A 288,358-nucleotide genomic window follows, 5' to 3' on the forward strand; every position below is an offset into this window, starting at 1 on the left:
ACATCTCAAGTCAAATCTTTTGTTAATATTAAACTACACATGATCTTCCAGTGCAAGGACTGTCTACATATTGATTTTCCATTTCTTCACACTAAAATGATTACGGGATGCAAACAAAATATGAGATTTTGTGTTGACTCATTGGCTCTGATTAAGATCAATATTGTGTCTCTGTTGGCTGAATGACAGCAGAGAGTCGCTAAGCCTTAACATATGAAAGAGCCCCAGGCAAAGGGATGAACACTTTGACCCCTCACAGCTTGATAAAGAAAATATTTTAATAAAGAACTTTGTGTTTCTGGTCAATAGAAACTTTGTGACAACTGTCCAGTGGAAAACTTATGAATCCTAAACACAAAGAATTATTACCGACCAATCCTATTTACTCTATATATGCTTCCTTTAGGTAACATCATTAGAAATCACTCTATAAATTTCCATTGTTATGCGGATGATACTCAGTTGTATTTATCGATGAAGCCAGAAGAAAGTAATCAATTAACTAAACTCCATAACTGCCTTAAAGACATAAAAACTTGGATGAGCACCAATGTCCTGATGTTAAATTCAGACAAAACTGAAGTTATTGTTCTTGGCCCCAAACAACTGAGAGACTCTTTATCTGATGACATAGTTTCTCTAGATGGCATTGCTCTGGCCTCTAGCACTACCGTAAGAAATCTCAGAGTAACATTTGATCAAGATTTGTCTTTTAATTCTCATTTAAAACAAACCTCACGGACTGCATTTTTTCATCTGCGTAATATTGCGAAAATTAGGCCTATCCTGACACGAAAAGATTCAGAAAAATTGGTCCACACTTTTGTTACCTCTAGGCTGGATTACTGTAACTCTCTATTATCAGGTAGCTATAGTAAGTCCTTAAAAACTCTCCAGCTAATTCAGAATGCAGCAGCACGTGTACTAACAGGAACTAAGAAACGAGATCATATTTCTCCTGTTTTAGCTTCTCTGCACTGGCTCCCTGTAAAATCCAGAACTGAATTTAAAATCCTACTGTTAACTTATAAAGCTTTAAATGGTCAAGCTCCGTCATATCTTAGAGAGCTCATAGTGCCATATTATCCCACCAGAACACTGCGCTCTGAGAATGCAGGGTTACTCGTGGTCCCTAAAGTCTCCAAAAGTAGATCAGGAGCTAGAGCCTTCAGCTATCAGGCTCCTCTCCTGTGGAATCATCTTCCTGTTACGGTCCGGGAGGCAGACACCGTCTCCACATTTAAGACTAGACTTAAGACTTTCCTCTTTGATAAAGCTTATAGTTAGGGCTGGCTCAGGCTTGCCCTGTACCAGCCCCTAGTTAGGCTGACTTAGGCCTAGTCTGCCGGAGGACCCCCCCCCCCCCCCATAATACACCGGGCACCTTCTCTCCTTCTCTCTCTCTCTCTCTCTCTCGTATTCTATTACTGCATCTTGCTAACTCGGCCATTCTGGATGTCACTAACTCGGCTTCTTCTCCGGAGCCTTTGTGCTCCACTGTCTCTCAGATTAACTCATATCGCAGCGGTGCCTGGACAGCGTGACGTGTGTGGTTGTGCTGCTGCCGTGGTCCTGCCAGATGCCTCCTGCTGCTGCTGCCATCATTAGTCATTAGTCATACTTCTACTGTTATTATACACATATGACTATTGTCACACATGTACACTGCCAGACATTAATACATACTTTCAACATATTGTACCACAGTAGCCAGAACTATAACTATAATATTATTACTTTCAATAATGTTGTTGTAAGCTACTGTCATTACCTGCATCTCTCTCTCTCTCTCTCTCTCTCTCTCTCTCTCTCTGTCTCATTGTGTCATATGGATTACTGTTAATTTATTGTGCTGATCTGTTCTGTACGACATCTATTGCACGTCTGTCCGTCCTGGAAGAGGGATCCCTCCTCAGTTGCTCTTCCTGAGGTTTCTACCATTTCTCCCCGTTAAAGGTTTTTTTGGGGGGAGTTTTTCCTTATCCGCTGTGAGGGTCATAAGGACAGAGGGATGTCGTATACTGTAAAGCCCTGTGAGGCAAATTGTGATTTGTGATATTGGGCTTTATAAATAAAATTGAAATTGAAATTGAAATACACTGAAAGACACATTACTGTGTACTTTATTGGAGGTTGTAGATAATCACCAGTAATTATACCCAGTTACATTTGGGAAAAATGGTGGATTACGACTCAGATTTCAGTTTTAAGTGTGCAGTTGATAAACGTGAATTTATTCTGTAATTGTTGTATCAAGTACCAGTGACAGCACCGTACCTTTAAGATGATTCACTGTGAGTATGGCTGGGTATCATTAAAAAAAATATATGGTAGCTACCGTTTTGGCAGGCCTATATACAGATGACCCCAGCCCAAAGCCAACAGGGGCCCATGAAAAGCTCTGTGGTTGACTCTTAAATGGGATCAAGTGCAGCAGTTTACTTAAATCATTGGCTATACAAGGTATATGCATATTTATATACATTTATTTACATAATAAATAAATATAATTTTATAATTAAAACACATCTTATACTCCCATGTTATGTTATCTTGTCAGAAAGGGGGCCAAATAATGCTCCAAAGTTACACTAAATTTTGGCAAGGGGAAACCCCCCCCACCGTAGGGTTTGGATGAGGGGCCCAATTTTGAAAATGTTGTTCCCCTGCCTTTATTTCCGGTTGGCCCACATTTTGGTACAACGTATCCTCATACAACGGTTTGTATGATATCCTCCAAAAATGCACACACAACAATTTATATGATATCCTACAAATTAGTGCCCCACGAATGATGTTACCTAAAGTAACATGATTAACGTAATGTTATAGAGGTTATGTTTAGGTAACTTAAGTTACTGTGGTTAGGTTTAGGGCCAAGAAACATGGTGATGACGCACTTTAAAATGACTCAAAGTTCTGGGTTGTGGCTGCTGCTGCCAGATACAGTTGTACACATACAGTGACTGGACTATCTTTTAGCATCACACGGCTTATAATTACCTAACAGTTATAAATGGATTTAACACCAGAGTCAATGTGTTTTGATGTTAATGTGAGTTTGTCGGGTCAGTTTAATGGCTTAGTGTTGGATGTTGGCTCCTGCTGCCCATATAAGCTTGTGCTAACCGAGTAAACGTTAAACTAGCCATTTGTCTAGGTGAGTGACTCTTAAGATGGCAGCAACAGCCAGTTTGTTGGGACCATTTAATGGCTCAGTGATGGATGTTAGCCACTACTTCTGTGTTAGCTCATGCTAACCAAACAGATGTTGAACTGACCATTCACCGAGGAAAATGGCTCCAGAGTTGGCAGCAACAGAAAGTTTGCTGATCCAGCAAGGAGTCAGGACAGTCTGTGATCAGACCCTGGTGTAAAAAGGATCAAATGCAGGTATCTTTTGACTGGAAATGTTTTGATTCTTGGTACTGGAGCTATTTTGGTAAATACCTGAAAGGTATCAGGTACGGATACCCAGCCCTTAGTGTAAGGCAGTGTAAAACAGTAAAAAATAACATCATCTTCACAGTTTCTTACCTTACCTTAGAACACATGCAGACCCCCTACGACCTAGCCCCGGATAAGCACATGAAACTGGATGGATGGACATGCAGATACTTAAAAGCTTGACCTTAGCAGCAGAATGAGGTAAGGTAAATTAATTTTAACGTAGCTACTTTCATGTGTGGCTCCTATATTTCAGCCAAAAACTCATCACCTCAAGGTGATACATGTGTGTCCCTCATCATGACGTTTGCATTAGGTGAGACATCAAAGGCATTGCAGCCTTATAAGTACTTTGCCCATACCATTAATCCAGTAACCTTTTAGCTCATCAGGACTGTGTTGCTTTCACAAGATAAAACAATCTTTGATTTATGTATCAGCTATAATAAGGAAAGTCTAGGATTTCACAGGGGAAAAAATGTAAGGACAGGTTGATGCTAAGAACATCCTAGTTAATGTTGCAGGTCAAGAAATGGGCCTGCAGTGAATAATACGTGCTGTCGACGGACATTACAAGTAACATTCTCCTGGCTCAACAGGCTGGCTTGGATTAGTTTTTTAAGTGCTTCATTTGTTCTACCAAAGCTGAGCCTAGCTTGACAGTACAGCCTTACAGAACTAGCAAGGCCTTTGACTTTTAGTCTTCTTCTTATGTAAGTTAAATTTTTCAAAAACTAATTTGACTATAACTGAAATTTAAGTGCAGTTTCTGAGGGCAAATTAATACCATATGCCCCATATCAATAAATAAGTTATTAAAGGATTTTTTACTCTTCACTTGCCTTACATTTGTTTTTGATTTCCCAGAGCTAATATGTCCTGTGCGCCCTGAGGCAGCAGTGACACAGCAGCTTATTGAAAAACTAGCCAGTCGATCAAAATTATGAGCAATATCGACCCACAGAAGAGAGATGTCATACATCAGCGGGGTGTATTGTCTCCAAACAAATTCCATCATCTAACACAATACCAAGTTTCACAGAGTCATCACAGCAGCAATTACAGGGAACAAACTGGTGCAATACAGCTATTGAGAATGGTTATATAAACTGTAGGCTCATGGCCAAGCTGTCTACATCTGTTACGTTTTTTTTTTACCTGCTCAGTGATATTTTTAATCTGAAGGTCTGGAACAGTACAACAAATAGGAAAGGAATGATGAAAAATTTGATCACTTTCCTAAATACAGTATTTTTGTATAGCAGTCATGCAGGACTATAAGAGCTTTGTTTGGAGTGTTTCTCACACAAATTTACAGAAGGCTGATCATTCCTTCCCACAGGAGCCTTTGCTCACTCTTCCCAAATATCCCTGGCCCCGACTCTAGAGGGGGAGGACATAAATCTCAGCCCTTAAGAGATTACACACTATTAAAGGCATATGATCCAGGTTAGATGGAAAGCAGAGCTGTGGAGGGGGCTACAGGAAAGACTCCAGCTTGCCTGGAATGACTCTGGCTGACACACTGGCCCCATTCTGGGCCCCATTCTCAGTTTATTACTGGAGTCCTGCCGGTATATTTGATTGCTGATGTTCAAAATCCAATCTAGTGTTGTATATCAAATTTAAGGGAAGGGTCATAGGGTATCTATAAACGCATGATAACGTAATGGCCCAGTGGCCCACATAGTTAAACAGGACTGGACATGAGAAGCAATTTTTGTATTAATGCTGTCAGATGTTCACACATCAAGTTAGATTGCGGCAGTTGATTAAGCTGCAACACACTGTCAGTCTGTCACATTTTAGGGAATGGTCAGACAGGTAGCTAGATACAATATACACACACACACACACACACACACACATATATACAGTACAGGCCAAAAGTTTGGACACACCTTCTCATTCAATGCGTTTTCTTTATTTTCATGACTATTTACATTGTAGATTCTCACTGAAGGCATCAAAACTATGAATGAACACATGTGGAGTTATGTACTTAACAAAAAAAGGTGAAATAACTGAAAACATGTTTTATATTCTAGTTTCTTCAAAATAGCCACCCTTTGCTCTGATTACTGCTTTGCACACTCTTGGCATTCTCTCCATGAGCTTCAAGAGGTAGTCACCTGAAATGGTTTTCCAACAGTCTTGAAGGAGTTCCCAGAGGTGTTTAGCACTTGTTGGCCCCTTTGCCTTCACTCTGCGGTCCAGCTCACCCCAAACCATCTCGATTGGGTTCAGGTCCGGTGACTGTGGAGGCCAGGTCATCTGCCGCAGCACTCCATCACTCTCCTTCTTGGTCAAATAGCCCTTACACAGCCTGGAGGTGTGTTTGGGGTCATTGTCCTGTTGAAAAATAAATGATCGTCCAACTAAACGCAAACCAGATGGGATGGCATGTCGCTGCAGGATGCTGTGGTAGCCATGCTGGTTCAGTGTGCCTTCAATTTTGAATAAATCCCCAACAGTGTCACCAGCAAAACACCCCCACACCATCACACCTCCTCCTCCATGCTTCACAGTGGGAACCAGGCATGTGGAATCCATCCGTTCACCTTTTCTGCGTCTCACAAAGACACGGCGGTTGGAACCAAAGATCTCAAATTTGGACTCATCAGACCAAAGCACAGATTTCCACTGGTCTAATGTCCATTCCTTGTGTTTCTTGGCCCAAACAAATCTCTTCTGCTTGTTGCCTCTCCTTAGCAGTGGTTTCCTAGCAGCTATTTGACCATGAAGGCCTGATTGGCGCAGTCTCCTCTTAACAGTTGTTCTAGAGATGGGTCTGCTGCTAGAACTCTGTGTGGCATTCATCTGGTCTCTGATCTGAGCTGCTGTTAACTTGCGATTTCTGAGGCTGGTGACTCGGATGAACTTATCCTCAGAAGCAGAGGTGACTCTTGGTCTTCCTTTCCTGGGTCGGTCCTCATGTGTGCCAGTTTCGTTGTAGCGCTTGATGGTTTTTGCGACTCCACTTGGGGACACATTTAAAGTTTTTGCAATTTTCCGGACTGACTGACCTTCATTTCTTAAAGTAATGATGGCCACTCGTTTTTCTTTAGTTAGCTGATTGGTTCTTGCCATAATATGAATTTTAACAGTTGTCCAATAGGGCTGTCGGCTGTGTATTAACCTGACTTCTGCACAGCACAACTGATGGTCCCAACCCCATTGATAAAGCAAGAAATTCCACTAATTAACCCTGATAAGGCACACCTGTGAAGTGGAAACCATTTCAGGTGACTACCTCTTGAAGCTCATGGAGAGAATGCCAAGAGTGTGCAAAGCAGTAATCAGAGCAAAGGGTGTCTGTTTTGAAGAAACTAGAATATAAAACATGTTTTCAGTTATTTCACCTTTTTTTGTTAAGTACATAACTCCACATGTGTTCATTCATAGTTTTGATGCCTTCAGTGAGAATCTACAATGTAAATAGTCATGAAAATAAAGAAAACGCATTGAATGAGAAGGTGTGTCCAAACTTTTGGCCTGTACTGTATATATATATATATATATATATATACACATATACATATATATATATATATATATATATATATATATATATATATATATATATATACATATATATATATATACATATATACATATATATATATATACATATATATATATATATATATATATACATATATATATATATATATATAAATATAAATAAAGGCATTTCTTACATTCATCAGCTCTCATGTATGTCCGTGGGGTGGACAACATAATAGGAACACCTCTCAGTATAATGTAGTCCAGTTCAACACACCACTGCAGACTACAACCTCAATAATAAACTTTAATGGTTTGGTGTGTGGGATTTAGTGGCATCTATTTCTTATGCACTGTTAGTGTGTTTTCCTATGAAAAGTAATGCACCACGTAATGAGCCAGCAATTTGTATGTAACCCATGTATTTTGGAAGGCTGTGATCACATAACCAGTGTGCTGACATGAGTAAAGAAGGAAGCAGACCCAAGCAGTCCAGTGTTTCACAATGTTTCTTTTCCTAAACCTAACCTCCATAACTTTACATCAGCTCAGTCAGGAACACTTTTGTCAAAGAAAACTTTATTTCTTTACGTTCTTTATTACATTCTGTTTTCCCAGACCCCCCTGTGTTTACGTTCCAGAGAGCACCTACTTTGGGAGATAGACTTACCCGAAGCTACCTTCCTGCTGTGAAGGAACCACTTACATGGCTGCCTAAGGTGCCCCATGGCACCTTCCCATGTGGTCACTGTAAGCAATGCGATACAGGTGTAGTGGTTAAATCTAGAGGTTTTACACATCCTATTTCTAAGAAGGTTTTCACAAATAACCACTTTATTAATTGTAAAACCACGCACATTATATGTATTCTTCGTTGTTCCTTTTGTGATGCCTTCTATGTGGGTCGTACTAAACGGCATTTGCAAGATCGGGTAGCTGAACATCTCTATGCAGGCCGAAGGAATTATCTTGATTATGCTATAGTTAAACACTTCCACGAGATGCATAATGGCAGATCTGTGTCTTTTACAGCTTTTGGCATTGATCACATCCCTTTAACAGCCCGCAGAGGGGATAGAGAGAAAGTCCTCAACCAAAAGGAGAGTCGTTGGATTTCCACACTTGGGGCTTTGACATCCCCAGGCTTGAATGACTCAGTGGATTTTGTGTCGTTTCTGTGATGTGTATGTATGTGTGTATATGGTGTTCTTACTGGGATTTGAACCCTGATAGCCCGGTTGGGAAACCAAACCTTACTTACTGAGCTAGTTGTATGCTCTTCCTTACAGGCGTTTGTTTACTTATGTACTTATGTATTCATTTACCTTTTTGTTTTCTGTACTGCCATCTACTGGTTTTGCTAATTTGTTTCTCATCCTTTCTTCAGGATCTACTCTATGGGGTTTTTCCAGAGCTTTATTAGTGCCACAGGTGTGGCTGATCCATGTAATGATCTTCACCTATGTATATGTGGCAACACGAGGCGGTGATTATTAATTTAATTTGAACTATCACCAGAAAGACACTCAGGTTCGTTCATTCAGGGAGGCAGGAGACGGAGTTCAATGATCATAAAAAAAAAAAAAAATTATTAATTAAAACAACGGGGTTTGGCACAATAACCAAAAAAAGGAGAAGAGAGCCCAACTAGGGGATACAGACTGAGGCTTACCGGCTGGAGGGGGGGGTGACAAGGGGGAGTGAAGTCCAAAAAGAAAAGGGAGAGCACCCCAAACACACAGCAAAAACGTGAAGTGCAAACAAAGCAAATCTTGAACAGGGGTCACACAGCACACAGGGGATCACCACCACCCAGGGAAACCACCACCACCACCGTCGGCCTTCAGCTGTAGGGGAAAAAGGAGAGACACAGTCAAGGCTCAAGTATAAAAAAAGAAAACAAACAATATCCCATAACATAAGGAAACAAATTGTAATGGATTAATAAACTGACAAATATGGATTTAGATCAATAATAAATCAACCAAACAAAAGAAACACAAAGGAAACTTAGGAGTCTCTGGCCAGAGATATCAACTCAACAGTTAATCATCATAACTGATATACACAAATAACTGAGGACTCAAACTGAGGAGTTCCCCTCCCAAATGAAACTTAATTACGATAAGTTCCCCAAAACAAAACAAGGAACTAAGAAATTCAAGGAAATCGACCAATGATTAAATAAGAAAATAAACAAAACAATTAAGCCAAACCTTGATTAACACTCACACATACACACGCACACACACACACACACACACACACACACACACACACACACACACACACACACACAGCCCAGTCCAGATGGGTGGCTGAAAGTCCTGATTGAGCTCGTGGCGTCCCACTGATCGGAAGCCCGGTCAGCACGAGCGGCAGCCACACGCATCCAGCAGCACCACACCCGCAGAAGCAGGAGAGCAAGCCGACAGCAGGAAGCAGGTTGACACACACGCAGCCGACAGGAAGCCCAGTCCAAGCCGGCGAAGCAGCAGCAACAGCGAAGCAGCGAAGCAGCGAAGCAGCGATAGCCGCGGTAACAGTAGTAGCAGTGGTAGCAGCGGCAGCAGTAGCCGTGGCTAAGAGTAGTAGCAGCAGTAGCAACGGTAGCAGGAGCCGTGGCTAAAAGACCATAATTAAACAGCAATGCTCCTACTTAGCTTAGCGTTCGTGTGTTCTGGTGGCCAGCTGGGTAGAACCGGCGTCCGCCCAAAGAGGGAGAGGGGTGAAGAGAGTCACTGCGGCAGGGGAAGGCAGCCACCGCGTATCCCCCGTGCAGCAGGCTACGCTCCGGTCGGCAGCGATAGACCACCCTGGATAATCGCCTCGACTGCAGGTGAGACGCCAGACCTAATGAAAAGGTTACGGTTTCAGATACATAACATGCAGCCGAATATAAATACAATGCTAAGGTGTGCATACCTGTATTCTGCAGCGAGCGGCGAGTGCAACGACCTGGAAGTGGGCGGGGCGAAGAGGCAGGAAGCGAGAGGTCAGGAGGAGGGACACGGCCTTCCTTTGTCCCCTTCGCCTGAGCGGTGATAGGCTAATAGCCCAGAAAGGGCGTGGTGAAGCCACGACTTGCGTTCAGTGTGGCAGTGGTATCTCATACCACTACATATGTATATATACATGCCCTGTTACTTGTTCTTATCCTATTTGCCCTGACGAAGGCCGACTGAGGCCGAAACATGTAGGTAACTTTTTATCTGTTCTCCATGAACTAGCCTCTTTAATAAAGCTTTTTAATTGCCAGAGTGCCTTGGATCGCATTTTCTTCTTTTTCCTCATTATGCTTCCTCACCAAGGACCAAAGAGCACCTGCAGTTTTTAACACCTTTTACCTTTTTGAACGCCGCAGCCCTCCTTTTTTTGTCTTTTCTTGAAAACTTTATTTCCACTTGTATTATTAAATTTGTGGTATGGCTCTGACCTGAGGCCTCTCTGCCTTTCCTCGGGCATACGCAGAAAGCGGGCCTACGCCGGAAGACTCATCCACGGGCCTACATGGAAAGCATATGGCGAAGAGAGCACACCTCTCCACCTTTCCATGCGCCTACACGCCTGTGTGGAAAGTCATAAAGCAGAGACAGCACACCTGTCTGTCCTTCCATGTCCAAATGAGGAAAGCCTGAGGCAGAGAGAGCAAACCTCCCTGCCCTTCCATGCACCTACATGGTAAGCCTAAGGCAGGGAGAGCAGCAGCAAAGATGTTTGGTTTGTCCATTCTGGGCTACTGCAGAAACAATATGGCGAACTCTGTGGAAGAGGACCCACTCCATATACAGCTCATTCTAAGGTAACAAAAACACAATAATTTGAACTATGTTTTTTTTAGTGTGTCATCACTATTATTACACTGTTATTATGCACCATTTCTGTCATATATATCCCCCTAAATCTTACACATTGGACCGTTAATACTTTTTGACAAAACTGAACTTTTTTTTTGGAATGGCAGAATTTATGGCAAAGTTGTTGTATTGGATCACATTAGCTTGTATAAATGTACCTGATGAAGTGGCCGGTGAGTATGTATATTTATTTATACTAGTCCATACCCACTGAGTGCACAGTTGCCCATGTACAGTTTCACATGGTGTGTGTTTGGGATACAGGTCATAGGAAATTGCAGATTAAATAGTCAACTGAACCCATTAAGAAGAGCAATGTATTCAGACAGAGTTTTTGTGAATTTGATAGTACGATTGCAGCCACAGCGATCGGTCGCATTTTAGCCATTTTTCTGTTGTTATAGCGCCACCCAGTTGCCAATTAGAGTTAAATTTCTCCAGTCACCCTGAGGCGTCCTGTTCTACATATCTACCAAGTTTAGTTAATATTGATATGGCGGTTCGGCCTAGATAAGAAATTAGCTCTCTAGCGCCCCCATTTTGTTTGATCGGGTCAATAATGGAGGGGTTCCCTCAGATTATGTGTGGTCATATGCCTACAAAGTTGCGTGGTGATCGGTGAAACCTTTGAGATGTTATACACCTTTATGTGACGAGCCACGCCCTCCGCAATATTCATTGCCTTATAGAAGCTCAGTTTTAGTAAGTTTTCCAACTTTTGCCAAAAGGGAACTTTAGATATTGGTCCCTAGATTATGTTCACCCAGTTTCATGCAGATCGGTCAAACTTCCTAGGAAGGAATGTGTGTTCCTCATGAGGAGAGGCATCTCTGTGAAAAGTTTGATGTCTCTACGACATACGAGGCATGAGATATGCCCATTCAAAGTTTGCAATTTCAATTGGTTGCTATAGCGCCCCCCTTTGGCCAATTGATGTAATATTGCTTCATTCGCATCCTCCCATGACCCTCTACCACTGTGCCAAATTTCACATGGACTGACCAAGTCAGTGAGGAGAAAAACATGGAACAGACACACAGACAGAGTTTTTGTCATTATATAGTAAGATAAGATGGATATTTAGTAAAAAACAGAACACACATAGGATACAGTGTTGTAAGGTCCTTCCACCACAGACAATGTACACTCACCAGCCACGGTGTTCTGGAATGGGTTAAACACTGACTATTAAGGAGAGTAAATTAGCTTTCTTTCAGCTTTTGGAAGCATTAGATTAATGATCATCACAAATATTGGGGGGTTACACTTTTCATATCCCCCCCACACGTACTCATGCATACTTCAAAAATCTGTAGCAAAAAAATGTCTGCAGTCACTATTTGTTCTCTTAACATGGAAGCCTCTTGTGGAAATGATTCTGACTGTGCTCTTATGAGCTGACATCTGGATGAAAAATGCTGAGTGGTCTTAACGAGTCCCTCTTGTCTCAGTTTTGATGGTCACAATCAGCATTACTGCAAAGTACTGACAATCGCTGAGCTGCTGTCTCCCAGGAAAACAGCACTATGAAAGACAAAGCTGTGTTTTTTACCCTTATTCTTCACACATCCGGATAAAAACAAGACGACTGCTGTGTCCAGAATCACTCTTTCGTTCACTCATTCACAACTCCGTATTGAATAGGCCCACAACAGTAAGTATCTAATGATGAGAGAGTTTCAAACACTTCACAGATATCATCATTTTGCTCTATTGCTGACAGGTGAAGCATCATGCAACTGTCTTTATTGTGTCTTCACAATGCGACTGTGGGAGTGTTAGCAAACTATCGTACATGGTATGGACACTGCTTTATTAGTTAATTGTGGGAAGTTGTGAATGCAATGTTGTATGTGCAATGTGGGCACATGGACATCAAAAGGAAGCAGGCAGTGCTCCATCAAAAATTGATGCGCTTCTGCACTACCTCGTGTCCAGTGTGAACTTGGCATGACCATCGACAGCCACACTAGCAGCTCTATGAGGCTGTACTCAGTCACAGTAGTGTTTTGAGCTAGCTGCTAATGACAGCATGCTAACATGCTAATGTTTTAGTTTTAATTTTTTACCTCGCACAGATCAGGCTGAGAGGACTCATTAGTTTTGCAGGTTTTGGGCCATAAACTAAAGTATAGACAAATCCAAAAGTAGAAACAAAATCGAAGTGCCGGAATTAATTTGCCATTGCTATGGTGGCATTTCCATGGATTACTTGCACTTTTGAATGCAAGCTTCCCTAAAAAGAAGCCTATACAATTTTGTCTTGGGGAAGAAACTGTGCAGTTCTCAGCTGCGCCAACAGTTATGGCAAACTTCTAAACTGATTTCAAACTGATTGTGAAACAAGTAACTTCAGCTACATTAACATTGCTTGGCTAAGGTAGCTAATGTTAGTGGGCTAATGTTACAGTCAAGATTAATGAGTTAATGATTGACCGCATTAACTGGTGACTCAGCCGAATGCGTTGTGGTTTCTCCCAGTGACAGCAGCTAAACATAAACAGAACATGTAGGTGTCCTCGTAAAAGCCTTGAGTTTTACTATAATCAATTCTGAACACATAAGCCTAGTTCTCTGTTTATTATGTATGCCAACCATTCACGGATATTACTATGAGTAACCATGTATGAATTCAGCTGAAAGTCACCAATTAATATGGTTGTTAACCCAAACACTGGCAGCTCTATGCTTAGTAGGAGGAATTGTTTTTAACCACTTTTAAACACTTTTATTTTGATAGTCATAATGTCTACATGCTGTCACTTTCAGCCGGCAGCAGCATACACTGTGACTTGCCACTGCAGTAATACAGAATACACAGAGCAGTCACTGGAATTATGCATTGGCATTCTGTTCCCACAAATGTTATGTATGTTTTTCTTATGAAAAGCAATGAACCTAAAGTTGTACTTATCCCACAAAGGCTGCTATCAGGTGACTAATGTGCTGATGGCAGTAAACAAAAAAGCAGTCCTGAGTGCTTGGAAGGAGTCAGGTTAGGGTGGTGGATGGGCCACAAAAAAAATATTTTCGCCCTGGACTTTCACTTTGAGTCGCGTATTTGGATCTATGTGAACTTTGAGTCATTTAAAGGTACATCCTCAACATCTTTCTTTTCCTAAACCTAACCTTAGTAACATTACTTGCCTAAACCTAAAGACACTCAACCATGTTAAACCTAACCACAGTAACTTTTATCGCCTAAACCAAACCTCCGTAACTTGACATAAATTACGTAGCTGTACGTTAAGGAAGTAACGTAATTCGTGGGCCGCAAATTCGTAGGATACCATACAAACTGTTGTGCATGCATTTGTTGTGGATATCATATGAACCGTTTTTAGAGAATACATTGGTATTGGACGAATTTTAAAAATTACCTGATTATGTTATTGTCTGGGGTTCAGCAAAGTTATTACAATCATCCTGAGGGAGACATGAATTTGTGTACCAAACAAACATGAGGTATTCCATGGAAAACCACAAATATCAACCTCAGGGTGGTATGAGAAGTCAAGAGAGAGTCATTTGTAATCATCTTCCAAAGACAATGTCAGTCTGTTACAAGACATTTAATTACTGTTAAGGGTTAGTGGGTTCAGTCTGGACCAAAGTGATGGACCAAACAATCCACTGTCATTGCAGTCCCCTAAGCCACGCTGCTAACATGATAGACACATGCAGTTTGATAGACACATGCAGTTTAGCTTCTTTAATCTAATTATATGGCTAAGCCTGGTTTAGGTTGAGGAGACACAATCTTGAAAATAGATTAATTAAATCATAGTTTGTTCACGGATCCATCTTTAAAGTGTTACCCCACAGGGTGTTGTATTTTATTGACTGAGAGAGGAGTCAGAGGTGAGATCTGGTGATGATAATCTCTGTCTGATCTTTGAACCTCTGGCACATCCTAAAAGCCATCCTGAGGTTAACCCTTTTAATTTAATGATGCTTATTAAATACAGACTGACACATACACACTCAAAATCCCATAATTTCTTGATTGATGATACCCATGGAAACAGTATGAAACACACGTCTAACTGTGTCTATATAAAAATAAAATAAATGAACACATGCCACGTGTTTGTGGTTACTAAACACACTCTGACACACTGTGAAGCGCTCCTTTTCTGACAGTTGAACAAAAGCTGCTCTGTTTGAAACAAAACATCAGAATGTGCAAGAGGCCCCAGACTTCACTTGGCTTCCCCCCAAGCTCTCCAATGGCTCATCAAAGTGAGAATAAGGAAGGAACTCCACTGTGGTTTCATGGCAAGCTCAAACATGGGCTCAGCCTTTGAGACGATGTTTGAGAAATTGCCATCTTTTTCCTTTTTTTCATTTAGGGTTTGAAGTGTGAACACTAGATAAAGAAACATATCAGCAGTGCTATTAAAAAAGTGTTTGAAAATCATGTTTCTTGAGCCTACAAGATGAGGAAGAGACGCCATGAGTGGATGTCTTGTGAAATTGCATCAGAGACGTCATTTATCCATGCTTAAGGCCTGTCTATATCTAAAATAAGAACATCCACACCTCATCTGGAGTTAATACCACTTGGCAAAAGAGAGGCTCTTACAACAGGCTGCCTAACACTCAAGGGTGGAGCTGATGAATCAAGACAAGTTTGTTAATGTATCTGTCCCTGGGTGGGTGGGAGGCAGGCGTCTGGCCAGTCAAGCAGGCAGGCAGGCAGACCAAGGTCCCTGGATGGCAACATGACAGACAGGAGGGGGGAACGGCTGGACGAGGTGCCTGGGAACCTTGCTCTAACAGGATGACAGCTCTATAAGTCAGGCTCTGATAAAGCAGTCAGGAGTGACAATCTCTGGGCCCCAGCCAACGCAGCGTCCGTCCTGCTCAGATAAAGTCAGACAGGCCATCCATCAGTCCGGAGACAGAGCTGGACCCATGCTCTCCCGCCTCAATGGAAACGACTCAATGACCAGCCGCTGCTGGAATGCACGGAGCCTCTTGCTCTCGAGAGGCAGCGTTGGGAAGAACAAAGATGGCTGTGAACCCTCTCTGGGGGAATCATGCATAGAGATTAGTGGGAGTGTGTGACGCGTAGCCTGTTAAGAGGTAGAGGTGCCATGTCTCTGGGTAAAAGGGTAGAGATTGTGGTTGACAATAGTGAGGACACGGCACGTCTCCAGCTAAGAGGACCACCACGGCTGCAGACGGCAGGCCAACACTAGAGAACCTTCATACCATAATGAGAAAGCAATAAGCCATGGAAAACTGCAAATGTCACACAATACATTCCACACGTCAAGCCTGCACGAGGGCAGACAAAGCCAGTGTCACAAGGAAATGAAAGAAAATACCATCTTCAAGTCCCTTCTGAAAAGGATGTGTGGATACAACATGTTACATTTTCAGGCAGAAAAGGAGATCTGATTTCAGATGAAAGCCACAGGATTGGATGTGCGCAAAAAAACTATTTTGAAATGTAAGATTGCCACGAACCTTGTGAATACACAGTCCTGTAAATTTAATTATTCAGTGCAAACATCTTCACCTGGAAAAGCCTCTTCACTGCCTCCTTTGTATGGACAACCTCTCTTGCTTTCTGCTCTGTCTGTACCCACACTGCTTTGTATTGTGGTCTCAAGCCAGGAACTTGTCTGTGAATTGCTCCAAAGAAAATATAACCAATTTCACAGGAACAAACAATGATTTCCCTCTCCTGTTTACTCAGAATTAGCCTCTTGGAGTTGCGCATGACAGGATTGGACCAGGTCTGTATTGGTTAGTGAGCTAAATATGGTTTGCTTCTGTTGGAGGATAATATTTTTTCCAAGCGTTAAATTGATTTGCATGCATAACATACATTTATTCAAATAAACCACAAGCAACTTTTTTTTTTTAACCCAGAGAGGAAGTGAGCTCATTGTTTGTCTCAGTGTTTGCAGTGGCTGCTTAAAGGGGAACACCTAAATTAAGAATTCCAATATGTTATTTCCATGGCCCAGGAAAGTTCAATCAATATTTGTGAACATGAGCTACTCTCTTCAAGTCAGCAACCAAAGACGTGTTAAACGTATGATGTCATGAAGTGTCTGGAGCTGCTCTGTAGTCAATGAATGGGAGCCTGATGTGGACCCACAGAGTGTCTGTTGTTTTTTTTATACCCCAGTGAGCTTTATTCTGTTGTAGTATTCTCAGTTCTGAAACAGAAAATGTCCCCCTTATACTCAGAACATTCCCCTAGGTGCCCTCAGTGTCATCCCAATTCATTGTCTGTGGAGCAGTTCTATATTTGATGGCAAATTTGAATTTTACCATTTCTTGGAATTTGACTTATATTGTTGGGCTGTCTTAGACCATAGGGATACCATGTATGAGTTTTGAAAAAGGACAAAGTTCCCCTTTAATGTTTCTGATAAGTTATGGAAGTGGAAGTGTGTGGCCCTGTCACTGGCATCTGGTGTATGTCACTGAGACTGTCACTGAAAGTTTAATTTTAAAAATGATAACATAATAAGGGAATAGTTCAACATTTTGGGAGCTATGGTAATCACTGCCTTGATGTCTGCCTTAAATAAGATCCACACCACTCTTATGTTTGTTTGTTAAAGCTATCTAGTTTAAAGCTACAGCCAGCAGCTGATTAGCTTAATTTAGCTTAAATGATCTAAGCGTAAAGATGTAAAACAGGAAGAGAAAGTTAGCCAGGTAATATCCAAAGGTCACATAACTCATTAAATAGCGCAATGTATCTTTTTGTTTAATCCATACAAAAACTGAAGTGTGATAATGACAAGTTGTGGTTGAATGAGGGGATTATGCCAGTTGTACTTCCTTCCTGCCTTGTAAAACCATAAATTAGCTGTGTCTCAATTAAGGGTGGTAGCCTTCGAAGGACGTGATTTTTGCAGTCTATGTCGGCCATGTCCTTTTAAGACCGCATGTCATTTTTACACTTCTCTTTCTATATGAAACCGTTAACCGATTGTTAATTAGAAAACCATAGAGGCACCGATAGATGAATTCTGTTATGACAGAGACAAGCTAGTTGATCATCTGTCTCCAACATGGATTCATAAACAACTGGATACAGCATTAGAGGTGGGCCCCTGGCATATCTGAAAGTGAATGTTGCACAATGGTGCAAGAACCCAGAAAGGTATATCTTGTGAAATTACCCAGATCTTCCATATCATGGGGTCCATAGAGCAAGCACACTAAAAACTTTGCGAACCAAGCTGCTGTATTCCACTGGCCGAGCAGCTAACTTCCACTTTAGCCCTCTGTTAACTTGAATGGGGATAAAAATCATTAAATTGTCTTGGATCAATAAAGGCTTAAGACTTTCAAAATGTTATCACACTTAACGGATTGAATCCAGAGGGTGAAATAGGTAATTTCACAGGGGTTGTGACACTCAAAAAAAAATGTATCCACTGATTTACAGACTTCTCTTTCCCAGTGTAAGCCTATAGTAAAAACTCTTTTGGGCCCAGTGACATTATGTGAATGGACTCAGAAGTTGTAGTTACACGCTTTGGCCACTATGCCAAATTGGCTTTGAAGTCTGGTTCACTTCCTGTTGGCCTGGTTTCCAGTCTCTATGCTATGCTATGCTAAGCTAAGCTAAGCTAATTGTCTTTGGGTTGTAGCTTCATATTTGACAGGCAGTTATCGTAGGGGTATCAAGCTTCTCATCTAGCTCCTGCCATGAAAGCAAATAAGCGTAATTCCCAAAAAGTCAAACTAGTCCTTTACCAATAATATCAGCCAGTGTGATAACTCCTCCGTGGCTGCGGAGTTTCACTTAGAACTGACATCAGTGCTTTTTACTGAGTCCCCGCCTTGCATATCCTAGGACACCAGGTTATTGTTTGCCACCAACCTCTATGACGTGTCACCTTCAGAGGGAAATGTGCTCATTGTAGCCTGGTACAATGACTTGAAGTCTTACACCACCAGAAATAGCAACTTGTCCCCATTTCTGAGTCAAATGGCAACTGCAAGGAAAGAGCATTCCTGTAAAACAATAGCATTCCAGCCTTGCTTCATCATGCGTCTTGACAGAGGGACTCTCTGCTCAAAGACATGCACATGCTGAGCTCAAATGTTGTTCTATAAGCAAACTTTAATCATGCTCTCAGAAATGCTTTTAACTTGGCAGCAGAGTGAGTGTGAAGAACATGCTATGTCAAAGAATGTAATTCTTTCTTCAGCTGTGATTGCCATGCCTCATCTCCGCTCCTGTGTATCCAAACACTCTTCCTCATCAGAATGGGTTCAAACACTTCTTTAATTACAGCATAACACATACAGAGGTGGTTGGACTGGCAATCCCTCACACAAAACATGGCAACGGAATTAATGACTGGAAAGTTTGCTTTGGAAATGTCTCAACATCAACATGCTAAAGCAAAACTGCCACTTGGAAACCATTGCAGGCAAGTCAGTGAAATTAAAATGGACAATCCATTAAACTCTCACACACAGAGAATAGAGTGTGGAAAACATGAACATGTTATAGGAAGGAAAAAGGGCGTCATAGTGAAACTCAGTATCTAATATGTATTAGTCGGACTTTGCTGTCATGCAGCGCACTTTTCTGTGTTCATCTCTGCACGCTGCTTGTAGCTGAAAAGAGTGTATGTTCAGGCAGGTGGTTAAAAGTTGCCAAAACTTCTATTTTTCCTATTCCTGTGACTGAGGTAGCTTAGACAACAGCTGTTTCTCATTAGAAAAACTTAGGCCTTTTCGCAATTTATAATGGAGTGCAACCCCAAAGGGAAGACTGTTGCTTCTACTGAATGAGCATGAGTAAATCATGTTGCTCAAGGGATATTTCCCATCATGTAATAAAAAAAAATGAACGAGACAAATTTAAACAAATGTAGTCAAGAGGATTAAGCCAGAAGAAGAGCAACAGATCACGACCTGTCTCTCAAAATGACATCATGTACTGGAGGCCTCTTCACAAATCACTTTTCATCTGGAGCTATGCTAACTCCATCATTCCTGCACAACCAATGTGATGTGTGGCAAGGATGAATGCATGATCATCCTGTGTCTGCTCTGACCCTGGGAAAGTTGCAGAAGGTGTCCTGGCAGGGGATCAGACAAAGGTAAAGGCTGTTCTTCCATCTGACTGGCTTCACGATGTCTGCCAAGGCCAGGTACCTGCAGAGGAAAGGGTATGTTAATATCAAAGGCAGGTTACCTGGTCTGAATCCAGCTGTCACCGGGCTTCCAGTTCATCTGGCCCGAGGGAACATCTGTCCCTTCCACTGAACTGAATCCAAAGTCTCATTAAGGCCTTATTTAGAGGAGTAGGGGTGGTGGGGATGGTGCTTAACTCTCTCTGGCACTCAGGCTCATAGAAGTAAAATTTTCTCCAGTGTAAAACAAAACTACACCTATAAGTTTGAGTTTGAAATACCAAAACCTTACATACTGAGAGTGGCATTCAATGCTGAGCCTTTACATACACTGTTTGCACTACTTTATTTTGCCACTATTGTTAATCTTTCTCCCCTCAACATTCCAGCCTGCAGTGCACCATTTGTCCTGGTATTCAAAGCCCACAGGGTTTCCAGCCATTGTCATCCTGAAGCCACAGTGACTAGAGGATAAAGGCCCCTGTAAAGTCCTTTTAACACACTCATACCTGATGCTGCACACAAACAAAGAGCAGCAGATTCCTCAAACTTCCAGCCAGGAAGGCTGTGAGCTCACAGTGAGAACATCCTTTTTAAGGATTTGGACATTTATCAGAAAAGACACATTTTAGTGACGTTTCTTTCCCTCATTTTACAATTGCCTTGTATAGTGTAAAGACCACCTAGGGTCCAGTACGTTAATGAATAATCCAGTCTAATTAAACTCAGTTTGAGGCTCAGTTTTAGAGAACAATGAACGAGTTACACTAATAAATCAATCAAGCAATCACGTTTATTGTCATTATACCACACATGTCTGTGCAAGGCAGAATGAGAGAGCATTTCTCTGGGATCGAGGTGCATTATAAATAACATTATATACAAGATCACAAACATTAATACAACACAGTCTTTGAACCTACATACCTAATGTATGCTAGTATGCATGTTTAAAAAGTGCAACTTAAAATGGCTGACAACAAGTCACTTTATGAAACATAAGAAGACAAAAACTGTGTGCATAGAGAAATTAACATACAGTGAGTGTCCTTTATAAACAATACCGTCATGTTTCTGATTGGATACACTTTATTCTAGCACAGTGGTTCTTAACCAGGGGTCCAGGGTTTTTCTGGACCCCCAGGGTGACTATTAAATTCACTATAGAAGTGAGCCCAGTGTGAGTAAGAGTCATAAGAGTGACTCTTCTCATCACAGGTTTCATTTCATTCATGGTTATCTCATCAACTGTAGTTGTCAACTATAGAATTCTGGTCTTAATCATTTTCAATAACCAAAATCTTTTCAGATGGAGGTCTCTGAAGCATCACATCTTATCACATGGAAGTCTGTGACCTGATGGACATGAGTTTAGGGGTCTCTGTCAGGAAAAAGGTAGAGAACCACTAATCTAGTGGACAAAAAAAAAAAAAAAAATCAGACATTTTCGGCGAAATACATTCATTCTCACCAAGAGTTAGATGAGACGATTGATGTTGCTCTGATGTTTTTTCCATAAAATATGAATTGACTGCCAGCAGCCACTTATCTTAGCTTAGCATACCAGAAATAAGGAGAAACTGCTAGGGTGACCATATTTTGATTTCCAAAAAAGAGGACACTCGGCTGGTCACGACTACTTAAATGATACTCGCAGTTTACTCAAAGATGCCTTATCATTTTAATATATTTAAAATTTATATGTATGGATAGAAAATTCAGTTATATTACAAAATAATATCTCTCAAAGACAGAAATTCAGATAGGCCTCTATAGGGGACACATACACACACTAGAGTGTGGCGATCCAAGCCCGATGGTACCCGACAGGTCGGGCTGGGTTTGGTCAAAAATGTAGCTCTACATTTTTGACCAAACCCGACCCAACCCGTTACAGCTATATAAATTGTATTCGGGCTCAGGTCGGATACGGTCAGCTTTCAGTAAAAATGTAGTGTAAAAATAAATAAAATCTTATTGTCTGTCCTGTTTATTGCTTGGGCACTGTTATTATTATTGGCTGTTTGTTTCTACCTCTCCCCTCTCTGGAAGTCTCGGACCTCCAGCCGCCCACCTCCTCCTTGATTAAAATAAAATAAAAGAGGGAGACAGGTTTTTCCTATTTTATCTTATTTTGTTTTATGTCTCCATCTCCTCTTGCTGGAACCGTCGGACCTCCCGCCTCCCGCTCCCGTCTCAAACACGGAGGTCTCACTCTCCGCTGAGCACGCCCGGCGCACGCCCGGCCTGTTAAATAGCTTGTAACCACTGTGTGACACAAACTCAGTGCTTTGATCATTAAATAATGTTGGGCTCGGTTCGGGTTCGGACAGAAATATGCTGCCTGTGCCGCACTCTAACCATACAGTCTATGGCTCTAACACACACACACACACACACAAACACACGGAAAACCGGACATTATCATCAGTTTATAAACCCCCCCCCCCCGGACGCCCCGGACGGGACGTGAAAAGTGGACATGTCCGGGCAAAAGAGGACGTTTGGTCAGCCTAGAAACTGCTAGCCTGGCTCTGTTCAAAGGTAACATAATTAACATATCAGCGCCTAAAAAGCTAGGCTAATTGACACATTATATTTCATTTGTTTAATCTTAACAGCCCGTGTTAAAAATAGCATTTACTCAAGGTTAGTCTATTTCTTGGCCAGTGCAGCGACTGTCTTAATCACTGTGAGGTTGCTGGGCAACCCCTGGAGACTCAAGGAAGTTGTTGTTTTTGTGCTAGTATGCAGATTTTGTTACCTTTAGGTGCTGTGTCCACCAAAGCATTTTGGGGGGGGGCAGTGTATTTTTTAAATTCTTTGCAATGGCTGCATCATAACTCTATGCTGTGCTACAAACACCAGCAGCATGACGAGATGCTGGGTGTCAATTCTGTGCTTAGCACTGCTGGTTGAGCAGATTCTTCTGAGCACTGAGAGTTGAAACATGTTCAACTTTGGGTAAAACGCAGCACTCGTCACTGTCACTTCAGCTGTTCAGTCACAGTGGAGGAGGGACAAATACTGCAAAGACAAACTGTCACATCTTACATGTACAAGTGCTGAAGAACACTAATGGAAGAGAAATCTGTTAATAAACTATATATAAAAATGTCTGTTTCCTGTCATGAACCCACACAGACTGGCAGGTCCATCCTCTCTCCCTGCATGCTTCAACCTTCCCCACATCCACAGCAAGTACTCTACCTTGTGCCAACATGTTTACTTTCATGGATATTCTGTATTATAGCACCAGATGCAACCAAAGCATCTCGGCTAAAAAAATGCTGTGCCTCCAAAGCGTTCTCAAACACTCCCAGCTGGGCATTTCTTACTGAGTGCCTGAGCTGAGTAAGAAAAACACTTTGGTGGACAGGAGGCCTTAGACAGAGCCAAAGTAGCTGTTTCCCCATATTCCCAGTCTTTATGCTAAGCTAAGCTAACCACCTCCTGCCTGTAGCATACTTGACAGAAAGATGAGAGAGTGGTATCATTGCTGTCATCTTGAAAGGAAATGAGTGTATTTCCCAAAATGTCAAACTATTTTTTTACTCTGCTAATGCTAGTAACTGGACTCTAGCTGTGTGGTTGGCATCCCAGTGGAAGAGAGATGACAGGGGACCAGAGGGAATATGGATCATATTTAACCTGCTCCAGCTTGTATGACTTGTGTGTTGTGGCTAATGACCTAAGTCACTTCCATTTACTTTTACAGCAGGATAAAGAAACAGAAGATTGATATGTCATGTGCTACCTGTTGTTGGTGGAACAATGCAGTTATTGAGAGGTGCAAACAGCACTATATTATTAAAAAAACTGACCAAATCGGACCAACATTTGAAGACTTACAAGTTCAGTTGTTCACAGCCCCTGCATTACTATTCACCCCACATACCAAGTATACTCCCTTGTTCAAAGAATTACACTCCCTATATCAACTTTTCATTAAATATACATAAATCCAACATGGTTTAATAAAGTGGACTACAGTGAATCTGCCTTAAAATGCAGAATGATAAATACTCAATCTATATGTAAATATGAGGTACATTGCGAAAAAAAATCAAAACGCAGGAAAAATGCATTAGCCGCCCTATTTGATCAGAGCCCCAGGAGCTGAAGTTATGATTTTTAATGGAATCTGGGGAGGGGAGAGTGTCAGAGCCGAGGCAGGGAGGTGAGAGTATGAAAGCGTTCACAGGAGAGCTGGCTATCTGAGAGGACGCCGGATAACAGAATGGACCTGAAAGATTACTCGCACTGAGTGGAAATGGATTTATTGCATTTGGACATCTCAGCAGCTTTTCTGCACTCCCACAATCACAAAAAAAAGAAGAGAAAGTCATGGTTTACGTCAGATAAAAAATAACTTTCTCTTCTGACACTCAAACAGTGGTTTTCTGTTATGGCTCACAGCCACTCAAACTAAAGCAACGCCTCCTGAAAACCTCAGTGTTCCAACTATAAAACATGAAAAATGGCTAAGTTTTCAATGCTTTAAAGGCTATTTTTCATTATTGATCAAAAACACCAAAAAAACACATAATGATTATATCTATGAAACACTATGCTTATCTTTTTATCATCTACATGAGCTGTACAATGGAATGGCAGTGCTTTCCTAAATGCTAACATCAGCAGGCTAATATGCTCACAACAACAACAATGCTAAAATGCTGCTGTTTACTGGGTATATTTGCCATGGTAAAGTTATGGATGTATTATGAGATCTGTATTGACAATCCCCAAGATGACACTTATACAGTCCAGTCCAATAAGAATTGCTCACCTGGTGCATATGCCAAAAAGTTTCTAGCATCCAGGTTTATTCCTGGGGCATGCACCAAACATACACTGCAAATTATTTCCACAGAGTTACAATATGTAACTGTGATATTTCACAATAAATTACATTATTGTCACCTTAAAGGTTACAACTGTGATATATAACCGCATACAGAATTTTATTGTGAAATTATTGCAGGTAAATATAATAAATATAACATAACATGACATGACAACGTTGATATGTGACCAGGTTGGAGTGAGAATGTGTTGGTTATATATATATATATATATATATATATATATATATATATATATATACATATGCCCTCAAAAATACTACAATGGAATAAAAATGTATTGTCCACAGTTTGGACTTTCTGCTAACATCCCACAATGGTATTTTTATAGATGAGAAAATGACTGTTGATGATACAAAATGATGGATTGTAAGAGTTCAAAACTCAATTTACTCCTTACTATTGAATAAACTATTTAATGTCTGTTACATAACCTGGCAAATATCAAATTAAAAAGCAAGGGAGTGGTCTTGAACACAGCTTCGTTCTGGATCTAAGTGGTGGACCAACCAACAGACCTTTATCCAAAATGCCATTCCACTAATAGGGCTTCTACTGACCTGCTGCTGCTCTAAGCTACATTTCCAGTTTTATTTATATTAAAGGTCCAGTGTGTAGGATTTAGTGGCATCTAGTGTTGAGGTTGCAGACTGCAACCAACTAAAACTTCTCCTGTGTGCCAAGCATGTGGCGAATGGTCCTATCTAGAGTCAGTGTTTGGTCTGTCTATTCTGGGCTACTGAAGAAACAACATGGTGGATTTTGTGGAAGAGAAGCTGCTCTCAAATTTTCTCTTGCTAGTATGGCAAAGGCATGACCCGCTGTACTCTCCCTTTGATTGACTAGTACTCCTTGCCTTTGTTGGTCAGGTTGGTTAGGTTTAGGCAAGAGGAGTGAGGTTGGGTAGGATTACAGTGAGAATGTTAGATAAGCCATTCAAAGACACAGCGGATCATGCCTTCAGAATCTTAGGAAAAACAAACGTGTGACCTGCTCCATTTGTAAATATGAATGGTTCATTCTAAGGTAACAAAAACACATTGCTTAGTTTCAGGTGATCATACACTAATTAAAACAGATATGAATGATATATTCCATTTCTGCTAATATATCCCCCCTAAATCCTACACACTGGACCTTTAAAAAGAAATACATGCATGTTAAGAAATAAGCATTAAAATGTGATGGGGGAAAAAGCAAAATCAAATCAGATTGTGTAAAAACAGCTGAACTGAATATCACATGAGGTCAAACACTCTCACTGTTGTTGTATCTGCACCAAAAACATCAATAAAGGACTGGTGTAAGCCAGCTAAGTGGAGGAATGTATTCGTCTCAATGGAGTCTTAAGCTGGGCTATTACAGGGGTGTGTGTGCATGTCAGCATCTGCCTTTTACAGGGTGTAGAGCAGTAAGGGATGGTGATATGTGCCATGCAGCCTTGTATGAATCATGTGACATTCCACACATAGTGATTAGTGCCAAATTATGGTCCACACGGGGACCTGAATGAAGTGTTTGCAGATGCCTGTTGGTGCTTGGGCTTCAAACCTCTAATCCCCAAACTATAGTTTAACAACTTTGGAACAACGTATTTATGTGTCGTAAAACAGATGCTTTTAGATCCCGGGACAAATTACCCCACAGTTAGCTCAGCTCAAGACAGTGGAGCTCTGATGTCATCGCTGTCACACGAACAAAGAGAGCTTAATGGCGAACAGCGGTAAATAAACAACTGACTGCCCGGGTCAATGTGAAATCATGTCTTTGATATGGATGACTGTTTCAATGCCACACATATTGAAAAACTGAGCAAAACATATTTTAAAAAGAGGAAATCACCTAATGCTTCATGTCAGATTCCACCAAGTGAGGCTGCGTTCGCTTTGTAATTCTCTGCTGAATTTTAGATTTAATATCTTGCTGTTTAAAAGTCAGACTGATACTGAAGCTGTATATCAGACATGAAATGACCTTCACCTTGAAAGCTCCATGTTCTCAGCTTGGGGATTTAGTGAGACGCTCTGTGGGTGCTCTGTAAATGCTGTACATCATAAACATCGTGATCTCAAAGTCTAAATGCTGCAAGTGGACTAAATGTTAATACAGGTCTGTCTGGAAGATATAAAAACAGTTTGTAATGGCAGGGTTCCTACGCCGTATGGAAATATATGGAATTTGATTTTAGTGCATTTCAGGGTGGATAAGTACACAAAAAAGAAAAGGGAGTTTGGAAAAATAATTGAATAAATACCTGAATGAAGTAATAATACTTTGTTACAGCACTAAAGTATTTTTTGAGTATCCATTTACTTGAGTTTTCATGTTTCTGTCAACTTTTACTTTAACTGAACTACATTTCATTAATAAAATGTATACTTTTACTCTAATACATTTCTATGTATTTACTCCAGTATCTATGTATTTATATGTCCTAAACATTCTCATGAATCAGTGGTCTCAGCTTACAAGTTATCACATAGGGAAGGGGTAGGCAACCTGTGTACTTTATAATCCTCAGAATTCTGAGCATTTGCTTTTTTCATTACCAGCATTTACTTGTACTTTTTCTTTTATTACTTAATTTTATTCAATATAATAAAATTACTTTTGATTCTAAAGTACAGTGAATATCAGATACTTTAAGACTTTTACTAAAGTGATATTCTAATATCTAATGACTTCAACTTCTACCAAAGTCACTTTCTGTAAAGATACGGTACCTGTACTTTTTACTCAAGTTTGGCTCTCGGGTTCATCATCCACCACCGCCTCTTTTTTGTTTTCTAAAAAAATGAAATTTGGATTTTTTAAAAGTCAACTGATCATACAAGCAAAGTTTTTTTCATGGCGTTTGGAGCAGGCAGCAAGTGCAGCCAAAATGTACTGTGCGAGAAAGCCAGAGCGAGCTTGCTGTCGTAGAAGGCAAAGTCTTTATACAGTGTGTTACTGGGAAAATAATACGAATATAGGTAGCACTAATTTGTCTGTCTCTTTTGCTGGAGGTGAACTTGAAATGTGAAAAATTCACATTTAATTAAAAATGTTGCCATTTATATGCCTTCTAAAAGGTAAACCCATCTACATCATGGGTTCCTTTTCTTGTAAAATAAACAAAATATGTTAGAAAATATTGAATTAATGTGTACTCTACATAAACTTTAAATAAGGTTTAAAAGACTATTCCATTAAACGAATAATTCCTCATTTTCTATGGTATTTTTTTCCTATACACAAAGATGATTTTTGGGTGATATGTATGTTGGTGTTATCCAATGTCAAGTCTTTATTTGATCATGTCATCGCTAGTTGAGGTGCATAACAAGTAACTAGCATGCCTTAGGGCCCATCATAATAGTGTGCACAAGGGCTTGTCGTAACTACCTCTGACCCCTGAGGACGAAGTAAATGGGGATGCTACAGCCTTGATAGAGATAGCACAGTAGTTACTAATGCTTTCAGTTTACATGCTTGCATGTGCACACACACACACACACACCAGCAGAGAAAAAAAGTCCAGTGAAAGGATGTTTGATTGGACAGACAATAAAGACTGTAAAAAAAGTCCCGGTGACTTCCACAGATAACGAGAGGACCTCTCTCTTGCACATTGCTGCACAGGATGTGTAAAAGAATGATTATGAGACTGCATAAACTGGGTGTAATATGTTGGCTTGTTACAGCACTGTCAAATGATTTAGCAAAAGTAAAGTGTGGCCTTCCTAAACTGAGTGTTGAGTGAGACTGTCCAGAGCTGTTTGCTGGAAAGACAGGAGTGGAACCAGTTTAAAATAAGAGACAGCAGCTTCAATCATGAGCCATTAATGTGCATTAGACAGGCAGGTATTCCACAGACTGGAGGCTAAATAGATGATGTCACCCATTATTGTAGAGTTATTATAGTTTTGTATGTTTCATTTGTTTTTTTATTTTTTATTAATTTTTGTTTCCACAGCGGCTTTGCTTGTTTAAATTAAGTTTTTATTATTTAAAATGTTTTGTTTTAGTTTTGTCTTTATTAGTTCAGCATTAGTTTAATTTTTTTAAAAATTATAATCCCCTATAATTATAATTATAACAGGGGGTATGTGTCAGGAGTAAAATTTAATTCATTTGGAATGGATATTACGAATAAACACAACACTTTGTGAAGCGACCCAAAGTCATGTAGCCATCCCAGTCTCTACAAAAACCTCCACATGCTGGTGTTGACAAAAACTGAGGACATTTTCCTGCATATTTTTATTTGATTTTAGTTATCATTGTAAGTACACAATATTGTGTCAGTTAGTTTTTGTTTTTTTCTTAAGTTCAGTTGTTGTTTTTTTAGGTACCTTAAATGTTTTTCAGTCCTAGTTTAAATATTTAGTTTAGTTTTAGTTAAAAAAAAATGTGGTTTCAGGTTGTGAGGATACTATATAAGCTCAAACTTGTCCACAGTGGATTATAATACAGTGGACTATGCACAGTGCTATGCAGATGTGTCCCTGATTATATCATTATGAGCAGCCCTGTTGAAAGTTTAGTTACATTCTCATAATCTATGACATCCATCAAGGTTTTAGAGAGGATTTATTAAGCTCAGGGCTGTAGCAATTAAGTAGAGTGAAAACTATGAGGGAGTGAATCACGTCTGGACGAATATTCCATAATTCAGTTTATAGCATGTAATTTCGGTGATGAATGGTCATTCATAAGACTGACCAACGCGTTTGGACACTTAAGGAATGCAAATAGCACAGTTGTGACAGGTGGTAGGTGCAAAACATGTTGTATTACCTAACAAGCCTATTGGTAATGGAGTGTAACTATATTAATAGTGTGTCACGCCTTTGGGTCTTCTCCATGACCTCCTCTCATAAATCCCTTTGGCAGGCTTGTAACCACTGTTTAATCCCATGCGGTCGTTGCAAATGTAAACCACACACATGCATACAAATATGAAGTTCCCATGTGGACACACATGCCATGGTCTCCACTGACCCATGGAATTCATCAGATAACACCTAGATCCGTCCACACGCTCTAACTCCAGCCCAGGTACACAATAAATGGCAGCAGCTGTTCAATAAAAGGTGTGTTTAAGAAATGAGATTAATTAAGGTGTTCTTGCTTTAACAGCACAGGCCTCCTCTCTGCGACAGCTCTGTGCAGCTCCAGCTGTGAGAACACGGCCTGCTTTATTGCCCCCTAGTTTGTGACACACTCCCTGCGCTTCTCTTAACATTCTGCTAAACACAGTGTTACATTTCTCTGCATAATAGCCGCTTTTCTGCCAAGAAACACTGAGGAGGTGTTAATCATCTATTATGGGATCTGAAAGTAACAATAGCTGCTTAATGGAAAATACAGAACCATATCTTTCCACTAAGGTAGCACAGAGTGAAGCCTGCATACGGGAATTATCCAGGGAATTGTGGGTGCAGGCGAGCTGCCTGGTGAGCTCCTCCTTATGAAATGATTTGTGGATGAATGTGCTGTGAAGTTTCAAGTAAGAACTTGTGTGACAATAGTTGAGCTGGGATCAGTCATTCCACCAGAGGTGTGGACTCAAGTCACATGACTTGGACTCGAGTTGGACTCAAGTCAAAAATTTGATGGTTGAATCCAAATAGACTCAAGCCCTCGCAGACTTTAGTTGTACATCCAGTGATATGTTCACTGTCATCACATTAACTCTGTGAGGGCAGAGACTGCAAGCCGCTTGATAGACAGGCCTCAAGTCTGTTTCACTCATTGCTATGGAAACGTTCAAGCAACAACTACAGTCATGTACAAGGTGATCTCTGCTGTCATATTCTTCATGCAAGGTGATGAGTAGTGTCTGCTCATCTGTCCCTGCAGATAACAAGATATAAATCCCATGTATGGCTAACAAGATGATATTCATACATCTCTATATAACAGGCAACACACATTCAAAAACAGAAATGTCTAAATAAGCTCATTCTGTATGTCATGTCCGTATTACAGTTAATTGTGGGTCTGGGAAGTCTGAAGTCTTCACCCCAAGCAGACTCTCTGGAAGCCTACAGAAGGTCTGCTTGAGGACCCTTGTGAACTTGCTGAATTGCGGATTTGGACAACCCTCAATACTCCTGGTCTTTCTGGGAACACACCCACGAATTCCACGAGTCTGCAAGTGTGGTGAATTCCGGATATTTGGATTCAGCCGGTGACTTTAGACTCGACAAAATCAAAATAGACTTGCAACTCAACTTGAACTTAAACACCAGAGACTTGTTACTTCACTTGGACTTGAGCCTTTAGAATACCTGATACCTTCCCCCAAACCCAAATTTTAAAAAGTATGTTATTTAAGTATGTGCCAGGAATCAGTTCATTTCCTGAATCAGCTAACATTAACACTGTTCATTCCCAGCCAGTCGACACTTAACTCCCCAGATCCACTCTGTTTGAACTTATCAGACAGCATCCAATTAAGTTGCAGGAGAGAATAAAGATGTTACATTACTTATTGCCAGTTGACAAAAATAATAAAAGATAACTGCGTATAAAAACTACAAAAAAGACAAAGTGCAGTATGCAAAACATGCAGGTCAAAACTTAAAGTTAGAGATGCAACAATTTGAAATAAACTTGTTTTAACAAATAAGTAAAAACAATTAAAAAGCATTCATGATTTTTTACATGTCATATATTACTCTTATTAAAAAAGCATTTCATTTGGTGAAGAGCACATTAAGAATTGTAACGGATTCAGATCTAAAAGTTCAGGACTCAGGACTTCACTTGGACTTGGAACTTGAGACTTACTTGTCACATCCCACTCATATACACAGAGCAATTATCAATCTCTTTAAGACTGACATTTGCCAGGCCTGCACTGAAACACCGCCCTATGATAATCACTATATGCATAAAGAGAAAAGCAGGTTTATGCTGCACCAACTTCAGGTAACTGCAGTTTCCGGCCTGTCGAGACTCTGCGCTCCCCTCCTTTCCCATAATCCTCCCAAAGTCCCCTGCTTCCACCTAGTGGTGACAAACTGACACGACCAGTTTCCAAAGAATTTCAATGCCACACTTGAAAATCCTTAAAAATAAAAACAAATTTATTAGCAATCACAGGGAAAGAATGCATGACATCTACAGGAGCTTGTTTGTTGGAATAAAAATGCTAATCTTATTTACAAAGTCTGCAATTGAATGTGAATAAGTTCAGCACATGCACATACAAATTGCAAATAGGCTATATTATTACACAGGTAACAAAGCTTTCCCCAAATTACCCACACAGTCACCCAAATATTTATTTATTTTTTTTACAGCCCCTCACTGCTGCTGTGGTCCCAACAATCGACACTTAGGGTTACGACGATCACCAACAGACACAGAACAACGTGTGAGATGACAAGAGCGTGTGGTGGATCTGTAGAAATCATTACAGTGAAATGCAGAAGCCATGTGGGCCTACATACAGCATTGAAGCAGCAGGGTTAACTCACCCCGATCCAGCAACACTCACACACACAGAAAATAAAGCAATTGATCAAGATGCACTGGCCAAGCAAGGGGCAGATTAATATACAGTGATCAAACCTGTGCAAAATCATTGTCTTGTCGCTGAAAGGAAATCAATCAATACATCATTTTAAGAGACAGCATTGTCCTTAGGTTGCTAAGGCTTCCACAAAAAGACATCAGGGTTCAGACAAGGGTGTGGCAAAGGCATGGGTGACATCAAACACCCAACGCTTTGAACTAAAGGAGTCTTCTGTTCTCCGTAAGCTCCGTCATCATGACTAACACTGGCTTTCTGTTATCCAACCCGAACAAAATAGGGATTATGAAACAGATACTTGGGCGCACCCATACTGTGTTAAATAAAAAAAAAACGACAGAAAATCCTTTAACAACCTGAGAACTGCAAGAAAAAGTTAGCCCACATTTCAAGCTACATTAAAGTGTCGCAGGCTACAGGTGAGACAGCATTCAAATTACCCATCAACCAAACCAAATGTAACATTCTCTTATTGACCTTGCATCATCCGTCATTATTCGTTTTTCATCGTGAGCACAGTAATGTCTTTTCTCAGACATCGTAATGTGTTTATGAGATTACAGAACATAAAATGGGATTGTCGAGGGGTGGTGTTAAGTGTAATCAAGGGATTTATGCTCCGTCTGTACCAAGTGTTTATTTATAATAGTGGGTTAGGAGTCGCATTGGGCAATATCTGTCTGATTGGAACACTCACTGAGCCAAAGGCACTTAAATCTCTGCTGACCTATCTCAGGATTTTGCCTCAGACACAACAACCACTCACAGTCTCACCCTCTATTCATCATTACATCATGTGTAAACTTTGACTTAAGTCACTTAATAAAATAGATACTTTCGTACACCAGCAAATTAAATGCAGGCTACATTGTGAAGATTTGATCAAGAGTTGAAGGTATTAGCACAAGCTACCATCGTCATTTGGCAAATAACTGTTAAAAACTACAATCACGACCTTGTCACGTAAACACCAAATGTTGACAAGCCACAGCACGGTTGTTTAAATGTGGGATTAGAGGAGGTCCATCCTGGTGTAGCTGGGGAAAAGCACACATCATTAGATGCTTGTCGAGGGGAACAAAAGCTATTTGAAAAGAGGAGGAAAAAAGGAAAAAACTCAAACACAGAGCATGTCCATTATGATTGGCAATAAGGCATGATGGGTATGGACAATCCTTCTTCTAGCACAGTACTGAAACAAATTTTCAAGACTCCAGATAGTTGGGAGGGCGGTAGTGCTGTACAGGGGCTGCACATCTATGGTAGTGTACTGGGTGGTGCAGGTGGTGACAGTAGTGAGCAGATAGCTGGATTACTTCACAGAGGCAGTGGAAAGGATGGCTGTCGAGGTCCCATGACCATTAGGGGGCTGAGGCCAGAGCTGCGACTGGGGCGGGGGGCTTCATTTTCAGCTTCTCCGTGACTTTGAATGCTGGATGAGCCACTGCAGCGTGATATCTGCAGGGGGGGAAATATTATGACTTTTTATGACTTCAGCAGGGCCACATATTATTAAACATTTGCATCTATGCTATTGGAGGTAGAATCATTTATGTTCTGATCCGCTCTTTACCTATATTGTCTTTCTCTTTGCAGGAGACAGAATAGCAGCAGATCTCTCGGTCCTGGATGGCAGATAGATTCCTGAGAAAAGGAAAGCAGGAAATGTGAAACCTCTAAGGACTTTTGAAAGTCTTTTGTTCCGCTGATCCAATACTTCCATCAAAACATCTGTCATTCCAACCAGCAAAGTGCTAGTCAGCACTGACTAAAAATGAGAGGTACAAGGTTGAAGAAGGGAGCTAGAAAACCGTGCTTTGGCGAATGGAAACCGGTGAGTACAACGAGTCCGACTGCTCTATCTCAGCCTGTTGCTATGCACGCTGTATACGTCATCGCGCCAGAAGGGCAAGGAAATGAGCATGCGCAGAAAGAACGGAATGGCTGGAATCGGGTAGGAGGTGTATACAAGACAGAAAACTTCTTCCATTCGGGTTCTGAAAAGGAATATTCCACCCCTGTGCACCCGATTAGATTTTCTTTCGGGCTGAGGTGTTTACAAGGAGCATTTCTATTCGGGTAGGGCTTCCAACCCAAATGCAAAACGAATACATGACTCCATGTAAATGCACGTATCCCCAGTCTTTGCAAAATCTTTAAGTGTGTGACTCAAAACTCACACTGTCTTTAGATGTGAGTGTCAGACTTCAGTCTTTGAGAAGGCCTCTAGTGTATGGTAGGCATTAGTGAATCTGTATATTATGACAAACTCGATGCTGGCTCTACATTTTCACTCGCACATACAGTGAAATGCTTGCACTGTAGGCTGTCGCAAAGGGAAGCAGTTCTGCAGTAAGCAGAAGAGAGTATTTCAGCTCATACCGATCTATTAAATATACCCAGGATCTGCCCACAATTGAAACTTAGGACAACTCAGCACATCTCTACCTACCAATAATCGCTGCATTCTAAATATCTGTGTCCAGTTAAATTGGAGTATCCCCAAGTTGAGACCATTTTTCTGATGATTCATCTACACCGTATGGCCAGAAGTCTGTGGTCTGTGATGACATGTAACTGTTGATCATCTTATTCCAAAATGAGAGGCTGATACCAACAGCGTCCCATCCGCTGAGGAGGCTATTCACAGGAGTTATGAATTGAGTATCTTAGATTTAACACAGGTATGTGGACACCCATGACCACATCCTTTTGGTCATACAGTGTATAATTCAACATACTGGAAATGTCTGACATCATCACTGTTGGATCACCACTTGGAAAGATTCACATAATACTTTGATGCAATGATTAATCATGCACCAGTTATGACTATAGGATACTTTAGTCAGAAGTAAGTTCTCAAGTATGTGCAGGATTATCAACAAGAATTCTGTAAGTCTCAAGCGCCTCACATTTTTTCAATGAGCTGCTTCTCATCAAGTGCGTTGGGTAGGTCTCGTTTGTTGCCCAGTACTAGAACCTGAAAAAAAGAAAAAGAGCTGATCAGTATCAAACACAGCAATGTATCAGCATTATCCCACAGTGTGGTCAGACAGTTTAAAGGATTTCTCTCAGCTATGTGCTTCACCCATCACAGAATCGTTACTGTTAGGAAAAAACAAAATGTGTGTGTGTGGTGTCAAGTCACATCAGCTGGAAGCCTATCGATTTAGCACATCGAGCCCTGTCAAGTCAATCATCCTGTCCGCTTAGATATTTTAAAAAAACTCATTTAAAAAATCCTGGCTTCTGCTCAAAAGACCACTTTGTGTTTCATCAAGCCTGAGTCACTGCGGCCCATCAGCTGCAGTGATTACTAATTATGAGCCTCATTCCTGCTTGTGATCAGAGTCACTAGTTCCTCAGAAATCAATGTGATGACCCAAGGTGAGGCTGTAACATCAGGAGCTTTTGGGCCAAACACCACAAGTGTCTTCTTACAGGAATTCCTTGTAGCTGTGGTTTGTCTAAAAGGTTGTGCAGTTCATTTCTGGAAGCTTCTATCTTCTCTCGGTCTGCTGCATCCACCATGTAACTGCAAGGGGGGGAGAAATACTACTTAGAGAGTTTGGAAGCACTAAAATACCTGTATCACTAAATCATACGTGAAAACCAAATGTTTACTTCTTACTACAAGATTAACTTTGTAAGAACACATGTAAATGAAGAGATACCAAGCCAAATGTAAACACGTTGCCTAAGCATTGTGTTGTATTAGTATGTATAAATAATTCACTTTCAGTTTCTCAGCGACCTTAGGAAGACAAATAGTACATTCTGCTCACAAAGGTACCTGCTGTACTTTGTAGTGTCCACAAACTTACACAATAGCATTGACTCCTCGACAGTAGCGCTCCCACATGCTTCTGAAGCGAGGCTGTCCGCCTATGTCCCATATCTGAGGCGAGAAAGCATAGAATCAAAAACACAGTCTTAAGCAGGGCAAAAGCCTCTGTGCCATTTTGCTCCCTTTATAAACCAATCATTGCACCATTACTGCTCTACAGTGCAGACTAAACTGCTCTATGCTGGCACTTGTCCAGTGTAAAATGGAATAGAGTTGAACAGTAAAAGTATCCCGCTGGAAATGTTGGCTTATTAGCCTACCTTTATTGTCACATTGCCTTTAGTGACCTTCCGCATGTTGAAACCAACTGTGGGAATCATGTCTTCACTGAACTGGCCTGACTGCACGAGACAAATGTAAGACAAAAGGAAGCATGTTAGTGAAATCTCAACTAGCATGTGAAATATATAGTGCTGAAAAGGTATTACAAAAACTCACAAGCACCTAGTTTGTCTCTTTTCAATCTTGGTGCTATTTAATTTCTACCATTTGTGTAAAGACATTCAGTACTATGTTATTGTCTCTGCATCAGTATCACCGAATAAAAACATGTCTTCATGTAATTAAGTCAGTATGGTTTAATTTAATTAAGTCACATGAAAAGCTTAGTGGATGTGAATCATTTCTGTGCATGGGGTCAGAATAAATTGAGAAATCATATGATTACAAGTTTTTTTTTAGCTGCCTGAAGCCTCAAATTGAACAGTTGTCATTTTACTCCATGAATCATGTTAAGATGATGGCATCTCTGCATCAGCATACATTCGCTTCAGATCAAGTTTCCTGCAACCAGACAGTGCTTTGTAACCAAACATTCCACAAGCGTAGAAGTGCCATACAAAGCATTTAACCTAAAAGTGGGGCCACCCACTAAAACCAGCGCAACCTGCTTTGATAGAAACAGATATGAAAGAAATTCAGATACGCCAGATGACTTTAATAGCTGCGATTGTGTCGCTCATATACAGCCTGGTTTCAGTCCGGCAGTCTTGCAAAGTGAAGGCAGCTTTGTGCAAATCTAATCACAGATCACCTCACATGACCACAACAGACCCGGAAAAACTGCGAGCTCTTGAGATGAATCCAAGGGAGGGGGAGCCTAGAGTACTGTGGCCTTCAACTTGACTTCTTAAAACTGCAGTGTGCTCTATCACCTAGAAACACAGACATAAACAACACTGGACTACAGAATATAACCCCACACCCACTCAAGGCTGTGGCACGATAAACAAGCGAGACACACAAACAAACAAAGATATCATAAAGTTTTAATACTGGCAGTGCTAGCTATGTGACAACGTGCCATAAATCTGGACTCAACAACAAGGGAATATTTTTTATGGGAAGGAGAACGCACAGGAGCCGACGGCCATAATGAATTCAGTTTTGCTGGCTTGCCTTACAGCAGGATACACAAAGCAAATGTAGCTCTCCACCTATATAACCTATTCTAATAACAGAGACAGCTGGCAGCCTGCGGGTATGATGGCTCCGGCCCTCGTCCGCTTCACTTCACCCTGGCTAGATGACGTAGACAAGACGGGCTGTTTACAAAGTTGACGAGTGGCCCGTGTAGGCAACATGCAGTTGATGTTGACACACCGGCAGCTATTACAAAGCAATGACAACTCCGTTCACATGACCGCTTTCATAAGTAAGCGCACAGTCATACCAAGAACTTCGTCACTCTAGCTTAGTTAGCCAAACAACAACTGAGTCACATCGCTACTAGTGTTCGTACCGCAGCGATATATGACATTTAAAAGGCACCAACACATTCCTGTGCATGTTATGGAACAATAACCTATGAATGTTGTGGTCATTACATACAGTTTATATCATATATATCGCCCACAGCCTCTCCCAGGTATTAGCCGGGGCCCACACTGACAGTGCTTGTTTGCTAGCTACTTACTGCAATCACATTGACGAATGTGGTCTTTCCGGAGTACTGAAGTCCCACCAACGTCAGCTCCATCTCTTCCTTCCAAAAAAGAGACCTGAACCAGTCCAACAGCCTGTTTATGAGGGCCAGCATCTTGGATGACACGGTAGTCGCAGTCTCTGCGGCCGTCTAGATGTGAATTGGCTATCAGTCTACACAGGAAGTAGCTAGCTGCTTTGTCATATCATGTGATCCGCTGACAAGTGTTGCTGTCCCCGCGTGCCTGCCGGGAAGTGCATGAGTCTCACGAGAGCGCGCACAATGAAAGCGGAATCTGACGTAGGATCACTTTACACTTCTGGGAGGTTTAAAATCACGATTAAACATGCGTAATAATCACAGACTGTATACAGATAAGAGGAGGAGGAAGAAGAGGAATAAAAAAAATGTTATCAATAATGAATTATTAATGTTATGATTATCATTATTATGATTAGTATAATGCAAACCTTTTGAGCCAAGCACTAGTCAAAAGTCTAAACAATTAAGAAAAACAGAAATCTATCCTAAAATCTCAACCTCAAGAATTTGTTCAATAATAATAATAATAATAATAATAATGATGATGATGATGATAAGGGGAACAAAGTGCTTTGCAATGCAGAACAACATAAAACACACAGATAACATTAAACTAAAGCACAAGTGTTATAAATAAATGACCAAACAACAATTAAAGATGAAAAAAAAGAAGAAAGCCCATCAGGTGAACCACTTACAAAACTGAAAATGTAGTAAGTGGCTACATTCAGTGGTGGATGAAGTACCTGAAAGGCATTAAATCACAGATATGTTACCAGAAAAAGACTGGTAGAAGTTAAAGTCACCTATTAGAATATTACCTGAGTCTTAATCTCAAGTCTCAAATCTGATATTTAATGAACATCAATAACAAAAAATATTTTTAAAAAATAAATATATTAATAAATAATATAAAAAAAATTTAAATGTAATGAAGTAATTGAAAATAAAAGTACAAGTAAATGCTGTTAATTAAAAAGCAAGCAGTCAGAATTCCAAGGATTATAAAGTTTATTTCTTCTAAATATGTCACCAGCTTAAAAATGGAGCTTACATTACACTTGATGAAAAATGAGGTCCTCGTCACAACTTAAAGAATTTTATTAAAAAAAAAGTTAACTTTTACACCAATATGTAGATACGTAGTGGAGTAAAAGTATACATTTCATTTGGGAGATGTAGTGGAGTAAAAGTGAAAGTTGACAGAAATATAAAAAGTACAAATACTTTACTAAAGTATTGTAACAAAATATTATTACTTTGTTAGATCACACTACTGGCTTTATCATAGCCTTAACATCTTCTCCATTTAATTCAGATTTTGCAGTTTGGTTTTATTGTTCATAAACAAAATATTACGTAATGCATTAAAAGGAGATCCTGGTTTGAGCTCAAATGACCACTTTGTGTTTCATCAAGCCTGAGTCACTGCAGTCTATCAGTTGCAGTGATTACTAATTATGAGTCTGTTCCTCATGTGCATTATACGGAATAATGCCTTAAGTCTCTAGCTACTTTTTCAAAATTTACTTTTAAAGGTCTATGATATTACTATACAGTCAAAAAATAATCTGTATTATCAGCATCTCTCCTGTTCAATATGAAATGGTGAGGGATAAATAATAATAAAGCGAAATGTTATAGTATATTATAGTGTTATATTTGTTTATTCTTACGTGATCTTATCAACTTTTTACTGCTCTAGAGTTTGCAGGTCTATATGTAGTGAGAAACTGCTGCTGGCCATCCACAACTGTAGAGCTCTGTGGCACCAGGACAACATCCAGTTATAGACAACACAACCGAGTCAGTTATGGGTCGCTGGTTTGACCCCTAAAATCATGCATGTCACCTATGACTGAAACAAAAGTGCAAATGTGAAGCCCAAGTGAAGAAAAAAAAAAAGTAAGTGACTCTAATAAGTTAACCAGACAAGTGGTTTATCTCAGAGACATTTCACCTTAGGCACAATTACCATAGAACTTGTCCTGGTGTCAGATAGAAGGGCTTTTCCATCCATGTTTATATTAACCTATACTGTATATCAGTGTCATTCAGAATTCTGTCACTCAGCCCCTCTTCAGCTGACTCCACATAATCACAATCATTAAAGCTACAGCAGATAACTTTTATTTTGAAAATACTTATATGTAATAGTTGCTGAAACTGTCACTATATATTAGCAGCAGTACATGAGGCAGACAATTGAAAAAAAAATCAGGTTCCTCTGACCCCTCCTAGTGCTCCTAATGGCATTTGCAAGAATCAACTGTGCCAGAATCAGAGCCAGGGGGAGTCTCTAACGCAGCTTTCAATAACTTCTTGTGCACATGCTGCGCAGCCACCTCCCCTGTGCATGCTCTGTACAATAAAGTGATCCATTGTCCCACTCACGACTTTCTCCTTTTAAATGTTATCATTCTGCACTCTGGCTGCCAATCAGGGCTTTTGATATGTCACACACTTGTAATTCTCACATGCTAACGGTGACAAAAAGGTTCCCCGTGATGGTTTTTTCATTCATTCATAACTTTTTGTATAGGCCCAGATGAATATTGCCATAATAATGTGTGGTTATTACAAAATCCCACGGCACACCTGAACTGGCATCATGGCACATCATTTGAGAACTACTGTGCTAAGTGTTGGCTTTTGGAGTGCTTCAAGAGCAGCGTTGGGGTTAACGCTTACAGTGATATGTTTTAGCAGTAACGAAGTAATCAAACACGTAACCAACAGGTAATAGGTAATATCATTATATTTACGATATCACATAACATGTTACCACCAAAAATAAGCTGTTAATTGTTTTCATTTTTCATTCATCCACACTGATTCACATCACTCTACTTCTGGCAGTGCACCAACAGAAAAAATATCCCCTGAAGGTTGTTGTGTGTCGTGTGTCTGTGCGTTATCAAATTCAGTGTGTTTTCATTCACATACCTACAATGTATCCTGTTTTGCTTTTGCATCCTAAAGCTGCCTGAAAGCTGCTCAGATAAGGAGCTGGCCTCCTGTTTTATTTTTCTACATCACAATGATCGGCACATCTGGGTGATGTTAGTATATATTGGATGTGTTTCCAATCATAGCCTCGACAGCTGCAGATCAGCCCTGGCACACAGTCCTGTTCTTACGCAGTGTTCAGTGCACGCCACTCCATTTGTTGTGCTAACCTCAACGTTTGTTCAGGCTATTGAATTTCATATCATATGTATCATATCTCATAATTATCAGACTTTGATCCTCTGCCTGACCCTCCCTGTGTCTATTCATTTATTTTAAAAGGTTTAGGCTATTTCATTGTTATATATTATTGCGCTATTACTTACACAAAGTGGTAACCACGCAGTTGAAATGATCTGTAATAAACTGGAGCTTCTGTGCTTTGATCACCAGCTGTGAAACAACATGACCTTCATCTATTTAAAATGCCTATTAGTTCCTCTGAGCTCATTTTGGTTAAAGTAACACAAAAGTAATGTAATAAGTAAACTATTACTCTACTTCAGCAACTTAACTTTCAAATGAAGGAAACTTTTAATATGTGATATACTACATTTTGAGAGTAACTTGCAACTTGTAACTTGTAACTTGAACACTGTTGAGGAGTGGCGCAGCGATTGCATGAGCAGTGATTGACTTGATTGAAAGCTGCGTTAGAGTCTCCTCCTGGCTCTGATAGGTTGTTCCTGCTCAGGATTCTTGTGAATACCATTAGTAGCACTGGGAGGAGGCAGAGGAACACAATATTTTTTTCACAGATTATATGTCTCATGTACTTAATGAGTTACTTAATGAACCTTTAAAGTAATCATTTTTATTAAGCTAGACATATAAACTGCAAGTACATAAGGCAACAAAATGTATTCATTTTTTTTTAGTAGAAGCAGAAAAGTGCTGTCACCCTAAAAAAGCTTGAGTCCGATTCCCCTCTAATGTCATTGATTATGTAATCTCCACATGATCATAATCAGCATGTAACCATGATTTTAAATTCAGGCACGCAAGGACGCTCTGCAGCAGCAGTGTTGAATGCTCCAGGCCTGTCACGACGGTTGGCAGCCCTTGAAAGAGATGGAGAGAGATGAGTGAGAGAGGGTGTCATCTTCAATGACATTTCACCCCTTCACTGAGTATCATTTTATGTGCATTTAAGATTTAATAGATGTAATTACCTGCGCCCTTACAACTGTGTTGTACTGCTCTGGGGTTGCTGCACTCATTATTGTCGTGTAAACGGTTATTCTGGGGATTATCAACACAGACAATAGATACTATCAAATGTTATTCAAAGCATAAACCTTTAACACAAGCTATATAAAGGTTTCTTAAAACTATAACTATAAATAACAAGCATATTATCAAAATGTTAAACTTCCAATGGTTTGACTGAGACTCAGCTATGTGCTAAAGTATGGTGTCAAACAAAGGCCAGTTGACATTATTGCTGAGGTGGGGTGAGGGGAACAGGAACTGGTATGCAGCTGCCCCATTTTGGCTACATGAAGAGACATGTGATTCCTTAAAACACAAATAAGAGCATAATGAACAGAGAACATTGGCCTTACCCGTTACACACTGGAGGCAGCGACAGAACCTATAGGAACAGACTCTGTCAGATATCCATACACTGTCTCTGACTTTCAAAATATGCTGTGCACACTCTGTCTCAGTATCACGTGCACTTTGGTCCCCTGAAATGCTGATTTATGAGTCCATGCTTGCCTGATAAAGTGTCTCCATGTTGATGTGATCTTGGCCAGTAGCATTTAGTGCTTTGTTGGCTGCCTCTCTACAAAATTAACACATAACAACAGTGTAATAACAGTAACAGCAACGATATTGTGGAATAATCATCATGTGAGATGACTCACCTCCGATGATCCCTGGCTGGAGGAGGAAGCCAGTGGTCAAAGTTTGTCTCCACTCTGAACCATCTAAAACAGAAACACACAATTTTAGGTTTGGGTCCAGTTGTGCAATCACACTCAACAAACACCTTAGTACACCAGATTCTCCTCAGATCTTTAATTTCACCTACTCTCCATTCAAGGGATCCAGTGGCCAGATATCAGCGGGGCCCGTTCGGTCTCTGGTGATGACGGTTCCTTCCCCTGCTCGCACCCCACCAACAATGTAATACACCCCAGTGATTATGGGAATTTTGGAGAGACGCATCACAGCATCCTGGAAGTTTTCTGCTTCCTCCAGTGTCTGTTGGTTGCATACAGTAAGTAAAAGTTTCACTTCCTCACACTGTAAATATCCTCATTATACTAACTTCCGTAATACCCACCTCCCTAACCAGCCAGCTGACTGGGGACCTCCGAAAGAGGAAGGCAGACACCACATTCTTCCACCAGTTCCACCAGTGTTCAGTGCCTAATGAGCACAAACACACGTACAACATGAAAACAATCAATTAAATCAGAGTAATGCAACATTTCTGTAAAAACTTGACTGCAGAGGAGAAGTGTGGTCTCACCTCGTTGGTCGCCAGAGACGGTAAACTTTTTAGGACTCTGTCCCGTCCACAGGCCGACGTAGCCTGCGAATGAAGTTCCACTGTACGCCACCTGAATAGATGTGTCACATTAACAACTACAAAATGGTTTCCTCGGCCATCATTATGCAAAGAATTTTAATTTTGTACCTACTAAAATTTACCTACTGATTCTGGATTTAAAAAATATGGGTGTGTAGCTTCAGGAGTTATGACATTTAGTTTTTTAAATGCCATGAATAGATACTGTACCTCTCCATTCTTGAGGAAATTTATGTTGATGGTCAGATTCCTCAGAACAGGATGTGGATAATCAAGGTTCCTGCCATGGTACACGTGCCCATTTTTGTCCTGTGCTACGATGCTAGTGCAAAATCTAGGAACGCATAAAGTTTGTTTGCATGCATGAGAGGGCTTTCACCTTAATCCTGCACAATTGTGTGCCTCTGCATTGTACACAGGTTTCTATTATAGATGTGTAACTATCTAAAATCATACATACGCAGATACTTCATAGGCAAAGTTGAGTATGATGACGTCTGCGATGCTTCCTCCCAAGTGCGAGGCCATGCCACGGATCTCCCCTGCATATGGCTGAGGAACATACTTTGCCAAGGCTGTCACAACAGGTGCCAATGCATGATGCACCCATTTTGGGACTGTAGAGCTAAGACACAAAAGAAAGGACAGAAAACAGAAAACATGTCTGCCTCAGCACAACCTCTGTGAGATACATGTAAAAATTCTAATTAACCCAGATGTTAGTTTACCTGCCGATTCAAGGCTGACATAATACATCAATATTAAGTTAACACTAGTTTAACACAACTATTATTTTGTAGCTATTTGTGGTATTGTTCCTGATGATTACAGTTCACTCTCCTCTTTGTTTGTACCACCTCTGATAAAGTAGCAAATAGAAAGTGAAAGCATGCCATCTGTGGCCTGATAGTTACCTAACAATGTCTATATTTCGATCCTGACAATCCTATTTTCAACAGCCTATGTATGAATCACTTATAAACATGTTAGCTTTACACTACTCCTAACTAACGTTAATGGCTAACTTCTGCAACATCTGGTTAACGTAGCATTACACCGCAATGACGATGTTCTAGAAACAGGAACTGTACAATATTTATGTATAGTTATTCATGTATAGTTCATGTTGTTAAATATGACAAATAAACAGCGATAAAGAGGCTGTGGAGAACTCACTCAATGACCTCTGCGGCAGCTTTCTTCAGGTAGTCTACGTCAAAGGCTTTGGTAAGAGGCAACCATCGCAGCTCTGGATCCTCGTCCAGGCTGATATTCAGTGTGGGGGGAGCGACCACCTGAGCCCGGCACGACACTACGAGTCCGAGCCATCCGAGCAGCAACACCGCAGCCCGCACCATCATTACCGCCCCACTCCGAGCAAGCCACTGGCTGGCACTGACACCGGAGGAGCGCTTGTGATTTCAGGCTACGACAACAACGAGACTTCCGATCTGAGCTTTTCAGAATAAAAGTTGGTTTATAAGGAGTGACAATAATAGACACAGAAAAAACTACGTAAGTAAAACTACCGCATAAAAGCAACAAACTGTACCTAAACTAATAAAAGTACTCATTGTGTAAAATGGCCACTGTCAGTGTCATATTATTTGACATACAACAGTTCGTTCCGACCAAGCAATTTGATTGGACAGGAGGCATTCCAAGAGTGTGGACTGGGACTTTATGCATGTATCACTCCGCTCACAGGTGTTCTGAGCCGTTAACCGTAAATTAGTCGACATTAACAGTTGTCAGAACAAACAGCACCGAAACGAGAAACATATTTCCTAAAATAACAGATTTATATAATGAGTGGTCGTGAGTAAAGGACGAGGGACGAAAGAAGCCTGAATACTTGACTGTAAATCTCCAGGTATGTGCATATTACACCAAAACGCGACGCAACGTGCTGATGAAGCTGTTAACTCATGGGCATCACATATGGCACCAAAGCGACTGTCAACTGACTCTAATTTCACACACATATGAAGCCTACATGATACAAAGTAGCTGGTCTGCAGAGACATTTAGACTTACACAAAGTAACAAGCTTGTAATGCAGCAGTCCAATCCCAGTCCAGTTGCAGAACTAGTTGTGTTGGCTAAGCTAAATAAATCATGAAATAAATATACTAATAATATCCTGTTGCTGCTTTTTACTGTAAATAAATGGCACTTAGTAGAACTGTTGTACAATAGTAATATCACACTTGAGGTTGTGCTATTGTACTGAATATCAGCACGGCTGTGATTCGGTCGTAGGTGCGAGGCCGCTGGCTGAGATGTACAGTATAACAGCACTCCCTCTACTGCTTAAATAGCATGGCCACCCGAAACAATCTCTGGCCCCCCAACTGGCCCCCTCTGGAGAAAATAATTGGAGGTCAACAATACTGCATTTTTAAAAGGCCAGTGTGTAATATTTGGCATGGTTTATTGTCAAATCTGAATCTGAATCTGAATATTCTACCCATTAATATGTTTATATAAGTGTATAATCGCTATAAAATAAAATGTTTGGTTTTCGTAGCCTTATAATTATGCTTATATATATATATATATATATATATATATATATATATATATATATATATAGCAAGGGCCTTGCTTTAGAGAGGTCGCCATCTTGCGCGTCGCCATGTATGTACGACAGCCCGAGCGGACAATCCAGCCAGCCAGAGAACGCGTTTCGCGTGTATAAATAAACCAACAAAGACAGCGGAAGGAAGGAAGGAGGAGGAGGAAACAGCAGAGAGTGTTAGTAGTTCGTTGACAGAGTAGTGAAAAGTTTTTTTAGTTATAAAGTTTGCGAATGGAGCACACTTACCATGCAACAGGAGAGAATGAACCCGAACCGTCATCTGCGAGGAAAAGAAGACGCAGCTTCACTCCTTGTGATGCACTCTCTGAGGCGCTTTTCCTCCAGATGATATATCTCCCCAACGATGGTAGCACCAAATCCCATTCTGTGCAGCCAAATGGGAGCGGAGGATTCAGCCTCTCGTCTCGCCCGCTCAGCATCCAAGTTCCTCATCTGTATGCTCCGGCTCAAACAGGTATGGCTCTGGGTCTGTGTCCGCTACAAGAAACTCTTCAAAATCGTGTTCAAAGTCATCCATTGCAGCAACTATAGTCTGGAGATATTGCTAGGCTACATAAACAGCTGAGCTCTGTTTACAGGCTATGCTGTCAGTCAGTGTGTGGGCTGGAGATTGGTGGAGCAGAGAGGGGAGGGGGTGCCTGCTAGGTATTGTAAACAAGTATGTGTGTATGGAGTGTGTGTGTTACGCTAGAAGAGTCAGAGTTTGGGACGGAGTGGAGTGTTACCGGAGTTTCTGGAGTGCTCAAATAAATGGGCCTTTTTCCCGAACGCTCCTCTGGTCACCTGCGCGTGAGGGATTCATTACAATATCGTAACATGGTTTAGATTTCTAAATAAACATTCACCTCATCGCTAGATAGACCTACTCCTGAAAAACTCGTGTCTGCGCAAGGCTTTTTGTCCCTACGAGGCCACCATCATTTACCCGACGGGAGGGGTGAGTGAGTGAGCCCTGCAATCTAGAATTTGACCACTGATGTCACTGTTTTCAATGGTTTTCAACCCATTTTACACACTGGGCCTTTAAGACTAGACTAAGGAATCCATTGGTACCAATCATGTCAGCATACCTTGTGCAAGGAGGCTAAGTAAGACTCCAGAGTTAGGGTAAATTTTAGTGAGGGAGCAGCTGGCAGGGTCATTTTTAAAGGGGCCCCTTGAACTCTCACCTTAAGATATCCGAATGAAAACTGGTTAAACTTGAGAGAACTTGTTCCCAGTAGGCCTAAGTGTTTCGTTCCCTATAATCAATGTAGTCCTTCAAATTAAAGCTGTTTGTCTTTTTAAGGAAAAGGACAACCAGTTTATTAAAAGAACAATGGATGGCATAACACATGCATAGATACATAACATTACTAAAAGTAGAATAGTGGTGGAACACAACTGTACCAGTATAAGTCTATGCACATCAAATAATTAATAGCCTAGTAATAACGGTAAAATAAGAAACCAGAGTACATCAGTGTGCAGTTCCTGAACTCTCCACATTGATATAGTTTTCAGCAGGAACAATGCTTTGTGTACTTAAAGCTATAGTGCGTAACTTCTACAGGTCCGTAAATGTCCGTTTCACCCAAGCCGCTACTAGAGGAGATGACACAATGCTGATTAAGCCGATCGGCTCCTCTAACATCTCGCGGCATTTTTCAATATATATATCATTTTTAGTTTGCGCACAGGAAATGCTTCCTCACAACAAGAAGGGAGGGGGAGGACGAGCGGAGAGTGTCATAGCAAGAGGTAGAGCGCAGGTAGAAAGAGAAAGCAACATGGCGGAGAAGTGGCCGACACGGTTCAGAAGTGGATCCTACCACAAAGAAAAAGCTTGGACATTCGGCTGAAGGTCTATTAGCAAAGAAGGAAAGTGCCCGACGGAGAAGGCAAAAAAGGATTTGTATTGGCGTCGCTTTTCCTCGGTGGAGAGCCCTGAAGGAAGAAATTGGGCTGAGGGCAGACACGGATGTTGCCTTGCTGCTGTTGGATAACTAAGTGAATTGGTTTATAATTATATTATGAGTAGTATGTGTTGCTGTTACATGTACTGGACCTAGTACTTTATTATTTTCTTGGAAATGGTGCTATGAATGTAATGTAATGTTAGTAGCCTGGTGTTCGCCACGTTGTGTAGCGTTGTGTACACGGTGTGAAGTGAGTGTTACTCTGTGTACGGTGTGTGGCAACTGGCGAGTGTTACTCTGTGTATGGTGTGTGGCGACTGGCGAGTGTTACTCTGTGTACGGTGTGTGGCAACTGGCGAGTGTTACTCTGTGTACGGTGTGTGGCGAGTGTTACTCTGTGTACACGGAAGTGCCGCCGGTTTATTAGTTGTAATAACGCATTATCCGCTGGGAGGCGACAGAAGTTACGCACTATAGCTTTAAAGCTCCAGTAGGCAACATTGTTTTGGTATAATTGAGTAAAAAATTTTATAATATCCTCTAAGCATAATGTAAATCAAGTTGTCTGAGCTGCTGCGGGGTGAGGGAGAGCGATGTGCGGGGCCGCGAGGGAGGGATGGGGAGGGCTGCGGCGCGGTGAGGCTCCCAGAGAGGGAGAAATAGAACCAAGTAGGATAAAATACTCGCGTGCTCGTCTGGTAGGAGGGGCTCAGGACGGAGATGAACGAAACCTAACCTACCGTTTTCAGGCTTTCTACCTACTGCAGCTTTAAGAATGCCTATAAATATATCTGCATTTTGAAATATACGTTATATTATTTTTTGTTGTTGTTGTTGTTGTAACACATGGAAGTTTTCCAGATGGACTTGTAATTTGGCCAAGATACACTTTTATTTTGAAAAAATTCCGATCGGAAATCTGATTGTTTTCGGCAGTGGAATGCAGTCATGCTAATCTTACCAAACAGAATTTTTGTCTTCACTAAATGAGCTTTGTTGATCTTTGACCAAATTATTCATCACCATTTCAATTAAGCTAAAATGTAAAGCAGCAGGAAAAAGTTTTTAGATCGATGTGTCTTAATTTTGTGACACTTCAATGTCAACTTAGCCTACAGTTTAATGGAAACATTATGAATAAGCTTAACCACTTTATTTTAAATGCATTAAATCAAAACCTTCCTCACTCCAGTTTGAAAAGATATAGGCTGAAGAGTGAAAGAGAATGCTCATTCAACCAAGAGTCAAAACAGTGATTGTAAACTTAAAAAAACATTTTGGCATAAATAGCCCTGTTTATATTTATATATGCATTGCATACAGAAATACTTACATGTTCTGAGCTTTTTGTCAAGAATTTCTTGCTTTATGATTTGGAGTGGAGACAAATTCTACTCTGTAATTCTGGGTCAATACCCGCTACAATGATGAATGGTTGGTTAAATAGTACTTGTTTTTAGCTTCTTGCAGCAAAAGCACACAAAGGTAAAGCTAATAAGAAAGAGAGATATTTTATGTCTTGACTGCATCATGCTGGATGGCTGTAAACAGGGACAAGTGACTGTCATTTCCTGCTACCTAGACTGAATCTACCTAACCACACCCAATGAGTAACTGTGAAAACCACCAGCAGCATAAATAAAATGCAGTTGAGCTTGTTTTATAGCCAGTTATATGTGTTAAAGTTCCACTGGCTGTTGACAGTTGGCTTGAATGCCAGCAAGAAAAAATCTAGTCTACTATCTACAGTATTTAATAATAACAGTTTTCCACAAGCACCTCAGCATTCAGATATCATAACCCCTCTACATGGTATGTTACTAAATCCTGCTTCAACAACTACTGGAGAGTTCTGTGATCCAGAAAAAAAAGCTGCTGCTCCTCTTCATGAGAAGACACACACAGAAAGAGAGAGAGAGAGAGAGAGAGAGAGAGAGAGAGAGAGAGAGAGTCTAAGGCATTGGAATTAAACACAAAAATCCCCCAAATATTTTTTTTTGTAACACAAATACTATACTACTATTAGCTACAATAATTTCCCTCTTTTTCAAATCGTAAGAAGAGGGAAGCTGTAGGTAGCACAAGCTGCTATTTTACTTGATGTATAAAGTTAAAACATAACCTTTAACCTTTCAAAAGAAATGCATCAAGGTACTGTGCACTCCACTGACTAAATGTGATAAGCATGAAGTTTTCTGTATGTCTTGTCATATTTGGATAACATAAAAAGTATTTATTAAAAAGCATTTGCAATTTTTTGAGCTGTAAACTGTTTTATAACAGAATCAAACAGCGCCATGTGAAGGATTTTTAGATTTAAAGAGTAACAGTGTTATTTTTCAACCTTGACCCAATTTTCCCATGTTCGTGTGTCTAAGTGAGATTAATCACTTTGAGTATTTGTACACAGTCAGTGTACGTCTATTTAAAGTGTTTGTTTTTGCCATTGACAGGCTCAGATTGTTATTCAAAGTGTCATTATGGAAAGTAGCCTATCCCTACAGAGACAGACCCTTTTGGTTTAACCAATCCAATTTTGGATTATTGCATAGACAAAATCTCTGTGGCAAACAGTCATGATACTTATATTTTTTGTTTAGCAAGATAATCTTCAAAATTAGCACCACTTTTATGATTTTTGAAGCCTAAGTGCAGTCACCAGAAGTTAAAAGCACCACAGCCGCATGACTTCAACGTGGCCACCACAGCAAGGCTGTAAAGCTGAGTTTGGCACAAATGTGTTCTGTAGTCACATTTAGCCACTTAGCAACGGCCTTATTTTAGACACATTAAAGCTTCAAAATTCACAAGTTGGGTATTTACTGACGTACTTTATGACGTAGAACAAAATGTCTTATGCTTGTGCTGAAAACAGATAGCATCTAACCAAAAACTCATTAAAAAAAAAACACTGACTTTGAGATGAAGGAACCAGGAGTGCTAAAATGCTAACTCATTTCTGGGTTTTGTGACTCATTCCTGGGGCACTATTGTCTCTGTACTATGTAGTTTTATAGTGTTGTTGAGCTTCTGATTCAGGATCTTTTGAAAGCTGTGGTTTGATGAATGGAGTTTTTTCCATTTCAAGGTCATCCTGTTCTTTGATGAGTGCTCACTAAGTGCTCTGTAGACCTCAACACACTGCGAATAGATGTAACACAACATCTTCACAAAGTCAACACATGCACAGCATTGACAATCATTCACAATCTTAAGTTGATGTTTGCATGTTTTGTCAAACTGATGTTTTTGTGTCAAGTTGGTGATTGTTTTCTAAATGCTGCACATGTTGTTTTAAGTTGGTGGAGATATTTCTTCATGTGCTTGTGATGTGTCTATTTCAAGTGTTGAGCTGAGCCTAATCAGAAATCAGCCCCTCAGCCATGCCAATTCTCCTTGCTTCTTGAATCACAGTGCATGCTCTGTTCTCAGCAACAATAACCATGGAGGCCACTTCCTCTCACTTCAGCTCCACAGTCACCCAGTATTTTTCCTTTGTGACACCAAGTTTCAAAATCTGACATTTATCAGCCAGCATCTCAATAACAATTTCTTTGGTTTATCACATTATAATATTTTCCACTGCTAAGTGCCACCCTGGTGTCAGTGTTTTTTGCAGGAGCCATTAGGGTTAACATTTAAGGCAGTGAGGCTGCAGAGAGGCCACATTCTACCTGGGCTCAATGATTCCTCTTTCAGCCAGTAAAAGATTCATTCATTCAGGCAAGACTGTGAACCAACTGAAGATGATTGAAATCAAATATTAATAAAGGTACTGATTTAAGGTGCATGTAGCTTAATGGTGAGACTCGCCGCAATGGTTTTGATTAGTTACATGTGCTTTGCATCATGAGAAGCATCCAGACTCATATGTGGATGTAGCTGCCATTCGTCCACTGTGTCAGTTACCTTATTGCTCCTCTGGGATTTTAAAGCATGAGCCCAATTCTTTGGCCACATGTGGGCAGCAGATACAAGCTGTAAACAACATTGTCATGTTTTTTTAACCACACAGGCTACACTGTAATGTTGATAGGATGAACCTGTGAGCTAACAGCTGATAATTTATATCTACAGGTAAGATTACAATACATTTCTCAATTAGCTCTGGTCTGATTGCATTAACTCCTGAGAAATGTATCTCGCTCCTGAACTGCTAAATGTTCCACTATGTTCACCAGCTAACTGCGTTTTTTTACTGTTTGCTGCTGAGGAGGTAGTGTACAGGAAAGCTGTGGGTGGTAAAATGAACCAAAACAATGAACTGAAATATGCGGAACCGTTCCCAGAGCTGAGGGGAACTACAGTTGGTTAATATTCTGTGGTTCTGTGTTGTCACTAATAATCTCTTTTAGATAACATTCTCTTTGAACCAAGGTTATTATAGTGAACTAAAACTAACCTATAAACTAAACCTAGATGTGAAAACTTAGCTGAAATGAAAATAAAAACTAGTCTTAAGAAAAAGAAAAAAAACAATACTAACTGAAACCATAGTGTTTGAATTCTCTTTGGTTTTATTAGTACAACAAACATGAAGAGGCATTGATACATATTTTGAGAAAGGGATGTCTTCATGACTGTTGTCTGTATTGTAATACCCATATTGAATATCTGAAATCATGCCCCTGACAAAAACCTCTCTTTATAATTAAAAAAAAAAAAAAACTGAAACATTACATTACAGAAACCCTGAAGCTGGCATTCTGCACGTGCATTTAAAATAAACATGTTTAAATATTAATTCGAAAAATGAGAGTCCTTTTTAGTTGTTTTAGAAGAAGTTTGATACACAGAACTATAGTGTGTTTACGCCCTGCGAGGAGGGATACACCGGTGAGCAACAGCTGCAGCTGACTCTGGGACAGGTACACTAGGTCACTCGGTAAATGCAAACAAAGAGACGACACGGACGATCATAAATATATACGATATTACTCACCCGACTGAAAGCTGCCCATCAGCTCCTGCAGGCCTGTGGCGTTTTTTTCCAGTTTCTTAGGAACATGAAAAAATGTTTCAATCACGCCAGGATTAGTGATTGCTGCAAAGTTTTCACTCCTTGTGATGCACTCTCTGCGGCAGTTTTCCTCCTGATGATATATCTCCTCAACGATGGTAGCACCAAGTCCCATTCTGTGCAGCAAAATGATTCCACCTCTGTAGGCATAGGTTGGCAAGCCCCGCGGCTACACCACCTATCCTCCCCTGACCTCCGTTTCCCCTCGGCCCCTTGCTGTTCCGCTGCCTCGGAGGATTCAGCTTCTCTTCTCGCCTGCTCAGCATCCAACACCTGGAGTTCCTCATCTGTGTACTCCAGCTCAAACAGGTATGGCTCTGGGTCTGTGTCCGCTACAAGAAACTCTTCAAAATCGCGTTCAAAGTCGTCCATTGCAGCTACTGTAGTCCGGAGATATTGTTAGGCTAAATAAACTGAGATTTGTTTACAGGCTACGTCTGTGCCTGTGCCTGCTCACCGGTGTATCCCTCCGTGGATCACAGCTCAGGACGTAAACACACTATAGTTCCGTGTATCAAACTTCTTCTAAAACGACTAAAAAGGACTCTCATTTTTCAAATTAATATTTAAACATGTTTATTTTAAATGCACGTGCAGAAATGCCAGCTTCAGTGTTTCTGTAACGTTTATTTGTTCACTTTACGAGTAGGCTACTGACCCCCTATAGACTTCAATTGTATTCGCTAAGCTAAGCCGCAGTGCTAACCGCTGAGACCCAGCCACTGGACGTACAGACACAAAAAAAGATATTGATCACGCTGTCTCACTATGAAAATGATAGAGAAAGGGCATAACTCCCAAATCGTTGGCGTATTCCTTTAATAGACAAAAGGCATGACAAAAAAAAAACAAAAAACACATCACTATACATCAACAACATACAGTGTGAAAAAACAAGACAAAAACAACACCAACGACAACAACAGAGGCGTTTCCTCTGGCTTGATCGATGGATATAAGTGTATATTCTGCATAACAAATGGAAATTTATGGAGTGATTTCTAATGATGTTACCTAAGGGAAGCATATATAGTGCAGAGCCTTCAAGGCCAATTAAATGTTCCAGTCTCTGAAACAAATTTGATGGTCAGTTGTGTCAAATGCAGCACTAAAATCTAATAAAACAAGTAGCTACAGAGACACGTCCTTTGTCTGAAGCAATCAGAAGATTATTTGTGGGGCGTCGGTGGCTTAGTGGTAGAGCAGGCACCCCATGTACAAGGCTGTTGCCGCAGCGGCTCGGGTTCGACTCCAGCCTGTGGCCCTTTGCTGCATGTCACTCCCTCTCTCTCTCTCCCCCTTTCACACTTCTCTATCCTATCAATTAAAGGCAAAGAAAGCCCATAAAAAATATCTTAAAAAAAAAAAAGATGATCATTTGTAATTTTAACTAGTGCGGTCTCTCCGAAATCTTCAAACTATTATCGTGGAGAAAGTCACAGATGGCGTCCGTCCCAAGTCTCTTATTTTTATAGTGCTACTGCTAGCTCTTCTCTTGAACCGGAAGTCGTTCGAGGTCCGCCATCTTCTAGGCCATCCCAAGTCTCTTATTTGTGCAGCAAGGAGCTAGCGCTAGGAGCTAGCAGCAAGCTTTAAGCAGCTACGAGCTAGGATGGTCGAGAGCTTCCTATCCGGAAGAGTTTTTCAGCTGAACGCCATGACGTATAAATACCCGCTCTCTACATCTGGCACATTTGAACGAGATGGCGGAGAAACAGCACAAGAGTAAGTACCCGTTACATGCATTCTTTGCAATGAATCGCTGACTATGTTGAATGATGGTGAGTTAATTGAATGATAGTGCTCATCACAGTGGAATAGCAGGGCTACAGACTGTTGTGTAATTGCGACAAATGACTCAACAACAATGGTAATACATGCAAAAGTGTGTGACCAGAGTCATGACGGTGGGGGGTAGGGGCTACTGTTTTGGTCAGCAAATATAATGAGACTTGGGATGTACCCATAGTAACGCCAGACGCTGCCTGCTTTACGGAGCAGATCCAGCGGTGCCGCCGTCATCAGGAATGGACGTCGCTTCACGTGACCCTTCAGTGGAAAGGACGTCTCATGTCTCTTAAACCGACAATGCTCGCTCATCGCTCCTAGCGCTAGTTCCTTGCATTTTTTCCTAGGTGGGAGGGGCTAAACAGCTAGCAAAGTCAGCTAGGTAAGATAACTAGCAGTAATTAGAGACTTGGGACGGACCCCTGGTTTGTGCCTACTTTCTCAAGGATGAAAGAAATGGAAGCTTAGATATGGGTCTGTAGTTGGCAAACACCTCTGGATCCAGGGTGGGCATTTTTGTAAAGGGTTGTGTAACGGTACCTGAGAGGGGCAGGCAGGATATGTGGTCTAAGAGGCAGGAGGTTCAGAACCAGCTGGTGGACAGAAGCACTGGGAGTGAAACCAGGGCCAGGCAGAGGATTTAGAACCAGGTAAGCAAGCAGACAGAGCAGAGGTGCCGAGAAGTTGGTAAACAGAGAACGCACACTCATGGACATGTGCGGCGTCTTGCCAACAGTCAGACAACAGGTAAGCAGATAAGAACACTCACACTGTGGGGTCCATGAAAGGCAACACAATGCAACCACAAGAAAACAAGAACCAGAGACGCTGAGGCAGAACTCGTGGTCGAAGACTGAAGGCTGGCGTGTTTACTGGGAGTCGGGCGAGGAAGGCTGGTCTGAGCCAGGCAGAGTCGGTAGATCAGGCAGGAAAAGAACTCTGTAAAGTCTTGCATCAAGATGAGGAACAATCTGGCAAATGGGTGAGTGAGCTGGAGAGACTTATATACTGGGCTGATTGGAGATGAGCTGTAGCTGTACCTGCAGGTAATTGGAGGTGGGCTGATGAGGTGGGAGGGGGTGGCAGGTGGAGTGGAGCAGAGGCAGGAAAAGTGGAAAAGTTCTGAGGGAGACCAGGGAAACTGGGAGAGTGGAAATGTGACAGATAAGTGCTCTTTTTCCAGGATATTTTCTCTATTTCTTTTAATCATTGTACATTTTAGTTTTTAAATCTGTCTCATCCATTCTTAATTAAAAGGGTGTTGTATGTCCGATAACTGCATCTGAGTTGAGCTCCTGCCCCTTCCTTCCACTGTCATAGCCACAGTTAACGAACACAAACTGATCACCCTGCAGAGCAGCATCACATCTCCCTGATCTGCCTTCATAGACAGCCAGGTATTGATAATGTCTGCCTGAACTTCAGCATTGTCTTCCATCTTTGTGAAATGAATCCACCAAAAAAACATTTCAATACAGTCAAGCTAATTTAGGCAACAACTCACCATTACGCTTAACAACAAGTAAGCTAGTCTGGTGTAAAACCACACCATCTCCCTCCAACTCTCTGGCTGAGTAGGTTGAACGGTTGCCCGTGGCGAGCAGAGACAGACGCCAAACTGCTTTCCTACTTCGACGTGTGTTAATTAACCAAAACTCAACTTTAATTATTGTTTATATCTATTATACTGCAGCTCTGATAATTGATCTAAACAAATATAACATGCATTTGGGTGCTGCATAAACATGCCGTGCGCAAAGAGAGCAGAGGAGCGCAAAGTTGCTGTTGTTGCCCTTTATAAATAAATGATAAATGTTGAAAGTGAGTGTGTGACAGCCCCTGGATGTATATAGTGTAGAGTTTGAGACCTCAGACAGACATTTACCCTGATCATTCCCATGCTCACATGTACTGTATGCACTTTGGCCTCAAGAGCTCTTCTGGTGCCAGCAGACACAGAGAAACCTCCTGGCAGGGCCTCTGTAAGCAAGCAAACGAAAAAGAATTGCACACAAAAAATTTTTGTGGAAGGGATGCCTTTTTTCCCCCACCTGAGCACCTGCGCCACAAAATGTCTGTGCATGGCACTGTGTGAAGGCACCATGGATGCTGAATGGCACATACAGGTTTTGGAGCAACATATGCTGCCATCCAGACAACATCTTTTTAAGGGACATCCCTGCTTATTCCAGCAAGACAATTAGACACATCCTACACAAGTTCCAACAGCCTGGCGTCATGGTAAAAGAGTGCGGGTATGAGACTGGCCTGACTGCAGTCCAAAACTGTCTCCTGAAAATGTGTGGTGCAGTATCCTCCTGAGACCCAAACTATTGTTTGGTATGCATTGTCAGTTTCTCCTAGCTATTTGGGATGAGTAGGACCTGATAAGTATAAAAATTGTCAATGACAATAAAGTCCCAATGTCTTCAAGTAAGTACTTCCTAATTAACAGTGATTGTTACTTTTGCTAAAATTGGTCAAGTTTGTTGCTTTATCAAACGACCAACATTATTAATCATAAATAAACAAGTTTCAACCATAATATGTGATCAGGTTTGGGACATTGTCCACTTTTGTGTTGGGATTGGCTGCAGACTGACTTAGCAGAGATGGCTGCCACCATTACGTGTTAGTGTATTGTGCTCTTACTACCACTAGATGGCATAAAAAGTGGAAAAGTATAACGTCAAGTAAAACTATGTGAGGACACAGGGTCTCGAGGATATGAAGCGCAAAGTACAACAACAGAGATTGCAGACTGTTGAGCAGCTTAAGTCATATATCAAGCAAGAATGGGAAAGAATTTCACTTTAAAAACTTCAAGAATTTGTGTCCTCAGTTCCCAAAGACTTACTGAATGTTGTTAAAAGAAAAGGGAATGTCACACAGTGGTAAAGATACTCCTGTCCCAACTTTTTTGAAACATGTTGCAGGCATCAAATTCAGAATGTGTGTATGTGTGTATTCTTGCACTGGAGATATAACTCTCAATATATATATATATATATATATATATATATATATATATATATATATGTATGTATATATGTGTGTGTATTTAAAAACTAAGTTTATCAGCTTGAACATTAAATATTCTTTCTTTGTATTGTAGTCAACTGAATATAGGTCAAAAGATTTGCAATTCATTGCATTGTTTTATCAAGTTATTAGTTATCAAGGTTTTTTCCTTTAATTCTGCACAATATTAAATATATATGATCAAAACTGACTCAGTCTTAAAATTTTTAATGATGATGGGCCTGATACCATCCAACTTGCGCTGGAGATATAACTCAGTAACCATTTCTGATACATTCCAAGGAATCCAACTCAGAGTAGTGTCTTGACATATCTTGGAGCCAAACGTACAGCCACAGCCCAGTAGTTCGGAGTGGTGGGATATGTTGTAGTTAAGGGGGGTGGGAGTAAATACAAATTTTGTCAACTGAATAGTTCTGTTGCAACCTCCATTTTGTTCAGATTGATTTTGTATAATATTTGATTATCAGTCTTTTTTATTTTGTCTATATACCTTTTCTACATGTATATTTTTATTTACTGTATTTTTATTTATGCTTTGATAAATGTGCCTTGAAGGGGCCTTATATACACATATACATTGTATCTATCCTGTACAAGTGAACTAAAGCTGGTGTGGGATCACAGAGATGCAGAGACCCTATTGTGTAAATGTACCTTGATTATTCATTATTATTGTTATATTTTCTGTCATCTGTCAATCTTAATTCTCAATTCAATTGTCACTGACATATTTTTCAGTCGGGGTTTCCTGAGGCAGCATCTCATCAGTAGTCTAACCAAGCTTTATACCTTGGTGTGAAAATGTGACAGCCAGTGTGGTATGAAGCAGTAATTCCACAAGGTGGCGCTGGAAGTGCATTTTTGAGCACAACAGGACCTTCAACAGGCCCATGAAGAGTAAATTACTATGTTGGTGTTATTTCTATGATCTGTGGACCAAATTACAAAATACTGTTGTGATTACAAGAAAAGGAAAACATACATTTCCACACCTCTCAGGGTGGAATGGTGGGCGGCAAGCATACGATAAAGGCATTTTCAATTTCACTATTACTACAACTACAGCAGCGTTACCACCCAGGAAACAACACCCATACGCAGGTATTCCATATCATTAAATATGAAAGTAAATCAGAGGCATAAGGTCCTTTCTCCCACAACCTCAAATATCATTTCCATTCACTGTGGTGCTCTCAAGTTGGCAGATGCTTTTTCTTCTGCGACTCAGCACACTTTCAGTATTGTTACAGTAGCTGCCATACAGTACATAAAGTGTATAAACTGTGTGGGAAAGAAACTACTATAGCTCAAATTGAAAATTAAAAAAGTAAATGAATAAAAATTTGGTAAATTTATAGTTATTTTTTTTTTTTAATTTTTACAAAACAAAAAAGTTACTATCTCTAGTTTTGAAATAAATAACTATTAATAGTTATGGATTGCAGGATCACCTTTTATCATGGTATAATATTTATGAAAGTATTTAGTGAGCAAAATCTTGTGATTATTCCAATTGTGATGAGCTAAAGGTTGGCTAAAGGTAGTACAATAATTCATAAATGTAAAATAAAATTCACAAACATCCGACAGATAATTCCTTAGAAAGGCTTTTCAATTTGAAATGTTTACAGCCTGTAATCTAAGACATGCTATTGATTTACAGAGGCTCTGCTGCTTTATGGGTTATGTAAGTGTTATGTAAGTATGTGTTGTTATGAGGAGCTGTCAGGTCGTCTGGCTGCAACACGTTTAAGCCATCAGGCAGTGAAACACAAATTCCACAGGGGAAAAAAAAGCTTTATTAATATTTTAATATATATCAATAATACTTTATATACAAAATATGTACAACAAACAGCCTTTTGTTACATTTCAAAATAAAAATCCCAAGTACCTCTCTCTATACAAAACTATTATTTTTGTTTGAACTTTACATTCGCTCTTTTTGCCACAGACACAACATTTAAAGCAAAAATACATTTAAACACCTGCCATCGTTGTGTCTGCGTTACGCGAGTAAAGGCAACAGCATGAGCTAAGATCAGGCCTTAACTTGACAGGGAATATGTGGGCAAGATGCAAATGTGGTTGAGCACAATGCTATCATACTGTACACGTTCTCTTGGCGTACAGCAAATGACTGCCTCAACCTTCCTACGGTAGCGATGCAAATACACTCAGTGGGTCACGTATCAAAAATAGAGATGTACGAGTAGTATAAACCAAAATAATTACAAGACATAACTTCACAGGAACTCCATCTAGATGCACAAATATGTCATGAGTCACAAACTAAATCGTAAAAGCACGTATGGCCACATCACTTTTAAACACACATGAGTGACACACCTCATACAGTGACAACACCCTGAATTCTTTGAACACTTGTGTTCGTTTAGCTGCAAGGTAATTGAAGGGTCAAAGGAGCAATGTCTTTTGTGACGTCTCGTCAAGATTTCTTTTGGTAACATTCTAGTCCGAACAATGGTTTGTTGCAGTTACAGGAGCGACAAACACTGAGGGTAGATCTTTTTGTAGATCTACAACAGGTAATAAGAATTCAAGCAGCATCTACAAGGGGCTTTTGTTCAATTTTTACATTCATTACAGAGTGGTGCGTGTGCAAAATGGAGGTCCAAATCATTTTTGGGGGGCTTATCTGTGCCTTACATTCTGTGTTTACCTCGAACATTCATTGAGTGCGGAAAAAAATTAACCTTACACAAAAAACTTGCGATCTATGGCGCACTCATCGTCTCTAAGCTGATCATCTTCACAGTGTTTCAGAGCCATGCAACAGGTGATCTAAGAGCCTTCACATGGGCACTCCAGGTTGCCCATGTAAGTCCTGTCTCAGTGTGTGAGGGGTTGATGATAGACGACGGCGACCATTTGGGGTCTTTGCTGTGGTCAATGTTCTGATGGGCCAAACAACGGCTGTGGTTTGAAGGGATACCAGTGCTTGAGTTTACGCTCTTTTCAACGGGTGAAACCATTCAACCCCATCAACATTCAGAGGGCAAGATTCCAACAGAAACTGTTTAGTCTTTGGTTTCCAAGTTCAACGGGGAGACCTGCTTTAAAGCTTTGTGAAGAACAGGGGAGTCTGCGGGGTTCTGGTAGGATGCTGGAGACCCTGCCCTTGGGGACATCACCAAAGACGAGGAAAGTGTCTCTGGGGGCAGGCTCGCTGCAGAGCCGCTCATGCCCGGGTACATAACTGGCATGCCCCCGGGGTACCAGCATTTCTCCAGCATGGGCAGATAGGCCGCCGCTGCTGCAGCTGCAGGGGGGATGAGGTAGAAGGGGAGACAAAACGGGGGCTGGTTTGGGGAGAAGCTCATGTAGCTGCCAGGGCCGCCTCCTGCCGCATGACCGGAGAGAATCTCGTCCTCGGAGGAGTCAGACCTCGACTTCTTGGCCGGAGGCTCATCACCCTCCTGCTTAAAGGCACCGGCTGTCCTCTCTGACATAACATGCTTGCGCTCCCTCACCTCCTCCTTCGCATGGCTCTCTGACCACTGGGCTTTGGGGTCACGCTTGTCATGTTCTCCGCCATAGCCGCTGTCAGTGTCTGTGTCACTGCCGCTTTGCTCCCCCGTTGCATGGGGGTAAGTCCTTTGAATGACGGGAACACAGTTCTTAGCTGGGCCCTCGGATGCCCTTTGGGGCTCTCCAGCAGGTTTCTTCGGTTTCTCCGAAGCTTGAGGGATGTTCTCGTCCAGGTGTGGGCTGCTCTGATGATGCAGGACTTCAGTGGCTACCTTTTGGATGTGGCTGATGATATGGGACGGAGTCAAGTCCCTGCTGCTTTCTTGGCTGGCCACATAGTGGAGGACCTCTTTTGCACACAAGTGAAAGCCAGAGCGGAACATCTCCTCGCTGCTCTCTGCGCTATCACCTCCATGATCACCTGGTCGATCAAAACCACAAGGTTAAAAAACAATCTTTGCTCATTGTACCGTAAAGCGACAGATGCAACAGATTGCAGGGCGCTCACTCTGTTGCTGCATGTTTGTATATTGCGTACACACATCATGGTATCAAACTTACTGATTTGCAGGTCGTTCTGTAGTGCGATAATTTTCTGCTGTTGCTGCTCCAGGAGGCCGCTCAGGGCTTTCACATGCTTGAGAGTGAGTTCCAGCACCACAGCTTTCTCCAAATGACCCAGCGTCTAAAACAGGAAGACCTTCGATAAGCATGTTGATCTTTCTTATGTAACACATTCTGCAGCTGAACACAGGACAAGCATCAAACACCCGGGAAGTCATGCAATCCCCGTACACAAAATTCTCAACAACAAATCAAGATTCAAAACCTTGTTAAAATTAAGACAGTAATTTTATAAAATAAATTATTAAATTATAAAATGTTCATCTCTACTTTACTGTTAAAATGTGCAACTTTTTTTTCCCCCTGAGCTTCCAAAACTGAATCCAAAGGCTGGAGCAAACTGCTCAGCAGAACCATGTGGTGTGTCAGATGGCCTGTCTGTTAGTGGACATGCCATATGTAAAACATAATACTCACTGTAAGCTTAAGATGTTCTGGCAACAAATCCTTCAGCTGGGCAATGCACTCGTTGATTCTGTCACGTCTCTTCTTTTCGATCAGTCTGTGCGGCAACTTGTATGTCTCCTGGAGAGGGGGGGAAATGTTGTCAGTGAAATCCAGGGCTGCTCAGTGTAAACTAATAAAGACTGGAATATCTGAACTTGAATTTACCTTGTTCTCATCTCGCTTCATGCCCCTCCTGGGTTTGTACACATAAATGGGAAAATCGATTCTTTGGAGAAAAGATAAATTTATTTAGTCTTTAGTGTGGTTAAGGGTTAAGTACAAAGTGCTCTGTATAGTAGGATAGACTGGAACAGGATAAATAGCAATAGAAATAGAAATATTTTATTTACCCTTGCATGTCAGCTATATCCAGTGATGGGTGTTTTGGAGGTGGTTGTGCGCTGGTAATCCTCTCCATATTGCTTAACTGTGAAACCCGAAGAAATGACTTCAAAAAGCCTTTAAAACGATCCAAATGAATCTCTGCAGTCGCACTTCATACACAATCACAAGAATCAAAAATAAAGCAAAAAGTATCTCCTGTTATCCAGTATGCGTGTGTGCGTGTGTTCCCGCTGTGAGCCGGAGTTGGGCACTGCGCAGTGTTGTCACCCTGAGGTCCGGACTCGATAGTATGTCTAGGGAGGCTCCACGCCCGCTTGAATGTGTGAGAGCTGGGTGGGTTTTGACTACGTGTTAAATAAACCCTGTGACTGCAGGCACGTCTCTCGGCTGGAGACACAGACTCGACACCGTCACATGAGCCTCACGTGTTGGACGGCGCTTTCAACTCCTCACCCTCCCCGCGCCACACACACGCGCGCGCGCGCATGCACGCATCTCCTCTCCCCGCCCTGCTGCTGGAGTACAACCCATTTCTGTAGTACTCCTCCACTGGGGCCGAGTCCCGTGTACCACCATGCTCCGGCTCACAGTGGGCACACCGTGTTTGCAGGGCTGACCGTGTTTACAAAGATAGAAAGTAGAGCAACAGGCGACAGTTAGGAATTATTGTTTCTTCAACTGCAATTATGGTGCACTGTAATAATAATTACTGAAAACACTGTAGCGTCTGTTACAAAATTAAAAAAAAAAAAAAGTAATTAGATTAAAAAAAATATAAATACATTTATTGTTATTTCATGAATAAATTTGATTATAGCCTATATATTTAAGCATAATTACCCAAGTCCTGTTATAGCAATGCAGTAATACCACAAAAAAGTCGAAAAAGTAAAACCTCAATTACATAATTATGGGACCACAGAGTACAGGTTATTAGTAGTTACTAGGTAAGTTATTTAAGCTAATACAAGAACCACTAGCCCATACATTAATTATTAATAACTTTAATGACTTAAAGAGTTGACACCTTTTTAAATTTACATACAGTATATTTTAAAGATAAATGTATATACACACATACGGTGTGAGGAGTAGGAACAATTATAAGATGTCATAATGAGTCAAACACCAAGTATCCATAGTGTCTTGTAATACATTTCAGTGTTTGATTTTTCACATCCTTTTGTGTTAACTTGTTACATTTTGTAGCAGGTATACTGCATGTGTCACGCGCTCAGTGGGCTGTTGACACCGTGTAATTTCATACAATACCCGTTTGCTGCGTGGCACGTGCACCTGCGGCGGGATGACAGTGTGTCTGTAGCGGAGCGCTCTCTCTGTTGTGTACCGGCTGCTGTACTGATAGTATTAAAGCTGCTTGTTCCCAGCGTGTGCTGTCACGTTGAGCTCCTCATGGCCGGCACAGAGCCGAGGAGCAGATCCCTGCCGGTGACGTCACGCGCGCAGAATACCGAGAGTGCCCGACTGGTCGGTCGGTTCCACCCGCCGACGTCCCGAAGCAGCCAGAGAGAAGGAGGGAGCGCCAGGCCGGAAACGAGGGAGCGGGAACAGCTGACGGTGTTAATAGTGGTTTGAAATCCCGATAACGAAAGAGTGTGTGACACATCTGTCTGCTTTGAATGTTCCGTAGAAACAGATACTGTGGCTGTGGCAATGAGGGGTCCTGCTCTTCCCACACATTTCTGACCTATGAGAAACCTACATTTACATAAAAAAAATATATATATAGCCTACGTCTATATAATGATACACATGAATGTCACATTTGACTTATAATATACAATGTCACTTTTTTAATGCCACTGCATCTGAACATTTTGTCCCCAATATTTTGTTTACTTAAGTAAAAGTAATAGTGTCACACTAAAAATAAATACTCCATTACAATAAAAGTCATTCAAAATGTATTAGAAATAAATTGCACTTCAAAACTAAAGGTTCATGATGGCCCCAGTCAGTGATATATCATTATTATTATTGATGTATCAGGCCAGATACATAAGCTGTGTTATAGCTGGTCTAGAGGAGCTCATGTTAACTTCTTCATATACTGTTGGGTAGTTTAATTTAAATAACAATGCATCATATTGTATAAAATGACCCTTTCTTTTATCTTAATCTGAAATGTAACTCAGAATTATATCTGGTAATTAAATGTATTGGAGTAAAAAGTGCATTGTTTTCTAATAAAGTGTAATGGAGCAAAATGATAAAGTAGCATGAAATGGGGATTCTCAAGTACTGTACAAGTAACTTGTGCTTATTTTACTTTTTACTACTGCCTGTATTCATCCATGTTGATGCTGTGAAGTGTCATGTAGCACACATTCATTTTCTACATCAAAGATTCAAATGGCAGCAGCACAGTCAGCTCTATGAGACATTCTCTGTGTATCAAAAATAATGAGAATTAATGTTAGCCTATTGCTTATACTGCTTAAGCCCAACTCACGAGTCCTTGACTGGAGCTCTTGTTGCACTGCTGCAACATTTCAAGCTGCGATAAATTTGTGGAGGACATTATAGTCGGCAAGAATATGGCAGACGAGCCTATATAACGAGTAGATTTGATTTGATTCAGTTTTTTATGTTTTTTCATTTCCACACTGCACCGACATTTAAATCTAAGAAAATATGAGTTTTAAGATTTTTGGTGACACACTGATAGCCGTACCATTACTTCAGTTTTAGTCTCACGCAACACAAAACAGTGTCTTGACTCTGCGCACTAAGCTGGGGACAGTCATGAGGCATATTTTTATGCGGTGCAACTGAAAAACAGATCTGAAGACAAGCAGTTGATCAATATTTAGCATGCAGAGCATCTTCAAGAAAGCCCCTGATGAATGAGGATATATGCCATTTACAATTCAACCGATTACACATGTTCAACTCGCACTGCCGACGGAGATAGTTTCACTGAAAGCCAAAAGAATATTTAAGGACATATTCTAGTTTGATTTCTGAAGTGGAAAACACTGGCTGATATTCCTGTATGGAATATAATGTACATTATTAATAGGTGGCATATAGCAGTGACTAAAAGGTCAGTTACAGTGTGTATATTGGACCTGTGTTACCTCAGTTTGATTTGGTTGATAATATATAAGGGTGTATAAATACACTTTGAGATAACCAGATTGTTGAACATTATTAAACAATAACTAATTACTTTACATGGACAATTAATTTAAAAAAAAAATAACCCCATAATATCACACCAGGAATTAACAAACACAACAGAGTAAAGGATAATTACATCAATTTTAATAAATAATTCTACTTTAATATACAAATTGACAGCGCTTAGATTCTGAGTTAATCTTATCATTCATGAGTAACAGTTTTTTCCTTCATCTCATTTTTCTATACAAAAGCAAAGATAAGCAACAAACTTTATGTACACATAGTAGTCCAAAAAAAGAGATCATCCTAACAGTAGCATGAGAACCAGCTAATACATTTCAGTGGAAATCAACATTAGTGACTCTGCACCAGCAGCGAACATGAATCAGACTTTAAACAAAGACAAAAACAGGCACCAATGGAACGTGTTTACTGAGAGACAGGAAATGATGCTAATGATGTTTATTACAGTAAAAGACTCCTGAGCAAATTGTAATAGCATGAGTGTTACTGAATAAATAAACACAATATATCTGACCAACTAGTCAAATATTCTAAATGTCCTTTAAACCCCAAATAAATAAGAAAGCAAATTTATCATAAAATAAGTTAGCACTGAGATATGACACCATTGGATTTACACAGGTGAAAGAAACTATCTGTATATATTGCTCTCACACAATCTCTACTGAGTGCAGTTGACACTCCAGGAGTATGCACATTTTCAAGAAAAAAAAACAGTAAAATTGAGGAGGCCAGCTTATTAAATATTATCTCTATTTGCGCAAGTAAAGAAAACCAACTACTCCCTAATTTATCCAGAGACAATACAAATTGGCCCACGCTTTTAAATAAGACATGACTGATGGAACTTAAATCCACACACCAATGAGGTTGCATATTTAAGTTAATATATTGCACAACATTTAATACTGCTTGTTATGCCAGAAATAGAAATAGAAAACATTTAAATAAAATAAAAAACAAAACAAAAGGGGACTAATTCCTCCTGTCCAGTCAGCTTTAGCATGTTTCAAGTTCAACCAGTAAAGGCCATGTGTTGAGAAATCCAATTTATTTCTACATAGAAAACATTTGGCACCGTTTCCAACTGGACTGAACAGAACGAGGTGGGTGAGTGTTACTGTGTGGAGTAACACGTGCGTTGGGTAGAGCTACACATCGCCTTATGACTACCTATGTTACAGTGTTTCCCTACCGTTATTAATTACACTCAGTGCAGTATACATGATGAGCAATCTCTGAGTGAGGACTGCACACTCCGTCCAGACAAACAGCAGACACTGTGAGCTGCTTCAGGGCCGTGTCACCTGACCTTATGCGGGCTGCTGGGGGTTGACATTCATGTGCTGAGGGTGTCCCAACAGGCCAATCCGCTGCTTCTGCTTCCTCTGTTCTGTCATCTGAAGAGAACAGAAAAGAGATTGTTTTTTTTTTAAAATTCATCCCACCTGTAACTCTGTTAGCACAGACGTCCTCCTCTGCTGAACATGCTGGCAGCCACTCTGATCCACAGTCTTCATCGATTCTTTCTCTCACATCACTTTACAGAAACTGACAAATGCTGCACAAACTCTGCACGCCGCCGAACGCTGATTCTTTTGAAATCCAGCCTCGTCATCCACATTGCTGCGTCCTCTGACGAAAGCAGCTGAATACAAACGACTAATACTGAAACTCAGTCAAAAGAAATTTCAGAGATCAAGCAAGACACATGAGTCATAACACAGGTGCTAACCTTCATACCAGCAGGAACACAAATGGCATTTCTGCTAACAATTGACTTTATTTGCACCTCAACAGTGAAACACAACAATATTAAAAGTGAGAAGACAAAGTGGTCTTGTGATGAGTGTTATAGGAGAAATAATTCTGCGTAGAGGGACGTGTGAGAGAAAATATCCTTAAAGCACATAAAGTGGACAGTCTAACAATTCCTGAGAATTTTAATTTATGTACTCTCATTTTTACGTCTGGAAAATCATACTGTTTGAACTGTTTGTTAATAAATTAAGTTAAAAACAGGCCTGACACATGTAAATTTAGACTGAAATGTGACCGATGCTACTGTGCCCTTAACAGCTTGCTGCAACACAATAATCATTTCCCCCTGTCTGGGTCAAAATGTCTTGGAAACATTCACTTCCTCACAGATAGTTCTCATTTCAAGGGTAAAGACATTTTTACTATTCTGTTTACTAGAAACAGTGGATTACAGCAGTTGTGCAATTTAGGCCTCATTTGCGTTTATATCAGCAGAATGTATTCTTACACAACTTAGGAGCACTTAAGTGTGTATTTAGTACAAAAATAAGTCTTTTAAAGTTACTCTATTTTGAAGGAAATCCCTCTTTTGAATTTGTAGTTATCTAAATATTGAGAAGGGCTTTATTCAGTGAATAAATAAATCAATAAAAACACAACCAAATAAAACTAATCCAATAAAATCAGATTGAGAGCCTCGTGGGCTGCGGTAAGGATTATGACTCACCACTTTTTGGATTCAGTAAGCGCTGCATCTAAAGGGCAAAGAGCGGCAAACAAACAAACCTCGAGCGTCTTTAGAGAAACCTGTCTGTCACTCATGTTTTCCCCACGATCAAAGTGTTTGCGTCTGTCAGCGTTTCACTTGACTTTAACCGACCTGTTCTTTGAGCTCCGTCAGCTGGCCCGACAGGTTGGACACCAGTTTCATAGTGGACTCCAGTTTTTCCTGCAGGTTTCTGATCTCGTTCTGCTCGCCGTCTGCGTCGCTGCTGACCAGCGACATGGCCCTCATCCGGGGGAACCAGTCCAAGTTGTGCTCCTGGTGAACACAAATCTGAATGGTTATGGCCGGTAACATGAACACAATAAAACTGATATATCACATTCTTCATGGTGCTTTCTTCAATCTGATGTAGCCTTTGCAAGTTTCTAATAAGTTATTATTCTTTTTTAATATAATGTAGGATTCTTCACACATTACAACACAAATGGCATCAAGTGTGAGCAACTGTCAAGCCCAGTCTGATCAGTATAACTGTAGGCCCTGTTTGGTCTCTTTGGCTGTGTGCAGTGATTTGAAGTGTACTCTAAAAGCAGAATCAAACTAAACATGAGGGACTTTCCATATTACAATCACATGGGATATGAGGGCATGCTTGAAATCACTCTGAACAGGCAGTGCACTTATCGGTGATATATTTCCGTTGCATCTAGTCTTACCATACTTAGAACAAAACTTACGAAAACCTGTAAACTAAGATGGAGAAAGAAACTTCCTCTTTTGATTATACACGCATCGCCTCACATGCAGCGCTGAGATCAACACACAGCTCTTCATTGCTCCTGTGAGCCTCACACAAGAGCTGTAATAAACTGTTTTACCAAGTGCTGACATTAAGTACATTAGCCACTGGAGCTGGAAGTAAATAACTGAGCTGGTTATGTGTGTAGTAACGTTTTTTTTTTTTTTTTTTTGAAGTGTGGGATGATGGGTTCCATTTTTTTAACCAAGGAAAACACTTGAAATATTGGCTGTAACGGTGATTTCTACTGAGATTAGGCTCCCGTGGCATGAACAACACTTTTGAGTACTGCGGGCACCCTGATGTCAACAGCAACCAAGTAAACATCCAGATTAAATGTTTAGATTTTATCACTTTTTTCATAACTCTGAAGTAACTGTTGCAAAGTCAGAATGGAGGAAGCTCTCAGCTACCAGCGAATTTTGACTGGAGGTTAAGGTGTTAAACTGTGGCATACTTTGGGCAGATGATGATATGAACTGATAAACAGAGAGTTTTACGCTGTGGGTAGGTGTGTGATTACTCAATAAGATATCATTACGGGTTGGAATTTTAATGTATGTATTTTATATGTGATGAAATAATGAAGCAAAAGCAACAAAAAGTCAAATTTTCATAAAATTATACAATTTTTGATACTGTACATGGTCAACACTTTTTTTAGCAACAGCCATTTAATGTATTTACATTCAATAATTAGGTCTGTATAAAGTAGTATTCATCTTTAGTGGCGGGGTCCGCCAGTCCTGCTCTGGATTCAAATTTCCTTTACATGTACGAGGTATTCAAAATAAACGTTGCTTGCATGTATTCAACAGGGTGTCTACAGGTCTAAACAAGTTAAGTGTAAGACTTTTTTGAATGAAATTTAAGACCAAACTTGTGATGGATATACACACACCAAAAGTGAAAATACACTCTACCTTTGATGTCACTTCAAATTGAACAGTGAGGTGAAAATGACACTGATGATACTCTGTGTGCTTATCAGACAGAAAAAAATAAACTCATGAGCAGGCCAGGCAACATGGCCTCATTTTAGTAATGCAGACTCATTTTGTGATCTAAAGGCATAAATAAAGATATAGAGACAGACAATTAAGTTTGTTCCCCTGTTGTATAATGTTTCCTTCCTGTTAAAATGTTTCCCGTAGTGCCGAGAAATTCTCAAGAAATTCCCGCACTGACCTGACGATAAAAACATGTCACGCCAATTTAATCTGAATTTAGGACAATTTAGTACTTTTTGAGGACCCTTGGCCACCCTGTTTCATCGCACAATGGTATCTCCACTGTTAATGTTCACTCTCCCAGTGCTGTATCAGAGCTGTATGAAGTTACTGCTAATGCAAATCCAACATTTCTCACTTCTGCTGCTTTACATTAAAAGCATTCAACTGATGAAACCCAGGGTGGGTGTTATTGTGACGCAGTCACAGGAAATACAATGTATTTGTCAGAGGTGAGCGTGACCATTTATCAAAAAGTTGCTCAAGGACTGTTTGCTGCCTTCAGAATTCTGGGACCTGTACTATTAAACTGCTCTCACTGAAACCACCAGTAACCATGGGTGTCCCCAAACAGCCAGTGCTTAACTCTTAATGATAATAACTTTAAGGAAAAGTAACTGCTTTTCTGGGCTCCTGGTCTTTTCCATTACAATAGTACAGATTAATGTAACTTAGATAAAGTACGTATTATGATAAGGAAAAATACATTTTATGTACAACTTTAATTATTTGTATACAAATGAGAAAAACGGCAGAGACATGAAACCCAGCAGTGACTTCAGAGATTGCTGAGTTCAAACAGGGCTGAGGGCAGCTCAGCTGCATTCTTTCACACTTGTATCTCCTTCGGCACTTGACCACCACATGCCATTGTTATTGTGTGGTGTCTGAACCTGCTTCCAAATGAACCACGGTCATGGGAACACAACGTTCCTCACAACATACCCACACATCCCAGGCCATGTCTCTATCATGTGTCCTCAACCATCCGTTCTAATGCAGCATGAATGAAAAGTGAGGGTGCAGCGAAGCCACTGAGGTCACTGGCTAGAAACAGCGCAGTGCAGAAGAACTGCTATGGAAAAGTCCCGTAGGTTTCAGTGGTTGATTTTGCAGGCCTAGGGGCGAGTGAGGTGGCCGTCAGAACCACAAACCAGCCCTGGGTCAGACGGCAGCCTGAGGGGAATCACACAACACTAAGATGATGAGCAGCACATAGTCATTCTGAGAGGAGGAGAGGACTGCTGCGAGCAAGTTCCACTTCCTGAATGCAAAGAGACAGACGCTGTATTTACCTAGTTCACCTGCCACCCCCCCCCCCCCCCCCCCTCCCCCTCCCCCCCCCAAAATAGACATACACTAACTGTGCTTGAACGCAGCCGAGGCTCTTCTCGATATACTTAATATGTGTTAAATGTGAAATTAAGTAAGAATATATAGTTTCTATTTTTGTGTTTTACTTACTCTAAAAAGGCTGTATGTTAGAGAAGTAATGGTTACAGATCTCAAAAACAAATCTGTCAACAGTATTTCCCAGACTCAGTTCTGCTCATATGCTTTCAAAAAATATGAACTCAACATGACAGAGGTCATTTCCCCATTTAAGATCCTGCCTTGCGGCCAACACCGCACGTGTGTTTGTTTGACGCCAGCAGCCCTGGCCCTCTTTCCATCCACAGTGTTTACAAATGAAAACACTTCCAGTAAACTGAGAAGTGCAGCCACGACTTAAGACTCGACATCACGCTGGTTCAATGGAAATGACGGAAGTACATTTTTCATTATTAAAACCGCATGGCCGTGAGAGAGAAACAGGATGCTGTGTGGTTAAAACAGCAACAGAAAACGTCACAGTCATGCCGCAAGACACCTGACGAGCTGACAGCCCACTCAGTCAACAAATATTTAAATAAATGCCAAAAAAACATCCCACATCCGAACAGACGTAGACAGATATGGTTTCAGCATATTTTGCTATACTCTGATGTTTTGAATGTTTGTGGCTGCAGGGTTGTAAGTCGGCTCACAGAGCTGGGGCATCCTGCAGTGAGAATGAGGGCAACGAGTGTGAGCCAAGCATCATCTTTTTACACCTTAGATGTGACACTTCACTGAGAGCCCTCCACCATTGACGTCAGTCCCAGTCATTGTCAGAGTGATCTGACTTCTACACCCCCTTCTGTCCTGTTGCTTCTTCCACATTACTGCAGCATCAAACAAAATCGAAACATGGTGGGCAAGATACAGTGCAGATGGAAGGAACAGGGCTTATAAACTGTGTTTTATAAATAGTGTGGGACAAATCTGTAATAAACTGAATGAGATACAGCAGTAAGATCTAACAACCAAAAAAATATATAGGGGCATGTCAATAATTTAACTGAACACAATTTTGTCCAACAACAGTAATTAATTGACCCAAAATTATTTTTGCAGTGTTCTGCTGTTTGTTTGATTTCTACATTTATCATGCTGTGTGAACATTTGCATGGTTTTATGATATAATCGCTACTTAACACCACAAACAGTGTGGGTCAAATAACAGTTTCCGACACATAAATTATAAACAACTAACAGGTTATATGACAGTCAGACAAATGCTCATTCATTTACAACCAAATCTGTCACGGACAACACTCTTAGCCTGTAACGACGTCACCCCCAAACATTTTGGGGGTGACGTCGTTTTAACAGCGTAACTAAAAATATTCACCGAATTTAGTGATGTTTGGACAAACGGGTCATTGACTTCTGGCCATGTTTTGCGGCAGGCCAATGCACTTTTGGTGCCCCCTATTGAGCAGTTCAAAAATAACTTCACACACTTCGTTCAACATTGTTTTGAAACATGTCCTGCAAATTTTCAAACAATTTCTGATTCATAGTCTGATTTGTGTTGTGTACACCCATTTTGTTTTTCATTTGTAGTGCCCCCTAGTGGGCAATTTGGCCCAACAATTGTGGAGTGCCCCATCTGAAGTTCACCATTCAACTTCTTGAAAACTAAATAAGATATCAAGAAGCTTCTGATAACTTTTGTTGAACTTGGTCTGAGAACAATCCACAAAAAAAATTGTAAAAATTGGACCCATGGTTTAGGAGGCGATGTCAAAAATGTGTGTGGGTTTGTTTGTTTTTTTTTTAATTCAAAATGGAAAATCTAATAAGGCGGACTTTAACGGTTCTTGATGCATTTTTGCAGAGCACACTGAGCTTGACTTGTGTTTCCTAATTCAAGTTAATTGGACATACGGTGTGAGGGGCCTTTTTTAAAACTGCACTCTTGGGTCTTCATTAAAGTTTCAGCCCACCTGACTTAAACCACTAACTATATAAGTTCAACAACAAAAACTATACATCCTCTACAACCACAGTACATGGCCTACAACAAGCGGCAACTTCTGGGGCTAATAATGAAGCCAATGTGGAAGTGCCAAAAACTGCAGTTCACCTAACAGCCACTTGAGGCTGGCTCCAAAACAGAGTCAGTCCCCATAGACCCCCATGTTAAAATGCTTAACTTTACAGCAGAAATACATATGTTTACAGCTTGGGTCAAAAATAAAATGGTTTGGTCTCTTCAGCTAATTTCAACATTCATGACAACTATATTTATAGCTCACCCTTTTACATTTTATGAAGGCTTAAAGTTACAGATATTTAAGGGTGGGCCGCTTTGGGTGATGGGCTGCCTGTGAGGTGTCACAGCACTTTGTGAGTCAGATCTACCTCTCACACCTCTACAACTCTACCATCCTGTCCAAATATGGTCACCTTTGGCTCCAAAAAAACCCCAACAAGATGGCGAGGGCCCAAATGCCCAACTCGAGACTTTAAAACAGCAGTCCACAAACCAATGGGTGACATCTATTATCTCTACAGTCTATGGCCTACTAGCACATACCTTATGGATGAAATTAGTCACAAATGCTACTGCTTAATAAATAAGCAATATGTGCTAGAAATGTGTTGGATGGACAACATGATTGGCATATTTGCATTTTCATTACGAAGGCAAAGCACATAAACACACAATAAGTGATTGTGATTTTCTTTCCTGTTCCAGTACAACCACTTTACATTTCCATGGTACCAAAAAAAACACACTGTTAACATTTTTGCTAAGCCTGTAAACCTCATAAATCTTAAATTCAGTTACAAAATCTGTATATAAAAAAACTAACTCCTGAATGTCATCCCTCTCTCTCCTTCTCTCTCTCCCTACATATCCTGTCTGAGTTTCTGCTGTCACTATCAATTAAAACAAACAAACAAAAACAAAATAAAAGTCTTTGCAGACAACTCAGACAACAAGAGGCCCTGCATCTACCACTTGCATGTGAAGCTGAGAGTTAATGTTAAGGATGACTGGGTCAGCTGATGGGTCATCGGGGTCTTTCACACTCAGCCTGCCCCTTAAACCTGCTGGTCAGAATGTGACCTCAACAAACTCAATTTGGCACAGTGGGTTGGAAGGTTAACGGGAGAGGATGGGGGTTAATCCCAAATCAGGTGGTTCCTCACAAGACTGAGTGTAGCAGATCAAGGAAAAAGCCAGGGGAGTGTGCTAACATGGTATCTATTGAGAAACTGTGTCAGAAACTGACAGCAGCACAAGTGCGTCAGTAAAGCAACCACTTCAGAAGAAGGGGCTTTCCTGTGGCAGTTAAAAAAACTTTCTAATCGCTCACAGGCTATGAGTATGATGCAACAATCAAAACAATCAATCGATTTTCTGTCTGGTTTTCATTTTTGAAAAAGATTTCCAAAGAGTGTGTCTGGTTAAATCACTTGAGACATTAAAGGTTGGATTGGGCGCATGCATCTGTGTCTGTTGCTCTCGTTTCGTATTCATAATGCCGAATATAAAAAAATATTAGTTAAGGTTTCAACAACTTTTGATATAAGATAAATATCATTTGCTAGAACTTGCACCAGATCTTGATTTCATTTTGATTTTTTTTATCAGTGTCAACTGTTTCGTCTGCCCCTGTTGACTTCAACAGAAAAAAAAAAACACCTTCAAATAAAATTTCTCCAAGTAAAATACACATGCCATTATTTATGTATTTATTTATACTGCAATATTCTAATACTTTAAAAATATTCTGAACATTATTTGGACATTGAGTATTTTGAACTATTTTCTATTGTAATTTTTTTTAAAGGAGAAATTCTCACACTGCTGCTTTACAAAAACCATGAGGCTACGTCCTGCTCTGCCCATCATGAGGTTATATGCAGAGTGAGACCTGTGTGTGTTTAATGATTAAAGCGAGGCATGGCTGCTTCGGGGGATTAACACATTTTATGCCTTTGGCAGACTCTGTCTGAATGTTAATTCTCCATTCACAAAGCTGACAGATGTGATAATACTTTGGAAGGATTCAAGGTCACGGAGGCAAGGATTACATAACGCAGTCCTGGGAGTCTGGGACAGATGAGGTAAAAAAAAAAAAGAAAAAAAAAGAAAAGAAAATACTGCTCTTCATCACTGATGCAGAGAAACAAAAAGGCTGCAGTAATCAACTATCCAAAACAGAGCCTGATCGCTGAAGTCACAGCGCCTACACTGTACTTTAGGAGTGAAGGTTAACCTCAGTAAAGACCACAACGGTAGCTGAAATGGTGTTGAACAGTGCTTCTGAGTATGCAGTCTCTGAAGCACATGAATTGTTAAGTGCAGTAACAAAAAAATGGGACTGAGCTTTTTTTAAATGGGGGAGCTTGAAGAATTGAAGCATTTTGCACTGCAGGTATATCTTTTTTGTTCTGAACATGACCTTGTGATCAACTTTTTAATCGTAAACATGGTACCATAGATAAGGAGTACGTAGGGCTGTTGAAAAGTTAAAAAGCAAAGTGCATGTGACATCCTTACCCTGATCATTTCAGCCACATAGCTCTCGGGCCCAGTGTACTCTGTGGAATCCTTGACCTTCACCAGGACGATGAAGAACAAGTAGTGCCACATGTTGTGCTCGACTTTGATGTGTTCTTCGAAGGTAACCGTCTTATTGTCAAATTTGTCTCTCTCCAAACCTAAAAATGAGAGGATACAACCCCAAATGCACGCACGCACGCACGCACGCACGCACGCACGCACGCACGCACGCACGCACGCACGCACGCACGCACACACACACACACACACACACACACACACACAAAATAAACACAATGCTCTCATTTCTTTGGAAGAGTGAAGAAATACACTTTGTGTGGAAACATGACATCATCATTCCTGTGACCTAAAAGAGGATGACTGAGAAAACAAGAGGAAATGGGGTCATGAGGGAATGGACAAACAAAACAGGTCAGGGAGATTTGCTAAAAATGTTTCATGTATTGTTTTTTCACACCAAATCTCTGTAGTCTATTTGCATTCTTACAGTGCTGTTGCAAAAGAGGAATAACCCTTAATTGTGTTGCTCAACTCAAAGTAGTCAGAATGACCAGAACTGACCAATGATTGTTCAGATAAAATGCCAATAAGTGACTGTTTAATGACGGATGAGGCCAGTGTCTGAGTGACTGTACAGTCTAACATGGTCAAGACCCAAATGGCAACAGGAAGAAACACTCCTCCTCCACAGCAGCACCTGCCATGACTAACCATTCATTCTGGGAAGAGGAGGCGTTTCGTTGTTTATACTACCCAGAAAAACAGCCCCCATTTTGCACAGAGGCCTGATGCGAAGCTGCAACACAGCAGTCTCATGCTCATATAGTACGAGAGCAGGCTTGGAGCAGACCACTCGTTTGATATTTCTTGATTTCGTTGTCATCTGCAAACCTCTGTGTTCACACCTGCTAACTATACAGCACAACTAATGCTCCACAGCAGTGTGTCAAGTATCAACTGCAGCTTCAACTCGAATGGAACTGCAGGGCATTTCCGCCTTATTAGATTCTAAGAAGGGAGTACGACTACTGTGCAGTGATGATGGGAAAAAGATGTGTCAAAGGTCTTGAGTCACATTCTCCTAATGTTGACAAACTTGCTGAGCAGGCAGAACGCCTCTAATGGTTAAAAAGAAGTGACTGAGACAGTAATGAAACAGTCTTATAAAAAGTGTTTTGAACTGATTTTACAATATTACAACGCAGAACATCAAAGATGTATCTCTATTTATTTCCTCACCACAAATAAAACATGTTGTCTTCAGGATTTCCTCTTTTTTCTGCTTCTCACTCCTCAGGTCGGCAAATGTATCAATGATGACACCAAAGATGAGGTTGAGGACAATAATAATGACCATGAAGAAGAAGAGCAGGTCATAGATCACCCTGGCTGCGAAGAGGGGCTCCTGTTGGAGCCAAACAGGAGAAAAGGTGTAAGTGTGTCACGCTGGGAATGTCACTGTCACAGCATGAATATGTGCCCAGTTTAGAAATTCAAAAATAGGGTTCCTATTTTGCATTTTCCAACAGTCAAAACCCTTATACCATACACTACAACACCCACTCAAAGACTATGAGCAAAATGGATTTAACTCATTTGCAGATACACCAACAAGATTTGTTTAAATGATTTAGATGTTGATGTCATTTAAGATGAGCAGAGAAATATTCACTAAATAAATATAGTCATATTCATGATATTTATGTAAGGGATAATGTAGAGCAAGTGGGTCATTATTGCAAGATGAAATCTGACAGGGTGATGTGTGACCCTGAAGCAAAACAGAGCGGTCTTGAATCATCCTGAAGGGGCTCATTTCAAAACAGTGGCCTGCTCCCTGCACATTATCCAACTCATTACATGGCAACTTACAAAGAAATCAAGAATTTCATACAAAAGATTGATTGATTGTGAAATAAAACTGAATTTAAATGGTGCTGAAATTTAAAGAGTATATGAAACTAATTTTTGGGGGGTGATTATAGATCATAAACTATGTTGGAGGCCACACATAGAACATATTAAACTGAAATGATCTGAATCTATTGCTGTTCTTTATAAAACAAGGGAGTTGTTTATATGTCCTAATGTGTTGAAATTTGGGGAAATGCATATAAAACAAATATAGACCCTATGATTAATCTAACGAAATGAGCTCTCAGAATAATACATAAAGCTGGTTATCGTGAATCTACTAATGAGCTGTTTATAGCATCCTACAACTTGAAACTTTTAGACACCGTGTATTTAAAAACTTTGGTAATAATTTTGACGAGTTGTGAACAAAAGCCATCCTATCTACATTCAAAAATGTTAGGGTTTTTTTTTTTTTTTAAACTTAAATGTAAAATGCTTGTGGATTATATTGTAAAATGAACAAAATGTAAAATAACTGAGGATTATAATTTAGAGTATAATGCGTTTATCTATCTACTTTCTTAAATATTGTTGATATTCTGAGTCATTCATTGGTTGGTATAGGATAGTCAAAAATAAGCCTGGGGCTTCAGCCTATTCCTTTTTCTGTTATTGACTGAGACAGTTTCTGCAAAATAATCTTTGTTTCTCCAGATGCATGTAACAGAATTTAATAAAAAGTTATTTATTCATTCATTAAAAAAATTATTTATTTGCTTATGCTTAGCGTCTATAATCGGAATTGCGTCCAAAGCAACAATCTATTGTTTATAGCAACAGTCTGCTCTTCAGAAATATGAGGACCTTAGAAGGCTGTCAGAATAGAGCAATCAACAAAACCATGTAATAATTATTAGTAATATGAATATCAAGAATTTAGCTTACAGCCCCATCCTTCAGGCATATTGACACTGATCTGTTGAGTATTTTTTTAAAGTGAGAACAGAATCTTATAAAACATGGTAAATCTAACATCTGAGCTGTGAGCTGTCAAGTTTAATTGCTAAAATATATCAGGTGTCAAGTTTTATTTAAAACTGGAGGGGGGAAAGCTATGTTTATGGAAGCACTGAGTCTATTTATATCAAATTTCACTGCTGTCACTGGGATAACAGATTGGAGTGACTCATGATGCCCTCTTTTTTTTACAGGGTACTCTGTACAGGAGTGATCCTTGGGTGTGAAACACAACCTGGCACAACTGAAATCGCAACAGAGAATTCATATGAGCGTTAAGCTAACTGAGGTTTACATAAGCATGTACTGTATGAGTCATGCCCTCATTCTATGGGTCAAGCTGCAGATTTAACACATGTTGTGGTGGTGGTAGTGTACAAGCTTGTCTTCATCCTGGATAAGTACCATTAATGCTTTTTCTGGCATATTTGAAGTTATCAAAGTCCCCTACACAACCTGTCTGACCTACCAGCAGATCTAGTCTTTTTGAAGTTAGAGTTAATAAAATAAAATCATGTCCTCATCAAAACGTTTACTTTTTAACATCTTATATCGATTTACTTCATCCTATTTAATTAAACCCAAATGTAATCTGTGTGTGTGTGGTAAGATGTCCAAGTGAACTATCATACAATAGCTTGTAGACAATAATTGTAAGACCTAAAGGGGAAAAAAGTATCATTTTGGAAGTTTAATACTTTTTTAAATCTCTTCATCCAAACTCGACTTGGGTGTGATTTCTTCATTGTTATGTTCCTGTGCTTAGTACCTCTTTGGATGGCTTCCTAAGGACGTCCCCAACACCTCCTCCACTCCTCAGGCCGTGACTCAATACTGTGACAATGCACATGAGCAGGGAGTCACATGTTCTCTCCTTGTCCTCGATCACCACTGCTGACGGCTGGATGGCAATGGAAGCTATGGAGACACACAAATACTGTCAGATAGTGATTTCTTGTACAGGCGAAAGACAAAGGTGTTGTCTGTGCTATCAGCTGCATTGCTGCTACCAGTCAATGATGCCTTTAAACCTAAATCCATAAAGAGGACAGGCCACTCAGATTACAGCTACAGTAAAAATAGAAGACTTTAGATCCATTATATAACAAACACTGAATGTGACTTTTCTGTCCCGGAGTTAAAAATATACAGAAAAGCTTGGGGACATTTTTATTTTGTAGCCAGCGAGGTAATGAAAACAATCATAACCAACAACATGGGGCAGAAGATGAATTTAGCATAGTTAGCAATGGACTTTAATTTTATTTTATGGATACCCTTTTGATTCTTTTGATCAGTGAACCCTTACGGACTAAAGTAATATAAATAATAGAGGATTATGGTTGGGTCGACAGCGTCACAGCACTAAATCCAACTCATACTGCATTGATTATTAGGCAATATGACAACCCGATTATAATATAATGTTTATGAATGCCTAATGGAGCCATTAGTGTCTGACAGGCTTTGTGCAATTTACTGCACCATAAACAGTGCTTGCTGTTTGTTTACAACAAAGTTCATGTGTTTTTTGGGGTGACGAGAGGAGACATGGCAGAGTTAGTCTCTCAAGAAAACTATAACTGTGCCAATATGACAACGGTTTGAATGTGAAGCTGATGAAAGATGTCCGAACTGGCTGCAGGCAACGTTTTGAGCTGAGCTTTTGTCGGACACTGTATTTCTATTCATTCCTGTTGCTTGCTTTGAAAAGCGCCGCAATGGACAAGGAATGGTTCGTGATTCATTTGAAGTTGAAATGAGGAACTATTTAAACAATACCTCTTTATTTCACTACAAAAACCTAAATTAAGTGGCAGCTGCTTGGAGGCGGATCACCAGGGAGCTGAAAGTTTCTAGTATATGACAAATGCTAATAACAAGCTAGGCTACTTACTGTTGGCCATAATGTATGTCTTTTCCAGTAAATATCATTATTTTACACTCAGAAAGGCTGATAATTCAAGCAGGACACACACACAGAATCCGGTCCGGTGTTTGGCTTAATATCAAGCCAGTTTGAAAATTTTCACACTGGCCCAACCATGTTGAGGACTGGACACATACTCAGACTTTATGACAGCTTCAGAGGTAGGGATTTACAATGCCGGTAAATGTGAATAAACGGTAACACTTTACTTGAAGGTATCAACATAAGATTGACATGACACTGTCATAACTATGACATGACACGGTCATGAACCTGTCATGAACATTATGTACATGTTATAAACGTTTATGACTGCTGTCATTAAGTGTCATTTGGTTTTTGTAATGACAAGTTGACACTGTTTGGGTTGTCTTGATTATGACAACTTGCCATTAATCAAAGTGACATTAACCAGAAGATGTCTTTGTCATAGCAAGTTGACATTAAATTTGTTTGGGATGTCCTTATAATGACAACCTGACATTAACTAGGGTGACATTACCAGAAGATGTCTTTGTCATAATAACTTGACATTAATCAAAGTGACATTACCAGAAGTTGTCTAAAACCCACCTGGTTTCAAGAGACTATGTTTATTGACTATGTTTATTTGAAATCAGATGAAAAACCACAGTCCTGGACCCTGCCTTTTTTTTTTACTATACTATTAACATTAAGCCTCTCAATCATAATTTCAGGAAGACATAGAGGAAGGGAGGGAGAGTGGCACTGAGTAGGACAAGGGTGTGGTTAACAAGTCTTCGCTGCTAGCTTGTCAGCATGTCTTTCCAAGCTGTATTTATTGTCTGAATCTGGCGATAAGAGATTCATAATCTGAAAGCTGAGACTTTCTTTATTAAAAATCAAACAAAGCCCCAAAATGACCAAAAATCAAGATGTTGACACAAATCCACATTTATCTTGAAATGAGCCATTGCTATATCTGACTGATTTTGTTAAAGCATTAATTAATACATGGCATTTGAACCTTCATTTCATACTCTGTTACATATTTAATCATCAGCCAAATTCAGGGGGGTTGGTGAGGACATAACATGTCTGGGAATTTTCTCAACTATCCATACAAAAACAAGTCACAGGACCACTATAATTAGATAGCCTGGTGGTGATGGATAGAGAAGCCTAAATGAGGTCACACCAGTGAGAGGATTCGACATGGTTGGCTGATCGATTTTAAGGTGGTGCATGTGTTCGTCTCTGACTGGGGGCTTTTCCCATCAAGGTCAGTAGGTCTGCATGAACTCGTTGCTTGCGACATCACTGAGTGGACTCATTGACCTGCTTGTACCCGATGGTAATTAATCCGTGACCTTTCAACCCTGGGCCCCTGCAAGAGGTCTTAGGCTCTGTCTCCTGAGATGAACAATGACTCTAAAGACCTGGTTTTTCACCCAACTCCCTGAAAGACCCCAGTTGGTCCACTGGGTTTAATCCCATGACCAGCCCGCCACTCAGACTTGCAGCTCAGTGGGACGAATCTCCTCTGGCTGAGTCGTCTGCGAGGACATAAAGACATTCACATACTCACACATACATACAAGCTTACACTTACACACTTGGGAATCTCGAGAAACGTATGCACAAACACGTGGATTCAAACTTAAAAGACCCCTTTGACCCTAAAGCCCAGTCACGCAACCAACACACACGCAAAGTTTCCTTTCACTTTTGTCAACCTACCATCCATCACAGCCTCTGTTGAACAGTTCTCCCCATTTTCCTTCTGGCACACTCCACCAGAGAAGAACTCTCCAACCATACTGGCTCCATGCTCTGTTCCATTGGGAAAGCAAGACATTATGCAACTGCACAATTTTAAGATTTGTCCAATTAAGTTTTTTCAGAGTAAATATTTATGACGTACATATGGACACATTGTGGGCGGTGTATGGTCATGAAAGTAAATGCATGAATATTAAACTGGACACTTTTTGTATTCCATAGCTTCACTTTGACAGCATATATTTTCACAAACAACCACTGTGTGTGTTTGTGCTGCAGAAAAACATTTCATGTTTCAGTCTCTTGACTGTCTGGGTCAGGAGGGGCAAGTTATTTATGTTCTTCCCAGTAGAGGAGCGAAAAAAACAACAACCTGTACTTCAACGTACCTAGTGTTTTGTTGGGTATCCTGTCGACAGCCAAAATGAAATCGTCTTTGAAGAAGATGTAGCCCACAATGGAGAAGAGGTAGACGAGGATAAGAGCCAGCACGGCTGTCAGAACAATGGAACGGCCGTTGCGGGTCACACTCTTTATTACGTTCAGCAAGGTCTCCTCTCGGTAAACCAGATCAAAGAGCTGGGAAGAGGGCAAATAGAGAGATGTGTCTACTTTAAGTGTATGTGTAATATGTGCAAAAAAGAGAGAACTCTGTGTATAAATGTGAGCATGTGGGCCAATAAAGGCCATAGTGGACAAAGGACACTGCCTTTGTTAAATGTCACTGCCAACAACAAATGGAATCTAAATCCCATTTTTATCCCATGTTTCTCTATGTTACAAAGCAAATTCAAAATGAAACTTGTACACCATACACCAAGTTGGACATTGTTGTTAGCATGCCACTACCTAGGATAAGGTAGGGCTGGACGATATGGCCTCTAAATAGTGTTGCAATATTTTTAGGCTGTATCACAACACACAATATATATCTTGATATTTTGAAAGCTCCTCTTGACTACTGTAGACTACTAGAATACCAATCTACTAAATAAACCACTGTTATAATGAAGTTAAATAAAGTACTGTTATGATAAAGTTCAATTAAGTGCTGTTATAATGACATAAATCAAAGTGGAACCACCGGGACTTTTATTCTGAAGCACAAAGCTCAATTCAGGCCAGAAGGATGTTTTTACTGTAAAACTGAAGCTTCCAGTCAACAGTTAGCAGGGTTTAACCACTGCAGTGGCATAGTAAAACATGATATGAGGATTTATTCACTGTGAGATGGATATAAACTAACAACTCCCTAGTTCATATATTAACAGGGCTTGGGGAGGGGTGCCTTCTGCGCTAGGGGGGTCTGGGGGCATGCAACCCCCCCCCAGAAGAAAATTTAGAACATTTGACGTCTAAGTGAATTAATCTGGTGCACTTTGAGAGTATCAATCAAGTATCACATCAAGAAGCTACAATAACAATTGTGGTCAATTTGGTCATCAGCTACAACAAAATGCTTGGGGCCGGGCAATTTAAGGCAATTCTGAGCAACAAGAGGCAGAATAGGAAGACAGCAAGAACGACTGCATTAAAATGTACATTTTACATCAGTTGAGGCTTGAACTCACAACCTTTGACATCAAGGAGCATCTTCTATCTGACTGAGCTAATTAGCAAGTGACAACTCATCTGTAGCTTCATAAATTATCTCTCACTTATTTCTACTACCCATGCTCCATGGTCACAAAATGTGACTAAATGGTTGCAGTCTGGAGCCCTGCAGATACAAAAACACCTGCCTCGCCTGCTCCCACACTATCGTCCAGGAGAGAGAGGTATGGATGGCCATGGGAGTGCAAGTGATGCATCTTGGTTCTACATCAATATATCCCCACCCCTGGGATAAGGTGTTCTATGTCTGTGTGTGTACCTGTGTATATATGGTTAAGGTCATATGTTGTGTGTGCTCACGTACTAGCAGGCTGTAAAAGAAGACATGAACGAAGACCCCCAGGCTGCAGATAATCAGGTAGAGCAGGTGGTACAGGAACTCCACATCCATGATCATGGCTATGTAGCCACGCGTGAAGGTTCCACGGTTTCCAACGAAGCTCGTCAGGAAGATCACCTTATTACATAACTGGAGAATAATGGACACCACAGAGACAACAAGGAGAGACAGCAGGGATGTCATATAAGTGCACGAGTACTCAAACTAAGAAGGGAAGGTTTACACAGCAGTATTAGTACCTTTGGGTAGGATTTGTGTTATTGTTGGGATTACTAAAAATAAAGTGGATGTGGTTAGTGTAGAACCTCCCAGGCTCTTGCATCAACAGCCATGAGTGACATTTCTATTAGCAGCTGCAATGCAGCCTCAACTGTTAAACCAGTCTGTCTCCATGTTCAATTGAATGTGACACCTGGTTGAATGCTTGATGCCGTGCAACACTACTGGCAGTCTCTGTGTTCCTACAACTCCTGTATCAGTACGTTTAATGTTTAGTTAATGTTGGCATGTGACTGTACCATTTGCCAAGGCCAATTCTGGTCAACAATCCTCTGGGCAATAAAGCATACCTAAACGTGATACTGCATGTGATTTCTGCACAAATGCCCACTGACACACACTTACATTGAAACCCCCCAGCAAGAGCAATGTGGGCTCCAGGCCAACAGAGAAGATCAGGCGCAGGATGGTGGAAGCAATGAGTGCCCGGATACCGTGAGGCTGAGGCAAGACGATGACAATAGCCAGAGAAACCAGCATGGCCATCCACAGCAGGGCAGAAAGATGGGGCTCCAGGGTACCTGAGGATGATGAGAGGCTAATGAAGCTACTCAGGGTAAGACAAGCCACTCCTCTGCAACTGTACAACACACTTAAAAATGGCTGAGAGCATTTGAGAAAAGAATCTTACAAAAAACTACTAAAGGTGCTTTTGATCAGACAATGTAGCAACAAATCTCGACAGCCTCATTCCAATAGACTGAATCATCATGACACCATGCTAACAACATTACCTTCCAGGTAATGAAACTGAAACTCATGTTTTAGGTCAACCTTTTTATATGTAGCTAAAAACCAACCAGCTGAGACAGCGTTTTGTCAGCGCCGTTTCATTTTATGGACTTGACGCAGGTGTGTTCTACACAGAATTTACTGTAAACAAACACTGTGATTTTGTCTATCTCCTCTGCACACTTAGAGAGATTTGTGACATCAACATATATGCACAGTTTTTCAGTTGCAGTAAAGGTATGCTGGCAGGCACGCTCGTTTCAGAAAGGCCTTCTTTCATATTGACTTCACATATTTTATTTCCATGACGAGAATGTTTTTTAGAGAAAGGTCAAGATCTACTTTTATTTCTCATGCTTCTCTCTACCTTTAAGGTCACTGCAACTACAAAAACACAACTCTGAACAACATATTTGTGTCATTACATGCCCTCATGAAGAAGAATCAAAATGTGCAACTGCAGCTGACGTGTCTACCATTTGTGAACAGCGTTTTATTGATGGGCTTTACGTGTTACTGGGACAAAGATATCCCAGTATTTTCATTCATAACCACAATAGTTTGGGGATTTATATTATGAGCAGTGCTCTTTGCTTATAATTACAGTTACAGGTTCCACATCCATTATTGCAGATTGGCAAAGCATTATCACAAGCTCACCAGACACAGCTCGGTCTGAATCTTATTCCTCTGTTCACATACAAATGCATTTATCAAGTTGAAAAGGTCAGTCAGGTTCTCTTTTTCACTGAGGCACCTAGAACACCATGCTGAACATCTCCCTCCATCCGCTCCCTGCTGAGGCCTCCTCCTTCTCGTCTCTCTGTGTACCGATCACATGACAGGTACTTGTTACATAACCCCCGGTTGGCTAAAAATACACTTGGCTCCAGCTAAATTCATTGGGGATGGTCCTGGGCACTGCATCGCAACATGCCGCCTGGGTGCTTGGACTTGGCAGCCAACCCAGACACAGCAGCTTGGACATCACACACCTACAGTCTAAGACCATTCATCTCTCTTACTTGCTTTCTGTGCAGCTAGAAGATGATAAAGAGACTGACCTTTACAGTAAACTCCTTACACTTTGGTCCAATCCCTTGTCTTATTTTCACCCCTATCCCTTGATTCTAAGTGTCCCTATTCCCCTCTGACACAGAGTTACAAGAAGCAGTAGTTGAAAGCTTCACTTATGAAATGGGACAACCCATCAAGACCCTGACAGGTCATGGTTAGTCATCAATAGCGTTTAAATAAGCAGACATGACTATGGCAATAACGGTATTATCATGACATTTACCATTTATCTGAACGAAAAAGAAAATAATGAATGCTAGTGATTCGTTCACGGCTTAAGTTTTCCGCTATCAATCTTTCAAACATCTTTAGATAAAAAAGAATATTGCTTCATTACCAGCCACTAACAGTGCTCTGTAGGCTAACGTTAGCAGCTGTGTTCAACCCTTCCAGTTTGCATTGATATTAGAGGAGTGATAATGGGCTTTACATACATTTCGGGTGTCATAGTATGCCATCAAAGGTGCAGAATGTGACATGGAAATATATCAAAATGTTGGAGTGTCATGCACATATCATAACAATAAAACGTTAGCTAGCTAGTTAGTTAGCTACTGAGGCATCAGCACACAACTAGTGATTGTTTTGTAATGCTTGTGATAAAGAAAAGTACATTATACAATGAAACAACATGAAACTAAGATAATACAGTGACTATTGTAATTTTTACATCTGAACAAAAGAAGATTGCAGGTTTCTTTTGTTGCTTGTGCAGCCATCTTACTGATGATTTCTCACCTCTTTAATGTGTATATTTATTCAACATACAATTCACACAACGATACATGAATGTACTAGTTTATGCAGTGTAATGTAGCACAGTGCAATTATTTGTATATTTTTACACACTTACAAATATAAATATGTTATTCTTGATATCTTAAGTAAGTAGTGTTAACATTATAGTATAATGCACATATCTATTTTATTTTATTACTTTATATTTTCATACTTATTTTTCACACTCTTATTCTGAATTACTATAATTCTCTATTCTTCACATTGGAGCGAATGTAATGTATCACAATTTCCCCTTGGGCATCGATAAAGTATTTCTGATTAAGATTCATTACACTCAGTTTAGAGTGTGCCTTCGAAAAACCTCTGAAGGACCATGTAGCTCGAACACTTTGGCTCCCCCCTCTATCTCAACAAGGATTGGGATATCCTGCCCCCAGGCATGAATGCACAAAACAGAGGGGTAAGAGCTTACTGGCAGGGGCAAGGGGTGTGTGGTATTGAGCCCACACCAAAGTAAATTCTTCAAACAGCCTGATGTTTACCACATGATGAAAACTGCGATTTTACTTTACATATATGAGTTTGTCTTATTGGTGGCAAGTGTCTGAGCTATAGCCACTGTGTCAACATGCACGGTCACACTCGAGCAGCGTCTGTGACAGGGTGGAGGATCTGGCACTCTGACTGCTACTTGTCAAACAAGCACCTGACTTGAACCACAACATTATCCTCTGCACTTCAGCATATCTGGCCACTACTAGGAAAATGTCCCAACCACAGTTTCTCTTCAAACCAACCACATAGAGAAAACATCCTCTGACAGACATCTGAGTGAGGTGTGCAGCTGATACAATAATGTTCAAGAGGATTTTGGTGTTTAAGTTCTTCATACAATCTGCAAATTAAGCATACCTTTAATGCAATACAAGTGTCTCAGTGTCAAACTTGTCCAAATGAAGTTCGCTGGAGTAGTTTGGTTCATTTAAGGTTTACAAGCTTGGCTTGAATATTAACAGGCCACTTCTGAGCTAATATGAATCCAGAACACAGTATGAGTATGTGTGTATGCATCTGTGTAAATATCAAATATTAACTTAACTATCAACTTCACTGGCTTTTTCTTCTTTTCACATAATAAACACTCTCAGTTTGTAGCAGACATTGGTATGTCCTGGAGTGAACTGTTGAGCTCCCAGAAGACCTTTGACACTGAAAACCACATGAAGTTTCTGGAGCTAAGCTAACAACCTCTTTTTTTGTCTCTTCTATACCGCTGTGAGGAAGTTCAAACAAAAGCGACCTCGCCGTTTGACCCCAGACAGAACAATTGAAAGTTTATGTGAATCACAATGTGTGTCTTCTCTCTGCTACTCTGCACTGAAACAATGCAGGCCTTAATGGCTGCGGCTTTTCACATCCCCACAAATACTGCCCTCAAGGAGAACTGAGAAAAAAAGGAAAGGAATAAGAGACGGCAAAACAAACAGAAAACTGAAACTGCATGAAAAACATGCTCTAGTCTGTCAGTCATTCCTTTGGTTTGTGAAAAACCTCCTGCCATGCAGGAACTGGTATCACTTAGATAGATGCTTTTAAATGAAAACTTTATCTCTTGAGTAATCTGTCACACCTTGTGACCCAACACCAGACTAGACTTTCCCAACCTAAATCTGGACATTTAGGCCACATGACAGAGTCTGACTGATCAGGGGTTAATATGGTTGGGGCAACAGGGTCAAATATGTAGATCCCACAAAAGGAACTGAATTACTGGTTGTTGTTTTGTCATTTCTGGTATAATATCTTATTTTAAACAAAGAATTTTGTTAATTTTCTACTATCCACACTTAAGGCCTTTGCGCACCAAGTATGTTTTTTTATTTTGTCTGAAATTGTTGCACGTTAAATAAATACCATCTCATGTTGTGTCAATCACATTTACATGCTGACTCTAAAACCTTTGTCTGTCATTAAAGAATTCGAAACAGGTCTGACTTTCTCCTTTTTTCCCGTCCATCAAAAGACTAGAGAGAGTTGTTTGACCGAGAAGCAGTGAAGAAAACATGGCTGTGGGACACATAATGTTACATCCACAACAAGAGAGGAACAGGGCACAGGTGGACGGCAGACGAGCATGAAAAATAAGTGAAAAGAAACTAGGCCCTTCTTGAAATCTTCCACAACAAAAAGAGAGGGTAACATTAGCCTTTCCAGAAATGCACAACAGCAATGATACAGCAGAGTGGAATTTAATAGCCGCACAGTATTATTTCATAAATCAGATAACCCCGGTGCCAAATGCAAGGCACGAGCAGCACAGCAACTGCCTGGAGAGGAGGAACTCCAGTAAAGAGAAACAAAGGAGCAGATCTGTCTTTCCATTTTGTCTCATATTGCGAATTTTCGCAATGAATACAACACGTCAGACTTAGTGTGCAAGGTTTCTGTGCGTAATGATTTTATCAGATGACAATGCATACAAAAAGCTGTTGAGCTCTATGTTTTTGTTTTATTTATCAGTATTCATTTAACTATATTTGAGGTCACCATGACATCTAAAATGCTTTAGGGTTGGAAAATGATTAAAAATGTTTCATTTTTGCTTCTTTTTTTTTAAGTGTATGAAAAAAAAACAAATTTGACAGGTAATACTCTAACCAACTGAAGAAATTATTATAGATTAGGACAAATTTTGGGTCAATGCTTACTTCCTGTCAGCTTTTGATTCTTACAAAGACAGCAACTATGACAGTGACAGAAAGATGGGATACTGAAATACTTGAAAGAAGCAGTTAAACTACAGCTGCATTTAAATATAACTTTGTTATGTTATTAAAAAGTAGTTGTAGTAGTGTAGTAAATGTTTGTTGAGTGGTTTGGTTCTCTAATTTTTCTCACACACATGTCGAACTTTAAGGATATAATGGGGTGTGTTTATTAAAAGTCTGGTCTAATCTTCCAGTGGTGGCCACTTTGAAATGCTTGTATCATGACCCTGACCTAGAAACGCATCAAGCAAAAAAACTTGAAACGCTATACATCAATGCTGATTGTTTTGGTGTGAGATGCCAAGTGTTGGAGATGTCTGCCTTCTCTCAAATATAATGGAACTAGATGGCACGCAGCTCATGGTGCTCAAAGTGCCAAAAAACACACATTTGGGACTTAACTTAAAAGCAACTGTATCACTGTGCAGAAGGAACAGTGCATCTACTGCTAGTTCACCTAGCACCCCTGAGCAAGCTAACGAAACAGCTCAGCAGAGAGGGTGTACACTTCCTTCTGCGTGATGATACGGTTGACAGGTGTGGTTCAGTAGAAAGAAAATAGTTCCTGCATGAAACTGCTCACAGCAAGGTCTGTGGATTATCTTGAGTAACCAGGTCATGATTTCTGCAAAGAGAATTTGCTGTTCAGTTTTTAAAATGTATATCTTTGGCGCTTCAATCAACACAAGCCAAGTGCCATCTAGTTCCATTATATTGGAGAGAAGGCAGACAGTTGGCAACTCACAACAAAACCATCAGGTAAGAGAAAAACGGTGTCATTTCAGTTCTGGGGTCAAGTGTCCGTTTATGCTTGAAACACTGACACGATCTATAGCAACTCTGACACAGGTTCACAGATCAGTTAAAGTATGCGATGTCGTGGAATACATGAGAGTTAAGTAAGAGGTCTGACGTCTGACTTTTTTGCTGTAAATCTGACTCTTATCAGATAGGTGTCACTTTCAGTGGTATATTCCCCAGTCAGTGGCAGTGTTATGTTTCCTGCTTGAGTTTCTGGCCTTATGGGGAGACCACAGCTTTTACGTAAGTCTGTACACACACAAACACTCACAGATGTACACCTAATTACCAGAAGTGACACATATGGAGAAAAATACGACTCAAAACAAGACTAGTGTGAGAATGAGACCAGAAATCCGATAGCATGTTAAGTCATGTGTGAGTGTCAAGCTCAGAAAGAGTACAGTATCAATGAACAGGTCAGGACCTAATTAGTAACAAATCCATCTTGGTCTTTTGTGAGGGCACTGCAAATCACCAAAGTTCATCCAAAGCTTCTGCTAGGATTACATTCTCATCACACCTCCACTTGTGGTGAAACTCACTTTGGTTAGGAAGGTGTGAGGCTACACCCAAACCACAAGCACGAGAGCACATAGTGTTCTGTAAAGTCCTACATACCTAACACTAATAATGCATCTTACGTATGTGATCTGATCACATGCCAACTACTATAAATACATGTACTTGCTGGCTTCTGTCCAGATCTCATAAGTTCACTCACATCACTCCAGTCCTGGCATCCCTGCACTGGCTCCCTGTTAATTTCAGGATCCAGCACAAGATTCTAACCATCACTTACAGAGCCCTCCATGGTCAACCACCTGCATACTTGACGGATCTGGTGTCCTTTCACTGTCCTGTCAGGTCACTGCGGTCCACTGAAGGCCACCTACTTACTGTCCCTCACACAAGATTAAAGACGAAAGGTGATAAAGCCTTTAAGGCTGTTGCACCGAAATGGTGGAATGCACTACTTCATGAGCTGAGAGTGGCCTCTTCCGTGGACATTTTTAAAAAGCAGTTAAAAACACATCTGTTTAGGCTTGCGTTCCATTAATTGTCCATTGTATCATCTCTGTATTTCGCTGCACTTTACTTTTTATTTGTTTTTGTGTATTTTGCATTGTTTCTGTTATTGTATTTTTTGTATTTTATCTTGTGAAGCACTTTGTGAGTCCTCTCTGTGAGAAGTGCTATATAAATAAATTTACTTACTTACTTACTTACTTACTGTAGGACTGCAAACGCTGGGATGCAATGCTACATCAGGAGGCATTCATCAAACGTGTCCAGTTGGAAAGCAAATGTTCCTCTGAGTGCACTTCATATTTTGTAGTCAGCTCTCAGATTGAGAAAACTTGTTCATGACTATTTTGGATTTGCAGTTTCTTTTTTTTTCAAGCTGGCTTAAGGCAGATCTTAAGTTGTTGTCGGAGCAGAGTCCTTAAATACCCTCAGCACTCTATGCCTGTAAAATTGATTGACTCAAGATGGACGGGGAAAAAAAGAGATAAAAATCAGTGCAGCTCAACCACAGACATCATGTTTCTTATTCCATAAATCATTCTTCCTCGTCAAAACCAGGCACCTACCAGCCACAGTTTGGTCAGAGATCTGGGTGTGTTATGCTTGTAGCAGCTAATGTAGCCCCAGGCCACTTGCCTGCAGCAGAGATGCAGAGCAGGCTAAAGAAGTCTGGTAAGCTCACTTCTTTTTTTACTCCACACCTCTGGATCTGTTTTATTACATTATTAAACTTGTAGAGGAAGGCAGACTCCTCTAAGGCAGAATGAGGTTCACTTGTTGTTTTACTGTTCTGTCCATAAGGACATGAAGGATGCACCTTTTACTGAAATTACATTTATTTGTGCTTTTTTTTTTTTTTTCAGCTGAAGGACTATGAAAAACTTGAGTTGTACTTGGGGAAGGGAACCTTTTGTGTCACAAGGCTCATTTGCCAAAGTTGTTGGAAAAGACCAAGACCAAGTTATAAAATAACCTGTAATTTTGACAGTTTTCTTGCCCCCCAAAAAATCAATCAATTAATTACATATATAGTCAGTAGTACTCCCCAACACCTTTAAACAGACTTTGATTTGTAAAAGAGGTGGAGTCAAGTGACAGTTCTGCTGTCACTCACCAACACCTGTCACTTCCTGGAAAATGAATAAACTGGAAGGCAGGATTTAAATGGAATGCATGAGCAGAGATGAAATTCATGTCCTTGTCAAGGTGCGCTAATCTTGTGTGCTTGAAACTGTTCATGTGAAAATGTTTTCTATAGTAAGGTTTTTGCGAAAATGCATGTGTTGGGGAAGTACTGAGCATACGACTGGATAAATGAGACTTGGATTATACTGCACATAGTTGTGTGAGAGTTTGTAAACAGATGTTTTAATAAGATCTTGCCATTGTTAACATGGACCCCCTTTACTTCAACTCATTAAGAATTTTCTCCATTTTTTGATTCTTTGTTCACTGAGGAGGCATGTGAGAAAAAGCAAGTTTTCTTTACAAATTCAACATAATACAGGGTAAGTAACTGATATACAAATGATCGTTTTGGGGGTGAAGTATTCCTTTAATTTCACAGCTGGCTGGTTGAGGACAGCCTCCTCTTATACACGCTGAACCACCAGATGTTTTTTACCTGGCAGCAAGGTGCTGAACTTGGAGCACATAAACATGCAAGGGTAAAATAAAGCGCTCAACATGCCATGACACAGTATTTTTCTTTGTTAATTTTTGCTTACAGGTTTCTGGTAACACACAATAAGTTCTATATGCCTCCTGCCCCACCCTGACTTTGCCTGCACAGTTAATGTTTGTGCCACTCACTCTCATTTCCTGAGCTGTAATAGTCACACTAATTGTGTTAACCGCTGTACACAAACACAAGTTAACAACAAATTGTTGTTCTCCAACTGTTGAAGGGCTAAAGTACAGAAAATGTTTGAGAGGTAAAGACGTGAGCAGACTGACCTCCACGGACACCCTCCAGAGGGTAGAAGAAGGCCACTAGTAGGTTCATGAGCACAGCCAGGTTGAAGGATATGCTGCTCCAGAATGACATGTTCCTGGAGCACCAGTACAGGATGGGCTGAGCTGCAGGACACAGTTATTGAAATTCACACAGGTTATTGCATGGCAGCGAGCTGATGCAGACATCTCGATATTAATACACCAAGCACAATGTATCTAATAATTACACTGAACACTTCAGCTTACACAAGCACACAGTGACTGATCAGTGTTTCACACCATGGAAGAGCAAAATGCATCAATTTTTTTTTGCTACTAATTCATTTCCAATTAACTGTAGCTTGGTGTGAAATTAACTATCTTAGTGGCAAAAGTCTGACATGTTTCGGCACAGTAACGCAGCTTCTTGCCAAGTTTTATCAACTTGATTATGATTTGAATCACTCTGAAGTTGATCAGGGAGTACTTTACATTTGCGGTAAAAACACAAACAGAATCAGAAGAGGTCTGTGTGGTTTAAAACTAAGCAAAACTTTAATCTACTTAAGTAAAAAAAAAAGAAACAGCTGTCATGCACATTTCACACACTCTACATAATTTTCACATGAACTTGCATGCATACACTTCTACCCACACTCACACACACAGCCTACTCAGACCTCCGTCAGGAGATCAGTATCATGCAAGTGCTATTTTGAGCCTGTCTGTTCATTAGAAAAGGAGAACCGCGGGCGGGGATTTTCAGCAACAGAAGTCACTATATTCATGACAAGTGGTTAGCACCAGCGGAACCATATGGTCTCCAGCTGTGTTGATTCATTTAGATAGGAAAGAGGTGGTTGGTGTCACGTGCTAGCACATTTTAGACAAACCATCTTCCCTGAGGCCTTGCCATGGGACAGGCCATAACATGCTCCTAAAAAAGTAACTTCACTGCTGACAGAGTCACCGAGGGGTCAACAAGAAAATGCCCTGCTGAAAGGGAAACTTAACCTAGTGTTCAGGCCTGCACGACTATGGTATTTAAGGTCAGGGAAGCATGACCTCAAACTGGCAGGTAGATAAAACATGTTGACCAATTAATCGGCTATAGGCTTGGGCTGGGTGCTAGTTCTATGTAAGCTTTACATAGAGCCTAAGCTGTACCCTACAAAAGTGGCCTATACCGTTGTGAGCTTTTATACTTAAGGTTCACAGACAAAACAATGGCCTTGCTTGTTCCTGCTGCGTTAGGATGACACTCCAAGTCAAACTGAGTCAAGCCAACTATGGAAAAAGGGCTACATGTTTGCTTGTGATGTCATAGGTGACAACCATTGGCCCAGTCCCAGCACAAAGACTAGGGACAGGCTTTGCGCTCCATCCATAGAATCCCACCCCCCCTCTACATTAACTATGCGCAGTAGCAGGAGACTAAAAGGAGGGATGGTGTGCAGGTTAGTACTCTGTACTACTACATCCTGCCAGAATTTTTTTCTCTTGCCTTCACCTCTCTGGTGTCTGATTCCAGAAAGACTAAATGTAGGAACTTGACTCAGTAATCTCCTTACAAAGTAAATAAACAGACTACAGGAACTGCATGGTCATTCAGAAGTGAAGATGTTTTTGTGAATGGGCTTGCAATGGGCAACAATTTGCGTACTGACCACACCCATCATGTTAATCATCCACTACATCACACTCACAGAGCTGACATCACTCTCTCCTTGCTGGAAAACATCCATTTACAATACACAGAAAATCTTCAATATTAGCCTTTAATAAACTTATGAACTTAATTAATGGCCTTGATTATTGTAACTTTATTGTAATTTAAATAAATTGATAAGTTACTAATCAAGGTTTACATGTTCTCTCCACTTCCATCCCTCCAGGGTTCAGAGTTAAGCCTTCTAAGCCTGTCTTACCCAGTGTGATGATGCCAAACAATGAATTGTTCAAGATGTCAAGGTCAAGTTTTGGCTCTTGAAATCCTGTCCTGCTCACCTGCTGTTGATTTTGCAGCTAAAACCTGAAAGTTGTGCGATTGGTACAGCTGAAACGTAAAATTACAGGTTAGACCTGAGGGTCTAACATCTATGTGTATGAGTTCTTTTTTCATGTTTGGAGTACGCTGGGTCTATTCCAGAAAGCAGGTTTAACAAACTCTGAACCTAGTGGTTCCAGAACAGCTGATCAGAGCATGTTCACACTGAGTTGAGCTCATGTGCAGTGAATGAAAAAAGCCATCATCAATGGAGCTGCGATACAAAGATTCACTATGGCAACAGGTGAATAAAAGGCAGAGCCTCCATTTAAATCCTGTGTGCCTGAAGATATTAATACATGTACATGTGGACTGTGCACATTTATCTTTAGAAAAGCAAAAGAGCTTGTGTCAATAAGTTAACATGTGAAAGTTTCATTCAGTGTTGTCCATTTCATCAGTTCTTTCAATGTCCAATTCATCACTTAGACCATGGCCAACATTACATCTGAAATACATGTTCAACTTTAGTCTTATGGGAAGCTGAAGACAAATTTCTACATGAGTGGACATTGAAGATTTTTTTTCCCAATCTTCCCCACGTGTCTAAAACCTCTTACTGATTTTTACACTTTAAACTCAGATTTGCATAATGTGCAATAAACATTTTAGTGGAACTGCTCAAACAAACTGACAGCTGCCTTGTGTGCAGAGTCACAGCATTAGAAAAAACGATATGCAGAGGTTTGATTTTAAGCTGAGATTTGATATGGTGTAATATTTTAATATAAGCGCAAAACAATGCACAAGCTGCACAAAAGGACCTACAGTGTATAAAAATGGTAACATTAGATAGTCCTGAGCAGCAGACTAATATCCAAGCAGGATTTTGATTCCGACATACAGTAAACATCTCCTGATTAATGTGCTTTGATGTGACATTGATACGGACTGAATCAATGAGGAAATGAAACAGCCTGTCAGGCTCTGTAAGGAGCAAGAGACAGAGAGAAACTCTGGGTTTATTAAGGGCAGCCTGCCAGTGAGCAGGTTAGGTTCACAGAGTCATTTAACGCAGTAACTGACACAGAGTTTGAGTTACCTCTCTTTCAGGAACTGGAAACCCAGAGTTTCCTTCATCTCAGGGTTAACTTATTCAGAGTTTTCACTAATCCTGCTTTCTGGAATACCCTGGAGAGCAGAGCATGTGCAGCTCTTGTTGCCCTTGTCGCTGTGTGGTCTTTATCACAGCTGGTTATCTGTGGTGCTTTCAGTGTTGCCAACATGTTTGACAACACAGAACTAGATGTACAATGCTTCATATTTCCTGCCCTATCATTTTTAATGATGATGTCTCCATTGTGACAACAGAAACATTTTTTCTTTGGCGGATGTGGCCTTTGTTGCTTTTGATTCACACTGGAGGTGTGGAGGAAGCGTTTGGAAAGTCTTACTAGATCTTGATTTGACAAATGGCCAAAATGACACATAGGGGAATTTTGTCAACATGTTGAATGACCTTATATTCATGAAGTGTACATGTGAAAGCGGCTTCTCAAAAGGACAGCATATAAACCAGGGGGTGGGAGGGGCAGGGTTCTCAGTGGCCTGGAGGGATGCAAAAGGACAGCATATAAACCAGGAATTAGGAGATAAAGAGTTTAGGAAAAAGACGCACAGGGAACGCTGTTTGTGTTACCAGTAGCCTCTTGAGTACCTCGCAGCTTCTTCTGCCAATTCATCTCATTGAAGAGGTCCTCAGAGCGCAGGAAGAAGTCATTAATCTTACTGCCTTGTTCATCCCGCTCTGTGGTGTAGTAGACACGCAGCTTGGACTCTTGGGTGAGGAACTCGCAGATGTTGGGCACAGGAAACACTATCTGCTCCATGGTGCGATCAAGCCGTACGATCTGGACACAACCACAGAAGCAGCCACCAATCACACACTGTCTGTTGTTGTTTGTTTTTGTTGTTATTTATACCCCCTTTTGTGGCAGAAAATTGACTAAAGCTTATTCATAAAGAATAACTGAACTGTTTTAAAGTCATTCAGCCTTTCATTAAACTTTCTTTGAATGGGCAAAAATTCAACTAAAGAAATTTATGAAATAACCTCTAATATAACCATTCACAGATAAAAACCTTAAAAGAAAATGCTTCAGAAGCCATATTACTATATAGCAGGGGTGAGTGACATGGAGAAAATCAAATATCTCAATATTTTCAACAAAAAACCCTAAAAATCCATATTGCAACAATATTGCAGGACTGACTATTAAAAAAAATAAATAATCATCAGTAATGTGGATATAATGGCTCAGTGGGTTACAGCAAATAATAAAACAGCTAGAGCAGTCGTAAGTTCAGAAAATTACATCACTCTACTGTAATGCGTCCTTTAAAGGCAGGAAAAGACAGCACTTACAATATTACGATATCCAAAATCTAAGATAATATCTACTCTCATATCACGATATCAAACACCATCAATATCTATTTTATTTTGCTGTGAAAACATCAACAAATTTCCTCTTCAAACAGAGGTATTTATTCACGTTCTTGCAAAAAGAACTAAATTCATCATCATCAACACATCATGATGTAACTCAGTGCAACCTCAGTGAGCTGTTAGTCCTGGCCACCAGCTGCTAACAGCTAACATCAACTAGCTCTCTCCTGCTGACTGCAACAGGGATTTGTTGTTCACAATGTTTCATTATCAGGGAAACACCGAGTGATCTCTATTCTTTCCAAACACCTTTATATTGTATGCATGATGACTAAACCCCATTAGTCTCAAGCCCTGCTTTTCATCCTGCGCAAAACTGATTTGACACACAGAAAAAACACTAGCCACTGCCATTGATGACTGTCTCTTATTTGCCAAAAAAACTGATAGCAGTCAACTAGGCAAATATCAGCTGATACTGATGTTTCATCAATATATCGGTGCATCCCTACATTAGCGCCAAGCATTTATAGATCAGTTATTCATTCAAATGGTCGAACTGGTTATTGTCACATACTGTACTTTGCATATAAACGGGTTGTTTTCTTTGGAAAGTGGCTAATAAACTGAACTGACAAGAACACTGTCAACAATCCACATTTCCTTCTTAGGAAAATGTGCAACCATGCCAAAGGTGCTTGCCAATCTGTCAAGTAACGCCATTAGACTGAAAGCAGGCCAACAAAAACAACATCACATGCTTCGATTCAACTATGATGCCAAAACATGTGGCAATCTTCTGCAGCTATCACAAATGACTTATAAAACATGCAACGTAATGGACAGACAATAGTGACATTTTGGGAACATTCCTCAGTTAAACTTTTGAATCAAATACAACAAATGAAAATGACAACAGCAGATCCAAAGTGGCACAGTTTAGTTCAGACATTGACCTAGTCACTGACCTCAATCTGTGCTGTGTGTTTGGCGTAAAACTCCAGGGCCTCGTCCCCCTCTCCGTATGTCCCCCCTGGCTTCAACATGGCCTGCAGCTCCTTGTTGTGACGGGCTAACTGAAATAGCAACAAACACCATCAAATCAATGATAAACAGATCAATGAATCATCACAAAGACTGTTTCTATTGTTATCAAAATGATTTGCCTTGCATGTGTACATGTGTTATCTTGGCATGTGCTTCATTTCTGAGCCAACACTGCTGGTACTTCACAGCTGGGTACAATGCATGCTATTTATTTTTCCTTTGAATGCACAATGTTCCGTCCATTCAACCACAGGGCTGCAGGGTGTGGATTGACAGTGGGTGTTACACAACTATAACTGTAGTCGTTACTAAATCGTGGTTTGAACAGACACTCTGCCATTGAGTGGTGCAGAGCCTGAGGGCTGAAAAAGAGATGAGCGTAGAATGGCAGGTATCACATGTCTGTGGTGGCCACAGGAAATGAAACAAACATACAGTAACAGTCAGGGCCTTGAAAATCCATTGGCTATGTGCTGTATTATGTGTCCATGCATGTGCTACAGCATTTGTTCACGGGTGTGTCTGTCTCCATGCTGATTTTACGGACAGTTGGCGGCTTACTTGATGTGCCAAGATGTAGATATTATGGCCGACATTGCGTGGAGATGCAGAGTGTTCCTCCTCTCCATCTTCACCCTCTGGTGGCTCTTCTACCTCTATCTCACCCTGCATGTAGGCCTTTTTGATCACTTCCACCTGCAAGAATACAGACTGTCACATAACATCCACTTCACTCTGTAAGAGGATTTGCATGATGTGACACGCACCAGTTCTTTAGGCCTCATGTTGTACAGTATCCTCTCAGCATTCTCGCTGTCATGGCGACTCTCCATAATTGCGAGAAGAAGCTTGGAGGCATTATTCTATGATGAGATGAGAGTATAAATAACACCCAGAACACAATTAACCTAGGTTCATTTTTTTCTGTGTGATGTTCAGCATTCCAAACTGTACACAGAGAGTAAATCAAGGACCATTAAAGAGGAAATCAAACTGTAAATATTCTAACTTTGCCATGTGTCCTTTTTAATTTGTGGTGGAGTACTTTATGATGTTGTGTTGTAATAACACATTTTGGCAATTTGAGTCAACACTGTTTCAAGACTTCCTTCAGTCAGTGATTTCATGTAATGACTTGATAACCTTGACTTGATTTTTAGAGCTGCTGTCAGTGATGTCACTGGTACAGTAACTCTACGATTCAATGATTACTTTCTCCCTTTAAATGTCACATCCAATGCTTATGTTTTGAAACTCTCACTAACATTAAGTAATCCAAAATCCTTAACAGAAATAAGAAAAACATACCATACAGCATTAAAACAAAGACTAACATGCCTGTTATGCAACACCTGAAGTGTTTTTCTACTTCTTCATATCAATGATCACTCACTTTGAGCTCTAGCACCAGATCCATCCTCTTCTTGCCAAGGGGGTTGATGTCATTGAGGATGAGCGCAATGATGATGTCAATACCATTGCATTCATGAGTGGCAATGCAGTTCTGAGGAACAAATGAAACAAGCTTAGGTCAAAGAGCAGACCGGAACAGGAAAGTTCCTCTTTTTCAGCAGTAGAAACATTATTAGTAAAGACAGAATTGTGATTGACAGGACGTTTTTAAACAGGCTAACACTCAACAAGTCAATACAATATTTGATGATATCTGGAGTTTTCTTGGCATCCTCGGTTGACACAGTAATACAGCAGGCTGGTATTTTCAGTTATGATCAGGTAAGCAATCTGTTGCTCTAGAGTCATATTACATGTCAATATTGCAGTATTCCAGATAGGGCTGCTTCCTGAAAGACGAAGATGAGAGTTATCAGTTAACTAAGATTCTTCAAGTCGAGCAGTTTGTTTTTTTCAGTCAGTGATTAGTGTACTTCTGGTAACATTTCAGTCCTCAGATGCAGCTGCAGAGTGAGTGCTCCTCACTTTCACACTGCTTTCTGGTACAGGCAGCTGCAGACGCAGATCCAGGGTGAGTCTGAGTGAGATGGAGGCAGCTGCCCAGAAGCAAAGAGTCTTTGCCCAGTCAGGCTCCGAGATAATGTTTTCTTCTTCCTTCTGCTTAGAGGTGGGGAATTTACAGCTCACAGTAACTTAATAGGATACAGTCTCTTGCTTTTGTTTAATGACTAGTTTTCCGCAAAACAAAATTGTAGCACATTTCTGATCTGTCGTTAGTGTAGTTAGCAAGTATTGCCTTGGAGAGCTAACTTGGCTTGTTTACTATATGTCGTGAACGTCGCCATTACCCTGAATGTCCCACCAAACCCTGCCCAAACTCTCAAACTTCATATGGAAACTAGAATCACCCCCATGTGGCTGTATACCTCTGCACACCAGTCAAATTTCTCTTAAAGTTTCCCTTCATGTCTGTGAAATCATGGATGCTCCACACACATCTGTCACTCAGTAGCACAGAAGATCTATACAATCAGCACAGTTTCGAGGTGGACACCCAAGATTACAGTCATCAATTCATATCTGACCAAATATTTCCCCTTCTGTTCCTGAGATATGATGCTGAATAATGGCCGGAAAAGTATTTTTGTAGAACATTATGTCGTCACAGTGAAGCTGACCTTTAACCTTTTTAGATATTAAATGTCATCACTTCATCATTTTATCCTATTAGACATTGGTGTGAAATACTGTCATAATTAGCATATGAGTTCTTGAGTTAAAAAACGTGTTTTGTGACGTCACAGTGACCTTTGGACTACAAAATCTCATCAGTTTTTTTTTTGTTTTTTTTTTACTTTATTTTTATTAGTGTTTTCAGGTTGAAGGGAAAAGGAGAAGAAAAAAGAAAACAAAAAAACATGGCTTGGGGAAAAGAGATTGTTGGAGCCACAAAAAGGTACAGAACAGGGTTTTTCAACTAACCAGTCAATAGGTTACATCCCTTCGTGTATACGGTCCATTTTTTCCAATATTTTATATATTGATCAAATCGCAGTCTTAAAGAAAAGGTAAGTTTCTCCATCCAGTGAATTTTGTTCATAACTGCAATCCAGTCATCCTTTGAAGGGGGGGGCTTGTCTGTAGCCACCTCCGTGTGATGGCTTTCCTGCTTGCGGCCAAAGGTACTTTGTAAAGGTATTTGTCCTGGATCATGAGATTGTCAGGGGTATTGCCCAAGTACAATATGACAAAAGAACAGTCAATTTCTACTCCAAAGATGTTCCTCATTTCTTTGTCAATCTCTTGCCAATATGGATAAATAGGTAGGCATCCCCAAAAAATATAAAAATGGTCCACCACTGATTTACCACATGGCCTCCAGCATTCATCCCTCCCCTGGGACCCCTGTTGTAGAAATTTCAATTTAAGAGACACAAAATATCGTATTATGTTTTTCCAGCAGAACTCCTGCCAGGATCTTGAATTGGTGGTCCTCGTTTGTCCCTCCCAAATATCATTCCAATAGTCCTCAGATATCTCCAGGCCTGATTCCCTCTCCCATTTCTGTTTGACCTAGGAAGTGGAATAATGTTTGGAATTTTGTAATCTATTATATATTTGTGATATAAGATGTCTGTTGTCTTTTGTCTTGTATACATCAGTGAATATATGAATCAAATTGGTTTTACTGTCCTCTATTTGTTTAATTTCTTTACTGAAGTAATCTCTGACCTGGAGATATTGAAAAAATCTTTTTTCCCAAGGTTATTAACATTTCAAATCTGGTCAAAAGACTGTAAGTCATTACCATTAGCTATAGTGCAGAAAGCTGTTACACCATTTTGTGCCCATTGCCTAATCCACATATCTAGACCGGAAGGTATAAACTCTGGATCAAATGATAGCCATTTCAATTTTTTCACATGTTTCTCAAAGTAAAATCTTTTGCAGGTCTTATACCATACCCTAGGAGCTACCTTCGTCCATTGGTTTGCTTTATCCAATTAAGAATCCTGGTGTCGGTAATTATCCAGTACAGACTGTACAGGCAAATCGAACTGCATTAATTCTAAATCAGTTTATTTAAGTCCAAATAAAAATTTGTGCCAAATTTGAAGAAATTCCCACAAGGTGTTCTTAAGATACTGCGTTAACAAGAATATGACAGATGAGGTCACGGTGACCTTGAGCTTTGACCTCTGACCACTAAATTTGTATCACTTCATCCTTGAGTAAAAGTGGATATTTGTGCCAAATTTGAAGACATTCCCTCAAGGCATTATTGAGATATCACATTCACGAGAATGGGACAGATGGACGCATGGGCGAACAACCCGTAAACATAATGCCTCCGGCGCTTGCTATGGCCAGCACAGAGGCATAACAAACGGACAAATAATCAGATAATTGTACTGAACAGCCAAAACTGATTCAACTGGCAAAATTTTGAGTCAGGTACAGCCCTGATTCCAGATTTAAATTCTGATAAACAATTAAATATTTAACAAGCAGGCCTATTTGCCTCTTTTCTTTTCTGTTAACCAGCCCTGGCACAGCCATGTGCTGATGAGATGGGTCACATTTCATATTTAGTGAACAAGTGTCATGACTACTAGCTTCGTACTCAGTAGTTAGAGTTTGTTTTGCCAACCACATGCCACACCCTAAAACTAAACAGTAGCTTGCTGCAGCCAAATGGATTGGAGAAAGTATGCTGATGCCATTTAACAAATATACTAATAGCACACAAACAAAACACAAACAAAAATAATTCCACCACTTGTCTCTGTCTGTTTTCCTCTCTGTAGAAATGAACAAAGAGCTTTGTTTAGTCTGGCAGTCGCCCCTTCTAGCACTGTTTGAGGGAACTGAAATCAGTTCAAACAGCGACTACACTGAGCCAGTTGTCTGTTTAGTCATGCCAGTTTCACACTTGCCATAAAATGACCCCACAGCGGCTTGAACAGAGGATGCCACCATCATGTGAGAAGACCAAGCAATGCTAATCCATACCAAAGAACAAACACAGGCATGCTGCCCAGAGTTGGCTGCTGTTACGCTGTTGAAGAAAGACAAGTGACTGAATAGCTTTAGTGTGGCAGCTGAGTGCTGGGCATGAAAAGAGAAATGCTCAGGACTAATTACAGTACTACCCCCTCAAAATAACACAAGTATGATGACTAAAATGAAAAAGTCAGTCTGACGTAAACTGAGGATAATTTGCTCAAGTAAACCACATCAAATGAAAAAAAGACAGACGAAAACAGATGAACTGCAGACTAAAAATACTGATGAAAGTACATTTTCAAAGTGTTCTTGTATACTGATGTTCTTAGTGTACATTTATCACCTGGTTCTCATGACAGGGACCTTGGCAGTACTCAGTCAGGCTCTCCACAGTCTGGTTGATGAGTCCTACGTTCTTCTCATTGATGTAGAGTCCCAGCAGCCCGAGTCCCCCTGTGGTGCTGCCACAGATACAGTCCAGGAACTGAAGGGTCTCACACACCAGGTTGTAGTTATTCTTGTTGTTCTGGTTGCGCAGAAAGTTCTGGAGATGGATGGAGATAAACTTTACACTAACTAGGCATATCTTTTGTTCTCAGGACACACGAGAGTCCCGGTAATTTTTGACATACAGTATCTTTGTCATCAAGACTGTGGGCTCCATGCAGGAAACAGTATATGAACAAAATCCCCTTAACTTTTTTTTGTATCGACGATTTGTTCTTATTTTCTTAGTACACATTCAATTCTGGGATTTTGTAAGAGAAATTTTACAAGTGGTCTAACCAAGATAAGAGAAAAACATTTCATTTTTGCAGTCCACAAATTGTTGTCCATATCATTACATGTTTTAGAGTACCTATAATGATTAAAAAACAAAAAAAACAAAAAAAAACAAACACTAATGGTCCACTGATCATAATTAAGACTATAAAAACCCTGGGATGATACGTATGTATGTACGTATTGCGTATGTCTAGTTTCTAAATGGCTTACTTACTGCTGACCTGTTTCAGATCACCAAGAGCACTGCTTGTCTTTTAATTTCATTAACAGTGTGTGAATCTGCTGACCAGTGGTGGGATGTAACCAAGTAAATTTACTTGAGTACTTTACTTAAGTACAAATTTTGAGGTATTTTTATTTTTAGTATTTTAATCTCATGCCACTTTCTATTTTTTCTCTACTTCACTTCACAGGGAAATACTGTAGTTTTTACTCCACTATAATTGTTTATTTACAAGTTATTTTACAAATTAAGATTTTTATATTTATTATTGTTGCTTTTTCTTTAAATTCTTTTAATTACTTTGATTTACTAAATTAATTTAATTTGGTCGGCATTGTGTACTTTTACTTTTAATACTCAAATACATTTTCCTGATTGTACTTACATATTTTTACTTACATAACATTTTTTGATGCAGGACTTTTACGAGTTACAGTATTTTTACAGTGTGGTATTAGTATTTTACTTAGGTAACAGATGCTGACCGAGCATTTACAGCATCACAAAACTTTTGGCATTTTTTGGGTTCTGATTTTCCTGTAACACCAGTGCTGACTTTCTGGAAAATCATGTTTACTTTAAGTTTATTTAACAGTAAGTTGATTTCGCTGCTGCTGCAGAAGTTCTTTGTCTTACAGCCTTTTTTGATGGCATCTCTCCAGTTCTTGGGCATATACCAGGGTATTTGCATATTGCACAACACCTGCCTTATATAGTGTAACAGGGGCGTTACCTATGCTAATAGGATACTCATGATCAGGTGAGATTCAGTATTCAGGACACCTGGGTAAGAGCAGATTTGGATGGCAAAACTAAGAGAACCTTTAAGAGATAAACAATGTTGCTGGATGAGGCCCAGAATCTCACTTTAAGCTACAAATCAGCAAGCCAAACCTGTAAGCAAATGCCTTATTCTACTCTGAAGTGAGAAAAAAATGTATCACATCAAGAGTCACGAGGCTCATTCTACTTTTGTCTTCGTTTTAAGCATGTAAGCCTACACGGCAGCCAGACAATTACTTCATGTCTTTGGAAGGAACAGAAACATCTCAATGAATTGATCATCTGTGCTGCATGGCTAGCAGGAAATCAATATCTTGCACCCACGCTGGGTCAGGATGGACGAGACAGAGTGATTCTGCACAGAGCCAACTATCATTTAATGAAGGCCTGCCCTGGTTTGTGGTGCAAACTGAATCAATGCAAGGAGGAAGTCTTGTGTCTGAGCTGCTGGATCAAGCCATTACTAAACACCAACACACTCCTCATAGTGAAACCAGACCAAGACATACCAGATATGGAAACAGCTGCATCAGGAAGTTCTGCAAAAGGTGCCTATTTTCTACATGGTTTCGTTTCTGTATAACTGAGTGTGGTGATAGAAATTCAGAACACAGGTCAGGAAACATGTCATGGATGGGGGCGGCAGGGGTTTAGGCAAAACAAACAGCAACAACAAACTGGTGTAATGGCTAACCTGCAGATCTCTGTTGTGGTTCTCACAGAGCAGCTGCATGAGGCGCAAGATGGGCTTCATGATGGTGATGATGACACTCATCTCGCCTTCATCCTGACCCTTATCAGCAGTCGGGACGGGAGTGCCATCGGCGGCCGCTTGGTGCTCTTCGGCTTCGGCCTCGCGGCGGTAGGTCGTGAAGGCCTTCTTGGTGACAACGGAGGCCTCCACCAGCTGCTCCTTCACCTCCTCGGTCACCACTGCCACTACGGGCACATCTTTGACTAAACGCAGGTATGGGAGAGTGAGTGAAACACAGATCGTTGGAGACATGACACTGTGTTTGAGAGGTCACAAAGTCATGTACTGATTTGTATGATCGCCTATGTGCATAGACTTTTTGTAGGGAAATATTATCATGTTTTATTATCAAGTCTTAAATAATAAAAAAAGGCTTTCTGACTCAATATTGTATCAAATGTCTAAGAAATGTATGAGAATAAATAAACTAATAAATGGAGTGATTGATGTGGCAGGTTCTGTTTAAATACATATTTAGAGACTGATTATGCAGACAAACTACATGCCATGTACACAGAAGACAACAGATGTTTATTTGGACAGTTTTATGATCTCATACAACCCTAAAGATTAACTTTCTTGTTTTTCAACCTGGACTCCATTTTGACGAATGAGAACAACAAGTTTTTGAAATTGTTCCAGTACTGAGTGAGACAGGCTGCAATGTAATCCCTCCAGGCAACTGAGCACAGTCAATTTATGTCCACTGGATGTGCTTGGTTTTGTCACTGACAGGCTCAGATTGTTATTAGAAGTGTTTGACAACATTATGGAAAGGATCCCTACAGAGACAGACCTTTTTGTTAAAGAGTAAGATTCTTTTTGTTTATCGAAAAACAGCCCCAAAATTGCCGTCGCCAACCCACCGTATTCCATTTAAAAATACAGTCAACAGATACAAGACAAAACTCACAAAATTTGTCTTGGTTAGTATTTCCACTGTTCTAATAATCACTAATGCTGGTTTGGTTAAATCAACCCTTAATTCACCCAGTTAGATGGGAAAAAAATGCTTGTTCTTTAAAAGTTAAAATCACTCTATATTTAAATAGAATCTAGTGGGTTTCGAGATGGCACATTTGGGTCATTTCTGGTTAATTAAAAAGGTCTGTGTCTGTAGGGATCCTTTCCATAATGATGTCAAGAACACAAAAACAAGCACAGGTGACATAAATTTAAGGTGCTCAATTGCCTTCAGGGATCACATTGTAGCCAGTTTTTTGCAGTTGCTTAAAACATAAATAGGGTCCAGCTTAGAAAATACCAAACTTACCCTTTCAGAATCTGATCTAACATTTCCAATTTGTGACCTGACCCCTAACCTTTCTTGCGTGCTGGTGTGTCTTTGTCTGGTGGCTCCTCATCCTTCTTCTTGCTGCCCAGGTCACTGGTATTAACTGTCACAGTGGCTTTGATCTCCTGCTGAGCCAGCTTCATGCGCTCATAAAACACCTTAAAGAATTTTTCGGACTTGTTGTCCCCTGTCAAACGATGGTAGAATGACCGCTGGAGAAAAATAAGCAAGAAGAGGACAATGCATGTTATTTGCACTTTTTCTGTCTTACACTTCTCTGTGTTTTAAAGTGTGTTCACTGCTCCAGATGGACAAATTTACACATCACTTTCTGCTCTCTTTTTTTAAACCTCATGTTCCACCAAAATGCTGATTCATCATGGTTGATTTTTAACGCCAACATTCTATCAGCAATGTTTCTTTCCAAAATTCTACTTGATCGGAGAATCAGGGTTTCAAAGTCTTGAAGGTGGGAGGACAATTTTTATTTATTAACTTCTTGCTGCCACTTCTCATCATTGTCTTTCTTGTGGTTTCTAGGCAATGCTGACAGCCAGAGGTTCTGTTTGAAGCAGTTACATAAGCCTCCTCTCACAGTGCAAGACACGCTGCAAGGCTTCACCGTGCTCACCTGATTTCACACCATCTGCTCTCTGCCCCCACAACACAACATGGTTCTGGCACCCTGAGGACTATGTTAGGCGGTAACACTTACAAACAGACACACAACAGGAAAAGTACACACAAATACACGCACACACGCGCACACACACACACACACACACACACACACACACAAAGACACACCCTGCTGTGGACACACAGACAAAGGCATGTTGACAAAATGCACGCAGGTACACATCTGTGAAAACACATTCATAGAATGTGACTCACTTGCATTGCAATAAAAGCATTTGTGTGATTGCAAAGCGACCACAAATTTCTGCTTTTATGATCTTTTGAACTATGCAGCAGTAAAAAGTTTGATTCAGCATGAGTAAGAGGTTTGTGAAGTTAAGGTGAGCCTCTGCTGAACCGCACAAAGGGCAATCTCGTCTGAAAGCCATGCATGCGTGGAGCTGTTGTTTTTCCTGCAAAGGGCTCATATGTTCTGTCCCATTTTCCTCTCTACAATCCCTCCTTACATAAGACCTGTAATCAGCTGAGTGGTTACAGTGAGGGCACACGGCGCCTCAGCTCTAACACTGTTACATCAGCCCACAGAGGGCTAGCAGCGGGGTGAGGGAGAGGGGAAGGGAGAGAGGAAAACCCTGCCCTACTTTTCAGTGCCAGAATGGCACGAAGTGTGTGTGTGGTGTGTGAGGGAGGAGGGATGGTCCGAAAATGGGAGGAGAGGTGGGGGTGGGGGGTCGATGCAAGCAGGAGTTATCACATACATAGATTCTGGGGCAGTTTTGAAAGCATGTTACGTAAGACTTTTTCCAGGTTTAGCTCAACTCAGACAGGTTTCTGAAAAAGGGGAAAGACAAACCGTGAAACGATAAACAGTGCACTGCACTTAACCTGCATAGAGAATCTTCAAAAACATAAAAATCTATTTAGTGACAATTTCTGCAGAACCACCTGATTCTAGTCCTCAGGGATGCACAACACTTAATGCGTTAAGCAAATCCAACTTGTTGCCCTTTTCTCTTTTATGCAACAGTGTCTCCTTGCTTGTTTTTCAAGCTGTTAACATCATGTTGTTGACAAGTTGGGTTCATTCACTGATAGTGATCTGATTAAGAGTCAGCAGAAGACTTATGCAAGCAGACAGAAACAACAGCTCCAGGATAGCAGCTTTACAAGATAACCATATTAAATAGACCTCATGACTGTGGCCAGAAAAACTCAATTTCAACGCTGATGTGAAGGGAATAATTTTGTCTTTTGTTTAATATTGACTTGTCTGTCATGTATGCTCTGGGCGAAAGGAACAGAATGCAACAACTGTTGCCCCGTGCTCTGCCTGCAGAGTCAGTTAAACTAGGGCTGGGGATCAAACTTTTAAGTACCCATCAAACTGTGTCTGCAGCATAGTTTCACACAGGTTAAATCACAATCAAACAGACTGTATTTCATGTTGAATTATTGTATGGCTGCTTGTGTTAGAAAACATGCAACCTTTACCCTTTGACTACTTTAATGTAAAGAGGGTTTTATACAAGTAGAGAAACAGGTTTTAAATGTCTCAAAGTAAGGCACCAACAAAAGGTTTAGTATCTGTGCTGAATGTGATGGAACAAGATTAAAAGACTTTCTTACATCTTACATAAGAAAGCAGGTTCAGAGAACAACTTCAATAATCATTTTGAACGATGTGTAACTTTAACTTATCCCCCACTTCTCCCCACTGACTGCTGAGTCATTTAAAGAAAATAGTTAGTCAGCCAATCAGCCTCAGCCTTTCCCCCTGAGGCAGCTTAGCCCTCTACGTGTCCCACTACAGAGCCATTAAGCCTCCTGGGAGCTCTGCTGATCCTGCCACTGTCAGTCATGTTCAGCACAGCAGGTTTAGGTCGATTCAAAATTCACTCTCCTATTCTACACGTTCAACATGGTGGCACAGCGGGGGCCTCCTTTCTGATTATTCTGCGCTCCTACTTTTCTCTCCACTCCCTGTCAGCTGCCACCCCGGCTCCTGGCATCAACACGGGCCAGTTATGTAAGGCCTGTTTACACCACCAGCTCACTCTTCCTTTTTATCCGTCTCCCGCCTTTCCAGCCTGACACCTTGGTGAGTGACAAAGCCATCTCTGTGCTTATTGGAAGGCTTGGGTGGCGTACTCTGCCACCGCCTAGCTGGTAACCACGGAGATCTGCTCTTTGAAGCTACGACAACACCGCTAGACAGGAGGTTGAAATGAAAGTGAAATGCAGGAGTGTGTTGTCAAGATTCTGTGCAGGCAACAAGCCAAGCAAAGTGTAAAATGTATCCAGTGACTTAAACAACAAAAATGTAAACGCACTGATCTGACTGAAAAGCTGCAGCGGGCAGGATTGAAGTAATTAAACTTCTATAAACCAAATTTTATAAGGAGAATCCCCTGCTCACTCTGTAGTTAGAAGAGAGCTGGTATGTTGATGACACTGCTGCCTGGAAACTCATTCTGCAGAGGCTTTTTAAAGCTTTCCAAGAGGTAGCTGGAAAGTGAACATGAACCGTGCAGAGGTGGGGGTGGGTGGGGGGAGGGGGGGGTTATTCACGCCTGGAAGGGGCTGAGGGTGTCGGCGTGCCACAACAAGCCTATTGAGTAAGAGCGGTGGCACCTGTTTGGTCCTGTGACAGTTAAGGATCTGAGGTCACGAAGACAGCGCTGAGTAGATGGATGGTGGGCTGGGAGGAGCAGAGCGTCTACACATCTTCTCTTACATAACACGCACAAACACACACGCTCTCTCAAACGGCTGTTTTTGGAATAAGCTTCGAAGCCTCTAAGTTTATCCAGGAGTGTGTGCGTGTCTATGTGTGCATGCTCTAATGGGATGCACAGATGAGTATGCAAGAGTCTAGTTTTATGCTATGATACAGTACGTGTGCTTCATGTCTGGCAGAGTTTCGCTATCAGTGTCAGTATTTGCTGCTTATGGCAGAACAACAACCTGGAGAGTGCGAGAGTACGTGTCGCACAACATGTTAACTTGTCCATGACAATCTACGCAGGTTAACGTTATTAATGGAAAGTCATGTAGGACAATAATTTGACATATGTCTGGACCATTGTCAAGTAGTGTTTCATATTAACGGATTTCTTCAAAGCCAAAATTTGCCCACAAGTCACTACATTATTGTCTGTTAAAACAGTCACCAATTACTCACTTTATTTAGGTTTCTACTGTTACTTTATGTATTTTAAGTGACATATAATTCTCAGATTAGCTAAGCAACAACTGCTACTGGTAACTGCGAACGAAGTAATGAACACATTGTGTGTATGAGGGGTTGGCTGTACCTTCTTAAACAGGCCTGGATTTGAGTTATGAGTATGGTTAAAACAGAATAATAAAATAATCATTTTCAGTATGTTAGCAGATGCCAAGACGGTTTAAAATAATGGACATAGCCACTGTGACATCAACCATTGGTTTGTGGAATCCTGTTTTGTTGCCTCAAGTTTGGCATTTTGGCCGTTGTCATCTTGGATTTGTGGAGCCAGAAGTGACCATATTTGGATGAGAGGGTTGAGCTAACCCTAACACTAGCTGTTAGCTTGGTTAGCACAGCGCATTTACAGCTATGATTAACTTTGATAATGCTAACGCTAATTCTGCTAGCAAAAAAAAAGGTGAAAACCATTCACACAAAATGTACTTACTATAAAAATCCAAAATCCGACTACTGAGTGGGTCTTTTAGTACAACCAAATACTGAACAAGACTTTTTGAGGTGACCAAAATGTTGCAATTAACTTTTATCAACTAAAAACACACTGCAAAAGCAACAGCTACAGCTACTCCAACACTCTGAGGTAATGCCATGGTTACCTTACCTAACCAACACTGTCGCTGTGGTAGTGACGTGGGACGGCACCCACCTGTCACTTGAAGCAGCCAGGCCCTTAATTATGAGTAAACTGAAGGCTTAAGAACATTAAATTGGGTGAGTTCTATGAAAAAAAAATTCACCCCCAATACAGTTTTCGGCAGTGAAATTAGCTATAGAGACCAAAATCGTGTTTTTAGAACAGGCTGTAAACATGTTTTTTTCTGTTGTAGATTTGGGCATTGTAACATTGTAAATTGCCCCCTCGGGCATAATAAAGTTTACCTTGACATGGGGTTCTGTGGGGATTGTCTCACTTCTAGAGCCAGCCTCATGTGGCCATTTAAGGAACTTCAGTTTTTTGCACTTCCTCATTGGCTTGATTTTCCAGCCCTGGAAGTTGCCACTTGGCAGATGCCAAAATAAGGAATTACAAAAAAAGTTTAAACCAAGTATGGCTGGGTTAAATACTCTGAGAAAGGCATTTTACATTTTAGATTTTTCTACATGGACAAACAAGTGCAATTTGTTGTTGTTTTGGTACAACCAGTAACTGTGAGTGAAATCTAATCTGTAGTCTGCAAATACAGCCCAATGAAAGTATTTGAATGACATGTTTGTGGCTGTAAAGGGTATCACCAGACAACCCAACAAATTGAATTAATAGAATTTAATATTAGGATGATTAAGAAAGGGCTGGAACCTGCAATCTAATATTCCACTGTGTGGCGTCATGGCCAAGTGTCTAATTATTTTGGAGCAGAAAAACAACTCAGGGGAGGGAAGAAGTGGCCTATTCAGTGTGTTACTCTTACACATCATGCAGGGGGAAAGCCAAAAGAAGAAGGCCTGGTAGAACTGTGTCCTGACCCATTTCTTTTTGTAGTCACTAACATACTTACCCTGTCCCTGAGGGGTGCCATATCAAGTCCAGCTAGCACTGAGCTGTAGGCCCTGGATGAATTCTTTCTGAAACTAAGTAACGCCATCTTTCTCTCTTATGCTCACTTTTTTTTCCCCAGAAATGTTGTTGGCTAGGCTACGACCCTGGATTAACTCAAAAACAAATAAACAGACTGCTTGGAGAAAATCTGTGGGCATGTTTTTGTCCTGCTTTTCATTAGACAACAAGAAGCCTTCTGTCCTAAAAAGGGGCAGGCAACCCATCGTTATGTAACACAGGGGAACATGGTGCATCTGCTGATATGTTGTAAATTCTCTCTAGACCATACATGATCCTTAACAAAGCTCACTTGTCCCTGGACCATGCCAAAGAAGGAGAAAAACACCTAACCTAAATTCTGAAACAAGAAGCTTCTTGATTTTTCTTTTTCCTTCCTCCCTGATTAAGCCACTAAACTGCTCTTCTTATCAAGTTCACTTTGGGGTTATTTTCTACCAGCACAGAGGAAGTCAACACCACAGTCGCAGGCAAAGGTAACTGTAACTTATGCAAAAACTCGGTGCTATTTCCTTACACAGTACAATAACTGTTACATGATTACATTCACTCCAACAAAACAAAGACCTCCACAAACATTTACAATGGCCTCAGGTGCACAAAGCAAACAAACAAGTTCCACACCCTGTTGAAAATGAACGCTGCAGGCTACTTTTAGAGTGGACACTGTTTCGTCATCACGCCCTGACCTAAAAAAGGTCAGCACACATGAAATAACAGCTTAGTCCATACGTCAGATGAGCTGATCTGTCCTGAGGAGGGGGTTGCAGGTCAGTTTGGGCGATGGTTTCTATTTTCATATCATCCAATTGTGGTTACTATCTAATATCTGATCACCAAAGACAAGCTGGAATAGGAGGAGATAAGGGAGTTACATTACAGTAACCCAGAAAATGTCAGCATGGATGACCCGTGTCAAAGAAAAATATAACATCTAACCGAAACCTCTCCATTTAAATTTGTTATTGTCCATTTTAAAGCAACACATTGGAGTTTCTGAGCCCTCAAAATATATAACCAAGATCTTTGTGATGGTACATCAACTCACAATAGGTTGAATGGCACCTCTGTCATTGCTTGAGAGCGTCTGTTTCACTTGCACTGGCACTTAAGCAGTTTCGGGGTTCAGGTAGGAACCCAGACACAAAAAGGACTACAAAATTTGGCTGCTTTACGGCATACGTCATATCCCCCTCCTCTCTTTAGAGTTGCGTAGCCGAACTGAGGTGAACAATGTTAGACGTGGTTGTCATGGCTGAAGTGACAAAGAAAAGGAAGAAGGTGAAGGTGTTGTCCAAGGTGACAAAGAAAAGAAAACGGGAGAGCGATAAAACAAGAGCTCGAACAAGGATTAATACTGGCCCAGCTTTCACACGCTGGCGAGAGCTGAAAGAGGAGGAGGGATGCCTGACCGATGGTGACCTGGCTCTGTTACTGCTGTTACCCTCTACTGAGGAGACTCACTGTCTGCAGGTTGGCTGCCTCAAGTACATTTTAAGACAAAGTGTTAGCCTACATACAGACAGCTTTCATTTTAGTTTGTCTTTAACAGTTTGCTATTAGCACTGCAAGCGCGATGTGCTCATGTTGACTGCGATCGTAAATCATATTAGCGGTGAATGAGAGACTGCGGACAGAGCAGATTGAAATATGGCTTTCTACATGCTGATCATATGTATTGATAAAGTATTGACTTGGCTGGTAGAGGTTTTATCACACATACTCACAGTAACAAGTGTAGCTGTTGTCAATTAGAGCAGGGGTAGGCAACCTGTGGCTCTGGAGTCACATGTGGCTCTTTAGCCCCTTTCCAGTGGCTCCTTGAGCCTTTGAGGAAAGAATTCTATGGAAATTCATTCTATGAATCCAAATGTTGCTGAACCTCGATAGCAGTGGCTGGTTAGCTATGGATGCCAAATCCAAAAACGTAAATTAAATAAAATAGAGAATGTAGTAGTGCGTGTAGTAGTACAAACAGATTTGTTTGCTCTCACTGCCAGCTCTGCAAAATTTAGGTACCAAATAATCATAAATAGTGCCCTGCACAGTGGCCACCTTGTGGTAAAACATATTAACAAATGCTTATTTAGACCATAAGTATACGCTAATTTAGACTTAATAGGCTATTTACCTTGATTATAAGGCTCAAACATGTTTTGCAGCTCCACACAGATTTTTTCAAATTATTCTTGGTCAAAAATGGCTCTTTTAATGGCAAGGGTTGCAGACCCCTGAACTAGAGTAATCTTGAAGTTATATTCCCTTCATCTGCACTGCGGCCTCTCTGCTGTTGTCTGACTTCACTCTGTTGAGTTTGTTTGTGTGTGTGTGTGTGTGTGTGTGTGTGTGTGTGTGTGTGTGTGTGTGTGTGTGCGTGTGTGCGCACGCACTGTGAGGAGGAGGTCAGCCCTGACATGCAGAGAGCAACTTATTTCTGAGTTTCGAAAATGAATAAATAAATCAATCAACATGATGACTGCGCATTACATGGCCAGCTTCAGGAAGTTCACTGGTATTGTTGGCTTGTAAACAAATGCACACACAGAAAGATTTCTGTGACAGTTGTAACAGACAATACCGTTTTTCGTCGGTAGGGGGACCCCGTGAGGTAAAAACTGCTTGAACTACAGCTCCCTTTTAAAGGTCCATGTGTGGTCGGCGTGACAAGATTCCAGCATCATATTCCATTTACCATTATTATCTTATCTTTCACATTATAATCCAAATCATAGCCAGAACACAAACTACACACTAAGAGCACAGAGCAAAATGCTGGTGAGCAGGCATATAAAGAATGGAGATGTGGGGTGTCAGATCCATAGAAAAGAGACGGAAAACTGGTTTGTAATGGAAGAATTAAGAATTACAGTTGGTAACTTTAATGAAAATAACTTTTGTCATATTTGCTAAAAGTGTCACTTCATCCACATCCACATAAAAAAAAGACATGTCCCTCCTCCTCTTGCTATTGCTTCTCATTTGCTATAATGCACGGAAAACAACCAATCAGAGCCGAGGGGTCTCTAATGCAGCTGTCAATCACATTCGATCAGCGCTGCCTACTTTGACAGTTTGACCGCAGTTCCCAAGCGGTAGTTGACATGATTAACAGCAGCGTTAGAAATTCCTCAGCTCTGATTGGTTGTTTTCGTTCACATGCAGAGGAATATGACTATTTTCACAGATCATCTGTTTCATGTACTGCTGTGAGGATATAGTACTGTTTCATTAAATATGACAGTAAGTTATTTCTAGAAAAGTTACTAACCACAGCTTTAACAGGGCTCAGCAGGCAGACATGCTGCTCCACCACAAACATCTATAAATGCACAATCAGGCATAGATTCTGGAGATTTTTACAACATCAAAGTTCTGATAGTAAGTTAGTTAAAATTGACTTTACATTGGCGTTGGGAAAAACAGCGATCATTCCTTTAATCGTTGAGTTGCTGTAAGGATCGGCTTTTCCTCAGGTAGCACCACAGAGCTACTGAAATCTATTGGCTCTCTCAGGAGGCCTCTGAGGGGTTGTACCTTTTATTGCCATCTTTCCACCAGCAGAGCATGACCCAGTTAGGGTCCGGTTGGAATGTTAGGAGGCCCAGGGCTCTGGCCGTCTATCAGCTAGGCAGAGAGGCAGGCAGCAGCTTATGTAACAGGAGTCATGTCAGTGCCTTTATGTACATTGTGTGTACAGAGATGTTTAACCAGTAAAGCTGTTTAATATTCTTTGCAAACAGTAAAATACATCCAAATTAATGAAGTTAATTTGTGCAGTTAAAACCTGCATGACCACACTTTTCTTCGTATTTTCCCTTGTCATTATAAAGGGACCTTTATCACTAAGTTAGCTTACCTGCAAGTTATGTTTCATATCACTGTTCAGTGAAGGAAGAGTCTGAAAATAGTGCACCCCTTTCTATTTATTCAATCCTGACAGTGAGAATCAGAATCGGATTGATCAATAGGATTCCCAAAGATTCCCACCCACTCGTAGCAACACCATGCAAATAGGAGCCTATTATGCAACAGGCCTGTTTATGCAAGAGAACACAAAGGAGCACACACACACACGCAAACCACAAAACCAGAATACACTGATAGACGGCTTACAAGCAGCACACGCCCTCACACACTTGGTCAGAAATACATGCATGCACATATTCTACTCCATGCACGAGGACATACAAGTCTGCTTGTACGTACACACACACACACACACACACACACACACACATATCACCCTGCAAAGCTGAAATAAAGCAGTTGCAAACACAGCAGCTCTCTCTCCTCTCAACCTGCTTGCTGTGAGCTTCGCAAAGAGTTAGCGTTGCCTTAGCAACCCCCGGCTGGCTGTGGGGAGGCTATGACGTGTTTGGCTGTACAGCTTTGACCTCTCCCAGTAGACTACTGTTCCTCTTCCTTTCTGACTTCCCTTTCTCCTCTACGTTGCCCAAACTCACTTTCCCTTCTTTCTTTTTTTTTTTCACAATTCAAAATGTCAATAAGTTCAAACATGTCAGGAGTCTTTCTGGACACGACTCTGAAGTCTTGCTTTTAAAATGTGCCCAGGTTGCTACACTGACAACTTAATCTCTTTTCTTTTCCCATTTGAAAGCATCCTTGGTCACTTCGTTTGTCTCTCCTGACAGCAATGGACCTCCAGGGGAATAATTTAAATTCTTCACGCCACGGCTTTGAAGCCCGGAGATAACATCCTCGTGTTAAGATTCTGCTCATGCCTCGTTGTAGAGAATGCTTTTAGTAGCCCCATTTAATTGCGGGTTGGACATGTGAGTGTTGGTCCTCATTAACACTTCACATCCACCCTTGTCTGAGCTGTTTGTGCTTAGTTCTCTTAAACCCAGTGACCCGCACTTTACCTGGATGACTGTGTTTCCACCCTCCAGCAAAGCGATGGCCAACAGTATGCTCTCCTGGAAGATTCGGTCGCTGGTAGCGTTCATGATGAGATCAATTACCAGATCGGAAGCCCCTTCTTTGTCCAGGTGGCACTGGACCTCTGCCAGACTCAGCTCCCCTCGACCTCCAACTCCGGAGCTGACAACTACTGACACAGAAGTGTGAATGATTATCATCTACATTACAACACTGATGTATTCAGACTTCAGACAGGTTACATCATATCAGAACATGGGTCACAATCTATAGTCATAGTCTCTATAGTCATATCTAATGTGTTGCCACAATATGAACAAATTAAGGTAGTGTTATTGTTAGCCATAGCCTGCTAATAACAATAAATAAATGTTTGTGGAGACACAGAATGTTTGTTTTCTTTCTTTTCTGTTTGACATTAAAAATCAGCTTCATTGTAGTGTATTGTATTATTATTATTATAGTATTGTAGTATTGTAGTGTTCTCAGCTCTGAAACACAACATGTAATATGGTCAGAACATTCGTCTGGGTGCTCTTAATATCATCTTGAACATCTTACACCATTATTGTCTATGGAGCAGCTCAAGACTGTATACCATATGACATATCCAATTTGAGTTTAAGCACGTTAGTTTTTGGATTCGGGAGAGAGCTGTGCATGTTAACTAATATTTTTGGACTATCTTAGACTAAAGGGATAACATGTAAGGATTTTGAAAATGGCCGTAGTTCCTCTTTAAATCAACATATTTCTTTGATTAACGCTAAGTTAGCTGTGGAATGATTATCAAGATCCAGTGAGGGTATAAAGGGGAAATTAAAGGACTGCAAGCAACTCAGACTGCAACAGTTTTCAGGATTATTTCACTCACAAAACTATGGATGTCTGCTCTCCAAAAACTGCAAAACAAATCTACCTACAGGTATTTAATAAAGTAATCTGAATCTGAGATATTATTACATGAAAATGTTACATATAGTGGCTTTAAAGGAATACTTCATCCCAAAAATGATCTTTTTTACATCAATTACCCATCCAGCGTTACATTGAACTTGTGAAGAGAACATTTTTCCTCACATGTCTCTGCGTTGAACAAAGAATCCAAATACTGAAAAGATTCTTGCTGAATTGAACTAAAAGGGAGCTACATTTGACAACAGCAAAACTAATCAAAATGTCTGTTTACAAACTCTCACACAACTTGCGCAGTATAATTCAGGTTTCATTCATACTCTCAGTACTTCTCAAACACGTGCATTTTCACTAAAACGTTACTATTTTAAACATTCTTGCATGAACAGTCTCACACACGGACGAGTAGCGAGCCTCATCAACTCAATAAAATGCAGGAGCAGAGTTCCAATGCACATGCTTGCCCAGGCGCACTACCCGTATGCAGAATTGTTTTAAATAGTAAGATTTTGGTTTAAATGCATGGGTTTGGGAAGTACTGAGCCTACGACTGGATAACTGAGACTTGGATTAAACTGCACAAGTTTTTTGAGAGTGTGTAAACAAATGTTTTGATATAGTTTTGCATTTGTTAAATGCAAACCCCTTTAATTCTGATTCATCAAGAATTATTTGGACTCTTTGTTCACCGTGGAGACTTCAGTCTTCATGAATTCAACATATAAGGGGTTGGGTAAGTGATATATACGTGACCATTTTGGGTGTGAAGTAATCCTTAAACAACAAGTGCAGGGGTTGTTTTAATTAGATTTATATTAGACACCATTTAATCAAAGGAGGTGCGCGGCATAGAATGAACCACAGGTGTCTTTTTTATCCACTCAGCCATAGCGCACAAGTAACATCAGATGTCTCTGTAATCCGTGGAGCTACTTTAACTCCTGCTGCTGCTGCTGGCTACCACAGCCAGCCAGGGAAGCGGTGGTGAGATAACAGCACCCATCAGAGCCATCTCTGGCTGGGCGAGCCACTGAATCAACAACACATCCCATTCTAGACAGAGCTTGGCTCTCTGGTCGCCTGGCAACAACACGGCCCACGTTATGCTGAGGAGAGAGCCAGTATGCTCAGTAGCACAGCCGAGGTCCAAGGGCTTAAAGGAGTACAAGGCTATGGCTGTGAATAAGATCTCCTTTTTTTCCTCTCCGCTCTAAAGCATTAGAGATGAATGATGAGTCATAGCTGTGATGAGAGACACGGAACGACTCGCTGGAATGAACAAATGTCAGTTACGGACAATCTATTACATTTGTGAATGTCAGTCTTGATTAAACAAAGATTGAGGGAGAAATGTGTCCTTGTGAACCCAATGCACATAAGCCTAAAATGTTTACTGCTGTATATAACATAGCATTGTCCAGGTGGGTGATGCTGACCCACATAAAGGTTATGTTGTGTTAACTCATACCCTGCGGAAACTGTCAGTGACGTCTGTCACTATGACTACTTTGTAACCTGTGTAACTAATAGACAGACATTTTCGACATGAGAGGAACTTCCACATAATCTGTAAACACTTTCCTGTGAACTTCTAACTCATTCAAACCACAATGTGGACAAGTTTCACTAACAAATGCACGAATATAACAGATTTATTCATGTGTAAATCAACATTTGATTGTCAAGAGATTATCTACCACATAGATTTGACTAAAAAATAACATCTAATCAGTGAAACAGAGAATGCCTTATGCATGATATGCTATAATCTAAAAAAACACTCCACATCTGCACAGATTATCATAAAGATCATCATTCCAGATCTTTATATGTTCTGGTGCCTTATGTCTTTTAGCAGATTCCACATTAGGATCAAAAGATTTTCTTGGATGACATAAAGCAATTCTGAAAAATAAAAGCTTAATAAAACACCATTCTGGAAGATTGGGTATGTTTACATGTGCACTAATATTCCACTATTATTACTAATATGACAATATTCCAAATTTGATGCAGGTCATATAAACAGCATATTTCATTTGGATAATTCTGAATTAGGCCTTATTCCCAACGTAGCATTTTCCCATTAAGACATGTGGAATTAGCTAATATTAATTAATTAAGGTTTTATGAGCGTTTTTTGGACATGTGCATTCATAATAGGAGTCTCGATTGGCAGTTTGGCCTCTTGTCAGTTTACAGTCAGCTCTGTGTGTTTTCATGGACAGTTGTCCACAAATCAACTCACAGTTTATAAGGCCGGTGTAGAGATGCTGCCCAAAAAAAGAAGCCCATAGTTCTGGTCGGAAGAAGAAACACACCTACTATGAAGGACCATATCAAGAGGTTTTTGAAAATGAGCAAATATCGTGACACCGACCTTTTCAAGAAGGTAGGTGAAGGAATTTGAGAAGGAGGCTGTGTTTACACGGTCCAACAAGTCGAACACTGGTGGAACATTTTGAAAAAAATCCTGGGACAAGGAACAGCCATTCCACTTTTCCATATTTTTGACACGATAAACTTATTAGGATACGTTAATTGGAGTATGCACAGCTGCATGTAAACAGCTTAGTAGGTATATTGTCTTTCCAGAATCAGGACAAAAACTGGAGTATTTTGTGCATGCAGATGTAGTCACTGTTTCCTGGCTGGTGAAACCATATAGTACAACAGTTTAGGCCAGCTGCTATTTCTTTTGTTTTCAGTTTAATTCAAGTTTAAATGGCATGACTAAGGTTCAAAGATTTCATATTTTTCATTAGCATTTAATTATAATACATTATTTATTATTCATAATATTTATTTATAATTATTTATTTATTATACGTATTTTTTAACTAAACTATTTTAGTGTCTGGTTCAGTTCTTTTGTGCTTTTGTGTGTTAACCTTGCTGCAGCACTGACCCAGTTTTTCAAAGTAAATCATTTTCAGAATCATCTTATCTTATCTTTATGAGCATAACCATATAGACACACAGATACTGTATTGTTACACACACCTGTAGGTGATTTTCCCTGTGCTCCAGGAGACAGTGGACCGTTGCTGAAGGTTGTGAGGCTATCTCTCCTCTGGCCAGGTTTGACGTTCCCATAGTATCGGTTGACCAAGATCTGCCGCAGAGCTTCGCCCTATCGGTGAAAATAGATGTTAGGAGAAGAAGTCCGATATGAGTTACCATGTCACAGAAATGGAGCTGGAACCCAAAAGTCACTGTTTAATATTCTAATGTAGCAGTGCAAGACTAGAAAATGAATGCAAGAATACACTTAATCCCACTAAATAGTTTGACGTCTAACATCAAGAAGCCCACATTATAAGGCTGTGAAAAGTTACAAGGTCACATAGACGCCTCTTTGGAAGAAATTCTTAGATTCCCTTTGGAGAAGCTCAAGGCAATAAAATAAAAGAAAGACTTTAAAATTACTGTAGATGTAAAAACATTGTGTATTAACAAAAGAAAGTAAAACAAATTAAAACTAGAATTACTGCCTTCTTTCATATGCCTCTGCTGAACAGCTGAGCTGCAGTTACAGTTTACATCATGTCTGTCTGGACTCTTATGTAGCCATCCCAGAGGACAATGCCTCAAATATGGATGTTGCTGCAAAGAAGCTACAAATTCCAAAACACAGAAGATTTATACAATCAGCACAGTTTCAAGGTGCACACCTGAGATCAGTGTCACCAATTCAGTATCTGAACAAATGGCTTCCCTTCTGTTCCTGATATACGGTGTTGAATAATGGACAGAAAGGGGTTTTTGCAGGACGTTATGATGTCACAGTGAAATCGACCTTTGACCTTTTGGATATCAAATGTCATAACTTCATCATTTTATCATATTAGACATTTGTGTAAAATGTTTCATAATCAGTGTTTGAATTTTTGTGACCGACAGTGACTTTCGACTTCCAAATTCTACGTGTTGTTGAGTTCAAATGGACGTTTGTGCCAAATTTGAGGAATTCCCTCAAGGCGTTCCTGAGATATTATGATCACAAGAAAGTGATGAATGCACATGCGTAAGATCATGCCTCCAGCACCAAGGCATAAAAACTAAATTACCCATAAAAGTAGCTTTGCCATAGGCTTGAAGTCTAATCCTAATAAGATATCAACCTCTGAAGAACCCAGCATATTGCATCTCTGTATCTGACCTTTGCCCTCTGACCTCAGTCAGTGAAGTTCAAAGGCAACATTCAGTGTTTCCCCATACTGGTTTGATGTAAGTTTGTGCAGCACAGTTACCTATACTGTTCCTCTGGGCCAAACATATCACAAGCCGTCAAAGAAGAGATGAACACCCAAAGTTAACGTCCGTATTACTGACAGGGGAGTGAGTGAGCGCCATGCTGTGGAAGCAGTGCATCTTAACAGTCAGTCAATTGTCACCCATCAATATGACGGAGGCCTGCACCAGACCACAGCAAACCAAACTCAGTACCTACCCTCCTTTGATCCTCCAGTTGCTTCTGTGGCTGGTTGGGATCAAGCTCCTTAAAGGTGAGGTGAGTAAGCAGAAAGCAATAACATAAGAAAAAAAATAAATAAAAATAATAAAGAAAGGGTCGGAAAGGAAATTTGGGAAAGAAATTAGAAAACAAAATAGGGTGTTAATACAGTGCAAATTAGTTACCCTACTAGCATGCAGGAAACTGGGTGCAAATTAGATCACGCAGTTAAGAGGGAAGTGGTTGTTTCAGGGAAGACGTGAGGTTGAGTCAAAGTCATGCAAGGCTTCGTGCAAGGACGGACTGACATTCATTCTAATTCATCATACACAGAGTTAGTTAAAGTTCATTTCATAGCTTATTTATGCCCACTCTTAACAGTCTGGTATGGAAATCAAACACTGACATCTTTGGCCTGTGGTGCCTCCCTCATAACTCTACAGTCACAGAGGCAAAAGAGCCCAAATTATTTACATAAGAGAATGACAAGCTGCCGGAGGGGGAGAAACACAAACCATGACAATGAGGAAAGAAAAAAAAAAACTCTGTCCAGGTTACATAATAGAGCTGTGAGCTACTGACACACACTGTAAGCACCAATCTGGCATGGAAAAACACCTCACCCATGACTTCAACCCACCCACCCCACTGAGAGAAGGTCAGGACACGGGACTTTGCTCAAAGACCAAGAGGAGGAGGGTAAGATGATGGGGCAGGGGCACCCTACTAAGAGAAAGGGAAGAATGGATGAGTGGACAAATGGGAGGCGCTGCAAACAAGGGTCGATATGTAGCATAACTGAAGCTACACAAAGGGCTATATGCACAAAGGGGGCCCTCAAAAGAGGAGATATAACACAGGGATGGGATGTGACTCTTATCTATATGTAGATAAAGAGATGTTTGACACAAGTGTAATGGGATGGAGTTGGATGATCTTTGATCAGCAGTGACCCATATTAGCTGGCAGCACGCCAATAGGGGTCTTTAACACACCTCAGCAGGGACTTCAGGCTCGGGTGGAGGTGCCAGCTGATTGGAAATAAAAGGATGATGTTAGTCAGAGTTTGAAGATGTTGAATTAGTTATGTTGCCTCCGAAGAGAAGCACCCTCCTTAAAAACTCTAACAAACTTCTCGTCCCTAAAAGCTGCTATTTACTGACGCTTCTATCTGGCTTTATACTGCTCAGTCACATGCACGTCTGCACACCATAAATGTGCGTGACTTACAGAGCCGGGGGCAGAGAGGAAGCAGACAAAAACAAGTTGAGACCTTGGTGATAATGGATTGCTTAGGGTATGTGGGGAATTATTTTAGTTCAGTGTCTCGTGTTATGTGTTTTCATGGAGCTAGTTTGATGGGACAGCATGGATGATAAGCAGCATTAACCTAGTGCAGCAAGAAAGCAGACACACTGTGTGTTGACCTTCACCACACTATAGACCTCTGGCTACTGTGGCGTGTTTAGTATTCTGTGGTTCACTGTTAACCACTTGTTGCAAAGTGTCGTTGTCTGGCTGTCACTCTACATGACAATAGGTCAGGGCAAATAAAGCAAAAATATGCACTGTCATCTGTGTGCCAATATGTAAATTCATCTCAGCGTACATGTCTGTTGTTATAAAGACCGCATAAGAATTATCTGTTGAAAAGTTTGTCTCAAAAAAACAACAACAAAAAAAAAAAATAGAAGTGATACGACAGTAGTAAGAAAAACAAAACATGTATGACCTAATCACCAAATGTCACGTTTTTCCAAAATCTGATTAAGAAGCTCAACTAATCCTGGAACAGTGAATGCTGGCTTATATGCCAAGAGCTGCCGTGGGTTATAGAAACAACTCATTTTCAGTACATTTTCAAAAAAATCTGAAGCCAATAAACCAGGTTCAACAATTCAGTAAAAAAAGGGGTCAAAAAGAAAAAAAAGTAAAATCATAAAGATAAAATGTTGCTGATTGCTGCAGCCAATGGCAAGAAAAACAATTAAATAACAATAATTAAAAAATAATCTAATGAAAATTGAAAACCCAAATAATGAAACTTAAATAAAAGGTACCAGTCTAAAGAGAGTAACTTAACAGTCAAATCAGTTAACGGTTAAGTGAGTGACTTGTCACTTTGCACAAGTTCTTAAATTCATAAACTTAATTTAAAATGAAGCAAAAGAATAAAATAAAATTTGGTAATAGCCTACAGAGCATAAAGGCATTCAAATTGTTAACGACGAAGAAGTTAACGACTCATTTAATTGAGAAAGCTAAAAAACAACAACAACCTATACACACATACACACACACACACAAACACAAAACCTCACTGCAGAGAGGGCAGCAAATGTGGGAAACTACACAACAAACATGTAACCTAACATGGGCATGCACTATATCTTCCTTTGTGACCCAGTCATGCTGGTTTATGCTGATTCATTGTGCAACTGGACAGGAATTTCCCCATAACAAGCCCCCTTGTACGTCAACACTTTGATTTCCACAGAAAAACGGTGATGCCTCATGAATGCAACTGAAGCTATAATCACCACCAGCACTAACTTCTTCTAATTTAGTTTGAAATCTAACCACTGGTGGAACATGATAACTGTCATATGTGCAATATGACCTCATTCGCAGTGTTGACAACCGTGAACAGCACGCCTGGAATCTTTTTAAGCGTATAAAAAGGTGTATCAGCTGGACGGCTTGACCCCGTAATTGTTACCATCAGTTCCACTTGTTTTGCTCTCCAGAATGTGTGATTAAACCTCCACAGACAAACAAACACAATTAGTTTCCCGGGCATTTGTGGAAACAGAGGCAGTTAAGGTGATCTCACTTCCAAAAATAATCTGTATATTCCTCCGGGAATGTTGCACCTTTTGATGGGCAGCCAGCAGTCACACTATCTCTCTGTTTACAATAACATAACTAAGATCCTCGCCATACTCCTCAACAGCCAGACACTATGAGCACTGCTTTACCTCACCTCACTGGGAAGCTATAAAGGAAATTGGCTGTTCACGATAAAGAAAACAAGTGTTCAGGAAGAAGGCCAGAAGCACGGTTTAAATAGCACTCTGCCGATAGTATGAAATTGGCCTGTAAGTGAGGCGAACGTCAAACAATTAACAGGTGTTATGTTGGCTGAAGGGCACACTCACCACCCAAAGTGAATCCCAAACTTTCCAATGCCACCCCCTCCCCTGCCCAAGTGGAGGTGCACCAAAGCCACTGTCTCCTAAAAGACATCTCTGCTGCACTTTTATTGCCAATTACCACTGAAGGTCACACATCAGTGGAGAGTTTAAAATTCCAGGAAAACTGAGTAAGAGAAAAAAAAGGGAAAGAAAATTGTTGGCTCTTATGTAACTGCTTCCTGAGAGCTGGCTGGTGCCCAAGAATTGTGCTGCATTAAGTTAAGGAAACTGGGCCAGCGCTCCATGTTGCTGTGGCACGTCTGCAGCTCCCCCTGTTGACTGAGAAAAAAACAACAGCCCAGAGTCTCCTGATTTCACCCACAGCGGCAGGCAGGAGGATAAACCAGGACAAGCAGAATCTATCTGAGGGCAGTTTGGCAGAGTGAGTGATGGGAGTGGCAGCTAGATAAGCTGCATACTGGAAAAGTTAGACAAGACAGTAGAGGAGAGAAAGACAAGGCTGACAAAGTGAAAGTAAAATGGACAAATATTTGTCAAAGGAGCAGCAGTGATGTGGTTTGAAAAATGCACGAGTTAAAAAAAGGAAACAGTAATCTAGAAATCTCAAGCTAAACAAAAAGTGTGGTCAGGATAATGAGGAGATAAACATAGATGAACGGAGAGCAACAGAAACACATTCAAGCACACACACAAAGACCACCACCACACTAGCATAGAAAAAGTCCCTTATGTAACCCCAGCACCGTCTTCAGCAAACCGTATTACATCACTACAGTAAGACCGAGACATCGTCTTCATCTGACCTCTCTGACCTTCCACAGTCTCACAAATAAAGACGCTCACATGCAAGTAAAGGAAAACATAAACCCGTGCAAGGACTGATATGATCAGGCCTGACAATGAGAGTGGCAGGCCGCTCATGTCTTGTTTTCCCCGGGCTCGCATTTTATCACATTTCTATTTTTGGAGGAATGAGATAACCTCTGCTAATGGCTGAACCGTCACTGTGCTTTATCCTGCTCTCTCATCACCCCTCCTGCATACACACACCCACACACACACGCGATCCAACCCACAGACTGGGCATGCAACAACTCGAAGTATGATGGGGTCTGTCAGACAGTAGTGAAACTGACAGCTGCACTCATTCCTCGAGGCCTGTGGGTGGGAGCTGGGTGTGTGATGGTAGGTCAGGGAGCAGCAGCAGGCTAAACACTGGGGTTGCATAACAGATATCGTGGCAGTTTATCTTGCTCCTGCTAAAAGGAAGTTGGGGTTTTGGCCTGACTGTCTCCCACCTGAATGATATCCACACACATGCTGCTAGCCGTCAGTCAGAACACTGTTTGCTGGTGTTAACGTGAGTGTGTGCATGAATGAGTGACATACAGCATGTGCTGTGGGGGGGCTGAGGGAGTATGTGTACATTCTTAAAATGCATATGGGAGGAGTTGATGAGACAAAGCGCTGGTCTCTGAGAACAGCCCTGTTTTTGTGGAAGTTGGGGATTTCCATCTCTACAGCACCAAGTGGCATGTGTAAGGAGGGAGGGAGGGAAGGAGGGAAATAAAGACAGAGACACAACAGAGAGAGACTGAGAGCAGATCGCTTCCTGGCAACTCTGGAAAGACCCTTTCAGACAATTTCTCCATTCCCCCCCAACTAACATCATGCTCACTTCCCTTGCACTCACCACACTCTGGATTGAGTGACTAGGCTTCAGTGTTATTTTCCTGCTGGTTATTATCCTGCTCTGACAACGTGCACTTTCAGTTTGACTAATTTAATTATTTCAAGAGAAGCTCCCAAAAGGTGTACAAACATTGAAGTTCCCATGAAATGAAAATTTCCCGGTTTTATTCCCATGTCCCTGGTTTAACTGAACATTTGTCTCTTGTTATGCCAAATATATGTAAAAAGTCCAGTCCACTAAGACTTTGGGTAAGTAACTGGCCACACCGGTTATATAAAACCGCACTTCACCGTTTGTGGGTTGTAGTAGCTAGCTAAGAGAGCATTATGGAAAGACATAGGAGTAGATGTGTGTTTACATATTAGGCAAAATCTATGTTTTCATTTCAAAATAATGTGGCTGAGGTCTAAATCATTCATGAAAGCTCCAGCAGAAAACTTAGCGGACCTTGAATTAGGACTGTTCTGTCAAATTTTACTGTATATTTCTAAATAAAGTAATTAAGTATGAGTTTTACAATGAAAAACAACTGATTTGAGAGCAAAGCAACACAAATAAAAAACTTTTAAAATAAGAAAAACTAATCAAACAAAAGCAATAGATACAAAGTAAAAAAAAAAAAACAATGCCCCTTTTTCTTGAACCAGTAGTCTTTAGGATTCAGGGAGCCTTGGTGCTATCTCTCGAAGCAGCCTGTGTTTTCACCAGTTTTGAGGCACTGAGCCATGGAACTATTGTAACTAAGGATGCGTCACAGAAGTAAACAGTAGTAGCAAGATGGACAATTGCATTCATCACCAGCAAGCTTTTGTTCTGTTATTACAGATATTTGTTTTATCCAGAAGATATGCATGGACCAACTATTAATGATAAGGAGATGATTTCGCACTTGACTTTCCATCCTCTCTGTCCAACCTACAGACACGCCTACTGATGTCATGGTTTGCACTTCAGGTCAAGGAAAATCTGCTAGTTTTTGGCTCGAGCTGTGAGCCACCTTTTTGGGGGTTCTGAATCAATTTATTTCGGTCAAGTAGAGTAGACCAACTTTAAGTCTAAATAAAGAGAACCCCAGCAGTCCAGATGAGTGGACACACAGATCACTTTTTACAAAATTTCTGGGTGTTAAAAACAATTTTTGGTTATTACAGCTCTCTAAAACTAAGCCAAAATCTATTGGTGGTTGTAATTATTGTTCTTTAAAAAATATCACCCCTACAAAATAAGCCAACAAAAAGGAAAACTAATAGCTTAACTAAATGTTTCGAAAACAACTCTCCTAAAACTATGAATAGACTTGTCTAGAATAGGTCCCCTCCTATGACATAATGACATGACATAATCCCTGTGACATACCACAAACAGAAAGAAGAAACCTGTTTCATCCACTTCCTTAAGGCTACAGGTCGTGACCACAAACATATTTTTGCAATGCACGCGCATGACATGCACACCGCCCCACACACAGTCCAGCCCCTCTGTGTTATGAGCTTTCTGTTGGAGTGAACTAATGGTGGACTATCCCAAGCTATATATACACTCACACCTGCTCTTGTAATGGTGGCAAAGGGCTTACAATATGCTCCGCCACCACCATCCATCAAAAGGGGGCTGTGCGCCATGTAGACTGAATGACCAAGAAAAATAGAAACATCTCATTGATGTTGAATGGTAGTAATAATAATAACAATAATCAAGATTATGAACTAAAGATTAAGGGCAAGTCAATAATGAAAAATGAAATTGCATGACTGAGACACACTTCTCCTTAATGGGACAGGAGCATGAAGTTTAAAGAGACAAAATTCCAGCAGGTTGTTGTGTTCTGAATAAAAGAAAGAAAAAAGGAAATCACCCTCTGTCCCTCTACGGAAATTCCAGGGCCCAAAAGTCCCACGTAATTTGTGATGAGCAATCTTAGCTGCATATAGGTGTTATAACAGGCAAGCTATGGGACTGAACAGACTTCATAAAGCTGTTGAAGGGGATTAACAACAGTACACCTAAAATAGGTTCAAATGCTGTATGCCTGCATTTTCCAGATGTATTCAGTAAAATTGTTTTTTTCTAAAAGAAAATCAAACAGTGCACTCCAACATAGCAAGTAAGTACACGACCATTACAGGTACAACAGACAGGTATGTGCATAATGTGAGCTGGACATGCTAGCAGTATGCTACATTTCTAACATGGGGATCTGGAGCAGGCACGACACAAGGAGGGATGGACTGAGGCAACATCCACATTAATACGTTATCATTTTAAAATGGCACTTTCAAAACAAAAATGATCTCTGTACACAAGTGTTTGAGCACCATTTCAACAAGTAATGACCATGACCATTTACGTACACTGAGCATGCAGGTAAACTGGAGGCAGATTTTCTATTCTGCCGCTGCCTGCTTAGTTACAGAAAATCCTACAAAGATAGCGAAAAGTAAGACCGGAGATTTCTTGTTTTGGCCCAACGGAAAGGTGGAACTTTAACTGGGAGTAACCCATGAGTATAAGGCGATTGAGGCGGTGGAAAGCAAATTGTGAAAAGGACTTGTGTGGGAAAGAAATACCCGCAAACGTGGGTGCCTGCGTCATCATTTTCAAAAGTCTCAGTGTCCACGGTCCACCCATGCAGACTAAAACACAACCCTGGAGTTAAAACGGGGTCAGCAGCATTTTCAAAGGTCTCAGTTTAAGAGGTTCCAAAACACCAGAGTAGTGTTGATGCCAAGCGTCATGGTAGCAATAGTTATGCGTTTTAAAACAAAAACATATTAGTGTGGATGCAGCCTGAGCTACCAACAGGTGTCACTGATGAGAATGTGATGGTCGAGCATCTACTTGCAGTACAAGCATGTCTAATGCTGTTAGTGGGAGACAAACCAAATGTACATCATGATAGTAAGTAAAATGATAAACCTCAGCCACATCCATTTCATCATCAAAGGCAATCAGCTGCAAGAGAAAGAGTATAGGGAGCAGAGAGTTAGTAGAGCTAGATTAGTGAGCTACAAACACGCAGCATGTCAAGTTAGGTAAAAAAGTGATGTGATAGGATAGCATGTTAATAACTGTTAAAACACCCGCTGCCTTCGTACTTTGATTCACATTCACTGTGGGTTTGAATACTTTACATAAGCATTTTCCATGAGGTTGAAAATAAAAAAAAATGTTTTCAACCTCCACAACCCTCTACAGCAAACCTTTTTTTTTAAACTCAACCACATGTAAAACATATTGACTGAAGTGGACTGTGAATGCTCTGTGATTAACTCATGTTCCTTCATGGCTTAAATGCAAACGTTCTAAAATATTTTATGTCCATGAATAAAGTGTGAGATGCTTTGTATGGATGTTTAAAGTCATCTGTCATTGTGTAAACAGATGAAATACAGAAGTTCTAGTCTCTAAAACAGTAGACAACTTACGTACCAGGAAGTAAAAGTAAACGTAGATGAACAAAAAAGTTGCTGCATTTTAGAGATGTACTTATTGTATCTGCTTTGCCATTAGAAGAGACTCATGAGTACAAATACTGTCGCCCACTCACAGGCTTCCCACTTGTAATCTACAGATAGGTATCGTTTGGGTTTTTCCGACACTGGTGTTAAAACAACGCTTTTAAAATGTCACTGGTGCCTAACGATGCCTGAACCGACACTTTTAAAATAAAAGTAAATAAAAATAAAGCACAAAACGACGGTCAACGACATAAAGGAATGGCTTTTTCAATTTCAAAGGCAAATTTAAACACGAAATTGAACAATATTTTTTCCCTGAACACTTTAAAGTATACTTAAATATATAAATACAAATAAATACAAAACAATATTAAATTCACATAACAATTAAATCCTAACCCAACTGTAATAATTTAACACAGAATAACAATTACCAGCAAAATAAATTTTGAGTTGGGATCAATAGTTGTCAGGAGAGACTCAGTTTCCACAGATTTCTCCATTATCTGTTTAGAAACAGCTGAGATGGTCACTACAATGATAAAAGCTGGTCCTCCTTAAAGGGATACTTTGCTAAAATTTTAAACAATGTCTGTGTCACTGCAGTATGGGGAGTGTGTGCAAATGAATGGTATAAGGTGCCTCGTGTGCAGCCAGCTCCAGGAGCTTCCCATCCAGCAGCAGCCAAAAACCATCAGATGATGGGAAACACAACATCAATGACATCAATGACATGTTTTGCATCATGCAGTGGATTTTTGTTCAAGGCACAGGCAGAGCTCCTGGAGCTGGTAGCACTCCCCACACCGCGGTGACACAGACATGGCTAAAAATAATCTAAGTATCCATTTTAACAGTCCACCTTAAGTGAGCCTGTGCAAGTTCCAACGGGAGGCTTACTTTGTTCAATAACTTAACCCCACCACCCCCTTAACTTAACCCCCTTCACCTTAATCAGCAGGTGGCAAGAAAGACACTAGCTTGGGTTCTGAGGAGTTGTAGCATGTATAAACTGAAATAAAGCCTAAACTTTATTTTTGTAGGCAAACCTAGAAGTTAGCGTCACCCTGGTTCTCTCATCCAAAATCCAATGGGATTTTTCCATTGGATTTTGTATTAGTCATCAGCTTGGTGGCAAACAAATGTTTGACACTTACACATTTTGTTCAGCAAGATAATCTTCACATTTGAAAATAACTCTCATCTCTTCAGAAGTGTAAATGCAATCACCAGAAGTAAAAAGCTAATGTAAAGCTATAAATTAACTCCACCACGGTCAGATGACTCAACGTCCCCACCAAAACGAGGCTGTTGAGCCGTGGTCAGCATGATGACTTTCTTAACTGTCATTTAGCCACTTGTAAGCGGCTGCCTTTTTAAAGACATCTAAAAGCGTCAAAATTTTTGAGTGGATACTGATGTATTTTATGCCGTAGAATAAAACCCAAAAGTATTTTAAGCTTGTGTTAACCACAGACCTTATATCAAGCATCTAACCAAAAACCCATTCAAAAAATACCACTGACTTCAAGACGAGGAAACAAGGAGTGCAAAGATGCAAACTCATTCTACAGTTTTAGGACTCATTCTTGCAGCACTCTATTGCACTGCTACGTTAAACTTCATACTCTCTGCTCCAGTCAGTGCAGCTGGAGCGAGGTCTCTGGAGTAGTAAGCATGTGTTTTATTGAATTTGTGCCAAAAAACAGAGCTTTGGAAATGGCTAAAATAGGTTCCCTTTTAAAAGCATAGTTGTTCTTCCTTTGCTTACAGTTAGATGTGTTGATGCAGTGCAGGGCTGTCCTCCTGTCTTCCTAGGCACATTCAGCTACTTTTAATAATACCACAATACAATACATATTTCTTTAGCTCTAAATACGCTTTTGAATTCTATTTGAATTGGTCTTCAGAGCATGCCATGTTGGTAATATAAGAGGATGTATGTTGTATTTAATGTATGTTAATATTCTGTATGCTTGTATATTCAATACACCTCTTTGCTTGATGTGCTGAGGGGTGACTCATGAATGAAGGCTAATTTATCCTATTAAAAGGTGCCCTGTGGAGGTTTTGTTAACAAACGGTTATTGTGTATTTCCATTCATTCCAACCATTTCCATATTCTTGAATGCATTCCCCTCCACATTATTGTTATATCCTTGTTGTTAAAGTCTGGGGAAGACATACTGCTATTGTTAAAACAAGCTGACAAAGTTGAAGCAATCAATAAAAGATTAGTTTCATTAGTAGCCAATGAATGTTGTGTAAAATGGCTGAATGAGAGATGGAGCATGTGTGATGTTAAGCCCCACCCATTTTTTAGGTTATCATCTCATTAAATGGCCATTATCAGTTGTTATTGCCACAATTATAATGCTTCAGACAAGGAAAACTGTACCTACCAGGAGGCTAGAAGATATCAAATGTTGTAAAACAGTCACAGTTTTGTTAAGTGTAGGTGCCAAAACTATGTGTTTAGGGTTAGGAAAAGATCGTAGTTTGGGTTAAAATAAGTATGTTATAGTGGGGAGAAATTAATAAGGGAACTAATCTTTTATTAAATATGTGCCCGTGTTTGCCAAACCGAGTACTCATAACCTGCCCTGTTTGCAGTGACTTGATGACTTACGTATGGATCTTTTCTGTTCAGTGTGCTATACAGGCACCTAAGACATACAAGGACAGCTCAGCCTCCTCGTTTACTTTACCGTTATTTGATCTTATGTAAGTTTGGTGCAGTGGGACAGGGACACTGTATCCTGAGTCAGTGAAGTCTTTTATCTCATGTGTGGGTGAATCTTGGGCATGATCACAAGCAGATGATGAAAAACAGGATCACAGAGGGTATTGTACCTTCTCCCCATAGCCACGGTCTTTTGTCATCATTTCCCTCAGTGTCTGCAGTACTTTGATGCACAGACGCTCCTCATTCTCCTCCAGCAACTGCTTGGTGTGTTTGATCAGTCTGGTCAGAGAAAGAGAAAGAAAAGTGAGTAGACTGGATAAAATAATGGATGTTGCCACTGTGATCTCACCCATTGGTTTGTGGACTTCTGTTTTGAAGCCTTGAGTTTGGCATTTGGCTGTTGCTATCTTAGTTTTAGCTAGCATGGTACATTTATAGCTATGGTTAACTGCAATAATGCTAATGCTAATGCTAATTTTTGCTAGCGAAAGACAAAAGAACAGGCTTAAAACCATATGAACATAATGTACTATAATGTACTTATTGGAAAAACTTCTGACTCCTTAAAGGGTCTTTTAATACAACAAAACACTGAACAAGACTCTTTTAGGGGACCATAATGTTACAATTAACTTTTAATGAAGTGAAAACACACTGAAATAATGACAGCTTTATGCCTAGATTTTGTCTATGTGAAGTTACGCCCTGGTTACGATACTTAACCAACTTCGTGGCAGGGACTTGTCAACGAATGTCACCCGCCTGTCACTGAAAGCGGCCATGTCCTTAATCATGCCTAACTTTGACCCTTTATAACATTTAAACTGGTGACTAATATAAAAATTCAGCCCACGTACGGAAAAACTAGCTTTAGAGACCAAAACTGTCCCAAGCTGTAAACATGTTTCTTTCTGCTGTAACGTCAGGCATTATATCATGGGGCTATGAGGACTGACTCGCTTCTGAAGCCAGCCTCAAGTGGCCGTTAGAGGAACTGCAGTTTTTTGTACTTCCACATTGGCTGCATTTTTCAGCCATGGAGGTTGTAGCTTGACCACAGTACACCTCAACTCCTGTGAACATCAGAATTTATTACTGATTTCATTCATACAGTGATCTTCTTGAAGCCCATAGCAACAGATTTGGATTATATGGACCTTACAGCACACTTAAATGTCTTGGATGTAAATAGACATTACAGACAACCACCAAGTAGGAGGTTATTTAGAGTGCATGTAGAAAACTTCTCAACACCAGAGATGATGTTTTTGAGCTCTCAGGGACCTATAGAAAGCTCAAGGATTAACATTAAGTAGTGAGGGTTGACACACTTTTTCACAAACCACTGTAGTCCACAATGGCAGCCATAAGTAGCAGGATAATCCCTGTAATGATTGCGGCTATATACATCCAGGCAGATTCCTGTAATCCAATCTGAGCTCTTATCAGACACAACAAAACACAATAAATTACAGCATATTGGTGTCCAAAATTTAAAGGTATGTCCGTGGTTTAAGTTAGGCTCAACAATATGTTTTTACATTTATTGCATATGTTTTGTTACTATTGTGCATTTCCACTGCATCTTACATTTTCAGAATTTCTTACATGTTTTTCCTGCATAGTTGGTTAGTCCATTTGTTTTCTTTAATTTTGCTAACACACAAAAACCCTTCTGGTTTATGGCTGATGGGAAATCTAATGTATCCACTACAGTGAATATGTTGCTTGATTTCTTTCTTTTTCTTTGGTCAAAATTACTTTACTAATGGGCAAAGTGGTTTGAAAAATCATCAGGCTTTCTGGTGTGCTCATGGCAGGAAGCTTATAGTCCTGAACCTCTAAGTTGTATGTAAAATGTAAATTAATTAGAACATAGGTTTATGGTAAAATGAAACCCAAAGAGCAAACCACACTTACTTTGATATGAATCCTCCACTTTCACATTTCTTGCGAGCATCTGTGTTCTCAGGGAAGAGTAGCTCTGGACGATGTAGGACATCAACAAGCACTGAGAGCTCAGCTTGGACCAGCGGCCTCAGTCGGTCCTCCAGCGCTGACACTATGTCCTACAGAGCATAGAGACATACAGACAGAGCTTAGACATAGCCAGGAAATGAAGCTTTACACTTGATGGTTACTTTCTGACTGCTGATCTTACAGCCTTTTTATTGTGGCTTTTTGTAATGAAATCCAATGGTAAAGATAAAGATAAAGACAATTAAAAGTCCATTCTTGCAATCTGAGGTACGATGTAGGACATCAACAAGCAAGAGGTGGGACACCATCCCCATTGTTAGCAAAATGACCAAAGTGCGTCCCCCTTATTAACCTGCCATCCCTCTCCATCTGGGGTCCGGACCCAGACACTGTTGGAAAGAAGACATTCTTAGCTTTCTAACGATATCAGTTTTTGCCCCCCAACATATTATGCAAAATATGTCACATTAAATAATGACTGTCACCAAGAAATCATTTGGAGAAAAATGCCTTCAAAGTTTGCAGTACGGTGGCAGCAAAGATACATCACAGAGCCCACTGGCTTTTCAAACTAGAAGCGCATGCTGTACTCTGGGGGCTGTCCTAAGGTTAAAAAAAAACAAAAAACAAAGATAAAATACAAAGAAAAGCTCAGAGACACTTTTATTTTTTAGTCAACAAGGTAACAAAACCAGCATACCCAACAACACTATGTAGGAGGATGAGAAAATATTGTTTATGTCTGAAGAGCTGTGGCCCGTTTAACTAACAAAGTTAGCATACAGTTGACAACAGACTTCACATGAAAATATTCACAACTTGGATTAATTTTATGAAAAACCTTTTGATTCTTTTGATAGATGGACCTTTACAGACTAAACAAATATAAATAATCAAGGATTGGACACACGTTCAGACTTCAGTACCACTCTAAAGGTAGGGAATAACCAACTCATGGTGCTCATTGTCTCTGTATATTGAACTGAGCCACTGAATTAAGAAGACTCTAACTGGGCTAACGGTGTTTAGCATGTCCATACTGACAAAAATGTAAACATTTAATGTTATATTTTGATGCACAATGCTAGGTCGCTTAGAATCAGACCAAGCCAGTAGCAACCCAGTGGGTTTTAAGCGGTTTTTATATGCTGAAAGCCATGACTTTGATTATTGGAAATTAGATGAAAACCCATAGTCCAGGCTCTGCCTTGTAACTTTCACTCATAACTTCAGGGAGACACAGAGTGAATGAGGGAGAGTGGCACTTAGTAGGACCAGAGTGCAGGTAGAAAGTGTTTGCAGTTTCTCATCCTGTCTTTACAAGCTATAAAATTGTATTTATGATCGGAAGAAAGGTTCAAAATTCTGACTGACAAAACTTTGTTGTTTATTTAAAAAAAAAAAACAAAAAAAAACAACAACAACCAAATGACCAAATATCGAAATGTTGACATAAATCCATGTTTATGTAGAATGGGCTGAAGAACAAGGGGGGTTCCTGTTAAAAATTGCAATCCACTTACTGACTATTACATACTGTATATTAAAGTGCATTAAATCTTTAAGAGAACTATTAGATAGTCTGTTGTGCAGAGTTAAAGGATTGCGTCTGACTCCAATCTGTCAGCATCTTTCATACATGCATCCACATCAGATATTTTATCTAAGAAATCCAGCCAAATATAGCTTTATAATTTAATCTTAGAGAAACAGTAGGTAACATAACCAGTAGACTACACACTGTACTTAAACAAAGCAAACCCTGTGTCTGATGCACCACCATGTTCCACTTCTTTATGCACTTCCTGTCACGTCTGGTGATGATTAGTGTGAAAATATGCAAATATGTGAAGGTGCACCATGAAAGCTGCTGGTCTGGTGATGATTAGAGTACTGTGTGGGCTGTCTAGTGAGTGTCAGAATAAAAGGGCTATTAGAAGTTGAGAAAAAACAGAAGAGACAATGAATAGTGTTGAAGCATACATTCTAGGAAATGTTGTTCCCTAAATCAAGGCAACCAAGAAATGGGAAGGAAAACATTTTAGGAACCTTATCATCTCTGCCTAGGAATGGGTTGATGAAATACCCAAAACAACCTTGGAAACTCAATGACAATATTATGACTGGGTTGGTCTCATAACTGGAATTATTATTTTTGATTAAAAATAATATGAACTCCTCAACCGCACCCTTACCCTGTGTAAGTAGAGATAACAGCTGCACTGAAACAGACAGGTCAGACATTTTTCAGACTTCCAGTGAATACTGAGTCATATCTTACAAGAAAAAAGGGTGTAGCAGCTTGGCCAATGACTAAAAACAGGATGCAATTAGAAACCACTTCTCTTTTATCTTGGTTGCACTCTTGGGATATTACCAAAAATCACACATACACACCACTTATATATATATACTAAGATAAAGGCAGTCTGAGCTTAAGCGAATCATTGTTGATTTTTTTTAAAAATCTGAATCAGCTCTATTGGCTCAGTATGTTTACACGATGCAAGGAATCTGACTCGGGGGGTTTTGTCGCTCCCAACGGGCCTCATTTGCTATTTTATGTGTAGAAATGTTTACACACAAAATAAGCACACGTGTGCTCGCTATCTGCAATCAGCACACATCCACCTTTCTCTATGAAAGGAAACACTTCCCAGCACAATCTGCTGTTTTCTTATGAAATGTCCTTGTAGCTAGGAAACCGATGGTGGACAGACTGACGACGGTGTGTCCGATGACTCAAACGTCATTCCAGGGAATTACATAGCTGCAGCTAATCTTGTCTTAGTAATCAAAAACATCTGATAAACCATTCATCACCTCTATTATACGTATATGTTATTGTGGTTTCTGAAGACGCGCTCTCCTCAGCAAGGCATCTGCTTGGCTGTAAATCAGAATCTTATAGCCTGCATGCCTGTTAATAGGAAAATTTATGAATCCCAGATCAGTGCGCAAAAAGTTTGCACACACCGTTTAAGCACCAATTTGTGTGTACACACTGTCCGTGACTAAGGTCCATTGTTTCACACTGTTCGAGGACAATTTTCAGAACAATAGATAGAAATAGATGAACAGCTAAAAACAAGGACAAGAAAGCTAAACAAAGGCAAAATAAACTATATTATTCTGGCAACAATTAAATCGTAGGCAACTGGACTTTAAACTATGTGGCCTTAAACTATATTATCTACAAATAAGTGAAAAAAGTATATAATATATGTATAAAGCAACAATGAACAACATACAATGCCTATATACAAGTTGAACTGCTTCTGTGATTTGTAAACAAGAATGAAATGGTACAAAGAGTGCTGGAATACATACTGAATGGGTAATGTAATAGACTACTTTATATGTATGAAGTAGGTGGATATGTACAGTACATGTATGTATACATATCTGTATACAGTGTATACAGTGTAATTATACTGATATCTAATATATTAATAAATTATATTTTAACATATTAATTACAACATCTTAAATTTATGATTTATATAAATGATATACAAGACACATTTGATGTGTCATTTATTCTTTTTGTGTAATTAGTGTAAAAGTGGCCTAAATTAAATCATTAGTATAAACATGGAGCTACTAGTTGGTCGAATATCTAATCAATACAAAACCAATCAAGGCTGCGTGTGCATGCTTGCACCTTCTTTAGTCCACTTCAAGCTCCTTTCTGCCAGACTGACGAGGGCACAAATGACCATCTTGCCACTACTAAAAGAACTTGATATGTTGTACCACTCTGCAATCACGTGTAGCTAATGTATTTTATACAAGCCATTACTGCTTCCTGTTGTCCTTAATAAACTGGCCTGTGTAATACGCACAGCCGGCAGAGAGATAAAAGAGATAAAATATTCATATAAATAAATTTAAGGAGTTACAAACATCTGACCGAACAGTTATTCTTCAAACAAAGCAATGTTTTATTTAACCAGTGGGTTTTATTTTTGCCATCCCGCCACCTTCCTGCTTGAGAGGTCGCTGTTAGATGATGTCTGGTTAAACTATCAAATAAATTTAAATGAATAGAAAACAAACAAATAAATTAATTCTACTAAAAATTGTAAGGAAAAAAATACAGCATGTTATGCCACCGACCTGTAGCCTCTCAATGATGTTTCTGTAGTCCTTGGAGGAAGTCAGGCCCGAGTCTCGTCTGGAGGTGTTCTTAGCAGACAGCCTCCAGCTGAGGATGCTCTTCTGCACAACATTATTGGACTTCACAAACAAGTTGTTCACCTGACTGTCCAAGTCCACTGGGATGGCAATGGCTCTGCTTTTAGCTGGTTACAGGTAAGAATATAGATATTTATATTTAATGTTTTTATCATGTGCCACGATGGCCTTTTATAAAATGAAAGCAGAGACAGTTGATTGATGTTAGGCCAGTATCTTACCCACGTCTGAGAGTACTTTAATACAAGCCTCCACTGAGGCCTTCTGAACCGGGTTCAGCCAGTTACAGTGGTACACCCTAAACACTCCCTGAAGCAGTTGTACAAATACTGGCTGACGAGTCTGTAAGACAGAGACAGAGAGAGCAAATCAAAGAAAAAACACACAATAAGAGAGTAAAAACTCAAAGCAAAACAAATACTGCATAGGAGAGATGGAGTACAAAAACAGTGAATACAGATTGAATAAGTGTCAATTGTGCTCCCTGACTAGGATATACGCATAACCCACTTTGTGCCAGAGATCTTAATGTGAGGACACTATAGCATCTATGGTGAAAGGGTCTACAGGGCAGCTTTGGATCCAGTCGGACAGCTGTTTATGATCATATGCAATCCCAACACATTACACCAGACCAGTGTTTAGCAGAGTAAAACTCGTTTTTCCCACCATGACAAAAGAACAACATCTATGAGCTGGCCACAGCCTTAGAGTACAATAAATACCTCCGTTATCTTTCCAAGAATGGCTGCCTGTTGCGAGAAAAAGAGGGTTGTGATGTCATCATTTCTTGGTTAACCTCAGCAAGCAGAATTCTCAGGATGTGCAAAGGCCAACATGAAACATGAAACATGAAATGTTTTGGCCAACATGAAAGTAAATCAACCATTTCTACTGGGGCCAAGTCGGAACGAAACAATTCCACAGAATAAGCTATCAGGGTGCCAGTTGTGTAATACTACATCACAACGTTACTGCACAAGGGATTTAGCTATCTATGAGGCGTAATGGTCATGATTTACTGGGAAAGTTGTGGGCGAAAGGACACCGTAACACCAAGGTCTAAGAAAAGGAGTGACCACGATGCGTGAATGCATCATCTGCACCACGTCCCAGCAAAACCTTGTGCAACACACCCACGGATCTGGGAATAACAGAGTCTGTGTGCTGACTAAGCTATGAGAATGTGTAAACCCACACAGAGAAGATACTTCCTAAGATTCAGAGCCTGTTAATAAACACACAGGGTTGGGAAACAAAACATGAGGGAGAGTTACCGTTACTTACATACAAACGGCGAGCCATCTATGCACGGGGAAGAATCATATTTTATAATATATATATAGATATGTATGTAGTGGTATGTGAGCATGGTTCCCCTCTGTCAAACAGTTAAACTTTAACATATACATGATTCATAGACTTCAAATGGCATCTGCTAGAGTGTTTGTAATGTGTATTTCAAATGCAGTAGTACACAATCCAGATTACCTGCAGGCTTGTGCTCTGGTCAGAGAAAGGAGAGCTAAAGAAACATGTGACAATGCTCATGACGGTCTCAGTTACATAACGCTCCAGCATGGTGTCCGCATGCTTCCTGTCACTGGTATTGTTGCACACCTAGGCAAGGGCAGAAAAGACATCAACATGACGCACAGCTACTGGATCACACTTCCTGCATGTGGGCAGCAGGTAACATATTTACTGCATGCTGTGTTGACACAGTCCCCCAAACCCATGACATAATATAAAGCAGAACAGCACTCTTCCTCTATCGATCACGTCGTTTGATAATAGTCAAACTCACTTTGACCAAATTTATGGTGGCTTACCCTACAAATGTCCACCAGGAAGTTCTCAAATAGCTTCCACATGTGGTTGGAGGTATAAATCTCCTTCATCTCCACCTCTGTGTCCACATAGCAGTGGTTCAGGAAGTTGATATAGGCAATCTTCACCTATTAGGATCCAAACAAACACACTTAAATAAGACACATTTATCACGGGTGGACTGGTAATCCATGGACAGAAACTAGCCCTCAAGCAGTTTGTTTCCATGCACAAAGATTCTGAATACCAAATAAGACACTATTCACCTCAAAATAAATAAATAAAAGTCATTATCTATACCTCAGGAATACAATCTTCATGGGTAACAACCCGTACGATATCATCCAGGGGCAGCAGGGAGTTACACTTGATCTCAGTGTAGACGTTCTTGCCCTCAGTACAGACAGCCAGCAGCTCCACCAGGTGGATGTGGTACATTAGAGGGCTGTTTTCATCCATGCGGTCCCGCTCCGAACGCATCATCTGGACCAGGGTCTGGAAGGAGGCACGGTCGTTGTAGAAGACCAGGACGTCCTCGCCTGAGTTCACCAGCTGAATGACGGAGAATCACAGCAGAGAGTACAGTCTTATTACCAAAAGATAACAGTTCATCTGTAAGTTAGCATTAATGGTAGCATCAGAAAAACCTCATACATTATCACCACCCTTTCTACCACTTTTTTCAGCTTTATTTCTCCTCTCTCCTCTGTAGCAGATATTACTAGTGCCACAAATGTTCTTTCATCTGGCCTAAAGATCACAGAACTGACCTCCGCCATGACAATGTCCTGACACTTCTTGATGAACTTGTTCTCGGCCTTCACAATGGTCTGCAGGAACTTAAGATATTGGACATGACGACCATGAGTCTCAGTGCAGTGGACAAAGTGCTGAACCACTCGTTCGTTAATCTCACTGCACAGCTGGAAGTTATTCATGAAAATGTGCTGCATGGTGACTGCCTCCAGAATCTGTAAGAGATTTGGAAAAAGAGGGGACAAGAAGGACAGTCTGTAAAAATTAATAATGACATGTGAATTTTCCTTGACAAAGGTACTACCGTATTTTGGAAATTGAACCACATCAACTGTAGAAATCAATCCCTATGAGTAAACCCAAGATGTTTGCACTACTCACCCCTGGGTTGAGAAACAAGTTGATATGCTTGTGGAGAAGAGCCTGATTTTGCTGATTCCCTGCACAGAAATTCTGCAGGAACTCATGAGCAAGTTTCATGATCTCCTGCATTCGGACATCCTCACCCTAATACAGAAAACACACGGTAAGACTTCCTGTTAATTTACTTTACATTAATGGGAAACTGTAATGCATTGTGTAAACGCTTTGAAGAACTGCAATGCTTCCTAATTATTCTGCATGTGATACAATTGTCAGCTTCAGTGTTGCACCTTCTCATAGGGGATCTGTAAGAGCTCCAGCACCACACTGTGAGCTCCCATGTTCCTCAGCAGCCTCTGCTGCTGTTTCTTACTCTTCTTCCCTGAGCTCCCCTCCTGGACACACAGCTTACTGAGACGCAGCAGAATCTGAACACACACACACAGACACAGCAGGAGGATTTTAATTACAGGCAACAAATCACTAACATGAAAATACAAGATTAATATACAAATGAGCATACCTCCTTTACAACCCTGTAGTTGTAACTGCTGGTGCTTTCTGAATTCTTCTTGTCTGATGTAGGTGAGTCTCCCTGTTAAACAAGAAATAAGGAGAAAAATCCTCTAAATCTTACAGCATTTCACTAATAGATTGCTGCAGGGATTATGTTTTTTTTTGGTGTTGCTTTGGGAAATTGCCCCAGTTCCCTTGACAAAAATCCGATAGAGGAGACCAGGGAGACCTGGCCAAGACAGCAGCATAAGAAAACGTTACAGTCAAGCAACAACCACAATAAAAAAACATAAAAGATATACAGTAACATGTAGAAATATTACAACGCCTTCGCACAATGACAATGACAAGAACGCTTTAAATCAGCTGGAGAGAGCAATTCAAGTAGTTTCTAATCTTTTGAGGACTATTCCGAGTGAGAGGAAGAGAGCACATTAAAGCTTTTAAAACAATTTGGATTATTGCAGGAAATAAGCTCTGTGACAAACAGAATTTGACACTTAAATGTTTTGTTCAGCAAGAAAATCTTCACAAATTGACACCACTTTAATACATTTTGAAGCAGAAATGCAATTGACAACATTGCAAGCTACAATGTTAGGCCATAAACAAACTACTCCATGGTCACATGACTTTATCATCGCCACCATGTTCTGTACTCTCATTTAGCCACATGTTAGCAACTGCCTGTTTAAAGACAGATAAAAATTGCAAAATTCACAAGTAAGCTATTAACTGACATATTTTGTGTCGTAGAACAAATGTGAAAGTCTCCTAAGCTTGTGTTAATGACAGGTCTCATTTCAGGTATGTAACAAAAGACCAGTTCAAAAAATCCACTGACTTTGAGACAAGGGATCTGGAAGTGCAAACATGCTAGCTCATTTTCAGGTTTTAGGAGCCACTCCTTTACCACTCCACAAAAGGAGTGGTAAAGGAATGACTGTCAGCATTGGTAGGGCCCACAATGAACTCACTGTCTTCCTCAGTTTAACAAACGTTTTATGTTTTCATTTGCAGCACATCGTACCTTCTTTTTGTTGTCAGATTCTGAAGGTCCATCTCCATCCATCCCATCTTCTCCTTGCCTCTTATAAACCCACAGTTCAGACTTCTCTACAATAGAACGCAGCTGGTCCAGATCTGACTTGATCTGTTTGTAGTTATCCACATCCTGACTGGTCACCAGCAGCTGAACCTACATTTACAGTAAATGAGGAGTGTCAACAGGATTTGCATCAACTTCATCTCAGAAATCCTTACATTTCTCTGTTGACAGTTTTGTACTTGTGAATTTATGAGTGCTGGCCCAGATGTGTGCATGTGCAGATATTATAATGAAGTATTAAAGAGTGGTAAGACCCACTTGTTTGAAGGCCATGAGGACCTCCTGCCTCTGGCTGAAGTGTCTGAAGAGCAGATGAAGCGCTCCAGACACCAGGGGAGGGTAATCATGCATTGTCAGATGCAGCAGGACCCTAAGGAATGTACGACCACCGTGGTCATCCAGGTCGAGGGGAGTATTCTCCTCGCTAAGAAGTCATTGGAAAAAAAGTTACATGAAATTTATCTTGTGTTACCTTATCTCAAAATAGCTTAGGAAAGACTTTTTTTACCTTCCTCCAAAAATCCCCTCTGCCTGTTCTTCAATGTTCTCAAAATCAAGATTTCCTAGAGTTATTATAAAATATCAAAGAATTAATATTTCAATGAAATCCATTTCAAGCTGTTGGGAGACAAAATAAAATAAAATAACAATAGCACCAATTTGTAACAGCAGGAAAAGCAAAGATGAAACAAGTTTCATCAAAAATTGCCCTGTTCCTTTACACGTTCCAGTTTCTAGAGTTATGTGTTTTTGCAGATAGTAAGAAGTTGTAATTATGCCATATTTATGAAAGAGAGTTTGGCGTAATATTTTCCACTTGGGGCAGGATTGAAAATAATCTCAAAAAGAAATCTAGTCGTAGTCTTGCAAATAGTGATCCTGCGAATTCCCCAGTTTTACAATTACAACCGTGCTGTTCTTGCTATGACAAAAAAAAAAAGTCCATCAAATCAGGTGGCATCTTACCCGGCATCTGACCTGCGACATTATTGGTTCCGTTCTGACTGGCAGTGTTGTCTGCTTGTGGGTTGTTCTCATCAAACTCACGTTTGAAAATACAGAGCAGGCAGGAGATCCTGTAGTCTAGCCGTACATTTAAAATGAACTGAAGGAAAAGATAAAAAGTTACAATGCAAATACAAAAAGTGTTGGCTTTCAAGGAAGAAGCAGTGTCCTGATGTCCCACCTGTAGAATCTCTATGACCTTGAGTTTCGTGTCCATGACCATGATGTCTTCTCTCTCCGGTTCAATCTGTGTTTTCACCACATCTCCCTCAGGCTGATGAGTTGGTGTGGTGGGCAACAAGCCGCCTCCTCGCAGCACTACCTGGGTCATCAACTCCCCAACTCCATGGATGGACTTCATCACATTACTGCCAGCTACAGTACATGCAAAAAAAGAGCAATATACCCATGTGGTAACACTTTACTTGAAGGTATCTACATAAGGGTGATATGACATTGTCATGAACTTGTCATAAACATTATGTACATGTCATAAACGTTTATGGCTGCTGTCATTAAGTGTCAATCGGTTTTTGTAATGACAGGTTGACATTGTTTGCATCAAGACTTGATTATGACAACTTGACATTAATTAAAGTGACATTACCAGAAGTTGTCTTTGTCATGACAAGTTGACCTTAAATATGTTTGGGGTGTCCTTATTATGACAACTTGACATTAACCAGGATGACATTACCAGAAGATGTCTTTGTCATGACAAAATTGTTTATGACTGGTACATAATGTTTATGACAAGTTCATGGCAGTGTCATGTCATAGTTATGACAGTGTCATGTCACCCTTATGTAGATACCTTCAAGTAAAATGTTACCAAACATGCTAATCTACATAAGGTATGATTATTTGTAAAGACTGATCTTACTTGTTTTTACTTTTTTATACAAGAGCCTATAGGAAATTAGCAATAAAAAATGAAGATGGATTTGAAAAGAGTAATACTATGGTTAAAATGTCACTTTTAGAATGGATTTTACAAAATCATTTTACTGCTTTACTTTACTGTAACCCATAGTTAAAAACATTTCAAGGGTAAGTCATACTTCTAATACACATCTATAAAGATATGGTTTTGACCTTTCAGTTATTTGCAGGTTCTGTATCTGTACATTGCTGCGAAAATGAGAAGCTGACCAGTGTTAAAATAAATGCATCGGTCCTTGAATAATGTGTTTGAGACCAAGGGAAAAAAACGGATCCGCTTTGTACAGTGATGCAACATCCAAGGTAGTAATGGAAAAGGTTCCTAACTGATGTACAGTAAAACAAGTTAAGCCTAAAGGAGCTGGATGTTTACCTTTGTTCTCCTCTCCTTTCTCTATCTTGTTGATAGGGTAAATGGTGCTGACATGGACACAGTCTAAAATGTTCAGTAAGATCTTTGTCAGTCGCAGCAGGTCGCTAAAATTGTAGAAACCAAAGTATATGAGGTTCCTTGCCAGGTTCACTACCTATGGACAAGAAAAGGAAGAATCGTGACTTGTAATATCATTTAAACAATGCAACTAATTATCTGTTCAGACCGTCCGCAAAGAACCATTACCTCAAAGGTAAGCTTGTTTTTCTCCTTGTCAGAGAAGGGAATGTTCTGCGACACCACCTCTCTCAGGTAGTTCTCCACAAAATCCATAGTGAGACAGAACCGCTCTTTGATCTCATCTCTGGTGGTTCCATCGTTGTCATAGCTGGATAATTAGAAAAGAAACACACATAACAGATGCTGGGACATCTTTGGAATGGCAGTACGAGACAATTGAAAGTATTCATGAGATGCACTCACTCATCAATGGCGATCTTAGAGGGAATCTCAGACCAGAGACGGGCGTATTTGACCGGTGTGACCTGCTCCTGAGGGTCACGGTCCACATGCATGTGCAGCATCAGGCGGCAGAAAGACGCTCGCAAGTCAAAGGGCAGGTCCTCGTCAGACATACAGCGCAGGATCAAATCAACATCCAGCTGACCAGAGATCTTGTTGATGGCCAAGTACTGACGGTCCAGACACATCCGGGCAAAGAGATTCAACTGACACCTGTGAGTTTGGAATTATTAGCATTATGTCTTTATTTTAACAAAAATGTAGTTATTGTCACATTCAATATCCTTGTATATAACTTTCTAACTGTATGACATTTCTGTTTATAAAAAAATGTTTTGCAGTTAAATACTTAAAAATAAAGGCAGAAGATCATACTTTGGTTGCACACGTCATATTTTTTATGAACAAGCAATTCTTGAAATTCCTAGTTTATGACTGTTGGATACTACATTACTGTGTATATGTTGTCATCTGTACAATAGGGTTGAGCACCATTTACATTTTAACTGATACTGGTACCAGTTCTGTAATTTGAAGCATTCATTAGCACAAGAATTTCCTTCGGGATAAATGAAGTTCTGTTGAATAGAATTGAATTAAAATGCAGTTCTGCTTCTCTTCTCCTTTTTAATTACCCATAGAGCTAATCCTCTGTCTCCGTCTGTCTGCTTGTGTGTGTTAATGCTGCCCATCTAGCATACTAGGCTGTTACTAAAATGATAAAGAAAAATAGACCAGACACTGAAACAAGTACAGAAGGTAGTCTCTGCAGCGATAGCTCTGGCTCACTGAGAAGCTGATGAAGTGACTGACGAAGCAGCTGATGGAGCTCCCTGGCCAGCTTTCTGGCTTTGGGGAACTTCAGCCTCCTTTTTGAAGTTGAACCCAGTGGCTCCACAGAGCTTCATTGCATGCCATGGCCTGCTTCTTGGCTTTAGGGCACTACCGCCCCCTGTCTGAGGTAGAACCTGGTGGCTCCATGGAACTCAGTTGCCAGTGTTGGAGCAACATGGCTGACTTCCAGGCTTCAGGGCACTTTCGCCTCTTGTCTAAACCCAGCGCTCAAACCCATATGTGCTCTCAGGTACCAAAATTTGGCACAGGTGGATTAGTACTCGGTAGTAATGATGTAATTCGGTCAGTACACTGCAAAATACCAAGTTCAGCACCCAACCCTTGAGTATAATCAAAAACATCTCACCTGTAGTAGCTGACCACCTCCTGGTCCTCCTTCTGGCCCTCCTTTGCATCCTGAGCCAACTCCCGAATGCTCTTACTGCGGATCTCCTTACAATTGTCTTTCCAGAACAGCCAGACCTCCTCTTCATCCTCTGCCTCCACTGGACTTTCTCCATTCGTCGGCGTCTCAATTTCAAACCTCGACAGGACCAATCTGGAGGACAGCATAAATGCTATTTCAAAACCTTCATTTCAGTTTAGCAAAAGATTTCTAATAATACATAAAAAAGTGGGAAGCTTACTTGGTTTCTATGAGAATGTCAGCATTGGTAGGGTCCAGTACTGCATTGCAGATCAGCTCCTGTGTCACAGGGATGGACTTTTGCATGGACACGCAGAGATCTGAGAGGTAGTCCAGAAACCTGGGTAGAGATAACAATAAATTCATTTTTTTATTTATATTACATAGACAGTAGTTTATAGGGGACCTATTACACTTTTACATATTTTGTGTCTTAAATATAGTGTTACGATGAAGGATGTCTATATTAAACATGGCCAAAGTCTCACATATTAAGATAAACATATGTATAAGTAATCCCTGTGAGCAAAAAAACTCTTTTGACTTTGGCTTTTGACTGTTCTGAATACTCTTTTTTCAACAGTTTTTTTCTACTTTGACTAAAGCATGACATCACAGTGTGCTGGACTTCTTTATATAGTCACCTGTCCTGGCACACTACTGCAGGTGTTTCCATTAAGTAGCCTACACTGCTACATGTAGCTACATGTAGCTACATGCTATCATCAGGGAAACATGTACTCTTTGTTGCTGATGCTGATGATGATCATACGTTAAATTCTGTCGTTATGTGCCGGTTGTGTTTAGAAGCTTTTATTGGGGATTTTCTTCAACTGTGAAAGTGCCACAATACACAGTCATTCCCCAGCTTAAAGTACACTACTAACGTACATGCAGCTACATGCTAGCATCAGGCAAACATGTAATCTTGGTTGCCTATGTTGTAAATTTCTCCTCGTTTCGGCTGTATTTGGAAGCTTTTATTGGGGACTTTTTATGGTGAAAATTGCTGCTGTACACTGTTACAGTCATTGCCTGGCTGCAATGACAATGCAGAGATGCTGAGATACAGAGGACTCAGAAACGCCAACCAATCAGAGCAGACTGGGCTTTACAGGGAGGGGGAGCTTTAAGAGACAGAGGGTGAATGCAGATGCTCCAGCACATACAGCACAAAGAAAATAAAATGTTTTTGGAACATTAAAGCATGTTAACATGCTCAAACAGAAATCTTAAATGCACAGTATGAACCTGAAAAAGACAGTAGGTCCTCTTTAAGGGTTAAGTTATTGCATAGGCAATTTTTAGATTATATTACCAGCATATGTCAGCAAGTACAGGAAATACTGATGCCCTTCTGTCAGTACTACAGTATAACAGTTGAAACTGTGAGGCTGTCCTTTTTCTGTACCTCTGAATCAGCCTGATTCACATATCATTAACAGCACTTGACAGGGCTTAAACATAACACAAGCACATACTAACAGTCAGCAAATTAGCTCCAGTGCCAAGGTCATGCATAAGCAGTTCCACTCATACTCCTCTGCACACATTTGAATTAATTAACATACATTTACATTCCTCAGGAGTCGTTATACAAACAAATCTGACCCAAACTGGCCGCAGCCACTTCTTCTCTGCCAGTTTATATACCAGCCAAAGCCTGTCCCTTCCTGTGAGCCTCACCTCGGCTCCCGGTTCTTCCTCACTAGGGTCACAAATGTGTCTATCTCAGCAGCAGTAATATGTTTCTCCAGCAGTTTGCGGTTGTTGTGGAGCAGAGCTGTTATTGTGTCTTCTGCCAGCACATCATATCCTATCTGCTTCTGCATGAAGCGGAATTGTTTGGCTATGTATTCCTGTAAAGACAAGGAAATGGGGGGTGATTACTGCAAAGAGGCCATAGTGTCAGGGGTCAGAGTGGAGTTGTGTGTCCACCTACTTGGTTCTTCCTGTAATCCTGCTGGGAATGGCGTAACACTCTGTAGCAAAGCCTGCAAATGTGTCTAAATGGAGCATGACGCTGGTCTCCAAGCTCCTCCAGTCGTAGCATGGGACCATCTCCACTGTCTGTGAAAGGGGCTTGGAGAAGTTTGAAAATCTGGAATGGAAAGTTTAAATATGCAAAAATGTAGTTAATCATAGACTTTAAAATCAGTGCAGTTACTGTCTCTGAGGTTTAAGACCAACCTGCTTCAGGATATTCTGCTCTCTCATGAGTTTCTGTCTTTCTCTGTTGGGTTTGTTAACCATGATCTCCAAAACATCCTGCCCACTGTTGGGAATGTCCACCACAAAGAAAACTAGATCCTCCAGGAGCTTTGTCACAAACCTGAGGAGTAGACGTATATACAGTAAGTGTACAAGTTAAACAGACATCACAGGCCACTTTAAAGACAGAGTTCAGCAGTGAAATCTCAGTATCCCTACGGTAGATATTTACAAGTATATACATAGTAGCACTATATAACATATTGTAATGTAATATTTTAAGTCCACAGTTTATATACACCTCTACATACCTTCTTTCATTTTGTGTAATGGTGCCCTTTTCAAGCTTGCCAGCGATGGATGCCAGCACTTTACTCGCATCATTGGCAAAGTCTAAATCACGCACTTCTGCTGGTGGCACTGGTACAATGGCAAAAGCTTCCTTGTCCTCTTTTACAGCTGATGTTCCAATCTGGAAAAATCAATTACTGTTAGTTAATCTTTTAAGAAAACCTCAGCCGTGCTGTACATCCTGACCTGGCTGTCAGCTACTCACCCGTAACATAACAGGTTTCTCTTCCTCTTTGTCGATGGGGTTGTTGGTGCTGTGAACCCATGTGTTGGTGCACAGGTGTCTTAGCCTTACATACGAGCTCCTGAAAGGGACAGAGGAAATTTGTCTGTGATAATGAAAAAATTGAATAAAACTGCAGGGCACAATTTAAGGTGTCATATATTTACATTCCTACAACAACTTCAGTGTCCCTCTGGGGGTGGACCTATATTTGGAATTGCTTTAACTTTCGACTACTGGACACGCCTTGACCAGGATGTCCAAGAACCTACATTGTTCTTTAGTGGGTCACAATTTTATTTTATTTTTTTTTTCAGAGCATTTTTAAACACCATTTACACCTGTGTTTGTGTGGGAGTAATCAGAAAACAAATATAAGGAGGTTTAACAGGCTCATTAAGAAGGGGACCTCCATTGTAGGGTTGATAATGGATTTTGCTTGAGGGCATTATGCATTAGATACTCAACACAGGGTACCCACACATTTGTATGAATATATTTCAAAACTTTTCCATAATAATTAACCCAATTTCCAAGACTTTATTTAGGTATAAAACATGTACCTTTCGGCCTATATTGCAATCATAGGGCACAATAATGAGGTTCTTGCACCAGTGTGCTAAGACAGGCACTGTAACTGGATTGGAATGGCCTTGTGTCTACACATACAGTAGACACAAAGTGGTAACGATATCTGGCCTGGCTACAGCTGTGAAATATATCCAAAAGCTGGCAGTTTGCTGAGAAGTCTTTTGGTTGTCTTGGATGCTTTTCCCCTTTAGCATGGCTCACCAGAGCCGATTCCAACATGTTGCCAACATCAAACGTTTTGATAAAGAACCTTCATCCAGTGAAGCTAGTGTCTGCCTCTCTCTTGAGCCATGTATTTTGTGATTTGAAAGCCATACATAATTAAACACACACTTCCCAGGCATCTGTAGATGAGCAAACTTCTAGTGTTTGCTAACTTCACTTGCTCAGCAGACATTCCTCCTGCCAACTGGCTGCATATTCCAATCATTTAGTTAGTTTAGTTAGTTAGTTAGTTAGTTACTTTATTGTCTGCCTTGGGAGAAATTTGTCTTGGACACAAAAGATGTTTACATATAACACAAGAGAAAAGCACATATCAACATAGAAACATAAGAAACAGCACCACAATCCTTCCATCTTGCAACCCTACACACACACACACACACACACACATGCACACACACACACATTATCTTGCATTATTTAACGGTTTGATCGAGGTAGGTATAAAGGACAGTTTGTATCTATTCAACTTACAGTTTGGTACCCTGTACCTTTTGCCTGAGGGCAACAACTCATATTCGCTGTGAAGGATGTGGTTTGGGTCACCAGCAATTTTGCGGCCTTGCCTCCTCACCGTCTCCTCAAATATCCCCTGGAGAGAGGATGGGGGTGGCATGCCGATAATTTTTCCTGCTCGTCCAATCAAATTCTGGAGTTGTGCTTCCAATTTAACAGGCAAGTTACCAAACCAAGTTGCGATATCATATCTGATGACTGATTCAACTGATGCTCTATAAAACAATAGCATAATTTCTTTATTGACACCATATAGCCTGAGCCTACGTAAAGAGTGCAGATGCTGATTAATTTTTGAGCATACATGCTCTACCTGATCCGTCCATCCAAGCTGACAGTCAAAGTACAGTCCTAAATATCTGAATGTGCTCACTTGTTCAACTTCCTCCTGGTTAATAAGCACAGGGCTGTGGTCGCCCACTGACCTGGGATTGAAGATCAACTCTTTTGTCTTCTTGACATTTAACAATAGGTTGTGATCCTCACACCACTTAAAAACATCAGCTAATTCTGATCTAAAGATTGATATATTATTATCATATATTTATGATGTAGTTACATGAATGTTGGCTTTGACAGTTATTTGTATTTAATGTAAACAAAAAGGCGGAACTTACACAGCCTTGTGGGGCCCCTGTACTTATTTCCAATGTATTAGAGAGGGTTGAATTGACCCTCGCCCTTTGCTGTCTCTTAGTGAGAAATGCAGAGTACCATCTAGTTGAGTAGGGATTCACATTACATTCTAACAGCTTTCTTAACATGATCTCAGGAAGAATCGTGTAAAATGCGGACTAGATTTTAAATCAGTAAACAGTAAGGAACAGATTTTGCATAACATGTTTTGGGATTTTTATGATCATATTTTCTGTTAATTCTGAACCTGTTCCAAGCATAGGAAACAGTTTTTCTAATTTTGTTACTTTTCCAGGAATTTCACAACCGTGGGAACCTTATCAATAAATTTACAGAGCACAATGATGCTCCAGATGAACCCTTTTCAATTTAGACACCCCATGAGCTTTCCCCTAGAGCCACACTCATGCCAAACTATAAACCCACACCATATCTTACAATCTAAAAGGACAACTGTCAAGAAATGTGACGAGCACTATTATGTTCTCAGGGGAATGAAAACTTTTGATTTTCTTGTCCCAAAAGCCCCATACTCAGAACAATAAATGTGCATACATTTGATCGAGAGTTTCAAGGGGAAGAACGCTTGCACTTTTACTTGAAGCTAACAGCTGGTAATATTTGTTCTGATGAGACTGATGAGGATATACTTTGATTGGAACGGCTGATTACAGTCGGGGACTTTTTTGCAATGTCATTCCCCACTTCCTCTCCCTCACCATCTTGTGTCTGTATCTTGACTGTGACTAATCTAATAAAGCCAAAAGGCAAAAAAAAAAAAAGAAGAAGAAGAAGAAAAAAAAAAAAGACTCGTAAACATCAAATCAACACCTGTCAACAATGCCGTTTTGTTAAAATCTCCAGTAAGACGATGATATTGTTTGGAGTCCAGGTCTATTTAACCAGCAGCTGGTCTTCAGACAGTACCAGTCTTGGCAGGACTGGGTGTATTTATAAAGTACCACAAATACATACAGTAAGAATGGGCAGAAACATAATGACACCCATCTGTCTCCACCTAGAGGCTGAAATACAGTCACTAGTCGTTTCTACACAAGTACAGTAACTACAACATGATAAACATCACTTTCACATACATTAGGGTGAGAAAATGTGTAAACACAGGCCAATAGTCTTCCACCATTTTCTACGGTCTCACAACTGAAGATAATATGGTCATAAAATTAACACCTGTCTCAAACTGTGCCAGTAACAGCAGAAGATTATGATCACAAAGACAGGAGTTATTGCACACTGCATTTGACAGGTGCACCTAAAATATGCTAAGGTGGTACGTTGGTACATCACTTTCTATCCTTGCGACTCAGAGGTAAAACAGGAGCAGGATATGTAAACAAACCTCCACAGTTGGGGAGAGACTGCTTACAATGACTACTTCAGCCAAGTGTGTGGCATTACAGATTAGCCAGTAGTGACCTGCACAGTATCATCTCTCCTCCATTAAGCACTAAACCTTTACACATAGTAAAGTCTGAGCCAACTACGCCTTTCATACCCGCCCCACATGTGTTAGCGTAGGTGTGAGTGTGTGTGTGTTGCATGTCAGGCCTTCAGGACAGACAGCAGACAGTAGCCATATTCCTGGCAGGCGTTACGTAAACGCCTACTGAGGCTAACAGGCTTACCTTTGTGTAACAGTTCTCCGAAGAATTAATTAATCCCCCCGGCTAAAGTTTGAGGGACAGGGTTATTTCAGGTAGATATGGGCGGAGCTAGCGGTAGTAGCCTGCAGCATGCAGGCACGCACCTGACTGTGTGACACAATGGAGGCTTTGACACAATGTGGAGAGCCTCTGTTTTTATCTAATATGCGGTGACAGGGACAAATGTATTATTGTAATTTTAGAACCATACATTCATCCCCACACAAGACTGTCAACAAGAATAGAGGAACAAAACAGAGGCTCAATACAAATGTACACCCTAAAAACACAGGTCAGAAACAACCTGCTTTTATCCATGAATACATGAAATATCACTTTTTATACTAGGTAACGCTGTGACTTATTTATCATTATCAAATATTTTTGATACATCAAATACATTAACTCAGTGTGAGTCATTTTAAACTAATCTGGGAGTAAAGAGTAGATTTCTGATTAAAGTTTTATCTGCCAGATGATGCGTTTATGTGTGAAAACAAAGTGTTTATGCAACATCTAGTTTGAGGTTTTGGCTCAGACGTGTAACAATGGCCTTGGATGGCATTTTGAAATGTAGTTTTTCCCCTCCCGTGCCCACTGTCCATGCCTACTCTCAGCCTGATTACAATGGCTTCCTGTTTCATGCCACGCCGGGACTTTCCTTGTCCTCCTTGGCTAGTATTACACCATCCAAAGGTGATCAGGACGTTGTCATTCACAAAAACACACACAAACACACACACGCACACACATATTATAAGACAATGTAGATTTTCCACTTAAGTGGCATGATACCTTAAGATAGCAAACAAAGTCATCAGCACTCACAAATGAGTAATACTTTTAATGATGCACAGCAGAAGAAGAAAACAGATTTTCTTTTGCTAAGCATAATTAAAAGTATCACATAATCATTGTACATGCTGATAACTTGCTTTTTTGTGATTTTTGGGTTTGCACCCACTATACTCATTAAACATTTAAGTTGAGCAAGCCAGTTCTTTTTGTTTAAGAAAATATCTGAATATAATATCTAAAACAATACTGATTTGACTTCACACTGTATAAAGTCTACATGGAAGCCAAAAATCCTACCCAAAACTGCTGTATAACTTGGAATTCTATTAGTAGCAATAGTAGCAGTACGTGTTTTGACGAGACTGGTGAGGATATAATTTGATAGAAATGGTCGATTATAGTAGGGGACATTTGTTGCATACATTAATCCAACTGAGAAGCCACCAAAGTAATTAACTTTTGATGTCTGTAAACAAAAATGAAAATCATACATGAGCACATCGTTCCTATCAGTGTCTTTTCCTGCGATCTGTGATTCAGCTAAACACAGAAAACAGGGCAACTGTCTCTTAGTTGAATGTCAAGTCAATAAGTGACCAGAACAAACTGGTAGCCCAGACATAACAGAGCACACATAACAAAAAGTGTCCTTAGTTGCAAAACCAAACAAACTCTCATCACCTCAGAAACTGCCTTCCTAGCAATGTTCCAAATTCCCCTTCAACTCTACACATGAGTCAAATGTTTACTACTGCCACTTTGATTTGTTGCAGTCCTGACATCACTGTGGTCTCTCTGATTAGACATTGTGGTGTTGAGATAATTGTCACCTCACACATTTTCCCCCCATAATTTCCAAATTCCCTGATGTTATTTTTTCCACTAAAAGGCAGAGACATGGTTCGCCCTGAGAGGTTCTCTGACATATTAAATATCACATCGTATTTAACAGCCCTGAGCAATTTTACATAAGCAGGTAGCAGTCGGTGCATCCTGAGTTTGGAGAAGCAGGCCGGAGTACCGGCAAGAAAGCTTAACAATGTACTGCTGTGAATGGCCACCAGGCTCGATTGACAAAAGAAGTAATCAAAACTTGCAGAACACAGAAGCTGCTGGTCTACTGCTGCCTAGATCAGTTTAGCCTGTTTGTGTTATTGTGTGACTTTGGTGAATTTGAACTTACCCCTTTTGTCTTTGTCGCTACTCTTGCCTGATTCTCCAAAATAGGGGAGTGCTGCCTGACATCTACTTCATGTAATATACTGACTAAGGAAAAATACAACCAGACTTCAAGAGATCTTTACTATACCTTTAAGTAATGTTTTACCTTTGTCATATCTGAATGTTAGGTGCATTGTAATGAGTCTAAGCCCACCAGAAGAACTGCATGTTTGGTGCATGGGTATACTGTATATTATACCTGGGCACCATGGAGTCCCCCCCTCTCAGAGTGGTAGGGTCCAACTCAAAGATGGAGGAGATGTCCATGCCGTCAGGAACTGGCACCAAAGTGTACATGATCTTCTCCTGTGGAGCTCGCAGACGACCTCGTAAAGCTTCATTATCAGCATCCTGTTAGAACAAGAAAACAGTCAGTGAGAGAGAGCAAAGTATTGGCTCCAAAATGCAGTGAAGTCCACAAAACACATGAAGCCACGCTATCAATCCTCAGCCGTGATGAGGCCAAGGAGGAGGCATGTTTTCACTTTAACCTACAGGTCACCACTGAAGCAGATTTCACAGATTAGCCCTGACTCTTTCCTGGAGTAGTGCAAACCAGTGAAATATACTTTAGTCATCACTACAGATTGTTGGACCTTGCTGGCAGGTAGAACTACAAGTACACACAACATCCCTGTTTGGGTCAGTTTGGTTTGTGCAACACTGCCGCCTATTGGTGGTTTTCAGTGGGACGTACACCAGCTGAGATGATGCCATGGTGACACCCTGTGGTGATCTACTGCCACTAAAATGAAGGCACACACAACCTAGATGAAAAGAGCATTGATGATTAAGGGTGCTAAGAGAGAAATTGAGCAACAAAGCAGCAAAGACAGCACGACATGTGCAGACCTGACAGTGATTTTTCTGCTGGGTTGCTGTGAACAATAAAGATTATATGACAGTACCTGGAAATTAAAGGGTGTAAAGTCCACCACCTAGAGCAGAGAGCAAAGATCCAGCACAGAATCAATCAGATTAGATCGATAAGAGCTGGGCAACCAGCGTGACGTTGCTAAGCACTCAGAGGAGAAGAAATCAAGTCTTACCGAGGACTGCTGCTCAGCACTCTCCTCCTCAAAGTCTTGATTCACCTGGGAAACACACCCACATGTCAAAATCATCCTCTGCATCACTCATTTCAAATTCAGGTCACTGCTCCAGAAATCTAATTTACCCTTGTGTCTACACCACATGGCTCTAGATCACCCATGTCACATGTCAGATCAGCTGATTAAATCTGGGCTTTATGCTACTGTGTTACTGTATGAAAGGAAACAGTATGCATGGGTACAGTATTTTAACCCTGTGAGATAGATACAAATGCAAAGAAGTTGACACACACCTCACCCATCTCAGCAGCCAAATAACACCCAGTGGCCAAGTGTTTAAACCTGAACAGGCTGTTCCAGTAGCCTGCACCTCCCCTGCATGGGTCATGGTGGACCACCTGGCAACGCAAGAGACATAAAAAAGAAAGCATTGATATGTGAAATTGTAACAAGGCTGCATTATTTGTGGTATGGTAATAAGATTATTTCTACTGCATTAAAGCAACATAAACAACTGTATGCCAACTCTCTTCCACAGCTGGGGCACTGTGCTTTTAAAACTAAGCTAGTTACGAGAGGGGCAATGGGAGACAAACAGCAAAGAGTAAATTAGCTTTCATCTGGAGAACATGTTGTGCTAACCTCTACTTCCCACAGTGCTTTGCTGCTGGTGGCAGAAGTGGCAGACTGCCGGCCAGTTGTTCTAAGAAAAACATACTGCTTCTTCCTGTGGTCGTCACACGTGAGGAACTTCTCCTGCTCTGCATGGAACAACCGAACTACGTCACCCTGCCATCACACACACACATACACACAGACAAAAACACACACATATACATGCACAGTTTATAACAGATAGAAATTAACATTTTTCCACACATGACAATATATTGTTGTCGTTTTTATTCTCTTGCAGATAATCGATCTCTCAATTCATCTTAAAAACTGTGTCCAATGTTTGAAGATATGTCTGATTTATAGCCAGTTAATGAAGGTGTGTTTCACAAAGGTATTTCTGGAAATGGACTACTATAAGTAATACAGAAACATTGGAGTACCTACCCCTTTAAGTATTGTTTCTTTGTTGTCACTCCATTTCATGAACAGAACAACTTTCCAACTCGTGTTGCAATTTACAGAATTAACCTGACAGACAGAGGAGAGAAGTGAGTGAGAAAAAAAAAACAGAAATGCATGTCTTGTTATATAATACCAACTTTTAAACCTCAATTTCCTATTTCATTTTTGAAATCAAATGTGGAATCTATCCAACCTCTTATTTATTGTACAAGAGGTCTTCTGATTTATCAGTTTGGCAGATTAACTGGCACCAAAAGGATGTTTTAATAACTATTGATATTGACTGCACTTGGCTCTGATAGTCGCGGATGGCTGCGCAGTCTCCAATAGTCACACAAAGACGTACATCACCGACTGGAGCCAAAGAGAGGAGGGTTGTGTTAAATGATCAGCGGGTACAGCTCCAGAAAAAGCAGGTCCCTTCTGCTGTGTGACTGTGAGATATTTTGTGGTTAATTTGATGTTTAGTTCAATGTGTATATATTCATTTAGGTGTTTATTACTTTGACATAGATGTTTAGTTGAACAGTTATCCAGTTTTTAATAATGTCAAAGATTGTTAATTTCTGACAGATTAATTTAAAAAAAAAAAAGAATTTGTAGGAGGTTGGATATTGGCCAGTTAATCAGCTATCAGCTGTTTTCTCTACAATACTGCACAGCCCTGAAAGGGAAGTGTTCATATACCTCATTGCATCCTGGGTTGTCTACTAGCTGGTGGCTGCTGGCATGTAGAGGCTGACCCGCATTCACAGGGTTAAGGACCACTTTATCTCCAATCACCACCTGTAAGAGCAATATTTAAAAAATACATGGCTCATACTGCATTCAAATGATTTTTCATTTTAGATAAAACAAATAAAATCAACAGGAATGTTTCTGCTACTCAGGAACAAGACATGAAACTATGCAACATGGACTAGAATGTAGGTGTCCTGTAAATACAGACTCATTTGGTGAAGGGCAAGAGAAGATCTTGAAACAAGATGAAATACTGCTGCTCTGAGAGCCACTGTGTGGGATTGAGCGCTCCATTTAAATTCCAACCCAAAAGTAGGGCACTTCCCAGGATATCAGCCATCATTCTTCCAATTCCCTTTCTTCACAAGGTTAACATAACACGCAGCTAATGGGAGACCTGGAGACACTGGATCATGCTAGCCTCCAGGTGTGCACTAGGGGGAGTTGTGGACCGTACCGTGTGTGAAAGGACAGGATCAGACAGATAATCATTAAGGTGTAGCCCTGACCCTGAGCATCTCTCTCTAACCAGAGGAATGTCAGCAGCAAGAGTCAATAAAAAGTTTTGGTCTGATCATCAGTAACTTATTTGTGTTTGCTCACACTGATGACTGCACACGTTTACAGACAAATTCAAGAAGATCCACAGTATGTTGGCCGGCAACTGAGAAAAATACTACCTTCTGAGAGTGTTTCAAACCTCACACTTGTTTTAGTTAAGGTGTACGGTTTAACAAGTTACGTCCATGACTAAATGACATAACTCTATCAACTTCCATCAGCTAATATTAGAAACTTAACTGCCTCAGGGGAGCGCTGCTGCCATGAGAGGGTGTACTTTATTTTGCAATGGTGTTTGGATAGGTAGTGCATGTCAAGTGGCATCCATATGTTTGCCAGGATGCAAGGTTTCCTAGCAGAACATTGCATTGTCACAAGATGATTTATACTGTTGTCTTCACCTGTCAGTGATTTAATGTTGTGGCTGATGTGTGCATATATATATATATATATATATATCTTTTTAATTCCCTCTAAACAAAAGGAAGGGCACACTGCAGCCTGACCTGGTGCTTAGTTGGGGCTAATTGTCTTCTAATCTATAATTCTTTCTGTCTTATAAAACCAAGCTACACATGAGTTCATATTCTTCTGTTTTCAACTTGTCTAAAAATACATCCTTAATTTCTCTTGCTGATCATAATTAACTTGAATCCTACACCCTGCTCTACCCACACTGTCTCCTAGGGACCGCAGCTTGTAGAAGGGCTGGATGTAGAACCAGGATCCCTCGTTTCCCGCTGAGTCCAGAGTCACTCTCATGGCATTCTTCTCCAGCAGTGCAGGTAGGCGCTTGTTCACTGTCAGGTATTTATTGCTTTTCAGGTGCAGCAACTGTTGGCATAACAGGAAACAGCGTTACATGATTGAAAGACAAGTAATCATTATCACTGACATAATGCAGACGGTGGAAACAATAAGAGGTTGGAGCAAAGACAAAAATATGTCAGTGTAGAACTACTTGACTCGAGGAAACACTTCACTGAAAATATGCATCTTCAGAACAGTTTGGTGTCTCTATTTGTTCTCGAAGTTATTCAAGCACTTGAAATATCTTGTTCTTAAATGCTTCTCATGACCTCTGTTGATTCGCCCATTTAATCACCAGTTCCCACCCCTGTCAAAAATAATCTATTCCCAACTAGACTGGAATCATATAAGCTCTGCACATTATTGGGGCACACAGCCAACTTGACTAAATGCCAAACTTAATCTTAATATATGGTTTTAGAACCAGTGAATGTGCATCACAAAGTAGACCAATTGAAGCTTTGCTGCAAAATAATGATGCAACGATTGTGCAATTCCGGGCCACCAATACAGATGTTTAAAAGAACAATGTGGCCAACAGCCAGAGCCAATGTTTTGTTGTTGTTGTTGTCATTTATTCCCCTTTTGTGCTAGAGAAACAAAGAAATCCTCAATAAAAAAACAGAACTGTTTTAAAATCATTCAGCCCTTTACTACACTATCTTTGAAAAAGCACAAATTCAATCGTTTAATTAGGCTTGGGTGGTATTACAATACAATACAGGCGCTCCTCTCTTTACTAAACTCATCATATGCAGTGCAAATCACGCGCCACCAGAGGTCAGTCTCCAGTCTCTACTGGTGGAACAGGCACCTCGACTCAAAGTGGTGGGGATAATGTTACAGCACTGTAACGCCAGGGCCACACTGGACGCGGAAGCGCTGCGAATAGCCTCGAAGCGCCGAGAAGCAAAGCCAGTTTCCTTTCGGCACCCATGTTAACCGATTGTGTCATCCACACCGGCCATGCCGTGCAGGTCTGCAGCCGGCCCTGCAGCGATCGTTTTGGCGTCTGGTCTATTTTTTGAGCAAGGGACGAGCGAATGTGTCAAGCCAGGCAGGAAGTCAAACAAAGGAACAACAACAGCATCCGGTCAATTTTCAGAATAAAACAAATTTCAAAATAAAACACCCTGTTTGACAAATGCGATGTATATATGTGTGTGTATGTTTATATACATATTAGTCAGTGGTATCTAAACAGAGCGCGAGAGAGATGAACACACACACTCACACCCACACCCACAAACACGCACCCACAAGAAAGAGAGAGAGAGAGAGAGAGAGAGAGAGAGAGAGAGAGAGAGAGAGAGAGAGAGAGATACACAGAGTGGGCCGGCTATAGGGGGTGGGGGTTGGGGGACACACACGCAAACAGAGAGAGATACCCATGATGGAAAAACAGCCCCAAATGTGACAGAGACAACAGCTGGGAGCAGAAGCGCTTGTCGACCAGCGTGGAGAAATGTGCGTCTGATGTGAACGGGCTCGCGTGAGAAGTTCGGTGCGCTGCGCTGCGCAGCACTTCATTGGCAGTGTGGCCCTGGCGTAAAGGGGAGGTTGGGCAGTGTGAGGGTACCGACACATACAAAACTGCCATACACTGTATACCCTGGTGAAATTTCATGAAGGTATGAAAATGTACATACCACTCACGCCTACCTTTAATATAATCTTCTTTCATGTAAAAAAAAAAAAAAAAAAGAAAAAAAAAATCTATTAAATAATTAAATAAATGCTTATTTTTACTTTGTAATATATAATTTCCTCTCTAATATGAATTTTATATTGCTGTGAAAACATCAACAAATTTCTCCTTCAAAAAGCTGTATTTATTCAAGTTTCTCACCAAAAACTACATTTTACAAGATTATGATTGAACCCATCATGATAACATCATGTAATTCACCTTGCCCAACAGTCATTTTTACTGAATAGAGCTTGAACAAATCATAACATAACTCACTGCAGCCTCCATTAGCTGTTAGTTTCTGCCACCTGCAGCTAACAGCTGACATTAAGTAGCTCTCCTCCTTAAACACAGTTTTGTTGTTTTCATGGAAAAAAGGGTGTATCCCCTGACTCATTGATAACGAGTTTACTGCTTCCCAAAGACGGCATCCCAAGGAAGACCTCTGTTTGACCTAAACACGTTATCTATTTTCCCTGTGACAACGGGACAGCGGGTTGCCGTTACTCTTTTTTGCCTGTGCAAAATTGATGTGACACAACAGAATGGCTTCGGCTACTGCCATCAGTTAATGTTATGTTTTTTGCTGCTAATGGCAGTCAACAACGCAAATGTTTGGCTGATGTTCTGCGAATATATTGGTGCATCCCAAATGAAAAAAAGGCAAGTGCACCTCTTTGTATTAGTTAATTGTGAAAAATAATTTCCTATGGCAAACCAGGAACCAATTAGCACTCACTATTACTAGTATGACAGTTCACTGCAACTACAACATCCAACACTGCATGTACTGTCTCCCTTGTACACATCACTGAGCAGGAATGCATGACCATTCTTGGTTTCAGATGATCTCATACCTGTGTGCAAACTATTTCTGGGCAATACGCAGAGCGAGGTAAGACATTACAACAGACAACTTTACAGCACACCTTTGTGCTGTAGCAGTTATTTAAAACTGCTCTCCGATTACAACATAATTACAGTCAACATTATCAAGCACACAGTGTCATATATAGCGCTAAACGTTGCTGCAGATCTATTAACCGAAGCACCTTATCTCATAGGTTCCTGAACACACCTGAATGACATTTCCATACTGGATGACTGTTCCCAGCAGCTTGCGGTTTTCAGACTCATTCTGCTTCTTCTCCAGGTCAGCAGCATGCTGAAACACAGAGCAGGGAGCACAGATGCTCAAGCAGAAACAGAAGGCGTTTAATACTATTTCTGGAAAGAATGATGCTACAAACGCATTTCTCATAAATACAAGGCTGTAGCTTAATGTCACTGATACACCAATCCATTATTTTCACCACGACAAAAGTCAAAGAGCAGACAAACTGAGGTAAAGAGGACACTTACATGGAGTTTGGTGAGGAGGACTGTGTCAGTAGTGCTGTTGCCTCCAGGTTTTGCCGCCTTCCAGAACTGTTTCTGTGCTGAGTATCTGTTCATGGGACACAGTTTGAAAAGGCAGTCTGTGGAAAGAAGACAAGAGAAAAACCAAACCTCATCATTTACTGTTCTGAACAAAATACCAGACTGCCTGACCTCATGTTAAAGAAACGCAACTCAAAAGACTATAGCAACATTTTGGGAAAATCGGTCCACCGGTAATATTAGTCATATAGTAAATGTGTAATCTGTAAGTATAAAACACCTTCTACAAACATAAAATAACATTAATAAACAAAACTGCAAAAACAAAAACAAATTCCACTAATACAAACATATCTGTAAATACATTCATGGAATACTTCACCCACAAAATGACCACTTGTAAACCAATAAGTTATGCAGTGTTACTTTCAATTCCTAAAGAAAACGTTTTTCGTGCATGCCTCCATGGAAAACATGTTGATATATTAATTGATTGGGGGCCAATAAATGACAACAAAAAAACGATATGAAAACATCCGTTTACAAACTCTCAGCCTCTCTTCAGCCCGGCCTTGTAGAGCAAGTAAAAAGAGCGTAGATAAGTTTCACTTTCAGTTCAGTTTTAAATACTAAAGTTTTAGCACTCCGCAGCTCTGCTCTGGTATGTTCACATTTGGCAGAATGTAAATAATATTTCCCTTATTAATGATGAATTATTTTACCCACCTGCAATCCATCTGTGCATCACTGTGTGTTAGCAAAGTGAACACATGTTGTGAGCCCGTCTATGTAGTCTCGTCTTACTATCTGAATAATGTGCCCTTTAAATAACAGTACTAATAAAAATACTCTGCCATTGACTTCATACAAGATATTTGTCAATGGTACAATCACTTTCTGCTCCCTAACAATAGCAATGAGCCTGACCAGTCATCATTTTAAAGCCTACATGCCCATGGGCACACAGATGGGAACAAGTACATCAGCTACTTACAACATGAGTGTGCTTGCAGTTAAAATAAAAACTTCATCTGTCTAAAACTAGCAATGATAGTTGCGCTGCACTGTGTGTGGTTTTGCACCAGATGTAAGATAGGGCCTTTAGTCCTCCTGGTTCACCTGCTCAGCTGCCGAGTAATAATATACTGATTTACAATATTTGGGGGAAAAAATCTCTGCTAACCTGAAAGTGCAATAGGTGTGTTGGCAATCTTGTAAAGATATTTTTGCTTTAAAGACAGGACAGTTGATGAGGGGGGGGAGACAGAGAGAGAGAGAGGGGGGACTGACATGCAGCAAAGGGCCGCGAGCCGGATTCGAACCCGCAGCTGCTGCAACGCTGCAATGCCTCTGTACATGGGGCGCCGGCACTATCCACTACGCTACCGACGCCCCAGCTGTAACACTTATTTGATCATAATTTTTGGGTCTGTCTGACCTTTCTCAGGTATATACAAACAGTATAAACAAATAGTGTCTGCCAGAAATACGGATATTTAATTTGTTAATGAAATCTAATTTGTCCTTGTGTAGCTTTACTTCCTCTGTTTAAACTGGAAGTAAACACTGTAGGAAACTGTACTACCAAACATCACTATGCAGGACTTGAATATCTTAAAACTGTGTCCTTAATTAGTCGCCAATGTATTCATACATATACAGTAAAGCTAAGTATATGCAAACTGGTACAGGGAACCTGATGAGCTAAAACCAGGGTTAAAAATAGCTACTGTGGCTGCCTCCATCTGAAATGTGGCCAACACAAGAGTCTCCAGGGTTTAGCCATCATGGACCATGGAGTGGAGGACAGAAAGAGAGGAGGCCAAGGACCAACAGAGAAAATGGGGCACTGGGAGAACATCTGTCTGACAGGAATGAGGAATTGGGGTTATGGAGAAAAAAAGAAGATAAAGTGGGACGTATGTAAATTTCATGGGCAGGAAAGTATTTGGCAGAGAGGACGTTTATAGCACAAGGCTGGTAAGTGAATAATGCAGGTAAATTAATGTACTTGTTAAACTGTCAGCTAACAAATGCAGTTCTGTATTATGCATTCATTATTTTTGTTGTAGTCGTCCACAGTATAACTTGGTTTAAACTGCTAAACCAACTTTACAAAGACAAATCCAATCTTCTTCTGACACCAAACTCACAGCCATTACGACACACCTGGTACACATATAACTGAGTAGACCAGCCTGCAGGTACAGTAGTTAAGGACTGTGACTGAATCTGAACAACTGAATCACCCTCTGTTTAATAAAAAGTAAACTACTTACTGTCCTTTGTTTTATGTTTAATGTGGAATTAATACTCTATATGTTGACTTTTCATACCATGGCTGCTTCATGCCATGGTATGAATACTACTTTTACCCTACAAGCCTACAGTATAATGTGACGCATTTTATGGGTGTGAAATTGCAGTTGTGACTCTAAACTTGTCAGTGAGGACAGGTTTCCAATATCGGGAGTAGTGAAGGAGTGAACAATAGTTCTTTCTTACAGAAAACAATTTGACTTGTCATAGCAGCAAAGCACAGGTGTCACTAATAACACCAACGATGGCTCTGTTCTGTTCAAGTGTTCCAGTGAGAGTGACAGTGAGCCAGCATGCTCAATACGGGAACCTGAAACTGAAGCAGCTAAATGGAATTCAGACATCTGACACCCGATTATTTACACCTGTACTTTTTCTACTGTGACAAGTAAAAATGTCTGTCATGAAAAGGGTTTACAGAGTGACTTTAGACACAGCCGCAGTTTATAAATCAGTTTCTGGACACTTAAGACCCAAATGTCCTGCAGAGAGCCTCACTGTAACAACTCAAATTCAACAAGCACATACCCCAGCAGCATGGGACACAGTGGGCTGGTGGCCAGAGGAAGTGCTGGGTCTAACCTGTGTAACGGCAGCAACAGAAAGTTTGCTGATCCAGCGGGGAGTCAGGGCATTCTGGGATCAGACGCCTGACGACCCCCATTAACTACCATCACAGATATGACTTAATTCTTTAGGAAACACTGTTGTGTGTCATCACAGGAAAATCTGCTCTAATAACATTAACAATGGTTCCATTCCACTTAAGAGTCAGTGAGCAATACCAGTGAGTCAATGTCACACAGGGTTTTGTGACAAATAAACAGAAGGCAGTCGTCATTGATGGTATTAGCTACACCTGTGTAAGTCTGATCGTCTGCTATGAAAAAGCTCTGCTGGTATGAGAAAATGTTATACTTTAGAACAGAGATTGTCCCACAAATAATAAATAAACCTCACCACCTCAGAAATACTTAACTGAAGATGCAAGCTTTAAAGTTTGAATCTGACTACTAACAGTAGTCTTTAGAGACAGTTTAAAGTTTGTCGTTTGTTCCTTCACAGTGAACAGAGACAGTGGTAATCTTGGACTCAAAGCAGTTACACATAATTTCAACTGGGCTTTCACAGTTTAAAAAAGGCAAAACATACCTGCACCATAATTCACTTTCCCACTTTGTAAGAATATGCTTCATATGTTCCAAACAGTCACATGCTCACAAAATTATGACCAAAGAACACTGCTTCTATGTTAATCCTCAGGCACCCACAAGAGGGCACGTGTTGTTTTGCACATGTAAGACCAGAGTGTGTTTTACTAAAAACAATTTCCTGATTATTCTGAAAAGTCCACAAAACCCGATGTCAATGGTTGTCATTAGAACCACTTAACATCAGAGAAATATCCTTATCTTGTATTTTATGAGTGTATTATTATTATTAACATCTTGAAGTTTACATCCTGCACAAAACCAGCATAAAAATCATACACAGCACTCCTGCAAAGTTCCCAAGACACAATACAAACACAGTCTGAAACACAATCAAAATGCAGTACACAGCACAACTGACAATGTGCATCCTAATCCAACATGTGTCTATATTATTTTTAGATTATTTACAATGGAACAGTAATATAACTTTGGCTTGATGTTAACCCTAACCCTAACCACATTTACCAAATGGAACATGTGTGACAACATCAAGCCAAAGTTATATTACTGCCCACTAAGTGATGGTTTTATTTTGCACACAGAGATCAGAAATACTTTATTGATCCCCGAGGGGATGTGTAAAGGTCTCCTGCATGTTACGTCTTACTCTTTGTGGATACATAAAGACAAAACTAATCTTTACCAAAGCATCAGCATGCAAACAACCTGTATATAAAAGTATTATATAAAAATACACACACACACACACTGCAATTTACTATATGTGTAACCACTCAGATCAGAGAGACAGAAGAAAGGTGAGATATGCTGTTCTACAGCTTCCTGTGATACAGCCATCCATTATCTTCCGCTTATCCGGGGCCAGGCTGCAGGGGCAGCAGGCAAAGCATTCTAAACATCCCTCTCCCAAGGAACACTTTCCAGCTCCTCCTGGGGGATACCGGGGTGTTCCCAGGCCAGATGAGATATGTAATCCATCCAGCATGTTCTGGGTCGACCTCAGAGCCTCCTACCAGATGGACATGCCCAGAAAACCTCGAACGGACAGTAAGCAGGAAGCATCCAGACCACAAGCCCGAACCACCCCAACTGGCCCCTTTCGATGTGAAGGAGCAGCAGTTCTACTCCGAGCTCCCTCTGGATGTCAGAGCTTTTCTCACCCTATCTTTAAGGCTGAGCCCAGCCACCCTCATTCAACTATCTATTATATAATTCTTTCCGTCAGTACCCAAAGTTCATGACAATAAATGAGGGTTTGGGTGTAGATGGACCGGAAAATCAAGAGCAGACTGGAACCCTGCCTGCAGCAGCTCTAAAGCTGCACCTATCAACCTGTCAATCTCATGCTTCATTTTATCCTCTCCTGAACAAGATATCCTTGCTTGAGGCAATAACTCAATCCCAACCCAGGAGGGGCAATCCACCTTTTTCTGGCCTTGGAGGTATTGACTCTCAGCTCAGCATCTTCACACTCGACTGCAAGCCACCCCAGTGTGTGCTTGAGGTTACAGACTGATGAAGCCAACAGAACCACATCATTTGCAAAATGCAGGGACACATGGGACACTGTCCTCCCCCAGCTGTGTCTTGAGATCCTCCATGAATATCTCAAACAGAATCTGTGACAAGGCCAGCACCCATTGAAAACCTGTTTGACTTTGTGGTGAGTATACAGACACAGCGTTTACTTTGGTTATGCAAGGACAGCATGGCTTGTAGCATCGGCCCGGGTAACCCCGACTCCATGGGGTACATGGTCATAAACCTTTTCAAAGTCCACAAAGCACATGTAAACTGGGTGGACAAACTCCCATGACCCCTCCAGCACCCCCACAAAAGTGAAGAGCCGCAACCTGTGGTGGGGTTAGACATGTCCTCATATTACCTATAAATCATTTGAATGCTGACTTTACTCATCAATGATCTGTAATTTAAGTGTCAATGTCTAAATGTGCCATAATATGTAATGTGGAAACTATGTTATAATACTTTTTTCATTACAATAATAATCAACACAACCAAATAATAGAAACAGTGCAACATGTTGCACCATGCATTTTACTTTTTTTTGAGGGGTTGCATATCTGACAAGTTCTCCTTTTGCTTTTGCATGGTCATGGGTGACTTGTCAATAGCACATTTAGCTTATTCTGGGGGCCTCTGCTGTTACTGCTGTTTTATGGTGTGAAGCCACAGCTTTGAATATGATTTGAATAGCTCAGTTAGAAACAGACAAGTAAAGTTGCTCTTTGCATGCCCAAAAGGAAAGGCAGTGTGCTGTTTAAATCCATAAAACAGTATTACCTATCTGCTGTTCACCCAATCTACAGAACTCTTGCTGGTACAGAAAACTGGCACATAGGCCTCTAAATACATGAAGTCAGTACAGCTAGCAGCAGCTAACAGTGAGTAACAGCTTGCATTCGTACCTTTAGTGCCTCAGTCTTGGTAGAACATGTATGATATGGTCATCCTGGTATCCTGGCATTTATTAGCAACACATCTGGAACCTCAGCCAAAAAAAAAATGATTTAGGGGATGGGTGGCTCTATTGTTGGGTACCTTATCTGATGACTGGTGCTACTCTGTGGGTACATCCCAAGTCCCTTAAAATTACTGCTAACCACCTTACCTAGCCACCTTACCTAACTGTTTAGTCCCTCCCACTTAGTAAAACATGCAAGGAGTCAGGAGTTAGGAGTGAGGAGCGAGGATTGCTGATTAAGAGACATGAGACGGCTTTACTCTGAAGCGTCACGTAAAGCGATGTCATTTTCTGATGATGGCAGCTGGATCTGCTGCATAACGGAGCTTGGCATACATCCCAAGTCACATTATATTCACTGATCAAAGCCGTAATCCCCACCCCCCGCCGTCATGACTTTGGTCATACACGTTTGCATGTATTACCATTGTTATTGAGTCATTTGCCTAAGTTTGTCGCAAATAAAGAACGGTCTGTAGCCCTGCCACTGTCACTGTGATGAGCATCATTATCATTATTATTATCATCATCACTATTATCACTATTATTAAATCTACTCGCCATCAGTCAGCTGCTGAGTGAATAAGACATATCAAACCTGTCAGTCTACCTCAATCAATTAAATTTTATTTATAAAGCCCAATATCACAAATCACAATTTGCCTCACAGGGCTTTACAGCATACGACATCCCTCTGTCCTTTGGACCCTCACAGCGGATAAGGAAAAACTCCCCCCAAAAAAACCTTTAACGGGGAGAAACGGTAGAAACCTCAGGAAGAGCAACTGAGGAGGGATCCCTCTTCCAGGACGGAGAGACGTGCAATAGATGTCGTACAGAACAGATCAGCATAATAAATTAACAGTAATCCGTATGACACAATGAGATGGAAAGAGAGACGGAAAGAGAGACAGAGAGAGAGACAGAGAGAGAGAGGGATGCAGGACAGACGGTAATGACAGTAGCTTACAAAAGCATTAATGAAAGTAATAATATTAATTAATATTAATATTAATAATTAATATTACCTACAAGCTATTAAACATTATTCCACTCATATGACATGCAGGACAATTAATGATGGGCAAATGTGTTTGTGTGTGTGTGTGTGTGTGTGTGTGTGTGTGCGTGCGTGGTGTTATATCAACACGTGTGGTTCTGGACATAAGCAGCTGCACATTTAACAGCCACACATCACCAACTGTCCGCTGAACAACGCAACCGGTTGTGAATGAAATAAACTTAATTACAACATGACAGTCTTGCACGAAATATCATTAACGTTACTCTTTGTAGTCACGTAGGCATGTGAATTACAGCGTTTCATTGCAAAGAATGCATGTAACGGGTACACTTCCGCTGTTTCTCCGCCATCTCGTTCAAATGAGCCAGATGTAAGGGGTGGGTATTTATACGTCAGGGCCTCAAGCTGAAAAAGACTTCCTGTTAGGAACCTCTCGTGTTACCTTACTCATCGCATCTAACAGATCCCTCCTAACTCCTAACGCTAACTCCTTACTGGCGGGAATAAGAGACATGAGACGGCCTTAAAGATGGCGGACCTCGAATGACTTCCGGTTCAAGTAAGGAGTTAGGAGTTAGCAGTATAAAATTAAGAGACTTGGGACGTACCCAGTGTCTTTCTACATGAACTGGTAAAATCAGTTAGCCATTTTCAAAGCAATATTAGGCAACTACCAGAGGTTCATGAGTTCAAGTCAACTGTGTTGAAAACTGGCACACTGGTGTGTCAGTCAAAAAAAATGCTGAATCTTTAAGGTCTGCAGGGTAATAGTCTTCAAAATCATGACAACCAATGCAAAGAAAAATGAGAGCAACAAAAACAGCAGCAGGTGTGAACTAGCAAAGTCAAAGCCCTAAAATGTGCAGTATTAAATTAAACTAAAATTTCAGAATAATTGGGCCATAAAGTCATACATTCGTCTCAAATCAACAAAGAAAAAATAATGATTTGAATCGCAGCCAACATGCCTCTTTCTCAATGCCTCAGACCAGTATGTCGCACGCTTGCGTGTGTGCACGTGTGTGTGTAATAAGCACACAAAAAGTACACCATTAAGAACAATCCAGTCTTGTCACTTAAGATTTAATTTTAGTGGCATGAGCAGTTCTAAGAAGATGCCGTCCACTGAGTGGTTGTGAAAATTACACTCTTGCATGAAACCTAATATTAGGGATGCACTATGTTGGATTTTTTGCCGATGTCCGATATGCCAATATGTAACAGCTCATTTGACTGACAACCAATACTGATAGATATATACACTTCTTTCCCTCCCTAAATTTACTTAGGGTTGGGTACCGTTCATAATTGAACCAATACGGTACCAGTACCGGTATCTGGAATTCGGTACTGGTACCTTATTTCGGTACTTTTTAACCCTATGGGCCCTAGGCCTTTTTGGGGTATTTTTACTGCCTTTACTTTTAAGCTCATATCGCAGTCATTATAAAGGCTACATACACATGTTATATCTTGTGTTTTTTCAGGACAATCTGGGCTAAACAGATTTGCCCTCATTCCATGTCCTTCTATGTGCCTGTATTTTATATTAATTTTTATATCAATGAAAAAAACAAATCTGTGTGCCTAAATTCTTACATTTTCACATGTATCTCAGCATGGCAAGTTGGAAGTTGACATATTCTGCCATATATGAAGAGGGGAGACTTTCTGGAATCTGGCAATATAAGAACCATGATGCTGGGACATTCTGTCACTTCACAGTTGTCCAAAATATGTGGTTTGTGCCAGGCTGACATGTTTGCCAGTATTTTTTCATTATTGCAAGAAATTCCATTGACTCATTCACAAGTCAAAAATGTGTTTTATCTGAAAGAAACATGCAATATTTACATCTAAGATCACAGAAAAATAGTCAACCAAGTGCAATGATGTCCTAAAAGATAATATTTGTTTTTCAGTTTCAGTTATATATTGGGGGGGCATTTTGGGCATTGGTGGGGGGGACGTGTCCCCCTCAATGTTTATGGTGACTTCGGCCCTGTCAGTATGCATAATTAGGCTGCAGTCGTCTGGGTGCGCAAAGGTGAAGTGCGCTTGTCTTGTCATACAAAGTTTGATGGAGTGTCAACTGGACAATATGGAGATATTTGCATCTTGAAAGCCGGACTACAAATGTGGATAGACAGGGACAAACACACACAAGCCTAAGACGTGGTAAGATACAATATTCCTCACTATATGAAGTGACTGATAACAAGATCTGTGTAATGGATTGTAAAGAAATTCGTCAGGTTTTTATTTTGTAGACAATTGATCTGGATTTATAGCGTGATGGGATGACAACACAATGATGTGTGTGGTCCTGCGCTTTCATGTAACATGCGTGGCATTTCTGTGCGAGCCTGCGTTCACGAGTAATCCATCCAACAGTAATGTGTGTGCAAAGATGTATGAAAGCTCTGTTATACATCATTTTATTGTAAATTTATCAATTTTTTTCGCTGTGAAAACATTGAATTACCGACAAGTGCTTGGCCTTGTCGGAAAGCTACAGTTCTGCCATTTCAGGTGATATGCCTGGTTTCTCGCTATGACGCACGGTCATGAAGAAAATCCACAGAGAAGAACGGGTGTGAATTTGGACACACTATGCGTTGTTCGGGGCCATAGTCTAAACTTCTCATTTTCAACATTTTATTGAGAACATTTAGGAACAGTGCTGCACGTTAACTTTTGTCTGCACATTTTTTTTTGTCACCATTGTTGCTGAGTCTGAGGCGCGAGTCATGCGCTCTCGCTCCGCCTCCACCTCAGGTACCGAAAGTTGGCACCGATTCATTTTAAGTGAATCAGTACTCGGTAGTACCGACGTGAATCGGTACCAAGTACAAAAAGTACCGAATTTCGGTACCAAACCCTAATTTTACTAACCATCAAGTCTATGGTGAAATTGACATCATATTATGCATGAATACCCTTATTGTGATGGCCCACCAGCAGATAGAGACTTGAAATACAATACTTTCCAGTGTATGTAATATTCATTCATTGTGCTAAATAAGAAAAAGCATGTTGGCTGGTTCGTTTTTGAAAGCCGATACCAATACCAGTGACATGCCAATGTTATTGTGCATCCCTACTTAATATGGCCCAGAAAAGTGTGCATGCTGACTCAGTTAGTTCAAAAGTAAAGTAATTTTGTGCTCTGCAGTGTATTACCTTCTTTTTTGTCTTGATTTAAGTGGCTGGCTTAGTAAGAAAGACAAAACCTACCTTACGGTTAGTGCGTTATGCAGAAAGCAAATTCTGTAAGGCAGATCATCAATTTGAGAGAACAAGGAAATGCATCTTATTTCATGAATGAACTCATTCTAAGATTGTTTAAAATAATGTTGTTTACATCTCTTTTGGTCATGAATTGATTAAGATCCAGCAGGGCACAGTGTGCCATTCAAACATTAAGGCTGTCTTGTAGTCCAGCAGTCGTGTAACTGTTGTGTCAGTTCTAGGAAGAATCCACGTGTAATAATCCCACTTCTGATGAACAGCCATACTCTGCACCTGCTGTGAGCCAACTAGCAGCGTATACTTACTAGAGCTGCAAAATCATATGAACAGGGCACATGCTGGCATACTGTCACAACAAACTGACACAGCAGCTGTCTCATTACAAATCACCATTTCCAGATACACATAGAGTAACCAGAAAAATAGAGACAGCTGTGAGAAATAATGCAATGCAGTGCAGTCAGTTCTCTGGTGGTGTTGAAATGGACCACAAAACACTGTTAAGTGTGTAAACACATTAACATGTGCTGCACTCTACAACACTACAAAAATACAAAATACAGCCTAAACAATTACCATGCAGTTTAGCACTTTTCTGATTCCCAACAAGGGAAAACCACTTTTGGGAAGACGGCAAACATGTTTATTGTTATTGTCATTTTCAGCCATAACTGTAACCTTTAAATATATATTGGTCAACACGATGGTCAAACCTATTTGACATTGCTGCCGTGCTTATTGTATATACTGTGTTGCTTTGTTAGCATCAGGCACATAAGTTAAACAATGTACTGCTATGATTATGGGGGCCGCGGCAAAACGTATTTTAACCTACCTAAAAAGACCCACCCAAAAGAAAGATCAGTTTAAGTGTACACTATATTTGGAATATTTTTTCCACTTCACCTTACACACTAAACAATGGAGGCAGTGATAGACAATGATAGTTAATTACTTTTTTTTTGTTAATGGAGTCTCATGGCCTTAAGATTACAGCTTCAGTTACCTGTAGACAAGGGGTGTCTGACAGCAAGGTTAAGTGCTGAAAACATTCCAAATAAAGCTTACACTTAAACTACTGATTTTGATTTTAGGTGGCTAAAAAGTAATCAGTAAAGGCAGTGTTTGCTCAGCTCCCTTTCATTTTATGTACATGATGTGGGGGGGTTCTACACAGAAGTTTCTGTACAGAAACACTGTTATTCGGTCTATTGCTTTCCTCCCTTTCACCTGTGCTAAGGTGGTGCATACTGTAGATGGGACACTTCACATTTACCATCCATCACATGTGCATTTATAGAGATCTTAAAGGTCCAGTATGTAGGATTTAGTAGCAGTGATGGTGCAGAACTGAAACTTCTCCCATGTGCCAAGCATGTAGGAGAACTACTGAGGCTGAATGGCCCTATCTAGAGCCAGTGTTTGGTTTGTCTGTTCTGGGCTACTGTAGAAAAAACATGGCAGACTGCGTGGAAGATGACCTGCTTGGTATACTGATGTAAACAGCTCATTCTAAGAAAACACATTTTCAGATGATTATACACTAATGAAAACATAATTATGAATATTATATTTAATTTCTTCCAATATATGCTTCTAAATCCTTCAAACTGGATCTCTAAAACCAGTATAAATGTTACTGGCTAACAACATCAGCTGGCTGATGGTTATTTGCACCTACAGACCATTGGCATTGGTTCCCAACCTGGGGTACAGACCTCCCAAGATGAAGTGGTGTCCGAATATGGGACGGAAAAGGAAAAACATTTCTGCCTGTTTTGTTTTTTCTTTTAACATTTTCAGACTTCATTGAAATCTTTGCTGTAGCTTGAGATACACCAGCGTTTTACCTCATTGGGACTCTGCAACTCTTCGAATGAAACAACTTCAGAACTCTTTGGCCAACTGGTCCCAGCTCAGACACACTTTTGTTAAAAAGGTTTGTGAATGGGCCATGTGTAGAACCAGTGTCACAAGGGAAAAATAAAGCAGCTGACATTCTTTCATTGTCTGTAAATAAGCACAGCACTTAATCAAGCAATGAGTCAAACTTGTCACCTAACCAGCTTTCATACTAGCAGGTCACCATGCCTCAAGAAACCATTCATTTAGATTGTAATTAGTCCAAAGTAAAAGCAATACATTCATCATAGAAGACAATAGTTTAATGGGTAAGGAGAGCTGAAACAACTCAACAATAGAACTGCTCTTGGTCTTCACAAAACAAAAGATAGTGTATTTTTAGTTGCTCGCTGGTAGCTAATCTGTGCTCTGTCAGGTTAGAGCCTGTTATTAGATGTTAAGATGTAATGGCAGGTTGCTGACGTGGGCTTGGTACTTAACTCTGCCTGGCATTCTGCCTGAAACTACATATCAAAACACTACATGTGGTAGTTACGAGGCTATTACTTATTCCTCGACAACAAAAAAGAGCCTTGATAGAAATCTGAAAATGTCTGCCATGTGGTTGGGGAAACTTTTCACCCTAAGCCAAAAAAATAAAAATGTCTATCTCAGGGATTTTCCTGACTCAAAATGGAGCGGAAGTGGTATCATACGATCATGTGTTCACACATGCATGTGTACCACGATTTCAGCAGGCTCAGGCAAACACTTTTTACGAGCAACATATTTTAGGAATTCTAATAATAATATGAATGAAAAAGACGGTTATTAATAAATCACAGCCAAATTGCTACAGTCGTTCATTCATTCATTTTCTGTAAACGCTTATCCTGTTAGTGGTCGCGGGTGTCCTGGAGCCTATCCCAGCTGTCACTGGGCGAGAGGCAGGGTACACCCTGGACAGGTCACCAGACTATCATAGGGCTAACAAACAGAGACAAAAAAACATTCACACTCACATTCACACCTATGGGCAATTTAGAGTCACCAATGATCCTGCATGTCTTTGGACTGTGGGAGGAAGCCAGAGTACCTGACTAATACCCACGCTGAAAAGGAAAGAACACGCAAACCTCACACAGAAAGGCTTCCCCACCCTAGGGTTCAAATCCCTCGCTGTGAGGCGACAATGCAAACCATTGCACCACTGTGCTGTGGCGTTTCCTCACATTTCATCGGTGTAAATGTAGTTGCCATACAGAACAATCTTTCAGGCACACATGTAGAGGCCCATGGAGCAGCGCTCATAAATGTTGACTGCTGTTTGCGATGCAATTACAAACTCCTGCTGGCAGTGTGAAACTAGATTTGAACACTGAATAGCAGGGAAACGATTTTTGTTTGCTTTGGTGATATTTTTTTTGATGAATTACTTTGTTCCCTGCTGAGTTGGCAAAGACATTGCCAGTGGCACACCAGGCTGGTTCCCGCTTTGCTGTGGATGGTACTAATGATAGTAATCAAATTCTTAACTCTGTTCATTTGTTTTTACAAACGTATTCTGACTGACCCATTTTAAATAAATTTTTTATATCAAAATTTTACTGCAAATTCTCAAGAGGGGACTATAAGGATTTTCCACATGCATGCAACTGATATAAACCAACAATGTCAAACAGCATGCTGTCGAAAAGGGCTTCTCTTCTAAGTCATTCACTTTTTTGGTCCTTTTAAGTCAAACAGCCAACAGCATTTAGTATAATCTCCATTTTCAGTCATGAATGGCTTCAGACAACATCATTCTGTTTCAGAGATTCAATGAAGGTCCACCAACTCTTTTTTTAGCTTTTTAAAGACCAACCCAAATAATATGTAAAGAAATGTTAAATGATATCAAACGGTGTTAAAATGTCCCTAGCAATGTGACAGAATACAGTCCTCTACAGTCAGTGCATCATCCTCTTCGTGATTATCATCACTTAAGGATGACACTCAAGAGTGCACCAACTATGACAATGACAGGGACATGTTACATGAGGTCCTGCAAGTCTTACCATGTGTAAAAACTGCATTTAATCAATTTGGAAAGCGCACTGTTCATAGGAAATGAAAGTGACACTGGCAGTCTTAACTAATTAACGAAAAACTTCCCTCAGATACCTGCCAAAACATCTACAAATGATTTGCTAGGAAGTGGCAGCTAATTTGATTCATTTTTTAGCTACTACATTAGCTATTACCTTTCAGATGATCAACAATTTCTATTACAGACTAATGGCAGGGTCGGAATTTGCCATAAAAACTGGACAAGTTTATGTATCTATCCTGTCTTGTGTACAACACACAGCTGTTGGTCATGGAATAGTGTGCATATGCCAAATGTTTCACCAGGCCCTTTCTTTCCTAATAAGCAGCATGTCTGAAGGCAAATCAATTATTCAATTAAATAATTGCTTCCAATCAGATGATGTGCCAATATAACCAATGCCATCTCTAAGTGGTTTCAGGAATACAAAAGTGACTTTATTTAATCCAATGCTTCCAAATTTTTATGCAGTGAACAAGGCTCCAGACATGGATGCACTGGTGGACGTAACCCTTTTTTTTTAATAGAGGCGCATCAGCACAGAATGTAGATGCACACAAATCTTTCACCACTGCTTTTGTGCACAATGATACATTTTAAGCATTACCTTTTTTGTCAGTTCCCATACACATTGGTATTTCCCTAACTAGAAGTGTAAGAGTAAACCGAAGTCACGGTGCTGTTCATATCCCTAGGAGTCACATACCAGTGCAAGTTCTGTGCAACCAGAATAAAATAAATGTAAGGGTTCGTTTCTTCTCATATACTGAACAAAGATTTAGCAAGCAAGCAAAGCAACACTTTTGTATTTGCACCCCTTTTTCACAGGTTAAAATTAAAGATCTAAGACTTTTTATGTACTCAGATCATTTTTTCTCAAATATTGGTCGTAAATTTGTTAAAATCTGTGTGAGTGAGCACTTCCCCTTTTCCAAGATAATCCATCCACCTGACAGGTGTGACATATCAAGTTGCTGATTAAACAGCATCATTACTACACAGGTGTGCATTAGTATAGTCACAATCAAAGGCCACTCTAAATGTACAGTTCTGTCTTTATTAGGTTTTCACATGACTAGCACCTCATTTTCTGGTCACAGATACCCCAAAGAATCGGTCAGTATCTGATGTGACCGTCATTTGCCTCTTGCAGTGCGACACATCTCCTTCACAGTTCATCAGGTTGTTAGTTGTGGCTGGTAGAATGTTGGTCTTCAATGACTGTGTGAAGTCACTGAATATTAGCAGGAATTGGGGAAAAAAAGCACCCCAAACATGCTCAGTGGGTGACGTGTCTGGTGAGTGTGCAGGCCATGCAAGAACTGAGATGTTTCCAGCTTCTAGGAATTGTGTAAAGAACCTTGCAACATGGGGCTGTGCATTATCATGCTGCAACGTGAGGTCACAGTTGCAGACAAATGGCGTGATAGTAGGTCTCAGGATCTTGTCACTGTACCTCTGTGCATTCAGACTGCCATCAATAAAATGCACCTGTGTTCTTTGTCTGTAGCTTTTGCCAGCCTATACCAGAACCCAACCACCACCATGGGGCACTCTGTTCACAATGTTGGCACTAGCAAACCACTCACCCACATGACACCATACACGCCGGCTGCCATCTGCCCTGCATAGTGTAAACCAGGATTCATCTGTGACACAAGAACACTTTTCTAAAGTGCCACACATTATTGACAGTGAGTAGCTGGCCACTCAAGTTAGTTACAATGACAAACTGCTGTCAGGTCAAGACCCTGGTGAGGACAAGGAACATGCAGAGGAGCTTCCCTGAGATGGAATCTGACGGTTTGTGCAGAAACTCTTCATTTGTTCAAACCAATTACTGCATCAGCTGTGCAGGTGGCTGGCCTCAGGTGATCTTACAGGTGAAGACACTGGATGTGCAGGTCCAAGGCTGGTGTGGCTATACGTGGTTTGCGGTTGTGTGGCAGGTTGGATGTACAGCCAAATTCACAGAGACAATATTGGGGACGGCTTGTGGTGGTGAAATGAACATTAAGTTCACAGGCAAGAGCTCTGGTGGACAGCAGTCAGCATGCCAATGGTACGCTCCCCAAAATTTGGGACATCTGAGGCATTGTGTTGTGTGATCAAACTGCACATTTAGAGTGGCCTTTTATTGTGACCATCACAAGAAAGCCCTGTGTAGTAATGATGCTGTTTCATCACCAACTGGATATGTCACACCTGTCAGGTGGATGGATTATCTTGGAAACAGGAGAACCGCTCACTCACACAGAGTTGAGAAAATCTGCAACCAAAATTCAAGAGAAATACATCTATTGAGTGCATAAAAAAGTCTTAGCTCTTTAACTTAAACCTGTGAAAAATGTGAGCAAAAAAGTGCTGCATTTACATTTTTGTTCAATTTTTTTTATTATAAAAATAAGAAACATTTCAAACACCGTACAAACACTACACAAACACTTTCCTGACACACCGTCCTCATCTTACACACAACTTGCCTTTTTGCTGTAGCGTACCAGGAACCCGCAGTGTGACTGGAACGCCAATCAGCTTGTTATGCTAACCTTGACACATGTTGCTAACAGCGTACAGCTAAAAGTTTCTGAGCAGAACTTGGTTCCACATTACATGCATCAATGTAATAAATGTCAAGCACACCGGTGCAACCAATGAAAATGTTCAGTCACACTTGACAGATTTTTAATAACGTGTGCAACAAAATCGTCACACTCTGGAGCTCTAATGAAGCACCTTTTGGTTGAGGAGGAAGGTCACAGCATCAATGTATGGTTTCAAAATCACTGTGTGCAAAAATAATGCCTTTAAGAACTGAAGCAGCTCTAAAGGCAAAAGGGGTTCTTACCCAGAGCTTACTCCACTGTTACTAATTAGTAGACATAACAGCACAAGGAACTGCTATTGGTACAGAATTATGAATGTATTTAAATGTATACTCCTGTAACACAAATGCCCCATAAAACTTAACAGAGAATCATCCAGACAACCCTTATGTAATGCAATCATCTACAACATGTGCAGCCAAATTAAAAGCTCTGGCACAAGCCAGTGTCTGTCTATATACTTGTGCAGCCTTGATTTGGATGGTTTGACCAAATACTGATGCACTAAAGGCTTCTATTGTGTGTGTTTTTCAATAATGTCTTTGTTGGAATAGGCAGCAATGCCCTCAGCAGATGAGAATTCCTTTAGCTCATACTTGGTGGGGACCTTTTGTAAAAGTACCATGAAACTGCTGGATAAGTTTGAAGAAGCAAAGTTAATGTGAAGTGTTTTTCTTTTCTTTTTCTTTTACACTTCATTTACTCTCCAAACCCTGTTTTTTCTCTGGGGGAATCAAATGCACACCTGCTTCTCCAACTGCTAAACTACAGCTGACCTGTCTGAGAGAACACCAAAGATCACGCTCGAAAATAGACAATAAGTAAAAAGATCATGTTTGACATAATACACTTAAACTGCCGGACACCCTGACCTATACCATATGACCAACATATCATTAAGTTAGAGGGAGAGATTTTGAGGCCTTACCTCTGAATTTCTTGGGTGGGTTGTTGAGGTCGCCCGTGTCTGGTTGTACCACACAGCGGTCATCCACAAGCCTGAGGACACAGCCATTATTACAATGAGTCATGTGGCTAACAGAAACCAACACACATTTGAATTATTTTGCCATTTCATACAGCTCATGTACCCAAAACCTAAAAAAATCTGACACTATCATTGATTCCAAATTGTCAGTTAAGTATCAAGTTTCTATCATGGTATTCTTGATTAACTTTTTTTTCTCAATAACATATTACACTACATGTTCACAGCAATTACAGACAGATAAACTCACAGACACCATTACAGTTACTATATCCTGTTAAACGGTATTCACGTCAAAGCTGTAAAATCTCAGGTGTATTCAACAGCTTGGCTGCATTCCACATAAACGGTCAGTTCCAGGGGCCTGGCTTACTGGGACAGTGAAGAGCCATTGTTAACAGTGTTACTAACACCTGTGCTTCTTAATTCATAAACACATGAATAACAGGATAAAGAAAGAAAGTGTTTCTAGTGTAGCTACAATAAACATCAGGTTGATCTTGAGTTCAGTATTTAAGAGTTCAGAAGTATAATTTCAAGATGTGAGTTTAAAGTTTCAAACTGCCTAAATCTCTGCAACCCACTGGAGACGTGCACACCACCACACAGGATAACCTCACCAAAATAATATGTTGGCGCTGTATGTCCCTGTAAAAAATGCAGATGTTACGTTTGTATGTTTTATATGAGTCATATCAACATTTCGTGATGTAGTATATGTACTGACATTATTTCACTAGGAGGTGAAGAGGATGGTGGATGCGTTTTCAGCTGTGAGTAAGATGTTTGCCAAACCATTGTTCGAGACCAACAAACAACAAAACTGTTGTTTGTTGTTGTTGTTTTGTAGCAACCTGTCACCGAGTTTCCAGCAGCTTTTTAGCCACCAAATGTAGCTGTTTTTAGCGACCCTTTGCAGTTTTTCCAACAGGAGTAGTGCCAAAAAAAGTGGATGTTTTTGTTCAAGACACTACTGTGTTGCCACTTGCCAGAGATTGTCACACATTCAAAATGCAATAAAGTGCAAGTAAAGGACAAAACAAAACCATGCTGCAAAAGCCTATATGCAACCGGAGCAAATGAGGCGAGTGATGAGGAAGACAGCACTGTGAGTGAGTGAGTGACAGAAGGTGGGGGCACTGCAGCAGTGTGTGTTTAACAACTCGCTGTTTGAGAAAGGAGAGATTGAGAAGATAGTACCGATACTATGGGAAATAAGTATTGAATCAGTTTCAAATATTCAGAATCGCTACGATCGATAAATCATGATTTTTAAAATATTTTACAGCCGTGAAAGTGCCCCACAAATCAGGGCAATTTTAAGCCAAAACATGATCTCTTCCTAAGCATACGCAAGTGGTTTTTGTGCCTAAACCTAACTGCACATGAATCACAGTGTTGTTGAAATGATAAGTTTCAACATATCCCCTACTCAATAAACGAACAAATGTAATGTACCCAGGGTTAGCAGAATCATACGGTGCCAGCATTTATGGGTTGTACTGGGTTGGAAAAAGCCTTTCTGAAGCCATAAAGAAATGGAGCAAAGGTAAAGGGTTTTCTCTGCATTTCTGCCCAGACATTAATATACTGAGTATTATGAAAGGAAATATGCCTTTGAGGCTGAGGACTAAACTGGGGCACACGTAAATAGACTGTATTATCATTGTACCTGTACCCAAGAGAGGAACTTGGGCTTTGTGAAAGAATGCAACAACTGTGCCAAAATCATCGTCATCTAATTTAGCACCATTATTCCACCTTGTCTTTCCACATAATATACTTAAAGTAATATGCTGGTAAAACATGTTTTTGAAATGAGTAGTTCCACCATACCCAGGAGCTCTGGGGAAACCCCTGGGAATACTATGAGATAGTAGAGCAGCAAAAATAAAACATTTCAGTAGGATGCTCAAGCTGGTCCAGTCAGTTACATCTTTTTATAGCTCATGCAGTATAACCTGCACTGCAGGAGCACTGTGATGATGAAGGGAGAAAGCACATGGTGTGAGAATCTCCTCTGTGGAAATGAAGAGCCTTGATCACACTGATGCACTGATGGGCCAAGGTCCAAAGAGGACTGGAGTTTCAAGCGTCATCTGTGTCCAAGGTCAATAACCTCCTCTTGCATTCTGGGATGCAGCATAATGGTCGTATCCCATTGTCCCAGCATCAAGACATTGGGTACTATCCTCTCTGAGCCAGCAGTGGTCCAGGTGACTGCAGCTGTCTCGCAGGGGGTCACATTCAGTACGCTGACAGCAAAAGAAACACCTAATGTAATGATGCTATTTATAGACGCGTCCTCTATGCTCGTCTTTTTAATAGTGAGCACTCACAGCGGCAGTGGCGGGATATGATTATGAGGCATAACAACACTAGATGTGAGATTTGACAAACGAGCTCTGTCATGGTGGCAGTCCTCAAAGCTGAGCACACATTTGTTGCCATGGTGGGTGACGCATCACACTAAACTGTGAAAGAGCATGGTTTCTGAGAGCTAGCGAGGAGGAGGGCTCTGCACGGTGAAGAGTGGTAAACAGAATAGTGACATGGCAAGAAGAGGAAGATTGCAGCACTTAAAAAGGAGAGGAAGGAGGTGACAACACAAATGCTGTGTTAGTTTTCGCCTCAGGAGAAGAAAAACAAACACCTTGGGGCAGAATATAGCATGAATAAAATAGGAAAGAGACAGGCTTGATGCAAGACAATGAGGTTCGTAAAATGGAGCCAGACATGTTGGATATGCTGTCACATACAGTACAGGCCAAAAGTTTGGACACACCTTCTCATTCAATGCGTTTTCTTTGTTTTCATGACTATTTACATTGTAGATTCTCACTGAAGGCATCAAAACTATGAATGAACACATGTGGAGTTATGTACTTAACAAAAAAAGGTGAAATAACTGAAAACATGTTTTATATTCTAGTTTCTTCAAAATAGCCACCCTTTGCTCTGATTACTGCTTTGCACACTCTTGGCATTCTCTCCATGAGCTTCAAGAGGTAGTCACCTGAAATGGTTTTCCAACAGTCTTGAAGGAGTTCCCAGAGGTGTTTAGCACTTGTTGGCCCCTTAACCTTCACTCTGCGGTCCAGCTCACCCCAAACCATCTCGATTGGGTTCAGGTCCGGTGACTGTGGAGGCCAGGTCATCTTCCGCAGCACTCCATCACTCTCCTTCTTGGTCAAATAGCCCTTACACAGCCTGGAGGTGTGTTTGGGGTCATTGTCCTGTTGAAAAATAAATGATCGTCCAACTAAACGCAAACCGGATGGGATGGCATGTCGCTGCAGGATGCTGTGGTAGCCATGCTGGTTCAGTGGGCCTTCAATTTTGAATAAATCCCCAACAGTGTCACCAGCAAAACACCCCCACACCTCCTCCTCCATGCTTCACAGTGGGAACCAGGCATGTGGAATCCATCCGTTCACCTTTTCTGCGTCTCACAAAGACACGGCGGTTGGAACCAAAGATCTCAAATTTGGACTCATCAGACCAAAGCACGGATTTCCACTGGTCTAATGTCCATTCCTTGTGTTTCTTGGCCCAAACAAATCTCTTCTGCTTGTTGCCTCTCCTTAGCAGTGGTTTCCTAGCAGCTATTTGACCATGAAGGCCTGATTCGCGCAGTCTCCTCTTAACAGTTGTTCTAGAGATGGGTCTGCTGCTAGAACTCTGTGTGGCATTCATCTAGTCTCTGATCTGAGCTGCTGTTAACTTGCGATTTCTGAGGCTGGTGACTCGGATGAACTTATCCTCAGAAGCAGAGGTGACTCTTGGTCTTCCTTTCCTGGGTCGGTCCTCATGTGTGCCAGTTTCGTTGTAGCGCTTAATGGTTTTTGCGACTCCACTTGGGGACACATTTAAAGGTTTTGCAATTTTCCAGACTGACTGACCTTCATTTCTTAAAGTAATGATGGCCACTCGTTTTTCTTTAGTTAGCTGATTGGTTCTTGCCATAATATGAATTTTAACAGTTGTCCAATAGGGCTGTCGGCTGTGTATTAACCTGACTTCTGCACAACACAACTGATGGTCCCAACCCCATTGATAAAGCAAGAAATTCCACTAATTAACCCTGATAAGGCACACCTGTGAAGTGGAAACCATTTCAGGTGACTACCTCTTGAAGCTCATCGAGAGAATGCCAAGAGTGTGCAAAGCAGTAATCAGAGCAAAGGGTGGCTATTTTGAAGAAACTAGAATATAAAACATGTTTTCAGTTATTTCACCTTTTTTTGTTAAGTACATAACTCCACGTGTTCATTCATAGTTTTGATGCCTTCAGTGAGAATCTACAATGTAAATAGTCATGAAAATAAAGAAAACGCATTGAATGAGAAGGTGTGTCCAAACTTTTGGCCTGTACTGTATGCTGGACAGGAACATGCACATCAGTGATCACCCACTCTTTTATCTTCATCTTTTAGCTTTCTGATTCTGTTACTGTCAGTTTTACGTCAAGATTTGCTCAATTTGCACATAATGAGATGCACTTTTAACTCGTTGCCTACAATTATGCAGGAGGAAAGACGTCAGGAACCTAAATAAGTGGTGCTCAGCATGTAGCCGGAAGAGACAGGGTAATTTGAGGCCACAGTAACTGAGCACAGAACATCAAGGAAATAAAGGACAGGAGAGAGCAATGATTACAAGAGGATCTTCAACTTCTCAAATAAAATAGCCTTATTCTTCACACATTTACATTTGTCAGGCGTTGTTAACGAGAGCAACTCAGTATTCTGCTCTGTATTCACAGATAAGACAAACCAGATAAAGAGACAATAGACATTTGACTACAGTCACTTTCCCATTGACAGGCTGATCGCAGTTGCAACAGGCATATAGGAGTCATTATTGTAGAAAACAAGTGTCACACACTCTGGCTCCATTTGCATCTCTTTTATTTTGATGACATTTTCGCCTTTGGGCCTTCTTCAAGATCAACAAGCATACTGAGACACAGGTGCACTTATCTGTTAAATGGGCCACACTTTTGTTACACACCTGATGATGATGATCTTGAAGAAGGCCCAAAGGCCAAAACGTCATCAAAATAAAAGAAATGCAAATGGAGCCAGAGTGTGCCACACTTGTTCTCTACAATCATGTCTATTGCCAGTGATCAGCACCTCATTATAATTTTTGGTGTGCGTTTCAATTATATTTTAAATATTGGAGTCATTAACCATAAACTCTCCCTCCAGACATGTTGTAAAGTATGCAAAAATACTCTGCTGTGATTAGTCTTTTGTTTAATATGGTTCTTCCCATAGCTGTACGAAGAGAACTGGAAACAGCGTTGGAGGCAGGGACCCCGTCCATTCCTTTTAAAGTTGCTCAGTGGCGCATGAGGCCAAAAAATTTCAACTTCGATTTTTAAAATTTACTAGATATTTTGCTGTGCTTCCACATCATAACGCAAACAGAGCAAGTGCACTGGAGACTTTTGCCAGCCGAGCAGCTAACTTGCAGTTTAGCCCTACACTAACCTGAATGGAGACCAAATCTCGACCATGAAACGTGTCATTTTTCGGCGAATTGTGATGGTCCAAAACATTCAGCCACTTAACTTCTATCTTAGGCCCTTTCACACCTACCTTGTTTGCTCAAGACTTGTACACTTTTCAGTTTGATCCAAACCAAAATTACAGGAGTGAAACCTCCCCCGGACCAAACAGCCATACCATGGTCTGACAAAAAGACGTGATCTCAGTCTGTATCAAACCGAACCGTGGTTTCAAACTTTCAGATGAATTACAGAAGTTTTGGCAGGCTGTTGTCAATTGGTAAGAGTAGTGTAGCACCTAACTGCGTAGTGTGTGTGTGTGTGTGTGTGTGTGTGTGTGTGTGTGTGTGTGTGCTTTAGCAAAAGAGAGAGTGTGATGGTGGCTGCATTCAGAGCAGAGAGGTGTCAGAGATCAGAGCAGAGGAAAAATTAGCAGTGAAGCTGTCAAGTGGCAGTAAACGTACGGTGGAAGTTTCAGTTTCAGTTTGTCCATGAACAATACAACATAACAAAAGGAGCTACAGCAGCATGTGGGGAGACGAGGAGACAACCAGGAAAGTTTAACAAATATAAAACCTTCATGAATCAAAACTTCATAATAGAAAGAATCATAATTGACCTTGTTTGTATTTCAAGGTGTCCTGTGGGATTGATGTCTCTTTTATAGTTGTCTATGGGGAGAATGCTTTTTGGGCCGCATGGGATATTTTCACTACAATAACTGGGAAAAATTTGCTGCAAGGCTAAGCTGCTTTCCTGGGGGGCTGGTTTTCCCACATAAAAAGTAAAAAGAACAAAAACCTCCAAAAAGGCTCACATTTACTCTTTCTCCTTCACTGAGAAATTCTGGATCTGGCCCCGGCCGCACCCACCACCAGCCTCAGTTAGACCAATACTCAGATGGAGTCTGCCGTGTGCCAAAACTGGTGATTAGCAGATGTATCAGAATGTTAAGTGTAGTTAGCATCTTTCACTGGTTTATGTTGTTTGTTAGCTTGTTAGCTTGTAGGCTAACACTGGCTGACAGTGTAGATGGTTGTGAAATGTACACTAATATCTTCTACAATGGGGTTTTTGGTGGACAGTGGAAGGAAGCTCCAGGGTCTGGCTTACATCTACAAACATCACACTCCACCATGTTTGCTGTCAAAACTTTCGCTGAGCTAATGCAAAGTCTGCTCTCTGTACTGAGAAGTCCACTGTGCACTGGACGTTCCAGGTTTCTTTGCCGGTGCGGGTGCTGCGTCAAAGTCTGTTCCCCCGTCGATACGTCTTTCCCATATTAGACTGCGACTGGCTTTCATATCAGTGACATAGCTAATCTAGTTTGCCCAGTACGTTTGAATCTTTAGATTTTCAGGGTAATGCACAGACACTCCTCCTTCAGTAACGGAAAGTGAAAATACCTCCCTTGCGACTGACTCTGCATAAATACAAGTCAGTATAGTAAATGGCAGACATTTCAGGGGCATAAAAACATTTTTGAGTGAAGGGATCTTCAGAGTTGAAAAAACAAGCTTCATCGGGTTTTGCTGTAAAAGCTTTAATTTGTTCTTCCACAGAATACCCTATACAGTAGTTAAGTTTTCTATTTCTGTGTCATGCCAAACATGTGGCCCATCCCACATGGGATTACAAGACACTGTTATTTCACAAAACGCATATATACTATGTTAAATATGACTTGCCACCAAATATGTAGATGTTGTTAAATTTATAAATCACAGCAGAGCAGAGCAAATGGACTATTACTGTGAGCTTGAGTCCAAAGAGGGCTCAGTCAAGATACTGTGTTTAAAGATAGAAAGGTATTCTGCAGTTCTTCATCTCCCTCTCTAGTTTAACTATTAATCTATGCCCGTCTCTGTCTCTGCATACCTCGACTAAATTCTCACGACCGAAAAAAACTTTTTTTCCCCCTGAAAACAAGTTGATTCACTGAAATCAGATGACTTATTATTGACTGTAAAATGTGAAGGAAACAAATGGGTAATGGGTGTGTTGACAGTAAATGCCATCAAACAAACAGAGGCATTAGATCACTCCATCATATGAATCCATCCATTATACTGCCCCATCCATTAAAATGTAATGTGATGTAATAATCTACACAGTTACTGAACTTATTTTGCAGCCTCTTCTGTTTAATAGTTGTGTATTCTGCGCCGTGAATCAACACTGTCTGAATCTCCATCCTTCTATTACGCTCACCTGGAATCCTTCAGCAGGGACGTGGAAGCAGGGAACGGGTCAAAACAATCCACATAAAAACAAGCAGACTTACCCTAAAGTGCTGATAAATCCACTGGTGGAGCCCTCTGCATACAGGGAACAAATGTCCCCAATATGGAGGAAACTGGACATCTTGTCCGACATGGTTCCTCAGGGTTGACTGCACCTGCAAAAGATTGACACCAAAAGGTCTTTAGAGCAGCTGCTACATATAGCACAGCCCAGTCACATCACACACCTGGAACCGCTATTGTCATTTAACTGAAAATACAAAACATTTGCTCAGTACGGTTTCATGTTCCTGCACACACAGGTTATTAATAGCTGATCAAGTTGAAAATAATTTGTAAACTGCAACTCTTATGATCGTTAAGGGGGATCCATCATTATTTAAATGACATTGTGGACTGTTTGTGGCTGGCTGGGTCCAAAACATCTGATTTTTTAGCCTATCCTCAGAGCACCATCTACTGTAAGACCATGAGTAACAACTACAAAAAGAGCAATGACCTAAAATCAATTAGACATCTATAACTGAGCTTTTAAGCTAATCTTTGCTCTTCTATGAATGTGTCCTGCGTATTTTGTTAATATTGGTTCAGTCCTTTTAAATTTAAAGCATAAATACAGACATTTATACCAGAAATGTTCGGTATTAGCTCTGCTGACAGACAAGAATACATTCACTTGACATTTCATCAGCGGTACCTCAAAGGTATAAATTCCATATGAGATATATTTTTTGACAAGATCTTTCCCACATTTTCTCAACTACAAGAAAAAAAGTTTGAGTTCCGAGTTTTGTTGAAAGAACATTTCTATCCTTTTCCAATTAGCCACCTGATTGCACAATGGACACATTGTTTTTGTCCAACCCTCAATTACAGGAGCCATATCTGAAATTCATGACCAACTGATGCAAATAGACTTTACAGCCACACTGGGCCATATGAGAGAGGCCTAGCAGGATGACCTAGGAGTGGGAGTCAAGGAAGATAGGTGGAGAAAGGCCAAAGAAAACATCCATTCTTCTTCTGTATGCACCAGACATGGGTTGTTGCAATTCAAAATATTACACAGACTGTACTTATAAACACTGACGGTCCATGAAGTTTCCTACAGTAAATCCATCCTGTGATCAATGTGAACATCGGCTTCACGAGCACACATTTTGAAACTGCATATGGATTGATCATTATTGGACTAATATATACCAAACTCTGTCTGGTTATACAGAAGCGACTTGAACCAGATCCAGCTCTGACAGTGTTTGGAGTGAAAGCTGTTATGATAAACCTGTCAAATAACAAACATAACATATGTTCTGTGACATTGTTGCCACAAATACTGATTTTGTTAAACTAGAAACAGAAAAACCCACCAGCCCAATTAACTTTGCAAAGAGATGTGATGAAACATTTACATTAAGAAAAAAGTTAATTTTAATTGAAGAGAGGGGTGAATATAGTCTATTTGACAAGGCAACACTATATAAGCTGTCAATAAGATATCAATGACTAATACTAAATGTTAATTTCAATGACATCTCTGACATCCATTTTTAATGGTTTTACTATGTGTGCATAGATGTGTATATATATTTCTTTCTTCTTTGCACTAATAAATGTTCGTGCATATTTGTTCAGAAGGAGATTATGTAGACCTTATGTGTATTTTGAAAAAAGTAAAAAAGAAAGATATTAACACCATGACTGTGCAAAGTTAATAAACTGCTAAACATTAGAAATAAAACAATTAAACACACCTGCCACTAAAACTTAAGAGTCTGTGCAACCACTGTGCTATTGTTAGCTGTGTGTAACATGTACATCTTAAATTCAGGTCACCATTCTTCAGTCTGTGTCCAGGTCGAGAGAACAGGAGCCTGTGTGAACCCAGCACCCTGACCAACGTGCTCAGCTTTTTTTCTGTTAGAAAGGATGCTGTTCTTGATAAAACACTCAATTTTACCACAATATTAGCATGAAATTTGATATAAACTCACAGCTTGCAGCAATGTAACACCAAACATTAAGGTCTCAGTTGATTTAATGACATTTTTCATTAAGTATACGTTTAATTCTACAGTATCAATTAGTCCGTATGAAACTGAAGGTCATATTTACCCACATTCAGATGGGCACCACTCCATACAACACATTCACTACACAAACTTTGTATTTTGTTCTATAAATATATTAAAAATTGATTTGAGCGTCTTGTGACACATTTTAACTGTTTTCAGAGCTGGCAAATGGGACCCAAACATTTCTGCTAGCTAAACTAAATGTCAAAACGCCTCGTTCTTTTAACGCACGAGCTGCAGCAAAACAACAGCAACAAATGAGCGCGTGGGCTACTTCCTTGACAGGGATGCTCACAGCTCAGTGACAAAATGAACAATGCCCTGGCTGGAAAACTACTGATAGAGAAGGACTTTACCTGGCAGAGATGAAAGAAGGCGTCAAAGACACAGAGAGAGAACAACGTGTGAAGAATTGGGTCAGCACAGGATAATTTCCACAGCGCTATCCTCGGTTAAGTCCATGGTAGTGAAACTCCAGGTAAGAGCAGGCTGAGCGGCGTTATCTCTGACAGCTGAATGCGTCCTCGGCAACAATCCGCTTCTTACCTCCTCCACATGTCACTGAGGAAACGCCCCTTTCGTTACTATTTATACTGCAGCGGAGCTTTCTGGGTAATGTAGTCTGTTAGACTTGATAGGCACAAGCCTGCTGTTAAATCTTAATTTTTTTTTTTTTTTTTCAGAAAAGATACTGGTGGTCTTATTCAATTCAGTTTAATTTCATTACGTTATTTATCTTCAGCCATGGGCGGATTATGAGACAATAGGCCCCTGAGCACAGATATGCAAAGGGCCCCACCACCTCCCCAACATAGGAGCAGGATACACACACTTTGTGGTGGTTTACCTCTTTTGATGGTGTTTTTTCTATCTCTTTGAGGTCATTTTGTGTCTCTTTATTGTTCTTTTGTGTCTTTTAGAGGTAACATTGTGTCTTTTTCCATAATTTTGTGTCTCTTTGTGGTTGTTTAGCCCATTTCGGTAGTTATTTTTGCATTTCTTTGCAGTTTCTTTGCATCTGTTTGAGTCTGTGTGGTCAATTTGAGTCTCTACCTGGTCGGGACATTAATTTGAGTGACATTTTGCAGGTAAAGAGAACTAGCCACTTTGGGCCCCAGGGCTGTGCCTAGTAGGTCCATTCAGTAATCCATCCAAAACACATACAACAAAATGTGGTTTGCTAGTTGTTCACAGGTATAATTATAAAAATAGTAAAAAATTAAAAAAAAAAAATGTATAAATAGATAAAGTAAGAAGTGAAAAAAGAATCAGTGTTTTTGTAGAGAATGTGAGGTTAGGTTACATCATGCCATGTGGGTTGGGGGTGCCATCTTGCTAGGTATGGGCTGTTATCTCTATTACCAAAGTATATCCATTCAGTCCAAAAACAAAATAGTTTACAATGTCCAGGTGTGTGAGTGGAGGAAGTGCATCCAGTCCATTATCCAGCCTTGAACTGCCAAGTCCTATGGATTTATGTTGTTTATTATCATGACAACATAGCCAGTCCTCGTGAAATGCCCGCCATACCCAAAAAATTTAGCACAGCATGACTTTAACTTCACATTCTCTGTTATCTGGAGTGACATGTCTGATACACTGCTATAAACAGATATATTATGACAGCTATTGGATGGGTGCCATTAAAGTGTCCTATAGATATTCATGCTCCCCAGAGGATGAGTCCCAGTGACGTAGGATCCCCTAACTTTTCCTCTCATGCCGTCATCCGGACAAAGGTCTCACTTATCCTGTGAAAAATCTCAACATCTCCCAGACCGATCCCCAGAGGATGTATCCTATGACTTCGGTGATCCCCTAAACTTTTCCCCTGGTGCCAACATCAGTTCCAAGTTTCCATTTATTTAATTCTTTGGTTAATGACCAGTTGCTTGCTAAATTAATAGTATTCCCATCAGCATCAGTTGTACTTTGTGTTTAGTGCAAAGTAGCAAATGTTAGGATGTTAACACTAACATGCTGTGGGTGAAGATGGTAAGCATTATACTTGCTAAACATCAGTATGTCAACATTGTTATTGTGACCATGTTTGCATTTAAGTGAAAGCACCACTATATCTACGTAAAGCGTCACAGAATATCTTGTCTGAACCTCCAGTAGCGAACACCTCAATGATCAAACAATTGCAAAAGAAGAAAACAGAACTCCCAGCTCTGTTAGATCACAAGCATCATCTCTACTGACAAAGTGCAGATGGTTTCAGTGGTGTCACATGTGGACTGTAGTAAAAATGTTGATCAAATCCATGTGACTGGAGGTTTTTGTCAATGTCTACATTATGTCATGTATATAATGTCAAAAACAGAAGCACACATGTTGCCTTACAAAGAGAGGGTCATGCTGTGCATGTCCAAGTGTGAAAGGACACAAGATAAAGACATCAGTTGTGTGTGCAGTCTCCTGTCAGAAACACTGATTTTGCAACTGGCAGTCTGACTTCCAGGTTTGTGATGAGGACACGCCTGTCTGTTTAGTTGTCCATGTTTTTTGTTTCTTTCTTTTTCTTTTTTTTTTTCTCTAACGAATATTGTTGAACAGTCTATTACAGGGTCTATGCACCATACTCACACAGACAGATAGCATCTTCTGGTTTTGCCAATGGACCAGCAAGTTTCCAAGTTTGTATTGTTAGCCGTGGAAACCTCAGTCTCGCAACTTTGAGTGATCTGGTTTATTTGCAGTTGACCCATTAAAATCACACTGACATTTCCAGCTTCTAGAATTGGAACAGACTCTTGTGCTGAAATATTCAGAAGCATTGTACGATACTGAACTCACAAATAACCTGCCATATGAATAAAACAGTGTAGGCAGACTGTCCTCACAGTGATCTTTATTCATCCAAGACAGTGAAGAGACTCAGATTTCCTCATGAAAGCCTGCATACACTAAATGATTACATCTGAAAATGTGTAAAAGCTTAATTATTCCTCATGGCAACATGGATCAGAGACAAAGAAGCACAGGAAGAGAAAGAGCACTTTCCTCCCTAAAATGAGCTCAGCTGCATTAACCAAACCCACTGATGAGCTGTTAACTTGGTTCCTTAGCTACAGAATCTGGAGGGATGATAAGAATGGAGTAAGTGGGGTTACACAAGTATCCATTACCATGAAAGTGCTTCTTTTCTTTTCCACATTCCACATCCGCTTTTCACAAGGCACAGTAATATCTTAGAGATGTTAATGGCTGCAGCTTGCTATGCTGTGCTCAAGGCCAACAAAAACTTCTACACTGTGATTCATGTTTTAATGTGCTGTATTTGTGGTGACATAAAACCCAGCTCAATATGATGCAGTGAGGGGATTAAAAAACACTTATTATGCATGTGACTCCACTTTCTGTACCGCCAGACTCTCTTCCTTTTACTGGTTATGCAATCAGTTATCATTATCAAATTATATCAAAGAATTCTACCAAAAGTACATTCAGAACCTCTTATGTAAAAAATAGTTTTAGCTTTTATGTTGAATCATAATCAATGTGAAAAGGAAGGATGAAGAGTAAGTGTGTCTGTGTGTGTATCCGAACATCAATCTCTGACACCAGCATGTGTGTCTAAATGCAATGATGTCAAAGTCATGACATCACAATTTCTACGAAGCCTCCATTTATTCCACTAAAAGTATTTCCAGGCTTTGGTTAAATTTGACATTAAGTGAAGTTGAATACTGATCACTGAGTACTCAGTTGTCATGGATACAGCGTACAGACGATGGGCTACCATTCTACCACAGAGCAAAAAAAAGGGTTTGTATATATAGAAAACTGGACACAGCTGTTGCTTTGAATAGCAGTAATTCTGATGTCAGACACAGTTTGATTTGCAGCTTGATGAACACAATGCTTTCTTTATTCTCTGGATATTTTGTTCATCATAGTACCCTTCTGAACCTGAAGAGCTTGTCTGCTGCCAGAAGGCTTCCCCACACATTGCATGACCGCAGCAGCTTGTTTTTCAAAAATACCTTAAGGGTCATGAAAAAGAGCACAAGTTTGGTGGGAGGGAGCAGTGATTCATCCCGATCGGTGGTCTGACTTGAAGTGGACTCAGAGACATGGGCTGGTTTTTCTAACAGAATTAACACATGACTAACAAATTAACGAAAATAGCATCTGCATGCTCGGAATGCACCAGAGGCAGAGGGATGACAAAATGCAGCGGCCATCTGTGTGGGTGCACAGATTGTGAGATTCATCATTGTGCATGTGTTCAAGTGAGTATTCTTGTGTGCAGATTCAGGCCTTCCCTAAGCAGGGATGTGTGGGCACAATGGTTGGTAGTTTGCTTGTCTGAGGCTCTGATGGTCCTCTGTGTGGGCCATGCCTGCAAACCAATCCTGGCATTCATCAGAAATGTCAGACTAGAGCTAAATATATTAGGAGCAAGGAGTCTCTTGTGTTATCATTATTCCTCTTGGAAGGAATATTCAATCTTGATTTCATATCTGAAATTGAAGGATAACTTTATTATTTTTCAACCAGGACCCTACTTCCTCATGTCTTTGTGTCTGAGTGACTAATGAGGACTATATATTTTTTAAAAATTGGTCCAGTATTGAGTATAGTGCTGCAGCCAGCAGGTGCGAAACAGGCTGCAATGTGATCCCTGGGGGCAATTGACAATGTCAATGTGCGTTTGAGTTCTCAGTGGGCCAAAAAACATAACAGCCTGAACCGAACCAACCCATGTACGTTGAAACCCAAACCTGACCCGTCCAAGATCATCACATAAAAATAAAACATTAAAACATTTTGTTGTTTTTTAAATTTATTTTTTCCACAGCCCAAGCCCTGCACGACCTGGCCAATCAGCACACGTTATCGGCCCAAACCCCGATCAATCAGGCTTTTTCGGGACCTGTCAGGCTCAGGTTGTGATTGAGAACTCTTATTTACGTCCACTATAAGGCTCAGATTGTAATAGAGTGGTGCAAGAACAAGTGCTGAAACATGGAGCTGACTTGGCATTTTTGCACTTCTGGTTCCCTTATCTTGAAATCAATGAATTTTTTAGATGGGTTTTTTGTTCGATACCTGAAATACAGTCTGTATTGCTTTAGAGATTTTCACATTTGGTTCTATGACATAGAATAGCTCAGTAAATACTCAACTGAATTTTTTTTTTTTTTAAAGATATTTTTGGGGGGCATTTTTGCCTTTTGAATTGATAGGACAATTAAACATGAAAGGGAGAGAGAGAGGGAGTGACATGCAGCAAACGGCCACAGGCTGGAGTCGAGCCCGGGCCGCTGCGGCAACAGCTTTGGACATGGGGCACCTGCTCTATCCACTAAGCCACCGACGCCCCAATACCCAACTGAATTTGAAAGAATTTATCTGTCTCATAGAGACGGTTGCTAACAAGTGGCTTAATAAGCCTGTCAAGAGTATGCCAAATTAACATGCAGCGAAATGACCGTAACCCTAAATCCATACAAAAAGGAAGAAGAAGATATTGGCCAGTCAGAAGCATGAAAAAAAAGCTATTACAGGAAGGCTGTAACTGTAACAGTGACCTATGTAGTGACCTACCTGTTAGCATGGCTTGAGCTAGCTCGCATCTGCATTTGTACAAAATGTTGCCTCACAAAGAAAATAACTGAGCACACTGATGTTACAAGCCCAAAAATATGTCTTCATTGTTCACAATTCAACACTGAAAAAAAGAGTCTCTGAAAATCTTCACCCTGAACGAGTTTCAGTGACCTAAAATGCAGTTTGCGTTTGGATGAAAAGTATGCACAACAATTTTATAGTATCCTGACAATAAGTGCCCCTCGAATGACGCTAGGTACCTAACGTAAAGTTATGGAGGTTAGGTTTATGGAAGGAAACTTATTGTGGTTAGGTTTAGCAAAAGACATATGGTGACAACGAACTTTAAAATAACTCAAAGCTCACTCAAAGTTCACACTGTTCAGAACACTGGTCTCCTGGGGAAAAGTCCCGTGCTTTTTGATCCATCCACCACCCCAACCTGCCTACTTACAAGACAGCTGCCTCATGATTAAGTAAGATATGTACAAAATTTGGTGCATTAATTTTCGTAGGCAAATGTATGAACAGTGCACAAGAACAGCCTGACCTGTGTAAGTGTGGCCAAAACCCAAGTGGACATACATTGACGGTGGGCAATTGCCCCGAAGGATTACATTGCAGCCTGTTTCGTGGCTGCTGGCTGCAGCGCTCTCACTCAGGACCAGACCAGTTTCAAAAACTGTTGTCACCATTTGTCACTTAGACACAAAAACAAGGGAAAATAGGGCTCATGTTGAAACATATAGATTTTACCCTTTAAGTCCATATGATTTCCACTCATTTTAAAAGGAGAGATGGATATCTCTGTAACTATAACTTTACAAACAATATGGTGGCCTGTAACTGCTGTTCTGGATCTGGGACACTGAACCACTGAAGACATGATGCCACTGGGAGCAAGAACCATAGATAATGGCTTATTAGCAATTCCAAGCTAAATGTAGAATACTGACAGAACTTCTTTTAACTTGAGCAGTCTCACATCCACAGTTGTATATTCTGTACAAATTTGCTCTATCTGACAACTGGAACAATGCATCTCAGGATCAGTATGTAACCTCCACAACTGGAGGACAGAACTACATGGTGTGAATTAGTACGGGGTAAAAACACACTTTGACATTACACACTGAGCACAGGACCTACCATCATTGTGTGAAAAGAAGGTCATACAAACAACAGTCTATTATCCTCTGTCTGTGTGCCAGCCTTTTTGAGGCTGTGACGTGCGCAGACAGTTAATGACATCATGTCCCCTCAGAGTCGAGTTGCACAGTTGAAGCTTAAGAGGTTAGCCATACCTCACTTTGCTCAGATCATGGACCCAAGTATTGTCACATAATCATCAGCCCCTCCCAAGAAACCCTGTGTGAAACCAGGTTGCTTAAAAAAGCGCCCTCTTCTTCTTTTGCAGTTGTTTTACAGACCACAGGCAACCACTGAGCAAGAAGTAGGGTAGGAGAACACACAGCTGAACCATCAGGCATGAGATAAGAACACAGTGAAGACTTTTTGTGTTCCTCATTTTTTTTATAAACATGCAGTCTTCAAGTTGATACTCATACTGAGGCTCCTTTATTACAGAGAGGTCCCTCATCATGACTTGCCTGCAAGACAACAGGTATTGCTACAGCACCCTAGTAAAAGGTAGAGATCTACCTCACTAAAAATAAAAGACAATTATGCTGGCATAATGGCCTGCATATTCCCAGTGGAAATAGTCTGATTAGACCAGCTGCAGAGATATTCTAATTAGGTCTTGTGATTTTGTGGTATAACTTGTTACCAATATAGGAAAAAATAAGTTTCACACTGTGCTGTATATTGGATTTATTGAACCTTGTATGCCAATCTGCATAAAGAAGTCTATCAGTGATAATAGTATTAATGATAACATGTTTCTGTCAGGCTGGGTACTGATCAAATACCCATTCAGACACTGTGCACAGCAAGGAAGATCAGTTCACAACATCTCCTTGGTTATGGCATGATCAATATGCCAGAATATACATATATGTCCCCAAAATTATCTGACAGACGTTTGATTTATGGAGACAGATGCAAGTAGAGTTTTAAACACTTGGTTGTTTGAGCTAGTCTTGCTCACGGAGAGCAATATCCAAAGAGGCAGTGGTCTGAAGTCACTTATTTAACCTGCAGGACATGCTCTGTAAGCTGCTTTAAATGCAGATAATCCATTAGGATCAGTAGGGTCGTCTCTTCACTTTCACTACACTTCACTGTAACCTACCTGGTTATCTAAATCAGTCTGTGTACATAAGTATTAAATTGTTCACAGAATATATGAAAAAAAACTATCAATGCACAATAACTGTTCTGACCTCAATGCACACATTATAATTAAATTAGTTGATTAACTTCATTTCACCTTTAATTCATAAAAGAAGTCTAATATAAAGAAATGTTGCTGCTTCACATAAGAGTTTTAAATAACAGCAGTAACAAACAACAATACATTTCCAGGATGAAGTCTGTGCTAGATGCTGTAAGACAGGACTGGTAATGGGATTGCTGCAGCTTAGTTTGCAGCGAAACACTTGGGATAGTCTATTTGTCAGCGAGCTGTTGCACAAGGTTTAAAAATGAAGTGTGATCCACACATGATTAGTCTCAGCCTGACATGCACAGTAAGTGTCTTCCACAATTGCAGCACCACTGTCAATGCATTACCACGCTCCACTGAGCATGTCAGTGGGATCATTTGAGTTAAGATTGTGACTGCAGTGGGACATAATGACAGATATGTTATGTTGGAACCTATTATTATCAGGATAATACCTTATATTCATACATACCTGTGTTTCCCTTTTATTTACATCTTCCAAATTACACAGCCAACTTCAAGCATAACTAACACTGCAACTGCTTGATTAAAGCTACAGTCTACTTTTATTAAAAGAAATATTGTCATATTTGCTGAAACTGTTACTATACCCTGACAGTAGTACATGAGATAGATAATCTGTGACAAATGTTGTTTCTTTTTTTCATAGTGCTGCTAATGGCATTTACAAGAATCCACCTTGCCTGAATGAAAACAGCCAATCAGAGCTGAGGAGTCTGTAATACAGCTGTCAGTCATGTCAGTCACTGCTCATGAACTGCTGTCAAACTGTCAAACTATGCAGTGCTGATCAAATATGAATCAGGTTTCTGTCTCGAATGTTTTTAGAAAAATGCGAATATGACAAAAAGTTACTTTTATAAAAGTTACTAACTACAGCTTAAAGAATTTGTGCGCTGTAAACATAATGTAGGTGTAATTAAGATATGTATGTATGTGACCGTCTGATCGGTGGTGAGAGCAGCTGTGGAGGTGGGTGCTTCTTGGGCTCCAGAACTTCCTGCTGAGCCCACTGCAGGTGTCCCAAGCTAAATATAACTTAACATCTGTGATCTTTGATGGGAGGAACCAGTTTGAAATACCCACTGACTTCCTCTTCCACTAACACTGAAGCGAAGCTGTGAAATACAACCCACTCCACTGGACACCCTGTCTGAACAGGATAAACAGGATAGGTTATAGTAAAAAGTCAGATCTAGTGTGTTGATGGTGATTGAAGAGCCCCAACAATTTCCAAATAGCTTCTTGAACTTCTATCTTGAAGGAAAAAAAAACTCAGCATTTGATTTGACCAAGTTTAAGCAGTCAGAGTATTTTGTGGATACTGAGCAACTTAAAAGACAAATTTAATGCAGCTGTTCTACTGTCAATATTTAGTCAATACAACAGGAACAGATCATAGAAAACAAGCAGCACCGTGTAGTTCAAAGAAACAACAGGTTTCATACATCACTACAAAGTCAGAGTCAAAAAAAATGTTTGAAATTGGACTTTGAAATGCCTTTGCCAGCTGAGGCCCAGCAGATCGCCTCCATTTTCTAATTTATTTTTTTTCTTGACTTGGCTGCAGGATTCAAGGCAAGGACATCTGCTCCCTCATCAGAGAGGTGCTCTATTTTTGAACAAATGGACTGCCAGTTGTAATATCTCCACTGGTCACTCATCCTGAAATAGCGTGTCGCTTCTTAATCAATGTGATGCATGGGTCTAATAAGCATAAGGTGCATCTTTGTATCTTTTGTCCTTTCAAGCTACATTTGGCAAGACATTTAGGGAGAAGTTTTATTGGCCTAAATCAAAGTAGGGCTGCAACAAAAGGCTCCCATGGTAAGAATGCAGCCTGTTTATAAGAAACAATATCTGTTCTTACAGCAAGACTATGTCATTTCCACTGTAGCCACAAGGGGCGATTACAAGATAACAGCACACTGGCTTTCCATTTATTTTTAAGGCTATCTTGACTCATTTGCTTTGAAGGAATAGTTCAACATTTTGAAGCTTTAGATCGTCATCACTTGATGAGAGGATTAGTACCTCTCTCATGTCTTAACTGTATCTTCTTCTCATCTAACTCATCTAACAAGAGAATGTGTATATTTCCCAAAACATCAAACTATTGGTTTAAACACAGGGCAAACAAAAACTTTTGAAAGTGGTAAAGCCAGGCTGGTAACATGGTGTGAGCTTTTGGTTGCTGTAACTGAAAATATGGATGCTATTTTTAGTTGCCTTATATTTTGATTAGTTAAGATACCATGTGATTAAACAGCACCTCAGCGTGACATCAAAGAATGTTTAAAAGCTTTATTACAATGACTGAACAATTTCTTTGCATCATTTTTCTGATCTTATCTATTCGTTCGGGTTCATGTGGTTCTTGGTCAGTTGAATTAAAGGGAACATTTGTGTGTGATGTTGACAAGTTAGTTGAACTCTTCACACAGTCAAGCAATTTCATTTGCGTCACCATTGTCTCTAAAACAGCGAGTACATGCACAAATTCACATGCAGCATTGTCTGGTTCAGGTTCTGACTGTAAGTGAAATACTTAAATATCACAGATACAACTAATATCAAAAATGTATTTGTTTTGGGGTGCAGATTTTGCTGTTTTTTTATTTGTTGAAAAGTAGATGCCATTTTTGGCAACCAATAAAGGCCAAGAATTGACTGCCAGTTTCTCAAAATGGTTGTCACTGGCAACCTGGCAACCATACTGTCAAGCCCTGCTTTGGGGATGTAACTGACAGCAGGTTGAGCAATGCAGCATTTCATTTACCTAAAAGTCGGAGCTGGGAATGATGTCACACCAGAGCTGACTACTTTACAGTAGATCAAAAAGCCAAGATTTTGTTAGAAATACCAGTGTTAGCCCGGTTAGCCATTGTTAGCAACATCAGTTGATAACGCATTGCGTTGTATTTTGCACATACACACACCACAGCAACACATCCCCAGATAGAAGTTGGACAGTTCTGTGTGTGTGACTATTTCACAAATAAGACAGAAGCGTAAAAAATAAACAGTATATTACTGAAACTTTCACTATTGTTGACACGTGGAGTAGCCATCTTGGATTTTGAGGTTGGGGTTGATGAGGTTCCTTGGACTTTCCGAATTTGGAAATCTGACTCCTGTTAGAATTTTCTGACTAAGAATTCTGAAAGTCCGACTTCCCTGTGAAAATGTAACACACCATGAGACCACAAGCAATATATTTTATACATTGTAACAAAGAGAGAACAGTCACACAATCTCAAAACTGATGAACTACATTCAGTTACATAGCAATATCTCTATTTAAAGTTTGCTAACATTAGTTAAGATTAGCCACCATTAGCAACTAGCTAGCTACTTCAACTATATTCTGAGAAAGACGATTATTTCCTATTTTAAAAGTTAGATAGTCTCATTTTAGGTGATGTTTGCACGAACTAGAAGTGACAAAACTTAAACATGAAATTGAAATATTAGTTCAGATATCTCTCTGACCAAAACTTAATTGATCGTTTGCCTGGTCACTATTGGTATGAAACAAAATATTGCAAAACTTCTGGGTCTTCCAATTTTTCAAGCAGTTTTCTGTGTTTGCATGCTGAAGCCACCACTATGCACAGCCAACAAGTATTCCTCCAATACCATTCAGACAATGAGGACAATAGTCCTCTAGAAACATTTATTTTCTCCAGAGAATTATTTCAGTTTTGCAAGACACATTATCTGTTGTCATTCTCAAAATGCAGTGCTCCTGCATTGTAAAGCATCCCTAACATGCTTGTTTTTGTACAGAGGGGGTGTTGAGCGGGTTCAGTGGGGAAGTTCACCTCATGTGATTAACTGGTGGTTGCTAGGTGACCATCCTGGAAAGGAGCTATTCATTTGCTGTCCAGCTCTTCAACAGTCAGGATTTGAGGACAGCCTTTCGTGCACCTCCAACCAAACCCCTGCTGTCCAAATCACCTCCTGTACACGTTGACGGTTGCCATAGAGATTCCAGGGACATCTGACTCAAAAATGACATGAGTCATGCATTTGAAGAGATTGTTTTTCTTATACTCGTAGTACATGTGTTGAAAGGCAGTGGAATCTGATTTATCACAAAGGCATAACAAACAGGGCCGCAAATTGAGAGGAATAAGGGCTGCCTCTCGTTTCCAAATTAAATGTTGAATCTATAGGTAGCAGAGATAAATACCAGGCCACTGCACACATGATTTAGTTGATGGTGGAGAGAGCAAAACCCTGACCCAGAACTTTCTATACATTTCTATCCTTCGGCTTGAGAAATGCTTGGGTATTTTTTTTCTCTGCATAATCTCTGTCCTAGTTTTGTCCAAGGCCACAGGCACAGCCTACAGTACATTCAGCCACGTTTCTCCACATGGCAGTATAGTAATTCTAATAATATCTATTATAAAAACTACATTTTCTACTGCTGCTCTGACTGTTCTTCCTCCCAGATTGAGGGTAAATCATACACCTTGCAGATGCCAATAAACGTAGAATTTATCTTTTGTTTTATCACACTCGATTACTATTTGATGAGTTCAAGGGGTTAGTCTGACATTGTACATGGCAAATATGTTTACAGAGCATTTTGTTTGCACTGGGAAATTTCCTAGGTGGAAATTTAAACTGAAACAACTGAACTCAGAAAGTCAAAGGAACCTCATCAACCCCAACCTCAAAATCCAAGATGGCTGCTTTTTGCATCAACAGCTGTGAAAGCTACAGTACTATACTACTGCGTAATACAGGCTTTTCCCATGCATATGCGCATGTTTTCTAATGCACTTAATTCTTTGTATTTCATGTAAGTTTGTGCGTAACCTAGGGTGACCATATTGTGATTTCCAAAAAAGAGGACACTCGCCCCGGCCACAAGATAGCCTACTTAAATGATACTTGCGGTTTACTCAAAGATGCCTTATAATTTTAATTTATTTAAAGTTTATATGTATGGATAGAAAATTCAGTTATATTACAAAATAATATCTCTCAAAGACAGAAATTCAGATAGGCCCCAATGGGGGACACATATACACACTAGAGTGTGGCTACCCAATCCGAGCCCGACGGGTCGGGCCGGGTTTGGTCAAAAATGTAGCTATAAATTGTATTCGGGCTCGGGTCGGATTCGGTCAGCTTTCAGTGAAAATGCAGTGTAAAAATAAATAAAATCCTATTGTCTGTCCTGTTTATTGCTTGCGCACTGTTATTTACGTGACAACACCTGAACATAACACACACAGACACACATTGGCTGTTTGTTTCTACCTCTCCCCTCGCTGGAAGTCTCGGACCTCCAGCCGCCTGCCTCCGCCTTGATTAAACGCTGAAAATAAAATAAAAGAGGGAGACAGGTGTCTCCTATTTTATCTTATTTTGTTATATTTCTCTCTCTCCCCTCGCTGGAAACTCGGACCTCCCACCGCCCGCTCCCATCTCAAACACGGAGGTCTCCCTCTCCGCGGAGCACCCATGGCACACGCCCAGCCTGTTAAATAGCCTGTAACCATAACAACTGTGTGACACAAACTCAGTGCTTTAGTAATTAAATAATGTCGGGCTCAGTTTGGTTTCGGACATAACAAAACAGAATGACTGTCGGGTTCGGACAGAAACACACACACACACACACACACACACACACACGGAAAACCGGACATTATCATCAATTTATAAACACCCCCCGGACGCCCCGGACAGGACATGAAAAGTGCGGGCAAAAGAGGACATTTGGTCAGCCTAGCATAACCCCCATATTTTGAGGTAGCAATCACATAACCAAAGCACCGACCGGGGTAAAGAGGGAAGATGTCTCAAGTGGTCTAATTAGGAGGCAAACTAGGTTAGTGGATGGGTCACAAAACACAGGACTTTCTCCCAAGACTTTCCCCAGGAAACTGGTGTTAGGAGCTGTGTTAGTGTCCTTGGAGTGATTTTAAGGTATTGCCTCTCTATGTTTCTTTTCCTAAACCTGACCTTTGTATACCTAACCTACATAATTTATGTTAATTACATAACTTTACATTGAGGAAGTAATATCACTAATGGGCTGCTAATGTGAATTGTAGGATATCATAAGAACTGTTGCATGTGCATTTTCATAGGTTATCAGTTGTACAATTGCTAACCTAGCTAGATCTGGTATTGCTTATGACATCTTGCTTTTCCAACTTCTTGTACTAAAACATGGTCAATTCAGGTGTGATGTCTATTATAGGCTGACCAAACGTCCTCTTTTGCCCGGACATGTCCACTTTTCACGTCCCGTCCGGGGCGTCCGGGGGGTTTTTATAAACTGATGATAATGTCCAGTTTTCCGTGTGTTTGTGTGTTAGAGTGCGGCACGGGCAGCATATTTCTGTCCGAACCGAGCCCGACATTATTTAATGACCAAAGCACTGAGTTTGTGTCACACAGTTGTTACAGGCTATTTAACAGGCCGGGCGTGCGCCGTGGGTGCTCAGCTGCGGAGAGGGAGACCTCCGTATTTGAGACAGGAGTGGGCGGCAGGAGGTCCGACGCTTCCAGCGAGAGGAGAGGGAGAAATAAAACAAAATAAGATAAAATAGGAAAAACCTGTCTCCCTCTTTTATTTTATTTTCAGTGTTTAATCAAGGCGGAGGCGGGCGGCTGGAGGTCCGAGACTTCCAGCGAGAGGAGAGGGAGAAATAAAACAAAATAAGATAAAATAGGAAAAACCTGTCTCCCTCTTTTATATTATTTTCAGTGTTTAATCAAGGAGGAGGCGGGCGGCTGGAGGTCCGAGACTTCCAGAGAGGGGAGAGGTAGAAACAAACAGCCAATGTGTGTGTGTGTGTGTGTTATGTTCAGGTGTTGTCACGTAAATAACAGTGCCCAAGCAATAAACAGGACAGACAATAGGATTTTATTTATTTTTACACTACATTTTCACTGAAAGCTGACCGAATCCGACCCGAGCCCGAATACAATTTATAGCTACATTTTTGACCAAACCCGGCCCGACCTGTCGGGTACCGTCGGGCTCGGATCGCCACACTCTAGTGTGTGTATGTGTCCCCTATTGGAGCCTATCTGAATTTCTGTCTTTGAGAGATATTATTTTGTAATATAACTGAATTTTCTATCCATACATATAAATTTTAAATATATTAAAATTATAAGGCATCTTTGAGTAAACTGCGAGTATCATTTAAGTAGGCTTTGTCACGGCCGGCCGAGTGTCCTCTTTTTTGGAAATCAAAATATGATCACCCTAGTCTATTACAGCTCCAACATTTGACTTCCAGGGTAAGCTGTATTTTTTGCTGTACTGCCCTAAGTTAGATAAGAAAATCCATGCTACATTTAGGACTGTATGTTCAATATGAGGCTACCGCTAGCAGCTGGTTAGCTTAGCTTCACACAAAACCTGGAAACAGGGGAAAAAGTAGCCTGACTATCTACTGGTGACAAAATCCACCAACCAGCACCTTTAAAGCACACTAACACATACAAAACCCAAGTGTAAAAATAACACGTTGTGGTTTTAGGAGGGGTTATGTGCTGAAATATTCAACAATGTCACCGTGACGACAAGATCTCCAAGAAGAGTTAGTGCCTCATTTTTACATGTTAGTTTTACAAGATATGACATGTTAATTAGTAGCTTTTGGTGGTGGTTGACTTTGTTTTTCAGGATAGATCCAGATCAGCATTTCCTCTTTTTCAGTCTTAGCACCAGGGCTAAAGTATGACAAGTTGAGCTAAGCTAAGCTGCTACTGGTTGGTATACAGTATGGATGGTATCAGTCTTCCCATCTTACTCTTGGCAACTAAATTTGCATATTTCTGAAAAATGTAAAACTTAAAGGCTGGGCAATATGGAGAAAATAAAATATCACAACATTTTTGGCCTAATACCACAATATCAATAGTGCGACAACATTGTAGTGTTGACAGTTGGTGCTTTTGCAAAATATTTAGGCAATAATGATTTTTGATAACCTTATGTTGTAATGTGGAGATAATGATACATGGGTAAAAGCAAACAGCTAGAACAGTCTGGTAACTATAATAAATTACAACACTTAACTGTAATGCAGCCTTTAAAACCAGGAAATGAAAAAACTTATGATATAATGATGATGACATCTAGTCTCATATCACGATATCAGTATATTGCCCAGCCCTATAAATTAATTCTTAAAGTTTTGTTATTAATTCCTGAGTATAGATCAGATCAGGCACAATGCAAAGAACAACCCATTTAAAAAAATCTCAGGTAACCCTCATAGAGGAGAAAATATGGGTCGAAATAACAACATCCTGCACCATTCGCCTCCCCACTGGGTGACACAAAAACCAATCATCTTGACAGCAGCCTCTGATCGGCTGAGGGCTTCCACCCCCTCCACCCCCCACCATTTAGTCTCTCTCAAAGCCCAGTGTGGCTGGAGCACTGGTTCCATTTCTGGATGAAACACGGTCTCCATCCTAATTAACCCAGATGTGGATATTAATAAGATGAAAGCAGGTCTAGACTAGAAACAGGGCAGATTGAGCGGAGAGGGTCCTGATTTCAGAATGGTCACACTGAAGTGGGACACCTTCGCCCCTCCTTTGACAGGGGAATAAAGGCTGTTTCTATATAAAAAAACACCCCCTGGCCCTTTTTAATTGGTCCCACCTCTCTTGAGGTTTGAGTGCAATGAGAAGCTGAGAATATCTACAAAGGGAGGCTGCATTGCATGAAGACGGAAATGTCAAGTTGATGGAAACATATGACAGCTATTACTTCTACTGAGAATTTGGGTGTTTTGTTTTTGACTGACATGACATTTAGCTTCGGCAGCTGTAAGGGTGTAAGGATTCATTCTATGGTGAATGTGGCTATTAAACCACCTATAACCTATTGAACATCCTTCCACCAATCTCTATCAGTGCAAATGATGCTTCTACTCCTTCCAGATTCATGTGTTGTGTGAGAAATGGGACCTCAATGTGCCAGGACAAGATGAGAGCTGCAAGACTATAAATCTAGTGGGAAATGTCATGCATAGAACAAGCATCCCCTGATAGATGAAATGAATTGTAAAAGTGAAAGAACAGACAGGAGTGTCAATAAGTTTCTCCTTTCAGAAAAATGAAACTTATTTTTCATGCCTTGAGATTTAGTTGTCATTGCATCGTCTTACATTGAGTGGGAGACACTGGCAGATCAGGAGACACGGCGGGGACCAAACAGGAAACAATGACGGGCACAGACATGACTCATCCAGCTCATTGTGTTTGTGGAGCCATCAGCGAGTTGCATTGTCTTGTTCTAATGAGTGGTTAAATTAACCAAGATGTAAGGGAAACTGAAAATAGACCAAGATAAGACTAAAGAAGGATGGGTTTAAAGGAAATTAGAGGCATTAGGTTTGATAAAAATCTTTTCTTCATCTCTCAGAAATGAATCCATCTTTATACATTCAGATAAAAACAAATATGATATGACACTTAATTTCATTTACTTCACTTGATAATCGATAAATCCAATGGGAGAAACTGAACACAGTTGTTGGCACCACAGTGGCACTCTTTCCTCTGGAGTCCATCTGTCCTGCTGGCAGCATCATTTTGTGTGGACAGCATCTCTACAGGTGGTTGATTACTGTATCCTCCGGAGTAGTCAAACGTCAGCTCCTCTTGCGCATCAATGTTCCGTCCAGCAAACAGCGCCAACCTGGGAACCACAGAGTGCACACGGACTGGCTGCATGAACAGGTTGGGCTGGCAGGAGTGGTTGAGAAACCGGCCTACATTTCCCACCATGGCAGGGTCCACAAATGTCTCCGTGATAGAGCCTGTACCTGCATGCTCCCTTACGGCAATGATGTAGTTATTTTCCTCAGATCTCTGGGCGAGCTGTCTGCGTCTGGCCTCCTCAAAACTGATCACCTCTCCTGCATACTCGCACACAAATGTCCCATGTGGGATTGCCTCTAATGTTCTTACTCCCCAGCCCCTGTTCTCGGTGCTGTAAACCTCTAGTCTGAGTCTTGGCCCTCTCTGCACCACCCGGTTAGAGCAGGCATCACTGCAGGTGCAAAGGGCATTGCACTCAAACACAGGTGAGCAGTAGCCAGAGTCCGTCCTGCTAAGGTTCAGCAGTGTGCCTGCGCTGTCGTACGCCTGCCCATGAGTCTGCAGGCAGGAGCAGCTCTCAGTAAAGCAGGAGTGGGAGAGGCAGGAGCATCCAGGAAGGGTTACTTCACTGGGGTCAATGGTGCAACCTGGTCCCTGAACATTATCTGGGGAATACTGGAAATGAAAACAAATTTTACAAGTTTAAAACTGTAAATAACAAGAAATAAATCAACCACAATCATAAATCATTTCAGTCAGTTTCTCAAACAACATTCACAGGTTCCACCTTCTAAATGACAAGGTTTGTTTTCTTGTCTTCGTCTTTTAAGACAGGAAACTGAATATATTTGGGTTTTGGACTTCTAACCGGGCAAAACAAGACATTTGAAGACGCCACCTTGAGCTTAGGAAAACTGTGACATTTCTGTTCTATTGTTTTATAGACTGAACGATGAATCGAGAAAATGATCTGGAGATAATTTATTAATAAAAAGTAATAGCTGAACTTGAAATCAACCTTCTTTAATGACTTAATGCATTACCACATACAACTATAGTTTTATCACATATTCAGCAATGATGATGACTTTCATGTCTACAGGATGTTTCTTAAAAACTGGTTACATTTTAATGCAGTCAGAGAGGTCCTCTGGAGCATCGTGGCCAGCAGGCCGTGTTAACTAGGACAGCTCCTTTGGTCCTACAGAGGCAGTTATTTTCGATTCCCTCCCCTGGAGTCAGAGGATGTGTCTGTAGCCTGTAATGATTTGCTGTCATCTGCTGGTGAAGCAAAGTATTTCATGTGATAGAGCTGATAACACCAGGTTTCAGCAAGTTTTTTTCTAGGTTTGCTGGACAAAGCTTAAGTAGGACTTTGACCATAAATAAAATGCATTGTATTTTTTTTTTATTATCTCATTTTTTCCAAACACATGTCAACAGAGTCTTTGTAGTGTATTTCAGGCAGTGCCAAAGATCTTGTATACATCTTATTTATTTCTTGGAGCCAGACCAATATGTAGCCAGTGCTTAATGCAGATATAACAGTTATTCAGAGTTGAGATACTGTATGTTTCACGAGCTTTTTTTGAGAAATAATTCATTTTCACAAAATTTCCACCTCATAACATACACAAATTCTATGTTTGTGTTATGTGTTTATATTTAAAAAAAAAAAAAAACTAGGAAGTTGGCTCAAGTTGGTTCAAGTTGGCTGTAGTTGGCCTTAACACCTCAAAGGGATTTAACCTCTTCCACTCCAGTATCCTCAGCCAACATTACTGTCTTTCAGAGGCTGCAGTCGGCTGGGCACATTTAAAGCTCCAGTGAAGATATGGTGATGATATGGTGAGGATTGGTATCATATCCAACGAGAGGACTAAAGAAATTCCTTGGTACCAACCATGTCATGATAGCTTGATGGGAAGGGGTTAATAACAGCAGTTTTATTCAACGTTAACTTGTTTTGCCGAATCTTTATTTGTTGTTATGTAATTATTACTTTACTATTTAATTTTTTTTTTTTTTTTACATTACTGTATTCCTTATCTTGTTGACTTTAATAATCGGTTGTTATTTTCTCTACTTTCACTGTTAAGGTGACCTTGAGTGTCTTGAAAGGTGCTTATAAATAAAATGTATTATTATTGTTGTTATTTAGGCTGTAAAATCTGCATACTACTTTACATAGCTATGAAATGTCACATGCAAGGTCAGGAAGAAAGGGGTCATACAATAAATGCATTACATGACTCATATGTCATCCCCTCTTGGTGAAAGTGGTGCTGTTACAACCATCCCCGGTCTCCCCTGAATGATAAAGTGCATGATGGCTGATGGCTCTCTCCATCTGCTGCAGTGTCAGGGTCCTGGTATTGAACATGCTGGCTCAATATCAAAGTCACCTGGGACACTTGAACACAACACAGGCATAATGTAATTAACAACACCTGTGTGTTTCCTGCTATGACGTGGAAAACAACAGTTAACTTGCAGGTGTTAATGTATCTAATTGAGGTACTAGTTCACTGTAAAGCTAAACACATGACATTATATGACATTATATTGTTCCTAAGGAGACGTTCCTACTCTTAAAGCACTCCTCTAGCAAAATAAATAACTAAAACGCATTGGACTTCAGGGGCTCACGTTACATGTGTTCAACTTATGCTACGTAACGTTACCTGAAATTCAGGAAACGTCATTACGGCTGAACTCCGTTCAGTAAAAACAGGAACATTCTCGAGGCCGTTGCTCAAATCCACTAAATCCACATTTCTGTCAATATTCATATCCAAGGTAATGAGTGAAACAGCGGCAGAGAGAGCAGCTGGGATGTGTGTGTCGGAGAAGCTTCTTCTTCTTTTGGTGTTACGTGGGGTGGCAACCGGATGGAGGCGCATTACCGCCACCTACAGTGTTGGAGTGTGGACCAGCATTCTGTCCCTTTATACAAAGGTGAAAAAGGTTCTTAGAAACACTTATATCCATTGATGAATTAAGGACATCATAAAGAATGTGGTGATAGAGACCTGAGAAGCCACTATGTTTGAATAGTTGTTGTTTTATTGTGGATTTCTATATCATATGTTGTATTTGTTGCATTTTAAATGTGTTTTGATTGGCTGCTAACATGGCTAGGTCTCTCTTGTAAAGGAGATTTTCAGGTCTCAATAGGACTTCCTGGTTAAATAAAGGTAAAATAAAATACAATAAGGTAAAAGCAAAACATAACATAACAAAACAAAACAAATAAAGAAAAAACATCAGCCCAATAACCTAAAAAATTAGTTTCCCTGAAACTGATTTTAAATGTATGGAAGCGTATTGCTGCCACACCAGGAAAAAAATAATGGGTCAGTATTACGTTATAACGTGAAAAGTTTATTGGTCTAACAAGAAGTTTTTCACATTATAACAATATATTTTCACGTTAAAACGTGATAACTTATATTGTATAAATGTGAAAAGTTTCATGGTATAACGTGATAATTTATATCGTACGTACATGAAACGTTTCACGTCATAACGTGATAATTTATATTGTTAGGACATTACAAATTCCACATTATAATGCAATATGTGGTCTCGGGAGGAGGTGAACCCATATACTCCGGTTGTGGTTTGACACTTGGCTATTTTCAATGAACAGGCATCAACATGGCCCAAAACACGGATAACATGAAACTATATTGTAATAATGTGAAAATATATTGTTATAACGTGAAAAACTTCTTGTTAAAACAATAAACTTTTTACATTATAACGTAATACTGATCCATTATGTTTTTCCAGATGTGGCAGCAATACGCTACAAATGCATGTTTTCCATTCATTTTTTTCCTCCATTGTTGTGAAAGAACGGAGTTCTTGGAATAATCTTTGGACTTTAAAATTTGGACTGGATTAGAAAAGAGACATTTGTTTCCTATCTATGACTTGTGCACTGCCTGTATATGTACCGTGATTCTTAAATAGTCTATACCATTATAAATGTGTCTTTAGTTTCTTTCTTCTTTCTGTCTTCTTCCTTTTTTTATTTTGTAGTTTACCTGGATTTTGGAGTGGTTATTCTTACTGTCAAAATGTATGATATGTGCAGTTTGTTCAATAAAGTTTATACAATTGAAAAAAAGGTTCCTCTTCCTATAGCTGTGACTTCCGGTAGTTTAATCACAGGCTAGCTCCCTCAAGTGATGTATTTGTATTACTACAGCACTGTAATTATAAACCATGTGCTTTGGCCATCTGGCCACACTCAGGACAAAGTGGGCAGCAGCTCATTAAGGACAAATACAGCACAGCATGAGATAACTGTTTCATTTAACTACTGTGAGGAAGGAACTGGAGAGCATTAGAAATGTGGTCTCACGGTGTCACACCTTTTTTTTCTGTTTATTTATAGGCTACCGTATTGCCCAAAAATGCTTTTCTTTCTTTGCTCAGTATTTGTCCTTACATCTCCAGTTATGCATCATCACCATCAAGCCCACGCAGTTTTATAGTATCCAGAAGACAACTGCAGAAATAACATATGGCCTGCAGATGGCAGTAGTAGTTGGGCAAAATACTAATATTCCTCCTGCGATTCTACAACTAAACTTCTGCATAGTAAGCAAGTGACATGGACTGAAATAGCTGAATGAAAATAGAAGGAATCAATATGCCAAACACATGAAATTGTAGTTAAGTAATTTGATGTATGTTATCTTCTTAAAGGGCTAAGTGTTCTTTAATGATGAAGCCTCCTTTTTACACTCTTCACCTTTCACTCTATCTCAAGATAAAGCATTTTAACTGCCAAAGAGCATTATTCCGACTCCCCACATGGGCAAACAAAGCTGAAAACATGCCACAGTGGTGTTTAGGCCTGAGAGAAGGGTCATGATTCAAGGCCTTTTCTCTCTGAAGTTCAGTTACACAGTTCAGTTGTGTTTGCCGAACTCTGGTGTCTACTGTCAGGTGATTCCAGACTGGTGTACAATTAATGTTGTGTGTTCTTTAATCCCAGTAAATACTAAAGTGATGGGTATGAGTTTTCAAGCCTAACCTCTCTGTGGCGATGCAGTGTTGCCATGGTGTAATTCATATGCAGTGGTTTATTCTCTGGTGGCTATCTGAGGCAGATGGGGGGGAGGTCACATTGTCAGCTGGCATTTCCACACTGCACACAAGTGACCAAGGATTTTCCTTTGAGAATCAGCCCTCATCTTTGTCCTTGGGCAAAATTAGGGCTGTCAGTTGTTAGTTCTGCATCTAGGTTTCACAGATTGCATACTCAATCACAAGCTGAAATGTTAGAAGAAAATGGTACAATTAACTAATTGACAGCTGACTGACTGAACATCAAAGGAGGTTACTGCCGAAAAGAACGTAGGCTTCATGACTCAACTGTTGTGCTCCACAATTAGATGATACAAGATGAAATAGCTTTCAACAAACACAACAGACATGTGTACCACCTTAGTTTAGTCTGTTTGCATGCTGACGTTTGCTAATTAGCACTAACACAAAGCACAGCTTTGCACACCACACACACGCTTGTGTACAGCATGTGTGCAATGCTTTGACACCTTTTGCAGAAGTATAATTCTCACCTTGCAGCAGCAGTTGTTGATGCAGTGGCCACCGACTGAAGTCATCAAATACCAACCCTATGCCAGGGGATGTCTGTATAAGATACCATTGCACAATGGTGTTATGAAATGCACCGATGGGCAGCAGTTTGCAATGCCATTGGTAACAACTGAATATAAGGAGACTAAAAGTCCTATAGGGTGGGATGGGAGGTGGATGGTTCCAACAAACTCTGGCCTTCCACCCAGTAGCCTGCAATTTATTTCCTGTGTGTGAATGTTGAACCAAACCATTATATTTTTTTCTAAATCTAATAACATGCTTTTTTCTGCAGAAGGAAATAAATGTAAATACAAGGTGTTTTACCGACGTTGTAAGTTTATTTTGAAAAGACTATGCATTTATCAAGCAGAAACTGTACAGTTCCTGTGAAAACAGAAGAGTATTTTGAAAAGACACAATGCATTTAACCGGCGTAAATTGAGACTGGGTCATCAACAACAGACACAGGAGGATAACTAGCACGTAATATGTAGACGTGAAAGCCCACAGACAAAGCGGTTATATTTGATGAGTCGGGATGAGAACACATTCTGTCCTTTGTCTCAGTCTGATGATCCATGCCTCGCTCCTCCACAGTGTCTGCCTCTCAAACTAAAAACCAAGATGGCGACGACTGAAATGTCGTCAAAACCTCACAAACCAATGGGCGATGTCTTGGTAGCTATGTCTATCATTTTTGCAGTCTATGGGGTAGATCGTAAACCTCTGCGTAACCCTGCACTAAAATGATCAACTTCTCCCCTACATTTACCAAATTGATGATATTAATGGAATAAAAAAAGGAATCTGCCTGCTGTTATTGATTGTTCCATGTCATATGGCACATTCCGGGGCAAGTAGTAAAATTTTGTAAACCACCTGGACTATTGCTCACCTGTATGTGTGTATGTATGTGCTATCGGGAAACTTCAAATTGCACAAAACAGTGCAGTTAAACTTGTCCCACATTGCCCTTTAAGAATGAACACAGATAGCACTTATGGCTACCAGTGGAAAAAAGGCTCACCCTAAGTACAATCTCTTTCTTCAGCAACTGCATTTATTCCACAAAACCTGAGTTTTTACACAGTCAAGTTACCAAATATAGCAACTTTTATAGTTATTTCACCAGAACAGCAGATGTTGGCCAAATCATGTCCCCTTGCCCAAAATCTAACACTTAAGGACAGTTACTTATTAAGTCATCCGTCAATGGAATAGCTGCCCCCTTTACATACATCAATCCAATAATAAATCCTCATTTAGATTTAATTTACGGATGCATTACTTAAACAGCTGATCAATGGTCCAGTGATGGTCACAACTTATTCCTGCTCCCTGGTTATGGCCCCTGGTGGCTAACTCATGGATTAATTGCAGGATTAATTGGATAATGAGAATATCATTGAACGTGTATCAGTATGGATGCGTCAGTGAACTTCTACATCCACGTATTATAACACAATGAAAGGTGCATATGTGATGAAAAGAGTGCAGCACAGAGGTGATATTGTATACAGCTTCTATTGTAATTAATCAGATGCACACCACACACACACTTGTGTACAGCATGTGTGTGATGAATATGATGCACTGAAATTCAGACCCCAGGAAGACTAGCTGTTGTCCATGGCTTCAGCTAATGGGAATCCTTGTAAATATATAAATAAATATGACATGCAGTGCATACTGCTGCAGCCTTCTGGCCCCTAAAACTGGCTCTTCTGAATGCTTGCACAACGCTACCAAGTTGCTCCCGCTTTGAGCACCTTTTGCACCACTACATTGACAACAATGGATTTGAGGTTGCAAAAAATGGGGCATGTGTTCGGGCCCTTAGCTAGCTAGTGTTAGCAGCTGTATAATTCAATCGATAACAATAAAGTAAGCTTAACACCAACCCAGTGAATTGTGACCTGCTCTTACTGAATCATTTGCATTGACCCAACAATACATTTTGAGATAAGCTTAACTATCAACATAGCTAACTGGAGAGGAGAGCTACTGAGAGAGCTATTGTGATTACTGACATGTCGTTTCCAAGCTGATTGTCAACATAGTGGCAGTGTTGGCAGTTGAGAGACTCCTCCCTTGACTCTCTGTCAACTAGGAGAGAAGTGTGCATGGTATGTTTTCTAAGAATAATAAAACAAAGGATTATTTTTTACTGCAGCTGATTTTTATAAATGACTACAAAAGAAAATATCAGTAAAAAGTGTATTTTCTTCATTTTTTTAAATTTCAAAACAGATGAAATCATAACCTTCTTGGTGGAAGTAATTACATCAAAATGAAAAAAAGAAAAACATTAGGTATAGCCATTTTAGTAACTCATTTATTGAATCATTTGTATATTAAAACTGTTTAGATGCTTTCAATTGTTTGTTTGAATTCTGCAGTCCACGCAAACACAAAGAAAAAAGTAGCCTACATTTTTTTGCCTGCCCAAGTCAAAGGTAAATTTACTTGTCCAAAAGATATAGAGAGGTACTGTATTTTCCATCGCTCACTCTAAACATTTATAATATGACTTTTAACAACATTTTGAAGATTTCATTTTAATTCTGGGCGTGTACTTTAATTGAATCATTTAACATTATATTCATTTGTTTTCTTGTTGTCTTTAAAAGGACCTTTCCGGAGGTATATAATGTGACTTGACATTGGGTGAAACAGCTTCTCTTGCAGGATGAGGGCAGGTTGTTGGGGGTCTTCAGTGGGCCCAGTTGTCAGGGATCCTTTGGTTTTAATGAGAGCACACACACACACACACACACACACACACACACACACACACACACAAAGGCGCTGGACTTAAAGGCTGGACTACAATTGGTTGGGGAGTTAATGAAGCAAAGGCATGATAGAGCATGCTCTCTGGGGAGATTATCAACAACAGTCCAGCACTCCCTCTGCTACTGTGCTGATTGACTTGGCCTCAAATTGGCTGCGATGCCTCTCCCAGCCTGTGAGGAAAGCTGCACTGCGGCCTACTGGATGCACCCTTGTCTGGTCTGTCAGTGGAGAACAAAGGATATTTCAAAGGTTTCCCTCTTCTGCCTTTGTCAGCTTGAGTAGACATGATTATAATGAGTTGACCCAAGAGGTTTCAAAGGAGCTTTTTCTGACTACTCCACTGGGTTCATCAAAGGCCATCAAAGAAAGTGCAACAAACAGGGAGGCAGATATGCAGAGAACAGTCATACAGAGGAACGAGAAAACTCAGGGGTTTTATTTTAAAATCAAGGTGAAAAACATAAAGAAAGATTCAGGCACAGTAACAAACAAAAAAACAATTTCACTGCATTCAAACTTTTGAGTGAAAACACAGTTCACAAGAAGATGACTTCAGTCTGCATTTGCACCCCCTGCAGCAGTCATCCCACGAGACTTCTGGGTGCTGTCTTCTGCTGCCAGGCAATTGCAGCGACAGTGTGATTCACTCACATGACAAGATTTTGCAAAGCAATTAAGTGAAAACTCAAGGGAGTTCATCAGTCTCCTGAGGCAAGCATCATATTTAGCTCCTCACTCCAAGTTTGAAGAATGACTGAAGTTTACAAAGAGACAAGTTAGTCAAGACTGTTCAACAAGAACAACAAGATCTGTGTTTCTTTATTTAAACTTTCTGCTTTCCTACCAAAGCTGTCCCACAGGTGAAACAAACACAGTGTACTTGTGAAAAACTGAAGCTACAGCACAAACAACAGGACAAGCATCAGCGGGCCTGTATTAAAATCATATACTGACAATAATCTTTGTGATTACACAGAGAAAAATTGTAATTTAGTGTGCTGATCGAATTTAAAATGGAAAAAGTGATTATTTGGATGTCAATGGCAAAAATAACTGGAGGGGGATACTGTATTTAAGAGGCTTGTTTTTTCAGCTAGGTGGTGATATCTTGTGAAACCAGACAACTTAAGGCATCACTTGGTACCAACCATGTCTGCATAGCTTGTTGGGAGGGGAAATTAATAGCTTTTTAAAGCTAGGCTAAATTTTGGCAGAACAACTGGCGTGGTCATCTTCAAAGGTGTCCCTTCAACTCTCACTTCAAGATATCTGAATGAAAATGGATTTTATGGGTACCTAAGAGTCTCCCCCTAAACTTCAGGCTTGTTCCCAGTAAATATTTTGTGCCTTACACTCAGTTTACACTTACCAGGTAATCGAGGAATGGACACATATTCTGACTTTATGACAGCTTCAGAGGAAGGGAGTCACCACTTGTTTTTTCATCATGCAGGTAAATCTGAATGACCTGCGATCTTCTCTGAAATCAACCAAGCTAACAATGTGTAGCATCTCCATACTGACAAAAGTTTAAACATTTGTATGTGTGATTCAAACAGCTAACTAATGTTAGCTCAAGTGGGTAGTCAATAATCTGGTTTAATATATCCAAAGAACTTGTATAAAAATTAACTGCTTGGCAACTAGACCACTTGTTTAATAGAGACATTCCTTTTGTTGTCAAAATGTGTAGCTACACCTGGCTACTGAAAGGGACTGGGTGTTTTAATTGGACTAGGCTTTTAACTGAAGTTTTATGGTACTTAATACATTAAATCAGGATTGTTGTGGAACTCAAAATATAGACTGCACCAGTATTAGTTGATGCACATCAGATAATTAGTATCATTAACTGTAAAATAAGAAACAAAAGTATCAGTATGCAATTCCTTAACTCTCCATATTGACATAGATTTCAATTTGCCTAAATGTTTTAACAGCAAAACTGAATTCTTGAAATTCAGTTATGGCTTTTGGTTTCTGTGTGCAGCCCCAACATTGTCATTTGCCCCATCTGGCCACCCCTATGAAACATTTCTGAAGGCACCACTGCATTCTACTGACAGTGTTATTAGAACGTGGCAGCCCATCATGCTCTGTGAGAAATCTGTAAATGAAATCTTAAAAATGTATCCAGTAATTTCTCAGGTTAACATGAGCATCCAAAGAAAGCAATATGACTCTCATGAAATTATGATTACATCTGATGATTCAGTTTCCTGCTTTACAAAGTAAAAGGGAATAACAGCAGTGTGTAATCTCCAGAAATCAATGCGCAGCTTTCACAAATCAAGTGAGCCAGGCGTGTTCCCTGTAAAGATGTTGAATCTCTCAAGAGGTTCTGTTCTTCCAATCCAATCAATACCCTTTGTCTGTTTCCACTTAGCCAGCTATGGGTCAGTGTGTGTGTTTTAAATGAGGTGTAATAATCAGTGGACACTCTTAGCAGGATCCATTGTGCTGTGGAAGACAAAAGAGCTTCTCACCTCAGACAATCTGTTTGCATTTAGCTTTGTTTAAAAGACATGTTCACTGACAATGTGCCATGTCAAACTCAAGCTGCATTAAATCAGTGTTAGGCAGCATTCTCATTTAAATCTTGCTGGTCAGTTCAGGTCCAGTGTTGCAGTAGGACAGCCTGTAAGTCATGGGTTGTTAACAGCACAAGATACCCTTGCATCACAGAGGCAGACATTTCACATAATCTGTACCTGACAGCAGTACGAAACAGTGTGAGTACTCACTGTCCACTGCTCATTTTCAGCCCGTCATCATGCAACTAAACTGGCTCCATATTTGTCTGAGCTGTCACTATGTTCCGCTTTCAGCACACACATATGGGCTTGGAAAGGGCTGTCAATAAGAAGTCAATTTGCGCCAGTCACAGTGGAGAATGATTACAACACACAGCAAAGAACACCATTTAATGAGCTATGATCATGGAAAATGAGGAAAAAAAGCTTTTGAGCAACTTGCTTTTGTTTCTCACATAAAATGTTACCTGGTTAGTATTATCCATTGTGCAAGTATTTGCTACTGGCTGGGGCAAGAAATAGACAGAAAAATATACTATGTTTTCATAAAGACAGTCACAGTCCATAATTTCACTGTTTTTAATACTTATTAAATCCACTTTTAGCATATTTGTCTTTGAATTTAAACTGAAAAGGTTGCAAGTTCCTCTACAAGTAAACAAATTTAAAAACATGCCTGGTCTAAGGCTGTAAAGCCGTGGCCGATATTCAGAGCAGTAACATAGCAGCAAACCACTATTTGTTATGCAAAGTTGTGTAATGGCTTCCTAAGCAGAGAACGAAGTTATGATCGTTCTTAGTGTGTTGTTCTCTGTGGTAGCCTTCCTTGCTGTGCGTGCATGATGCTAAGTGCATGTGTGTCCTTGTGAGTTTGCCCCAGTGGCTAACTTATCACCGCTGCTTGGCCATTTGCTCATACAACAGTTACCACTGATATCAAAACGGCATGGTCACAAAAGTGACACTCCCACCATTCAGTTTGCCCCCCAGGTAACACCATTGGCTCTGTCAGCACTGTTGGTGTTGTTAGTTTATTAAGTTAGCCCTGTTAGCTGCTAGCTGCCAGCTCAGCCACCTCCATGTTGAGAACCATGTGTAGGCAATCCTGCTAACATGTCCGGAATGAAGTTGTCACATGCTAGCATGCTAACATATCCTAATTAGCACCAAACATAAGGTGAGGTTTATGGGAATGGCCTAAGTTTTGGAAGTGTATAAAGTGTGTCATAAACCAAAGTACTGGATATATTAAAATGTTGACCTGATGAAAAGTCAGAGGATTAACAGTGTTACTACAATTCATTCTGAGGGGAACATGGATGTCTGAACCAAATGTCATGGTAATCCATTCAATAGTTGTGACGATATCTTACCCAAAGCCACAAATGTCCACCTCATGGTAGCACCACAGAAAAAGTCTGGGGATCATCATTGTCAATAAGATTAATCATTTGGGCACCATTAATTTTGTACAATTTTTTTGAACCATTTGGACCATCTTTAGATGTTGATATATTTTACTATGTAAGTGAAAACTTTGACCAGCTGGTGGCACTAGAGAAAAACACATGGCATCACCAGAGTCAGGAGGCTTTATCATCTGGCACTGTGAATGTCTGCAATCCAATAGCTGTTGAGATACTTCAGAGCAAAGTGATGATCCGACCACTAAACAGACTGACATTGCCATCCCCAGGGCCTAACTGCTACCATGGCTAAGATACTATATCCTCATTCCTGACTAATTCACTCTGAGCTCAGAAAGGCCTGATGAGTAAAATTAAGGCCTTGTGTCTCAGCTCCAGAGAACTTTATATGTCAGAGATACTTGTCATAACAGTTACACAGTCTTCCTAATAAAATGAGGCATTGAGACTTCATACCGCCTCTCATGCTCTAATATAAATAAGGGGCTTTATAAAGGGAAGACCCATTTGGATTTTGTAAGTCAACAGATGGTTGACCTTTTCTGACCTGCTTTCTAATGTCATCATTGTGCTGGAGGAAAAGTCAGAAGGAGCATAAGGTCAGGGCCAAAACATGTTGAAAATATTTCTATGCATGGCTGAAGTCTGCTGACTTTCATTTGTTGTTAAACCAATGCCCACATGCACATACTTACTGTTTGCACACATAAACATAAGCACATATTGACAATAGAGAGAAAATATTTTGTACTGGTTTCATGACCCGATAGATGGCTTGAGTAATAGAGTGAGACCACCTCTGATTGTGTTGTCCCATTACTGTTTCACCGACAGTCAAAACAGATTGTTGTCTGTAAAAAAAAGTTCACATTGAAAAAAGAATGTATGTGCTCATTAAAAATGCCTCTTGTTTATCCTGTATATTTGTACATTCTGTTTTTGAATTCAGGCTATTATTCCCATGGACTATGGAGAGCACTGTCGGTGCCTGTTTGAATAAAGACACAACCGTGACATGACGAGCTCCATCTAAGAAGATGGAAATGAGCATCAAGCCTCTGTGTCTGCACTGAGACTTAACACACATTCTTACTTACAGTATGCTGCAGGCAAAAAGTGAAGCTGTTTAATTGGGCCCTGGGAGAATACACCAGAACACTCCGTCCAACAATTCCTTATGCATTTAACAGATGATTAACTTTACCGAAATGCATTATGTTTTCACACTTCTGTTGTGATTTTCCTCCCAACAGTACACCTTCATTATTCAGATAGTATAGAAGCAATAATCTTATCACAGTGAGGTCCTTCAAGTAAAAGGGACACACGACAAAAAGAGAAACTAACCTCCTCTCTGTTGTATTCCACACTACTGAATTCCAGTGTTAGAAAAGGCTGAAATAAATAACAATGTGAGCTTCAACTCTGGATCAGATTCTCCGGGCTGCAGAGAGAAGTCCCAGCGCTCCTCAATGAGAAATTTCATGTTTTGTTGACACTGGTGGAACTTATTGCCTCGCTGGCCCTCTACTGCAGAGACTGCATTTGTTTTACCACCATTTTCATAATCGTGTCCACTGTTCAGTGACCGCTCCTGGAACAGGCCATTCGCATTCTGATAGAAAAACTAATATCAGATGATGAAGGCACACTATTCACATATCTATGTGTTGATTGATGTTTACTTAGCTAGGAAAGGATTTTCCTGCCTACAAACTGTGCCAATAAAGTACACCTCCCAGAGAAATCAAACAATTTGACATCCAGCGCAAAATAGTCTATACCGATGCTGAAAACCTATGTAAACATAAATCATCAAGTCGAAGAGTCTACAGCCACTGTACCAGCATTTTGAGACTGTACTATGGCACAGTGGTGCTTTGAGCTAAACATTGATGTCAGCATGCTAACATGCTTGCTATGACATTGCTAAAGACCCTTTACCACTGGATAGAAACCCTGCTATCACCCACTTACATCTGGCTTTTGTCCTTATTGGATATGGTTACAATCAACATTCATACCAGGTACAAATGGCTCTGCAATAGACACGGTATTTATCAGCTCCAGCTACGATAGACAGTAATGTCAACATGACACTGAGGCTGAATGGGCGATCTCCCCAATACATCGTCGACCTCCTAAAGTGTACACCCCCTCAAGGTCACTGAGGTTGGCCGATCAGCTGCAGCTTGTAGTCCCAAAAAGCCGTTTGAAAACAAGAGGTGACCACGCCTTCTCGGTAGCTGCCCCTAGGCTATGGATACCTGCCTGCCCATGTCAAAATGGCCCCCACTGTAGAATCTTTTAAGTCCCGCCTCAAGACCCACTTGTTTTCCTGGGCTTTTGATTCTGGTTGACGAGTAGACCAACCTGTCTCTGTGTCTGTTTATCCCTTGCGCGTATCGCTTCTGTATCTATGACCTGTATATTTCGTATGTGTATTTCAGTATAGTCCTATGTGGATATTCTGTGTATTCTTATGTGGATTTCTGTATATTTCTGTATATGCTTATGTGTATTTTTGTGCAGCACTTTGGTAACTTTGTGTTTTTGAAATGTGCTATATAAATAAAATGGACTGGACTGGACTGGACCAAGCAGCAGCTTGTGGAGATGCCAAAAATTGCAGTTCTTTGAATGTCCACTTGAGGCTGGCTTCAGAAGCGAGTCAATCCCCAATGAACTCCATGTCAAAACACCCAACTTTACACCATAAATCAACATGTTAACAAGGTCTCTTTAGCTAATTTCAACATTCATGACAATTGTAGGGGGGTGGGGGGGTTTATATAGCTTACCAACTTACACCGATTTACATTCACACAAGGCGAGGCTGCTTGATTGACAAGTGTCACCACAGTCTGTGAGTCAGATCCACCACTCGCCCCTCCACAACCCCACGTCTCAAATGTGGTCACTTCTGGCTCGAAAAAAACCCAAGATTTTCACCCCATTTGTATCTGTGTCCATCCAAACAGTGCTCGAACACTTTTAAATTAGTTTGTACCAAGTTTGAAAGACAGACTGGAAATAAGTAACATATTTTTTAATAAAAGAAATAAGAAAAGAGATGAGAGAAGTAACCACCGTTACATTTTCACGGGGCTTTAACGGGGGGTCAAACCGCCATGCCAAAAGAAACCCCAGAAATGCATACTCGTCTTCTGCCGAGCTGTGTTCACGGTTCTGGTATACTGGCAATGGGAAATGAGTCTGTCTCCTGTTTTTAGCATTTTTTCCCATATTTAAAGGACCTGCATATACCTGCTGATTTTATAGGGAAAAGGGTAAAACATACTGACGTTCATCAGGTATAATGTTAACCATGTTCAACATCATAACTTAGTACGTTTGCATGCTAACATTTGCGTCATTAGTATTCTAAGTATTTGCTCAATTGGACAAATTAAATTTTGACCTGATGATGGCACAAAATAATAGTTACATCCAATAGTTTTTGAGGCATTTCACTCAAAATCACAAATGACAACTTCATGATGGCACAATAGGAAAATTTAGGGGATCACCGAAATATTTAGGGTACATGATCCTCAACAGTAAATGTCCAATGGATTTCATAGCAATACATTTAAAAGCTGTGTAGATATTTCAGTCTGGCACTGTAAAAATAATGGACATAATAATAAACAACGACAATAAACGTATTAATAGTTGACATTTTTCTGAAAAATTGCATACCTTTTTCCAAAGCTTATGTTTCCCCATACAATTACATTTTTCTATCATAAAATGTCAATCAGGCAAACCACAGAACTTTAGTTTCACCACCCTCCGCACTGCATCATTCATCAAATGCTTGCTGAGTAACATGCACTTTGTGAGTTAAATTTATCTTTGCATGTGTGAGAGTTTGGGAATAATAAGAGAACAGACTCACAGGTGCTGTCTCTGCAGGGCATCCGGGTGCTCTCAGGAAGAGGTGTGAAGTCACACCCACACTCTCCCAACAACAATGACGATAACGGAGGCAAGCTCAGCGTGATTGCTGCACCCAACAAGGAGCCATGATAACTCTGGTAATGCATCCCTTCTCAATGTCTTGGATAAACAATCTATGTGAGATGACCCTCTGCTGAACCCTGTTGATGATCATGCCTTCTTTAAGAGTGGAGCTCATCACATTGTCCAAATACAGGTAGCAAGGAGCCGAGGCACTCTGCTCCATCAAAAGCTGAGTGCTGTGTGCATTACCAAAGGCAGTGAAATGCTCTCAGCTTTTCACACTTCAGTTTCATGTATTTAGCTGCCTATGAGTGCACTCAGCTTTGAAGGAGACTCTTGTTCTTTAAAAAAAATAAAAAAATAAAACTATAATTTCACCTTCAAAGGTTAAACTGGAACTATTTGTACAAGCTGTGCTGAAGAAATACATTTACAGCAATCATTTCTGTACAGTGAAATCTAAGATATTTGGCCTGAAACAAAACAATTTGTGGGAACAGCATCATTTTGCTCGTAAAATAGTCATTTTCTCCATTCCATCAACCTTTATTTGACATCTCCCCAAAGCCAGGAAAAGAAAGAGTAGTGTCACATTTTTACTTCACCCTCCATACCCCCGCTGGTGGGTTACCTTGCCTGAGAGAAAAAGCACCTGTCAATTAGGAAGAAGAAAATGTCACCAGCTTTGCCGTCAAAAGTGACCTTGTGTGGGGTGAAACTGGTGATGTATGTCTAGTGTAAGAACAGAACAGGATGTTTGAAAGTTGATATTTCACATTCCCTCTCCAGTGACAATGTTTACACACACAATAATATTTCATTATTATTCAACTACGAATATGACAACATTCTGAATTTGACACGGGTCATGTAAACAGCATATTCCATTGAATATTCTGCATCAGGCCTTAGTCTGACTGTAGCATGTTTTATTAAATTGTGGGATATGCATATATTATTCAGGTTTCAGGCACAGAACTTTAATATGTGGGCTACTTTAATTTCTCTTTCACACTGCACAATTAGAACTGTTATTTATTTCTTTTTCCCTCAGAGGTGCAGCTCAGCCAAAGACGGCAAGTGGGCTGTTGCTCGGGCAACTTAAAAGAATACTCAGATGATTTGGGAGTTATGCCCTTTCTCTATCATTTTCATAGTGAGACAGCGTGATCAATATCTTTTTTTGTGTCTGTACGTCCAGTGGCTGGGTCTCAGCGGTTAGCATTGCGGCTTAGCTTAGCGAATACAGTTGAAGTCTATAGGGGGTCAGTAGCCTACTCGGTCAAAGTCAACAAATAAATGTTACAGAAACCCTGAAGCTGGCATTTCTACATGTGCATTTAAAATAAACATGTTTAAACATTAATTCGAAAAACAAGAGTCCTTTTTAGTCGTTTTAGAAGAAGTTTGATACACAGAACTATAGTGTGTTTACATCCTGCACTGTGATCCGCGGAGGGATACACCGGTGAGCAGGCACAGGCACAGAGTAGCCTGTAAACAAAACTCAGTTGTTTATTTAGCCTAACAATATCTCCGGACTACAGTAGCTGCAATGGACGACTTTGAACGTGATTTTGAAGAGTTTCTTGTAGCAGACACAGATCCAGAGCCATACCTGTTTGAGCCGGAGTATACAGATGAGGAACTCCAGGTGTTGGATGCTGAGCGGGCAAGAAAAGAGGCTAAATCCTCCGAGGCAGTGGAACAGCAAGGGGCCGAGGGGAGACGGAGGTCAGGGGAGGATAGGTGGTGTAGCCACGGGGCTTGCCAACCTATGCCTACAGAGGTGGAATCATTTTGCTGCACAGAATAGGATTCGGTGCTACCATCGTTTGGGAGGCTAGAGATATGTCATCAGGAGGAAAACCGCCGCAGAGAGTGCATCACAAGGAGTGAAAACTTTGCAGCAATCACTAATCCTGGCGTGATTGAAACATTTTTTCATGTTCCTAAGAAACTGGAAAAAACGCCACAGGCCTGCAGGAGCTGATGGGCAGCTTTCAGTCGAGTGAGTAATATCGCTTTATGATCGTCCGTGTCGTCTCTTTGTTTGCATTTACCGAGTGACCTAGTGTACCTGTCCCAGAGTCAGCTGCAGCTGTTGCTCACCTGTGTATCCCTCAGCGCAGGATGTAAACACACTATAGTTCCGTGTATCAAACTTCTTCTAAAACGACTAAAAAGGACTCTTGTTTTTCGAATTAATGTTTAAACATGTTTATTTTAAATGCACGTGTAGAAATACCAACTTCAGGGTTTCTGTAACGTTTATTTGTTCACTTTTACGAGTAGGCTACTGACCCCCTATAGACTTCAATTGTATTCATTAAGCTAAGCCGCAATGCTAACCGTTGAGACCCAGCCACTGGACATACAGACACAAAAAAGATATCGATCATGTTGTCTCAATATGAAAATGATAGAGAAGGGCATAACTCCCAAATCATCTGTGTATTCCTTTAAGCCCATACGTACGCATGTCCCTGGTTGAAGGATTGAAAGAGGGAGTCTGTGTTTGTGTGCTCCAACAAGTCTGCCATTGGTGGAAAACTTAAAACTTAAACAGTAATAATAGTGGAATATTCCTTTTCAATAGCAATGTAAACAGCTCAGTAGGACTGTTGTTGAATGTTGAAGCGAAAAGCTAAAATATTTTGTGCATGTCAACATAGTCAGTGAGTAGGAGTCGTGTCAAGTGGCTATTTGTGTTACACTTATAGGGGCTGATAATATTTAAATGATTTTAGACATCAGGGTTTAGTTATAAAAGCTTATTCCAGTGTGTGGGATTCTCTCAGCTGCTCACTGTATCATATAAAGGTGGGTGTGTTTTCAAAGACTGATATCAAAGTTGACAGGCTTATTAAATATATAAATGCCTATGTCTGATTGTCTGTGAATCTAACATTGCTTTGCATATAAAAGGGTTTCTATTGATCACATAGGCTTTTTTCCTGCCTGCCAGACGATTTGGATCACAGTCCCAGTCCATCTTGTTTATGGATTGGCTGCTGTCAGGAAATGCTCACTAAAGACAGACACTAACTGGTAATAAACAACACCATTTAACATGTCACTGTGTTGTATTTCACTGACTGTCAGCAAGCTGTTGATTTTCTAACTTACTGTAACTAGGCTCTGAAGACCTTTTTATAGCAACAGTATAATGACTGGTTACAACAGTGTGTTTATCTGCTGTAATGTAAGCTGCAAACATGAACATGTCTAGCTAACTGGTGTACTACCTACAATAGAAACCAAGTTTTACTTCTAAGGCCGAGGACTATATGCATGAAGTAACTAGGACACATAGTTTGTCGGGTTACATATGACATTAAAAGAAAAGCACATTTTACAACTAGCCCATTTGCTGTGTAGTGCATTAGCCAAACACAATGGCTTAAACATACTGTTTGATTATATGGACAAGTAAGATAAGGAGCCAGATAGGCTTATGTTTTTACCTGGGACCTTAAAGCTTTAGCCTATATATGTGTCAACAGAAGTATGTGTCTCTTAGCATGATTTCATGTAAAGTCATAGAGTGCATATTTAAGATCCATTTGATCAGATTTGCATTATTATATAAGTGCCATAAGGAAATGTTCATATATTGAATCTCCATATATGAAATATGTAAAGTACATATAGGCTATGTATATATGTGTAGAAACTGTATGAAATCTACGAGAAATGTTTAACAATTTCACATATTGATATTATATGTCTACCCCATACCAATATGCACATATATTGCCATATATTTCATATATATATAATTATTCATATATATTACATATATGTATTTGTATAAATGTGTGATGTACAAATTTATATAAATTTCATTTATAGGCAACATGGTGTGCATATATTTCACATGCTCCTTATTCTTTCTCACTCACTCCTAATACAGAGTCCCAACCAGGACTTCAGCCTCATATAAGCCTACAGCATTTTTGTATGTATGTTGTTTTCATAAACTTATATACTTACATATATAAATCAAATATATAATGTCACATGTTCACAACATATAATAGCTTATAAAAACTCATGATATATATAATTTTAACATATGTACAAATATAATATATGCTTATATATATATTGATCTCTCTCTCTCTATATATATATATATCATTATATAGATATTTTTTAATACATGTACATAGCCTATATTGATATTATATATGTAAATATAATAGATGTACATGTGCGTCAAAATGAATCAGAAAAACATATATAAGCATTCATATATATATATATATACAGTACAGGCCAAAAGTTTGGACACACCTTCTCATTCAATGCGTTTTCTTTATTTTCATGACTATTTACATTGTAGATTCTCACTGAAGGCATCAAAACTATGAATGAACACATGTGGAGTTATGTACTTAACAAAAAAAGGTGAAATAACTGAAAACATGTTTTATATTCTAGTTTCTTCAAAATAGCCACCCTTTGCTCTGATTACTGCTTTGCACACTCTTGGCATTCTCTCGATGAGCTTCATGAGGTAGTCACCTGAAATGGTTTCCACTTCACAGGTGTGCCTTATCAGGGTTAATTAGTGGAATTTCTTGCTTTATCAATGGGGTTGGGACCATCAGTTGTGCTGTGCAGAAGTCAGGTTAATACACAGCCAACAGCCCTATTGGACAACTGTTAAAATTCATATTATGGCAAGAACCAATCAGCTAACTAAAGAAAAACGAGTGGCCGTCATTACTTTAAGAAATGAAGGTCAGTCAGTCCGGAAAATTGCAAAAACTTTAAATGTGTCCCCAAGTGGAGTCGCAAAAACCATCAAGCGCTACAATGAAACTGGCACACATGAGGACCGACCCAGGAAAGGAAGACCAAGAGTCACCTCTGCTTCTGAGGATAAGTTCATCCGAGTCACCAGCCTCAGAAATCGCAAGTTAACAGCAGCTCAGATCAGAGACCAGATGAAGACCAGATGAGTTCTAGCAGCAGACCCATCTCTAGAACAACTGTTAAGAGGAGACTGCGCGAATCAGGCCTTCATGGTCAAATAGCTGCTAGGAAACCACTGCTAAGGAGAGGCAACAAGCAGAAGAGATTTGTTTGGGCCAAGAAACACAAGGAATGGACATTAGACCAGTGGAAATCTGTGCTTTGGTCTGATGAGTCCAAATTTGAGATCTTTGGTTCCAACCGCCGTGTCTTTGTGAGACGCAGAAAAGGTGAACGGATGGATTCCACATGCCTGGTTCCCACTGTGAAGCATGGAGGAGGAGGTGTGATGGTGTGGGGGTGTTTTGCTGGTGACACTGTTGGGGATTTATTCAAAATTGAAGGCACACTGAACCAGCATGGCTACCACAGCATCCTGCAGCGACATGCCATCCCATCCGGTTTGCGTTTAGTTGGACGATCATTTATTTTTCAACAGGACAATGACCCCAAACACACCTCCAGGCTGTGTAAGGGCTATTTGACCAAGAAGGAGAGTGATGGAGTGCTGCGGCAGATGACCTGGCCTCCACAGTCACCGGACCTGAACCCAATCGAGATGGTTTGGGGTGAGCTGGACTGCAGAGTGAAGGCAAAGGGGCCAACAACTGCTAAACACCTCTGGGAACTCCTTCAAGACTGTTGGAAAACCATTTCAGGTGACTACCTCTTGAAGCTCATCGAGAGAATGCCAAGAGTGTGCAAAGCAGTAATCAGAGCAAAGGGTGGCTATTTTGAAGAAACTAGAATATAAAACATGTTTTCAGTTATTTCACCTTTTTTTGTTAAGTACATAACTCCACATGTGTTCATTCATAGTTTTGATGCCTTCAGTGAGAATCTACAATGTAAATAGTCATGAAAATAAAGAAAATGCATTGAATGAGAAGGTGTGTCCAAACTTTTGGCCTGTACTGTATATATATATATATATATATATACAGTACAGGCCTGTACTGTACTGTATATATATATATATATATATATATATATATATATATATACAGTACAGGCCAAAAGTTTGGACACACCTTCTCATTCAATGCATTTTCTTTATTTTCATGCCTATTTACATTGTAGATTTTCACTGAAGGCATCAAAACTATGAATGAACACATGTGGAGTTATGTACTTATGTACAAAAAAGGTGAAATAACTGAAAACACTACCTCTTGACTACCTCTTGAAGCTCATCGAGAGAATGCCAAGAGTGTGCAAAGCAGTAATCAGAGCAAAGGGTGGCTATTTTGAAGAAACTAGAATATAAAACATGTTTTCAGTTATTTCACCTTTTTTTGTTAAGTACATAACTCCACATGTGTTCATTCATAGTTTTGATGCCTTCAGTGAGAATCTACAATGTAAATAGTCATGAAAATAAAGAAAACGCATTGAATGAGAAGGTTTGTCCAAACTTTTGGCCTGTACTGTACATATATATATATATATATATATATATATATATATGTACACATTACCACATATACACATACGGCATATATGGCAGCTACATATTGATTAATACCATACACAAATTTATAGTATAGATATTTATACATATATAACATTTTACAATGGGTATATGTTCTAAACTTATATCTTCAAACATCCTGAGGATGTATGAATGCAATAATACTATATCACCTTAAAGGTAACATATATGGTGACATCACTCTTGATATGAGTGCACATGTGTCATACATTACATTTCTGTATGGCTTGAAATATTAAAATGACACCTGGACATGGTGTTTTAAACTAAGTCATAGAGCTAATGTTTGCTCTAAGGAAAACAGCAACAGCTGATATAATCTGCTAAAGATGGTTTTGTCTATCTCAGCCTGAAGTCAAGGACCCATTGTTTAAAAGATAGCAAAGGAATTGAGTGTTAAATCTCCTCCAGTTATCATTACCCACTGCATATGTGCTGTTTGAGAGAGGAAAGCGTGGCAGGCATAGCAACAGTAACTAAAGGGGGTGGGGATTAGCGAATGGTCAATAAGAAGCATATTAGAACCACTGTAACAACATCAGGAGCAGTTGTATTGCCAGTAGTGTTTGTAGGTTAACTGTGATGGATTTCATTTGAATACCTTCTCCTGTGCTCAAAGTTCAACCACTCCTTCACCCTCTCTTTGGTTTATCCTCCACTCTCAAAGCAGGCACTCAATCTTTTAGGCTTTAAGTGGATGGAGAGCTTCAGGTCTTGGCTCAGACTCACCTCCTGGACAGAGATTAAATTCTGATTAATTTCTCTGGGAGACTGCAGCAGGTACGTTGGAAATCAGCTGGAAATTGAGAGAAACCATCCCTCTAGGCTGAAAACTGTGCAAATATTTGCACAATGATATTTTGTTTCCCATACAGTATTCATCGTGTCCTTAAGCTGCAGCTTTACATATTTTACCTAAAGCATGACAGAAGAACAAGGGGGCCTGAAACCCAGCTGAGGAGCACTCTGCCATTCTACTTCACCTTCAGTGCAAAGATGCAGCTTTCCTCGCTCCACACCTTTGAAAGCGTACATGATGTTTTAGTGGTTTCCCACCTGCAGGGTGTTGACCTTGTCAGTGGTATTTCAGGCTCTGGGGACTTTTCTCACTTGGCTGCCAGCACCCGCAGGTGGATGGAGGGAGGGGTTGTCATGGAAACAGGCCACTGGGATGGGACACGGTGCAGGCTCCAGCACACGCTTTGAAAAGCTTTCATTGATAGCTGTCCCAATGAGCTGATTTCCGGTCTGTTACTAGGCTACCCACTGAGACAGCATAAAGGCTCGTCCGGTCTGTGCAGATAAAAGGACAGCAGCGGATTTTTCAAAGTAGCAGTTTCAGTGTGCAGGTTTAACAAATGCCTGACTACTGCTGCCCTTCTTTGTCCATCATTCTCAGCACAGGACACAGGTCTCCCTAAAGGGTCCATGACATTCACTGACATTTTTCATGCAGCAGCTTCTGACATCTCTGTACACAGCGGAAAGGAGTTGCATGACAGTGTTTAACCCATGTCATCACCAGTATTTGTTGATGCACACAAAGCCAAATCAGTTGCTTACGATAGTCTGACAAAACAGTCATGGGACTTTTTCTGTGATATATAATGTGTATTAGTAACCCTTTATTTAATCCCTTAATTAGCATTAATAAGAACTTTATAAGCATTGAACAATTAATAGATTGTTATAACACATTATAAAATAGACTTTTAAAATATTTTTACTTTGTCAACAAATTATAAGTTTGGGTTTAAAACTGTTTATAAATGTGTATCTGACAAAAAAAACAATCAACAAAAGAATATTGGCATTGTATGCTTTTGCAAACCACAAATACGTTGCATTTGCATGTGGTTCATGTGTGGTTAGGTTTAGGCACAAAAACGAGTTGGGTATTGTTAGGAAAAGATAATTTTATGGATTAAAATGCCCAGATAGGGGGCACAATCCCAGCAGCAAAAATAGAGATGTCTTGGCAAAAATCAGCAGTTTTCGGTGCCAATATACTGGCAGGAAAAGCAGATATGTCTACTTAAAAAACAGACACTTTTTGTCCTGAAAAAGCTGCTGGAAATACAGTGGTGCCTCGCTAAATAACAACCAGCTTTGTTGTTTGCTGGTCTCAAACAGGGGGTTGCAGCATTGCATGTGTCTTGCCTAGGTGTAACACCATCCATCACCCTCTACACCTCCAGATGATGAATTCAGCTCATATACTACATGACTTTAGAAACGTTGATATGATATGTACGATATGTGCGAATGTGACGTTTGCTGAAACGTACAATGCCAACAGGTTTTTGGGGCTGTTTACAGTTTTGAGGAGTTTAAAAAAAAAGTCATAAGGACGTGTCTATTTGCACCCGCGTGAGAATAGCCACACTGGAACTGTGTGCTGTGATTTGGAAGCAATTAGGATTAGTTCAGAGAGGTCATGGTTAAGGCAAGTTATAGCCAATCTTAGATATTTTCTGAGATTTAAGTTGTACATTTATGAGAATAAAATTTAAAATGTACTGTCAGAAAGTCAGGTGATGTATACAGTCCTTGGAGGGAGTAAGCTGTGGTGGGTGACAGGGTAATGTACAGAACTTCTACTGAGTGGACTGGGGTCTGAGTCCCGTGTAAATCAGAGTTGGCTCATTCTTTTATGACTAAGTTGGCGTACTATTTTCAGTTTTAGAATGTATTAAGCTGCTTATTGCACTCTGTCTACATAGACTTTAGCAGAACAGCTTGTGTTAACGTCATATTTCGACATTGCTAGCACGCCCAGGAATATACACAAGGGTCTAAATAGCCACACTGGGTATTTACATCCTGGGAATAGCATTGTTGGTCACAGACACATGGGTGCAAATAGTATCTGCCAATAAATACATACTTTATTGACAAAAATAAACATTTAATTACAAGTGATATCATATTGGTAATCATTCATTAACTGATTATACAACAGTTAGGGATACTTCACAGGAGAGAGCATACACTAGAGCGAACACGTTGTCAGGGGAGACTACACGGAGATTGTTTGATTGCACCACAAAGCTCAGACCTGTCAGTCAACATCTGGGCTCCTACCGGAGATCCATGTTTCACGACAGTGAGCCACTGAGATTGGGATTTGCATTGTGGTGAATTAGACATATCACTGCCTCACTAGATTTTTTAGAGAAAGCAGATGGTTGTTTGATGTCATTGTACTGAAAGAGACAAAGAAAAGCTACCTATAATTCTTTATCAAATGACACAATGATAAATAATTTGCAGTCTCAGACGTGCTGTAAATTCCATTCCACTAACAGTACAAAATGCTGAGAATATGAAACATTTGGCTGATTATAGCATGGTTGCTTGGTGCCAAACAATGCTGCAGTCTGTACTTGCCGTAACTGTCCATTATCCATAATCACCATTTTCTTCTTCCTATCTCAGCTGAATTATACTCCCTATGTTGTCTCTAAAGCTTTAGAGAGATACAGAGGTATGACTGGTATAATAAAACAGACAGTGAACTTGGTTTTGACTGACTAATTTCTTTGTTTTTGAAGTTACTGTATGTACTCCAAGGCATTCATGCAGTAATTATATTGTACCGGGAGTAGAATTTAAATTATTCTCTGATAATTGCTTTGCAGAGGCAAACACACTGCAGTCTGCATCTTCCATTCTCTCTCTATCAACACTGAGGATGTAACCAAACACCTACAGCTACGCTCATCACACTGAAATTAATAAAAAACCTAATGTGAGACATAAATATGAGATGATTTTTCCCTGCAACAACAATTTAAGCATTTAAACCTTTACCTCCAACCTGTAAATGCCTGTTTATCCATAGAATATTTATTAAGTATACTCAATTATCCATGTGTACTACATAAGAACGACACTTGGTGTTGAAATCATGGTTTAAAAAATATGAGGAAAGACGATTTTATTTAACTTGCCCCTCAATAAACAATGTTTGTGTGTGTAAACCACAACAAAACCAGTGATTGTAGACATATTCTAGCAAAATAAGAAAAGAAATATTTAAGAAATGTAAAAAGCCTTACATCTAGTTACCTAGTTCATAACATTCATTTTTCTATTGCTGGTTTACAGTAGCTGCTCTGCAAACTTAAAGTCTAAATCAAACATACTTATTATGTTATTATAATTATTTAATGTACAAAAAGTAAATTAGCTGATACAACATTACAGAGGAATTGCTAACATTATTCAATAGACAGTATATCAAGTCTAAACATACTTTGTCAGCTTATATTTGAGTTGATAGACAAATTAGTATATATATTTCAGTGCACAACAGTCAACAGTGAAACTGTTTTACAAGAGAAAGAAAGACAGCAGTCTCCATAAAAACATGTCAAAAACAGGTTGGATTTTAGCTTTTCCTTTGCTCGCATGTACTGAATCCATGACAATGCTCATGCTGTGTTCATTAAAACAAGTACTAAAAATAAAGCACAGTAACTACTAAGTCCAGGAAGCTAAAGAAAGCTGCCATATTGTGTGTCAAAATGGGCGAAAGGTAAAAAGGCAATATGCTAAACTAAAGATCTGAAAATCTTGGCTTGTCGTTTGCTTTAAAGAGGAAGTCTGAGAGCAAACCGAAGAAAATAGGAAACATGAAAGAAAAAAATCGGTTACATGAAGAAGCAAGTATGTATATTTGTGCTCCTGAAAGAAATATGTCTCTCAATCTCCGGCTGGATAATAGCTCTCACCACATGTAATAGCTGCGTGTGGTGTCCACCTGACTGGGTTTGGCCTCAGATGAGCCCTCTTTCTCCTTCTCACTGTCTGCCTCCCACAAGTTGATAAGAGGAGGGTACAACTCGTTTAGCGGTATTGATGAGGTTTTCTGCATGTACTTTTTCAGAGAATGGTGATAGTTTTTCCTCTTCCACCTCTTGGCAATGTATACTCCCAGAGAGGCCAGACTGATGACTGCAAACATGGTTCCCATGACTGCTGCAAGAGCAGTGTTGGTCCCTTGGTCAGATATTTCCACAGCAAAGGTCGCTTGCTTTGTCGTCACATTCACACACGACTTCTGTGTTTGTTGGTGGATGTTGGAGACGGTGAGGCACACCTCGTACTCAGTTGCTGGTTGTAAATGTGTAAGGTTGTACTCGTGGACATCGACAGGTACTCTGGCAGTGTAAGTAATATGTGGATTGTCTATTTTCATGGTGGCAGATGACCACTTGAGGTTAGAGGTCATCACATTGGAGTTTATTTTCCAGGAGACAAGGATAGAGTGAGATTCTGTTTGTTTGACGTAGATCTTCATGAGCTGAGTGCTGTCTAACAGAGTGCCGTTCACCCGTATAGCTGTCACTCTTGTGTCAGCTCCCTCTGCATTTTGAGCCACACAGGTGTATCTGCCAGAGTCTTCTACTTGGATATGAGAAATTCTCAATGTCCCTTCACTGCTGAGGCTGTACTTGTCAGATTGGGTGTCCATCATTACCTTGTTCCCCATTGGTGTCACCCAGTATATTTCAGGCTCAGGCTGGGACATGGCTCTGCAGTCCAAGTCCAAGGTCATTCCGATGTCAAGGTTGAGGTGGCTTGGGAAAGTATCATGGGAAATCAGGGGCAGGCACTGGTTTGCTAATTTATTCTGCAGCACCTCTCGGACATGCAAACCCCTTACTTCTGTTGGCATGGCACAAAACATGGATAGAGGTTCCATGAAACGGACGGTGGTTTTGTTGGAGCTCATCCACTGAATGACACAGCCACAGCGCAGAGGATTACTGTGGATGCTGATCTCACGCAAGTTGGGGAGAGAGTCCACTGTGGACTGATAAAGGGCATTCAGGGCATTGTTGTTCAACATTAAGCTCTCCAAGGCTGGGACATCACGGAAGGCTTGACGGTTGATGAAAGAGAACTTGGGGTTGTTTGTAGCCTCCAGCTTTGTGAGCTCAGGAAGATTGTCCAGAGCATACCGGTCCATAGAAACCAGCTCTCCCATGTTGTTTATGCCCAGCTCCTTCAGTCTTAGCATGTTCTTGAAATCTCCTTCCTGAATCTTGTGCACTGGGTTTTTGTTCAAATCCAGGAACTTAAGGTTAGGTAGTTTCTGAAGGGCTCTCTGAGGAACTCGGACCAGCTTATTGTCATAGAAAGAGAGGCTCTCAAGATTGTCAAGTCCCACAAAGGCATTTCCAGGGATGTCTGTCAAATCCATTCCAGCCAAAACAAGGCTTCTAAGGTTACCCAGCGGCTTGAAATTGAAGTCCATTATTCCAACAACAGGGTTCTCCCCAATCATGAGGATCTCTAGGTTGGGCGTTGATTCAAACCACTGGCTGTTGATGGTCTTAAGCTTGTTGGAGTTAAGGTGAAGCCTGAGCAGGTTGTGGAGCCCAGAGAAGGCATTGGCAGAGATGGTGTTGATCTGATTGTGGTTGATGTAGAGCTCCTGCAGATTGCTGAGGTCCTGCAGACAATAATCTGGCATTTCCGTGATCTGGTTCTCCTCCAGGTGAAGCGTGGTGAGCTGGGACATATTGGTAAGGCCAACATCCCGGATGCTACTGAAGTTGTTCTGGGACAAGTCCAGCTCAGTCAGGTTGAAGAGCTGCTCCAGCTCGTCATTGGTCCTGGCAATGTAGTTGCTCTGAAGGAGGAGTACCTGAGTGTCACTGGAGAGGTTTCCCGGGATGCGTGTTAAGCGAAGGTCATTGCAGTCCACTGTGATGGCTTCTCTGTAGGTGGACTGAGGGGTAAACCAGGGCCGGATCTCGCACACACACAGCTGGGGGCATTCATTGCTCTGGACGAAGGATAGTCCTATCGATACCAGCGTCAGGCCAGCTAACACCTGGCCTAGAAGTAAGCAGTCTAACCTCCGTCTAGCCATGCTGGGGTAAGACAGGAGGAGGGACAGATGATTTTGGGATAGAGTGCGTAACACTCATCAACCAGACTTTTCGCTGATTAGGTCTGTCAGTCCAGTGAAATGGTAAGGAGTTGAAGTAGAGGGTAGGATATCACATCTAGGTCTTGGAGCCCCAGAGTAATCTGGAAAAGAAAGACAAAAAACATGTATGTCATTATAAAGAAAACAAAGTCTACCCAGTGTTTTTAATGAAGAAGGTATAAAATTCATAATTATGTTTTAAGACATTCTGGCAGCATGGCTCAAGGGAAAGCAATGTTTGTCTGTCACTAATACTCATGTATTATCATATAATACTCAATTAGGGTTGTACCTGACTCAGCATTATGTAAGTTGAATCAGATTTGGCTGTTCAATACAAATAGTCAATGATTTGATTGTTTTTATTTCATATAAAGTTTTAAAGATTGAACGGGTTTTGCGAGATGTTCACTCGGCATTCATGTAATATGGTAAACAAGCAACTGCACTAACGACCATATGTGCATCAACATTTTTTGCCGACACCAGTACCATAAAACAGGATTGGTGTGCAACTTAAAGTGTTAACAGTACCAGTATGAGTCTTTGTGCACCAGATAATTTCTAAAAAAACAAACAAACTGCTCAACCTTTTGGATTTGGTGTGCCACCCCAAGATTATCAGTGGCCCCATCTGGCCATCCCTGTGAAAAAATTCTGGGGGTGCCACTGACATGACATTTGGTACATACATCATATCAATTTGTCTAATAGTTTGGTTTATGAAGAAATAGCTGTTAAGCATCAGCATGTTATTGTTGTCATTGTGAGCATATCAGCATGTTGACATTTATCTCAAAGCACTACTGTGTCTTAGCACAGCCTCACAAAGCAGCTAGTATGACTGTAGTCATGACTTAGTTTTGTATGTAACAATTAGTGGATTTCATATATTGTTTCATGTTTCTTGTAATGAAGCAATTACTTACGACAACAGACTGACTAAGAACAACAACTACATCCCCACTATCCTTGTGAGACTGTGAGTTGTGTGCAGCATCAACAGTTTTGAGAAAATGCAAGTTCAGCTCATTACAATGCCTGCACAAAACACTGCTGTGAACTACTTGGAAACAGATCAAATTCCATTGAGGGCTTTCATCTGTTCAACAGGCCCATAAGGACTCGATCATTAGCTTCTCCGAACATCATTAAACACTATGAGATATTAGTATGTGCCATGCCTCAAAGAAAGCAAAAAAGAGATGTGTCTTAATTTTTAATGCAACGTCGTCAGCAATCTGAATTTAGGGCAAACATGAAAAAAAAGTTTTCAGCAGGCTTAGGATTTTCTCTGGGATGATTGGGTACAGAAGGGAAAACTTTGAGTAGCATTCTTTAACTCTACGACGTGTGATCGCAAAGAGGGATTTCAGGAGAGGGTAGTGAGAGGACCAGAGACACTGATCTAGCTCAGTTGCTTGGTTCAGCGAATGCCAGCTCCTGAGAGGTACAATGGGCATCTGCTTGCCCATATGGCAGTAACACTTACTCCTGTGACTTGGAAGATAAAGCCTTCAGTCTGGCAAACAATAGACAGCTTCTAAGCAATGCCAGTGATACATTGTAAACCACTCACTCTCTATGAATACATGGGCATTACAGTGATATATATATATATATATATATATATATATATATATATATATATATATCTACTATGACTGTATGTATATATATATATATATATATATATATATATATTTATCTAGGGATGGCAACGTAGCACTACCACTACCACTATGGTTCAGACTGAAAAATTCAAACAGCTATTGGATGGTTTGCCATGAAATTTTGTAAAGGCACTCATGGCTATTTTAATGTTTCCTTTCGTGTGATTACATTGATTGTTAATTGTTCTGGGATGTTTATCATAGTGGCCATCACTATGTTGGTATGCAGTATATGCGTGTGGAGTCCAATTTCAAACGACTGGATCTGATGAAGATCTGAATAGTATCGAAACATTTAGGTAAATTTGTGGTTTGGAGTCAGTGTGCAGCTTCTGCTCTTCATCCTCTTAGGACCAGACATTCATGATTCCTGGAGGACTAAGCCTCCTGACTTTTCCTCTTACTTTTGTGCATTGTACATTTAAGTGAAATGCCTCAACATGCTGGATTGGTATTTAACTTACCAGTTATGCATATTCCCCTCAGAATGACTTGTAATAACTTTGTCATTCCTTTAACTTTTTCATTTTGTGTCATCATCAGGCCACGATCTTAATTTGTCCAGTACTTTGGTTTATGACCAAATACCTGCAAAACTATCACCAAGCCATTACACTCAGCTGTACTTCCTGTTAAGTACTAATCTGCTAATGTTGGCATGCTAAATTGAAACTATGTCAATATGGGGAGGTAAGAAATCACGTAATAATATACTTTGGTCTCTGCATAAACTAATACCTGTGCAGTCAGCATTTTGAGTTCCACAACAATCCTGTTTTAATGTGTTATGTATACATGTTTTATGATTTATTGCTCTTCAAATCGGCTGCTTGTCCTTTTCCTTAAAAAGACAAATATACAGCTTTAATTTGACGGAGCACATTTATTGTAAGGAACAAAACATTTACTAGGAACAAGTTTAGGGGAGACTCCCAGGCACCCATTTTCATCCAGATATCTTGAGGTGAGAGCTGAAGGGAACCCTTTGAAAATGGCCATGCCAGTTGTTCCAGCAGATGTATCCCCCCTTAGGGGCGCCACTCTATATATTCCTTTTATCTTTTACATGACATAATGTGTCCCACTCATTCAATAATTCTGTTCACATGCAACTACTGCATATAGACATACTGTTTCTATGCCGCAGTCTTATCCCTAACCATTGTTTATAAACAGGATTAGGTTGCCAGCACTCCTTTAACAAGCCTATGCACGTGCAGTATCCTACAGCAACAGACAACTCAACACTCAATTAGTTGTATTTACTAAAGGAGGCACCCTATCCAGTGGAGAGCCATACGGCAGCATCATAGTGCCACTGCCTTCTCCACCACACAGCTTTATGGTCAACACCAGCTTAAGACGATAGCACTTAAGAGGCTTTCAAACAAGAGAGCTGACTAATTCATCTGAATGCAAACTGCCTGGCAACAGCACCAGGAAGACAGAAACACATCCCTGCTCCTCCTATACCGAGGATTCCCTATGGGCCAGGGCGGAGCACGGGTAAAACAGGGATAGTACAGTATCTTGTCTTTAAGCTAAAGCACTGTATACTGTGACTATTGCTGTGCCAGTCAGGATTAGTGGATGGAGATACTAAAGTGGAGATTAGCTAGAGGCAATGTAGTGGATTCAAACCCAGAGGAGAGAAACAGGTAACTTAGCACTTTAATTAAAAGCAACATATCAGTGAAATCTGAGACACATACGGCATTTCATCGCTAATCTCATTATGAAAATGATTCCTTAAGTGCTTCTTTGTAATATTGTCAGTGTCTAAATATTCTGTCCCTTAACAATTTATATAAAATATTTCAATTACGCTGCAGTATTGACAGAAATGTTTGTAGGATATAGAAGCTGACATTTGATAACCTTTCTGTAGCTTGCTCTGTCCATGCACCACAGTCATCCCATTAAAATTACTCAAAAATCTTTGGCATTAAAAAAAGACTATATTATAACTAATAATACTAATTATAATCTACCTTCTTTGCATACTACAGTCATACAAAAAGGCAGATTAAGTAAATAATTTAATCAGTATTGTATGTCAAAATAATTGTTTTAATTGAAAAGATTAATACTGTTGAAAAATGCAGTTGTACATCTTCGACTCATTCTTACATTGCTTTTATTTTCCTCTATACTTTAATAACAATATCAAAAACGGGACTCCAGATGGTCTTAATAAGACTCTTTTGTATAGATATAAATATTGTTTGTGCTGTATATTTTCACAAAATGTCCTTAAAATTATGCAATGCATCAGGATTATATGCCAGATATTTAAATACACAACCGTCTGCTCTCACACTTTTCATCATTTATTTACCACAAATGGGTTAATCTTAGATTCTCCGCATTTGACAAATGCAGACAGCTTTGTTTTTATGCAATGTAAAATTAAGAAGTTTCTGATCCTATTTAATACTAAACTCTCTCATAATATGACACAGTTGCCAAAGAGAAAAGTAGGTTGGCTGAAAAAAAAAAAACCCAAAAAACGCTGTCCTGATGTAACTATGAGCACTTAAAAGACTATAAAAATCAGTGTCAACATCCTGTTGGTTGATTTCTCAACAACAACTAAAAGCTGTCTGGGACATCCTGACACAGGCTTCACAGGTCCATTGTGATTCGAGTCCCAGAGCCACAGGAAAGCTTACAACACACAGCAGGTGGAAGAACACTCAACACAACACCAAAGGCAGGAAGGCAGGAAACGGAAAAAGCCAGAAGTTGTAACCACAGCCACTTTTGAACCTGTGAATGGGATACTTAAAATAAATACCAACAGCTGCAGACATAAACTCTGTCGTCTAAAGCACCTTTCAACAATACCTGCTGTGGGAAGAAGGATCACTTCATATTACTTTGTAATGTGTGGGGTTACTGTAGTGCGGATTTTATTAATCTAAGACACAGAACTCACAAGTGGGACAGGTGTTTAACACTGCACCCACAGACATGGATCAGTAAGCAGCAGTTATTTTCTATTAGTATACTTTTCAGCCACTTAGTCTTTAGATCCAGTTTCATTTCTTTACCCCACCTACGTCCTCTATAATCTAACATTGATGCATATTCAGACACACAATCACATACTTTTTAAATGTTTTTAATTTAGGTTCTGTGCTAAGTTTGGCTGGTGATCGTCGTCAGTGGTTTTGTAGATTGATGCTAATTAACAATACAAAGTTAATGGAGCAGGAAGAGCACTGATGGTTACCGAAGGTGGGCTTGTGTCAGTGGTCCTCAGAGAAATGACAGATGGTCTGATTACTGATGATCTTTGCAGTGCCCCTTTAATGTTGAATTTCCTGTGGTTGAAGTTCATCTAATGGTGAGGCGGTAATTCTGATGGTGCGAAAGGAAATAAAGTGAATAATTATCTTAATTTTCAGGGGCAGGTAGTACCAGACAGCTGTGCAGAACAGCTGCATGTCACAAGAGCCTATGAACTGAAAACTATGTAAACTATTGATTTATGTTGCTGTTGCGATTCCCATTTTATATCCACTATTATTTAATATTGTGAAGTTGAAAGATAGGTATCCATTACTTAATTAATGGATCCTATGTGAATCAGACTGGATGCTGCTGATGGTGACACAAACACACAGAAATCAAATCAAAGTCTGGCTGTCACAGTGACAACCTACTACAGGACGCACATATAGTACATAACTATAAAGTTTGTGAAATGTAAAAAATGTTCATAACATTGGCATGTGCAGGGAGTGTGCATGTGCATTGCCCTGGATTTTTGTTATTTTTGAAGCTTAAATGCAGTCACCAGACATAAAAAACTAACATTAGGCTATAAACAAACACCACAGTCATGTGACTTAAATGTCACCACTACAAGGGGCTGTAAAGCCACATTTGGCGTGATGACGCTCTGTAGTCTCATTTGGCAAGTTGTTGGCAACCGCCCTTTCTTTAAACATGTAAAATCTTCAGAATTCACATGTGAGGTATTCACTGACCTGTTTTATGTTGTAGAACAAACATGAAAATCTCTTACAGTTGTGTTAACCACAGATCTTATTTCAGACATCGAACCATAAACCCATTCAACAAACCCACAGGAAAACTGACATAATGAAGTATTCTGAAAGCAGACAGGATGCAAACTAACTACAGATGATTTTTCAGAGTGCTGTCAATGGATACTCACACAAGCTAAGAATACTTTTGATAGTCAACAGACATCTCTTTTAATTAACACTTTTTTTTCCTTTTACCTAAGAATCACAACTTAATGTACATAGCAACTGTATAATGGCATGTTCAATGGCTGCAGGTGATACATACACAATGCTATCAGGAAATCCTACTTTCCCTAAATTATAGTTATGTATACTGCAGAAGTTTGGATTTGTGATAATAGATTTTTATCTTCTTTTTCCCCTTAAAGTAACAACACTAAAACAGCATTAGTTTAGGCCTTAGGTTTTGTGTTAGTTTGATAATTTTGTAGAGTATTTGGCCTGCATTGTTGGTAACAGTGGATACCAATTCGATGGGCTACCTCCAAAGCTGGGAACCTTTTCATGGCATGAGTGGCTAAAGTTAAAATGATCATGCACAGTAGGCTGCCATTTCAACTCTGAACACACCTGACAGCTGTGACTTTCATTTCAAGCCATGAAAGGAGATCCCTGTCATTTCCAGTTGAGAAACTGTCACTTATAGTGTGCCAAATTGTTAATTGGCATCCTGATGTAAGTCCAAAGATGTCACTTCCGAAAGACATTGCCTAAAAATATCCAAGCACCTCTGCAGGTGGTACAGTAACAACCATTTTGTAATTACTTGCAACCACTAGTGTAGTTAAGCTTCACTTCATCTATAAAGTTATGAAGTGATATGTATTATAATGACAGTGACTGCACTCATCCAGATTACCCACATGCTCAGAATCTGAATTCATACCACAAGGCGTGGGATGAAACATAGATGTCTCTGATCAAGCGTCAACCTCTGAGGGTGAAAAATGAAGCCAATGTGGAAGTGCCAAAAAACTGCAGTTCCTTTAATGGCCACGTAATGCTGGCTCCAAAAGTTAATTCCCATAGACCCCCATCTTAAAATGCACAACCATACAGCAGAAACTCACATGTTTACAGCCTGGTACAAAAACAGTTTTGATCTGAAAACTTCATTTCACTGTTCATGACAACTGTAGGGGGGTGAATATTTATAGAATGTGTATAAAATTAACCCATTTAAATGACATTAAGGCTCAAAGTTATGCATACTTAAGGGTGTGGCAGCTTTGAGTGACAAGTGGTTGCTGTCCATTGACAAGCCTCGACCACGGCAACAACAGTGGTTAGGTAACGTTACCATGGTGTAACCCCAGATTCATAGTGTAGGCGTAGCTGTCGCTGTCACCATTTCAATGAGTTTCCAATTGAAGAAAGTTAATTGTAATGCTTTGTCTGGCGTTTAGTTGTACTAAAATACCCTCTAAAGAGTCAAATGTTTTTCCAGGTTTTAAGCCTGTTTTTTACTAGCAAAAATTAGCATTAGCATTATCGCAGTTAACCATTGCTGTAAATGTGCCATGCTAACCAAGCGAGCAGCTAGGATATCGTCCAAATATGGCCACTTCTGGCTCCAGATGGTCAAACTTAGGGCTTTAAAATGGGAGTCCACAAACCAACAGGTGACACCACTGTGTTAACATCTATTATTTTGTATGTAAGTAAGTAAGTAAGTAATATGTATTTACATAGTGCTTTTCGCAGACATAGGTCACAAAATGCTTCCCAAGAGCAATATACACCAAGAAAGAAATCACAGAGACAAAGTGACTACATACGAAACTAATTGTACACACACAAGAAAAAAAAGGAATTCACACTACACAACAATACACAAAATTTTAAAAAACACAGCTTTGATGCATACAAGTTAGCCAAATGCCTGTGCGGGGCTGTTGCCGCGGCGGCCCAGGTTCAGCTCCGGCCTGTGGCCCTTTGCTGCGTGTTGCTCCCATAAAAAAGTTAGCCAAACGCCTGTCTGAACAAGTGTATCTTGGCTTTTAAAAGAAATCAAAGTCAGCAGATCGTAAGGGAGCAGGCAGAGCATTCCAAAATGTAGGTGCCACGGCCACATATGTGTATGTTAGTGATGTGTAGGCCTACTGATGAGAGGAAAGTAATCGTTTTTTAATGTAATGCAAAGCTGACATAATCCAGGTTGATATGTGAGTGACAGAAGTTGTGAAACGCTGTACTAAATAAAGTCTCCCTCTGAATCACTCGCTAAGTCAGTTTTCAAATTCCTGTCCCAAGTTAGTCTGGGGACACTCAGGCTCATCATCAAGGAAATCCCTCCTTGAATGTGATAACAATTGAGAGTGACATGAGAAAATGAAAATGTGATTTAAACAGGATAACAAGAGTCTTGCATTGGGGCTGTCTTGGGAGATGCACCTACATATATCCCCACTGGCCCAGGTTTGCCTTTGAGCTTCAGTTTACCCATCTGCACACTCATAAAAAAAAGATAAATACAGAAATGAAGGAAAACAAATTACAGGTGGAGCAAGTGAGATAAACAACCCCAGGGAGCCAATAAACACATCTTGTCACAAACTGAACAAAATGGAGGTGACAAAAACACTCCTGAATTAGATAATTGAACCTGAGTGACAAGGAAACTCAACATGGGGGGATATGTAACACAGAGAACAGGCTAAATGAAGCAAAAATACACCTAATACATGAAGTGAAAACTGAACTATCTGTCTTTCCTTATGCTCTCCTATTTCCTCCATTTTAACAGCAGAATAGATAGGGGAAAAAAACATATTAAAGCTGCTTGGTGAACATTTATCCAATCAGACTCCAGCAGACACATAAACAGTTACAGCTCCCTTGGAGACTATAGTCATGTAAACTATATTTTTTTCTTAGGATGATGAGGGAATCAGGACCTCACTGTGCTCAAAATGGGTTGTCATGATCCTTTTGCTCATGCTCACACCTGCCTCTAATGCTTTCTCTATTCCCTCCCCCTAAGGATTTAATATAACACACCTCGCTTCCTCGCAGGAGTGTCAAATAAGCAGAAGTTGAAAAACGAGCCCCCATTTTCTAAACAATGCTTGTAGCAGGTTTGCTGTAGGACTGTGATCGCCCATCCAGCGAGGAAACAATGCCACATTTGTGTGTGCAGTATAACTGTATGGATAACCTCTCCTGATATCCAAAAATATGCAAGGTAATTATGTTAAGTATCATACATTGTAACAATGGGGCCACCGTTAAAAGTGGTACACTGAGTTGTGCATGCACACTTGCTGCTGGATTTCTTGTGTTTAAGTAACTGTGAAATTTCCGGCGTACATGCACGCTGGTTTTACATAAGATGACTCACGTTAGGTCCCCCCTGGTTGGAGAAAACTTCGTCATCAGCAACACTCATGGTACTGATTTTACAGCAGCTTGATTGCTGCACCTCTGAAACTAGTTCACCTTTAACCAGGAAGCGCAAGTGTCAGTGGACAGCCTCTCTACAAGCTGATTGATCTGATTTGTGGTGAATCATTTTTCTATAGGTGTTTTTCAGACCAAACAGTTCTGGCGACTCCCTGAGAGAAACTGCCCACCAGGGAGCTCACCCAGGAACTACATACCCTTATGGGCTTTTTTCTGTTTGCATTTGCACCGGCAGTAGGAACACTCAAGTGATGTATAATAAGCTGGCCAGCGGTTGGTATGGCAATGTCACTTTTACTTTGACGAGTTGTATTTCCACTGTTGCATATATGCTCAGTAAAGCCTGGACTATATTTCTTCATGTTTTTTTCCCCTTTTTTCATTACAAGCTGTTGTTTGTGTTGTCTGTTGTTTATATGGTGTGGTACGCTGAGTTCCATGACCTACTGTATTAAGGATATGTTATGAAACTGTCAAATTGGTTCTGGGAATGAGCTGGACAAGAGTCAAGGAGTTTCGGTAAGGGTTTTGAGAGGATAAGGTCAGGTTTTAGCATAAACAGCATGCGCTCGAACATCAGACAAGAATGACCAATAAAGGCCCTGTGTTAGGCAACAGTACAGGAAGAATGGAGGGGGGGTGAGCAACAGATAAAAAGGGGAACGAATGCTTCATATGTGTTGACTGGATGGTACAATGTAAATGGTCTTGCTCTTGTATAGTACCTTTCTTGTCTTCCGGCCACTCAAAAACGCTTTACACTATGAGGCACATTAACTCATCCACACACTGGTGGCTGAGGCTACCATACAGGATGCCACCTGCTCCTCAGTTTTTTAGACATTCACACACTGATGAAACAGGCATCAGGAGCAATTTGGGGTTCAGTATCTTGTCCAAGGATACTTCGACATATGAACTAAAGAAGCCCGGAATCAAACTGGACGACCCGCTATACCTCCTAAACCACAGTCAATCTCTTTCTTTTTCAATTAATCCAAACGAGTGGACCGATTCTTTTGTGAATGCGCTTTGAGTATAATTCTTTACTGTGTTAAACATTGAATTGGTGTATAGTGTAGCAACAGTAAAAAGAAAGGATTTTAAAAATGGTAGTTGCCAGTGTTGCATTGGCTTTGTTTGACCAAGGAACATACACTTACATCACTGATGGTTGTGCTTGAGTCTCTCAAAATAGCATTCTATAAGAACAATTATCATTTCTACTTGCAGTGCAGACCCACCCAAAGATGGGGTTCTTACAACTATGGAAAAGGTTTTTCAGTCCCATACTGCCTATTGTCTTGGTGAAACAACCGCTCATAAGGTATAAACACAGTTGCCACAAAATTTTTTTGGTATTGTGCGTTTCAGCAAACCACAGACACATTTGTACGTTGTTTCTTTACATTTCAGCAATGCTGTGGTTCATGTGTGGTTAGGTTTAGGCACAAAAACTACTTGGTTAGTTTAGGGAAAACATCATGGTTTGGCTTTAAAAAAAACTTTGTGTGGCACAATACCTGGTGGAAAAATATACACCCATTGTTTAGCAGCTAAAAAGTCTGTGGAAACACAGTAATGACTCGCTAAAAACATCCACTTTTGTTGTTTGTTGGTCTTGAACAGTGGCCTGCAGTTTGGCAAACATCTCACCACTCACACACCATCCGCCATCCCCTCTTCTTCCCACAGAGAAAGTAAGCTCACATACTACTTAAGTGGAAATATTGATATATTATGTATGAAATGTACTGATGTAACATATTCAGTTTGCAGAAGTGTACAATGCCAACCTTTTCTTCTGGCTACTGGGCTGACGGTATTATGGTAAGAAGAGCAAACGGCAGTGTAAATGTATTTGAAACACAGGAGTGTAACCTGCTATAACTCCAAAAAGATCTTAAAAGGCAGGTCTTAAAAACTGCAAACAGACACATTAACAAAATTGGAGTTATTTGTAATAAAGGTCATGATTAGGCCATTGCTTTTGAATGGAGAGAGCCATTGAATGCATTCTCCTACTTTAAAAGAGGTTGAACTTAACCAGATTAAAAGGGAAAGAGTTGGGCAGCTATAAAGCTGTGTGCATTTACATAAAATAATTACGATAGTTAGAGATAGAACCACCAAAAGCTGCCTAGATCCAGTTACACTTACAGGCCAAACGTCTCTACTACCAGATCCATAGCCATCTCCTCTATCAGCTAGCAGACTTTTCCTCTACTCATATGAAGCCAGGAACAACAGCAACATTTAACAAAGGTAACGTTAGAAAATTCAACTCCATTATAACTCACAAGGTTCACCGACAGAAGTTGTTTTATACTAGACATGTTTTCCAACATGTAGAATATGCTAACCTAATTGCTATAAGCCTAAGACATTTCCTATTGCATAAGTTAGCCTAGTGGCTAGCAGACTTTTCCTCTACTTATATGAAGGCAGGATAATTCTGCAGACTTCAAATGCTTGTGGAGGTCTGCGTCATTGCAATGTGTAGTTACATTTTTTCAGAGGAACACGTCAGACTATGGTGTGGGATATGGTGTACAGTATATGTCAACGTCAACGCAGAGCCTATGCCGTAGGTATGGCATCAGTAAAATGCATAAGTATAAACCCACTTTATGGTGCAAGCAGACCAGATTACACTCTCTTTGAAAGCAGCCCCCTAACAAGGTTTGCCAGTCTACCTTATTAGCCTTTCAGGTCTGAACTAACCATATATCTGTACCATAGGTTCATAAACTTACCTGCTGATCTTCCAATATCATATATGTGATGGTCATATATGTTTTAATTGCACGTTAATGTTATATGTGTGATGACAGGGTGTAAAGGACCACAGAGGACCATCCACAAATGGCTCCTGTTGTCCAACCACACACACCCCTGTTCCCCAGAGCCAAGAGTTAGCTCACGATGAAAAATGTCAAAATGGCTGTCATGGCTGCAGGACACACATTGATGTCCCAAGGAGATCATGGAGAACAGGGTGAGCTGAATTGTTAACTGTGTCTGCTGTCTTTGAGACGTGTAGTTCACAGAGGACAAAGGGTTAATGCCTCAGCCCTTCTTATAGGAGTACTGGTGGAGGCGTGAGTTCAATAACAAAGACCCCCCCCCCCCCCCCCCCCCCCCCCCCCCCCAACCCACTCCTCACCCTGCCATACACCCTTGGGACCTAAATACTGGTGGTGGCAGTGGTGGGGGTTAAAGCCCTTTACCCCCTCCCATGAGCCCTGCTGTCTCCTAACAACCCCGCCCACACATGCACGCACACACCTGCCTGCGACAAACATGCCTTATTGTTACACTATATCCTCATGATCAAGTTAGAAAGAAAAGAGACATCTTGAACGCATGCGTTCAAGCAGTGTGTGTGTGTCTGTGTGTGTGTGTGTGTGTGTGTGTGTGTGTGTGTGTGTGCTTTGTCCATGTTAGCCAGGGAGGAGGCACAAAAACAAGGAATCAATCAGGTGATCTAACCATGGATGGATTACTGAACGGCCCTACTGGGCACAGGCCCAGGGGCCCAAATCTCAGGGGCCACCCTGGCCTTCACCTGCAAAATGTTACTAAAATAGAGATGTAAAAATGAGCACAAAAAGATGCAAATGAACTGCAAAAAGAATGAAAACAACTACAAAAAGGGCAAAACAACCACAAAGAGACACAAAACCACAAAAAGTCTGCGTGTCTTGCTTCTGTAGGAGAGGTGGCGGAGCCTTTTACATGTCTGTGCCCAGGGGCCCATTGTCTCTTAATTCGTCCATGGATCTAACCAATTCTGTTCATTCAGTTTTTAAAAAAATATTTAGTCTTATAAAATTACTCTGTGAGACAACAGCAGTGCAGTGCCATCAAGACAAAGACCGCAAGAATAAAACAGCTTTTGTTTCAATATGACATAACAGCAGTCTGGCTCAAAAGCTCAAAGTCTTTAAACACAAATCTATGAAGCAATTGCACATATTGAGACTAAGCTGTGTTCTTGTCCTGTTTATTATACTGTAAAGTCTTTTATTTGACCCAGAGGTCCGCAGAGAAATGAGGACTCCCAGCACTTTGCTGTCAAAAGAGGTCATAAATAGAGTCCCGTGGGCTGAAACTGAGCAGGACGAGCAAAACCCCCACATTAAAAATAAATCCCTTTATCATCCTAACCTTCCTACAGTATGCCCCTCCGCCTGAAGTTGAGCGATGCAAGTCAGCAGTCTCCATCACAAAAGCGCAACAGCTGCAGCGACAGAAGCAGCGTCGGTGAGCCACAATGGACCCCCTGCCAATGCAACCCCATTCTCAGCGCAGCATCTCTTACAGAGGGCCTTGTCTTCCTAGAGACTCCGAGACTTTTTTTTTGCCCAGAACGGAGGAATCGAGACATCTGCCGACATACTTTAACATTAATATGCAAATCACATTTATACGGCGTTGCGCGCGCCGCACGCAGCTCCCGCTGGCACGGCAAGTACCGCAACGAGATCAAAGTTTGTTTTCTGTGGAATATCATTTGACGCATTGTGATGGGTTGACACATTTGATTGATTGATTTGAACAGTCTGTAAGATTCAATGTTCACATGAAGCGATTTATAGCCTGAGGTGGTGAGTGAGGCTCAATCCAGACTGCATCTGGATAAAAAACTGATCATGCCCTTGAGTGTGTCTGCAGCCTAAATATATCCTAACTCACTGCATCGCCCTTTCATTGAAATATGTTATGAATGGAAACACATTCACAAAGTATGCATGGTTAAACACATGGAAACAACAATTATCTGCAACCAAAAGGTTTATTTTAGGGTTTAGATGATGTGGCCGCCAGCCACATCACTTAACACATATTTTTCCCAAATAAAATGCACCCTATAAAGAAACTAACAGACTACAGCAGTGGAAACCCTGCCTTTCCTTTCCTCGGGGGTCTCACCTTGTTGGCATTCCAGTCCGACGTTCCCAAGCGCACAGCTGCTTTATCCAGATGTACGCGTCAATACACGGCAATAAGATCAATGTTAATGTGGCAAGTGAATGGTTTTTATCAGACAGCGTAAGAAAACATATTCCTGTATCCTTGAGGTTTCAGCTGGTGGCTGTTTACAGCGATTTGTCGCCTGTGTATCCAGTCAGTCCCAGGGCGCCTCGGAGAGAGGCATGGTGCGGTCTGCACAGAGATCTCCAACCTGCTGCAACCCAACACCGACCGGTTTGTCGCCCCGATATTCCTCCGCTGTGCCGACGCCGTCGCCGCCGCCTGCTCCTCCTACGGATGGAGAAGAAAAATGATATAAACACCTGGCGCTGTCCAGACCAGTCAGCTGATTCCCCAGCAGGCTATTGGCTGAGAGCGCCTGTCTGTCACTGTCGGCCAAGCAAAGCAGAGCACCATCTGCTCCGGGCTTGTTGTGATGAGAACAAAGGCAGGGGGAGGGCGGCGGGGCATGGGGGCGAAGGGGGGAGGGGGTGGGGGGGGGGGGGGGGGGGGGGGGGGTGCGTGGGTGGAGAGATGGGGGGTGGTACATGGCATTACTGCTGAAAAAAGCCTCTTTACACAAACCTTGAGGATAATGTATGGGTTACTTGGTGTCACCTAAAGATCCCAAATGGCACTTAAGTGATCTCTGAATATTTTTCTTACCCCTGTTATTTATGCTCATTACACTTGGTGGAAAATTGAGCCCCAAAGCAGCAGACTTCACATTTACTGTTCCCCTCTTAACATAGTTTATACAGTGTCCAAAGTGTGACAACAGACATGTTCTCTCATTGGAGGCTGACGATGACCAGAACCCCATTTCTTCTTTATTGGTTTTACAATCACAAGACCACACCCCACTAACAGGCAGCAGAACTTCATCCCAAGGTTTCTGAAGAATATAAACAGGTGAATTGTGGGAAATGTGTATTCTGGAACACAAGAATGTTTCCTTTTGATGGACTTAATTCCATTCTGTGAACATGATAAAGATTCAACAAAGACTTGGAACAAGTTGATACAGGAATAATTTGTGTGATATTGCAGCACATTCTCATTCTGCACTCTTCAAATCCTGCCGCTTTGTCAGTAATCTGGGCATTAGATAGCTAACAACGCACACAGGCACAAAGGCACCTTTCGTGGTGGTATAATCACCTGGGTGTGTTGGTTGTTGAATTCAGGGATGTCAAGTTTTGCTTGCTACATGCATTGTCCCGTTTTCACAGGTAATTCACTGTATACATACAGCATCTTTCAAAATAAATGCACTAAGTCGGTACGATAACTCGAATTGACATTTTTTTTCCTTCAACAACAAACGCACATGGTTATGTTTTGCTAACGCACATACGTTGATGGGTTTAGGCAACAAAAGCATGGTTGGGTTTAGGGAAAAAAAAGGGTTTGGCTTTACAATCTTACGGGAGAGGAACACCAGCCTCCTGGGTGAAAAACAGTGGTTGTTGGACACATTCACCACCCCTCCCACCCACTGCCTTAACTTTCGTTCTTGTCCTGCTGTGTTTCCCCCTAACAACACCGGGCACCATTAAACTGTAACAGCAACTGGCTGAGTATCATGCCAACGTAAAAGGACAGCTTTTTTTGTGAGTGTCTGATGCTGGAAGTCACTGACCAAGTGCCGGATTTTGACAACTACGGAGTGAGACGAGGTTGACAAAAAACACTTGGTTGTGGTTAGGAAAAGACCATGTTTTGGCTGGAAATGCAGCAATTTCTAAGTGAAAAAAATGGCATGGCACTATCCATGGTGGAAACCTTCGTGTTTGGTGGCTTAAAAGCTCCTGAAAAGGAGGCGTAACTCGACGAAAAACAACTGGTTTAGTTTGTTTGTGTGGAACAGTGGTCTGCAGCTTGGCTGACGTCTCACCTAGGTGACACATCATTTACCTTACGATGACAATGTCAGCTCACAAACTATGTCACCATAGAAACGTTGATATGAAAGGAAAAGTACAAATGTAACATCCGTCATTTGCAGATACATAAAATGTCAACATTTTCTTCAGGCAGCTGGGGTGTTTGATTAGAACGTCTAAGATTATTAGACCCTTAGAGCTTTATGTGCCTCCATTTTTACACTACTGAATGACCAGAGCGCTCCAAAAGTAAATGTATTGTAATGAGATTTGCCTAACTGTGTTTGGTCAGTTATCCATTGCTTGAAATTTGCATACATTATGTCATGACTCATGCTGTTTCACAGAAATAATTGGATTAGGGACTGTTGAGTGCATTCATGTCAGTGATAGAACTGATTACTTTCCAGGAATAGATGCAGTTGATGCAGGCATAATCTTGGCGCCATCAACCATATGTTTTGGGCATGGTGGAAGGAAACAGACAGACATTTTTAGCATCCTCTCAAATGTATGAGGTCATTGTCACTCTTCCTAAGCCTCTTAAGTCAACTTATAGATCACAGCACCGAGGAGGGATAGAAAGTCTCAAATACCCCTACATTTTCTTTTGTCTGGTTACTGTAGGATAAAGTTTCTGGTGCTGTCCAATTATATTAAGTTATATTGGGAGGTGTTTCTGTTATTATACGTTTCTGCAAACCACAAATCTGTTACATTTGCTTGTTTCATAGTTATCATATCAGTGTTTCTAAAGTGATGTAGTATATGAGCTGACTTTGTCATTGGGAGGTGGGATGGATGGTGACACCCAGGCCAGATGCCTGCTAAGCTGCAGACCACTGCTTGAAACCAACAAACAACAAAAACAGTTGAGATTTAGAGAGTCATATTAGGTAGTTGATACTGTCACATGATTTTAATACACTAAGATACTTTTTTTTGTGTGGAATTTGTCATTTGAATCTCAGGGGTTGATTGCTAATTATTTTTTAACACATTACACTCACTTTTATGTGCCTTTGGGTTTTATTGACTTGAAAGGAATTGCTCATCATTAATCTAATATTTTATGATGTAATGCACAATTATCTTTTTTTCAGTTGGTGCTCAAAATCAATGGAAAAATATCAGCAAATATCCCCACTGAGTCCTTGTTAAAAGCTACAGATAACATGCCTAATTAATGCCATATTCAAACCAGTCATTACACGCGAAATAATGAAATGGCAACATAATCACACACAAGAACACACAGGAAAAATATGCACAGGCCATTAGAGTAAGTAATATCATGCAGTGACCTTTAAATATAAATTCAGCTGAATGCAGGATCGCATTAAACTGGAGCTCAGGCTGAAAAGCATCCTGGCTCCATTAGCATTTGTGCAACCATGTATGATGACATCTGTAAAGCATTAGCGCAGTTTGAAGAATCCATTTGCTCATGGTTGCAGCGAGACCGGGAGATTGTGAACCCGTCGTTGCAGCTGAGTGTGCTGCTGCGGCTGCTCCTGTTGCCTGTTGCCACGTCCTAAAGTGCATGGCAACTGCAGCAAAGCAAAAAATGAGATGTGAAGGGGTTGAAATAGAGGCACTGAATGAGTAATTGCGCTTCAGTCAACAGCTTCAAAACCTAATCCTCCCTTCAAGTCCACCTTCCATTGAACCTCCTATTTTAAGAAGAATGTAGCCTGAACATAGAATTTTACATTTGTCTTTTATAGTGAAAAACAGGTCTTTCTCAGTGAATGCCTGTGTTTTCTTGGTGCAGCCCTGTTGGAAAGCTGCATACACTGTCCTCTAGAATCAATTTGTTCCATGAGTGTCCTTCACTTTGAAGCGCCACCGTCTTAATGCACTCCTTCACATGATAGAGCTGTGTGTTCTGGAAATCTCTGGAGCAGGAGGTGAAGTAAACACTTATTTCAGGCCCTAATTTCTCACATATTGTACATTTGAGACACTTGAGATCTAGAAACAGTATTTATTTATTGCCCTATATACTCACAAACTTCTATCATTCTTGTAACTTGCTTATATGACGCAATAACCAATAGCTAATTAGCATGCCATGCAGGTGGACAACATCTAACTGGGTAGCACAGGGAATGCTATGTTGGGTTGATTTTCAAACAGTTAAAGCTGTCTACCTGGAGGTATACAGTATATTGCAGACTTCAAAGCCAGCCTTGTTGAGGTGAGGAGAAAGGTGTGTAGGTAGGAGGCAGGTGGGGAGAAAAACTCTTATTTGTGCAACTTCTGTCTGGTTCTCATCCTTAGAGAGAGATGAAGACAGATGGCCTGCACTGGCCCTGTCAGAGCCACAAGGCTGATGGACTGATTCTTCCAGTAGAAATCTCAGGACTGTTTTTTCTTTCAGTAGGCTGCTGTGTCTACTGAAGATGGATTTATGCATTGCTGTATAGTCCTACTCCAAATAGCTACAGGAGGCATATCTCTAAGATCTTTGAAATGTATCAGATTGAGTCCTCTAAGCTGTAATGATGATTTCTTGAACCGCTTTCATCTCTTTTTCCTTAGCATTCTGTTTGAAATGATCTCCAGAGAGTCACGTCACTGCCACCAAAGAAAGGAGACTACTCTGCACTTTTGAACTTCTCCATGTGACATTTTCATCCAAGACAGTTTCACAGATAGACATGCAAAGGACACGACCTCTTAACAATGCATTACATGGTGGTAGGCAAGAAATGTGTTTAAATTAGGTGCTGGCAACAAGAAAAAAATGCAAATGCAAAGTCTATTATGAATGGCCACAGATCACTGGTTGTAAAACATTTGCATTTAAGTCAAGTTTAGGGAAAGAAATACACTTGATTCCATTAAGTCAAGAAAAAAGCACTTTAGGTTAAGAAAAGATCATGGTTTTGGCTAAAATAATTATGTACAATATGTAAGTTATCTAAACGTAGGTACTTTGCATAGTTACATAATGTACCTATGTAATATACTTTGCATAGTTATGTAAAGTCTATAAAGTCACATAAATACATTGACTTTCAGTTTCATACAGGACACGAACAGCAGTCTCCTGATTGAAAGTCCATGTCTGTTTGACCAATCCACCACCCCTCAAATACCAACACTTTGTCAAGCTCCTTGACATGTGATGTAAACGCCAAAGGCACCTTTTGGTGTCGTTATTTGATGCATTAGGCTTTCAAGTACCTACAACGTAAACCCATCCCTGGTAATACTTGATGCTGAGAGCAACTGACGTGGTATGAAGGGCAAAAAAATCTGTGAAGGGTGGGAGAGGGGGTCAAACAAAATTGGACTTTCACTCAGGAGAACACAGTTTGTGTCCCACATGAAACTAAAAGTCACTGTTGTTTTAATGTAACATTGTGTAATTTTCCTGTAGTTGTCATACACTGACTTCATGTAACGTTACCCAACAAACTTACTTATTTTGGCCCAAATAATTATTTTTTTTCTTAACCTAATCAAGTAGCTTTGTTGCCTAAACCTAACTGTGACTGTTTCACAACCTTAACCACATGTTACAGTGGGTTTCAACTGTGCATCACAGAGATATGCTAAAGGGTGCCCTGTGCATCACTATCACATGCCGAGGGGCATACCAAATCGTTCGTATTCAATGACCTGGGAATGAGAATGGGTTGTCCCACCTGCCCTTGTGGTACACTACTCCCCTTTCTCGCTATTTATACTTATTTCATGCATCCACATGACAAAAGATTCTCATTGACTTTGCATTGGCATTGTTTTGTGTTGCCAGCATGTAATGTGAACACATTTCATGCCACCCACTAAGTAATGCGTGTTGAGAGTTTTTCTACATTTCACATATTTCTATGAGACGGGGGCTGTTTCATCAAACAACCAACACTAAAGCCTCAAACATATTGAGAAATATCTAGCCAGAAGTGATTCAGCTCTCAGTCACCAGCAGTGCTTTTACAGCATGTTCATAACAGAGTTTCCCCAATAATTAAGAACTGCATATTGGTAAACTGGGGAGTTTTAAGTGTCATCTTTAGTTTTAGTAATGGATCAGACTTTAGGTTTTGTGTGGTTTGCAAGGTAAAGACCACACCGTTTCAGCAGCTAGTTCAGCACCATGGACAGCACACACACAGTGGCTCACCTGTGGCAGTGTCACCACAGCGCTACAGAGTGAGTGAAAACCGGACTCATTACAAATTTGTCATTGTTTCCTTTCATGTTGGCAATAAGACAAATAAAGGATTATGTCAGCTTATCTTTTAAGAGGTTGTGATCAACATCCCTGTCACCTGCTTCACAAAGTATCTATCATGTTAGGCTTTTTGTTCACTTCTAGTACAGCTTTTACAAAAAGTTATAGAAGACATAGCCAGTTTGGCATTCTAATACACTTTGCACTTGAATGTGTAAATTTTGGCCAATAGCTCAACAACAGGCAGAGTATAGAAAAAAAACCCTTGATAACCTGCCTCTTGGAGATCTACATAGTATTACTTTTGTCATTTCTTACTCAGTACTCCTCCAGTTGTTTGATCTACTCTTGAAAGTTGTATGGCTGGGAACACAAGAGCCTGCAAGATGTCTCAAGAGTGCAAGAGAATAAGTCTGTGATCAGGTACTTTCTAACAGGCCCTGACACATGGCCAGACACTGTGCTTGCATCATTCAGCCCACTCACCAGAGGAAAATGTTGGCATCGTATGCTTCTGCAAACCACAGATACGTTACATTGGTCCATTTCATACAAATCCTATCAATGTTTCTGAAATGACATCTTATATGAACTGACTAATGGCTGCCAAGTTGCATACCACTGTTTGAGACCAACTAACAATAAAAGCAGCTGTATTTTATAACTAATAATTATAACTTTGATTCCAGTTGCTTTGAAGTCATCAAATGTGGGTGTTTTTTAGCAACCCGCTGCTGATGTACCACCAAGGATAGTGCCACAAAAAGCTGTTGTTTTTTACCAAGACATTGCTGCATTTCCAGTGGGGATTGTGCCACAAAAAGCAGGTATTTAAAGACAAAAAATTATCTTGTCCTAACTATAACCAAGCTGTTTTTGTGCCCAAACCTAACCACACGTTAACCACAGTGTTGTTGAAACGTAAAGATTCAATGTATCTACCATAGGACAATGTATAAATGTAACGTAGCCGTGGTTTTCCCAAACGTACCTGGCAACTGGGTGGCATCATCACCTGTTCTCCCCCATTATGCTCCAAAAAGTTACCCCTGTTTGAATTCACTATGGAGCTGCAATGGTGGGAAATGTATGGTGGCTGACGAGGGCAAGTGTGCTACAACAGTCCAAAATGCTTCCATCAGTAGAAATGTGCTACAGCTTCAGAAACAAAGTAAATTAATAAATTAAGTAATTAACAAATACAGTAATGGGAAACATGCTGCAAATACAGAAACAATGGAAAGTCAAAAATACACAATACCCTAAAAGTTCTCCAGGCCTCTAGGGGGAGCTATGTAAATCTGCAGCTCCTCTATGTTAGTATAAAAGACACTGACCAAATGTAAAAAAAAGAATATGTTTCTTTTTGTATCGTCTCTTAACACCACTTTTCTTCCCGCTTCAAAAACAAACACACTCTCTTGTCTGGTCTCTCTCTTTTGGGTCAAATATCAAGCTGTTCCACAAAGTGCTCCCCCTAGAGGCCTGGAGAACTTCTGCTGTATTGATTGAATAATACAGTTTTTTTCTGTTTCATTCATTTGCCTTTAAATGTTTGTCTTTGACTTTGCATTGTTTCTGTATTTGCAGTGTCTTTGCTGTTAATGTACTTGTTTCGGCTTCCTGCAGTTTTTTTTGTAATTTTTATGTAAATTTTTGCTGTTGCATTTGTTTTGGATTTTCAGATGTGATTTTGAATTGGCATCATCTCTGAAGCGGCAGCACATCTCTCCTAATTGGCAATGTTTTGGGCTGTTGAAACAGTCAGTCTATCAGTAAGCCAATGTAATATTGTGTGTGTATGTTTCTTTCCATCTCTCATAAGATTTGTCACACGAGTTTTGTCTCTTTTCACTGGATTTATTGTTGATGTAAAATCTTGCCATTAGTCTTCTCAGCCTGGCAGTATGCTGTTTTTATATGCTGCTCCCTTTTTGAAGTTAGACATGCTTCTCCCAAAATCTTTTTGGGAGAGTAAATCAACAACTTCAGCTGCTCAGCTATTCAGCTGTGCATGAATATCCCACTGTATGTTGTGTTTTCACCATTAAGGGCTGGTTTAGTCTGGCTTTTATAATCGTGTGTAACTGGTAGGGTTTGTTGGGTAATGCCTGACAGTGTCTGTGTCCTCATCCATCCATCATGTTTAAGTTGTGGCCTGTTTGATCTAGATCCAGATGGGATTATGGCATACAATGAAATTCATTTTTAGTTTGTTTTTTGTAAGTTTGTATGACATTTTTTTTTTTGCCTTTAATGGACAGGACAGGTAAGCGTGAAAGGGGATGACATGCAGCAAAGGGCCACAGGCTGGATTCGAACCTGGGCCGCTGCGGCAACAGCCTTGTACATGGGGCGCCTGCTCTACCACTAAGCCACCGACGCCCCTGTATGACATATTTTGTATGAAGACGTCCACTCCTTTCCAGGTGGTGATACACTCTTGCAGCAGCCATTCCATATTCAGAGTACTGAGTCTATTTCTATTGATTGCCTCTGTTAAGTTGTGCAATAAACACTGTGGTTTATCAGGCCTTGTCATCTCCTCACAGGATGAGACATTGCATGCTAAGCTTTAGATAACATTACCAGCTTCAAAAGAGTGCCAGAAACAGACACATTTTTGTGCTGTGTGTCTCAGTTTCCGGCAAACTTTAATCTCTCAGGAGCTGGAATGAACAAAAAGTTCTTGCTCTCATGACTGCCAGGTGCAATCAAATGATAGCTTTGTTTTACGGCATCTTAGAGGCAAGTACGGAGGAACATCAATGAAATTAGCCCGAGTGATAAGAATGCTTATATGCAGCTGTACTAGTTTTTGTTTCAAGAACAAATATGGATAATCTCCCCATGGAGGCGGTGTGTAAAATAATGGCAGTATATTGTTTAATTTGCATTCTTCGACACTACATCACCAAGCTAGTCTTCCAGGCGTACACTGCGGGAGCAGAGAAAGCTATAAATAGAGAGAAACAAACAAATGGTTCTCTTTTTCAGTTGGTGTCAAGTGGAAGTAGGGGAAGGGAGGGTGGTGTTAGAGGTGGATGTGGGTGTGAAAATGATTGAGGGCCAGACTCGGGCAGAGCCGAGCCCAGTGTGATGTGGCATTTGGCTGGTGAGCCTTCGGGAGGTCAGGCTGTCAGAAGAACTGACAGTCAGCTGAGCACGAGCCAGGTGATGCTGCTGGGAGGAGGCTGGAGCAGAGATGTTGGCTGGCTGGAGCCTCACTCACAACTCTCATTTAGTGTGACTCATTGTGGGACAGGACTGGAGGAAGAAAAGGCCCACCCTAGCCAAATGTTCACCCAGTTGAAGAAGTGAAAATGGCGTGAAATAGTTTGTATTTTTAACAGTTCTGTGTTTGCATTTTGCCTCACGGGCTGGGAGTGAACCTTGCGCCAACCGTGTTCCTGAGGCTGAATTCTTTTATAAAACATCTGCCTCAAGATGATGATGTCTTCATCTGCTGCCCAGCTCTCCCTCCCTCCCCCTCTCCCTCTGTTCTGTTTATCTCCAGTTAGCCTCAGAGCTCACGTTGCTTTTTCCTCCGGCAAGCCAAGCTATCCTCCCAGGGCTTATTCAAGTGTCTGCTTTTCTGCTTACTAGCATGGATTTCTCCTTCATAATGCACCAACGCAGAGGTTAAAATGCACCTCACTGACTGGTGGAGGTTTTTTTTTCTGATTTGATTTTCACAGGACAGGCAAGGGAGTGAGACAGAACGCAGAAAGCAGAGCCACTGAAGGATGCGGGGACCAATTTGTCCTTTAATCTGTTACCTGAGGCTGTGCTGGTGCAAATCATAGATATGCTGCTGACGAGTTTTACTTTCATCTCCTGGTAATAATCCATTGCATGCTGTAGTAGAGGTTGAATAACCATTTAATGGTCCCGTCCATTAAAAAGGAATAGAAAAATCATTTTGGTTTGTTTGACATTTGCATTTGTTAGTTCCTTTGGGCACTAACAGCAAAAATAAAATAATATGAGCCTCCATTTACAGTAAAAGTTTAACAATCAATAATCTGTATAATTTTTCTTCCATGACAGGCTCTGCACACCCACACAGATGATTCTGCCAGATGAGGCCTCTGGTCAGGTATGAAGTGGATGGAGCTACACAGGAAATTAGATGATGTCACCAGTCTAACATTAGAACAGTATAACATGGTTAGTTGTTCCGCCCTAACATGTATAACAGATAGATGTAAATCGAGCACAGTTTGCACACATCCACCATCTTGAGAAGAGGTGTAGTCAGGCAACATAAGTGAAAATATGTGTGGGTGGACTGTAGGTGTACAAAAAGTGAAATAAAAGACATTTTGAGTTACACATCTCTTTTTATGGAAGAGTATTACATAAAACTGAAGACATAAAACTATTCACACATAAACACAAAAATGTTAAATGACCACAGTGAAGCGGTCCATAATTCCAAAACTGTTTCTGTGCTCAAATCTGGCTTTGTTGACCCATTATGCTGCTATCCATTGTACTTAAAGCTCAGGAATAAACAACCTCTGACTTGGAAAAATGCAACATGGAACAGTTATAGAATGGTGCAAGGATGTCTTTCTGTAGGCCCACACGAAGTCAGTGTCACCCTGGTTCCCTCATGAAAAAGCTGATGGGATTCTTCCACTGGATTTTTGATTATTACAGAAAATACACTCTGTGGAAACGTTTATGATACTTACATGTTTTGTACAGTAATATAATGGTCATAAAGGAACACCTCTTTCATGATTTTGAAGCCTAAATGCAATCATGACTTCAACATCAACACCACAAAAGCTGTAGAGCCAGGTTTGGCGTGATGAAGCTCTGTAGTCTCATTTAGCCTCTTGTCAGCAACAGACGAGGGAACCGGGAGTGCCAGGACTTATTCCTGGACCACCCTATTCAAGTTGGAATTCCAAGTCGAAAGATCCATCTAGCCTGAGTTTGCCAATACAAACACACACGTCATTACAGCAACATGGTGGTGCACACAGTGAATCGAGCAGAATGACCTTTTCATCAATTTGTACAATTTGTGTTTCGTGTAGTGTTTGTGTTGTCAAACATGCTGCAACAGTGTTGGAGCTGCCATTTCCATTCCCATTCAGGTGATCTGTACCTGATAGAAGTCTTTGTGAGCATGCTTAACTCCTTAAGACCTTTTTAATAAGCCATTTCTCTTGTCTAATGGCATGTGGTAATTGATAAGGGTCCTCCGTAGATGCTTGTGAAGCTCAGAAACATACCATACAAACAGTTTGCTGCAGGCATCCATGTTTTCCTGAGCAGATGCACTGGGAAACATATAGATTGGAAGTCAGGAATACCAACTTGTAATTATCGACTTCCAACTTGCAATGAATTGCAGCATTACCTGTGTTACCCAGATTAGCCTCAATGGGGACTTGATTTTTTTATACAAAACATCTACAGAAAATGAACAAATCATAATTCCAACACATATACAATATACTGACAGTAGATTTATCATACTGGCAACAGTTTATAATAGTAAACTGTGGCTGTGATATTACAACCTAAAATGATCTCTACTAAACAGCTGATAGTAGCAGGAGTAGTATTGCTAGTTAACAGTTGGCAAGATTTTAAATCCTGTTACAATGGTGCCAGCAATAACTTAATAATCTAGTAACAGTCCACATCCAACCTTGACTTTTATTTATCTTTATAAAAGCATCCTAAATCAGGTGAGTGTGTGTGTGCTGTCCTGCTGACATACTGGAGGTCATTTAGTGATCTATTTATCTGCTTATGTTGCATCTCTCTGCAGTCAATAATCAACACTCAGGATGTGCATGCATGGGCATGTTCTGGAAATGAGCATCCGCACTATCCTCTTTCCTTCCTCCCGCTTGTATAAGTGATATGACTTACACTGTACAGTCTGTCTACGTCCAGCTCCTGCAGCTAATACATCGACTCAGCTTTTAGCAGCAGCATGGACTGTAACATTACAGGCCGGGGGTAAGAAGGTCAAAGGGAGGAACCGAGCTCACAGTTAGTCAGCTGATGGTTGCTAAACTAACTGCGGTTGCCGGGCAGATTTCATATTGGTTAGGCAGCCTGATCACTTTCTCACTTGTTCTTTTTTTGTCCTGTCTTTTTTTTCCCACTTCCTTTCTCTCCCATGTAGCAGCTCTCTCTCCGTGTAACAGATTTGAAAGGTGTTTCATTACTCAGTCACTTCGCTCACCTGCTTCGGTCACGCATCCCAGCGATGAGGCATACATATGCACCCAACTAAACCCACCTGTAAATACTAATTCAGACCTCTTCAGTGAAAAACGCTGCCAGACTTGCCCCCAAAAGCTGAAGAGTATCTTACTGTATCTGCTTTGGAATATGAATAAGCAAACATATAGTAAGAGGGTTTCTCTGTACTCTGTCAACTGTGTGTGACAATGACAGAGGAACAATCCTGAATCCGGAGGAGTCTCCCATCTTATCCCAAGAGAGTGCGCAGTCTTTGCACCACTGAAGAAGTGAATTTACACCACAACATGCACAAGAACACTGTCTTTAAATATTAATAACATCTGCCTAGTAACCAAACATGAGCTCTCCATGGGATGCTCCATTGCTATTGCCCATTGAGCAGCAAAGACATGTCAAGATTGAGAGAGAGGTCGGCTGTTCACTCAGATGGATGGATTCATGGAGGGGAAATCAAGAGGTGGAGAGTGCAGAAAAACCACCAGCAATGAGATTCATATATTCCCACATGGAGACCCAAAGACAGCTCAAAAGCTAACTCCTAATCTGCTCATGCCTTCTCTGCTTCAGCCCCCATCTCTTGATACATACAGTAGTGGATATCTTCCTGTGATCACTGAGCACCTGCAGGGTAAAGTTGGGAGTGAAACTGATGTGTGAATGGATGGTCCATTTCCCGGGACACTCTGGTGGGGAATCATTTCTAAGATTCATAATCACGTTCCAGGAGCCTGAAAGCAGCACATCGGCCGGCCAGAGCTGCAGCTGAAAGATGGGAATTTCCCACAAGGAACTCTTTTAAACTCAAGAGATGTTCTCACTCAAAATATCTGTTTTTGTCTGTTTCTTGTGTATTCTCTCTGCTATATATAACGTGGATCGTTGAATCTCAGACTTCTTGTTACATTTCTTTCACTTTAATGGGCAGCCTATTCTGAAGCTACTCCTCAAAAGTGGGTTTGTAGAGGGGAAATTCACAGCTAAACTTGAACGTTTATATATGTCAGCATTATTGTATTTGGGGGGGGGGGGGGGGGGATTTAGTTATGAGTATTTAAGCAGAAATCCTCTTTTGCAGCCAAATGTCGTGCAAACCTTAATCCAAATAATCTGATCAGTGTGATATCATGTCTGCTCAGACTAGCTGTAAACATTGCTTTGTGTGACATTATTGTTAGTCTGTCCTACTACTATTTTGCTGTTGAACCTGACAATAGAATACAGCAAGAGGAAAAAAAAATATTTTGGATGCTATTTTCAAGCCTGATCTATTAAAATAATTTGCAGGGACAGTTTTTGAGTCATAAATATTCTCCTCAAGTCAATACAAAAACTGTAAATGTCTTTGATGACCCATATTGTGTACTTTAATCCACAAACTTCATTTTTCATATCAGCAATATGTCTGCTTTGGTAGCTGTAAGCTTTTTTCAACCCAATTGCCAGACAAATTGTTTGCATTTAACATTTCTGCAAACCATGGATATGTTACATTTGTCCATTACTTTGTAGAGGACATGTTGAGACTCCTCAATAACACTGTGGTGAAGGTGTAGTTACATGAAGGCACAAAAAAACACTTGGTTATGGTTAGAAAACATCATGTTTTGGCTTAAAACATTTGTTTGGTGGCACAAACGCTGCTGGGAAACATTGCGTTATGTTGGTGAAAAACACCCAGGTTCATTGGCTCAAACACAGCTGGAAAACACCACAAAGTGTCAGTGAGAATCACAACCGTTCAGTCACTCAAAAGCCGCTGGAAATGCCACCATATGTCAGTGAAAAGTACCCAGGTTTGTTGGCTCAAACACCACTGAGGAATGCCATGATGAGTTGGTCAAAATCACCCAAGTTCATTGGTTCAAATGTCGCTGGAAAAGCAGGGGTGGGTCAGTGAAATATGCCCAGGTTTGCTGGCTTAAACACTGCTGGGAACCGCCATAATGTGTCAATGCAAAAAAAAAAAAAGAACAGGTTTGGTGCCATAAACATGGATGGCAACACAGTATGGGTTGCCAAAAGACAACCAGTGTTGTTGTTTGTTGGTCTTGAGCAGTGGCCTGCAGCTTGGCAGGCGTCTGGCCATTAAGACATGCCATCTACCAGCCCCTCCACCTCCTGATGACAAAGTCAGCATCAATATTATGTCATTACATTATTTATATGTACAACTTTATATGATATGTATGAAATGTGCCAACATTTTCTTCTGGCTGCTTGGCTGTCTTTTTTTAACTGCTGAAAATGACTAAACATAAGGAGCTAAGATAAAGTGTTACCCACTCTGTGTAGTCATGCTGACAAGCTCAAGCCTGTAAATAATTACTGTAACAGAATCATTCGAAAATGTCTTTACAACTCTGACTCAGCAGGTCAGAGTCGCAATGTGACATTCAGATTTTCTCAAGGCCAGGCAGGGCTGCGTTCTCAGTAAGTCTGTTAAACTAAAGGGAAAGTTTTCTGCTCACTCCTGGGGTTTTGTTGTCCTTCCCTGGGCCTGGATTTCACTGTCCTGAGCCTATTATCATCACCTGACTGCAGAGAACTTTCATTCAGTGCTGGAGAGGCAACATGTCATCTCTATGGTTATTTTCTCCTCCACTGAATATTTAGCATTTAGACATGGTTATTACAGAATCACTGTTTTGATGAAAAGTTTTTTGGTTGAGACGAGACAGAATCATTAAGCCCCAAATACCACCAAAGAATCCATACGTATGACTGAATGTCTTTACTCCTCCCTACCACCACCTACCAAAACAACAAAACCAAATGTCATCTGCCCACTGGATCTAATATGAGAACAAGTCAGCATGCTCAGCCATGTGTGGTACCAGGGAGCTGTTCAAGGGAGGCTGAGGTTGTGTATTGTATTCAATAATAGCTAATGCCCGCTGCATTAAAGCAAGCTGTAAAGGCTACACAAAAGTGGTGATTACACCTGCTGGCTCTCGGTGGGCAGGGCACAATGCAGCTCTTTTAAACACATTTGCAAAAGAGGATTGTGTATATGTTCAGCCCCCCTCCCATGACTGGCACGGACAGAAGGAGCTTAATGGCCGACCTCACGGGGATCAAACATAGAGCCAACGGACCAAGTAGCAGCCTGGCTAACAGCATGAGATCTCACCATGGGCGCAGAGATTGGCTCCCTCAGCCAACAGGCCATTAAACCGCTCTTCATTAACAATAGTCAGGCTGCTCTCAAAAACACACCATCTCTCCTTCTTGCTCTTTTTTCAGCCTGTCTATAATGCTTGCATCCCATGGGTTTACTGGACAGATGACCTGCTGATAACTATTAACACTGATCTGCTAAAACTCTGGTCTGATCACACAGAGCAGTTACACACGCATAACAAAGATTATATAACTATAATTTACTGTATAATTAACAGTTCATGAGCTGTAATTAAATCGTTAAAGGGCATCTTAACATTTTAATTCTGTAATTGGATAGCCAAGGAATCATCAATTAACAATCAGGAAAACAGTAATTACTTCTGTGGCAGAGCTAGAAGGTAAAATACGCTTGCACAGAACTTATGCTTTGATTTTTTTCCCAACTGTACTTAATGTGTCCATATTTTCCCTATGTTTCCTAATTTAGAGTAGGAGCTCCATGTGGCGTATTGGCTCTTATATTAGGTAACTGCCGATTTAATAAGAACCAATAAAACCCCCAATGCATGAGGTGTATCTACAGTACAGGCCAAAAGTTTGGACACACCTTCTCATTCAATGCGTTTTCTTTATTTTCATGACTATTTACATTGTAGATTCTCACTGAAGGCATCAAAACTATGAATGAACACATGTGGAGTTATGTACTTAACAAAAAAAGGTGAAATAACTGAAAACATGTTTTATATTCTAGTTTCTTCAAAATAGCCACCCTTTGCTCTGATTACTGCTTTGCACACTCTTGGCATTCTCTCCATGAGCTTCAAGAGGTAGTCACCTGAAATGGTTTTCCAACAGTCTTGAAGGAGTTCCCAGAGGTGTTTAGCACTTGTTGGCCCCTTTGCCTTCACTCTGCGGTCCAGCTCACCCCAAACCATCTGGATTGGGTTCAGATCCGGTGACTGTGGAGGCCAGGTCATCTGCCGCAGCACTCCATCACTCTCCTTCTTGGTCAAATAGCCCTTACACAGCCTGGAGGTGTGTTTGGGGTCATTGTCCTGTTGAAAAATAAATGATCGTCCAACTAAACGCAAACCGGATGGGATGGCATGTCGCTGCAGGATGCTGTGGTAGCCATGCTGGTTCAGTGTGCCTTCAATTTTGAATAAATCCCCAACAGTGTCACCAGCAAAACACCCCCACACCACCACACCTCCTCCTCCATGCTTCACAGTGGGAACCAGGCATGTGGAATCCATCCGTTCACCTTTTCTGCGTCTCACAAAGACACGGCGGTTGGAACCAAAGATCTCAAATTTGGACTCATCAGACCAAAGCACAGATTTCCACTGGTCTAATGTCCATTCCTTGTGTTTATTGGCCCAAACAAATCTCTTCTGCTTGTTGCCTCTCCTTAGCAGTGGTTTCCTAGCAGCTACTTGACCATGAAGGCCTGATTCGCGCAGTCTCCTCTTAACAGTTGTTCTAGAGATGGGTCTGCTGCTAGAACTCTGTGTGGCATTCATCTGGTCTCTGATCTGAGCTGCTGTTAACTTGCGATTTCTGAGGCTGGTGACTCGGATGAACTTATCCTCAGAAGCAGAGGTGACTCTTGGTCTTCCTTTCCTGGGTCGGTCCTCATGTGTGCCAGTTTCGTTGTAGCGCTTGATGGTTTTTGCGACTCCACTTGGGGACACATTTAAAGTTTTTGCAATTTTCCGGACTGACTGACCTTCATTTCTTAAAGTAATGATGGCCACTTGTTTTTCTTTAGTTAGCTGATTGGTTCTTGCCATAATATGAATTTTAACAGTTGTCCAATAGGGCTGTCGGCTGTGTATTAACCTGACTTCTGCACAACACAACTGATGGTCCCAACCCCATTGATAAAGCAAGAAATTCCACTAATTAACCCTGATAAGGCACACCTGTGAAGTGGAAACCATTTCAGGTGACTACCTCTTGAAGCTCATGGAGAGAATGCCAAGAGTGTGCAAAGCAGTAATCAGAGCAAAGGGTGGCTATTTTGAAGAAACTAGAATATAAAACATGTTTTCAGTTATTTCACCTTTTTTTGTTAAGTACATAACTCCACATGTGTTCATTCATAGTTTTGATGCCTTCAGTGAGAATCTACAATGTAAATAGTCATGAAAATAAAGAAAACACATTGAATGAGAAGGTGTGTCCAAACTTTTGGCCTGTACTGTATGTGTATCTTTCTTAGCTCTTTTTAATTAAGAATCCTTAAACTTAACCTAAATTCACCTAAAACACCTCTCCAAGGCATACCCAAAGAAAACAGAATGCTGTTTTTGATCCATTTTTTCGGAGATGAACACGCATGGTCTCATTTGAAAGGTAACACTGTGTGGTTTTGATCAGCACATTGAAATATATGTATATATTTTCTAAAAAAATTTATCTTCACCTGAATATTTTCCTGAAAAAAGATGTTGTGGATGACTAGAGCTAGAGAACTACTGGAGAACACAATGAGACCATGGCATGAAGACTCACCTAGTCCAAATTCAAAATAGATATCACAGAAAGTAGTCATTTTATCCATTTTCTAAGGTTTTGCTTTTCAAGAAAAAATGAGCTTACTGTGAAACCTAAATTGATTAATTAAGACAACAGAAGAGCCATTTGTTTGTCATTTCTGTACATTTATAACAGTCTGTGATGACCATAACAGACTGAAAACTGCTCTAGAGGTCAACAACTACAGTTCAAGACCCATAGGCCATCAGGCCAAACACTGATGGTGACAGAGGACCTAGGAATGTCAAGCTATGGCAGACTATGAGGCAGGCATGAAAGCTCCTGTTGGCTCATGTGAGGTGTCAATCAAAAGGTCAGGAGTTTGCCACCATTTTGACCGTGAGGAGTTGGCATATTTACATGCAGAACAGTAGGAATTATGGATCATATGAGGAGAAATAGGAATGTTTGACTGCAATGGCAGTTAGTGGATATCTATGGATGTAATGTGTTCAGACTAAATCTTTTGCCGGACTAAAATCATCTGATCATGTGTGAGTCTATGAGAACTGCGTCAGCACCATTTCTGTTGGGATAATATTGATCTGGGGATTTATAGGCGAGTAATAACTTGTTTGTTTTTTGTCTGACAGCGTTTATTGAACCTGCTATGGTGGTTGAATCTTGAATGGTCCACACCAATCAAACCCCAAGGAGTGCAGCTTTTTTTTTAAACAATAGGTAGTATGAGTTAACCACTTAAACAACGGCAAATACTGTAGTTGTTTACATATCATAGTCATCATATAAAACCTTACGAAGACCCACATATGGGCTGTCAGATTTCTAAGATTAACAAGGCTAACAGTCTAAAGCTAGCTAATGTCAACATGCTCACGATGAAAATTTGAACATGCTGATGTAGAAAGATACTTCCAGAGATGGGACATAATCATCGTTTTACAAGTCACAAGTCTTTGCAGTCAAGACCATAGTCAGGACAGGCAAGACCAAGTCAAGTGCCAAGTCCTAAACTTCGAGTTTTGAGGCCTAAACTAGTCATGCTGACCAAATGTAATGACATTTTAGTTATAATAGAGTTATAATATATTAAATTTACAAAAATCTTGAATGCTTTTAAAAATTTGTACTTATTGGTCAAAACCAGTTTCTTTGAAAGTTGTTGCATCTCCGTCTGTTATTTTTGGCCTGCACATTTTGCATACAATGCATACTGCAATTTGTTATTATTTTTAAAACCGCATAGTTTTTGTATTGGAACAAAATAAAATTTGCTCATTTTTCCACCTGGTGCTAAGTAACATAACGTCACCTTCACAGTTCTCTCTTGCAACTTGATTGGATGCTATCGGATTGGGTCAAACAAAGAGAATCTGGGCAATTAAGTGTTGACTTGCTGGTGTATAGCATTAATGTTAGCCGAATCAGGTAAGGAATGGAAATGAATAGAAATGTGGCACACATTTTACATAAAATATTCTACATTCTTTAGGGCTAGTTACAAGACTTTTTTGATTTTGTCAAGTTGAGGTTTAAGTCATCAAATTTGTGACATGATTCTGACTTCAGTCCGAATCAGTGCTGTTGTTTACCGTAAGAGGTTTATGTTCAGCATCATCGTTTGGTGTATTAGCATGCTAATTCTTTTATGTTTCATCTGAAGATGGTGCTAGATGAAACATCAGAGGATAGTTATCACAATTCATCCTGAGGAAGAGCATGAATGTTTGTACCAAAATAAATCCATCTGAAAGTCAAGACATCTCACTCAAACCAGTCAGCCTGCTGGTGGCGCTAGAGGAAAAGGCAGGGGATCATCAAAGTCTGTAGAATTCATCCTCTGGGATCCCTGAATGTCTGAATTAAATCTCATGGCAATCCATCTGACAGTTGTTGAGATATTTCAGTCAGGAATAAACCGGCTGTCTTACTGACATTACCCAGGGCAATCAAAGCAAATCTCTGCACGCACAGTGTCTGCAAAGCTCAAAAGCCCAGTTATTAAATTGTTTTATGCTGGTGGATGAAAAAAAAAAGAAAAAAAGAAAAGAAACAACAACCTGTCAGGACTGAACATGATATGGTTACCAGCTTACTAAAGTTTCCCTCATTAGTTCACAATGTTCTACACAGAATTAGAGCAGAAGAGCTGCATTTATTTCTCCAGGGAATATTCTCTTCTGCAGCAAGAACTGTCTTGAAATTCACATAGCAGACATTGTTTTTATCCCTAAATTCAAAGGGAGCCTTGCTAAAGTGCCACTGAGCAAGGCACTTAACCCCCTACTACCCTAGTGTAACTGCTCAGTGGCAATCAATTAGTGGTTGTAGTGGGCAGCTTTCAAGTGTCAATGTGTGGCACTGTGAGTGTGGAGCAGTATTCCTGGAAACAAGCCTTTGTGCTTATTGACTCTACCTTACTTAAAGTTATACAAAAAAAAGATTTAGAGGCTGACATGGTCTAGCACTTTACTTGAAGTTGATTGGCTTTGGAACGTGTCAAAGTATAAAAATGCATCTTTTGACTGCATACAAATATGAGATAAAAATCTCTCACTAAACTGTACAGACCTGATCAAGAATAAATAGCATACAGCAGCATAAAATTATGTAGTCTTGCTTTAGTTTTCATAGAGATGACAATACATATTATCAGGCAGGAAAGAGAGTCAGCTGTGGTAGACCTGGGGGTTGCGTTGGGGACTTTGTGCAGCAATGACTTGCATTTCTATAATGGTTTTGCATAAATTGTCACTCTGCAACCAACAAGTGGAACTGATGCCATGTAAGGTCTGGCAGGGTTGCCCTTTGAGGCAGAAAAAAAAGAGAGCAGAGAAAGAGGCTTGTGTATTTGCATTCTGCAGCGGAACAGATGGAGCGTCTGTCATCCATATGCATGAGGCAGGCGGCTGCCAGCCTATCACCTTGACCCTTGCTATGGGACTGTGACCTTGGACTCAATGGAAGAGAATGGGACCAGTCTGAGCTGTGCTGGTAAGGCTTTATCCTGGGGCTGGGAAAAGTGGCTGAGCCTCATGACTCCAGTATTCCAGGCTGTGATTGAGACTGTGGAGGAATGCCACTCTGCTCTCCAACACCTGCCTGGTCACATGCAATTCATGTTTGTAAATGATGGATGGAGGGGAGGAGACATGAGAAAATGTCACAAAGACACTTCTGTATCAGAGGCAGCTGCCTTAGAAAGGAGCACAGCTTTCAGAGAGGGATGGAGGGTAAAAATAACAGGAATTATCTGCTCTCAAAGAGATGTGTTGAGAAGGAATAATAATTATTGAAAATAAAGTTGATCCTACTGTATAAACAGATATAAAATGTGTTCACATATTCTACGCTATCGGGACAGTCTTTACCTAAATTTACTTGAAATGAAACAATGGTGCAACACTTAAACATATTTAGGTTCTCTCCTGACATGCCGACAAAAGCAAAAGCAGTAACAGACACTTCATTATACAATTAACCTTTACACTGTTCCAGGGAAACTAAAAACAATCACAGTGAAAAATGCCACAGAGATGACTGCAATCCATAATTTAAATGAACTTTTCACAGGGCTGTCTCGGCCTTGTTTGGTCCCTTCTGTGGAAACAGATTTCTCTCACAGTGATGGGGATTTAATTTCCACTCTTCAAAGTGCCTTCTGCCTCAGAATGCCAATGGAGGTGACCTTTGCATAAAAAAGATGAAGGCACAGTGACATGCCATTTTGTAATGACATGGCGGGGGAATGAATGATATACAGCAAAACATGTCAGCCAATAGATTTCCACATTATATGTTGACAACATTCATCCAGTGCTACCAGTATTAATTTTGTAAATGGAGACTTCTTTTTTTTCAGGAGTGAATCTAGAAAAATGTCCATAGTTTTTGTTGTCTAAAAGGAGACTAAAAAGACAAAAATCGAATTACTAAAACTGTACTAAAACTAATAATAATAAAAAAAACCCCCTCAAAATCAGACGCCAAAATTAAGACGGAAGTGGTGGGTTTTGTTTCAAAATATTACAATACACTACCAATACCAATACCTGGACCCTTAAAGTTATACAGAGACCAGATAGATAGTTACTTTTATTTTTCCTTGAGGGGAAACTGGTTGCAATAGAGTACTTAATTCGATATCCATAATCTGAATAAAGTGGTGTGTAGTTAAGCCATACTTTCAACAGTTTTGGTTGCATCTTAGCCTGCTGAACTGCCAACTTAATACATCACACTCGCCTCCACCACACCACACACTGTAAGGGTTGTATCTGCTGCTGCAGGAGTGTAGGCCTAAGTGCTGTGCTGGGGACAGAAGTCGACATGATCTGGAATAAGACCCCTGGCGCAAAAAAAGATCAAATGCAGGTATTGTTTGAGTTGAGATGTTTTTGAACTACTTGGTACTGAATTATTTATGTCAACATCTTAAAATGTATCAAGTACTGATACCAGCCCCGCTGAATGCCGAAGTTTCCCACGCAGCAGTTATGCAGCCAGGGATTGGGTTTCACCAGATATTCATAAGTCCATTATTATGTTTGTCTGTAGTGTCCTTCCTAGGTTCTTACTTGTTGGTTTCAGACAAGTGATTCGCTAAAGGTTGCAGTGTTAAAACTTGAACTATCTCTTAGCTAGATAAGCTAAGCCTAGCCTAGCCTAGCAATGAACTAAATAAGAAATTGCCGGCATCACAAGCTGTTGTAATATGTGTGAACTGCAATTTTAGGGTGGCAAACCATAAACTGCAGAGGCTTTGTAAAGGTAAGCATGATGGCTTAAAGAAATCAAGTATTTTGTTGAGAGTTTGTCGTATTCAAGCAGTTTAAAATGAGTAGGATAGGCTATATCCAGTCAGAAGTTATTAAGTCATTTAGCATAACATTGTAATTTGAGCAATGTTGTGTTATTTATGTGTAAAATCTTCCCAGTTTCCATTATTAAACAGTGTTGGGTCAGATATGTTCACCACATTTCATATTATCTCTATTACTCTTTAAATGGGTCACATAAGCAAGCTAACATTAGTTGGATCAGTTTGCTACACAACATTTACACCTGGCAGTTATTAAATATGTAGCAGCATATAATCTCTATGTAAGACCTAGCTTTAGTGGTGCAATACTCACATACTGACTAGAAAAGGCTTGAATCTACAACGAGCTGACACAATCTCTAACTAGTTCAGACTTATGAAGAGCACCAGCTCTAGGCTAAAGGGAAATAAAGACATAGCCTAATAAAACTCTTGTCCCTGACGATTATTGTACAGATTCTTTACATAGTGCTCCAGAGATCTGCAGTGATTAATGAAGACCTATAGCATACCTCAGAGAGAATCATATGGGATATAAGCTCCCCTTCTGATTCCTACAGTTAACTTTATTTAACTGCTGCAGTATATCACTTTTTTGACTGCACCATATTTGTCAGTATTCCCAGCGCAGACCCCAACAACACATTAGTCACTGTAGGGATTCCCATGTGGAAGGAGGGAGTATTTCTGCTCAGACTGTGCATATACGCGTGCATCCTTCTGTGGAGGAGAGCTGGCTGTAAAAACGAGGGCATGGTGCCATTGTGATGCACAGCAAAACAAGAAGTTTGTCTCACAGCCAGAGCGGGGGAAAGTTCTCTGTGGAGAGAGCTGGAGTGTTTCTCCTTGAAAACTCACGTTGCTGAGGCTAGCAGAACAAAGAGACAGTAAACACAGGCTGGGAGATGACACTGAGCATTGTGTGCGTGTGCATACATGAGAGCAGACAAAGGATAGTACTGTCATTTACACACCTGATAGGATCAGTCTTGCAGAGTGCTTCTGCTCGGCACATATTAGCTCACTCGACTCACAGTATTGAGTCTGGACAGGTTATCTGGTGGAATATCAAAACTGGCGACAGGCAACGCATTCCGCGACGATTAATGTAGCTGGTGATATACTGGGATCCCAAATACCATTTCATTCCTGGAATTACATTGTTTACCGTAATCATCTAATTCAATTTTCTACCAGCACAAGCCTTATTAACTAAAGCCCCCACACAATTCTGTGACAAATAGGATTGTCAGTGTCTGCAGGTGGTCTGAATATCTGTGTGTGCTCCATTCTCTCAGCACAGTCGGGGTGCTTCAGTCTCATCATGCTTGTGTTGTCACCACAGCCCACAGGAGTCTGGCTCATGAAGCTCATCTCTCACCACTGTCTCAGGTGTCTCTCCATAATGAAAATATTATAGTGTAAATAAGAAAATCAGAAGGGGTACATGATAGATTTCACTTACTGGCATAATTGAATTGTTTAAAGGCGCTGCCTGTCAAAAATTCAATTAAAAGAGCAATCAAATTAAACTATTATGACAGTGATCCTGAGATGGTAACACAGCTGCTAACACAGGTGTAAGACCAGTGTCTGCAGTACAGTTTATATGGTGTACCATATGGTCATGTAAATGTAAATGGTAGATGTGGCAGGGAATTAGCTGCAAAAAAAAGGGAGATTCTGTACCAGACGGTAAACCAAAATAATGATATGCAGATAAAAAACACACCTCTTAAAATATTTATCCCCTTTAATGAGAAATAAGGCACTTAGCAAATTTTCTTTCTCTGGAAAACAGTAAGATACGTGGATTATCCAGAGTAAGTAGGACACAACTACAATGTATAGACCAAATCACAATGCTGGTGTACAATAACTAAACCCCTGCGTCAATTTCCCCCCGGGCATTAATAAAGTATTCTGAATCTGAATCTGAATTACATAAAATAAAATGGTGCTGGGCTCACACTGCCTCAATAGATTGTTTGCAATCATGTGAATATTATGATGCACAAAATTCATATAGAGAGCAGGAAGTGATAAATCCATTTACTGCATGATGTGGAAGTAGAGGAAAGTGACAAAAAACAGTTAGATGAACCAGCAGGCAGCAGGTTTCATCATATAATTGAAACTCATGTTGGTTATGATCTGTACAAAACGAATCAAAGTGATTTTCCCACAATTTGGCAGATTTGCCTAGTGTGGACACAATCACTGTTAGAAATAACTTTGTCGTCCAGACCTCCTAATGTTATCAGCATTACATGACGAGCAGATGAAAGCGTACAAGAGTCTAATGGAATATAACTAATTTGTGTGCGGTATGATCCACGAGTGAAATGAGTGCCAAGTGAGTAAATGTGCTTGAGTATAACATCATAGCATTTTACATTTCAGCTCTGTATATGGATGCACTGCTAAAGGCTAATGTTAGGCTACTGGGCAACATTAGCTCTACGTTCTACTTTTTCGAAACTTAAAGGGCCAGTGTGTAAAATGGGTTGAAAACAGTGACATCAGTGGTCAAATTCTAGATTGCAGGGCTCACTCGCTCACCCCTCCCGTCGGGTAAATGACGGTGGCCTCGTAGGGACAAAAAGCCTTGCGCACGAGTTTTTCAGGAGTAGGTCTATCTAGCGATGAGGTGAATGTTTATTTAGAAATCTAAGCCATGTTACGATATTGTAATGAATCCCTCATGAGCAGGTGACCAGAGGAGCGTTCGGGAAAAAGGCCCGTTTATTTGAGCACTCCAGAAACTCCGGTAACACACCACTCCGTCCCAAACTCTGACTCTTCTAGCGTAACAGACACACTTCATAACTTTACACACATACTCGTTTACCATTCTAAGTGGGGACCCCCTCCCCTCTCTGCTCCGCCAACCTCCAGCCCGCACACTGACTGACAGCGTAGCCGGTAAACAGAGCTCAGCTGTTTATTTAGCCTAGCGATATCTCCGGACTATAGTAGCTGCAATGGACGACTTTGAACGCGATTTTGAAGAGTTTCTTGTAGCGGACACAGACCCAGAGCCATACCTGTTTGAGATGGAGCATACAGATGAGGAACTCCATGTGTTTGATGCTGAGCAGGCGAGAACAGAGGCTGAATGCACAGAATGGGATTTGGTGCTACCATCGTTGGGGAGATATATCACCAGGAGGAAAAGCGCCGCAGAGAGTGCGTCACAAGGAATGAAGTTGCGTCTTCTTTTCCTCGCAGATGACGGTTCGGGTTCATTCTCTCCTGTTGCGTGGTAAGTGTGGTCCATTCGCAAACTTTATAACTAAAAAAACTTTTCACTACTCTCTATCGACGAACTACTAACACTCTCTGCTGTTTCCTCCTCCTCCTTCCTTCCTTCCGCTGTCTTTGTTGGTTCATTTATACACGCGAAATGCGTTCTCTGGCTGGCTGGATTGTCCGCTCGGGCTGCCTTACATACATGGCGGCGCAAGATGGCAACCTCTCTAAAGCAAGGCCCTTGCTATATATATATATATAAAAGCATAATTATAAGGCTACGAAAACCAAACAAATTTTATTTTATAGCGATTATACACTATATAAACATATTAATGGGTAGAATATTCAGATTCAGATTCAGATTGACAATAAACCATGCCAAATATTACACACTGGCCCTTTAAAGTGGCCCTTGTTTTTCCCCAATTTGATCGATTGGAACAACTGTAAAGAGCTCAAGTCATAGACATTTGTGCAGTGTTTGTAGTCTTTGCCTCCAGTTGCCTGCCCTCCATCTGGACAGCGCACTGATGCATGATGTCACATGCAGTGGTGTAAGGCAGTTATGATGGGCCACAGTGCACGCTACTATGACAGTCCCTTGTGCATCCTAGTTACTAGTCATGAAGCAGTCATGAAGAGTTTTATGCGTTTACATATTTTACCAAAAGTGTGTCTTACTGACGCTTTTATGTCACATCCACTTGCAGATGTGTCCAGCTTGTCAGTCTAGAGAGATTTTACACCTAAACTAGCTACTGTAAACCATATCGTCTTGTTACATGATTAAACAGAGACTCAATAATGGACTACATCAACATCTTCTTTGTACATGGGCATATTACCAGGTACCAATCACTCCCCTGTACCTCACAGGCCCCACCTCTGACAAAGAAAAACTGCAAAGAAAATACTGATTCGTTTTAAGCCACCTATCAATATCAGTGTGAGTGTACGCTATGTTTAGAAATATTTTTACCACTTTATCTTGTCCTCAGACAGCCCTTTCTGACAGGGTACTCATGCCCAAAAATAGTCATTTTACTTTGTAGAACGCAAGAATTCCTGGTCTACGACTGCCTCGATTGTGAGTAAGTACAGCAGAGAAAATATTCCAAATATAGCATACACTTAAACTGGCATAGATTTTATAGGTGGATCTTTTTAGGTGGCTAAAACACATTTTGCTGTGGCCTCTGTCCATAGCAGTACATTGTTTAGCTTCTGTACCAGTAGATTTGGTACATCAAAGATGATAACAAAGCAGCACAGTGCATAAAATAAGCACAGCAGAAACATCAGATAGGTTGGACCACATTGTTTAACTACATATCTTAATTAAAAAATACAGGTACGACTGAAAATGACAACAGAAATAAACAAGTTTGCTGATTTCACATTTCTACACAATTAAAATCAGTTGCCAGGTGATTGCTGTTGTTGGCATGACATGATGTTACTTCAGTCTAAAGGTGTGGAAATTTATCAAAACTTGGCCATAAAACGAAAGCTATCTGCATGGTTAGGTTTGTCAAGTAAGAAAAAATCTTTTCTTTTTGTAATATGTGTGAACTGAGCCTTTAAATTCCAATAGACTTAGAGCATGAAGTATATGGTGTGGATTTACAGCACATAAGGGCCAACCTGCTGTTCATTTTTACATTCAGTAATATGAGCAGTAATTGCACTCCTCTTATCTGGGTCATGATGTCACACGCACAGCATATACTGTAAAGATGGCAAGGACACCGTGCAGACTGAAGAGCTGCATTAACACCAAGGATAGCAATCACTCCATCATAGAGAGAAGCTCAGTAAGCCCAATGATAATCAATACTATCACTGTCAGCTCCTCCTTACCTGAGGGAAGGACATACTGTAACTGCAGCTCATCTGTTGACTGTCCTACTTTCCACATCCAAAGTCACGATTTTTTCCCTTTAGGAACCAAACTGTTGTAGTTTTTAACAGACTGGCTGCGCAAAGTGAAATCACCAGTGAACTGAAATGAAGATTAGAAGGTTGATTATTAACGTGGTTTGTGACAGCACAAACTCCCTCCTTTGGAATATTTATTAATTTGGTTAATGTTTCATTCTCAGAGAGAAGCAGGCCACTGACTGACAAGCTGCTGCAGTTCCTCCTTTCCTTTGAGCAGTCACAGGTGTGCTGCCACAATAACACAAATAATGGCCGTAAGAAATGCAAATAGCATCCATCAGTGCAGGTGGCCTTGGAGTGATACAGCGTGACCAAAGGAAACAAATGATCAGAGCAAAAAATACCCTCTAATTAGCCTTGTGCAGACCTGAGCAGATGTCCTTCATATTTCCTCTTTCAAGGGATTACAGTGAGAAGTATTTTCAGAGAGTCAAACCACCCACCAGATCCACATCTCTACAAACACTGACTATTCATGCAACGTGGTGCCTTTCACCTGCCACACTTTTCTTTAATATGACTCTATTTGGATGCTAAATACACCACACTAACACTGAGAGCTGAGCTTAGAGCTGTCTGTATTCCAAAGAATCTGGAAGCCGACTCATCTAAGGCCATCATTTTCTATTTCATTCTGTAGAAAGAAAAAAAAAGTTCCAGTGATGGCTCTTGTTCATTTTATTGGTCCTAAAATAGCTAACACGTACTGTACCTACCAAATAAGACTACATCTGTTAAAGCCCAGTTTCATCATCCTATGACCCGAGGCCTTATATTTCCCAGGAGACCTAAATCCACCTCACAACCAGGGATTTGCTTCCACCATTCAAATACTTTCCTCCTAGCAACTAATGAAATGCTGATGTTACGTTATCTACTTTAAAAGGACACCACTATGTATCTATTCACAACCCAAATCGCATAAATTAATAAATCTGCATACAACATGTAAGACGACACCGGCCTTTTGAAATTTTAATATCAAAGAGGTTATCATTTGCATATGAAGTGCTGGTGTTTCTACTACTGATACTGAAAGAAAATCAAAGATGAATGAAGCTCACCCTCCCACATTAATCATAACCTGCACTGACAGTATTTACAGTATGAACGCACTGTCATCCATCATAAGGGAGTAGATAAAATAAGTGTATACTTGATCTTGTCTGACCTTAAGTAACTGTCACACTTCCTTGCCAATGTTTTCAATGTGAATATGTGTCTCATCTTTGTCTGGATGCAATGTTCATTTTGGCATCTGACATTAATCTTATTTGAGTCTTTTCACAAAATCTATTTGTAAATGTCACATTTTAGTTTTGTTTATTGTTAGGATAGATGAAACTAAAGATATCTAGTCTGGTTTTTGTTCGTGAAAATCCAATCAGATATTTATTCATTTTTTGTCTCTGTAGCATTCTCAGTTGTTGCCATCTTTGATGAATGTGATTATAATGGGTGGAGGTATTCTTGTTTATTGTGCTGTTAGCAGTAAACCTGCCTATACCATGCTGTAGTGGTTTCTGTACAACACTCTCTCATACCTAAACAACAGAACTGGTCAATTTCCACTGACTTCCAAATCGACATATACTTTATATATACATATATACGACAATATTTTCTAACTTAAGTACAATTTTGAAAGCAGCCCATTCTCAGTTGCTGGTCTTTAAATACCCAACCTATCATTCCTCTTGGCATGTGATATCAGTGCCAAAGGTCTTTATGGGATGCCCCAGACTTTCAGCTACCTCGAATGTAAACCCATCCGTGATACATGATGTAGTTTAAAGACCAAGAAGGTCCACATAGACGGATGCAGGGCTGTGCCTGACCAATTTGGCACCCTAGGCAAGATATCTGCTGGCGCCCCCCAACTGTAACATCACAAATTGCACAAATCTGAAAATTGGAAAACTTAAATATACAGTACATGAATATATGCCTGGTTGGCAAACAGTGAGTGCAGCAGCACGCTAAACATTAAAAGAAAAGATAGGCCAATATATTCAATTATGTTGCTTATTCATTCCATCAAACACTTTGAGTCTTTCTTTCCAACTTTCTCTAAGATGGGAGCAACATTAACTGACATTAACTCTAGCTGAATGCTTAAAGTATTCCTAAAACAAGTGGCTAATGAAGTCGCAGTAACATTGACATTACGTAGTAGTAGCCTAACCGCTAATCATTAGTGGCTAATGAGCTGACGTTAGCTTGCAAGTGCTTAAGTAACTGTAACTTACGTTGTGTTTCTACCATTTTAAATGAAGTGTTCATCACATCACATCATTACCGCGGTCTCGTTCACGTTTCTCCTCCTTTTCTTTTCTTTGTTTTTGTACTGCGCCCCAGAGGGCTTTTGCCTCCATAGATATATATACGTAGATGCCGCATTCAACGGTGCTCCTCATTGGAGCGATACATCAACGCGGCCGCCATCTTGCCCAGGTGGAGCCGCGCTGCCTAATGCATGTATGTCTATTGAGGCAGGAGATTATTTATGATTAAAATCATCATTACTTGCTGAATTCTCAACCGATTTTCATGCGGTTTGGTTTGTTACAATTGTCAGACATGTAGTTATGATACAGGATACTTGGTTAAATAAAAAATGCAGCTTTTCATACCAAAATATTTGATCTTATGTAGATAAAGTAACAGTAATAGTTCTACAACACATTTAAACTAAACTTTCCCCGTGTAATAAATATTCTTTTTTCTTACTAGATGTACAATGCCCACCATGATGTCATTTAATTATTAATTTTGACTATAAATGTTTATTCACATTTCACACAATGTGCAAAAAATAGTGTATCAGCAGGGTTGTGCCGAGCTGCAGTGTAGATTCTGATTAACAAATGTTGGTTTTGTACAAGTGAAATAAATGACTTAGAGCTGCATGTTTACACAAAATTTTGCTTTAATCTCATATGTATAACACCACAGTGCTCATGGGAGCCTGGACACAGAACTGTTTACATTATTAGGTCATATTTACAAAAAATACAGTGTACAGTAGCTAGTATTATTTTTAGGAGTCTGCCCAGTCCTGTCGAAGTCCTCAGGTCTGAAGTGACAGCTGCAGATGACTGAGAAGTCACTTGGGACAAAGTCCTTTCTCCTCACTGCTGCTACCCATGCCCGTCTCCTATCTGTATTTTTTGGGAAACTACACACAAAATAAGTGTGTCAGAAAAACGCAGTTCCACATAATTTGTAGTTACAATTCAGGCCTCAAGTTAACTACTAATGTTATGCTGCATTATGTATCGTTGGTGCCATGAAACAGACAGTTGACAATTTGGAATAACACATACACCGACATAGCTGTTTGACAAAGCATCATAATTTTATAAGTAATAACGTTATTATATAAAGGTTAACCTTTTTTCTTTAAGTTGTGTGACATAGCGTTAGCTTAATTTGGCATTAGGACCAGATCAGGACAGTTACTTTACTTGATTAGCTTAAAGTAAGGATCACTTTTTGAGATATATATCTCATTAAACATGTTCCTAACAGTAAAATATTGTAAAACAACTTCTTACCTGTGGAATGTTATTCCCTTCTGCTTGGTTTTAACACTTCTTTCGTTCGTACACCCAAATGCAGAGCAAAAATGTAGCATTTTTGCCGAATCTGACATGGGTCTGAACCGGTCAGAGCACCTAGGCAAGATGGCGGCGGTACTGACGCATCCCACAAGCCAGAGTGCGGCATCTATGTATATATATCTATGTTTTGCCTCTTCATGACGATGGCAGCCGACTGTCAGTTTGTCACTCAGCAGCATCACATTACAGAAAACGGCAGGTAGCGGGTGGAGGGGGGAGGGGGGCGCGGTTAGGGACAGTGGCGAAATTGATGCTGCCTGCCAGAGAGGCAGAAGGATGCCAAGCAGGCAGAAATTTAAATTAGAAATATTATTTCATTATTATTTAAAGACGTATGGCTATATGTACTGTTGTTGTTTTGTAGTGTATTCTTGAGTAATTTTTCGAATAGAATGGGGGAAAAAAAAAAAAAAAAACACCTCACTCCCTGGCGCCCTCTGACATGCTGGCGCCTATAGCATTTGCCTAACCTGCCCTACGGATGGGTCAAACAAAACTAGACTTTCACTCAGGAAACCACAGTTTGTGTCCATAGTGAAACCAGAAGCCCGTGTTGTTTTTAACACTGGTTGTAGTGCACTGACATCAATCTTGTTAAATATTTACGTCATGTATTTATATCACATTATGTTACAAACGTACATATTTTACCTCAAACATGTTCTTTTTTCTAAACTTATCCAAGTAGTTTTTGCTGCCTAAACCTAGACATGCTAAAGAGTGCCCACTTTATCACTATTAGATGCAGAGGGGCACGACAAAGTGTCAGCATTTGATGACCTGGGAAAGAGAACGGGCTGACTTTTTTACACTATGGTATTGCTTTTACATTAGTGATGATCTGAGTATTTCTCTGACCCCTTTCATCATAGTTTTGATATTGTTTTCAAATGGTTTTCATTTAGTTTGTGTCTTGTTATTAAAATGTATAAATGTTGTCAATAAGTCTTTACCAGAATACCTTTTGTTGAAGAAAAAAGCTGGATATTTTATGTGAGCTTGGATAGTCATATTGAGGCATATTTAATTTGTGTTTCAACTCTATTTTTAGGCTTGGCATGCTCTGATGGCTCTGAAGGCTCTTTTCATGCATCTTTGATTCCTGTAGAGGTGGCTCTTTGTCCCGGCCAATAAATGATGGTGGCCAATCAGCAGCAGACTGTGGTTGGTCACTAGTTCCACTCTCTGCTGTTAATGGGTGGATATAATGAGGAGAAATGGCAGTACAAGAGGACACACAGTGCTCTATTATGATAGTGCTGGATTTGGGATCGAAGTTAGCGGCTCTGTGGATCTCTGTGGCCTGATAGAGCACAACACAGCTGCTACTTGTGCTGCTTTCTGGCCTCTGGCCTGCCACCGTCTCTGATAAGCATTTAGTATTCAGCTGGGGCTCATGGACTGTTGCCCATAAACAGAGAAGCACTGAGAAGCAAAGACTGCTCTCTGACTACTTGCACCAAACCAAAAGCTGGTTGCTTCACATGAAATAGAATATTCATCATATCTTTTTAATCCGCCTTGGCTCTCAATATCAAAAATTATGCAGCTGTTGAAGGTCTCTTTCCTTACTGACAAGTGGGGTGTGAAAAAAAGTCCTCTTAACAGCAGACACCAAGGTTTATATGTGAAATGGGGAGTCCCCTCACGTCCGCAGTTTTGTGATTCTTGAAATACCGCTTTCAAAGTCATCAGGGTGGAGATGTTAAGCGATGAAATGGTGGTGCTTCCAAAATGATTATCTGCTCTCCCCCAGATGGGCGCAGGACGCTGTGCAAGTTAGATGAGTTACAGCTTTGAGAGAATGAAAAGTTCATTGAAATTAAACAGTAAATTAGATTTAGGATCATATGATGAGAGCTGCAGCGAGGAGGAACTCATTGCTTAATACCAGTTGTCTGAATCATCAGCAGCTGTTCACTCCTCCCTAACCCCCACCAAGAGATCTCACCAGGCAGTCTGGTTTTATCAGTGCTGAATGATCACCCCAATAACTGCTACCTCATTAACATTGAG

General features: G+C 40.4%; 6 protein-coding genes and 2 long non-coding RNA genes across 23 annotated transcripts; 1 reads left to right on the top strand and 7 right to left on the bottom strand.

Moving 5' to 3' along the window:
• Window positions 1-8,630: 8,630 nt before the first annotated feature.
• LOC144464652 (uncharacterized) lies at window positions 8,631-10,057 on the bottom strand. The gene is made up of 3 exons (XR_013492318.1): window positions 9,880-10,057; window positions 9,614-9,807; window positions 8,631-8,801 (listed from the first exon to the last, which is right to left on the bottom strand). It is a non-coding gene; the product is annotated as an uncharacterized LOC144464652 (long non-coding RNA).
• A 21,805-nt stretch (window positions 10,058-31,862) lies between these two features.
• LOC117257372 (ADP-ribosylation factor-like protein 8B) lies at window positions 31,863-38,327 on the bottom strand. The gene is made up of 7 exons (XM_033627530.2): window positions 38,098-38,327; window positions 36,443-36,523; window positions 36,160-36,233; window positions 35,777-35,870; window positions 35,248-35,315; window positions 33,906-33,976; window positions 31,863-33,790 (listed from the first exon to the last, which is right to left on the bottom strand). Exons 1-7 carry the CDS (start codon window positions 38,218-38,220, stop codon window positions 33,741-33,743), a joined length of 561 nt encoding a protein of 186 aa, XP_033483421.1. The 5' UTR covers window positions 38,221-38,327; the 3' UTR covers window positions 31,863-33,740.
• Window positions 38,328-41,953: 3,626 nt separating this feature from the next.
• Window positions 41,954-45,128, bottom strand: LOC117257505 (N-acylethanolamine-hydrolyzing acid amidase-like). The gene is made up of 11 exons (XM_033627748.2): window positions 44,876-45,128; window positions 44,160-44,324; window positions 43,910-44,033; window positions 43,640-43,730; window positions 43,451-43,536; window positions 43,196-43,368; window positions 43,029-43,091; window positions 42,880-42,946; window positions 42,723-42,751; window positions 42,330-42,399; window positions 41,954-42,218 (listed from the first exon to the last, which is right to left on the bottom strand). The coding sequence occupies exons 1-11, from the start codon at window positions 45,058-45,060 to the stop codon at window positions 42,201-42,203; spliced, it is 1,071 nt and encodes a 356-aa protein (XP_033483639.1). The 5' UTR covers window positions 45,061-45,128; the 3' UTR covers window positions 41,954-42,200.
• Window positions 45,129-59,828: 14,700 nt separating this feature from the next.
• On the bottom strand, window positions 59,829-63,364 carry bhlhe40 (basic helix-loop-helix family, member e40). Its single transcript, XM_033627778.2, has 5 exons — window positions 62,966-63,364; window positions 62,781-62,841; window positions 62,586-62,693; window positions 62,106-62,229; window positions 59,829-61,965 (listed from the first exon to the last, which is right to left on the bottom strand). Exons 1-5 carry the CDS (start codon window positions 63,031-63,033, stop codon window positions 61,094-61,096), a joined length of 1,233 nt encoding a protein of 410 aa, XP_033483669.1. The 5' UTR covers window positions 63,034-63,364; the 3' UTR covers window positions 59,829-61,093.
• A 2,881-nt stretch (window positions 63,365-66,245) lies between these two features.
• On the bottom strand, window positions 66,246-193,924 carry itpr1b (inositol 1,4,5-trisphosphate receptor, type 1b). Of its 15 annotated transcripts, none has more exons than XM_033627647.2 (64): window positions 193,718-193,924; window positions 191,328-191,441; window positions 183,469-183,539; window positions 165,731-165,846; window positions 165,447-165,533; window positions 162,544-162,702; window positions 161,254-161,352; window positions 160,549-160,632; window positions 160,129-160,275; window positions 159,780-159,884; window positions 159,484-159,528; window positions 159,343-159,372; window positions 158,634-158,785; window positions 152,766-152,865; window positions 152,521-152,681; window positions 152,189-152,330; window positions 151,941-152,099; window positions 151,685-151,857; window positions 150,219-150,338; window positions 149,939-150,130; window positions 148,699-148,950; window positions 148,462-148,603; window positions 148,216-148,369; window positions 147,082-147,275; window positions 146,862-147,000; window positions 146,404-146,458; window positions 146,154-146,319; window positions 145,818-145,985; window positions 144,795-144,866; window positions 144,562-144,699; window positions 144,290-144,415; window positions 143,923-144,123; window positions 143,453-143,704; window positions 143,155-143,280; window positions 142,814-142,942; window positions 142,610-142,627; window positions 142,048-142,074; window positions 141,544-141,664; window positions 141,245-141,429; window positions 137,066-137,214; window positions 135,313-135,424; window positions 131,918-131,953; window positions 125,149-125,184; window positions 124,151-124,198; window positions 122,701-122,830; window positions 118,767-118,951; window positions 108,468-108,651; window positions 107,086-107,348; window positions 104,943-105,143; window positions 101,073-101,183; window positions 100,447-100,542; window positions 100,241-100,375; window positions 99,601-99,708; window positions 97,862-98,093; window positions 94,218-94,340; window positions 85,459-85,634; window positions 84,799-84,963; window positions 83,270-83,459; window positions 82,839-82,931; window positions 79,977-80,125; window positions 77,573-77,738; window positions 76,310-76,470; window positions 68,773-68,934; window positions 66,246-67,531 (listed from the first exon to the last, which is right to left on the bottom strand). In XM_033627647.2, exons 2-64 carry the CDS (start codon window positions 191,417-191,419, stop codon window positions 67,445-67,447), a joined length of 8,397 nt encoding a protein of 2,798 aa, XP_033483538.2. In that variant the 5' UTR covers window positions 191,420-191,441; window positions 193,718-193,924; the 3' UTR covers window positions 66,246-67,444. The 15 variants fall into 15 exon arrangements, with proteins under 15 accessions (XP_033483538.2, XP_033483541.2, XP_033483537.2 ...); XM_033627650.2 differs by having other exon boundaries at window positions 97,901-98,093; window positions 118,767-118,954; XM_033627646.2 differs by having other exon boundaries at window positions 118,767-118,954.
• Window positions 106,473-109,174, top strand: LOC144465100 (uncharacterized). Its single transcript, XR_013492457.1, has 3 exons — window positions 106,473-106,939; window positions 107,114-107,358; window positions 108,980-109,174. It is a non-coding gene; the product is annotated as an uncharacterized LOC144465100 (long non-coding RNA).
• A 16,753-nt stretch (window positions 193,925-210,677) lies between the features above and the next one.
• setmar (SET domain and mariner transposase fusion gene) lies at window positions 210,678-213,770 on the bottom strand. Of its 2 annotated transcripts, none has more exons than XM_033626227.2 (2): window positions 213,573-213,770; window positions 210,678-211,563 (listed from the first exon to the last, which is right to left on the bottom strand). In XM_033626227.2, the coding sequence occupies exons 1-2, from the start codon at window positions 213,678-213,680 to the stop codon at window positions 210,775-210,777; spliced, it is 897 nt and encodes a 298-aa protein (XP_033482118.1). In that variant the 5' UTR covers window positions 213,681-213,770; the 3' UTR covers window positions 210,678-210,774. The 2 variants fall into 2 exon arrangements, with proteins under 2 accessions (XP_033482118.1, XP_078029399.1); XM_078173273.1 differs by lacking the exon at window positions 213,573-213,770 and adding an exon at window positions 213,137-213,538.
• Window positions 213,771-237,613: 23,843 nt separating this feature from the next.
• lrrn1 (leucine rich repeat neuronal 1) lies at window positions 237,614-255,073 on the bottom strand. The gene is made up of 2 exons (XM_033627548.2): window positions 254,720-255,073; window positions 237,614-240,752 (listed from the first exon to the last, which is right to left on the bottom strand). The coding sequence occupies exon 2, from the start codon at window positions 240,589-240,591 to the stop codon at window positions 238,438-238,440; it is 2,154 nt and encodes a 717-aa protein (XP_033483439.1). The 5' UTR covers window positions 240,592-240,752; window positions 254,720-255,073; the 3' UTR covers window positions 237,614-238,437.
• Window positions 255,074-288,358: the final 33,285 nt, after the last annotated feature.

Source organism: Epinephelus lanceolatus, chromosome 1 (genome assembly GCF_041903045.1).
Source record: "Epinephelus lanceolatus isolate andai-2023 chromosome 1, ASM4190304v1, whole genome shotgun sequence".
NCBI classification, from domain to species: domain Eukaryota; kingdom Metazoa; phylum Chordata; class Actinopteri; order Perciformes; family Serranidae; genus Epinephelus; species Epinephelus lanceolatus.

Bases quoted from the DNA above. Each gene is read 5' to 3' on its own strand.
- LOC117257372 (XM_033627530.2), bottom strand. From the start codon at position 38,220: ATGCTGGCCCTCATAAACAGGCTGTTGGACTGGTTCAGGTCTCTTTTT. The intron at 36,234-36,442 runs GTAGGCTAATAA...TTCTCGCCTCAG, and splicing joins AAGGCAATGTGACAATAAAG to ATATGGGACATAGGCGGACA. The intron at 33,977-35,247 runs GTGAGGCGCTTG...TCCTTTTCTCAG, and splicing joins AAGCAGCTCATTGAAAAAAT to GAATCTATCTGCCATCCAGG.
- LOC117257505 (XM_033627748.2), bottom strand. From the start codon at position 45,060: ATGATGGTGCGGGCTGCGGTGTTGCTGCTCGGATGGCTCGGACTCGTA. The intron at 44,034-44,159 runs GTATGTATGATT...ATGCGTTCCTAG, and splicing joins TTTGCCTATGAAGTATCTGC to ATTTTGCACTAGCATCGTAG. The intron at 43,537-43,639 runs GTGAGACCACAC...TGTGCTCATTAG, and splicing joins CGTCTCTGGCGACCAACGAG to GCACTGAACACTGGTGGAAC.
- bhlhe40 (XM_033627778.2), bottom strand. From the start codon at position 63,033: ATGGAGAGGATTACCAGCGCACAACCACCTCCAAAACACCCATCACTG. The intron at 62,842-62,965 runs GTAAATAAAATA...TTTTCTCCAAAG, and splicing joins GATATAGCTGACATGCAAGG to AATCGATTTTCCCATTTATG. The intron at 62,230-62,585 runs GTGAGTATTATG...TTCCTGTTTTAG, and splicing joins CAGAACATCTTAAGCTTACA to ACGCTGGGTCATTTGGAGAA.
- itpr1b (XM_033627646.2), bottom strand. From the start codon at position 191,419: ATGTCGGACAAGATGTCCAGTTTCCTCCATATTGGGGACATTTGTTCC. The intron at 183,540-191,327 runs GTAAGTCTGCTT...CTGTGTCCTCAG, and splicing joins GGATTTATCAGCACTTTAGG to GCTTGTGGATGACCGCTGTG. The intron at 107,349-108,467 runs GTTAGGGGTCAG...ACCTGCGTTTAG, and splicing joins CACACCAGCACGCAAGAAAG to TCAAAGATGTGCCCGTAGTG.
- setmar (XM_033626227.2), bottom strand. From the start codon at position 213,680: ATGAATATTGACAGAAATGTGGATTTAGTGGATTTGAGCAACGGCCTC. The intron at 211,564-213,572 runs GTAACGTTACGT...TTTCATTTCCAG, and splicing joins TGACGTTTCCTGAATTTCAG to TATTCCCCAGATAATGTTCA.
- lrrn1 (XM_033627548.2), bottom strand. From the start codon at position 240,591: ATGGCTAGACGGAGGTTAGACTGCTTACTTCTAGGCCAGGTGTTAGCT.